General features: G+C 59.4%; 11 protein-coding genes across 45 annotated transcripts; 4 read left to right on the top strand and 7 right to left on the bottom strand.

Annotated features, from left to right (window-relative positions):
• Nucleotides 1-4,779: 4,779 nt before the first annotated feature.
• GLI1 (GLI family zinc finger 1) lies at nt 4,780-25,472 on the bottom strand. The gene is made up of 12 exons (XM_052809985.1): nt 25,177-25,472; nt 13,285-13,451; nt 13,011-13,106; nt 11,502-11,697; nt 11,101-11,263; nt 10,895-10,996; nt 10,629-10,769; nt 9,866-10,015; nt 9,200-9,364; nt 8,533-8,781; nt 8,091-8,370; nt 4,780-7,742 (listed from the first exon to the last, which is right to left on the bottom strand). Exons 2-12 carry the CDS (start codon nt 13,379-13,381, stop codon nt 5,479-5,481), a joined length of 3,903 nt encoding a protein of 1,300 aa, XP_052665945.1. The 5' UTR covers nt 13,382-13,451; nt 25,177-25,472; the 3' UTR covers nt 4,780-5,478.
• Nucleotides 25,473-32,439: 6,967 nt separating this feature from the next.
• LOC128152209 (inhibin beta C chain-like) lies at nt 32,440-34,511 on the bottom strand. The gene is made up of 2 exons (XM_052810311.1): nt 34,174-34,511; nt 32,440-33,321 (listed from the first exon to the last, which is right to left on the bottom strand). The coding sequence occupies exons 1-2, from the start codon at nt 34,460-34,462 to the stop codon at nt 32,561-32,563; spliced, it is 1,050 nt and encodes a 349-aa protein (XP_052666271.1). The 5' UTR covers nt 34,463-34,511; the 3' UTR covers nt 32,440-32,560.
• A 6,865-nt stretch (nt 34,512-41,376) lies between these two features.
• LOC128152196 (inhibin beta C chain-like) lies at nt 41,377-45,303 on the bottom strand. The gene is made up of 2 exons (XM_052810285.1): nt 44,379-45,303; nt 41,377-42,776 (listed from the first exon to the last, which is right to left on the bottom strand). Exons 1-2 carry the CDS (start codon nt 44,722-44,724, stop codon nt 42,034-42,036), a joined length of 1,089 nt encoding a protein of 362 aa, XP_052666245.1. The 5' UTR covers nt 44,725-45,303; the 3' UTR covers nt 41,377-42,033.
• A 458-nt stretch (nt 45,304-45,761) lies between these two features.
• Nucleotides 45,762-106,086, top strand: R3HDM2 (R3H domain containing 2). Of its 21 annotated transcripts, XM_052810367.1 has the most exons (26): nt 65,403-67,481; nt 67,586-67,644; nt 79,337-79,535; nt 80,689-80,730; nt 82,381-82,467; nt 84,079-84,205; nt 85,340-85,418; nt 86,188-86,247; nt 86,922-87,062; nt 87,453-87,561; nt 88,752-88,847; nt 90,373-90,404; nt 90,502-90,555; nt 92,979-93,211; nt 95,968-96,173; nt 98,302-98,391; nt 99,044-99,286; nt 99,916-100,042; nt 100,463-100,698; nt 101,075-101,229; nt 101,560-101,660; nt 102,434-102,603; nt 102,788-102,932; nt 103,020-103,120; nt 103,656-103,740; nt 105,378-106,086. In XM_052810367.1, exons 3-26 carry the CDS (start codon nt 79,368-79,370, stop codon nt 105,719-105,721), a joined length of 3,231 nt encoding a protein of 1,076 aa, XP_052666327.1. In that variant the 5' UTR covers nt 65,403-67,481; nt 67,586-67,644; nt 79,337-79,367; the 3' UTR covers nt 105,722-106,086. The 21 variants fall into 21 exon arrangements, with proteins under 21 accessions (XP_052666328.1, XP_052666330.1, XP_052666327.1 ...); XM_052810368.1 differs by lacking the exons at nt 65,403-67,481; nt 67,586-67,644 and adding an exon at nt 45,762-45,885; XM_052810370.1 differs by lacking the exons at nt 65,403-67,481; nt 67,586-67,644 and adding an exon at nt 50,058-50,310.
• A 234-nt stretch (nt 106,087-106,320) lies between these two features.
• Nucleotides 106,321-112,115, top strand: STAC3 (SH3 and cysteine rich domain 3). Of its 7 annotated transcripts, XM_052810379.1 has the most exons (13): nt 106,321-106,611; nt 106,916-107,304; nt 108,108-108,174; nt 108,589-108,850; nt 109,000-109,097; nt 109,362-109,437; nt 109,518-109,615; nt 109,737-109,803; nt 110,108-110,157; nt 110,300-110,403; nt 110,926-110,977; nt 111,204-111,341; nt 111,629-112,115. In XM_052810379.1, the coding sequence occupies exons 1-13, from the start codon at nt 106,579-106,581 to the stop codon at nt 111,725-111,727; spliced, it is 1,533 nt and encodes a 510-aa protein (XP_052666339.1). In that variant the 5' UTR covers nt 106,321-106,578; the 3' UTR covers nt 111,728-112,115. The 7 variants fall into 7 exon arrangements, with proteins under 7 accessions (XP_052666339.1, XP_052666340.1, XP_052666338.1 ...); XM_052810380.1 differs by having other exon boundaries at nt 106,321-107,304; nt 108,619-108,850; XM_052810378.1 differs by having other exon boundaries at nt 106,321-107,304; nt 108,592-108,850; nt 109,521-109,615.
• Nucleotides 112,116-125,532: 13,417 nt separating this feature from the next.
• Nucleotides 125,533-132,416, top strand: NDUFA4L2 (NDUFA4 mitochondrial complex associated like 2). Of its 2 annotated transcripts, XM_052809895.1 has the most exons (5): nt 125,533-125,683; nt 129,803-129,891; nt 130,560-130,625; nt 131,726-131,786; nt 132,041-132,416. In XM_052809895.1, the coding sequence occupies exons 1-5, from the start codon at nt 125,627-125,629 to the stop codon at nt 132,095-132,097; spliced, it is 330 nt and encodes a 109-aa protein (XP_052665855.1). In that variant the 5' UTR covers nt 125,533-125,626; the 3' UTR covers nt 132,098-132,416. The 2 variants fall into 2 exon arrangements, with proteins under 2 accessions (XP_052665855.1, XP_052665856.1); XM_052809896.1 differs by lacking the exon at nt 130,560-130,625.
• An 873-nt stretch (nt 132,417-133,289) lies between these two features.
• Nucleotides 133,290-138,125, bottom strand: SHMT2 (serine hydroxymethyltransferase 2). Its single transcript, XM_052809894.1, has 12 exons — nt 138,015-138,125; nt 136,699-136,896; nt 136,516-136,595; nt 136,088-136,288; nt 135,923-136,004; nt 135,549-135,671; nt 135,279-135,418; nt 134,880-135,045; nt 134,708-134,807; nt 134,280-134,435; nt 133,904-134,011; nt 133,290-133,728 (listed from the first exon to the last, which is right to left on the bottom strand). Exons 1-12 carry the CDS (start codon nt 138,036-138,038, stop codon nt 133,601-133,603), a joined length of 1,506 nt encoding a protein of 501 aa, XP_052665854.1. The 5' UTR covers nt 138,039-138,125; the 3' UTR covers nt 133,290-133,600.
• A 311-nt stretch (nt 138,126-138,436) lies between these two features.
• NXPH4 (neurexophilin 4) lies at nt 138,437-153,952 on the bottom strand. The gene is made up of 2 exons (XM_052810320.1): nt 153,748-153,952; nt 138,437-140,097 (listed from the first exon to the last, which is right to left on the bottom strand). The coding sequence occupies exons 1-2, from the start codon at nt 153,793-153,795 to the stop codon at nt 139,330-139,332; spliced, it is 816 nt and encodes a 271-aa protein (XP_052666280.1). The 5' UTR covers nt 153,796-153,952; the 3' UTR covers nt 138,437-139,329.
• A 3,179-nt stretch (nt 153,953-157,131) lies between these two features.
• LRP1 (LDL receptor related protein 1) lies at nt 157,132-248,656 on the bottom strand. 8 transcript variants are annotated; one of them, XM_052810108.1, is made up of 90 exons: nt 248,438-248,656; nt 230,195-230,317; nt 222,877-223,014; nt 220,280-220,399; nt 219,229-219,357; nt 218,690-218,953; nt 204,747-204,909; nt 202,706-202,928; nt 202,243-202,432; nt 200,688-200,831; nt 200,077-200,313; nt 199,260-199,440; nt 198,591-198,813; nt 198,145-198,334; nt 197,548-197,673; nt 196,737-196,877; nt 196,291-196,416; nt 195,912-196,028; nt 195,676-195,756; nt 194,576-194,626; nt 193,323-193,490; nt 192,761-192,943; nt 192,365-192,565; nt 192,032-192,277; nt 191,531-191,728; nt 190,828-191,032; nt 190,499-190,663; nt 189,854-190,098; nt 189,428-189,559; nt 189,086-189,313; nt 188,735-188,909; nt 188,062-188,156; nt 187,662-187,811; nt 187,274-187,414; nt 186,828-186,956; nt 185,039-185,170; nt 184,650-184,784; nt 184,434-184,563; nt 183,713-183,839; nt 183,270-183,421; nt 182,976-183,100; nt 182,336-182,707; nt 180,891-181,080; nt 180,263-180,467; nt 179,844-180,036; nt 179,261-179,386; nt 179,035-179,163; nt 178,432-178,551; nt 177,624-177,737; nt 177,023-177,172; nt 176,590-176,724; nt 175,937-176,053; nt 175,564-175,692; nt 174,961-175,083; nt 174,376-174,516; nt 174,103-174,290; nt 173,651-173,834; nt 173,341-173,426; nt 172,853-172,972; nt 172,277-172,464; nt 171,812-172,017; nt 171,444-171,632; nt 171,069-171,217; nt 170,471-170,564; nt 169,902-170,018; nt 169,672-169,791; nt 169,006-169,128; nt 168,496-168,621; nt 168,112-168,228; nt 166,072-166,178; nt 165,728-165,860; nt 165,342-165,461; nt 164,678-164,800; nt 164,264-164,407; nt 164,037-164,171; nt 163,651-163,770; nt 163,056-163,327; nt 162,786-162,964; nt 162,392-162,498; nt 162,051-162,167; nt 161,500-161,676; nt 160,975-161,115; nt 160,725-160,898; nt 160,471-160,632; nt 160,037-160,211; nt 159,574-159,678; nt 159,309-159,373; nt 158,950-159,037; nt 158,630-158,774; nt 157,132-158,255 (listed from the first exon to the last, which is right to left on the bottom strand). In XM_052810108.1, exons 1-90 carry the CDS (start codon nt 248,508-248,510, stop codon nt 158,115-158,117), a joined length of 13,683 nt encoding a protein of 4,560 aa, XP_052666068.1. In that variant the 5' UTR covers nt 248,511-248,656; the 3' UTR covers nt 157,132-158,114. The 8 variants fall into 8 exon arrangements, 7 of the variants coding, with proteins under 7 accessions (XP_052666068.1, XP_052666069.1, XP_052666070.1 ...); XM_052810109.1 differs by having other exon boundaries at nt 176,602-176,724; XM_052810110.1 differs by lacking the exon at nt 248,438-248,656 and adding an exon at nt 231,376-231,430.
• Nucleotides 248,657-252,288: 3,632 nt separating this feature from the next.
• On the top strand, nt 252,289-265,676 carry STAT6 (signal transducer and activator of transcription 6). The gene is given in 26 exon segments (XM_052810138.1): nt 252,289-252,422; nt 257,121-257,249; nt 258,391-258,529; nt 260,436-260,519; nt 260,605-260,659; nt 260,662-260,721; nt 260,871-260,932; nt 261,125-261,273; nt 261,435-261,459; nt 261,461-261,567; nt 261,682-261,870; nt 261,950-262,037; nt 262,199-262,321; nt 262,489-262,581; nt 262,778-262,807; nt 262,809-262,968; nt 262,971-262,984; nt 263,060-263,154; nt 263,302-263,438; nt 263,541-263,687; nt 263,912-263,981; nt 264,318-264,443; nt 264,558-264,662; nt 264,776-264,856; nt 265,147-265,293; nt 265,363-265,676. Coding segments are annotated over 25 exon segments (2,640 nt in total). The 5' UTR covers nt 252,289-252,422; nt 257,121-257,133; the 3' UTR covers nt 265,601-265,676.
• A 510-nt stretch (nt 265,677-266,186) lies between these two features.
• Nucleotides 266,187-270,663, bottom strand: NAB2 (NGFI-A binding protein 2). The gene is given in 12 exon segments (XM_052810174.1): nt 266,187-267,377; nt 267,501-267,636; nt 267,638-267,702; nt 267,810-267,891; nt 267,893-267,943; nt 268,265-268,316; nt 268,830-268,963; nt 269,234-269,361; nt 269,364-269,574; nt 269,576-269,674; nt 269,676-270,039; nt 270,584-270,663. Coding segments are annotated over 11 exon segments (1,752 nt in total). The 5' UTR covers nt 270,033-270,039; nt 270,584-270,663; the 3' UTR covers nt 266,187-266,940.
• Between the last annotated feature and the right edge of the window lie 2,481 nt (nt 270,664-273,144).

The following is a 273,144-nucleotide window of genomic DNA, read 5'->3' as shown; positions in this document are numbered from 1 at the left end:
CAATGCGGATGAGGCCCACCCCCTGTGACACACTTGTGCATGGGGAGTCCGGGGGACAGAGCCCTGAGACTCTGCTGCATTCCCACGGCACCCAGGTGTCCGAGGAATCCCTCCCGCCAGACACCCGACTGCCCACCCATGGGATCCAGGAACCGTTCTCGAGCTCCATAGACCCTACTGGGGACCCAGGCATCTGGGCAGCCCCCCTCCCCTGGGGTGGGGATCCAAGCATCCGGGCGCATATGTGACCTGTTTGACGATGATGTGGGAGGTGATGATGCAGCTGTACTGGGAAAAGAGCTGCTCCATATCCTGCCCCGTGTCCTTGGGGAGGCCGCTCATGTAGAGGTTGGCATTGCAGATGGAGACCGAGCTAGGCTGGCATAGGATACCTGGGGGGGGGGGGGGGGGCCAGTCAGCCCCAGGGACCCAGCCATCTAGGCACCAGAACCACCTCCCACCCATGGGCCCCCCCTTCAGGGACCCAGGCATCTGCTCCCCCCCCCGCCCCAAAGGACCCCCTGGTGTCCATCCCCACCGAGAGACCCTGGCATCTGCTCCGCCCCCGCCCCAAGGGACCCCCTTGGTGTCCGGCACCTCGATCTTGGTCTGCAGTTGAGGGTTTTGATGGCCTTGTTGGTGTCACCCATCGCTGATGAAGCCGTAGCCCAGGCTCTAGGCCTGTAAGTCTGCTTACACCTGCCTCCCTGCAGCTGCAGTATGGCTGCATCTGCAACAGGCAGCCATCCACTTTGGGGAGAAACCTCAGACCAGAAGGTGAGGAGAAAAACCAGGGAAGATCAAATAGGTCCTCCAGGCAGACCCTGCCCTGCCTGATACCGCTGCTGTGCGGTGCCATCTCCCCTTTACCTGGTACCTTGGAGTGGCATCGTTATCAGCAGGCATGAGAATCACAGGTGCCCCAGGCAACTCAGAGGAGCTCTCTTGCCCTGGCACTTGTTCACCACCAGCCAGGAGAAACTCGCCCCAGCCTGCCAGCCAAATTGCTGTGGCACCATCAGTCAGTTGTAGCACCTGTGAGGAAAAGGGCCAGGCATTTACCTCCTTATTGGCCATTAACCAAACAGCCCACCAGTACCATGCAACACATGCTCTCTGAACCCAAAGCAACACAATTACTTCCCTGACAACCACCCTACCCTGCAACTTCTTCCGCCTCTACCCCTGCTCCTGGCCTCCACTTTGTGCCCTCCCATTATTTCCTGAGCATTATTTCTTTCCACAGCTGGAATCCTACAAGTAAGACAACCCCAGACCAGGAAGAAAACAAAACAAAAATCACAAAGCAACGTTAAGAACATCCCTGAAGAAACACTGTCTGTGCAAGATTCAGGAATAGGCCATCAGAACACAATAAGCACAGAAGAGAACACCAGCCAGAAAAACCATACAACACACAACAGTGTAGCACAGGTATCCTGCTGGAAAAGAAGGGCCAGAGACTGCTGCTCATTAGAAAATCATTAGCAGTACTGACAAAGCAAGATGGCTAACCCAAAAGACCTAGGCCATGAAGATGACAAATGCAGCTGGCACAAGTGCAGGCAACTAGGCAAGATGGATCATCAAGTAATTCCCACTGGAGAAAGGTCACCAGAGCTGAGAGGGCAGTCATCAAGATGGCCAGACTGAAAGACTTTGGCCAAGGTGACCACAGTACAGACATCAGTACAGGCAGGTGGGAAAGGACCAGAGTGTGCTGCCTCAGAGAATCAAACCAGCAAAACAAAGATGACCATGGTAAGAAAGATGGACAGAAGGGCCTACAAACCTGGTGTGCTATGATACACCACTCTACACAACAGAAGACACACCTGATCTGTGCAAGGCCTGGGTTGCACTGAAAGGCACGCCAAGGGCTCTGGGGCACATGGAAAGGCACACTGAAGGCCACAGAAAACATGGCCTCCCATGCCAAGAAGAGCTAGCAGACAAACCTGAGACAACCAGAGCTAAGACAGCTGGCTAGAAAAGCCTATGACATAAGAACACCACAACGCAAAACTCACTGCTTCAGCATGGAGAGCAAGACAAGACATCTGATCCGTGCAGAAGGGATTGGTGATTTCAGCTGGTGCTCACAAGGTGACCGTTGTGGTGGCACAATGATGCACATATGAATTTCAAGCAGCAGGAGTAATGCAAATAAGAGCTTGCAAGTCAGAACCCCCATAGGCAAGACAGATGAAGCCTGACAGGTACCACAGATGGCAAAGAGGAGCAAAGAAAGGCCAAGAGCCATCCTGTCAGGCCTACCCTCCCTCCCTACCTCCAAACCCCTCTCTCCCGTAAGGCTCCCACCTCACTCTACAGGGACTCCATTCCCAGAAGGTGCTCCCAACAGCTGCCTCCTTTCACCCACCCACTCTCAGCTCTGCCTCCATGGCAGCTTCTCCAAAGCCTCCCCATTGACAGCAGCCTTCCTCTCTGCAACCTGCCAGTGTTCTCCCACTACACCTCCAACAACCCCAGTGCCCATGTCACCAAGCGTTAGACTTGTTCAGCCCCACCGAGCCTGCAGATGGCGCTTGCTCTCCCCGCTGAGCCGCACTCAGTCCTCAGCACAAGACGTGCTCATCATTGACGAGAGACCCACTGAAGGAAGCAGGAAGGAAAAAACAGGGCACCACTAGGAAGAGACGTGGCCGGGAGCACGGCACGCTGCCCCAGCTCCCTCCATCCCACGTGCCTTTTCCTGTGTGCCTGGACACCTCCATCGACACACATCAGACCATGAGCACAAACTCAGCTTTTCTTATGAACTTGGCTTCTCTTTTGTGGTCTTCTTTTTATGATTACAGTTCCAGCTGAGAGAATCCTGTATTTTGTCCCTTCCCAAGAACAATAAGCCTAGAGCAACCAGTGAAAATTTTCTTATCCCTTTCCCAAGAAGATAAGGAAAAGGGTCGCTTATCACTGCTCATAAATGAGACCTGCCTCCCGCCTCCCTCTTCAGGGTTACAGACCTCTGCTTGCCCCCAGCAGAGCCCCCACGTCCGGGCACGACGGCACCTCTCTTCCCTCGGGCTGCGGCTTCCCCCGCCGGCACAGCTAAGCCACATCGCCTCTGTCACCACGGAAACCCGGCACCGCTACGGTACGTTTCGCCCCGCACCGCCGCACCCGCCGGGACTAGCTCTGCACCGGGTGTCAGAGGCGGCTTTTCTCTGCTTCTTCAGCGCTTTACCCCCGACCCCCATCAACGCACAGCCGAGCCCTAGCGATGCCGGCAGGGCAGCGCAAAACGGCGGCGGAGCGGGCGCCAGCCCCTTCCCACCCGCAGACGCCCGGGAGGCCGCACCGGCGGGGAGCGCTGCGGAGGACGGCAACCGGCTGCGGGCTGCGGGAAGCCGGCCGGGCGGCGCGGCGAGCAGCGGACGGGAGCGGCCCCCGGCGGCGGGGCGGGGCGGGGCGGGGCAGGGCGGGGCTTCCCCGCCCACTTCCCACCGTGTGCGCGTCCGCTCGCTAGGGGCTGACGCCGAGCCGCCGCCGTGGAGAAGCCTGTTCCCGCCGCAGGCCTGAGAAGGAGCGCGGGCACCCCGGTAACCGCCCGGAAAACAGACCCGCAGGCCACGGAGGAGGAGCGGGAGCAAGCCCTGGAGACCTTGAACGCTCCCCACGGGTCTGAGGTGCAGCCTCGCAGGGCAGCACGGGCCTCGGGGCCCTGGGGAAGGGAAGGGAAAGGCAAGGCCCACGGCCCCTGGGGACCCACCCCAGCCATAGAGACCCTGCATCACCTGGAAAGGCCGGGAAAGCCCCCAGGCCTTTGGCAGGACACCTTCAGACCCTGAAAGGACCCCAGTCAGTCTGAGAACAGGCCCAGGGACCAGGAAGGATGCTCTTGAGCATGACTTGGAGGTCCTGGAAAAGCCCACAGAATCTGCAGGAGCCTTGGAATAACTGGGAATGCCCCAGCACACCTCAAGCAGCACAAAGATGTCCACTCAGAGACCTGCAGAACAGCCCCATCAATGTACTAACGGCCTGGAAAGAGCCCTGGAGCATCTCCAGAGACACCAGGATGGTCTAAACCACCCAATTTACAGGTTTGAAATGCCCACTGCTGCCCTGAAGACACTGAGTGTGCCCTTAGGGCCCTTGGGAATCCCAGCCAGCTGGCAGAAGCACCAAGGCAGCTCTCAGAACACTGGAGAACATGTAGCAGCTCAGAGCAAGCAAAAGGCCACCCAGAGACCCCAGAAAAGCTCCAGAGCAACTCCAAACACACCTAGACAGTCCTGGAAACCCTACAAAGAGTCCCCAGCACGCAGAGCAGCCCTAGAGGTGCCAAGGTGGTGCCCCAATGCATAAGGAAGGGCCCAGAGTAGCCCCCAGACATGCCAAGATGGCCTGTAGAAAAAGCCTCAGATCCAGGCGTAGACCCAAAGGCACAGAGCCATACCTTGAGACTACACCTCCAAGTGTACGTGGGTCTCGCTGTACTTCTGCCAGTGCTTTTGTTCAATGCTGCCAGGTCTGCAACACGGAGGCAGCACTGCCCTTTCCCCCCACCCCCCCAAACCCCTGCAGTGGGAATCAGTATGTGGTTGACCTGTGCAAGATGTGCTATGGCTGGATCCCCAATCCAAAGGCGGGGGGGGGGTGTTGCTTCTGCAGGGCCAGGCACAAGTAGGTCTTGGTCCGAGATGGACCAAGAGAAAGAGGGAGAGGGCAGGGGGAGCCGTACAGCACCTGGCACAGGGGGTCTAACTTGGAGCCCATGTGCAGGGATTAAAAAAAAGCACACAGTTCACACTCCCCTGAGAAAGGGTTTAATGGGGAGGGGAGGCACTGCTGTTTCTTTCAAACAGAAGAAAGGCTGGGGTAACACCCACAGGAAAGACATACACATAGGCACACTATGTACAGAGCGACACAGGCAGTGCCAGGCACCCCACACCCCTCCCCCCCGTGGTGGAGAACTGCCCCCCCCTTCTCCCTCCTTAAGCAAAATTGAGGGGAGGGGGGTGTGGGCTTGCCAAGCAAGGAGTGATTGCAGTCCTGACAAAGACTGGGATTTAAGGTGGGGGGGAAGGGGGAGTGCAGTGGGAACATAGGGATGGGGCCTGCCCACAGGTTGGGGAGAGTGGTGCTCTTTGGTTTCAGTACTAAGACTGCACAGGGCCACCTTGTCCAGAGGGCCAGGGAGGCAGGGAAAGGTTCCAGGCACTGGAATGGAAGGGCTCAGTAAAACCAGTTCCCTCCCGCCAAGAGGTGACCTGAAGCGCCTGATCAGGATTGCGGCTTCGTCTGGGACCCAGCAATGTCCCTCCTCTGAAAGAGCCTGACACTCACAGACTGGAGAAGAGGAGATTCCAAGGGTGTTTCTCCCCTCTTCACCCCCTACCCACACCAGGCATAAATCTGCATGTGACAAGGCATTTCACACCTCTGCCCAAATGTGTTTTGCCCGCCCCCAGCTGCAGACATGCCCACCTGATGGCTGGTACCTCCTAGTTAGGACAGGGAGTTGAGGAAATGGCTCTCCCCAGCCAGAGTGCTCAACATGGAACTCATGTCACCCACAGCCATGTTGGCACCGCCAGATGCAGGAAGCAGGAGGCTACCAGCAGGGGTTGGGGGCCCAGGCAGCAGTGCAGGTGTCTCTGGTTCTTCCACAATGGCAGCAAAGTCAAGGTGCGTATTCTCCAGGTCCAGGGAGTCCAGGCTGTTGGCCACCTGCTCCTCTGAATCCAGATAGTAATATGAGCTGCCTTTGAGTCCTTCCAAGCCCCCACCATAATGCCCAGGACCCCCACAGCTTGCTGCCATTTGGCCCAGTAGCTTATGCCCACCTTTGCCGACATGTGTGCCCTGGCCTGGGTAATACAGCAGGGCATTCCCGGGACCCTCAGGTGTGGGGCGGGCAGGGGGCAAGCGAAGTATACGCCGGGAGCTGGCTTCCACTCCCTCATAAGAATGACTTGGCTGAGCCAGGTTGCCTGCATAGTTCAGACTGTTTTGGTGACCAGATGGTTTAGGGCCACCGGGTGGGTGTGGCACCATCTCTGGGTTGAAGCATGGGGCATTTAGGAGGTGTTGGGTCTCTGCCAGACCCTGGAGGTGATCTGGTTTGGCTTGGTAACCAGAGTACTTGGGGCTGAGGTACAGCGGTGCTTGCATAGCTTGGCACTGCCCAGGTTCACTGCCCAGCCCCATGCCAGCCTCCCCTCCCTTGGAGGCTAGTTGGTCTCCCCACATCAGAGCCTGCTGAGCCTGCACATAGCTACGGACCATCACTTCTTTGGTCTGCATGGTGGGGGTCTGGGCTCTTCTAGTGCCCGGGCTCGACATGCCCATGTAACTGACAGGTGCCTGTTCCTCGGCCTGGTAACCACCAGGCCCTACATTCATGGCTTGGCCAAATGATGCAGGAGGCTGCATGGGCCCAGCAAGCTTGGTATTCTGGCAGGGAGCAAGTGCTGGGGCAGGTGCTGGGTAACGCTGCTCAGATTTGATCTGTAGGCGGTTAAGCCGGTGCACCCCAGAAAACCCACTGTCCTGGTATGTGCTCACAAGTTTGGGCTGCTGCCCACAAGAACTGGGTAGTGGGTACTCAGTACTTTGATGGTGACAGTGTGGCCCAGACATGGCAGCAGGAGAGGCACTGACGCTTGACTGCACAGAACTCATTTTCAGATTGCCTTGGGGAGGTTCATCCCAAGGAGCTGGTATGGTCCCGTTGCCAGCATGCATACTCGTGAACTGCTGGTTCATCTGGCACTGAGGGAAGAACTCAGACGGAAGCAACCCCTCCTCCATGTCCCCACGCCCTCCTGGGTTCAGCTGCATACCCCCCATGGTCCGGCGAGTGCTGCCGTAGAGGCCTTCACGCTGGAGCTCCACACCTGTCCCCTGGCATGGGAAGCTCTCCTCGGGGTAGTTCAAGTACTGTTCCATCTCTAGCAAGCCAGACTCCATGCCTGGGCCAGGGCCCTCTATGCTCACACTCTCCAGGAAGACATTTTCACTGATGCTGGGTGGGCGTGGGGAAAAGACATGGCGCTGAAGGTTGGCATCAGAACCACCCAAGGGCTGCAGAGCAGTTCTGCCCACTCCTGGCACGTTCACGTTACCCATGCTCTGAAAACGATGCACTTTGGGCACAGCATGAGGGTTGGCTGCGGTCCGGGCGGGGTCGCTGGCCCGCCGCACACCATTCCGAGGTACCAGGTGAGGAGGAACACTGCCTGCATAGCCAGGGTAGTCGTTGGAACTGTGCCTTCGCAGCAAACCGTTTGCAAGGAAGCGGGGTTCGGCTGGCCCAAGGTAGTCCCCAGGTAAGCTGTTGTGGCCACCCATGCCCACCCGCTCCATGTGGGGCAGTGGGGTTGGGGGTGGGCCACCAGTGGCTGCAGCATATTTGGCCTTGAGACGGTAGCGCTGGGCTGGGGTAAGGCTGCCCACACCTGGCAGCCCTCCACAGTGGCTGGCATCACTGGAGCGTCGCGACTCATCCGGAGAGATGGGGTCATAGCCGTCTGCCAGGCCTGCCCCACTGGGCATCGCCCCTGCCTCGCCACCCAGACATGGCCCAGCCAGGTACGGGGACACCAGGGATGAGCGCCGGCTCACGGTGTAGGCTGAGCTTACGGTACTGGTGGCACTGCTCCGGCGCTCGTTCAGCGGCATGCCCACCTCTGCTGCTGACAGCTCCGCGATGCGCCGGTGCGAGGCAGCTGACGGCAGCACGGAGATCCCAGGCACCTCCCCAGGCAAGCCTGAGGAAAGAAAAGGAGGAGTTACACCAGGGCACTCAGGACACAGCATAGCACCGGTGGTCAGAGGAGAAACCAGGATGTGGCCTCTCCCCTGGTTAGTGCCTGCTAGGACAGGAAGCAGATTCAAGTGGTGGCAACAAAGAGGGGGCAGAAGATCATTTAGAATCACTTAGGTTGGAAAGACCTTTAAGATCATTGAGTTCAAAGATGGGGCGCAGCCCAGATGTGGGGGTCCACCACCAGGGAAAGGAAGGTGCGGAAACTTCCCCGGCTGCAAACCAGACCTCTCTTGACACAGTGCCCATAGGACTGGCCCTGCATCCGGGTGGGAGGGAACCACAGTCTCACCGGCTCCAGGGATGGCTGGCAAATTCAGGCCCTTGGTAGCTGACGGCTTCCTCATCTGCTTCAGTTTGTCAATGCGAAGATTTTCTAGTTTGTGGAGGGCCATGAGCCCAGAGGTACCCATGGGCTCACCGGGCACCACATCCTCCAGTGTGGACAGATCCTCGTAGCTCCCACCCACGTTGCCTGCCATCTCCACACCACTGTCATTATTGGTGGTGCTGCCGAGTGGGGAGTGGTCGCTGCTGCACGATGACTGCCCGCCTGGGCTGGGCTGCGGCTTCTAGGGGGTACCCAAAACATTAACCAAGGAAAAGGGGGTCAGATATCCACTACACACTTAATGCAACCGGCCAGGTGTGGAGATGAATCCGCTACTATGCAAACTGACTCCTCGACAGGCCTGGCCAGGCCTCCCTCCGTCATCACACCCCCAGCTCCTTACCAAGGCCAAGTCAGGCACTAAGAGTTTGCTGTCATCCTTCCGGGCCTCAGTGAGGCCATTTGTGTCTTTCTCTTGCTTCATGTCTGGGGGGCCACTGGGGGTGGGCAGCGCACGGCCTGGCACCACATCCCCTCGGTGCTTCTTGGTGACATGGGCATCAGGGCCGTGCACCGTCTTCACGTGTTTGCGGAGGGAACTGGGGTCTGTGTAGCGCTTGGTGCAGCCTGGAATCTTGCACACATAGGGCTTCTGTCGGGGAAAAAAGGTAGGCACGGTGGAGGGAGGGCATTAGCTCCGACTAGAGACCCCTCCCAACAAAGTACCAGCTGGGCATGAAATAAATTCCCCTCCCCTCCCTCTTGAATAGGCCCGAGAACTTGGGGAACTGAGGGTGGGAAGGGATCACAGAGGCTGAGTCCCCTTGCAGGTGAGGAAGAACGTAAGGACAGTGCTCCACAGGAGTGGGGCGGGAGGTAAAGAGACACTGGTGGGAATGCAGGTGACCAAGGAAGGGAGCAAGGGGCCGTGCTTTATTAGAGCAGGCAAGGAGGGAGTTGGGGCACACAGAAAAAAAAACAAGGATGCAGGGACTTCTCAGGGTACGGGACTAATCGGGAGGCATACGGGGAGCCAAAAGGGATGTGAAGAGCCCCAGATGGGTCTGTACCTCATTGGAGTGCGTGCGGTTTTGATGCTTGGCCCGGTCAGAAGCATTGGAGAAGGCCTTGTTGCAACCCTCGTGTTCACACACATACGGTTTTTCACCCGTGTGTGAGCGCAGATGTGTCTTGAGGTTCTCCAAGCGTGAGTAGGCTTTGTTACAGCCCTCGAACTGTGCAGGCAAGCAGGGTGAAACATGCCACACGCCTTCAACAGACCCTGTACCACATCACCCCCATACTACATACCCACGGCACATCTGCCACGGACATGTATCACACCTCCCAGCCAACGCACAACGCACCCACCCTCCTTCAGGTGCATGTCCTCGCACCCCTGCGCCGCCCTTTACCCTTCTGGCTTATGTCACACCACCTCACTGTGCGCTGGCCACGTGGCTGCGCTGCACCCAGCCTGCTACATACCTCTTTACCTCATGCGCATCTCTGCCATGCCATTGATCACAGGGGCTCTGGCCTGCCACACACGAACCCCACTCTATCATGTACTACCATGCTCCTGACCAGCCCGCCTGTCCCACCTCATTTTCCCCACCACATGTCCCACTCAATGCCATATACCAGACAGGCCAGCTCGCAGCCTGCCCTGAGCTCTGCCTGGTGCAAGGCACCACAGCTTAGCCGAGGCTTTACAAAGGCTCGTGCCAGCTCACCGTGCATTTGTGAGGTTTCTCGCCTGTGTGACGTCGCATGTGCACCACCAACATGTACTGAGCCTTGAAGGGCCTCTGCTCCCGGGAACATGCTGCCCAGTGGCACACAAACTCCTTCTTCTCCCCATGGATATGCTCATTGTTGATGTGCTGAGGAGAGAGGGGCATCACTGGAGGGCACCAAAGGTCAGGGAGATACAGGTGTCTTAAGAAAGTGTCATGGGAGAAATGGACATAGAGGGACTGGGATGTCAGGTGGAAACATCAGAGGTTAGGGGAAAATAAGAGTGGTCAGATGGTCTCTAGAGGCGGCAGGGGATACAGGAGATGGCTGGGGTCTATTTTGGGAGGACCAAAAGAAGACATAGGGGGTCTGAGGTGTGGTCAAGGGGATATAGGAGAGCTGGAGCGTCTGGAGTGAGACAAAGAGCAGAGGAGGAAGTCTGGATGTACGAGTGGTTCAGGAGAGCTCCTCCAGGGGTAAGGAAGGCGAGACTGGGTGTTCGCCCTAGGGACATGGTATGGGAGGGTCACAAAGAACTTGCCTACAAGTAGAGGATACATGTTCCTCCCCTCCTAGGGGCAACTTCCAACACTGGGCACCTGTACGGTAAGTTCTCAGGATGGGGTCAGGGGGAGGGGAGCGGCTCGCTATAGGACAGTCATAGAGTAATGAGAGTCATGGGTTGACACAGGGGGATGTCCGCCAGCAACCGGAGGGCAGGTTCTGGGACTGGGTGTACCCAGGCAGGACCTAACTCACATGCACCAGCTGCTCCTGCGTATCAAACTCCTTGGCACAGCCATCCCAGTAGCAATTGGTTTCATACACAGTCTCAGACTCAGGTTTCCCATCCTCCTTCTCCAGATCTTCCCGAACATCAAGCATCCCCAGCAAGGGGTCCTGGGGGAGCACAGCCAGATGAGTACTCCCAGGTACGACCCTTCATGCTTCCTGTTACTGGGAGCGGTGCCAGGAAGGAGCATAGAGCCCTGGGGAAGTGGGGCATCTCAAGGCTGGGGGAGTACCTGGGTGCCTGTGGAAGCTGGACTGGAGATGTCACCCTCGGATCTCTCCTCTGGGTATTTGAGAGTCAGAGGGCTGCTGAGGCTCCACTCCAACTTTAGCTGCTACCGGGGCAGGGGGGAAAGTGGAAAGCAGTCAGCACTGAGATGCCCACTGGACCACCGCTTATACGCGATGCACCGCTTATACGTATGCAAGGCCCCCTTACCTGGCAGTGTTTGAGGGTCCCACGAGTTGGGGCATGGTGCAGGAGCCCTGGCCGGGTGGACAGGTGTTCATGGGAGCTACATGGGGCGGGGGGCAGGGGGTGGCTGTACAGGTGGCCTTGGCCCTTCTGCTGGCCCGGTGGACTCTGGTACCCCAGCGACGGACTGCAAAGAGCAAGACAGATGAGCAGATGACACCATCAGAGGACAGAAGTTTAGGTCTTCTGAGCCACAGATCCCAGGTGTCTGAACACCCAGCCACTCCTTCCCTAACCCACCGTCCCACTCTGCTCCCGCCTTCCCTAGCCCTCATACCAGGCACTCCCCAAGTTGGGAATCGGCATTCAGGCTCCCAGACTGACAGGCTCCATGCATGCCAGTGGGGCTGAAATCTGGTGCCCACCTGATGGTGCTGATGGAGAGGTGGCCGTAGGAGCCACTGGCAGAGGCGCAGCGGGAGTTGATGAACGCAACGAGGGAGTTGGGTGAGGTGCGGATTACCGTCTGCAGGTCAATGCTAGAGTCTGACAGGGGTGAGATGGACAATGCCCGCTTCTTGCCCAGTTTGCCTGCACCACGGGGCGTTGAGAACCGTGAGCCTGGGATGGCAGCAGAGAGTGGGGGGCACTCCTCTCAGCATGGGTCCCAGGAGGCTGAAGAAACCCCCAAGGACACAAGCCTGGTGCTTTGGAGCCTGGAAGAGTACCTTGAGTGTGCCAGTTAGCTTCTGATTTAGAATAGAATAGAATAGAATAGAGTAGAATAGAGTAGAATAGAATAGAATAGAATAGAATAGAATAGAATAGAATAGAATAGAATAGAATATTTCAGTTGGAAGGGATCTACAATGATCATCTAGTCCAACTGCCTGACCAATTCAGGGCTGACCAAAAGTTGAAGCACGTTGTTATGGGCGTTGTCCCAATGCCTCTTAAATACTGACAAGATTGGGGCATCGACCACCTCTCTAGGAAGCCTGTTCCAGTACTTGACCACCCTCTCGGTAAAGAAATGCTTCCTCATGCCCAGTCTAAACCCCCTCTGGCACAGCTTTGAACCATTCCCATGCATCCTATCGCTGGATACCAGGGAGAAGAGATCAGCACCTCCCTCTACTTCCCTTCCTCAGGAAGCTGTAGAGAGCAGTGAGGTCACCCCTCAACCTCCTTTTCTCTGAACTAGACATACCCAAAGTCCTTAGCTGCTCCTCATAGGACATGCCTTCCAGCCCTTTCACCAGCTTTGCTGCCCTCCTCTGGACGCATTCGAGTACCTTAACATCCTTCTTAAATGGTGGGGCCCAGAACTGCACACAGTACTGAAGATGAGGCCGCACCAATGCTGAATACAGAGGGATAATCACCTTTTTTCACCGGCTGGTTATGCTGTGTTTGATGCGCCCCAGGATACGGCTTGCCTTCTTGGCTCCCAAGGCACACTGCTGGCTCCTTTTGAGCCTGCTGCCAACCACCACCCCTACATCCCTTTCTGCAGGGCTGCTCTCCAGCCACTCCTCTCCCAATTTATACTTGTTGCTGGCTTGTTGCTGGCTTTGGGCTGTGGCAAGGCTGGAAAGTGTCCCTCCTCCCTACCATGGCCATCAATGTTCCCAGGGGGTACCTGAACCTCTTGACACACACGTACTCCCTGCTACAGCTGATATCATCCCAAGAAAAGTGCCTGATCCCCTCGGCCACAGCCAGCACAAATCCTCCTGTTCACACCGGCATCACTGTTCCAGGGAGGATACCTGAAGCCCCAGCAGTCCCCTCCCTCATCACAGGCATCACTGTCCCCGGCACTGCCCGACCCCCTCAGCACACACACCTGCACTCCTGACACAACCAACACAATCCCCAGGAGATGCCTGAACCTCTACCTACCCCATGCCCTCCCAAGACTGGAGACTTACCATCACCACCGCCTGGGTGCTCGGTTCCTGCCACCAACCCATAACCACGGTGACTGCTTGTGAGGTTTGACTGATGGCATAAGGGGAAATCAAGTCCTGGCAGAGGGGAGGAGAAAGACGGGAAGACTATTAGGGTGGGTGGCACAACGGGGAGAGGAGATCCCCAGAGCATCCCTGAACCCAAGGACTACATCTGAAGTCGGGTGCCCCTCGCGCCCGCGCCAGGCACTGCTCAGGCCCAGGCACCGGCCAGGACGAAGGCACTACGACCGACCTTGTGGCCCCGGAGCCCCCGGGGCTGGTCCGTGGGGCGGGCGCAGGCAGCAGCGCTCAGCATAGCCGGTGGCTGGGGGGCTGACGGGGTTGAACATGTCGCGGCGTGGCCTGGCCGGGCTCAGGAGCGCATCTGGTCCTCGCCGAGGAGCTGGAGCCAGTCGGGGCCTGAGGATGACAAGGGTGGGCCGGCGTCCCTGCCCGCCAGCCCCGCGTCCCCCCGGGACCCCGCGCCCGCCAGGGGGCGCCGCAGCGCAGCCGCGGGCCCGCCCGGGCCGCCCCCCGCCGCGGCCGGAGCCCCCCCCCGGGCACGAAGGTTCTCCCAGCGTCCCCGCCCCGCGCCCCCCCACGCCCCACGTCCACCCCCGCCCTGCCCACGGCCCGAAACCTCCCGCCGTGGCCCCGCACCCACCCGCCCAGGGCGCACAACCCTCACAGACCTCTGCCCTGAGCCCACGGCAAAGGGGAGTCCCAAGGGCACCTGCCGAGGCGGGAAGCACAGGTGACAAAGGGGGAAACCTTGTCGTCCCCCCCATCCGGGGGCGCAGACGTGAGGGTCCTAGGCAGAGGAACTGGGCTAGAGGGCATCCGACTCGGCGGCAACCACCAATGAACGTCTCCGCGTACCCAAAAACTTCGGGGACCCCCACCCTGCAGGGGTGGCCCCTGGCATTTTCCCTTGCCCCCTCCCACACGTACACATCCGGGTGCTCCCTTCCCATCGGGGTGGCCCCCCCTGTCCTAAAGGCTCCCACTTTCTCCCTGGAGCTGGGGGCCGTTCCTCACCTGGGGCGCAGGCCTGTATGTACCTGGAAGGGAGAATGGGCTCGTGCAAGGGGAGATGTCTGCGGGGCCAGGGTGCAGCCCCCCACATCCCTCTCCTCCCTTGCTGACACTGCAGAGACATAAACCGTGCGGAAAACTGCATGCCTCTGGCGAGCTGGGTGGAGGCAGGAGGTACAAGCCATGGCAGCTCTGTGTCACCACAGCCACCTGGCCAAACATGGAGGCCATCCACGACCCCCTCCAAAGCAAGTATGTCTGTCCCCATGCCCGCAGTGCCTGGCAGGCCCCCAGGCCCCTCGTGGCACCAGCACGGGGGAGTTAACACACCCTAAGCACAAGGACCGCAGTACAGATCAGACCATTGCCCAGTTCAAGGCCACCTCCGATAGCTTAGCACAAGCGGTGACACTGATGCAGGGCACCCTGTGGTCACCCATCACAAGCATCCCCGGATACTGACTTAGAAAGGTGCCCTCATGCTTGGCACTGTACTAAGAGGGTCCTGTCCCAGCAAGAGTCCCAAGCCCACTGCAGCATTTGTTGCAGGGGGAATGAAATACATACGTGTGCACCCAGACACCCACACAAACATCCACGCTCCGCTCAAGCACACACATAGATGTAAAAATTGCAGGCCCTAACTGCCAAGAGGGGAAACCAATGCACAGAGGGTTAGAACCATCCTTGGTCCTTGGTCAAAGGACCCAAGCTGGCACCCTGCTCTGCCCTCCTCATGGGTCCTTGCAGCATCTGCAGGTCCCACCCAGCCCTGTCTTGCCCATGGGTCCCCACCCTGCCTGCAGGTCAAAACCCTGCCCTGTCCCACACACACATCGCACCCCTGCCCACAGGGCCCAGCCCAGCCCACTATCCCATCTGTGCCTGCAGGTTCCTGCCCTGTGCCTGGGTCTCATTTCCACCTGCTGCTCTGCCTGGCCCTGCCCATGGTCAGATCTCCAACCGTGGCTGTGCCTTCGGCCTCTGCACCCAGGTCCTGGCCCACAGCTCCATCCTCACCCATGGTCACTGTCCTGTCACGAGACCTGTGGGGGCTTACAGGAAGGACAGACACTCTGGAAGGAGAAACAACCACAGGGTGAGGGAGGGGCACATGTGGATGGCGCTGGGAACAAGACCTCGTGCCCCCCTCAGCCTCCCCTTTTGAGAGACTAAGGGAATCGCCCCAAACAAGGGGTCTGGGGGAGTGGGAGCCCCTCACCCTGCTGGGAAAGTGCTGGGTTGCATTTGGAGCACGGGGGGGGGGGGGGGGAGGGGGCAGCAATTCTTCCGCATGAGTTGCCCCTTTGAAAGCTTGTCTCGGGGCTTTGTGAGAGTGTCAGCCAGGAAGAATGGAGGGGGGGGGGCAGCAGGGCAGGCAAAGGGGGAGGGAGGTACCCAGGACGGTGGTGGCGCTGGGGGAAGGCAACAGAAAGAGAGACGAGTAAGAAATGGGGGGGGGGGGCGCAGAGGGCAGAGGAGGGGCCTCTTACCTGCCTGCTGGACCAGGGCCTTGCAGCAAAGATTGGGAATTAGCTCCAGGGGAAGCCTTCCATCTGCCCCCTACCCCAGCCACAACATCTAACAAAGAGAGGGTTTGCAAGTCCCTCACAAAAGTTTGTCTAGTTGTGGAGTCAACCACAGCACACACCCCCCAGCCCCTTGTGCACACAGCTAGTCACATGTACGCAGACACACACATGGATGCATGAACACACGTTTGCACATATCTGGAGAGGCACATGTGCAGCTGGGAGATGATGGGGGGTGTTGGAATTCGGCAAAGCCAAAGCCCCCTGTTTCTCCCTCCCAAGAATCATCACCTGAGCTGCCCCAGAACCACAGTCTTAGCCCACCAGCTGCCTGCCCTATACGGGAGCAGGCAGGTTGCTACCATGCAGTGCAGTAACCATATGCGGCCGCCCCAGCCCAAAGGGGAGTGGGGCTGTGCCTGCCCAGACAGGCGCACCCACCTGCTGCAGCGGCAATAGGATGACAGGCTCTGCCCTGGGCCCAGCTGGCTTCCATCAGCCTACAGCTGCCCGCCCCAACCTGGACTGGGGACTGGCTGCTCTGCTGCCCTGAGTTCCAAGCAGATGGGGCACCATCTGTGGGGCACCATCTGTGGGGCACCTACCGCTTCCAGGAGAAGGGTTAATTCACCCGTAGCCTTTGTGATGTTGCCTCTACCTTGCCAAATGTTGGCCCTGTTCACCTTGCTATGCACAGCTACACCAGCCCCTGCTTTGCTCGCCACCTGCAACATCCCCGCACACACACATTCACAGAGCACACGTACACACACCTGCTGAGTGATCACCGCGCAAACTCCACGTGCATACACACAGCACCTATGTAATACGCAGCACGCACACACGCACTTACGCACACCAGAGAACACGTTATGTCCAATGGAACACATGCAAAGCTGCATGTGCATGCATAGCACACATGCACACAACACATGCACGTGCCCAGGTTTACGTAAACGTGCATGGAGCACATGTGGGCAGAGAGCACACACGCATGCAGAGCATACCACCACACATGCGGAACGCACAGGCACGCAGCAGAAGGCACATTACCCCCACCTCATGACTCCCCAGCCTTGCACACCAGCTCCCTGCCTGGGGTGGTATCCCTTCTGTGCCCCCTCCAGCAGCCCATGCAGGACTGGGGGCAGCTCAGTGGGGCTCTGGTCCCCACCACCCTCAGTCCCCGGCCACCCAGGTGCAGCAGAAGAGTCAGGGTCCCACTGTGCCAAGACTGCCTCTCCTCCCTGGGTCCAGGCAGAGCGTAGGAGTTCGACGAGCAGACACAGCCTGCCAAGGGCTGGGCCTCCCCACTGGGGCAGCCTGGAGGCAGGTGGGTGCCAGGCGGGCATGAGGGCAGTGCCGCGGCCCTCTCCCATCCCGCACGTTCCCCCTGCTGAGCACCAGCATGGGGGGGGGTGGGGGGGTGGCTACATAAGGCAGAAAGTGCCCAGGGCCCACAGGTCTCAGCTGCAGGATGCTTTCCCTAGCCCATGGGGTCCGCAGGGGCTCCCCGGACCCCGGTGGCCCCCTGAGCAGGGGAAGCTGGAGGGGGCCAGGGCTGCAGAGAGCCAATGGGAACTGGCCCGCGGCTCCCCCACCACCGCGCTCGCCTCCCCCGCCTGCCGCACACCGCCACGGCCCACCCAAGTCGCAGCCTATGGGCATAAATTTGAGAGCCAGGCGCAGCCGGGATTGAGGGGAATCTTCCCTCGGTCTCCTCCTGCCAAGAAACTCAAACTGAAACACATTCCTCCTCCTCTCTGCCAAGAAAATAAGGAGCGCAGCCAGCGGCAGGAGCAGTTGAAGCAGGGCTGGCTCCAGACGCCGAAACGCCGCACAGGAGGGGGTCAGGACTGGCCATCCCCCTCCCCCCCCCCCAGCTCCTTGCCTTTTATTTCCTGCAAACACATCTAAAATCTGTCATCTGGCTCCAGTTTCCTGAGGACACTGGGGAACGGGGCGGGGGGAAAGGGAAGGAGGCAGAGGAGAAGGCACAAAAGGCAGCGAGGGAAAGGAGATGCAGCGAGCTTGTACGGCAGGACGACAGCCGGGATGCCTACGCTGATGTGTGGTGGAAAGGAGGGAGAGACACAGATGTAGGCACTGACAGGGGAATCGCACGCCCTGAGGAGACCCGGCTGCAGGAGGAGGAGGCAGGCTGCACCCCACCACACCCTGCGACAGGGCAGACCCCCAGCCCAGCTCCCGCCTCACACCAGGAACGCTCCCTGCTCCTGACCAGCTCCGACGGCCCCCCGGGGCCGGCCAGCCCGCAGCAGCGGGTGCCGCATGCTGCAGCAGGGTGGCTGCCATCCAGCCCCGCAGACAGGGGTGGTGGGGGTCCCTGTCTGCACCTCGGCATTGTCCCCATCATCTCCTGCCCCGGGCCCAGCCCCGGCAGGGTTAACCGCCCCGGAGTCCCACTGTGGAGGAATGTGATGTCAGGGCTGGATTAGCCCTTGCAGCCGAGATCCCAGCCGATACGACCAGCAGCGCTGAGCTGTGTGTGGCACAATCCATCAACCCGCCCAGCACAGCCCCAGCGTGGGGGGCCTGGGGGAGGGCTCTGTGTGTGCATGCGTGGGGGCATCTGTGTTTCTGTAAGCGTGTGTGTGAATGCACAAGTTTGGCCATATGTGTTTGCATGAGTTGGGAGAGGGATTTGTGCTTATGTCTGAGTAGGTTTTCGGGGGGTGCTTGTGTGTATATATTCACAGATGTATGTGTTTGCCTGCGTGCTCGCACATGTGCTTGTGCATGTCTACATCTGTGTGGAATGTGCATATGTGCATGTCTACATGTACATGTGGGGAGCTACAACAGTAGCTAAGGGGAAGCCACTATATGTTTGCAGGCCTAGCCACCCCAAACCCTTACCCACTGAGGGAGCAAGGGAGAGCCAGAGCAGAGAGAAGAGGCAGAGAGCAGGGTCCAGCAGTGCGGCAGGGGCTAGGGCGGGGGGATGCTCCAGAAGGCCACGACTGCATATCCTTTTCACCCCCTCAGGGGAGGTGGGCTCTAGCCCTGGGGTAGGCAAACCCCTGAGCCCGCCACAGGCACAGACCCCTGCCGGCACCTCAGCCGTCTTGTGACCCAGCATCAGCCACGTGCCCAATTGGTTTAACCCTACAGGGCCTTAGGAAAAACATTGATCTGGCTTAAGATCTGCCTTCCCGCACTGGGCGGCAGTTCAGACAGAGCTGCAGCCGGAGCAGTTCTGCAGACACAGAACAGGAACGTGGCAGAGGGCCAAGCTGAGCTGCAGCACATAGGCGCAAGTAGCAAGGCTGGAAGAGAGCTGCCGAGGAGCCAACAATCCCTCATGCCAGCAACAGTCCAGGATCAAGGGGACACATCCTAGCTGCCTCCCAGGGCAGGTCGGGTCTGGCAGTGTCAACACACTCTTCCCCAGCTATGATGTCTCATCCATGCTGTACAGCCTCCCCAGGTGCCACAGCTGGCACCCACTGGGGGTGGGAAAAGGCCACTGATGGTGAGGCAAAGACAGTGAAATTCCCCTCTGGAAGAAGCCCCTATTCCCTGCCCTGGGACCAAGTTGGGCCCAGGCCAGCCCGCGCTGGGGAACTGCTTCCCCTGACCCCACATGCTTTCTCATCTCTGCCTCCAGCAGAACTGATGTGCAGACCTCCCGCCCAGCTGCCTTGCTATGCATCTGACCCCACTGTTAGGCCAGGCCTTTAGGGCGAGCCCAAGCTCCTCTGCATGGGGCAGCTAATCTGCCCAGGACTGCAGCTGCCACAAAGCACATTGCTTCAGGTTCAGGGGGTCTGAAAGGGGACAATTCAGGGTCATGATCCCATGCTGGTGTGGGCTGCCAAGCTTGTTCCAAGGTGGTCCCTTGCCCAGTAAAGATGAGGCAGAGAAGAACCAGCTTCGGGGGAAGTTTACACGTGTGGAGGGAAAGGGGCAGAAAAATCCATGCCAGGACAGATTCAGGACATCCTCCACTCAGTTCTCCCTCCCTCCCTTCTCCAGCCCCAGCTGCCACCTTCAGAAATCATAACGCATCCTCATTCCCCACCCCATGCCAAAATTCTTCTCAGCCCTTCACACCACTTCCAGTAAGGACCAGAGGTCCCTCCCCAGCCCACCCACCCCTCTAGCAGCACAGCCTTATGCAAGCCACAGTACACCACCACCCATACGCCACATCTCGGCAGGGGGCAAAACAATCCAGCCCCTTGCTCCCACACGCATCCACACCCACTCATGACCATGCACTGACATGCCTCTAGACACGTTAACACATGCTAAGACACGTGTGCTTTGGGAAGAGGGGAAGGCAGGCCAGCCTGGGGTGCAGCCCTGGCTGCCCGGTCTCCAGTGTATCCCAAGGCAGAGACAGCCCATGGAAGAGGGCTGCATGGTGGGAGCTCACAGCTCCATGCTCCCTGCGACTGTTCCCCCTGTAAAGCAGGGACCGGCGGCCCTCAACCACAAGCTGAGCCACTCAGGAAGCCGTGGCAAGCCGGGCAGGACTGGCGGTGCTTGATAGGTGGTCCCAGAGCAGGCAGGCAATTGTCACGGGCTCACATGTTGTTTGCTTTGGCCCCCAGCACACACTACCTCTGCAGATTGCTCACATAAAGCCACTTCCCTAGACCCTACCTTCATCATTGGGCTAGAGTCTGGATGGGGGCAAGATTCTGGGGTGAGGGTAAGAGGGGGTGCACACATGGCAGCAGCTGCTATAAGGAATTTTTATGCTTCCCCCTTCCTTCCCTGTGCTGGAGGGAAACAGCAAAATTGAACATGTGGGACCTATAAAAGCCCAGCTCTGAGTCACGGCTGTGGGAGCCCCTGCCAGGCAGTGCTCCTGCCCATGGCATCAAGGCATCATCCCCAACCCAGCACGCTTGTGTGTTGGGCATGGAGGGACACCCCCAGAACAGGGGCTGCAATGCAGGAAATCCTGCTGTCCTGAGGGAGAGAAGGTAGGACATGGCAGGCAGTGGGCTGCAGTGTCATCTGTCCTCCCACTGCAGTCAGGGTAGTTCCCGCTGAACCTGTTCCCACCCCAACAGCTCCATCCTGCAGGATTCTTCAGAAGATGGGAACAGGAAGATGTGCAGGACCTCAGGGACTTCAGCAGTCATTAAGGGATTAGATACACAAGAGCAGTCCCTTTTAATCTGTGGAACTGCCTGTCTCTTGACGTGCTGAGCATGGAGCAAGGTAAGCACAGCACTTGGGGATCTGGGAAGCATAAATTGCTCCTCCTTTGGGGCAGACGACCCCCTCTGTCTGCTGAGAGTTGGTGGTAGGGGTGCCCTCAGGCTATTCCCAAAAGTCCCCAGTGATCCCTTGCCTGCTGGGATGCATTTGTCTCTCCCGAAGTATCTGCCAGTGGTGGAGGTGGGTGGCACAGATGCCTGCTTTCCCGTTCCTTGACTTGAGACCTGCTCTGTCCATATGCACAGCAGCCCCATCACTTAGACCTATGTTCTCTGCCACCATGGGGGGCACCAGCCAGGGCTTTGCTTCCCCCTAGATCAGGGGTGGGAGTTTAACAGTGGGGTTGCACCACATCTGGAAATATCCCCCCCCCCCCAGTCTCAGACCCGGATGCAGCAGAGCTGAAACCCGACTCTGTTTTTGCTGCTTGTTCCCACTCTGAGGCAGCTATTTTATCAGCTGTTCACCTTGTTATTCTGCAGCTTCTGAAGGGGTTTGAGGTACCGTAAGGATTGGGATGGGTACACTTCTTGTGTTCCTGTGAGCGTTTCTGTAGAAGAATCCCCTCGGTCTCACCAAGGACCCACCCAATGGACCATTTTTATTTATCACATCACTGGGATTGCTAAACACCAGGAGAAGATATCAAGAGAAACTGAAGCACACAGACAGAGAGACTCCAGTACCACACATGCAAGACACCAACCAGGCAGATAATTGTGCAAATATGTATACAGGTACATACATACACACGCAAACAGGCTCCTCTGTATACATGTCCGTAAGTGTGCATGCACATACATGCTCCTGGGCGACGCTCTAGGTGTAGGAGGATTGCTCTCCCTTCTGATCAACTACCAGACACACAAGGTTTCCCTCTTTCTAGTATGTCAGGACAGATGGACAAGAACAGGCCCAGTGGCCTGTAGAAGGAAGGAAAGACACCGCCACAAATATCCTTTTGTGAAAGCCATGTCACACATGGGTATGCGCGCGTATAGGTATGCCTATGTCCGGGCACCTGTGAACATGCGTACATGTGTGCACATGAGGGTGCATGCATGCGCAGGTGCATGGATGTGTAAGGGTGCGCACACTCGTACAGCATGTTGGAGCGGTGGGGAGAATGGTATTCCCCAGGGACTACGGGCTGGCCAACCTCTCTAGCACGGCAGCTGCAGTCCTGAGCTGCAGTATATCACTAACAGCACGCCCCGGTTGCACTGAAGAAGGGCCTTCATGTCTTCCAGCCCATCCGCCCACCCAGCCTTCACACATTCTGGACAGTGAGCCGCAAATCCCCCTCCAAGCCCAGGCTCAACATCCGCCTTTCCTCAGGCTGCCCTGACATGACAGCACGCGTCACAAGGTGTCTGCGCTGACTCACTCCCCCAGATGGAAACTTCCCTGCTCCAGGGAGATTCTCGCAGCTCAGCCAGCTCCAGCACTGCAAGGGGAACGCAGGACTGAGTTTGTTCCACCACCTCCCATTAGACCAGCCACAGGGGCCTGGCAATCTTCAGCTCTCAACCTGCTCCTGATTTTGCGTTTGTTTTTCTGATAGAAAAGACCCTGGAACATGGGGGAGATGAGGACCCCGCCCCCCAAGCTACCAGTGACTTGGCTACAAGCAGATGCCCGAAGCGCCTCACAAGTCCACTCACAAGCATTACTGGGAGCTCATGCATGCACACAGTGGCAGCTGGGCTGGCAGATGCATGAGGGTATCCACTGGTGGGCGCAGGTCAGTACATGCCACTCTCCTCAGAGGTGCTGGGATCCTTGGTAGTTGGGGAATTTGGGGGTCCTACCAGGCACAGGGAGTTTTGGTGTGGATCTGCTCCGGAGTCTCAATTTCCAGAAGACCCCCTTGCCCTTGAAGACCCTTGCTGAGTAACAGTAACCTTCACTGTGCTGGGGAAAGGCTCAAGGGAAGGTGTGGAACCACCCAGCTAACGCTGTGCAGAGACAACATGCATCAGTCAACCAGCTTCAAACACCCACAACAGCATGTAGGCAACAGTAGTGCCTTTGCCATCCCGCCTCCCACAAAGGCAGCTTCAGCCTCAACTGGACACAGCAGACCTAGCCACACTGGGAAGTTTTCCTAGGTCTGAATTTCTGAAGGAGAAACTTCATCCAGCTGCTTCCTCGTCCCTTCCCCCCAACCCGCCCCTGCACCAAAACCCAACGCCCAACCCCCAGGACGCGGCATCCATCAGCTCAGGTTTGCCACACATAGCCAACAAAGCAGAGTAGGGGCAAACTCAGGTATCTGGGTACCCAGCAGCATCTGCTGGGCCCCCCCATCCCTTCCAGGGCTGGGCGCAGGACCCTAGCTGTGGTTGGAGTATCTACCAGTTTCCCAGACCCCAAACACAGCGTTGCAAATGCCACAGACATTCAGCCCTACTCAGACCCAGTTGCCTGCCTCTCCATCCTCGTAGGAGAGGTGCAGCCCTCAGGCTGTCACTGCAGTGCTGAGTGCCCCCCATTCTGGTTAGGGACCATCTGGACTTCACATGCATGCGCAAGGCCTGGCCCAGGGCACCATGACACAGAGAGGGTAATTCTCCAGAGAAACGCCTCCTCTGCCTTTAGCCTTCCTGCACTCTTGGCTCATTGAGAGCTTGGTGCAGTTTGGGGATGCCTCGCAGGCAGTTCTGGTCAGACCCCAAAAAGGGTGGCCTGTGCCCGCACAGGCTCGGTTAGCTCATGCTCAGCTGCAAGCTGGGCTGACCAGATCTCACAATACCCTGCTCAGGGGCCTCTCACACTGGCAATGCCAGTTCCCTCCTGCTCCTCTGTGCCATGCCTGGCCCTGGCCAGCCTGCTCCACCGGCCCCAGACTCCTCGAGCCAGCCAGGGAGCGATGCAGAGCCAACACCTGAACCCAATGGTCCTGGTCGGCATCCAGTGAGGCACAGGAGGCACTTGGAGCCATCTGCCAGAGAGGTCAAGCCTGGTCTCAGCTGTAGGGTGACTCAAGGCTGAGCTCCCTCACCCAACCCACCTGCCCCCAGTCCCGGCTCTCTGAGTACTAAAGCCAGCAGCAGTCCTTGCGCAAGCGTGCAGGAGGACTGACGGAAACTCAGAACTGGCGCAGGCAAGGACTCAAGGTGCTCCACAAGTGATGTGAAAAAGCAGCTCTGCCCTCCCCCTAAAACCAGAGAGGCTTGATAAACTCATCTACGCTCCCTTTCCTACAAATGGTTGGACCAGGTGACCTTTCAAGGTCCCTTCCAATCCGGGCTGTTCTGTGAGTCTAGGTTTCCCAGGCGTCGGACGCTTCTGTGGCAGCCTCTGCTACAGCCCGCATAGGGAGGGAAGAAGCGCAGCCCCAGGGCCCGTGGGATGAGGGCTGGGAAGCTGAGGTGTGCCAGTACCTGGGCATTTCGCCGCGGTTTCCGAGAGGCTCCTTGGGGTGTGCAGAATCTCCCTGCGCCTCGCTCCTGCCAGACGCTCGCCCGGGTGGCCTGGCAGGCTGTCAGGGGGAGCAGGGGGACCCATTGTCCCAGCGCCAAACCCTCCTCCCTTCAGAGCCTTGCCCTGGGAACAGCGGGTACTGTTGGTGGGGATACAGCCGTCTGCTCCGGCTGCGGGGCGTGCGGGCTGGGCCAGCCACCTCTGTGCCCCGCCAAAGCAGCTGGGTGCAGAGGCCCACGAGGCGGCTGGCAGGGCCCCACGTACACCACGACTGGCCCAGGCTGAAAGGGCTCAGGATGGGCCAGGAGCTTGCACCAGCAGCGCGGGCGGCACTGCCCACCGTTCGTGTGCACGCGGGGACAATCCCGCGGCTGCTGCGTCACTCAGGCCAGGGCAGCAACTTCCACCCGGCCGCTGCTCCCGGTCCAACCCGTCCCAGCCGCGCAGCAGCGGAGCTGCCCAGAGCCGCGGCCGCCTGCGCGGGAGCCTGGAGCACCCTGCTCCAGCCCAGCCCTCCCCTCCCCTCCTCGGGCTGCGAGGGGCTTCAGCGGGCGGGCACAGCAGCGGCGCGGCCGGAGCAGCCCACCCACCCGGCGCGCGAAGCGCGGCGGGAGCGTGAGGGCGTGGGAGTGGGTGTGAGCGCGAGTGTACGTGACGCGGAGCGCGGCGGGGCCGGGGCGCTCTGCCCGCCTCGCGCTGCCGGTCCCCCTGAGCGCTCTCGCCCCGGCCGACCCGCTCGGTCCGACCTCGCTGCCGGCCCGTGCGCCGCCGGGCCCCGCGCTAGGAGCCCCGGTCGAGGTCCCCCTCCCCGGGCGCCGACGGGACGCGGGAGCGGGACGGCCCCGGCGCGGCCCGGCGGAGGGTCCGGCGCCATCCCGGCTCCTCCGGGGAGCGGGGGCCCGCGGGCGCCCCGAGCCCCTGTCAGCGGCCCCGACTCGCCCGACGGCTCCTACCTCCGAGCGGCTCCGAGCGGCCCCGGGCGGGGCGGCGGGTCCCGCGGCTCCGCGCTCCCCCTCGCCCCGGCTGCAGCTGCGGCTCGGTCCGGGCGAGAAGCGGCACATCCAGCGGGACCCTGGCGGTCGGGTCGGGGCGGGACGGCGCGGCGCCCCCCCCCCGCACTTCCCCGGCCCGCCCCGGGCGCCCGGAGAAAGTTGCCGGAGCCCCGCGGGGGCGGCGCGTCCCGGCAAAACTGGCGGAGCCGCGGGGCGGCGGGTCCCGCTTCGCCAACTTGGGCGGCGGCGGCGGCGCCGAGCGCGCTCGGGACGGAGACCCCGGCCGGGAGCGCCGCCGGCTCCAGCCACTCCGAAAACCCGGGCTGGATCCTGCACACGCGCGCGCGCGGGGCACGCGCGCCCGCCACGGCCCTGCACACGCGCGGGGCCGGCGCGCACCCCACACGCATGGTCTGTGCGCGTGCATAGGTCCCGCACGCGGGCCGTCCTGCACACTCACAGCTGCGCACACGTGCGCCCGTGCCCACGCGCAGCGCTGCGCACACGCGTGGGTACCCGCTCACCTTCACGTATGCACGTGCAATGTTTGCACGCACACAGAGGTCGGCAAACACACGTGCACCTGTGCACAAGTACACGGGGCGCAGATACCCCTGCGCGCACACGCACACATCTGCGTACGCTCACGTGCAGAAGTACGCATGTGTGCATTTGTGCACATGCAGACACGCGACATGCATGCACACCTGCGCATAGAGCACAAACACAGCACACGCACACGCAGGACGTACAACCGCCAGCCAACGCTCCTAATGCCCAGCCTGGCCCCACTGAGGCAGCCAGGGGACCGAGATCCCGGCACCTCCCTTGCCCCAGCTGGAAGAGGCCGAAGCTCCCAGTACGGATGTCCTGGGGTATCTAAAGGGGAGGGAGTGGGCAGCCGTGGGATGTCTCAGGCTGACGCCTCCCAGCAGGGCAGCATGGGCTCAGCATCTCGTGTAGCCTAGACCCCGCTGGGGATGCGGACGGAGGCCGTGCCAGCGCCTCGGGTGTCGCTGAGACCACCCTCCCCAGCACTGGAGCTGCCACCCAGCAGGAGTGAACCCATCTCCTTCAAGAGACCCCTGGCAGGGATGAAGGGAGCTCGTGGCTTCAGCAAGCCTTTCTGCCCAGGATGCTGCCAAGGAAACCCCGAGCTGGCTTGTGGTTTGGGGGGGAAACTGCCGGGAGCTGGGGGTGAGGATTGCGATTGACGGGAAACTGCGCATTGTTGGCGGTCTGAAGGGGCCACCGTGGTCTGGCAGAGGCTCGTGGCAGTGACACCGCAGGGAAGGACTCTGAACAGGAAAGCGCCGCGTGGGTCCCCACCTCTCCGCGGGGCGCTGCTGCGGCACGGGTGGCAGCACGGCCGGGCAGAAGGGAGTCGGCGCCAGCAGCAGCCTCGGCCGCGGGGCCCGCGCATCACCCTGCCCCCCCCCAGAGTGTCCAGAGCCCCCCATCGCCCCGCCAGGTACCCGGCCAAGCCACCGAGCCCCCTGGCTGTACTGCCAGTGCGCCGGGCGGGGGGCGCAAAGGGGGAGAGGGTCCGGGGCTGGACGTCCGGGCCCCCGGGACCGGGGGCGGGCACGGCAGACCGCGGGGCAGCTCCCCCTGGTGGCGGTGGGCGGCCCTCCCGCCCTCCCCACCGGCAACCGCGGGCGCTCGGGCCCGCTCCCACGGGCCGGTGGGGCCGTTCCTCGCCTCGCCGCACGGGCCGGTGGGGCCCTTCCCCAGCGCCGCGAGCCTGGGCGTGGCGGGGACATCATTCTCGTCACATCACCCCGCCTTGAAACGATGGGAGAGAGCAGGATTTCGGGTGCTACCCTCTGGAGAGCGAGCTGGAGCAGGGGGGGTCCCTGGCCCCTCGGGGAGGGTACAGGCCTGGGGGCTGCTACGGCCCCTGCCTGGGGGCACGCAGGGTTCAGCAAGAGCAGGGCTGGGGGCTCTTCCTCCAGCCGGGGACACATGTCCATGTCCACCCACCTTGTGAGGCCAGAGCTGGGGTGCTCCCAGGCCTGCGGCACCCCCACGCTACCCTGCCCTGCCCACCAGGGTCCCACTGTAATGGGGCAGCTAGATGGAGGTCAGGACCAGGCCTTTCTCCCCAGGTTTCCCAAAGGGCAGCTGCACCCCATGTATCTGCCCAAAGATCCAGAGGTGCTAGATGCAGGCTATATCCCTAAAGCGATCTTGCCCCTAGTGGGCATGCCCTATAACCTCTTCCTTCCTTTGAAACTAGTCCTCTCATCCTTGCAGGTGATCCCGTTCAGCTGCTTAAGGAGACGAGCCTCCTCATTTTCACCTGGAAATCCTCCTGCCTCCTCAGTCCGCAAGCCATTGAGGTGTCCAGCAGTCCTCCTGGGACTGCCCCGACGGGTGCCCCAGGTGCCTACTTGTTCAGCCACAATGTCTGTGGCCCTGAAGGCCTTCTCCCACCCCAAAAGCTCCCCTGGCTGCTTGCCCCATGGACATGGCTGGGAGAACTGTCCCAGCATTTCTCCCAGCCATGTCCCAGTGTGCCGCCAGTGCCTGCAGTTCAGCCTCCTACTCACCACCCAGATGTTTCTCCACTGCACCACTGGTTCCAGGGCTAACAGTGGTGGAGGGGGTGAGCGTAACGCACTGCAGGGCCTAAGACCATCTCAAGGGCCTAACAGTGATTGTCATTTGCATACAGCCTGGTGCCCCTCAGCTGCCACCACAGCTGTACATTCCCCTGGGGGCAAAATAAAGTCCCATGTTGCATTTGTGTCACTGTAGAGAAGGCAAGCAGAGAGCTGGTGTTGTAGCAGCTCAGGAAGCAGATTGCAGAGCATTCTGCTCCCTTCTCCAAATGGGTCCTATGCCCCAAACAGTTTGCACAGCCAGCCCCCGTTCCCTGAAACAGCCTAGCCTTGTCCAGCTCACAGGGTCTGCAGGTAGCCAGGTCCTGTCACATGGGAAGGGAAAGCAGGGCAATGGTGGTACCTGCACAGAGGGAGGCAGGAGAGAATGTGGGTATCTGAGCTAGAGTGGGAAATGGGGCCTGGGAGCTCCAGGGATGGGGAGGAGGGTTAGAAGGAAATTAATTTCTCACCCAGCAGTGCTGCTTTTCCTTCTTGTTTGTTTTTACAATGAAGGTCAGTTCCCTCCCTGTGCCACAGTGACTAAATGTAGGGGAAGAGCCAGGCTGGCCCTGGGTGCAAGCAGCTATTTCAGGGAAAGTGGCCTTTGCCCACCTGTCCCTAGCCAGAACGTGACAGCATGTGTCAATGCCAGCAGAGCACAGTGGGAAGGCAGGATGACCTCCCCAAGACCTGCTTAGGCCTGGGGACCCTGCTCCTTCCTGCAGCTCTGCCCCTGCCCCAATTTCCCTAGTCCTTGCTCCCTGACTGCTGGGAAAGTGAGTCTGAAGCTACGAACCCCCTGCCTGGACAGCCCATGCAGGAGCTCTGGGCCGGAGAAGGTGGCCTTGCAGAGCCTTGCAGCCCAGAGCAGGCAGGGCAGCAGGACCACCAGGGCTGGAGTGGGTCTGGACCAGGAGCGGGGCTTGGCAAAGGGCTGTTCCCGGGGGCTCCTGCGGGAGGAGAGCCTGCTAGGAGGGAGCTGAGGACATGCCCCACTTTGTGCGTGCTCAGCTCCCCAGGTGACCGCAGACACGCTTTTCGTGGGGGCATGCGCATTCTCACCCTGCCCCGGTGCTCAGCTGCTCCCAGCTCCTGCCAGCTCCATGCTCCTCTCTGGGACGATGGAGCCTCAAAGGTGATGGGAGCTGTGCCACACATCCAGCCTGACCTCAGAGCCTCTTAGCAGGATTACCACCGCTGTGGGCACCCTGCCTCCCTCGGCATTAGCCTGTCCTCCCAGTGCCCCTGCGTGTCATCACGCACTGCAGGTGTCCAGCGCACCACAGGAGTAGTTTTTCCAGCATCACCCATGCCACAGCTCCGGGAAACGCCCTCCTCACTGACTGCATGGAACCCCCAGAGCAGAGGGACAACATGGGGATTACAGTATGAGATAGATTTCAGGAGACGCCTCAGCTCCCAGCCATGGCCTGCAAAAGACTGCTCCCTGCCTCAGTTTCCCTCCCCACTCTCCTAGCCTGAAATCAGTTCCTTTCCCTGTCAGCCACCCCCAACACAGTGAGGGGTGAGGAGGGGTGTCTCTGCTCCCCAGGGAGGCTCCAGCACACAGGTGAGGTGGCAATGCCTGCACAGTTCCCCCTTGCTCTAGCACGAAGGGAGAACAGCTAGCTGTGTCCCGGGGTGCCCCCAGGCTGCTGCGGTGGATCGAGCCCAACAGCATCAGTCCCAAGGCAGGGCCAAGGTGGCGGGTGCAGGTAAGAGGGGTTGCCTGCATGCCTGTTTTGTAATAGGCATAAGCGGCTCAGCAGATTTACTCCTGAGCTGAGCGTGACCCTGGCTAAGCTGCCAAGAAAGGCCTGCCCGGGCACCGGGCACTGTGCAGGGCCAGCCCTGCCGCCCACACCGCCACAGCCCAGTCAGGGCTCCCTCACAGGCTCTGGGGACTTGCCCCAAGACCACCCACCACTTCCCAAGGGGCCGCCATCTGCATGGCCAGACAAGCCCAGGTCCATTTTGCCACCAGCTTTGAGCCCCCTGGGTGGAAACAACGCTGGGGCAGCTCCCCCCGCAGCGGCTCTCCACTGCCAGACCCCCAAACCTGCCACGTCCCCCACCCCACAGGAGGCCCCACAGTTAATCTTGGCCTCCTGTTTAGGAAAGTTAAAGTGGCTCAAAGCAGGGCCAGATGATCACCCAGATTAAAGACTTAACGCTACCACCACAGCCAGCTCAGCATCTCGGCTCTGGGCTGGTGGGTCAGCATGTCAGTGTGTCAGTGAGTCAGCACATCACGCACACGCGTGCGGACAACCTCCCACACACGTGGAAACACACATCCACTGCGGCAGGGAGGATGCTGTGTTGCTGGCAAAGGAAAAAGTGATATCTGGCGTCTTTGTGGGATGCCCTGCCCACCCCACCCCCAGCTGCACTGGCTATAGCAAGAGTGCCGATACAGGGAGGGAGCAGGCAGACGATAGAGTCACTGCACGTCCCCGTGCGCTTACCTGAAATCCACACCTGCGTCTCTCAGCATATGTATGGCAGCACACACTCCTAGGGGCATGGACACCGACAAGGTGTCCCGTTGTGTCAGCAATGCACACGCTGGGGCTGTGGGAGTGCCCAGAAGGCTAAGGCACCCTGCAGGTACAGTCGGCTTTTCCCCACAGGTGGAGATATTTGGGGGAGTGTGGGTGATGGCCATGCTGCCCCTGCAGCCTGGGGGGATGCCCACTGCAGCCGGCTGATGAAAGGTGCCCTTTGTCCATTTGCAGGGTGCAGCACAGGGCCAAGCTGGGAAAGCAAGTGGGTTTGCCCCCAGATAAAACAGCCCCAAGCTGAGCTTTGAGCAGGTGCTTGCGCAACAAGGACCCAGGCCAGCCGTGTGGGATCTCAGAGGGATGAGCAGGGGGCATTGCCTCCCACTCCAGAAGCATCCCACCCGAAATTACGCAGGAGACTCCCCATCACCCACCAGCCTGGGCATTGCCAGACTCTGTGACTGGCTGCTATGTGGTTGAGACTGGGGTCATTGGGTGGTGTTCAGGGGAGCATGAGAGGGGAGTGAGGAGGTCAGTGAGACATGAGTAGGGTACAATCTCTGGTATTTGCAGTGGGGGCACTGGATGTGGGGGTGGGCTCTGGCTCATCTTTTGAGGTCACCCCCCTGGGGACAGATTCTCCAGAACTGTGGTATTTTGAGCTCCAGTCAGGACCGATCCAGGTGGAGAACAGCATCTTCAGGTTGGGCTATGCCCCCTAGCAGTACCTGCCCTGCTGGGAAACAGCTTCTTTGATGCTCCACTCTCTTTGATGCCACCACTCTCCAGCCCCCAGTGAGGCAGTACCCAGTTCCCAGCCCCTGCCCTGTCCCTGGGCCCGCCATCCACAGGGAGAAGCTCCCTGCATAGCCCTGCTCACACAGGATCTCAGTGAGCAACACCCCATGGCACCCAGGGAGCCCCAGAAGCACTGCAGCTCCCCTCACCTCCCAGCACAGCAGTGCTGCCCACAGCTGCTAATGGCTTGCAGCTCCTGTGCTGCTCCAGCCCTGGAGCCCACTATCCTCCCAGCCAGAGCCTGAGGGGCCTGGGCCACATGTAGGACCTTCTGGCCAAGCAGGACCATTTTCCCAACCCCATTCGTGCAGGTGGTGCCACAAGAAAGCAGTCAGAGCCTGGATGTTGCATTTCCACCCATTTATTGGGGAAGCCGCACCGAAGTATTAAAATAAATTAAAAGCAGAGGCCATGTGGGTGCATTGTATACACGAGTATCAGGAAGGCAAAGGCAGAGTGGGATCTTCAGCAGAGAGGTGACTAGACAGGATGGAGCACCAGGGAGTCCCAACAGCTGCAGAAATCTCTACCGTAAAAGTAGTAATAGCTGCAAAACTAGAGGTACAAAAAAATCTGTACCCTTAGTATGGTCTTAAAGGCAAAGTCTGAGTCAGACCTCCTTGTAAGGAGGCACTGGGCTGGAAGAGACCTGACTGGTGGGGTGGGAAGCAGGGAAGAAAAGCACAAAACCCAGGGAAATGAAAGGGGTAATAGATGGGACCTGGCCAGCAAGCAAGGCCATCCTTCACAGCTTCATGCCCTCCTGGGAGCAGAGGGCTGTGTCTCATCATTGCAATTTGGGGTTCTTGACAAAGTCATACCCCTCATCCTTATCTTCCAGGCCTGTTATTTGTGCCTTATTCCACTTGTCCCCAACAATAGGCAAATTTGATGCAGGAAGATTTGTTGCAGCAGGGGAGAAAAACAGGACTGCCTCTTGTCCTCCAGTTTCCCACTTGGAGGAAACAGACACGTTCCTGCATCCCACCCTGCTCTCAAGGAGGCTGAGCCCCAAACTGCCACCAGACACCCTGAATGTGAACAAAGCAGGACCCCCTCAGCCCCCCCACAGGGCGGAACATGACCACCAGAAATGCGGGATCAGCTTGGGACCAGAGGGATGCTGCCAGTCAGGGCAGGGATGCCCAGAGTCACACCAACCACCCACAGCTCAGACTCAGGCAGTCTGATGTGGCCTTGGCTCTGTCCCACATTTCCACAGAGACCCCTGCCCCAGGTGCTCTCTGGAGACAATCCCTGCTCTCTGATGAGACCCTCTCTCTCTCCCCCCCTGCTTCCCTCCCCCCCCCCCCCCCATTTCCAAAGGGGTCCATTGCACCACAGTCTGACTCCAGCTCAAGGGAGCTCTCCAGCCCTCCCCCCCCCAGAGGAACAGTCCTGGAGAAGGGGGGGGTACCCAGCATGGCTCCCCCAACCCTAGCTACAGCCACAGGCATCAACAATCATGTCAGGGATGTCAGTCTTGACAATGTTGCTATTGCGATCGAAGTAGAGGACAGAGAGTGACCGGCGTCGCGTTGGCACGCAGCAGGAGTGCCCTGACGCCTGGATGTTGTTAGCTTTGACGAGGTTGAAGACAGCTGTGTGGAAAGAAGAGGCCATCCCAGGGCTGCCTGCCACATGTAGAGGGCACTGGCCCACACAGTAGTTTATCTGGTAGCCCTCAGGCTTAATGATCCAGTCGTTCCAACCGATGTCGCGGAAATCCACGTAGTAGTCCTTGCGGCAGCAGAGGTTGGAGTTCTGGCTGCAGCGGAGGCTGCGCTTGGCCACGTGGTGTCCTGGCTCCCGCACCTTTGCCTCAGCCACCAAGAAGGGCTGGTGGGACCAGCTGGCATTGACTATTGCCATGATATCACCCCCATCCCCGTGGCTTTCCAGTTCCAGCCGCAGGGTTCTGTGCTCTCCCCTAAAGAAACTCTGCAGGGCAGGCATGAGGGTGAAGGCACGCCAGCCGCTGCCCGTAGCACTCAGTCGCCTCTCGCTCAGCAACGTGCGATTGCCCCCTACCAAATCACCTTCCCCACCAGCGAGGAAGATTCTCAGGGTGAGGCTGGCTACCAGGTCTCGGGGAACTCGAAGGTAGAGCCAAAGCTGAGCCTGCAGGATGTGAACGTCCTGGTCTTGTGTACGGCTGAACTGGAACTGCAGCCCCAAGCCAGAGGGAGACGTGGCCTCTGAGGGGAGAAAGGGATGAGGAGGTGAATGCTGCAGGATGCTAGGGAAGGTAAGGCTGCACTACCACCCTGCACACCAAGGCCAATCTCTTTCAGCTTCTTCTCAGGAAAGACCTACAACGTTCCCTCCCTCCACAGGGCCCTCTGTCTGTCCCCCTCCCTTCATTGGGAAGGCTACCCAGGGGGGTGGTAGTGTTGGAATGAGGGACTGTCCCACAGTACCTAACAGAACGAGCACAGAAGGGGACAGAGGGCACCTGCTCTCACCTGGCCCTTCTGGCCCTTTCCCTTGGCTGCACAGTGCAAGGCTGGGAAGTGTTTCCAGCCCCCCGCCCCCCAGCCCTGAGCTTGTCCTTGCAGCTCCCAAGTCCAACTACTGGAAGTCCCAGGCACCCTGGCCTGCCCCCATCTTTCAAGAAGCACTGCGCTGCAGCACTTCACCTGTAGGGTCCCAAGCAGCCAATGCAGGAGCAAAAGAGGGGCCATCTCTCCTTCTCCCAGGCTGAGCCTTCCTGCATCAGAAGCACTGGGAGGCCACCAGTGCACAGCAAGTGCATTAACTGACAATTTAATCCCAGCCCGCACAGCTCCAGGCACCCTCATCCCACTGCGAGGAGGCAGATGGCCAGGACCCCAGCCCCCTGCCGGTGCTGCAGCACCCCGAGGTTCAGGGGGCTGCACCTCCTTGCGGGTGCCCACCAGCCCAGGGGCCGGCCGGGCAGGGGCTCGCCCAGGGTCTCCCGCGGTCTGGCACCGGGTGCGACCCGGCTCGTCGGGAACTGCAGCCCTCGGGGGCCGCGGGGGCGACCGCGGGGGGTCGCGCCCGGCTGCCCGCGGGCCCCGCGCACCCACCTGGCTCCGCGAAGCTGATGATCTCGTAGCCCTGCTCGTCGTCGTCGGGGCCCCGGCGGGCACCGCCCGCCTGCAGCCGCCGCAAGGCGCGGGCCACAGCGGCGCGGGGCACGGCGTGGGCGAGCCTCGGTCGCTCGCGGAGCCGCAGCTTCTCCAGCAGCTGCCGCTTGGCCGCCTCCTCCAGCAGCCGCCGCTCCGCGCCCGCCGCGCACGACGGGCAGCGCGGCTCCGCCGCCGCGCACAGCACCGCCGCCAGCAGCAGCCACGGGCCCGCGCCTCGCGCCGCCATCCGCACCGACGGGACGGACCGGGCCGGCACCACGAGTGGCGCGGCGCGGCCCGCCCGCTTTGGGCACCTGCGGCCGGGGGCGGGCCCGGCGCCCCCCCCGCCATTGGCCGGCTCACCTGCCTGTCCCGTCCCGTCGGGCCGTGGCCGGGGCGGGGGATTACCGGGATTAGCCCCCCCCCCTCCCCACCCCGCCCCGCGGCGGGTGGCGGACGGCGCCCCGCTGTCCCGGGGGAAGGGGCTCCGCGAGCAGCGGGGCACTGTCGCCCGTGCCCTGTCCTCCCCCACTCCGTGCGAGGCCGTCGGGTACCCGTGGGAGCGGCGCCCCGGCCCGGCCCGGCCCGGGCCTCGAGTGGGGCCGAGCACCTGCCTCCGGCCCCGGCCTGGGCTGCGCCGCGCCCACGGAGGGCACCGCGGGGGCTGGACGCGAGTCGGGGGGGGACACACGGCCGAGGGGGGGTGCCTGGGGGGCTTTGTATGGGCGTGCACGAATAGTGGTACATGCAGAGGCGTGTGCCCGAGGTGCTTGCACGCACGTGTACAGGTGGGCTCTGCCTGCCTGCAGCTCACCCTCGCATCGGCTCAGGGGTGCAGAGGGACCCGGCCAGGCACCCCCGCAGGGGCTGAGCTCCTCTGCCTGGTCCAAAACCTGCAGGAAGTAAGGGCTGGGGCAAATCCTGGCCGGGTGGAGGAGCACCGATGCCAGAGCAGCCTGCCGGATGGATCCTGGCCTCACCTGCCCGTGGAGCCTACAGAGCTGTCCCCACAGCCTGTGCATTGCCCCCCTGGCACCCCCTTAGCCACCCTAGCAGTCCCGTTTATTGCTGACAGAGAACAGAGCGGGGATCAGGAGCAGTTCCCTGGATGACCCCTGCAGCTCCCTGGGGACTGTTCACATCTGTGAGCTTTTGTCACTCGTACCATGTGATGAGTTTGGGGGTCTGAGCCTATCCTTTGGACTGCCTGGTCCAGCGTCGCTCCAGGACAGAGCTGGGCAGGGCCAACAAGAGTGTATACTACGCCACCTCCTCCCCGCAAATTAAAATGCATATTTGTATGTACTGAGGGCTCACGAGATGGCAGCCAGTGCCACATCAATCTGAAGATGTTCTTCGGATTCTTAGCCCCAGATGCTGTGCTTAGAGCAGGGCACACAGCCTGAGCCAGGTCAGGGTCCTGTAGAAATCTCTCAGAAGTGGTGCAAGGTGCCATGTTGTTGGGGGAATGGGAGAGCCCAGCGCTCTTGTGCCAGAGCAGGGAACCCACAGAGTGCAGTGGGAAACATGAAGCCCAGCCAGCCCTTCAGGCACGTCCTCTGCCCACCGTGCCATGCAGCACTGACTCCAAGGTCTTGATCACACAGAGGCCCTGCTTCTGGCCAAGCACAGAGGTGACGTGTAAACAGTGGGCTGTCTGGGAAAAAGCACCCACCGGAGATGATGCAACCATAGTGCAAGGGGCAAAGTTCTCAGCTGGCTGGGCCTGCTGGCAGCTCCCAGAATAGCCCTGGAATGTCAACAGGGAGGAAAGAGTGGGCACAGCCTGGCCTGGGAGCCCAGCTCCCACAGGGCCTGTGAGCCCCGGCTGGAGCAGCGCAGAGGCAGCACTGCCTGGGCACCAGCAGAACTGAGCAGATGGCACTTTCATCCAGGCACAGGTGCACTGTGCATGCTCGCCCTTACTTGCACAGATGCTCAGTGGTACATACACATCGCACACTCTCTTGCAAACACATGTTCAGTCCCCCATCCCAAATATTTGGATACATGCTCCATTTGTGGACATGCTCACACGTGCATTCCCCTGCCTTTTATTTCACGTTCCCATACTGGAAGTGGTATGTTTCCTTCCTGGTGCTCAGGGCAGGTTAAATTCCCCACAGGGCAGGGCTGCTCCTGCCTTCAACCCATGGAGGGAACCAGGTACCTCCGCCTGACACTCTCCCCACATGCAGCAAGCTGGAGGGAGTCCCAAGCTGCATCACTGAGTGGCACTGGCCCAGGTGCCAGGCCAGGGGGGTCGTTAAAACCTCTGTGTCACCACCACCTCCCAGCAGCCACATGGCAGCTTCACACATGCAGGAAAGGGAAACTGAGGCACGATGCCATGCTGAACCCCTCCTTCCCTGCAAGATCCACAGAGCCAGTATCAGGCCTGTGGCACAGCATGAAACAGGAGGCAAAGAGTTGTGGCAAAAAGGGTGAATTACTCTAACCCACCATCCTTTCCAGGCTGGGGAGCAGGGTCTCCCCAAAGGGATTAATCCCTTCAAACCTGCCAGGATCCCTCTGCACTGGCCAGCACCCCACAGCTGCTGCTGCCACGAACCCCCATTTCACCTCCAGCTTAGCAAGAGCATCTGATCTGCCTGCACCCTCACACTGCAGCTGCATGCCCCCCCCCCCCCCCCCGCGCACTCTGGCCCACCAGATCTAGGCCAGGGGTCAGCGTGGAGCTGTGAGTGGTTCTTGCACCCGTTGCATAAGTGTGTTGTTGATTAAGCAGTTCCCAGAAAGCAAAGCCCAGGGACCAGCCTGACCAAAATAGCCCCCCCCAGGGTCCCCCCCAGGCCCAGCACTTGCGGCACACATGGCTTCTGGGCCTCCGACCTCGTGTCCGGTGGGGCAAGCGTGGCACCTGACGACCTGACCTAGAGGTGCCAACGGACTGGGTTAAGCAGGCACCTGCCCCAAGAGCTCATGCACCAGCACCTGAGCACGGCTCCTGCCAGAACACCCATTTCTGCGCAGGTCTGCAACCGATGTCAGCCAAGGAAGTGCCAAAGCCAGCTGTGACCCTCGCCCAGGGGGGCCATGACATAGGCCAGGCTCTGGCACCAGAAAGCTTCCTCCCCACGGGCCCCTATTCCCTGGAACAAGCACTGGAGGCCGCAGACCGGAGGAGTACCCAGGCTGGGGGCTCGGTGGAATAGCCAACGGGGCCGGTGGCGCAGCAAGCACCAGAGCGGGCACCGAAGGCTTCCACAGGGGCAGTGCCATGGGGGCAGCCCGTGCCCCCTGGGCCGAGGGGCCAGCACGGAGAGGGAGGCCGGGGCAAGGACCGGTGGAGGGCTAGAGGCGCTGGGCTGGCGGGGACGGGCGGGCCCGGGGTCCAGCCGTGGGAAGGGAACGAGGCCAGGGCTCACGGCCAGGGAAGGCAGGTCGGCGGCCCTGCAGCGGGCCGGGCTGCTTCCCCCCGGCGCCCGCCAAGGGAAGAGGGGCGAGGGAGCGGCCTGTCCCGGTCCCCCCCCCCGCGGCCAGCCCCGGCCCGCCGCCGCTGCCGCCCCGGCCCGGCGCTTCCCCGAGCCGCCGCACTTCTGGCGGCCCGCGGGCGCCGCCCGGCGGCGCGGGGGTAAAGCCGCTCCCGGTCCCGCGGGCTCCGCCCGGGGCCGCCCGGCTCCGCCGCGGGGCCGGGGCCGGCGGGCGCCCGGGGCGATGAGCGCCGGCGGCCCCGCGAGTTCCCCTCGCACGGGCGCTCAGCGGCGGCAGCGGCCGCGGGGGGACCGGCACCTCGCACCAGCCGAGCCGAAGACGCCCGGCGCGGACGACCGGGTAGCCTCCGAGCCGGGGGGCTGCTGGCTGGAAGCTGCCCGTGAGACTGAAAATTAAAAATTAACCCTTTTCGAGGCAACACCGGGGGCTTTCAGGAATTCCCACCCCTCCCCTGAGAGCCAAGCCCTGCCAAGGGACACCCTGGCACACCGCGCTTGGACCTTTGCTTCGGGGTCTGTTGATACTGGCAAAGGCTCCTTCCAGGAGCCACCGGCAGCAGCTGCACATCCCTGTCCTCTCCCGGAGCGGAGGCCGAGGGGACAGCACCTCGTGCAGCCCTGCGTTCCCCTCTGTGTCAGATCTGGCACAGCCCGAGTGCTGGGTCAATGTTGTCTGCGTGGCATCTCCCGTGCTGGGCCAGGCTGGGGGGGCTGCGGGGCGGGCTCCCTGCCAGACTTGCTGGTCCCAGCGGGACCAGTGCCGCAGTATCTTACGGCAGCTGGGCACGCCTGCCTGAGACACCCCTTCCAAAGCCCCCTGAGCGAACGGGGGACCCCAGCAGAAGGGCAGTGTCACAGCAGGGGGAGAGGGGACACCAATGTGAACACCGCCCTCATCCCCTCTCTTTTCCCACCAGCAAAGGAGTGGATGCCCAGCAGGACGTAGCACCCTGCTGCTTTCAGGTTTCCTGTTCTGCTCCCTGAAGAGCCTGACTTGGTACTCTGCTATCACACTTAAACCAAGGTTGCTTTCGCTGATGAGGGAGAAGACTTGCAAAATAAGCCAGGGCTGTGGTGAAGCCCACATAGTCACTTTTCCACATGCAGCTTGTTAGGGCTATAAATACACAGCTCCTGCCTGGGCCACCGTCTGTGGGGGCTGAGCGGGTCCTTGTGTGTGCTGGGGGCCCCTGCCTGCCATGGGCCCCTGCCCCGTGCCAGCCCCATGGCAGGCAGGGAGGGGGCTGTGCCTGGCTCCAGGGGATCACCCCTTGGTGTTCCCCAGGTGGGAGTACCACCGTGGGATTCCTGAACCTTGGTCACACTTGCCCCATGCTGCAAGTGGGGAAGGGGCTGTAGGCTGTACCCAGGCATCCTGTTTGCCGTGGGAGCGGAACAAGCCACATGTGTGGAGAGGAGGGCCTGTGTTGCGGGACCCTGGACCCTGCTTATCTCAGGAACCTCTGACCTGAAGGCACCAGAAAAGGCACGTTTTCAGGTAGTTGGCAAACCCCCAGGACAATGTGTTCTGCCCTGATCTCAAGCTGCCAGGGACAGGGAGGGTCCTCAAAGACCGGGACCCCTCTTGGGGGAGCTGCTGCTAACCCAGGCACCCCAAATCAGCAGGACCTTCATGTCCATTGGGATGCAGCTGCCCTGTGGGGCTTGGGCTGGCCGTACCACAGCCCAGGCGACAGAAGGCAACACGGTGACAACTCATAGGTCCAGGGAGCTCTGGACTGGGAGATGCCCCCCATCCCTGAGGGGGGGTGCAGTGTCCCTGCAGGGCTGGTGGGCAGAGCCTGCTGTATGTCCTGTGGTGTCCAGAGAGCGCATGTGCAGCCCAGCAAAGGGCAGAGCTGGGGTTTGGGGAACAGGTAGCGAGAGGGGGCTGTTTCAGGCAAGGTACCCCTGCCGTGCAGGGGCTGTGGAGCCAGCCCCACTCTGCTCTGACCCCCGCGGGGAGCAGGGGAAGTGCCTGGCAGGAGTGCTGCAGGGCCAAGAAGGGGAACTGGGGGCATCCTAGCCCTGCTCGAGGGCTTGTGGCACCTACAGATGCCTCAGCTTAGGGTCTTGGGCTTGAGCTGAGGCTTCTATAGGGCCACAGGGCCCAGCCAACAGCTCCTCTGCGCCTTCATTTGGCCCCTTTCTGCCCATGCCTGCTGCAGCCTAGAGAGCTCAGCACTGGCCCCAGGAAAGCTGTTTGTTCAATAAATACAGACAGTGAAAAGAGGCTTTGGAAAAAGAAGGGAAAAAACCAGAAAAAAACAAACACCAAACCCTCTTTGAGTTTGCGCAAGTGGCCTTGGGTCCCAGACAGTATTGATCCCCGAGTCTTCCACCCTGCCTGTGCACCAGCTGGGTCAGTAGGAACCCTTCAGGTCCGAGTCCTGGAGGCACCAGAGCCTGGAAGACTGGATCTCAGCACGGTGGCTGCTGCGACCTGATGGGGAGATGCAGGTCCCCACTCCAGCAAGGCACAGTAGGAGCACCTGCCTCAGGACACATGCAATGTGGGCAAACACTGTCTCCTGCTAGTGGCTGTTCCATCCCTGCTCAAGGTACCACAGGTCCTCTAGGGCAATGTGCATCCTGGCCCCAATCCAGCCAGAGCTGCTCATGGCTCCGACCACCCTTGCCTGATCCTGGAGTGGGACAGCAGATGTAAAGCTGTCCTTCAAGCCAGATGGGGAGAGGGTCTGACACTACTCCTCTCCCTCTGCCAACACTCTTCCCACCCGGTTCAGCTCTGTCTCCAGCCTCTGGGGTGGGGTTGTCAGTGTTTGCAGGGTGGACCATGGGACTGCAGTCACCCAGCTCCACCCCAGCCAGCTGCATGCATCTTGGGGGGGACTGCCCCAGGAGCTCTCCTTGTGAACCTTCCTCTCCCACCCCCAGGACCCTCTCCCTGCTTTCTCAGCCCTCGCACATGGGGGACACGTGGGAAGCAGTGAGGAAACCCTGACAGGAGATTATGTAATGGGGCTGATGTGTCAGAGCTGCCCTTTGCCCCCAGCTCTCACGGCACTGACATATCCCACTTTGCCAACCAGCCAGGCTGGCAAGGGGCAGCGAAGGGGGCAGCTGCTCCAGGCCGTGGTCCAGTGATGTGCCAAGAGGTTGCTCCCCAGTGAGGGAGCTGGTGTGGGGTTGTAGCCAAGGGTGGGTGACCTGGGCACCCTGGCTTTGGCCGTCTTGCCTGGCAGTCTCTGTCCACTTGAAAAGGGAGAAGAGTTGCTCAGTTTTGTCCTGACTTGGGACAAGAATGGCCAAATACAGATGGTTTTGGTGGAATGGAAAATTTGGCCCAACCAAGGAATGGTGCCTTCCCTGGTGGAAATCACAAGCCCCCTGTGTCTGGGGGCTCCCATACCATGCCCTGGATCTGGTTGAGACAAGTCAGGGGTTCCGCATCCCCCCAGGAAAGGCAGCCAAGCGGCAGAGAGCATGAGAGCCGTGGGGGCCAGCAGCACTGCAGTCTTTGGGCACAGAGCGTCCTGGTGGTGGATGCCCAACCCTGCTGCCTGAGTTTTATAATCAAGTCGATGGTTAGAAGAGGACTGCACATAGCAGAGTGGGTCAGTTCTGTGCCATCTTGGGGTTGTCTGTGCTAGGACACATCCACCACCTTGCACCTTGGGGAGAGGTGGAAGATGTGCTGGCTAATGACAGGGCACATGTATGTGTACACGTACATACATGTGCACACACGACAGCTGGGAGTCTTTTATTGAATACCAGGTAGCTGAGATGCTTGGAGAGGGAGACACCTTCCTCCCACTGGGATCAATTTCCCCTTCCTCACCCGCCTCGACCTCATGTCCAGCTGAGGAGTGGGGCCCCGTGGATGGCCCTCTCCCCTCTGGCCTAGCCATCCCCCAGCATCTTTTCAGCTTCTATCTCCCCCAGCAGCCTGAGGTGGCCGCTGCTGGGACCCGTTACCTGAAGAGCACATGTTCGTGTTGCAGCATGGAGGGCTGCCCCATGGCCTTGGTCTGGGACCAGCAGCAGGGTGAGCCGGGGCTGCCCTGAGCCACCCAGGGAGTTGTGCCCTGCGGAGTCCTGGAGGCGGAAGGACCCTCCTGGTGTCCATCAGGAGCCGGTCTCGCGGGCCATGGCTCATGGGCAGAGAGGAATCCACGGGCAGATCTGAAGGGGGAAAAGAGCCGTGTGGGAGGTGAAGGAAGAGAGGACTTGCAGATTCAGCATCGCCCTTGATGCTTCAACCTCAGGAGGAGAAAGCACCTTGGCAGGGTTCCCATCTCTCAGCAGCTCGCCGGGTCTCGCACTGCCAGGGACGGGCTGGGAGGAGGGCAGCCCTGCACAGCACAGGTCCTGCCCTCCTGCCTCCTCAGGCAGCTGGTCAGGTACAACCGCAGGCATCGACAATCATGTCGGGGATGTCGGTCTTGACGATGTTGCTGTCCCGGTCATAGTAGAGCAGAGAGAGGGGGCGACGCTGTGTGGGCACGCAGCAGGAGTCCACAGCTGCGTTCGCGTTGTTGGCTTTGATGAGGTTGAGGACGGCCGTGTGGAAGGAGGCAGCGAGACCAGGGATGCCAGCCATGTGTAGGGGGCAGAGCCCTGCGCAGTAGTTCATGTGATATCCCTCCGGCTGGATGATCCAGTCCTCCCAGCCGATCTCCTTGAAGTCCACAAAGAATTCCTGGCGGCAGCACATCTGAGAGTCCCCACTGCAATCAATGCCGCGCCGCTGGACCCGGTGGGGCGTCCTGGCCCGAGCCTGGGCTGCCACAAATGGCCAGTGGGAATCACCGTGGCCAGCCAGGAGGGGAGACCCCCAGTCCTCTGCCACCTCCAGCTCCACAGTGAGCCTCTGGCTCCCTTGGCCAAAGAGGCTCTGGACAGCTCGGCCCACGTCCAGTGTGGCCCAACCAGCCCTCTGCACCTCCAGCTGTGTCTCGCTGGCCACGGTCATGTTCAGCCCCGTCTGGTCTGGCTGCAAGAGTCTGACGGTGACAGGATGCATCCCGGGGCCGGGGACTGCCCAAAACAGGTAGAGGGTGGCTTGCAGGATTTCAGTGCTCCCAGCCAGCTCCCGGGTGAAGCGGAAATGCAGGTGAACGCTGCGGGAGGTGGAGGACCCTGTGCACAGAACCGAAAGCGGAGTCAGGAGGTGAAGGGAGGAGGTGGAGGGCTCCTCCGGCCGGGGGCCACCGAGTCAGAGCAAATGTGATGTATATCCAAACCAGGGAGCAGGGTGCAGTACATACAGGCATCGAGCGGCCCCCACTTTCCTGCACCGCTGCTGCTCCTCCTTCTTATGCCGCTCTAAAGCAGCAGCATCTGGGCCCTGTGCTGAATGCAGCGACCTGGCTTGGTTCCACCTCCTGTGGCCTGATATCCCCCTTGTCAGTGAAGCTGCTGGAGGGTTTTGGAGCGGGTCATATGGCTGCGTAAACCAGCCTTGGATTTAAGGCAGTCACACTGATTTGCACCTCCAGGATTACCTCTGCTTTCCATGGCTGGAACCATCACCTGACATCGCTCCAGCATGTCCCACCCTTGCTGCTGCTGAGGCTGCAGAGCTGCCTCTCCTCCTTGCGAAGGAAGGGCTGATGGGGACCACGAGAGCAGCACTGGCCTCCTTGGCACAGCTCTGCCCGTGAGGACACAACCCCCCTCCTCTGTGGTCTGGCACAGCACAGCAGGGCGAGAGACTGGGCTCAGGCCCGTGGCTCACGCCGGCTCTTCCGCTTCCAGCAGACACTCCACCAAGCCAGGAGACAACTCCCCATTGTCCTCATGTATGGGAACACAGTGTACTGTGGAGGAGCATTGTTCCCAGAGGTCTTCAAGGACACGGCAAACCCTCGCTATCCCACAGCAGCCATGCAAACCACTTAAAGGCGTGCAAGGGGAGTATGTGCCCCCCACACCTCACCAAGCAGCAGTTTGGGCTGGGCAGAGTGACGGTGCAGAAGGATGTTCTGCAGGATGGGGCGGTGATTCTGCTTCTTTCCAAAGGCGGCTGCATTTGCCTGGGAGAAGTGGGGGGTGCCAGACCTTGTTTATCCAGTGATACTTGTCAGGACCCCTGAGCACCTTTTGCGGAGCTCTCTCCTCCCAGGAACACAGCTGATTCTGGAGTGAAATGTGGCAGCCCACCACTTTGGGTAGGAAGTGGAGACGCAGCTGAGTGCAGGGAGCAGATGGGCTTTAGAGACCTAAGCCCACGCACTGCAAGCTGATGGGGAGTCTAGGCTTAAAATCATGTTTTGAAAAACATGGCCATCTGACCCCTCCACCTCTAGCACAAGTGGGGAGGGTTCAACAGAAATGGACAACAAATTCACATGATACGGCAGTCCATCTTTGCTCCTGCACCCACCCCCTTGCCCCCACATGTAATACATAAATGAGAGGGGCCCCAGAGCCTCAGTAGTGCTTCCCCTGTCCATGGCGAGGGGCGGCCAGTTGGGGTAAGCTCAGGACATGGACGCAAGGGTTCTGGATACGGAACCTCTCATTGCCAGTCCTTCCAGCAGCAGTGTGTCCACTGGCCTGGTGCGTAGCCTGGCACTGCTTGCAGGAGCGCAATGCCCCTGTGCAGAGCTTTTGAAATGCCTGTGCAGAGGAGGAAACCTCTCACCACCTTCCCACAGGCAAGACCTTCCTTCCCTCTGTGCTGCCCCCCACCTCAGGGCCCATCCCACCATGCCCATGGGATGCAGGATCTGTACAGACCTGATTCGGCAAAACTCAAGATCTCGTATTCCTGCAGGCCTATCCCAGGACGCAGGTGTGGGATGCTGCCGTCACGGGGCATCCCGGGGGAGACGGCCGTGTCCATGCGCTGCGCACGCATCCTGCGGAGAGCGGTCAGCAGGGCCCCCCTGGACGTGGGCTGAGTGATGTTGGGCCTGTCTGGCAAGCGGAGTTTGGAGAGGATGCTCTGCTTTGCCAGCGCGATGAGGACGTCCCGCTGCGTGGTGGGGGCCAGGGCTGCCAGCCCGCAGGCTGGGCACCACGCTCCCTTGGGAGCCGCCATCCTCAGAAGGCTCAGGAGCAGGAAAGCCACGGTGGCTGTCATCTCCAGTGCCAGGAGGTGACAGCTTGGGGGTCTTGGCAAACAGTGATCCTCCAACTGCCTGATAAGCCAAAGTCAAATCGGGACAGCAGCGCTGGGGCTGGGAGAGCAGAGCGTGGCAGCAGGACAGCAGCGCCGGACTCCGCAGGAGCAGAGAGTGAGGAAGGGCTCGTTCTCCTGACGTGGCCACAAATATTGGCTGATCCCGGGCAAGATAAACGCCCCTGTGATCCCGCAGGAGCCTCTCCTGGGCACGGGGCAGCAGCGGCACAGCTTGCCCCGGGTTAAGGTGGACCCGGGCGGATGGCGCTCCTTGCTCGGGGTGGGGGGGGTGGGGGGGGCTCGGCCCGGGGCTGCCCGCTCGGCAGAGGCTGCCCGGGGGCTGGGGCTCGGCCCCGGGCAACCCGCTCCGGCCAAGGGAGGCCACCCCGGTCCCACCCCGCTGCCCACTCCAGGGGTGGGGGCCCAGGCAGACGGCGGGGGTCCCCGCGTACGGCGTGAGTCCCCGGGGTGACGGGGAGCGCCCAGGGCCCCGCCATGGTGCGGGGCGGTGCGGGGCCCCCCCGGGAGATGGGGAATCCCCGGGGGGCGGGGGCGGCCCCCCCCCCCCCGGACGGAGCCGGTAACCCACGCGCTGCGCGCTGGAGGGCGGGGCCACAGGGGTTGGAGACTGGCGCCGCGGCCCCGCCCCCGCCCCATGAAGGCGGTGCCGCGGTCCGGCTCCGCCCCCAAGCGGCGGTAGCGTCTCTGCTCCCCGCTGCGCCCTCCACCGCGCCGGGGGGCGCTGCTGCGTCCCGCCAGCCTTCCACGGCGCCGCGTCCGGGCGGTTGCTACGACAACGGGCAGCACGGCGGGCGCGGTATGGTGACGCGACGCGCACGGGGCAGTGACGCAGCGCGCACGCCCGCCGGGGGAGGGGCCCGCCGCTTCTTCCCCCCCCCTCCCCCCCTTTTTTTTTTCTGTTTCTTTCCCCTTTTCTCCCCGTTCCGGCCATCCCGGTCCCCCCCCCCCATCCCCCCCCCCCCTCCCCGTCCTGTCCCCCCGTCCGCCCGCCGTCTCCGTCGCCCCGCCCGGGCGGCCCGCGCTGGCCCAGGCCCGGCCCGGCCCGGGGTGGTGGTGGCGGCGGCGGCGGCGGCCCCGCGGCGCAGGGCCCGGCCCGGCCCGGTAAGTGCTGCGCTGCCGGGGGCGAGGGCCGGGCGCGGTGGTGGGCCGGGGTCGGAGCCCGAGCCCGAGCCGGACTGAGGCGGGGCCGGGCCTGGGGGGACTCGGGGCCGGCGGGGCGGTCGGCGGCGCCCCCGGGGCCGGGCGGGGACGCGCCGCCCGCGGGGAACCCGCCCGCGAGGTCTTCCCCGCGCCCCGTTGCTTCCCCCGTCCCTGCGGGGGGGGCCGCGGTCCCGGCTCTGGCGTGTCCCCTGGGTTCCTGCCGCCCCCCCCCCCACCCCCGCCGCGGGTCGGTGGGGCGCGCCCGGAGGCGGCGTCCGACTCCCGGGCTGCCGCTCTCGGTGGAGCGCTCGGCGGCGGTGTCCGGCTGGGTCTCCGCCATCTCCAGGCGTTGCTGGCCGCCGGGGCTTGGGAGGCTCGCTGTGGTGTCGGTGCGGGGAGGGGTTTGCAGCGGGCCGGTTGCCTCGGCAAGTTCGCGGAGCACATGGTGGCTGGGTGTTCCCCTGCCCCGTGCATCTCTGGCTGGCGCGGATACGAGGGGCATCCCTGCGCGATCTGGAAGTGCCTGAGCTTGCTGTGGCTGCCTCGTTCCCCAGCTTTCTGTGTGCGGTGCAGTGCTCGCAAGAGGCTAAGGAGGAAGGGGAGCAACAGGTGGGAGAGGAGGCCTCACCTCCTTGATGGCCAGGCATCCATTCTAGCGCCTGGGAAGTGCAGTAAGGCTTTCTGGTATCCTTACAGACAACGTCTTTGCTTTGAAACGCTTTCCTGGAAACGTATGGGACTTCTGGGGCCCTTCTGGGTGTAACAACAGGAGTGAAAATGCTGGAGGGTTAGTTGTCTTCTGGCTTGGTTGGAGCGCGTTTAGGAGGGATTTTAGAGGCTCTGTATAGGTCACTAATGGGATACATGCAAGGGTTGTTTTGTTACTTGTTACTCTGTGTTCTCTGCCCTGTGACACATTTAAATCATCACGGGGCTTTTTTGGATACCTGTAGATGTTTGGGCTGTCTGCCTGAGTGTCAAAAGTTGCCTCTGACTCCTGCCAGTGTAGTATTCTAGCAGCAAGTTTCACAGGTAAGTTGATACTACTTAAAGTCTTCCTCTGATCTGTTTTAAATGGTCTGAGAGAGGTTGTCCTTCTGAGCTCCTGATACAGTGTGTAAATAGATGTAGCTGGTGGATTGTTACCTCTTTTCTGTCGCTGGTTGTGTGAATCTTTTTTTAATCCCTTCCCTCATTTCCTTTAGAGTTTGATCTAGATTACCTCCTTCATCGATGGCAACCTTTTCTGCTTTTCAGTCATCGTTCCTTTTAGCCTCTTTGTTTTGAGATGAGCAAGAAAGCTGAGCCCAGGCCTAGGCTGCTGCGCTGGCCTCTGGTTTTATAAAGGGCTTGGTGTTGCTCTGTCTTTCAGAAACTGCTTATAGGAGGGTGTTTGCCTTTCTAAAGGGCACCACAGATCTGGAGGAGTGCTGTGCAAAGGCTGTGCCAGCTCCTTAAATGGTGGGCAAGGTTCTAACCCGTTCTAACTGGCTCATTGAGGGTGATTTGCAGACCCCTATGGTTTTCTGCTGTCTTTGATTATCGATTGTCCCCTAAATGAGCAGCTATTCCAGCTCTTTGTTAGGCCACAGAGAATCTGAACTTGTTGGTAAAGTCCTTATTTGCCTTTCTTCTCTCTAGGGTCTGTACTTGCTTCTGCTATAGCCAGGTCCTTTTGACTTACTCCAACTTATTTGTCCTGCATGGGGTTTGGTGTAAGATCCCTCTTATTTCACTTTGTCCCAGGATATGCTCTTTTCTGCCATGTCTTCACCTGTTCCCCACACATCCTCAGGTTGCCTGTTCACTGTAGTGTGACTGTGCTACATGTTGGTGAGCCTGGCTGACCTGTACTACAGCTACCTTATCTATCAAAAGCAATGAAGAGGCAGTGGTCAGGACATCAGGGCTGGCTGTACAGACCCATTCTAGATGTTGCCTTGAATTTTAATTTGGACATAAGGTTTACATTCTTGCTCTTTTCTGCCCTTCAGCAGTGCTACACACAGTAGCCTTCTGCACTGTGAAGTGTTCCTTGTGAGGCAACTCCCTGCTCATAATAAAAAATTAATAATAAAAAAAATGTGGGAAGGAGTGTCACCAGAATCCTTGCTATTCATTCCTAAACACTTTTACTTGTGACCTCTTGGGGAATTTAAAATTCCCCCACATGGGTTTCTAGTTTTGTGTCTCAGCTAAAATGTTACATGGATGATCATTCCACCTCCCTCACGTTTTTTGTCTGAGATTTGTCTGTGATGGTTTCACATAGTGTAATTGTGCCCAAAAACAGGTGTTGGATTTTTCAGAGGGCTAAATTGATTCTTATACCTGGGAGCTGATTTACCAGCTTGCAGATACTACCAAGCACCCTACTCAGTGCATCGGTCCAATCTGAATGACCTGTTGCTTGTAGGTATCTTCTTAACATAGAGACTGATCAGCTCAGAAATGCATTAGCTTTTCTCCTGAGCACTTAAAGCTAAGCTCAACTGCTTCAACTGCTTTAGGTCTGCCTGTTCTTTGTATACTTTTGTGATGCTTCAGTGTTGACAAAAGATGTCTGGAAAAACAAGGTGTATTTCTAGCCATATATGCTGATAATGCAGCTAGGTGTGCCTTAGTAGTGGGAGTAGTAAGAGAATGAGCTTCACTGCACAGAACACTAAGCAAGGTTCTGGCAGAAGCGCCAAGCTTCCAACTTTCCAGGACAGCTTTATTTTTCTTAGAGCTCAATGATGCCAGTGTAGTTCTGAGTACAGAGAAACCTTGAGTTTGTTATAGCTTCCGCTGCTTTTGCGGCCTCTGTTCATGCAAAGTGATCCATTAGAATCTGAACCACTCTGCTGAAGAGGATTCATATGCGACATGAGCTGGAGATCCAGAGCTGCTGTTAATCCTGTGTGTGTTGCTCAGTAGGTGCAGATTACTGGCTGTCTTCATTGTTGGAGCAAAGTCAAAGCTTAAGAAGTGTAAGGAACCCAAAGGGTTGGCAAAGAGAAGTGCTGGAAAGAAGACTTGGTAAAGGGAGATAACCTGCTTGGGGAGCTGGAAGTATTGCCAAGCTTTGGCGCCTGTTTATCGCCAAACAAAGGATAGGCTGAAGAGTTATGCCCTAACAGTAGGGAAGGGTGGGGGGTAGGGAGAATCTCTTTGGTATGGTGTTGTGGCTGCTTCTTCAAGACCCACGGAACAGCAGAGCAGTCCTTACTTGCCAGCTGTGCGAAGAAGGCTGACTGATGTTACAAAGAACAGATACTGTAGAGGAGAGCACGCTATAGGCCACAGATATCCCAAATCATTGGTGTGCACAAGAGTTGGTTTCCTCTGTCTGCATGGGGAGCAGTGGGAGTGTGTTGTGGGACCTGGTTTGCTCGTCAGAAAGCAGATGAACACATGCTTGTTTACAAATCAAAACAGTGCCCATGCTAATTCTAAATCTCTGTCTTGGTGCTCCTTTTCCTGCTGGCAGCATGCAGAGAAGTTCCACACGTGGCTGGTCTCAGTTTGGTTTTTTGTCACTGGTACTTGTTGAGAATCTTGTCTCATCTCTTGCCTTGGCCTGTTCTCCATCTCCCTTTGAGAATTGGGACCTGGTTCCCTGTGGTTACTTCAAATAGTTCTGATTCCTTATGCTCCGTGCTTTTTTATTTCTACCCTGTTTGCTACCTATAGCCTATTAAGGCTGACTGACGTAACCTCTGGTCCTTCTGCTTGAATTTGTGCTGGAAATTCTTGATTAAATCATACCAGGTATGGTTACCGTAATCTTCTTTCCTGATTAAATGGCAATTCAGTAGTTCACAGGTGATTTGCTGAAATCTTTTTTTTTTTTTTTTTTTTTTTCAAAAGATGTTCTCTTAGGGTCTCACTTCTCCATCCACAGCTCTTTGTATTTTCAATGAGTTGTTAAACATATATTGGTAAAGATTTCCCCTGTTCATTCCTGTTTCTTTGGAATGCAAGGACAGATTGTATCTGCATAAAAAACTTCGGTAACTTATTTCAGTGTGTGTGTGTGTATAAGATTTTGTTTGTTTGTTTGTTTTAATGGAACAAACTAGATGATGAGGAAAGACAGTAGACTGAGTTTCTTCTTCTCTGTCCACCAAGATGGCAAAATGTGATGTTTGATGGCAGCTTCACTGGATAGTAAACGATTACCCCAGAGTCCAGGGATTGCACAAGTGAGGATGGATCTCCACAGGTTGCTTGAAATGATAATGCTTTGCTGGAGACAGCCACCTGGCTTTTGAGGAGCCGGATTAAGACTCCCAAATCAACTCCTGCCAGCTGTGAAGGAGAAACATCACTTGGATATCGTCTGTTCTCTTATCTCTCCCCCTGCTCATGAATGGGGACTGACTGGGGACTCGTGCCATAGAGGTGAGTAGGATATGGAGCCAATTGACCCCTCCATTACCAGGCATTGTGGTTTTTGCTGAGTGGTTCCTAAGGGACAGTTTGAGCTACCTGCATAGCATGAACAAGATGAAACCTGGAGTGATTTAGCAATATTGGACAATGGTTTGTAGCATTGTCCTCTTTGGCTGAGTTTTAGTAGCTTTGTTTGCTTCGACCTTCCTAGGATCAAAACTGAGAAGTTACATTCTATAGTGTAGCTTTATTTTTCTTCATTCAGAGTTATATAATGCTAGTTAGTCAAGTGCTGCTTTGAGCTGCAGCCATCTGACCTGAGGGTCAAGGCTCTAGGCTGGTAGTCCATTCAGCAGAGTGGAATTAAGGGAACTAGTTACTTCTCTCAGATGTCTTCTCAGCTACCTTTATTGTTTGTTGCTGTTTCGGGACAGGATCTGCATCTCCCAGGGTACTAGTCATTGGGCTGGAAGAAGCAGATGCTTCTAAATCTAGCTGTCCAGCTTGCCAGAACATAATGCATCTTACAGCAGACTATGGCCTCTTACATCCTGTGAGTTGCAACATTAGAATTTGTTAGATACCTGTGGATCGTCTCTTGTTGAGATGCTGGAGGAAGCTGGTCTGTTCATGTACCACTCATGTGGTGGTGCTTCTTGGGGTCCCAGACACAATCTGATTTACCCAGGCACCGTGCTTGCATAAAACTAGCTCTCTTTCTGGTTCCAGCGTTACCTAGGGCCTTTCTCATCAGCCTGTTGTGTGGTGTGCAGAACTATGTGCTATGCTGACAGTTGAAATTAATCCCTTAATAGGGCAAATACAGTATTTCTTTCTCTGTCTAAACAGTTGCTCCAGGCTCCCTACAGACTCACTGCTAGGTGAATATTTTAGAATTGGTTATGCTGGGCTTAAGTTTTTGAGTTTTCCTTGGGCTGAGAGCAGCGCCCAGGGGGTTTTGACTGCACTACTCTGCATCACATCTAACTAGAAATGTGATGTAGCTGCTTTGAACAGCATGGTGCTGCCTATGTTTTTTTTGGCTTGTGTGACAAGTATGAGCTAAACCCAGCAAACAGGGTTTAGAGTGGTATATTATATATGTCCAAAGCCGCACTGACTTGACTAATATCAGGTGTTGTGTTATCCCTTGAGTTAAACCATTGCAATGCTGCATGTCTTGTTCTAGTTAAGTAAAAGCTAAGGCCTAGGAGTAAGCTAGCACCTTCTCAAGTAAGATGGGATGTATAAGGAAGCATGTCCTATAGAACTTACCAAACTACACGCAGCCAGTCTCTCTGTGGCTGGGAAACTGTTGCATAAGGACCTGGGATCCTGGGATTCTGCTATTGCCTGGAGTAGTTAGTGTTCGGAGAAGGGGTGGCAGCATTGCTCAGTTTCCTAGAAATTGAAAAAATGTTTGTTCTTGCCTGTCCCTGTTGTTGTTGTCACAGGTCGTCTGTAGCAGGTTTTAAAAGGGGTTGGAGTGAATAAAGGGGCTCAGTCAACTGAATTAAAGGGGAAGGAAACTGCTAGACTGATGGCAAGGAATTGGCTGTGGGAGAAGCAGACCCTCTTGTTCAGTGCTGGCCTGTGGATCAGAGCAGTGGAGAATGTCCACATCAAATCCCTTCTTCCAGCTGTTCTGCAGTACCTCTTGTTCTGTGTGTGATATCCTATCCTCTCGTCAGAGCGCAGATGCATCAAGTTCCCTTTATAGTAGTGATGCCATTTGTGTTGCTAAATTTAAGATTGTGTCAGTGCTGCTATTCTAAAACCCCATTTTCAGGGGGAAGGTGTATAAATCACCCATTTAAGAAAATAATAATAATAATAATAATCTGTCTGTAGGACTGGTCCCAGGCTTAGCTTCATTTCAGTGCTTAAATTCTTTTAGAATCACAGAATGGTTTGGGCTGGAAGGGACCTTTTTAAAGATCATCTCGTCCACCCCCCTGCCATGGGCAGGGACACCTTCACTAGATCAGGTTGCTTAAAGCCCCATCCAACCTGAGTTTGAATGCTTCCAAGGATGTGGCATCCACAGCTTCTCTGGGCAATGTGTTCCAATGTGTCGCCACCCTCGTTGTAAAAAAATTTCTTATATTCAATCTAAATCTGCTCTTAGTTTAAAATCCTTGTCCTGTCACTACAGGCCATGGTAAAAAGTCTTTCTCCGTCTTTCTTATAAGCCCCCGTTAATTATTGAAAGGCCACAATGAGCTTTTCCTGGAGTCTTCTCCTCTCCAGGCTGAACAACCCCAACTCTGTCAGCCTTTCTTCAGCTGTTGTCTTCACCTTCACCACTCTACCCTCCAGTTATTTGTAAATGTGATGTGTGAACCAAAGCTTTCTCTGATTACAGTGGAGTCTGGATTTGCCCCACCATCTTCTAGAGTTCCGATCTATCTATTTTAACTTTTATTTCTTGTCTTCCTTCATATGGTAGATGCTGATGGATGAAGAAAGAATTAGTATATTGGAGAAATGTCAACTATAAGTAATTTTGTCATTGCATTAATTCCTGCCTAGAATCAGGTGGAGGAAGAGAGAGTGCTTTCATGCCAAAATGGGCAGACTTGTATGAAAAGTGTGAAGAATGCATGCATGTAGTCCCAGCACTGATGTTTGCGAATGTATATGTGCATGTATGCAGTGTACTTCATCTCATTATATTGTTTAATAGCGAACTTCAACTAGATCAGTACTCATTTTAAGAACTTGATTATTTTTTTTTTAATTTTTTTTAAGGAGGAGGTGGCTGCCAAAGAAGCTATACGAGCAGGATATGTATCAAAACTTTCAGAACAGGTTTTGGGGCTGCCTTTCCCCCCGCCTCAATCACTCCCCAAGTATAGCAGCTTTTGGTGTTGCTTAGCAAGCTGCTATTTTCTGAGTAATTCAAAGCAGGAAGTCCAGTGTAATGGTGCAGCAAGAGGCAGGAAATGCAGCTTGGCACCTGAGTGCTGAAGACTTTTCAAAGGGCTATTATTTGGCTAAAGATGAACTCTTAATAAAATGATCTTGCCAATATGCTGTGCCTCTGGTACTTCCTCTGCGTGCCTGTGCCAAATTGCATTTCTTGACTTAAATTCTTCACAAATATACTTTTATGACCTGATCCAAAGGCCCCAGCAGAGATTGAAACACACATCAAAATGACTTGATGCCTGTTGAAATTATGATGAACTGCTCACCATGACTGCAGGGACAGAAAACTTCTAACTTGTTCTTCAGCCCCTAAAGCGAATAAAAGGCAGAAGACATTTGTGTCTCTGACATAGCCCTGGCAGGGAAGTGTAATGTTGGGAGGAAATAAGCCCTGTGGGCCAAGTGAATTTAACTTTTACCTTGGTCTGAATCTCTTTTTAGTTATGTATTTTGGAAGTGTCTACAGCTGCAGCTATAGGTGGTGGTGTGTCTTAGAGACTTGGAGGGGTCAGAGAAGTAAGTGGCAATGCTGATTAATGCTGCTGGGGTCTGTGGCAGGGGAAGGCGGCACTTCAACTGATGCTACATTTGCATCTCACTAGCTGAGGATAAAGCATCAGCCTTAAATAGGTAGAATAGTTGGTTTTGGTTTTGGATGCTGTTTCCAGCTTATGTCAATACTGGTTTCTAATAATACCCCATTGTCCTTCTCCTGGTTTCTTTCATCTAAGGATCTCAGTTCCTTAGGAACAGCAGTTGCCCTGGGAATCACTGAGGTGTGAGTAACACTTCCATACTGTTCAGGAGCTTGTAGCATGGCATGGAAGTGACTGGGCTTGAAGAGAGACCAGAGTCCTGACCTTCAATCACCACCTCTGCCTGAATGAACTGTTATCAAGGCTTCCCCTTTCTGGTGCCCAGTATGACTGAAAGGCTGTCTTTGCCTCTCTAGAGGCTTTTTTTACATGACTATTGCTGGCTTTTAAAGTGTAAATTTCTGGAAGTTAATGCTAGCAAAATAGGTACCGCTGTAGAGTGATTAGATTATTGCTGTATGTTTGTGGTTTATTGCAGAGGTGCTGAAAGCCCTGGATATCTAGGTGCTTCATGTTCGGATGCTGTTTGTCTTGATGGACTTCACAGATGGATGCAACATCTCAGCACCTCCAGCTGGTGGTGGCATGGTCTCATCACTCCTGCTAAAGAACGTTGCTCTGGGGAGAAGGCATGGTGGTAGAAAGAAGTTTAAAGCTGATATTTTTTGTGGGATACCTTCCTGTTTGCAATAGAATACAAAAAGAGTGTTGATGACCAGGTAGACTCTGTTTCCAGCAAGCAGCCGGGTTTGTCAGTGCATTCGTCTTTAATTCTAGCTGATCCTTCCCAGCACTTCAGATAAGGTGAAAAAGGGTGTTTGCTATGTCTTTTTTTTTTTTTTTTTAATGCCTGACGGCTTGTTCTGTAGTTTATCTGTGGGATGATTTGGCTGTGAATTAGAGGTAATTAGTGCCAACTATTAACTTCCTCTAGCAAGAAGTTTTGCTTTGTATCTCTGCCCATTAAGATACCCCAGCTCTGAAGACCAAGCATGGTCACTCTATGGAAAACCAGATAAGACACTTACTATCACCCTTATATTCAGCAGTCATCAGGCACTCAAAATACATTTGACTTGCTTAATGTGTGAAAAGCGCTGGCAAAAGAGACACTACTACTCACCCAGTGTTATGGAATTATGCTAGTTACAACATCCCAAACACGCTTGCTTTCCACACCCACTCTGGCACCATTGCAGACACCTGGCCAAGTTCCTGAAAGGTCTTGTAATTTGGTTCATTAATGCCTAGATCCATCAATGATCTGCTGTATATCCTGTTTATTTTTTCTTTCTGGATAACTCCTTTAGGATCACTCAGAAATTAGCTGCCTGGCAACATGAAAGTGCAGATACCTAAATGAACTGCATGCTTTTCAACTGGTTCCATAAACGTAGTCTAAGTAGAGCTGTGGCAACGCAGATCTCTCGTGGAGACTTTAGTGAGAGTCCAGGCTGATACTATGCAGTCTCCCCAAGTAGTAGAGGGAGGTAGCCTCCAATAAGCTCTTGTGTCTGCTGCCCAACTAGCTTTATTAAATCCAAGTTCAACACAAAAGCAGAACAATGTGTGTGTCTATTCCCAGTGCAAGCTTCCCAACAGCTTGGTTTCATGTGACAGGTTGAATTGGTGACTAAATGTAATGTCTTCCTTCTGAATCATGTCACAAGAATTTTACAGCTTGGACCTTCCTGCTTTCCCTTCCTTGTCTGTGAGAAGTAGGTGTGGAGCCATGCTGCTGTCAGACCTCTGGGTGATCTTGGTGGTCTGCTGAAGACATGAGATCAGCCGTCAGCATGTGTGTTGATTTTGGCACTTTAGCTTTTTGCCCTTTTTTGTCGTCTTGTTGATTGGATTATTATTGTCTCTTTATAAAAGGGAGGAATATTGCTAGTGTTCAGAAAGGGAATGGGAGGCTTTGTTCAGTGTATGGCCATGACATTCTGGCAGTCTGAACAATGGGTGCAACAATATTTCTCCTCTAGGAGAAACTGCTTTGGGGATGGGGGAGGAAAGCTTTGAGATCATGCAAGGAAAGTGGCTATGTAAGCAGAGGATGCCCAGTTGTGAGTCAGACTGTGTGTATGTCTGATAATGGAAACCAAAATTTACTGTTAATGGGTAACATCTTCAAAAGCATCCCAAACCCACTTTCAGTTGATGCTGAATTTGAGTTTGGCACCTTGGCTTCTTTTGGAAACAAAGACCTTGGAGATCCTCCTGCAGGTAACAGGTGCCTAACTCTGAATCTTCTTGGAAGCTTTTTGGGAATCCCACTGGCTGCCCTTATCAATCACTGAGTACTGGAAGACTCTTGTTAGTCTGGCCTAAATGCAAATGCTTTTGGAAAAGTATAACCAAAGCAACTGCTCACAGCAAGCACTTGCACAGACCCTATCGCTGCTATAGATGCTACAGGATTATACCCATCACTTCCTAAATCTTCTCACATACATCCATTTGGAGAAATACAATGTCAGGAAGTACAGGCAGAACGTGGAACAGCAGTGGACAAAATGTCCCCAATGTGGCAATGCTGCGGTGAGGGCAGAACCCTGCTGGAGGAGGGAAATCCTTTCTAGATCACCCACTTGGCTTTAAAAACTCTCTCCCCCAACTCTCATAGCTGCTGCTTTAGATGTCTTTAATGATACAGCCACCCCTAGAACCGGAATGGTGGCACCAAGTGGCTTCAGGTGGGGAAAACAGAAATGAGGACAAAAAGACTGTTAGCATTTGCTGAGCAGCTGTGTGGCAGTGAGTTAAGCTGAGTTTGCTAGGCTTTGTAGCTCAAAAGAGACTGGAAGCTTGAGGTGCAGAACCAAGTTCTGGCAACTTGGGCACTAGATGGGCTCAGGACAGAAAGGTGCCTCCCACACAAGAATCAATGGGGCGGCAAGAGGGCTTTTACTGGAGACTCGGATCTTCTCTCTCTCACAGTGTCAGCACTTAAGTGACTTTGTATGGAGTGTGCACGTACGGGGAAAAAAAAGTGAGTAGAGGGTGTATATCCACTGTGTTACACAAAGTAAAATTTATGTGTGGGCAATCCAGAGAGAAGCCTGCTGCTTCACAGCAGCTTCTCCGGCCTGTGTGTTCGCTGTTCTGTAGCACAAGGCAAGTGCATGCTGCAGGAAGCCTGTAGAAAACCGAAGAGCTTTGGTGGCCAGAGCTGCTTGGCGAAGCGTTGGGCCATAAAACAAGGAACATGGCAAGGTTCAGGGAGGCCTTCCCTGTCAGTGCCACAGCAGGAGCTAATAATAAAGCCATTTTGGTCCTACTCCCCTGTCCCATCCTGTGTCTGCCCATGACTGTACATTGAGGGATTTAGAAGGGCGGTTTGCAGCACTAATACATTAATCCTTTCTACCCCACTGTGGGTAGGTGCATGTAATCCCTGTTTACAGGTGGACGATCTGAAGAACAGGGAGAAGAAATTATTTGACTGAGCATCAAAAGGCAGAGCTGAGCTACGTTAAGAACCCAGGAAGCCTGCACTTTCCTGGCTCACAGGATGGTGCCCTGCTGCGAACAGGTAGAAGGGTTTGTAACTTGAATGTGTTGTGCTGCTGAAGTCCTGATTCCATGGGACAGTTTTTTTCATTGGCTGAGAGGCCTTCTGTATCAGTTAGTTTTGATAGGAGCTAGTGGTTGTTCTGAGAAAAAGGCTGAGGATGTCTGAATGGAGGAGTCATTCTGGAGGCCAGCACAGAAAGTGTCTCTGAAAACGTATTTTTTAGGTGATGTGACGGCATGAGTGTGGGAGCAAACAGTACAATCCGTAAGAAAGCCTTATGTTTCTTGTGGCTATTGGGCAGGAGGTGAACTGCAGTAATTGTATACCTTAAGGTTTTTACTGGAAGTATGATTAATCCATTCACACAATAAAGCAATTTAATAAAAGCATGCATAGATTTCCCTCTCTTGCTCTTTTTTTTTTTTTTTTTTTTAAGAGCTGGATGTGACATTTGAAAGGATAGTGGGATGTAGTTGAGGACCAGAGTTAGTTTCCCCTCCCCCTTCAACTATATCACATTCTCCTCCATCTTTTTTTGAACCTTCTCTTGATTTCTGAGTCCTAGTAAACCCAGCTGGAAGACAACACAACCTACTTCCCGGATTGAAGCAAAGGTGAGGTGTGCTTCTGCAGAGACGTTTTTGTGTCTGAGTGTGGGCAGCAGCAAGAGGAAGGGCTGATGATTCCCCGCCTGTCTGTCAGTGCTGGGATTCCCCTGCATGTGTGTTGTCAATGGGGCGCATGCGGGTTTATGATTTTGTATAAAGCCCGGTTTCATTATGTATTGGGAGCACAGGCTGTCTTTGTGTACTGCAGGCTGAGTCACTGCTGCCTCCCAGTGAATTTCGGTGATGATTATTGAGTGTGGGCAGATGCAGCCTACTCTTTATAGCAGCTCGCTTGTATTTTTTTAATGAAGTTTTAGAATTTTTATATTGCTTTGACATTCTTTTCTTTGAGAAACTAATTTCTCCTCAGCTGAGTGTAGACACAAGAGCCACTTTATTGCAGAAGGTGTTTGCTGTATCTCAGAAACTGACCTCTCTTGGGAGGCTTTAGGCATACTATCTATAAGGAAATAGGATCCTGTCCTGCCTGCTTGCCCATGTCCCAAACAAAATGAACAGGTGCTTTGAGCCCAATCCTTCTGTTATGATTTGACCTTGGGAGGGAAAAGGGAGAGCATGGACAGAAAAGAGAATGAAGATCCAGAACATGGAGGATGCAGAGAGGTGCTCGTGTTCTGCCTCCCCAACTGGGTGCAGTTGCTCCAACCTCAAAGCTGCTTTTAAAATTAGAATAGCCCAAAAGCAGCGGGGCTGCCCTTCTCCATATCTCCCCCAGATCAGTTTCAAACCTAGGCTGGGACTGAGATTGTTTGGCTTCATTTAAACAGGGACATGGGGTTTACAGAAGCAGTCTACCTCATTGGCACTGACTGGATGTACGTGAAACCCTCTGTGTTGAGTGCATTTCAGACATGGTCTCACCAGCGCATAGCTCCCCAAAACCGGGAAGGTGGTACTGGCAAAAATCTCAACTTTCACATGTGATATATCTGGGATTTTAGCAGCCTAAGCAGTGTGGCTTTGCTGTGCTGGTACAGTGAAAGCAATTCTGCCCTCTTGCCTGATGCTGTGTTTGTATTGGTACAAATGTGCTTCATCTGATACAGCTGCTGCTTATGGGAACAAGCTACTTGGATAATGAAACCTCTGGCCTATAAGTGACTCTATGCTGAGGGTTGTACCAACATAATTGTATGAATAAATGGGCTGTTCAGTGAGCAGCAGAACTGGTGAGCCCAGCTTCTTAATGATCAATGTCTTGTGGATGGATTCTGTGCTAAGGATTGATCTCATGATTCTGTCTTGCCACTAGTGGGAGCATTAATAGGTTCTCTGTTATCTGGTCACTTACCAGAAGGCTTTTTTTGAGGTTTTAACTGGTCTGTAAGAGTATCCTCACAGTGGCTGCAATGTTGAAACGTTAGTTGGACAACTAAGAGATGCACACAAATTAGATCAGCACAATTGTACAAGCCTTGACTATTTTTTATTCAGTTTTGTTCACCTTCGCTCAAATTTAGGGCAAAATACATTTTGGGAGATCTTTGCTGAAACCAAAGGAGCCACATGTTTATGATTTCCTGTTTAAGACTGAGGTTCCTTACAAGCAGGCATCAGGTCAGTCTATTGAACTTCCTCTCAGTGGCCTTTTACTTTCTTTTGCTTTTATTCCTTCACATCTTTAGTAATTTTTTTTTTTCTGGGGAGAGGACCCAGAATATTTATGGAAAGCTTCTTCTGTGTACCGATTTATTAGGTTTTGAATTAACTGTACATGATAGTATTTTATTTTTCCTTATCAAACATTTACTCTGTATTTTCTTCTTAGCGGCAGTTTCCTGTCTTACAAGTACTTGGGAAACTGGTATTGTTGTTCTTCACGAGGAAGCAGGGAGAGATTGGTGTCATTCTGGTGTTATTTTTTGAAACTGTGAGGACAGAAAAAAGCAGCCATCTGTCAAAGTATTTTTCACAGGTTCTGCAAAACCTGGAAAAACCATCTTTTTCTTTAGAGCAGCCCAATGGCAAACTGGTATAACGGGGCTGTATCTGTGACCAAGGGGTCTTTATAGTTAATAGTAAATGTGAAATGTGTTAGGCTCTACAGCTGAAAGGAGGAACTCTTGGGTCCGATAGTAACCTTTCTAACCTTACTTACATCACTTCTGCTGTGTCCTAATTCCCACCACGAAAATACAGGTGATACCTATATTGCAGACTTGTCCAGACAGTTGAATATTTTAGGTTAGCACGAAGTTTGTTTGTTTGTTTGTTTTAACATGCAGTTATTAATGCAGGAAGGGCAATGGAATCCAGAGAGAACAGCGTTCTGAGCTCTTTGTGCTTCTTGCCTAACAGGGTGATGGTGGTGATGTTTGTATAGTATATTTATATGTTTTTGTATATTACATACATTTTGTGCAATATAAATGTTGGGACACTTGGCCAGCAATGATGTTGTTACGAATGACGAGTGGAAGTGTCTGAATTTAAGGTAGCTGGATTTAGAAGAGAACAGCCGAATAGAGAAAAAGGCTCTAACTTTCCCAACAGAAACATTCGAGGCTTGTTTCACCTTCACCCCCCAATAGAAAACAGATTGTACCAAATAAGTTCTCAAAGCTCAGCCTGCATTATATGAGCTTTATGTGTGCTCCCCACCAGAGCAGGACACACAGGTAATGGACTATACCTGACCCTGGACACCAGGCAGCTGGTGCCCATACTGCTGCAGAGTCACTGCTGCACTTGCAGGGAGGGTGGGCAGATACACGCTCGCTCTATGTACTTCCACCCATGTACTTCCTGCAAGCTCTTCAGCATGGAGGCTGTTTCTCTTTTTTTGGGTATATGCCTTGCTGCAGGGCTCTGATCCAGAAGGGGTAGCCCTGGTTGCTGTTGCTATGTTAATAATAATAATAATAGTTTTGGATTCCCAGTTTAGAGGGTAAGCAAATAAACATCTGCTGGGATCAATATGGAGAACTAGGTTGCTGCAGCATCCACGAGCTGCCCAGTTTGTTGACACACATGCTTTAGTTCATGCCACCTCTCTGCTTTTCTCTCCTTCCCCTCCATTCCTCTGGCATCGGCGCATGTTCTATTTTTAAACCGTGCTGCGCTCTGTATTGCGGCATTTCTCTTCCTGAATTATTTATCAGTGTTTGGAGCTGAATGGAGTGTGGTACGTTTTTTCCACTGCTCATTACTGCCCACGTGTCTGTCTTGAGCCATTGACAGATTTGGTTCATGTCAAATCACGCCAGCCTCGGCTTGGAGAGGGGCTCGAGGGGATGATGGGGTTTAGTCGCAGCCTGTGCCAGTGCAGGATCATTCAGATCTGTGTGTATTTAATATTCTCCTTGCTGGGGCAGACAGGGAGGGGATGGTTGCCATGATAACACATCCTCAGCTGAGCCAGATTTGAATGGAAGGTCCCTTTTTATAAAATAAAAATTCTATTTTACTGCCTGGAGACTGGCTTCAGCCTAGGAAGAAGACACCTCCATGCACGTGTGTGTGCACGCACGTGCAGAGAAGAAGACAGCATCAGATTCTGTGTGCAAGGCTGAGGTTGACTCAAAGCTCCTTGGGGGTGGGGGGTGGTGTTTAATTTTTACTTAGTAGAAAACGGTCATTTCTTTTAAGTTTAAAACGCTTCTCTGTTCTTCCCTGCCATGTCCAGTGCAGGCACCCTTATCCATCAGAGATGGCAGCACAGCCTTTAAAAGGAGCGGGTGAGCAAGATGTTTCATCTCTGAACGGTTTTTCCAGCTACACACTAAACTTAATTTGCCCCTTCCCCTTTCTTTCTTGAGTGTCTCTCAGCATTTATATTTTCTCCTGCTATCCCTTTTTTCCCCCTCTTCTGGCTCTCCTGTATTCTTTTGCTTTTGTTTTGTCCCTCTGAGCTGATGGATTGAGCTACTCTGCATCCCTGCTGCTTCTGGACTTTCTTCCTAATGGAGCTGGGGAGACTGCTGTCCTTTCAGTCAAACGGGAGGAGGAAAGGGTCTGGCTGGAGGAAAGAGCTGCCCTGTTGCTTCCTTGCTAGAGGAGGTGTCGGGGAGAGCAGAGGCGGCAACTCTGCCTACCTCCCCTTGCAGAGTCACTTCAGAAATGTCTGCAACTGGAAAAGTCATTCAGTGCCATGGTCAACTCCCACATTGGGAATGTCTTGCTGGCATGGAGCAAGCGTGTACTTCCTGTGTGCTGACTCATTAGTGACATGAAGTTTACTATGTCTTTATGTTCTTGGCATGGGGGGGGGGCTGAAGGGGGATAGAATTTAGAGGGCGAGGCAGTCCCAGTAGCAGTTGAGCAAGGGACTGGACAGTGCATGTTTATAAATGCCGAAGTGCAGTAGATGCAGCTTGCAATGAGCACTATGGCTTTGAGCAGGCGACTAGTGCAATGTTCTGCAGCACGCTGTGGAAATGCAGCTGTGATGACTGCTAAGCTAAATGCTTTAGTCCAATGAAACCCAAATCTCGGGCAGTGTGCTTTTTTTCTGCTAGGCTCCGAAGTGAAGTACTAATTCTGCCTTACAGTCTAATTTCCAAATTCTTCTCTCTTAGGCCAAGTAAGCTTCTTCAAGCGTTCTTGTATTGTTTCTCTTAGTTTCAGGAGTCCCACCCCTGTCATCACCTTGGTTTTAGGTCCTGGGTGTGTAAGAGTAGCAGGTGCCTTTATTTTATGTGTGTTCTTGCAGCACTTGGAGTGACACTGATGCCCAGCAGCAGGATGAGCTGAGGACAGGGTAGGCCAGGGCTTGACTCTTGGATCTTGCTTCTTTGGGCATAACCCAAATTTGTCTCTTTTCTGGTAGTAGAAGCCATTCAGACAGAGTTCTTGATGGCCCGAGTTTCTCTGTCCTCCTCAGAATGTTGTCGTCCTCGCAACACTCTGACTTGTCACTTTTGGGACTGGATTCTCCACTGTGCAGGTACTTTTTTTTTTTTTTTTTTTCTCCTTCAATCTACCCCTTGTTCCTTTATTGTGGCCTCTTCTGAGGAGACCTTGGGCCTGATAAAAACATGCTGGTTGTAGGACTTATGTGGAGAGATGTGGTCATAGTCTCAATGAGGAATCCTGGCTGTTCTCCCTTTCTTCCACTTGTGTGCCCTGTGGAAAAGGATGAGTAAGACCAGAACATCCTTTCTTCAGCCCCAACTGTGGCATTTCTGCTGGTCTCCTGCTTTCAGCTTTTCCATGGGTGCCTGCTCTGGTTCTGGATGTTCATGGAGCTGTTCTCACAGGACATGTTAGCTCCCAGCAGCAATGTGCTGCAGTTCTCAACCTTCCCATGTCCTGAGTCCAAACACGGAGAAGTCTTTCTGCTGCATACACACTCCTGCAAAACAAAACAAAACAAGCCTGTGGCCTGGAGGACTTATGAAAGATGTTTGACTTGCCATGTGTGGTGGTTATTATGGTGTCTGCCTAAAAGTGTTCCTTGTCCAAGCTGATCCCTTAGCTCAAATGCTTGGTGTATACCTGGCAGCAGTCTGAAGTTGAGTCACATAGGCAGCCAGCTCTCCAAATCTCTCCTGCAGTCTGCATGCTCATAATGTCCTTGGAAGTGTATGGTGTCTGGAGTGTGTGTTTCTACCTATATACACTTTAGTAATTAATGATCGCTTGCAGCCTGCTGCTGGATGCAATGAGCAAGGTCAGTTCCAGCCCAAAGAACAGTCTGTGATACAGTTCTCTAACTGCTTGAGGGTTCCTTTCTCTCTCTTATCCCCGTGGTGCTGTGGTGGCTGAGGCTGGCAGAAGTGAGAGTGCTGGTGTTTGATATGCCTGCAACGAGGAGTCTGTCCCAGGCTCTTTTGTTTGGGTTTTTTCCCTTTTCTGAGGGGAGAGGGAGTTTTCTGGTCTGGGTGGGTAAATGAATGCATTTAAGTCCACTGGTAATGCTCTTCTCCCTTTCCAGCTGCTGTAGGTGTCTGATGTAGGCTACCTGGTATGTCTGTCACATGGGGGAGCCCAGTCCTGGGCTGATGGTGGGGGTTTGCACCAGTGCCATCCCACCAGCTTGGTGTCACGAGTCTTGACTTTTTTTTCCCTTTCTGATGGGATTATATCCACTACCTAATTGACATGTCTTCTCTCAACAGAAGCTGGGCTGGGCAAATTAGAGCCCAGGCTCATTTGATACACGTCTGCCAGGGAGGGAGGGAACATATCTTCTTGCTTTTTTCTTTGTTTGCTCTGCGATATTACTATGTCAGGCACAGGCAGCTTCCCTGCAAGCTGGGAGCACAGACAATACCTAGAGCTGCTGCATCTTTTCTGTGCCCTGCTTTCACTGACCTAGTTTCATTGTGTGCGTGTGCACACACACACATGTGGGATAAATAAGCAAATGGCTCTCAGGTGTGAAAGGCAGGAGCCCTCTCTGTAGGGCTTTGCCCAGGCTGCTGGTGGGGCTGACTTGCTCTTCCTTCTCCTCCTCCTCCCACGCAGGATTTACTGTCTCCCCATCTAAGGAGCAAGATGCAGCTTAGGAAATCCTCACACACACGTGCTTCATGAAGATGAAGTGCTGCCGACTCATAGTGACAATGGGCAGTGATTTTTGAAAGAGCTGGACAAGCCCACAGGAGGCTGTGTCTGTGCTGTCTAGGGCAGATGCTTGTGTCCTAGGGCTGGAAGGCTTTCTCAGAAATCTGTCCTTGCTGAGCTGGCTGCCAGGCATCTAAGTGCTAGAGATCAGGTTTGCAGGCTCAGGCTTCTTTTCTTTCTGCCTTAATATCAATCTTAAGAAGTGACAATGGAGTTTCAACAGAGGGTCCTAAGCTTATTGTATGTTTTTGCTTGCTTAACATGCTCTGCTACCTGGGCATCTTTGAAAACAGGAAGACCTGGTAGAAGGGAAGAACAGCATCCAAAGTTCCCTCCTTTTATAGGACTAATCTTGCCACTGCAGGGGTCCAGAGTAGAGGGTGCCAGCAACTGTCCTTAATGATCCTGAGTTGAAATGCAGCAGACCACAGATTCTCCTTAGCAAAATAAAGCTCCTAGTTTCACTAGGTTTTGCAGAGATTTTAAGGCTCTGTCTACATGCAGCAAAGATCCTTGGCCTGGGGAGGGCATGCTGAAGCACTGCTCCTGAATCTGAACTCGTCTGTCCCTTTCTGTTGCTTCTTCATTTGCAAAGTAGCTGCTGCAGCTTCTTCGGGGCTCAGAACTCCGGGTTTGGAACTCCAGGTGCCTGCCTGGGTGCTAGGTGACAGGAATAAACAAACCCAAAATAGATGAGTTAAAAACTGATGCTGAGTTGTAGCCTAATCTCTGAATCTTGCAGCTTTGCTGGGTTCAGCTGCCACAGGGAGTCACTCTGAGCACATGCTTTCTGCCAGGGGGACGTGAATGTCCAGACTGACTTCCTGCTAAGCAATCCGTGGAGCCGTTGCAAACGCAGTCACTTGCTACCTCTCAGGGCTTGCTGTCCAGCAGACTTGAGAAACTGTCATCGCAGAGCCTGTGAGCTCAGCTGAAGGCCCTCATCCTACAAGCTTGCACTGCGCAGACAGTGGTGACTTTTTCTCAAAGAGCTTGGGAGATCATGGTTCAGTTTCCTTGGACAGGCACCTTTTATTTAAAAAGTCCTTTGCAGAATTGGGAGGAAAGAACTTGAAGTGGCCAGAAATAGGAGGCATAAAAGGAACTTGAATCCTTTGGATCTGTCCTCTTGCACCTTCTGTTGGGGAAATCTCATACAACATCCATGAAGCCTTTGCACTCAGCCAATGTGGGGGTTGATTAATTGTGGCCCTCCACTTGAAAACACTGGTATAGCATTGCAAGTGACTTTTGTCTTATTACCCCCTGTCTTGCCCCTCTGTCATTCCTTTCTCTCTGGTTCTCTAGCCATGGGACCCCCTCTTCAAATGTCCATGTTGCTGTGGGCAGAAGCAGGGAGCTGTTTACTGCAGCCAGGATCACAGCAGTTTCAGCAGGAAGAGGAGGACAGCTGGCCAGGAACATTCACCTGCTTTCTGCATGGGCATGACAGGCCTGATTCAGAAGGCTTTGAAGCAGGTTAAGACAGAAGCTCATGCATACATTTGAACTTAAGTCCTTTGCACAGCAGGGCTGCTTTACAAACTTGAACCTCTATTTGTCATGGAGCGGAAATGTATCAGGTTTCTGTTGTCTGTCTCCTTGCTTTTTAAAAGCTTTATTGGACTGTTTCTTTGGCTGTAGCAGGGGATCGTTTAGAAGAAACTGCATTAACTTAGCAAAAGTGGTAAAGGCAAGTCCTGAAGAGGCTTTACCAGCACAGCACTACACTATTTGCAATGGATGCTGTCAGTTAAAGCTGTGCATCTGAACCTTTTTGCCACTGTCTCACTTCAGCCTCTCCATCTCCTTGAGCCCAAGGCTGATCCTGCCTTCTCATCTTCATCTCCCTTCTCTTCAAAGCTTTTGCCTTTAGATGGCTGCCCTGTGAGGCCTGCTGCCCCTTGCTCTGCTGCCAGCTCCAGCACTGCCAGAGCTCAGCCTGAGCAAGGAGTCTCCTCGAGACCAGCTGCTGACCGAGCTGATCGTGTTTGAAGTCAGCACTGGCCCCGCAAGAGTGCGCACTCTTCAGCTCTGGCTGCCCCTTGCCTAGGATGGGCTTCTGCCCAGCAGGAACTGTTGGCGCAGAAGGAGAATGACGCCTACCTGCTGTTGACCAGTGTTTAGAGCTGTAGTTGGAAGATCTCCGTAATCCAACAAGAAGCAACTTCTGAGCCTAGCGAGGGACAGGATGTGCTTGTGCACCATGCTCGGCAATGCTGCCTTGCGCGCTTGAGAGTAAACTTTAGTATATGGACAGGAGACTTGATCGCAGCCTGTGTGCCTGTAGACTCACCAGGTCTGGGATGGAAAATCCCTTTCTAGGGAAAACTTAAGCAAGTGAGAGGTTTAAAACCTCTCTAGTGCCATTTGTGTTTCTTGTTTCCTGTCTGTCAGTATGGAGTCACTAATAAATGAGCAAGAAAAAATAACTGAATTGAAATGAAACCATTAACAAACTGACCCCTTGGAAACATTATGGCAACAGTGATAGTGAAGCAAGGCTGCCTGTAACCTACCTTGGCACGTGTAGGGCGTTCTGCAAAGTGTAGTCCATGCACTTGAATTCTTCTGGAAGATGCTGATGTTTACTGTGCTATCTCTTCTTTGCTCCTGCACTTACATTTGTGTTGCTCCAGTACCTGACAGGGGAAGGATGCTGTGTCTTTAAAACCTTCTCAGGGCTGTGCGGAGGCAGTTCCATTGAAGTATTTGAATGAGAGCAAGAGGGGGGTGTGCATGTGGCTATTGGCAGAGCTCTCTATGACATCCCTCTGAACAGCTGGGCTCTGCTTTGCTTCAGAGCTGCTTGTCAGAGCAATTAGCTTGCTGTAGCAGCAGCAGCAAAGATCGCTAGCATTTTATTCAGGGTTGAGAGCTGGCGGGGGCTTCTAAGAAGCAGTATTATCTTGGCAAAATTCCTCTTGAACTGGTTGTGGCAATGAAGTCTCCGTTGAAATCAGGAAACAGATGACCTGCTGAGAGTGCAAAACCACCACGGTGAGTTTATTTTTAGAATAAGTCTTCAATTATTTTGGGATTGAGAAAGATTGACCAGAGACTTTTCTTTTCCTCTCCCCGTACCCCCACCATGTGAAATACAGTATAGGTATAAGTGCAAGCGAGTGTTTCAGGGATGGGGACCTGACATCATTCATCTCTGGTAAGTAAGTGACAGGATTTCTGCTGCTTGATGGGGTTAATTTAAAATGGTGCTGTACTAAAATGAATATGTGGCTCTGTGATCTCATTCAAGACTTGAGAGTGTGAATTGAGCTTTCTCCTTTCTCTTTTTGTGATGCTGGGGATGCACCTACTGGAGACAGGGGAATCCCCAATAAGCATACTGTACTCTTCCATGTCATTAAGGAGTTCCCTGTGACAGTCTCATGGGTTGTCCTTGTGTCTTAGCTTGGTGTTCATGCAGCTTGCTCCTGGGTAGTTTCTGTTCATTTTGCAAAGGCAAAATACCCACTGCTCTTCTGCTGGGTTATACGTTAAAGGATTTACTTGTCTGAAGCTGGCTAGTTGATGAAAAATGTTGACTAGTTAATTGGCTATGTGCCATATGACATTTTCATGTTAGCTTATGCAATTTGGTGTTCTGTAGGACTATATTGGTGTTCACATATATATTAACCCTATTTTTTAATTATTTTAAACCTATCACTGAATTGGGTTTGGGTTTAGTGGAATTAGAACTTTGGATTGCCTTTACCTCCTTCTTGTACATGTTCATCATCCAGTCTTGCCTAAAAAACAAGTTACTGGAAATGATGCTCCCTTCATTTGAGATTTAGTGCTAGGAGCTGGTTTTCTTGGGCTTGAGGTATTAGCCAGTTACTGTACTGCAGGATCTTCATTCAGGTGTGTTGGACCTGTTTCCTTTCCCCTCATGTCTTTAAAATGCTTATTTAAACTGGAAGCATCACCTGTGGCTTGAGGATCTGCAAACAGCAACAACAGCTGCTGCAATGAATGGTGAGCACTTCAGCAGGTGAAGACTGAGTTCATCTTGCTGAAGGCTGTGGGAAAGTAGGAAGAGGAATATCTTACCCACTCTTCAGACTCCCCCTTCACTGTCAAGTCCAACTCTTGCAGCTGGCAGCCAAAAGATAAAGTTGATTTTTTTTTTTTCTTTTAATCATCACTCCCCTCTTTGTTCAATGATCAAATCAATTTCTGGATCCCACCTGGAAAACAGCCACAGTGTCTTGTATTTGCTGTGTACCCCTTGGCTACTTAGTGTGTCAGGTGGCTCAGTATCCTCTGCCAGCGTGGTGAGAAGCAGGAGCATCAGCGTTGAAAACAGAAAGGGGGATATAGATAGCAGCCCTGCTTTTTGCCTTCCTCCCAAGGAGGTTTGCCAGGAACTGGAATGCTTTGGGTCTGATTAGTGAAGTTTGAGGATCTGCTTTGCCAGCCCAGGTCAGCTCAGGAATGGTAAGCTAGACTGGGAGATACCTTGCGCTTTCAGCCAGCTTTTTAATCTTTGTGCTTATGCTTCTAACTGGTGCAGGCATGGCATAAGAGAAGTGTGCCAGCAAGAGGATAAGAGCTATTTCTAATGTGCATTTTTCCTGAGGCTGGTTGCCACCTCTGTATCTGCAGGTGTCTCTTACCTGATGTGGTATTTCATTATGGATGGGTTCAGGTGGAAGGAATTCTGTTTGGGGTTCTTTGAAAGAATTAGGACATGTGTCAGTAGGAACTGTGCCAGGGTTTTCCTCTGAGCCATGGAAGGGTTAACAGAAGTTCCTGTTCAATGCTGTCCTATTGCATCTTGACACTGTAGAAAGTAGGTGGATAATTCCTTGCTAGCTTTTCAGGAAACCCCTGTGGTGGACAGCCCTCATTAATTGTTGCTGGGGAAACTGCTTTGACGTCATGGGAGCAGTTCCCTGGTCTTCAGATGAATACAGGAATAGCTCATGATGGGGAAGGGAAAACCGGTGTGAAATGGAGAAGGGAACTCTGATGGGGAGATTCTCATCTGAGATTTATCTTTTCTTTCTCCCAGCGTTCTGCCTAGGGACCCTCAGAGGAACTGTCCACAAAAATTTACAGCATTATGTTTGGACCAAACGTAAGCCCTTCCTTCTCAAGAACTGTTTATATTGATGGCTTCTGTGATTCTTTCACTTTTTAACTATTGGCTGGTTGTTTGTTTTTGTTTCTCCCCCAGATTTTGTAAACAAGGGGTGAGAGGCTTCTTGCTTGGCTTCACTGCAGCTCCCAAAATAAAAAGAGAACAACAGCATCACTGTTTTGGTTGGTTTGTTTTTAACATCAAACAAATAATATCCCCTTAGACTAACAGAAGGAAGAGCAGACGGACTGAAGATGGCTGCTATTGCTGTGAACTTCAGGCTAAGAGAACTTTTAAGCCTGAGACTGTTTAAACCCACTGTCTTCAGTATCAATCGAATTTTCTTTCTTTGCAAACCCTCTTGTGGTGTTTGTGCAATAGGTTCCTTTCTCCCAGTGTTGTCCTGTCTGTCCAACCTGTCAGCTTCTGGGAGGTATGCAGAGCTGTGGACGCCTAAGTCTCTGCATCTCCTTTTCCACGCTTGCAAAATAGGTGTAAGCAAAGTTTACCCATCCAGTTCAAAGTGCTTAAGAGATTTTTGTACCCAGAAGTGCTGTAGAGCAGCAACGAATGTACTGGGTTGCTGATTGAGTCTGGTGTTTCCAGCTAGGGCACTAGAGGGCTTGAAATACAAGTAAACTGTCTAGCAAAGAGCTGGTATCAAGGTGCCTCAGTGGTGAGAGGAACGAGGCACCACTGTCGATGTTGAGCAGGCACTGCAAACAGAGCTCCATTCTCCTTTTCTTGTCAGGTCACTTGGACATAAAAGCTATTCCAGTGCATGGTGCCGTAACAGTCAATAATGGATGTATTATTTTAAACTGATTTTTTTAACTATTTGTCATGATTGCTCACTTGTATCTTCATGTGATAACTCCCTCCACACATCATTTTCTCCTCTCGATGCATACGAAAAGGAAACATGCATCAAAACTCAAGGAATAAGCCTAGTTGGGGTGGGGAGGAGGCTTTCAGTGGGATCTGGGGATCTTTACAGCCTCTGGCTTTGGTGCTGAACTGAATTATCTTCCCCAGGAGATCTCCAGCACGCCTGAATCCAATGATTGCCTTCTTTCTGTGCCGTCAGCTTTTCACAGCAGAAATGAGATGGGAGTTCTGGTCTTGCATAGCATATAGGCTGCTTTTGGAGTAAAAATAAAGGACCTGACTATGCAGGCAATCAAGCTGGATTCTCTGAGCACATTGGTCAGCTCTACATTGAAGTTTCCTGTCAGGCATATGGCAACTCTTCCTGCTGCTACTACACACCTGATCAGCAGTTTTCATGTACAGGGAAAAAACCCAAGGCACTCTTCCTCTGCCATTTTGCTTTTTTCCTTTGGTTGTGAGCCCCGAGTCCCTCAGCTGACTCAGTGATGGCAGCTGACTGGATGGTGCAGTGGACATTGCCACCTTTGTATTCCTAGCAAATGAACAGAATCTGTGTTAATTCACTGACGTAATTTCTCCCCTCCTTGTTGGTTCATGTGGCAAGGATGTTTCCAAGCATTACACCTTGGGGGTGGCAGGACATGCTGGGTATGCTGGGATACCCTCTTAACTGTAGTAGGGAATCCTTCCTTGGTTTGATACTTGCTCCCATTCTGAAGGATCAGGGCTCTGTTATGAGTGGAAGTTATCTCCTTTGCTACTGGAATTCAGCCACCTCTGACGTGAAAGCTAGCAATTTAAGCTGCACAAAAAGAACAGCGTGGCCTTTGGGGCAAGAAGCAAAGACCTGTGTTGAGTGGGAACATCTGGAATCTGGAGGGGGGAAAGAAATTAATTGTTCTGCTTTGAATTTTTCTATCCTGAGACAAGTGCAAAGGGTTCTGCTGTGAGCTATTCCTTCCACAAGAGGCTGGATCTCAACACAACAGGCACCAGATTAAAAACTGCAGAATCCCCCGCAGAGCACGTGGAGGCATTGGGTAGGTGGCTGGACACGTTCATGTTTCGGACATGGTTCAACTGCATCTTCTGTTTTCTTCCATCGCAGGGAAGAACGAATATCTCCTCCAGTCCTAAAAGGACTTAGGCCTTCCATGTGCTGCCCAGGGCACTGCATTGCTTACCTTACAAGATCTGATGAAGTTTCTGTCTTAGGCCCAGATGTTGTTCTTCCCATCCTGTATGAGGGCCTTGTTTTCATGTTGATGATGAAAAGAAAAGCAACCATGACTTAAGTTAAAGTGGCATTTTCCTGATTGTTTGGTGCAATGGAACTCGTGTGGTGGAACCCTTCTCCTGCCTGGAGCTCATCTGTGTGGCAAGCAATTACCTCTGCTGTGTACTGCCTTCACAACAGCTGCTCTGCCTCATATGTTTTCATTTAAGCGGTGCTTTTTGTTTTATCTTCTGCTGAAATACTCATTTTCAGTGAAAACTACTCCATTGTGTCTAGGCAAGATGTGTTGTTTTAATAGCAGCTCTCAGGCTGCAATAATGTAGATGTTTACCCATCCCCGGAGTGCTGTGGTCCCACAGGCTTTGGCAAGGGAGGCCCTGCTGCATTCTTACTGCTTCCATGCCTGCCTAGGGACTGTGGTGCTGCCTGTTATTTTGACGAACTAAGATCCCTGGATAGAGCAGGTAATTCACAAAAGTGAGGGAAGTGAACCTGCCCTGGGGAGGTGGCAGCCTGCTCATGAGAATGCTATTTGTCAAACGTGCAATGAGTCTTCAGCATTGATGCATCCTTCCTGAGGCAGTGCTGGAAAGGCCCTGGTACTACAGTGTGTGTCCTGTTTACTGCCTTCCAAGGAGCCAGACTCGGCTGTGACAGCAGCATTCTGGATAGAAACCCTGAGTTGCATCCAGGTGGAAATGGCAGGCTATTAAAGTTTGGCTTTTCAAAGCCCACAGGCAAAGCATGCTGTATCTTTTTGATTCTCTCTTTCCTGATATGCCAACGCACCTTTATTGTTCTGGCACATTTGATTCCTGTGTATCACATGAAGATGATTTTGGCAGTCCTGGCACCAGTTGTGTCACACTCTTGGAGTACAGTAATAGCAAGTTGACACCTATCCTGATTTTAGTGCTTGCACTGATTGAGGGAGGTAACAAAATAACTGATTCCCCACCCACCCACCCCCGCCCGAAGTTATCTTGTGGTTTGAGATGTTCTACATAATGAAATCCATGCACATACTGCATAACTGAGAACTACTGCCATGGTGATAATTCAGATGTTTCCCATAACGCACCTACTGGCTGTTGTGCCATTCAACAGGCCTGACTGCACCTGTACTAGTGAACAGCCTTTTTAAAGGTATTTGAAATGAAGAGGAGCTCTAGGATTACATCTCTTCTCCAGGCTCCAATTCCTACATTCAGCCAGAGACGCAGAGGTGAACAAACCATGGCCACCACAGCTAGGCTGTTGCAGACACTGGCCTCTTCCTAGGGGTTACGGTCGCTGGAACAGGCCCGGTAGCCCCTGAGCTTAAGCCTCTCAAAACGAAGTGGGCAGTGGCTCTGCTGAGGTGCAGAGATGGGTCTTCCTGAAGGGATTGTCTTGTAGCAGCCCTGCCTTAGAGCACAGATGTTATGTGAACAGCCAGGAGAGCCATTAGCACCTTAAGCTGCTGCAGCCATTTGCTCAGCAAATGTGAAGTACAGCTTGATATGGGGGCTTTCCTCAGCTGTGGATGAAGGCAATTTAACTAGTGTTGTCTTACCCTCCTTGGAATTACTTGGGAGGGACATGTTGGAGACCTCCTGATATTCTGCAGAATTAACTTAGAGGGCTTCTATCTCACTGGCATTTCCCGTCTCCTTGTTCATATAAGGTTATTTCCCCCCTTTCCACCTGAAGTCAAACCCTTCCATCTGCATCATAATTTCACCTCTTTGATGTAATGTGGGGGTGGAGATTAAGATTTAAAGCAATGACTAAGCACTGGGGGCCTATACACTGTGCAATCAAATCTGGCCTCCTGTTGCTTGGGGATTTTTTTTGCTAGGTTTTGTAGGAACTGTATGGTAGTGAGAAATTAAATCCCTCACTTCAACTGATAATAAAAAAAGCAATGGAGAGAATTTGGGAGAGGTTGCTTCATTGGCTGAGACAGTTGCAGCTTATGAGCGTTCCTGAGTAAGGTTTCAGGGCTTTCTCACTGAACCAGGTGCTTGTTTTAGCTAGAGCTGTTACCTCTGACAGGGAGCTGTTTTCTCCAACAGGAGGGAAAGGGGGTGTGCTCAAAAGGCTCTTTACCTGTTTGTTTTCAAACTGAGGCTGCAGACTTTTTATGGGATGCTGGGGATGCCCCAGTCAGCAGTGTTGGTGCAGGCAGCTTACATTTTGCAGAGCGGACTGGGAGCCCAAATGGAGCCTAGGAGGGAGATGTTTCAGGAGCTATGTGGCCTTTGTTGGTCCTACTAGCAAAGCCTTTCATTACAGCCTCTTGTTGCATCTGGTAGGTATACTTTAATACAGAAAAAATTTTACCATCTGCTGTGCCCTGGCAGAAAAGGAGAAGACAAAAGCCTCTGAAGATCCTTCGGTGCAGAGAGGGAGCACTGTGCTGCCTGACTTAGTAGAAACGAGGAGGCTTTAATGCCTTGAATTTGCAGCACCCTCTCCACCCTGCCGCCTCCACTTTTTCCTGTGAAAACCTTTTTCTACAGCAGACGCTGTGCTCTGGAAGGGGAGTGAGGAGGGGGAATCTAAATCACCCCCCAAACTTGTCTCGTTGCTCCTAGTGATAGAGCCTGTTGCCATGGAGCTGTGATTCCAATTGGTTGACCTGGAAGCCAATGAGCAAATTGTTCGTGAGAGCATCATCATTTAACCTTGCAGGAGGTACTTACTCAGTGATATATGATGCTAATACTAAAGCCTTACACAGAGGGGTGCAGTGAAACACTCAGATGCTGGAAAAAGGCCACTGCTTTCCATCTTCCCTCTTACAGGCTGGTTTGTTGGTTTTAATTACTAGTTGCACCAGCAAACCTCCCTTGGGCTGGGCCAGCTCTTCCTTCACAGTTCTCCTCCCAGTGCTCAGAACTGCCTTTGATTGTCCATCGGAGCAACGTGGTGGGGACTGTCCTGCCTGCCAGTGAATCACCAGCCTCAGGATGTTTATTTCTGAGCCCTCAGAGCACTCTGCTTAGCATGTGATTGGATGTGCTTTGTTTCTAAGTGTGCTTTCTTTATATTTTATAACCAGCCTGAGGATGGAGAAAGCCACTGTTGTTACGGCTATGTCAGGGTTTCTTCTTGGCAGCAAGACTCTGCAGCCTTGTCTGTAGTGAAAACTCTGTTCCATTAACATTGATGACTTGGGCTGAGTCTGGTAAGATTTCTGCTCTGCCCTGTTGAATGCCTTCTGGAGTGAGTCTCGGAAAGCTAAAAAATAATTCATTAATAACCAAGGGAGAAGATGGAGGGGAGTGATTCAAGATTCTTGTCTTTGAAGCAAATTGTGAAGCCTGCTCAAGAAGGCTGTAAGCATGCAAACTTGCTCCTCTGGTCATGGGTTGGACAAGGGACTGAGAAAGCCCACTCACACTTGTTTCCTTTCCCCCTGAAAACTGAGAGGTAGCTTAGCTCTCTTGCATTGTGGGACAAGCTACCTCAGATACCTCTATCCTATTGCAACACAGGAGCATGCATGTAGGCAGCTACAGCCAAGCAGCCATATGTCGTCTTTGCACCCTCATTTAGCTCACAGGAGTGTGTCTGTACTCTGAGAAACAGGGCCAGCAAGAGAGTGTATTTAGCAGTAGGCTTCCTGCTTTTCCCAGATTTGCTGCTGGATCCATCCTAACTGTAAATGGAGAAGTTTCTTGCTTTTATTCCCTGCCTAACCAGGACTGGCTGCGGCCTGCATTGTCATGGCTTGGCAGCTGCAAATTGCATGTAGCAAGAAGGCAGCAGAGGTGGAATTCAATGTTCCCCTTCAGGGTGAAGAGGAGGATGTAAATCTGTCCTGGCTACCCCTTCACCTGGCCCTTGGCCAGCACACACAAAGTGTTCACACTGTCACTGCCCTGACTGGCCTGTTTACTTTGCCAGCCTCCAGACCCAAACAAAAAAATCAATGGCAGCTCACCCACCTTCTGTTGCTCCGTTTTTCTCTCTTCTGACACAGATTTTGTGGCTTCCCTAATGTTGCATCTATGTAATCTTTTCATTTCCCTGGCAAGGCACAGCTCAGTCCCACCCACCCCACCAAGTCCTCTGAACTTCCACTTTCTCTGCAAGCCGCTGTCTGTCACAGCAGATCATGTCTGCCACCCCCTTGCTGCATCCCACGTCTGTCCTGGGGGAGCAGGGCTGATTCATTCATACAGAAAGGAAACCTCCTCTCAAAAGCATTGCTATTGAGAAGCACTAGCAGTGCACATACCTTCTTTGCATTTTGTGTGCAGGGAAATATCCTGGAGGACTGCTGCCAGGGATGGAAGCTTTATCAGGAGGGGGCAGCCTACAAAGGTCAATTCAGTGGCTCCGAGTTGTCTTTTGTGGAAAAGGAGAGGGAAAACTGATGATAATCCCCTTGTTCTGATGCCAAAGTTACATTGCAGTATGATGAGGAAAGATCCTGTTACCCTTCTCAAATTTGACTGAGGTGCTTAGCTTGAGGGTAAAAACTTGTTATAGGGTGGCTGTTGCAAAGAGAATGCGCTGTACAAAACCTGCTCCCTTACTTTAGCAAAGAAATTCCCCCTTTAGGTAAGCGTCGCATGTGCAGTTCAGGTACCTCCTTATGCCTCCCCTCCCCAAAGCTGCTACAGGTCCTCCTGGCTTGTTTACCAGCCAGGCCCCTGGCTTGCACATGAGGCTCGAGCAGTTGCCTACAGCATGGAACACTTTGGGGAGGGGGGAGGCAGAGTTTACCAGCTTCACCCCCTGCACAATCCAGACTCCCACTAAGGAGGCTGGCATGCAAATCAAGCAAGTACTCTCTTTTCCTTTTCTGACCTAGTTCCTGTCGAAGGCATCGCAGCAGAGCACGACTCCCTCATGTGGGGACTCACTACCCCATGCAGTACGCTTGCTATAAACCTGAGAGCTTGATTGCAGTACCTATTGGCAGGTGCTGGATACTCAGCCTGCTGGGATGAAGAACGGACCCTTGCAGCTGAAGGGTAGATGCCTCAGGGATTCCCGAGGGAAGCTGCTTCCTGCAGGGGTGCTCCAGGAGGAGCCTGCCAATGGGATCATCTGTGGTGCTGCACGCTGTCCCATGGGACTGTGCCAGGAAGGGGTAGGGAGCAGCCGATTCATGCAGTGTAAAGATCTGCACTGATCAGCATTCAGAATAGCAGATTGAGGTGCTCTCACCCTCTCCTCCACCTGGTTTTTGAGACCACGTACATGTTTGGAAATCGTTAGCAGCCAAAAGGGAGAGGTGTTTGCAGAATCGTCTTGCAAGGCTAATGTCAACAGCAGACTGCTCTCTGATTCCTTTTCTGTAACAAGCTATCGAAGGCAGCTGTTTTCTGCCGGGAGCCACCAGTTTGGTTGTGGGACAGGCTGCTTGGTACAGTGTGACGATGCTGGGCTGAAGGAGCCTGGCTCAGCACTGCAGCGGACATGGCATGTTTGTTCAGTGTTGCCCCTTAGGTGAGAAGAGAGCCTTCTGGCCCCTGGTGTCCTCATCTTAACACTTTCAGGTGTGCTACCTGCTTCCCAGGTGTGGGAAGTTGCTTATGGAATTAACAGTGGCTTTCTTGTAACCTTCCTGCTCTAGAATGAATGCATGTGAACAGTGGCTGAGATCTTCCAGCAGTTCTCTCTAGTGAGAAATACCTTGTTTTCATACAGTGCTGGGATGTATCTGCTTGCCTGTATCAACCCGTAGCATCCACAGTCACTCTGCTATGGATACATGTGTCTGCCTTGAAACATAGTGGTTCCTATGCATAAACCGTACAGTACAGCCCTGTCAGCTTAATCCTTGCCAGCTTTTTTTTGCTTTCCCTGCATCCTTTTTCTGTGGATTTTCTGGGGTCAATGGCGGTATTTCTGACACAACCTTAAGGTGCCGCTTACACAGCAAGGCCTTGGGTTAAGTAACTTTTTCCTTTCCTGGTTCTCCTATCTGTGGCTCTGAACTGACAGCAGCGAGTCTTACTGCTGGGGGGAAAGCTCATCGTAAGTCTAGAACAGGTGATGATAGGTGTGAAGGAAAGCTAAGGCAACTGCAGCTTCCTCCTTTTGTTGTAAGCATCCTGTTCCATCCTCTCGCGTGGATCCAGTGCAGTGCTGGCATCTCCGAGGCACAGTTGCTACGTGGTGCTGTGGTTTCTCTGGCTGCAGCCCTGCCACGGGGGGTTGCCTGTAACACACAGCATTTTCCATTCACAACAGGGCTGGATGTCTTAATTTTGTTACAAATCCCTATAAGAATCCATGAGCTAGAAGCACTTGATTGCACTCTCTCACTTTCTGTATCTGGAACTGATTCCAGTAGCTGCAATAAGAGTCAAATACATGTTTTATGTTCAGTAGCCCCACAAATTGAAGTGGAATGAGGTTAAATTAGTTAATGGAATATTAGCAGTTCCCATGCAGAGCCAAGAGTTGATAAATGTCTGAGATCTGACTCTTCCTCAGACATGTTCTGCCAAAGTAATTAATAAAACAAGTTGTTAAATATCAGCTGTGTTTTCCAGTGCCCAGACCTTTTGCCTGAGCCTCTCAAATTTGGGCTTCCCCTTTTCTTTTTGGAAACTTGTCTCGATGGGCCTACCTTTTATGCTGCCTTTATCCAGCCTCCTCATCTATCATCAGGACAAACACTGGGTTCTGCGCAGGCAGTGTCTCTGCAAACGTGTTTCTCGGTACCAGAATCCCTCTGCAGTCCTATGTAAGCTGGTTTAGCCCTCACTCAAGCTCAAAGAGGCCTGCTTTGAGTTAGCTGAGAGGGCTGACATTTCACTTCTAGGCAATCGGTTTGGAATTAACAATTCGATGAATGGATGTGTGACATGTTCATTGCTCTTGTTTAAGACTATCAGCAGACTGAGGCACATGTTGCTGCCCTGTCTAGATTCTGCTCTAATTCAGAGGTGGTTTCAGGGGTTCTGTGGGCTGCCTGTGTTCTTGCTAATCAAAAGAAAGCAATTAAATGCAACTTTGTCAGGAAGCATTATTTTTTTATCTTAATCTGTAATTTGACTGGTATCGTTTGACTCCCACTTTTCCTGAAGTATCTAACCATAGGCAGCTAGAGAGAAGATACCAGGGGTTACCTTATTTCACAGGAAGAACCAGAGCAATGTCTTGGGTGCAAGGCTGTTTTCTCACTGAAGATTTGACTGATTGCAAGAAGGACTGGTCTGGGATTTGGGGAAAATATGCAGACTTTTTGTTGTTGTTTGTTCTGGGGCAGAGCACACCTCCTCTGGTTGCTTGAGTTTATTTCACCTACTGAATTCCTTGCCTCTGGATGTTCGCTAGCGTTAGGACTACCCTCAGTCTCTCCCTTGCATCAAAGCAGTTAGAGGGCAGAGTGCCTGCACTGGGGACCTCTGTATATCTCAGAGGCTTTGTTCAGCCCTGCTAGTGTCTCCAGAGTCCTGGTGAGAATCATGGAGCTCCTGCAAGGTCCCCTCGAGCCAGGTGCTGCAAGGGGCTGCATCCAAGGGGATGAGTGGGTGGGCTGTCATTGGAGTGCTTGGTTTGGGGTCTTTGTACGCAAGATGAGTTACAAGGAAGTTACAACCTATATGTGCAAGAGTTTGTGTTCCAGATAGAAACTCTTTCCACCCCCTGACTCCCTTCTACCCATTCTGTCACCTCTTCTGGCAGGTGCTCATTGCTACGTTGTAGGGCTCTGAAGATGTCAAACAGCAACACAGCACAGGAGTCTCTGGAAATAATGAAGGAGTCTGAAAAAAAGGTGGTTGAGGAATCTGTGAACAAAACCAAATATGTATCCAGGTCACCAAGCAAGGAGGAGGTGGAGAAGGATGGGGGGGAGGAGGTCAGCGTGCGCCAGGAATCTCAGGTAAGCGAGCGGACAAATGGGTAGTCCCTTCTGCCAGCTTGCGGAGCTGGGCCTTCTCCTTCTACTTGGCAAACACAAGCTATTTGCTATCCCTTCCGAGAGGGGCCTAAGCCTGTGCTAGCACCTCCCAAGGGGATACCATGCCGTACAGACTGTGTTGTTCACAGGCTGCTCTCTTTAGCTGAATCTGTTCTGCTCAGGGTGGAATAATTTAAATATTCTTTGAGCCTGGGAGAAAATGAGACTGGTGTACTCCTGGGGGCACTTGTGCTCAGTCCCCAGGTTCTAGTCCCATGGCTGTTACCTCCCTCTTATTCCTTTCTTTGACCTAAAGATCAGTTAATGACTTAATGTGAAGTGAAGGCATCCCAGGGAAAGCTTGGTTTCAAGAATGGTGCTTGGCCATTGCTTTGCTGCTGTTAAAAATGCCCGAATAGGAAGTGAATGTTTTGGGATTTCATTTCAGCAAGGAAAAAAAAAAAAAATCCATGCAAGCATCATTTGGAGGATGCTAGGACTCATCCCTGCTGCTCTGCTCTCCTGTCACATGTGCTTTTGGCTTAGTGTTGAGCTTGAAGAAATGCCCACCCTCAACAACCTGCTGAATGCTTCTGCATTTAAAGCTGCTGGCTGGCACCAGATTTGTTCCACCACTGTGTGGGCAGACACCAGTGTTGCTCAGAAAGAGCCTGACTTTGGTCACTTTGTAATGGGGAATGGGGAAAGATTTCTTAGAAGGTAGGGATAACAGATGACTCAGTGTCTCTTAAATCAGAGCAGCAGTGTGTCTCTCTCATGATCCACTGTATTAGAACCCCCTTGTGTCCCAGGAATGGTAGAAGACTTCTAGTTTTCTCACTTAGAAGTGTGTCATGCACCTCTACCTGTATACCCTGTGATCCCACACTTGTGCTGGTTCTGTCAGAAAGAGAGGAACGGGGTCTAATCCATGTGAAGTTTTTTAAGCAGTTTTTGCCCACCTGGGGCCTGACAGGGCAGCCCTCCAGGTCTTCTTATTTGCACATGCTTCCATTACTGTCAGGTAGAGATTTTCTTCAGAGTCATTTTACACACCCTGTGTTGTGCTGCCTTGCATAGCAAATACCATTTACAGTGTACACATTCAGATTAAGCTTCTTTCCTTTCTCCACAGAGGCGAACTTCGAGTCATGGACATGCCAGAAAAAGAGCCAAGGTATGACCTCTTCTGACGTCCCGTTCTTCTTTTGGCCATTCTGAACTGAGTCGTGATCCCAACCATAGGATGGTACTCTCAAGTCTTTCCTGTCTCCAGAAGCAACATGCAGCACATGATGGTTCAGGACAGTAACTTTCTATGCACTGGAGCATGAGTGCTCCTTTTTAACACACACTTATCCATGAAGGAACTGTTTGCTGTTATTAACTGCCACACCTGTCCTCTCCCCAGAGCCCAAAATGCCAGAAATGAAATTCAGAGGTGTCACTGGAGGGACAGGGCAGTGCACTGGCCTGTTACAGCCTCCAGTTAAAAGCCAGGGTTAAGTATAACTGCCTGGTTTCACATAAGACGCTTTTTCTTCAGGGAATACCACATTTGCTCCCGTAACGATGGCATGTGCATGTTAGTGAATCCAAAAATTTTGCTAGTAATAAGCACCAGGACACCACTGTTCTAGAACATTGCTTGTAGGCAAAATCTTGGGGTAAAAATGCAGCCATTGCGTGATTTATTTTATTTTATTTTATTTTATTTTATTGTATTTTTTCCCCCTACTGAAGCGCCTTATCAAAAGTGGCCAAGAATTTTCCAGGCTTGGCAGTTACAGAAACATAAAATAATTCAGGAGTCCATCTAGTCCAGCCAGAATTCATTTAGTCCAGCCTCCTACTCAAAACAGGGTCAGCTATGACGTCTGACTAGGTTGCTCAGGGCTTGATTTTAAAACTGTGATTGAGATGGCGAGGGTGTGTCCCCCCCCACTTTTTTTTTTGTCTTTCACAAAAGTTCAAACCCAAATGAAGACAGATTCTGCCCTGAGGCATGGAAGAGAGGGGAGATCAGTTAAATTTGTAACAGGGGTTCTGCCTGGGTTTTTTTCTGATGAAAGTAATGTATGAAAGAAATGTGCTGCTTATGGTTCTGTTTGGTCTTAAAAACCAGGACTGTGCAGTACCCAAACAGGCTGTCATTCCCATTCCTGCCCTGTCTATACCTAGGGCAGAATGTGTCTGTGCACTTCAGGGCTTTCTCCATATTGTTGATCCTGCCTGGGATCTCATGTGACTGGTTGATATATTTTTTCCTATTGGTCGCCCAAGTAAGTCAACTTGCCAAGAGTCCTAAAAGGGACTTTTTATTTTAAGCGTTTTTCTCTAAGCACTGCTACATTACCCAAAATGACCAAAGTCATCAGCTCAGACAGGCAAGATGTAAATAGGATGACAGCCTTTTAATTAAGAACAGTAACAATCTTCACATCTTAAAAAACAATAAAATAGTTGGTTTCAGCTATATCCTTTGTTAATGGTTTTAATTCTTGCCAGGTGAGGAGGGGAGAGGCTGGAATTGCTCTTGCTGAAGAGGTCAAAGAGCGCATGAATTAAGGCAGCGAACTTTCTCACCTAAAATTTGGTTTGTTCAAATCCTAATCAAAGACTGAAGGAAGAAAATAACTGATTTGTTCTAGGACTCCAAGCCTTTGTATATTCCTGTTTGCTGCAAGAAGCTGGTTTGGTAGTCCTCCTTTTTAGCAGTTTAATTAACAATAACTGCATGAGTGGCTTGGTAACACAGCAGCAGGAACTTAAGTATGTGCGTTTTGGCTGAGGTGTCTTAACTATACTCTTTCTTTTCCTTCTCCAGTCTAATTCAAAGCTTAAACTGGTCAGGAGTTTGGCTGTATGTGAAGAATCGTCTAGCCCCTTTGTAGATGGGCTGCTGGAGTCCCAGGTAGGCCTACAATGAGTCAAGCTGTGGAGTGTGGAAGCCCAGAAAATCCACATCTTGCTAGAACTGATGTCCTGTCCTGGGCTTGTGGGTCTGAGTGCCAAAAATTTCCCACAAGAGGCTGCTCTTGAAGGAAGCTGTCATGCCAGTGAGCACTGCTCGTACGTGTACAGTCACAACCCTTCTCTTACAAGGAATCATCTGCATCAACTCACTGGGCACCCCCAACTACTTAAGTTGTGCAGGCTTAATGCCCCTGAAAATGTAACGGCACTTCATGTTCACAAAGCCCCTGGGGTTTTGGCCATGGGAAGGAAGTTTTTATGCAAGCCCTTTTCTTGCAGCTCAGGCTGCAGTGACTGAAAGCAGCCAGCTCACAGAGAAGTGATATGCACTGCTCTGCAGAGACGATCCCCATCTGTGGTCACTGTGGGCAGTGACAGAGAAGCTGAATCTTGAAGGTGGGCAGCACTCAGGAAGGCACTGAGAACCTGTCTGCCCTGGCGAGAGCACAAGGGTTGAGTTTTCTCTGCCCACACAAGCTTTAGAAGCACAGGATGGTGCAGTGTGCAGAGATCTGAGCTGGCTCACTGTAGATCAGGTTGTAGCTAGCTATAGCCCACCTTTGTTGAGCTGATGTAGTACCGCACCATGCAGAGTCACCAGCTTAGGTCTGTGGTGCTAAATCAGAGACCGCTGTGCTACTTTCCATTGACAAGGACAAACTTGGCTTATGCTAGGGCTGAGTGCTGCCCAGACCACCTCACCCTTGTGGTGAATGGGGTACTTGGCCTCTAAGCCTTCCTTGTGTTGAGACCCCCAGCTCCAGAGGCTGGTCTCCTGTCTTATGGTTCACTTAGAATTGTAGGAGGACTTTTAAAGCAACCATAAGCACACATCGTGCTGCCACAGAACTGTACTAGTGTAAAGGCAGAAGGATGGGGAAGGATCAGCTGGCACAAAGGGTAGTGGTTTTATAGTCCGTTTTAACTTGAATTTGAGCAGCACATCATCTGACATTGCCTTTGACAATCTCACTGGTGTTTAACATTTCTTCCCACGGAGCAGAGGGAATCCTCAGGCCATGCTGGGCAGTTGCAACTCAAGAGAGGACGTGAAAAGAAACATCAGAAGGCTCCGTGTGGCACAGGGACCACTCATCGCACCACATATGCTTTTTGCTGTGTATTGTGTTTTCTCTTCGTGCCCTTTCTCTTTCCAGGTTAGATGGTAGAGTCTTACTGAAACAGTGCAGGACCTACCTCACCTTAGGCACTCCTGAGTCCAAAATGTAATAGCATTTTATCAGCTTCAAATAGGGAAGCATGTTACTTAGATTCTGAGGTGATCCAGGCAAGGGAGGTTTTCAACAGTGACAAATGCTGTTGAGAGCCCCCTCAGAGCCTGCTGAAGGCTTCTCGTTGGGAGGAGGGTGGGGAGAGAGACTGCTTTGTCTGCTCTGAGAATGGGACTTCTTATGAAATGTCTCAGATCTGCGACCTGAATCTCCTGCCTTTCTGTGACGCCTTTCTCAGTTGCCAACATCTCCAGCCATGGCAGTGATTCCAGGGAGTGTGCAAGTGACTCAGACCAGCCTGGTTTGTTTTGTTCCAGGACATCATTCAGTTGCACGTTAGCTGCCCCTCTGACAAGGAAGAGGAAAAGTCCACAAAAGATGGGGCTGAGAAAGAAGAAAAAGACAAGAATAAAGAAAAGGCACCAAGGAAAATGCTGTCTCGAGGTCAGGTGCTCATTTGAACAGGGCAGGTCCTTTCTTACTCGCTTTGAGGATTCTGCTGGCCAGTGGTACAGTTGTTGGAAGCAGAGTGGTTATCTCTGCTGATGACTGTACAGGAACGTATCATTTTCATGACATCCTTTCTGAGCAAAGTATGGAGAGGGAGGGGGGAGGGTTTCTCTAGATTATTGGCATGTGCCCCAACAGACTTGCAGGCTTCCTGCATAGTTTATAGTGATCTGGTGGCTTTTTAAATGTGCAGATGCAAACCCAATAAGATCCACTGTATAGACTTTTGCTTTCAGTTTAAATTTGATTTTATAAAACCTGCTACAGGTGGCAAGATGTGAGGTTGCAAGGAGGTGAGCTAAGTTTCTGCTGTATGATCCTGCGTGTATGATTTTGGGGCATAGAAATGGCTAAAAAGATACGCATTTAATCTGGTGAGAAAATTGCACCTGAAATCCTTGTACAGACGGCAACTCTGCACTGGTGCAGATTCAGTTTCACTTACTGTTTTTTCTGCGATTACTTTTAAATTAAAAAGGGTATCGGGAGAGGGGAAGAACAGGGCCAGTGGGGCTTTCCAGTTAAATAGCTTGCGGGATCAAAGGTGCAGAAGTTGCTTGTACAAAAGTATGGTATACTACGCTTGCAGGGGCCTCCTGTAGCAGCGTGGAATATCCTGAGTGTACTCTGAGTGGCTGGTTTTAGGGGCAAAGTTTCCTTCCATGAACTGATCTGATCTCCCTCTCTCTGGCATCCTCCTAATGGGGCCTTGTGCTCATACTGCCTTGTATGTAGCGTACTGATCCTCCTGCTGCTCGCAGGGGAAAGGGTATACAGTCCCTATTTTACAGATTGAGAAACTTGACCTAGAGGTTGCATTCAGAGCCTGTGCTAGAAACTGGACTTGAGCCCAGGTGATATGGGTCCCAATCTATGCAGTTCTGTAACAAGGTGGGCTTTTTTTCCTCTCTTCCTGTCGTGAGTAGTTGGTGCTGAGAATGAGGCCGAATTTCCTCTGGCAGCAATGTGGGGACATCATCCTCATGCGTGTAGTGAGACACACACCTCTTCCCTTCAGTCTATTCTATCGCAGTGTTTTGTTAATTTGTTCTGCTGCTGTTGTTTCAGATTCCAGCCAGGAATATACAGACTCCACTGGAATAGATTTGCATGAATTTTTAGTAAATACACTGAAAAAAAACCCACGGTAGGTCCCTAGTCAGTAAAACAACATGCTGATGGAGTGAAGGGAGGGAGTACCTGGCGACCGATGCTTCTTTGATTGACTCTTAAACCCGTGGTGTTTGTGTGCATGTGTGTATATGTATGTATGTATTCATGCATCTTGGGAGGAGGGGGATACTGCAGCAACTACAGAAAATACCTGAAAGTGTGTTTTACTTTTTGGAATTCAGAGATCATTACTAGAAGCTGGGGCAGTGTAGAAACAAAAAGCACAACTATAATTTTATGTACTGCAGTCAATCAAAACATGCAATTGTGTATTACGAAGAGAGAAAGAGGAAAAAAAAATTTGTTTGAATGCAAGCAGGAAGGAATCTTGATTGCTTTAAAACCCTTCTATAAATGATTGTCAAATACCAACCTCTAAAGCAACTGCTGCTGTGTCAGTAATAAATGTAATCAAGCCAAATGCTGGCGTACAATAGCAAAGCTGGAGTCTCTACCAGTGGAGCTTCCAGCAGAGCAGAGATTCAATATTACCAAAAGCCAAGCACTGTTAGCAAAGCAACAACTTTAAACTGAAAAAAAATCTGGCAATTAATTTACTATATATGAAAAAAAGTGGACTTTTTTAGTTCATTCCTGTGGAGGATGTGTGAGGCCTGGTTAATAGTGTTGCTTGCTCCAGGTATTTGTGACTTTTCTCTGTTGCGGGGAGGGGGGTACCAAGCAGAGAAAGCTGTGTTTCACTGCTGCTAAAGGTGGCCTTTTCCTTTTTCTTTTCTTGACAGGGATAGAATGATGCTACTAAAGTTAGAACAGGAGATTCTGGAATTTATTAGTGATAACAAGTAAGTGATTGTCAAGTTTGTGTCAAGCAAAAGAGGTTTGTAACTTACAGTTTAGGAACTTGGGCACCCGGGGGGGGGGGGGAGAAGGGAGTGTCTTTTGGACGCGCTGGTTAGGAGGCCTGTTCTTTTGTACATCCTCCACCTCCTTTTCTCCATACACAAGGTTTCTGAGTATCATATTGATTGGGTATCAATTGCTTTAACACCCTATCCACTGTGAAGGAGATTAGTGCCATTGTGCTTGGGGGTGGAGAAACCAGGGGCAGGATTCACATCCCAGAACATGAGGTGGAATAGGTGTCTGCAGCAGAGCTTGCAAACTTCTTTATCTAATAGGATCAGAGAATTCGCAGTATAAGTACTAATTCTGGCTCCTGTTCCTGCTTAGAAACAAATGTGCATTTCTGCACAAGCTGGTCTTGTTTCAGGAAAGGCCTATTCAACTTGAGCTCTTGAATCAGCCCAACTGTGTCTGACAAAGCAGTGTAAGCCCATGCTCATGCTCAGTGTAAGAGCCAGCACTTGAGTCATGACTTAACTGCGTAGAATAGGTGGCATGGTCTGACCTGGGATCTGGTTGAGGCACCTCTGGCCTTGATCTCTCTTTTGTTGTCAGATTATCATTGTCTATTTCAAGGCCTTCTAAATTCTAATGCTTTCTCCCCTCTTCTCAGCAATCAGTTTAAGAAGTTCCCTCAGATGACCTCATACCACAGGATGCTGCTGCACCGGGTAGCTGCCTACTTCGGCATGGACCATAACGTTGACCAAACCGGGAAGGCGGTCATTATCAACAAGACCAGTAACACACGAATGTAAGGGGGAGGGAGAGAGAATAACTGGGCTGGCATCCCCTTCCCGTCCTTGCATGGTGCTACATGACCCCCAGACACAGAGTCCTGGCATGGTCCAGAGCAGGATGGATTCCACACCACATTTTTTTGCCTCCATAAGAAGGGCAGGTCCCCTCTCTAGAAGAGAAGAATCCCTCACTTCCAGTCCTAAGCGTATGTATTTGCAAGCCCTTCCTAGCTCTCTTTAGTTCTCAGAGAAGGGGCAGGAGCCCTTGTTGCCGTCAGACAGAGGAGAGATTCAACACAACAAACATCTTTGCACACCCCCTTACTCCCTGCAAAGCAGTGGTTTTATGAAGACAGTTCTATGCCTATTTTTGCCCTTCTAACAAGGGCTGGTTCTTCCTGCAGCCCTGAGCAGAGGTTCTCTGAGCACATCAAAGATGAGAAGAATGCAGAGTTCCCGCAGAGGTTTATCCTAAAACGAGATGATACCAGCATGGACCGAGATGATAATCAGGTAAGGGTGGCAATGGGGTATCTGCATACTTCGTGAAAGTTAAATGCGACTTTTCTAAGATGAGAACAACTCTAAATTTCTCTTGGGTTTCCTGCAGTTACCTTCTTTAATAGAAGCTTCTACCCCACCCAAGCAGCAGCATCTAGATATATCATGAAAACTTTACAAAATACTGTGGAAATGCATGAAGAATTTGTGTGGATTCTGTGGGGGGTACTTTTCTGTACCCTGAATATCGACTGGTGGCTGGGCCAGGCTTTAAGGTGAAGCCTTTTGCTAAGGTTTCCTTGGAAATGCCCCAGAGCTGAGTGTTGCCAAGCATCTCTCCCACCCCTCCCCAGGGCTTGCAGCGAGTCAAGCTGTGAAGTCATCAGGACCTCGCAGTGCTGCTGGAAGGAAACCATCGGCAAAATGAAACACTTTGAGCTCAGCAGCATTGCCAGTCATCGGAGCTAAAAACCCTCCTGAATCTCTGGCTGCCTTCAGGCTGTCACAGGTGGCACCACACCCGTAACACAGAGCTAGCCTTGTTCATCTGTGGCTGTTTTCCCAGCCTGTGTCAGACAGAATCTTGAACGTCAAAAACGGGGCAAGAGACAGGAGACCTCTTCACCAGGGATCTCATGCTCTTTGCTCTTATAGTTCCCATCTTAACATCGCCCCAGCATACCACTATCCCTTGTGTTGGGTCATGTTTCTGAACTTCAGTCGTCAGGATGGGGAGCTGGTCATTGCAGTCGGTATCAGTTTCTGGTTTCCCCATGGTGGTGCTCTGCAGGTGATGCAGCTGCCCACGAAGCACAGAATCCATGACTGAGCAGGAGTTTGCTGTGTTGGCATATGCTCCAAAGAGTGGCCTTTAGCTTTTGACCCCTGGGAACAGACTGTCTTTCAGAAGCACATGGTGATAGTCCTGATCTGTCCCTTCTGAATCAGGCAGAGTTCAGGCAGAGTGGTTGTGCTTGATCCAGGAGGTAGAGTGCACTAAGACCTCCAGGATGTTCATCCCTAGACATAGGTGTCCAGAAGGTAGGTTCAAAGGCAGAGGCTGTGTCATTGCATCCAGGCATCATGCACACACTGCGTAATCCACATCCACTTACACTGCTACGTAAAAATATCAGCAGCTGACTGCGGCCCCTGCTCCCATTGGCAACTGCTGACCCGCTGAGATGTGTTTGTCCCTTCAGATCAGACTCCCCTTGCAGGATGGGAGAAGGAGCAAATCTATAGAAGAGCGAGAGGAAGAGTATCAGCGGGTCAGGGAGCGGATATTTGCACGAGAGGTAAGCTTGGATGACTCACTTGCCAGGTACCTTCCTGGAACTTTGTGGCAGAAGGTGACCTTGAGTATGCTAAGAGGTCAGATCTCGTCATTGCCTTTTCTACAAATTTCCCAGTGTTCTTGGTATCTACCATTGAATTCCAGCTCCTAACAGAGATGTCTAAGACATTGAGATAAAGGAGCCACACCTCCACTCCCCAGTCTGCTCCTTCCCTAAATTGCCTGTTTCAGGGGGCAATAGATGTGTGGGGACTGACAGAGGAGGCAGTTTTGCTCCTTGCTGCCCAGCGAGATTATAAGCTTATGCAATGGCATTTCTGGGATGACTAGCAAATCGATGAACCTGAAAGGAGCAGTAGCTGTCTCCCCCAGCTTCTCTCCAGTGCTGCAGCTTCGACCTCCTGACCAAGCAGTGCTGCCCTTGGAGTATCAGGCAGGGCTCTGTGCCTTTACGGGATGAATCTGGGCAGTACGTTTATTGTCTTTCTTACGAAGTGTCCAGCCTGGTTATTGCTTCCTTGAGATCTCTGCTCCTTATGTGGAACTCCTCTAAGCTGGAGCTGTGTTCCTTGCTCACGTCTGGCTCAGAGAGGCTGCTGTGCTCTGCTGTGTTGCATACTATCTGCCAGCTGGAGGCAGCTCTCCATGCTGTGTCAATGTGGCAAATGATGGAATCGGGGACGATTCCAAGTGCCCGTCTGTCGTGGATCATGTTCAAAGTCCGGCTCCTTGCCTGCTGCTTTTGTGCATCTTGGGGATGACACCTTTCATTTGTCCTAATGGGAATTGCCATGTGCCTGCCCAAGGAGGATGTTAATGCAGCCACTGTGCTGAGTCCCTAGTCAAGTCACCAGGCTTCAGCTGATGACTCTCCAGCCAGTTGTGATCATGGACTTGTCTTACATGCACAGGCCCAAAGCCATCCAGAAATGTTAGTAAGCAGCTCTGCCTATAGTCCTGGACTAGAACAGGTGCTGTCCCATGTTAGCACAACACTGGGTGGGCATGTACTTACCCTTGCTCTGTGTTCATGGGCTGAGCCAGTGCTTTGCATCTGACTTCCAGAGGCAGGGGTGACTATCACAGAGTGGGCTGGGCTGGCTTTGAGCCCTCTGCCTTTTTTTTCGTGGCTCTGATGATTGTGCCTGCATTTAGCAGATAAGGACCCTTGTATGCCTGGCCTTGATTGTTCCGTTGACAAAGCTACCATCAAAGCTGACTTAAAGCAATGAAGTAGGGAGTTGAGGACTCAGATTTGCAAACTCTTGAGAGATCTCAGAGTCACAGGTATCAGGAAAGGTTCTTAATGGGCCTGGATGGAGAGCCAAATGGGACTGGTGTGCAGAAGGCTCAGCAAGACTCCTGAGTGACCAAGTAACTGGTGCACAACTCAAACTGTGTCGGAGTCCCATACTGTTAGTGCTTTGCTCCTCTTTGCTTTGAAATTGCCTGGGCTTGTTGCTTTCAAAGTTACTAAGTCTCCCTTTTCTTTCCTTCCCGTCTCCATGTCTTTTCCGTGCTTCCAGACTGGCCAGAATGGATATCTCACCGACAGCAGGTTAGTACTGTTTAGCAGACAATATTTGTATCTCTGGCTTTCTCTATGAGGACTGCATGACTCTATAATGATGCTTTTTTCTGATGTTAACCGACAGACTCTCCAAAGAAGGCTTTTCTTCTAGTTCTCACAAACGGAGGCAGATTTTTAGGTATCTCTGTGTGACTTACTTTGTACATTGTCCTGCTGAGTAAGTTTGCCCCATGCATGGCTGCTTGTGAAGTTATTGAAGTTGTATTTTTTGCAACATCAATTTCCAAGTCCTTTTTTGCTGATTCATCGATTAAAATGGAGGGGTGGAAGGTGGGAATGGCAGCGAGGAATGGAGAAGCGGAGGATTCCAGCAGTTTTCAAACCATTCCTCCTCTTGTTTCCCAAAAGGATAGGAAAGTCTCTGCCCTTACAGTGACAGGATCAGCATCCAGATAAGGTGGGGTTGTCCGTAATCCCTGATTATAAAGGCTGGATTACTTAATGGTGGCAATGAAATGTCTCGGGCTTCCATTTCAACCAGACTATGCTGCAGAGGGCACTGGGAACATGTCTGAGCAGCATTTTCTTATAAAGTAGTTTTCCTGTGGATGAAAAGGCTGGAAAGATGGAGTTAGCCTGACAAGTCACCTTGCACAGACCCCTGCTGCAGGAGGCTGCTGAAGGTATGAGGATAAAGAACAGGATGAAAATGGAAAGACCCTCATGCCTGCTGTCCTCTCGTTTAGTAGCCAAGCTCTAGAGATGAAGCATCTCTGTGTATGAACAGGACAGGAGGATCTAAGCAAGCATAGGAAAAGCTTTGCCCCTCTCCTCAGTCCGTCGCATGGCTCAGGCTGTCCTTGGAGAGACACTGTCGTGGAAAATCAAGTGTCCTTAGCACAGTTACAGGGACTGTGTCCTGGAGTCTGCGCATGGCAGTGGTGTTCAAGGCAGGGGGTATAGTTTTCAGATCTCATGGAGCTGCAGTAAAACTCGCCCAGCAAGTGGCAAAAAACCCCATTGCTGGTGTGATTGCAGCTTTAGGAGCTGAACTGCAGCCGCGGCTGCGCTAGGAGCTTTTCTGACTGTTGTGCCCGTCCCTAAAGAGCTTGGTTAACCTGCTGTCTTTGTTTTGTGGTTCCCATAGTGGGGAGAGGGGAGGATGCGTGGGCCTCAGGACCATTTTGAGCGCTGAACAGAGATAGACAAGCTCTTGAAGAGATTGGGGTTCCCTCAGCGATGGTGCTGGAGATGATGTCTCTGAACTCCAGAGACTTACCACCCTCAAAGCCCAGCATTCAGAGCAATGCAGCTGTCTGTTTCACTGACTTGGAAGTCTTGTATTAATGCTGCTGAAGCACAAATCTGATTGCAGAGAGCTCTCTGCTGGTGGATGCGCTTGGAAACAGGCTGTAGTAAGGCTAATGGAGAGGAAGGCATGGCTGAAGCTGCTAGGGCAGTGCTCTCGGAGAGCAAGGGTATGGTAGTGGGCCTGGGGTTTGGAGAGCATTCATAGAAAAAGCAGAACCATTATGCTGCTGGGTTAGCAGAAATCAGCTTGAGAGGGGTCTGGGTTCTCGGGGAACCGGAGTTTGCAGCCGGGTCAGAACAGAGGCCATGATGCGCCCCCTCCCCACACACATCCCCAGGAGCAGCCTTCAGAGTTTAGGTTGGAGAGGGCCCAAGAGCTTGACAGTGGTGCTTGTTAGATCAACTGTAATTTTGGGTTTGAGGCTGCATAGTCCAATTTCTTCATCTCTTTAGGGATATAACCATTGTACTGGTTTTCCAAGAGACGTATTTTTTTTCGTTCTCACATGCTCCCAGCAGCCCAGAATATCACCTCAGAAGTTCCTTCCAAGCCTATCTTGTCTCGTCCACAACTGCGTGGAGCTGCTGCCAGGCTCAGCCTGCAGCTTTATATGAGCATCTCTTCCAGTGTTGCCTTCCTCACCATTCTTCCCCAGTGAAGGCCCAGGAACCCATTACTGTGCTTATGATCCTTAGCTGGGCTGATAAACCAGGCTCACTGCTTGGGATGTTTTGCTGACTCCATAAAGCCCTGCTGTGGCCAGACCTGGCCTGGGGCTAAGGGAGGGTGATCAGTGGGAGCACAGCTCCGAGCATAGCAATATCCCAGGATGTAGCTGTTCGAGCATAGCAATATCCCAGGATGTAGCTGTTCCAGCTGGGCAGAAAGCCTTACCAGGGCTGGTATGGAAAGTGGTCTCGCAAGATCTCAATCAGCCTTGTCTCAAGGCCTCTGTTAAAAGCTCCCTGTTCTGAGACAAGGAGGGCTTTAGCAAGGGATCATGCTCTGGCCCTGCTGGCATCTCTTCCAGGCTGGGATCTAGCTAGGGAAAAGGGCCAGGAGCCAGCTGTCAACACACACCAAGGAAGATCAGCAGTGTCTGGGTCTTCACAGTGCATGCCCAAGAAAGCTGTGACCCAGGGTATTTGTTTGCTGTCGGATCGCTGTACAAAGTGCCAACATGCTGTGTCACAGAGCCAGCTGCTGACTGGGCTCACCACCCCGGTGTGCAGGTCCTGCCGCTGCCCCTTTCCACTGGAGGTGCGGTCTAACTCCTCTGGTCTCTGCAGGGGCAACCGGGACAGTTTGAACCGGGCCTCAGGCAGCCGCCAGAGCAGCACAGAGAGCGAGATAAAGTCGCTGGAGCCTCGGCCATGGAGCAGCACAGATTCAGATGGCTCCATCCGCAACCTGCGACCACCTGTTACCAAAGCCAGCAGCTTCAGTGGCATCTCCATCCTGACACGGGGGGACAGCATTGGGAGTAGCAAAGGCAGCACTGCCAGCAGAACGTCCCGGGCAGGTACTGTACTGTTTCCCCTGCACACCTTCTGCCAAAGGGCACTTAGCAGACAGTCTTTGGGCTGGGGAGCTGGGTTTCATGATGCTCTGGTCAGTGAATCTGGTTAAAATGGGACATGGGTTGGCATCATCTGAATGTATTCAGTACCTAGGCTGGGATATGCCAGTTGGTTCATCATCTGCTTTTTCAATACTCGCCACCAGATCTTCCTTCCCTTTAGCAGAGTTATCTCAGACAATGGACATTTTTTAGTCCCATACCCTGGAACTCAAGCTACCAATTTTCTGTTGTTTTCTCTCCCCTGCTGTGCTGCAAGTTATGTGCCATTCCTTTCTGCTCCCCAGAATCCCTTACAGCCCTAAGGACACATGGTCAGGGTAAACCGCCTGGCACTTTTCCTTCCTTTCCAACAAAGGAGGTCCAGGGAAAGGTGTCACCAATTAGTCTATCTCATCAGACAAAGACTATGTTAATTGGTATCTGCCTACGATGTTCTCTCAAAATGATTCACTGTACTCCTGAGAGCAAACATAACAGCAGGGAGCTGGGCCTGCAGCTCTTCAAGAGCTGTTGAATACAGCTCAAGGTTTCAGGAGCACCAAAGGGAATTAGGATCACAAGTCTCTTTGCCTTCTTCAGATCAGTTCTTCCTTTTCCATCTAGGTAATACAAAGGGTAGCCCATGCACGGAGAATGTTACTGTGGGGCATCGCTGATAATCTGTTACTGACAACAGCTTCCTGAGAGGATGTGTGCCGCACTTGGCAGGGCACCAGCCCTTCTATCAGTGGGGAGCAGAGTCCTTTATTTTCAACAGACTGCTTGTGAAAGGCATTTGTGGAAGAGGCAGCACAGGTCTTTGCTCTCAGTTTAATGGTCCAGTGATAACTAAGGCGCCATATAGTAGCTGGGTACAATTGCTATGCAATATCAATGAGCAAAATCCAGTGTTGTCTCACTGTCTAGCTTCCTCCATTCTCACTGGTAGGCAGCAGGTCGCCAAATGCTTGAGAGCTGTCATTTTACTGGGGAGGGGAGGCAGATTGGTGCTTGTGGGTGATTAGACTGCTCCACAAGAATCCTTTCAAATAAAAGGGTTGGATCTAAAAGCCAGCCAGGCTGCTGTTCTAGCACCCAGGCTGGCTTTGAAAACTACACATTAATCTTGCAGCTTGAAGGTGCCTACATCGTCTCTTGGGACCCTGTTTCCATTGTGCTCAGGGCTGCACTTACTTTGATTATTGCAGCCACCTCTGGGACTGATTCATCAACTGATGGGAGCAGTTATTTGAAGATCTGTCCCAGCCATGTGCAAAGCAGAGCAAGCAAGAATCTGCTTTTTTGCTCTTTCTGTATTTTTCCTCCAGGTCTCCTCTGGGAACAGAAGCCAATTGCTCTCCAGGCTTTACATAATGGGGAGTGATTAGAAATGTCTTGGTGGGGGAAGAGCAAAGGAATTTTCACTTGGGGGAAAAAACCCCACCACCCTCCATATCCTCATATTTATTCTTTGGGGGAGGAAGAGCCTAGGACTCTGGGGCTCTTTTCCCATCTCAGCATTCAGCCCCTGCCCAACTGACAGCAAAATATTTCCTTCTTTGCACCATGTGGCTGATGATACAGACCTCCTTAGCAGAATGCCTGAAGATTAGCTGTTGAAATGCAGTAGATCAGAGGCAGAATTAGTTAAATAGCAGCTACTGGGCATCAAGCAATAGTTTCACAGCCCTTTTATTTCTGGAAGACTGCAATACTGAGGAGAGCACTTCCCAGCTGGGAGCCCTGCAGCATGTATTGCACTCCTTCCTGACAATTTTTCCTACCATGGGAAGGAATTGCTTTCAGCCTGCCACCCCTAGCCTTTTACTGAAAAGATGTGGGTGTGCTGAGTCTATGTGGCCATAAAATAGGATTCCTTCACTCCCCTCTCTGTTCTGGGCAAGCACTCGAACAAATCATGATGACGTATTAGTGTCAGAGCAGGGGCCTTGCCTAGCTGCAGAACTGAGCTGTGACTGGGAACAGCTCTCCAGCTTCTTTCCACAGACTGGTTTATGGTACTGAGCTGACATGAGTGTATCTGGCAGCTCCCTCTTTTTGTAATCTCTGCCTCATGGTGGGGTAGAGAGCCCTCCACCAGGCAGGTGCTGCTGTTAACAGCCAGATTGCTCTTCCCAGCAGAAGGCCCATGGCATTTATAGAAGGCCCTGACTTGTGCCTCGTGCTTTCCAGACAAGACAGAGGGCACATCCCTCCAAAGAATCAGTTGCAAAGGTTTACACAAACAGCAGCTACCTGAGAGCTGTGGGTGGGGACCACTGTGTAGGCTGTCCGCTGGGAGTGAGGCTGCTAGCTTAGGGTCAGGGAAGAGAGCACGCTCTTGGGAATAACAGCTGTACAACTTGTGGCCATAGTCTGGAACAAGAATTGCATCCTGGTCTTCCCTGTGTGGGGCAGGGCATGCATGGGTCAGGGGGAGAAGAAGGTGCTGTGACCCAGCTGTGGAGGGTCAGTGCGCGTACATGGACATGGAGAGGAGAGAGGTACAATCACCTGGAGTCCTGAGGGTGTCAGCACCTTGGTTTGCTGTGAAGCAGAGGCAGGCTTGTGCCTTAGTCCACAGCCTGCTCACCCTGTCCCCTGTGGAAGCTCCCATGTGGACAGCAGAGAATGCAGTCTGCCTGCAGTATAGGAGGTAGTGACAGGATCTACCCCCCCGCCCTCCCCATCAACGAATTGATGTTTTTCTCTCCCAGGTTCCAATCCTGCCATGCCTTTCTCTGTTCAAGGTTTGGTACTAGGCACCCCTGAAGCATGCAGCCAATCCCCTTCCTCACAGCCCAGCCGTGGCCTCCTACCCTGCACAACCCAGCAGCCTCAACCACAGCCACCCCAACAGCCGCCACCACAGCCCCAAGGACTTCCACCTGCAGCCCAGCAGCAGCCAGCTATGATATCCCAGGTGAGTGGCTGCACAGTATCCAGGGCTCAGTAAGCTCCTTGGGCTCACAGGTGGGAGGTAGAAACAGAGCCAGCGTACACTCAGGGTGCTCTGGACTCACACTTGCCTGGTGGGTTTTGGGTGTCCTCGCACTTGCTGCCTGTTAGGGAGTGACAGTCCCTCTGCACTATTGGCAGAGAGCAGAAGGTTGGGGGCCATGCTGTGCCTGAATATGATGCTCTGACATCTCAACTTGCCAGCCTCCCTGTATCTGCTCAACCCAGCAGCCCTCCTGGCAAGGGATCTGTAGCCCTTTGCTGGGTGGCAGGGTTATGTTCTAGAACCAGTTGCCCTCATGGTGAGGGACTGTCACAAATGGTAGTTGGGTTTGAGCTCCCCAGTGCTGAAATCCCATGGCTGGTCACCTGATGTCCTGGGAAGAGGCAGACCTGGAACTGTGCCTGGGTGTATCCTCCAGGCCCTCCTTGAGTTAAACCCAAGTGATGTTCTGCAGCCTGCAGGGCTATTTCTGAGGATGGAGCCCTCTGGAAAGCACTTTGTGGCTGTCATTCCTACATACTTTGTTCTGCTCCTGAGGCTGTAAAAAAACACAGCACAAGAGCTGCCCCTGCATCACTGCAGGACTGGTGAAGGGGTGGGAGCCAGCCCTGGTGGGCAATTTCGGAGAGCAAAGCTGCCTGCTGTTCAGTGGGTGCAGAGCTGGGCGGTACGCATGGGAAGTATCCTCAGTACCTTTCCATCCTGCCCTATTCAGAGCAGCATGTCAGTGGTGGACCTCAGCCTGCCTACGAGTTTTATAGGGATCCTTTCTGGTGCATCATCTCATACTTACCATGTCTCCTACAGCAAAGAACTGCAAGTTACACTGGAGGTTTTCAAGATGCAACTGGACAGGGAGGGTGCTAGATAATCTTATCTAGGCTCCCTTTCCCATGAAAGGTTGGACCAGATGATCTTCTGAGGTCCCTTCCAACCTGGGCTGTTTCATGATTCTGTTTGCAGTGAGCTGGGATGGAAGGAGGAAACAAGCCTCCTCGAATAGCTTTTACTGCAGATAATATGAACAGCTCCTTAGTGTCTGTTGCTGTCTGTATGAGGATGGAGGGAGCTTGCAGTTCTTGGGCCCTGGACCGGCTCCAGGGTTCTGGATCTGTTTGCAGAGGATGCTGAGACTCAAGGGAAGCATCTCAGTTCTACGGATGAGGTGCCTTCCTGAGGTAGCCAGGGTCCAGCGCTAACACTAGCAGGAGTGTCTGTCTGGAGCAGTAGCGTGGCATGGGACAGAGCACAGTGCCCTGGGTGGGAGGTTTGAACGCACAGCAGGCTTCTGGAGCTTGTGCAGGATCACTGGGTCTTGCTGGGGTTTTTATTTTGTATCTTCTACTGTTTGGCTGTTCTAGTGGTTTAGGTCCTGGAAAAACTTTTTTCATGTGTTTGAATGTTGGTGAAAGGTCTGAAAATGCACTGTCCCCCATGTGCACGCACCTTCTGTTTCACCAAAGGTCAAAGCAAATGTTCAAAAAACCAATCCAGTGCTGACCATTACAGGTTTGGTGCCCAAAGCACAGTGTGTGGTGCCTGAGTTAGGTGTTGTCATAAACAGGCATTAGCAGGTCCTCCCAGTGACAAAGTGAGAGGGGCCCCTACAGAAGGCAAGAGTGAAGAAAAGCCGTTACCAGCAGGAAAGGCCAAGAAGCACTGCAGAGAGAGCTGGGAGTCAATGCCACACACAAGTGGGCAGTGGAGTGGGAGAGACACAAAGGTTGTGCTGGGGGGGAAGTGGCTCTCCTGCTGCTGTTGGCCGTAGCTGGCCTTTGCGATCTTGTGTCACCGTTCCACTGTTCATGCCAGGCAAGAGCTGCTTTGCGGACATGGTCAGCCTTCCTAGCTTCCACAAAGCAACTGGCTAGGTTGTGTGTCTTCACAGAGAGATCAATGCTCCCCCATTATGGTCTCCGTGCTTTCCAACCCTCTGCAATGCCCCCCTCTGTGTGTTTGCAGTTGGCTCAGTTGACTAACCTTGTTGTTCCTTCTTTCTCTCCTTCCTCCTATCCTTCCTCCCCCCCCCCCCCCCATTCCTTTTCCCACCCGAATCTCTTTCCTCCACTCCCTTCTCTGCTGGTCTTAGCCGGTCCCAGCGCTGCAGCCTGTTCAGTATTCTCCAAGCTCCTGCCCCCAAGTCCTCTTGCCAGTCTCTCCACCCCAGCAGTACAACTTGGTATAAACCCCATTTCCTCTTCTGCACTGTCTCTGTTGTACTCATGTGCTGTGTTTGTGTTGTATGAGCTTTTGCTAATCAGGTATGTCGCGGACACTGCACCCAGTGGGTTTGGGATTTATGGAGGCTCTGCGCTGCAGTGGGGTCAAAGCAGTGGGATGCCTGAGGCTGTGGGACCTACCAGGGCCGGGCACTGCTGGAGTGGCTGATCTTGGAAAGACACTGGGGAATAGCAAGTGCTAAGCCCAGAGCTCCACCAGGAAGCAACACTTGTGTCCAGCACTGGAGTCCAGGGGCCATGGCTGCCCTGTGGTCTCAGTCAGCTCCTGTGTTGTCTCTGCCAGGTCTTTCGGGAATGGCACGCCCCATGGGACATGGTCTCTGGGCTGGGGCAACCCCTGCCTGTGTGGGGCCCCACATGTCACCAGTGTCCGCTGAGCATTCAGGCCCCCCCCAGCAGCTCGCATGCCCCTACCCCCTGTCCTGCAGAATGCTCTTGGTCTGTGGCTCATTTCTGGGGACCTTTCTTGGGTGAACTCCTCCACACAGAGTAGGGAGAAGGGCTCTGCAATCTACTCGGCAGAGCTATGTCCTACATGCTGTTGTCCTACATGCTGTCCTCCTCCATCCTTCCCACTTATCCCCAATGCAGGCCGACGAACTCAGCAACCCCTTTGGGCAGATCAGCCTCAGCCGACAGGGCTCTACGGAAGCAACGGATCCTTCCTCGGCTATGTTCCAGTCATCCCTCATCTCCCAGCATCCTCAGCAGGCAGGATTCATCATGGCAACCCCTGGGCAGCCCATTCCCACCTCCAACTATTCCGCCTCAGGGCACACGGCCCCCACACAGCAGGTGCTGCAGCCCCAGGGCTACATTCAGCCTCCCCAGCAAGTAAGGACATGCGCAAGCCTGGAGGGGATGTGCACCTCGGCCCAAAGCTGTCAGGCAAGGGGCTGCTGGGGAGCAATCCAGAGAACAGTTCCTTGAGAGTGGTTCCCCTCTTTTTCTGCTGCTCATTTGTGATGGATCAATACACAGGGGTCCAAGCTCCGGGTCTGCACGTACCCTTGCTAGGTACCCTTGCTAGGCATAGCGTAATCTCTGCCCCCTTGTCCCTCTGAGCTCACAGGGCACTTATCTGGGGACCCCTCTGGCAATTCCTGCCTCATAGTGTTGGGGGAGGGACAGTGACCAGATTCAGGGCTGACACCTCTAAGCTGTCTTCGGGGTCCTGCAGGGCTTTATGACCTCTAGGATTGTTCCTCTGAGCTGTGATGAGAATTGTGCCTACTGTGCTCTTGCACTACTGTGCTGGGAAAGGCTTGGATGTGGAGGCTGGGAGGAGCGGGAAGGGTCTGCGGTTCCCTGAGGAGCTATCATCTGGCCAGAGCCAAAACCCTGGTCGGTTTCCTTCGGCAGAAACCAGGCCAGGTGAGAGAGAAAACTGGTCCTGGGGGACCAGCTTTCTTGGTCCCACTCCCTCTTGTGTTCTCATCATCATGTTTTCTTGATTCTGATAGATTCAGGTTTCTTACTACCCTCCTGGGCAGTACCCGAACTCCAGCCAGCAATACCGATCTCTCAGTCACCCAGTGGCCTACAGCTCCCAGCGCACTCAGCAGCTCCCCCAGCAGTCCCAGCAGCCTGGTAAGGGGGTGTAGAAGGGGGGAGGGGGCATGTTTCCCTTTCCTGCCACTCTTGTTGGCTCTTAAGGATCTCCCATGCGTTGTCTGGGGCCAGGCTGCTCTTCCCTGTCTCCCACTCTTTGCTGGACTTGCGGACTATAGAGTGCCTCTTGACTGTGCAAAGGAAAGTTGCAACTCGGCCTGGCTGCAAAGGCTGTTTTAGTCTTTTCCCTCCCTCTCAGCATGTAGCGTGCACTGAGGTGCTGCAAGGTGGATTTAAAGCCAGGAGCTTCCTTCAGGTCTTTTTACATCTGCCGTAAGGGAAGCCCTTTTCTCACTCTTTAGCAAGAGATGGGGGCAAAGCAGGATTTGAGCCCTCATATGCCAAATCTCAGGCTGTGGCCAGCTGGGAAGCTGCTCCATTTAAGCCCTGTTCTGACAGGTTTACAGCCAATGATGTCCAACCAGCAGCAAACATACCAAGGTGTAATGGGAGTGCAGCAGGCGCAGCCCCCTGGGCTCCTCAACAGCCAGAGGAACAGCATGGGGGGCCAGATGCAGAGTATGATGGGAGTGCAGCAGGCACAGCCCCCTGGCCTTCTCAGCAGCCAGAGGAGCAGTATGGGGAGCCAGATGCAAGGCCTGATGGTCCAGTATACTCCACTCCCTTCGTACCAGGTAGGCATCGGTTGCTTTACAACGAGGGGCTGCTGGGGAGGGGGCCTCAGCTTGTACAGGCCTTGCAGGAAGCACCCTGTTCTTGTGTCTGAGTGATGGGGCTAAAGGTGGAGACTTACATTGAGAAAGTAGTGCATGCTTGCCAGCTTGGGGAGGGCACATCCACATTTGAATCTGTGTGGGACATGTCTTGAGAAGGAGAGCTGGGAGGGCTTGCCCTTGCCTGGGCAAGATTGCTCTGGGCTGCAGTAGGCAACCATCTGGCATCTCTGCTACCTTGTATGGACCTCGCTGGTGTCTCTCTGGGGCCAGTTCTCCCTGCTCCTGCTCTGTGTTACTGTCATTCCATAGGGCTGCTTCTTTCCTCCCTGCACAGGTTCCCGTGGCCAATGAGTCCCAGAGTGTGGTCCAGCAGCCCTTCCAGCAGCCAGTGCTTGTACCAGCCAGCCAGTCTGTTCAAGGGGGGCTTCAGACTGGAGGGGTACCCATCTACTACAGCGTCATCCCAACTGCCCAGCAGAACGGCACCAGGTAAAGCCTGTGTATCTCTGGCCTGCCTTGGGGAGAAAGGGGTCCCGCTGCCCTACTGAAAGGGCATAGCATCCTACTCAGGCAGCTAGAGGAGGTGGCTGGGCACCATAGATGCTGGTCATCTCTTGAGCTTGCCCAGTCCTAGCTGCCGTGGTCAGCGCTTCCTGGACACGGCTCTCCTGCAGCATGCAGTGCTTCCTGTGCTTCTCCAGAGGCAGCTGTGTTTCCAGCTATCTCAAGTACTGAGGGAGCTGGTGGTTGCCTGCACAGACGGGCAAGGCTGTTTCTCCCCATCCCCAGCGCCTCACCAGAGCACTCTCTGCTTCACAGCCCTTCGGTGGGGTTCCTTCAGCCACCCGGCTCTGAACAGTATCAGATGCCACAGTCTCCATCACCCTGCAGCCCGCCACAGATGCAGCAGCAGTATTCAGGTAAGAGGAGCCACCGGTCAGGGCTGGCACTGATTCTGCACAGATTGGATCAGGTTTTGTAGGGACTGCGGCAGACAGAGCTGCCAATTCACAGCCAAGTCTGGCAGCTTCTGTGCAATGGGTTTGCGTGGTCTGACCCATCCCACGGCCCACCGGGAATTATCGGGGTGTGGCACAGCGACTTGGCTCCCCTGGCATATCCTTGCCGTGGTGGGCAGGCAGGGTAGGAGCAGGCAGAGGGAGCTGCTGTGGGCTGCCGACTCCCTCTGCTGGCAACGCGGCTTAGTGTCACCGGGGCAGCTCACGGGACCGGGGAGCACCGTGGGCCAGAGGAGCATCGGGATTCCTGCATCCCGTCCCAGCTGCAGGGAAGTGAGCTGGGGCCTGGTGAGTTGGTGCAAGAACTGGAACCGGGATACTCAAGCTCTGCGCCCAGCTCTGTTATTACATCCTTTGCCTGAAGTTTTGCTGTGATGCTCAGAGAGGTCACCCGAGTCACCTTCAACTTGTCCACTCTGCTCACATTTCTCCCGGATTAAAAGTCATCACTCTCTGATGTAAGCTGTGATATCAGAGAGGGATCCCGACTGGGTCTTGGTGGGGCCTTTCTTCAGTCCACCTGGGCAGGCAGGAGTGGCAGAGGAGAGAGTACGGAGGGGGTGTTGTAGGGAAGAGTGCAAAGTTGCACAGACAGGCAGGCTGCCTCTTGTCCCACAGCAAGCAGCAGCAGTGCGCAGAGCCCGGGCAATATTGCTGCTGTCATCTCTCCCCAGGGGTGTCTCCCTCAGGCCCTGGCGTGGTTGTGATGCAGCTGAATGTACCCAATGGCCCCCAGGCCCCCCAGAATCCCCCTGTGGTGCAGTGGAGCCACTGTAAGTACTACAGCCTGGACCAGCGGGGGCAGAAGCCAGGAGACCTGTACAACCCAGACACCAGTGCTCAGGTATTGAGAGGACTGGGAAGAAGGCGGCTCATCTTTTGAGAGCAGCCTGGCGGGAGAGAGAGGACCCCAGCATCTGTGCTGTCTGGATGGGCTGGGAGGTGGGGGTGGGGTCTTCCCATGGTAGTGAGACAGGCGTGGGACCAGTCACAAGCACTGGGTCTGTCTAACGCTCTCCCTCCCCTAGGCCAGCACCCAGCTGAACAGCCCCATCACGTCCCCCACCCAATCCCCGACGCCGTCTCCTGTCACCAACCTCAACAGTGTCTGCACGGGGCTGAGCCCCCTCCCTGTCCTCACACAGTTCCCCCGGCCCATGGGCCCGGCACAAGGTAAGAGGAAGGAGTGGGGACAGCACAGGTCTGGGTCTTTCCTGAGATTTCTTCAGACCTCTTCAAGCATTTGCTTCCTTTTTGCAGGCGATGGGCGCTACTCATTGCTGGGCCAGCCGCTGCAGTATAATCTGTCTATCTGTCCCCCACCACTGCTCCACAGCCAGCCCAACTACAATGCACACCAGGTAAAATTGGGCCAAACCCCCATCCACCCACACTTTCACTGTCGCAGGAGCAGAGCAAGACCATCCCTCTCCTCTCCCCCCAGACGACCCCTCTCTGGGCAGGGCCCAGGAGTAGTTAAGAAGTGAGTTTCACACTCTGCCCTGTGCTGGGACACCCCTTGATTAGATAGCAGGCTGCCTATCCCACGCTCTCGCTATTCATCTGGCAGAGCTGCCGTTGTAAGTGGATTTCCCTAGAGTCTGGCACTGGGCTAAAACTTCATCCTGCCCCCAGCTTTGCCCAGAAGCAGTGTCAGCCCCAAGTCCTTTGAGTGTCCTGGAACCACAGCTGTGCCTTGATCTCATCTAACTTACCCAAGCGTGGTGTCACCTCAAAGGTGCCAGGGGGTGCGAGGTTCATCCAGGTGTTTTCATTCCCCTTCACACCCATGGCCTCGTCAAGTTTGGTCTTCCCCCCAACTCCCAGGATGCTCTATGGGCACTGTGAGGCCACCGTGTCTCCTCAGGTGACACACTGCCATTTTTATTCTTTAAGGGGCAGACTGGAATGAAACATGGAAACCGGAGCAAGAGACAGGCCCTCAAGTCAGCATCCACTGACCTTGGGACAAGTGATGTAGGCAAGTGACCCTCCTCAAGCAGTTCCCCCTTTGTCCTCTGACTAGTCCCCACTGCATGGGCATAGCTGGCACTGGCAGAGACTCCAGATGCCATCTCTGCACACACCAGCATCCCACAGAACCCATTGTGGAGAGCAGTTCCTGCCCGCCACCACCTCCACGCACACAAACACAGACCCCCCGCAGCCCATATGAGGCCTGGCTTGGGGGTGGGTGCAGCAGAGCCAGTCCCAGTCAGCTGTGCCCATTGGGAGGTAGGAGGACAGGGGTTGCTCGGGAACCCAGTAAACACTGCCTGCACTAAGCAAAGCTTTTAAGGAAGAGTGGGAAGAAATTGTTGGGAGAGTCGGTGATAAGTACCAGGACACCTGGGCCCTATTCCTGCCTCTGTGGGGGTTGAAATGATGGAGCGGGTGGAGCTGGCAGAACTCCTGGGATTTTATTCCTCTTTGTCAGCAGAAAGTGAGTGTCCAGACCCCTGAGATCCTGTTCTCACCGTTGCCCTCCCAAGTGACCCTTCCCTCTCATGCTTCCATTTCGCAGCGGGGCCAGGAGCTGCAGAGCCCTCATCTTTGTAAAGGGCTTTGGGATCTTCCAGGGGTGGCTGTGAGGGCTGAAATCCCCAGTGGATCATTTCTCTCCAAAGGGGAAGGGACTCCCTGTACCTTGTCCTGGGGGGTCGCCACTTGGTCATCAGGGAGGGAAGGAGAGGCACATGTCCAGCTTGTCCCTGCAGCAATCCAAGACTGGCTAGTTGGGTATAAGCCAGACAGCCTGGAAGGGAAGCGGTCTTCACTGGCTCTCTGGAGGCTTCAGACTTGTCCCCTGTGTCATCTCCATGTCACCACCACCAACAGCAGCTGGTTGCAGGGGGCCCTTTAAGAGCTGCTTGCTGGAGAGCTGCCCCCCTCCCTGCAGCTGGCATGTTTATTACATGCCACGTTAATATTAGCAAAGAATCCATTCAGCCAGTCCTCTGCTAAGCCCAAAAGCCAGGGCTGGAGCCAGGAGGCAGCAGAAGTGGTTGGGTACCACAGACCAGAGGCAAAGGTGTTGGCATGACACTGGCCTGGCACACAAGAGGATCCTCCCGGTGGGTGAAGCACACAGGGCAGTGTCACATTCAGGATCCACACATGTCAACATCCTTCATGGGTGCAGCCTGTCTTTCTCCCTTCCAGGGACAGAGGGCAGGAGAGCTGGGTTAGCTCCCAATCCTGTTACCCAAGAATCAGGGTAAGGAGACAGGGCAGAGCACCTGGGAAAGCCCTAACCGAAAAGCAAAGGAAGCAAGGAGGACATGGTGTTGCTGGAGCCCTGGGGAAATGGGAAATACCGGTCTCCACTTAAAGCAGGCCATGTGGGGACCAGGACGTGGGTATCGGAAAGGATCGGGATGGGGTACTGTAGGGAGCAGAATGGTAGGGGTGGTTGGGGGGGGGGGGAAGAAGTAACTGGCTTAAAAAAATACATTCCTAATGTGGGGGCAGCTTAGCAAAGTGCTGCTTTCATGGGCAAAGTCGAGGTGACTGCTCCAACCCCAGAGCTGGTGAGGAGCCCACACATCAGCTCTCGCTGTGCAGTTGCCACCCAAGAATCAGGTGCCACTGCTGACATGTGCCGTCTTTCCACTGCAGTGCTGGGTCGAGTGCTGGAGGTGACAGACCTGCCGGAGGGCATCACACGGACAGAGGCTGACAAGCTCTTCACCCAGCTCGCCATGGCTGGTGCCAAAATCCAGTGGCTCAAAGAGACTCAGGGGCGCCGTGGAGATGGAGGTGGCGGGGACAACAATGGGACTCCAGAGAACGGCAGGCACGGTGACCTTGCTGCCTTATACACCATCGTGGCCGTGTTCCCCAGCCCGCTGGCTGCCCAGAATGCCTCCCTCCGCCTCAACAACTCCCTCAGCCGCTTCAAGCTGCGTGTGGCCAAAAAGAACTACGACTTGCGGGTGCTGGAGCGTGCCAGCTCACAGTAGGGCTCACGCATGGGCACAGAGCACACTGGACTGCGGGCACTTCCCTCTGCCTTCTCTTTTCCTTTCTGCCCTCCCTTCCTCTCGCCCTCCTTCCTGGATATATTTATATGGACATAATTAAGAGATAAGAAATTGATTTTTTTTTTTTTATTATTATTATTTTTGGAGTGATGCCCATGCCCGCCCACCTTACCCTGTGTATATTGTTTTGTTAAGCACTGTGTTGAACCGCACATACAGGTGTTGATTGGTATGTTCACTGCACATTTTATTTAATCTGATTATTATTTGGGGGGTATTTTTGGTTTTATTTTATTTGGGGGGTTGTTTTTAAATATAAAAAGAAAACTTGTCCATCACTTTAACGCTGCTTTCCCGTTCTCTGCCAGTACCAGTACTAGGGGCTGTCTGTGCTGCCTCTTCAGGGTGAGATGACAGCCAGAGAGCAGAAGGGGCACTCACAGAAGGATGTGTTCCTGCCCAGGTCCTGCCCTCATGCTTGGCATGTACAAGGGCTGCGAGCTTATGGCTTGACAAGGCTGGGAGCTGAGACTGGGAGAGGAGCGCTGAGCACTTTGACCTGGGGCTGGTCCCCCCCATCAGATATTCATAGCCTCTTTTCCCAGCTGCTGGCCCCATGCAGCTGTGCAATGGCAAGAACGGGGTCTCAGGGTGTCCCCAGCTGTATCCCCTGCCAGGAAGCAACCTATTCCTCCTGATTACATGGGAGCATCAGCCCTTGAGCTGATAGGTGCAGGTATGACTGTGTCCTCCTGCCCTGTGGGTACAGAAGTTGCGCTGGCACCACCCTCACCGTGGCATTGCACACAGCAGCTGGAGCCTCTTGCAGCATCTGGATGCTACCTTCAAGAGCAGGTGCAAGTGGAGAGGTAAGAGCTGCCTGGAAGGGGTGGGCTGCAACCCCAGGCTTGGTGCAAACTCCTGCCCCACTGCCACCCACAGCCTGGCAGGTACATAGGTCCAGGGACTCTGGCACTGGGGTGCCTGTCCGGCTCCAGGGACCTGGCACCCACTGCAGGGCAGCATGACAGCGATGGGGTCCCCAGCTCTCTCCTCTGTGGCAGCTCTCTCTTTCAGTGGAGAGCAGACCAGCAGGATTTGCCGCCAGAGGGTATGGGGCAGCTGCTCCATGAGAGACCCCACTGCTGCCACTCTTTCCTTTTCCCCTCCCAGCTGCAGGGGCCTCAAATGCAAGCGCAAACGAGACATCATGGCTGGAGAACTTGGTGTACCCCTGCTCTGCTGCTGCCCCATGCCAGGGGGTGGGTGGGCCTCTGGCATGCCCAGCAACCCACTAACGCAAATAGCCAGTGGCTCCTCTCCACCCCGCTCCCCTCCTGGCTCATGCATGGGCTCCAATTTCTCAGCGTCAGCCTCCGCCAGCGCTCAGCTGTCCATTCCCCTCTGGGCTGTCACTCCCGCTCTCCACGGGGACTGGGGCGGCTGCCCCCCTCCCTGCGCACCCGGCACAGAGGGCTGGGGGCTCCGCAGGCAACAGGATTCCCAACGTCGGCCACCCTTTCCAGGGATTTTCATCGCAGGACAAGAGCTCCAAACGCAGCGTAAGTGTGTTTCTGTGCGCGGCTCCCCCTCATTGTGGCCACTGACCCCCGTGGGCCCCTGCTCCACCCACATTTCTGCAAGACCCCAGGGGTCTCTGCTTCTGCAGCACCCCTTGCCCCAGGACTCCCCAGCCCACATCGCTGTTTCCCTGATGCTCATTCTAGTTGGTTTCCACGGGGGCATGGGGGGGGCCTCCTGTTAGGTATCACCAAAAATAGTCATGTCTGGGTAGGACTGTGGGGATGGTTGACAGTCAAAGGTGGAATGAGGCATGTTTTGGGGGATGCAGGAGCAGATCCTGCCCCCATGGTAGCATGGGGCTTCTGTGGAGAAGAAAGCAGGGCTGCGTGGTGATGCCAGACAGCGTTTATAGGCATGCTTGTCCTAGGGGGCCAAGAGTGGCCCTGTTTGCAGTTTAATCGTGAGATGGAGATGTCTAGACAGAGTAGACGCCCTAGACGTGTGCAGGTAGCCCAGGGTCTGGCTCGCAGCACCGGGCACCATGTCCACCAAGCAAGCAGCAGCGCGGTGCACGCTGGGCTGGGAGCCTGCCGTCCTCCAGCCTGCGCAGCAGGGCCCACTGGGTACCCTGGGGCCCCGGGACTTCCCCGCAGCAGAACTGGCCCTTGCTGGGGCAGGAGCTGCAGGCAGGGTGGCAGGAGGTGGTGCTGCTGGGGCAGCGGGAGGCACTGGCTTGGGAGATGCTTCCCATCCAGCAAGGTCTGGCTGTTTCTGCCTCCACCGGGCACCTGCAGTGGGAACAGCCCCAGCCAACGTGACGTCTCTCTTTTCCCCCTCATAGCATGACAGAGAAGGAAGTGCCAGAGCCACCAGCTTCACCTGCTTCAGGTGGGAAACCCAAGAGCCGGGTAAGTGGGTGCCCACAGGGCAGCTTGGGTGGGTGGGGGAAGCCACCTTTCTAGCATCGTCTCTGCCTCAGCCCCAGGAGTCTTTGTGGGGCCGGGGATGCCTGGTGGGATCCTGATCCAGCAGGGCCATGGGTGGCCATTTCCCAGCCTGGCTTTTCCCCAGGGTGCTCACATCCACATGGTGCTCGGTAGCCACAGTTTCTCCCTTTGTGGGGACCTCACAGGGGGTTGGGAGAAGGGTCCCTGCCCTCACAGCATTTCTGCCCCAGGATGCCTGGGGTCTCCTCCCACTTGGGGAATAAGGAGTCTCTAGGTCAGAGCAAAGGGGCAGAGAGCCAGGCACCAGCTTCCCTGGATGCCTGCCTGCCTCACCCCACCAGCCTGCCGTGTGCAATACATCCTTTCCTGCCCCAGCAGCTACAGAAACTGAAGCAACTTTTCCAGCGAAAGCCCAAGGAGGAGACAGCGCCAGAGCCGCAGCCCAATGGGGAGCTGGTCAGCCCCTCAGGGGGACCCATTTACTACATCTATGAGGAGGAGGAAGAGGAGGAGGAGGAGGAGGAGCCTGAGCCCCCTCCTGAGCCCCAGAAACTTGTCAATGACAAACCCCACAAGTTCAAAGATCATTACTTCAAAAAGCCCAAGTTCTGTGATGTTTGTGCCCGCATGATTGTCCGTGAGTCCTGAGGGTGCTGGGGCTGGGGGCCATGGTCAGGGCAAGGGCTGGGGGCCAAGGCTGGTGAGGGCTCCAGCCCAGCCGTCCCCACAGCTGCAGTGTCACATTGCCTCTCCTTTCCACCCCTCCGCCCACCCCCCCACCACCAGTCAACAACAAATTTGGCCTGAGGTGCAAGAACTGCAAAACCAACATCCACCACCACTGCCAGTCCTACGTGGAGATGCAGCGCTGCTTTGGCAAAATCGTGAGTGTTCCCACCAGCCCCGGGCTTGGGGCACCTCCTCGCAGGGAAGACCAAAGCACCGTGGCAGGGGCGGCTGGCTCGGTCCCTGTGGGCATGGCCCCACCTCTCTTCCTGGCCCTGAGGGGGGGGACCCAGGCATTGCCCCCCTGCTGTGGGTGGTCACCCTGTGGGTCCCCAGCATCCACCTGCTCCCCCCTCAGCTCTCACAGGAGAGCCCACAGGTCTGGGTGATGGCTGATGCTCTGACCTCCTCTTTTTTTCCAGCCCCCAGGGTTTCGCCGGGCGTACAGCTCGCCTCTCTACAGTGACCAGCAATACGCCTGTGTCAAGGAGCTGCTCTGTAAGTATTGTCCCCACGCCGGGGTACCCCATCTCCTCGCGTCCTGTAGCTGAACCCATCTCGCTGTCCCTGTGTCCCAGCAGCAGCCAACAGGAGCGACCCCGTGTTCGAGACCCTGAGAACAGGCGTCATTATGGCCAACAAGGAGCGCAAAAAAGGGCAGGATGACAAGAAAAACGTGAGTGCGGTGTGAGCCTGTCGCTCCAAATGCCCAGGGTCCTGGCAGCACAGCCTGCACCCCATTGCACCCCCCACCTCCCTGCCTGCTCTGCACCCCCTGACAGCTCTCTGCCTTGCAGCCTTTGGCTGCTATGATGGATGAGGAACCAGAGGCCACGAAGCCAGAAGGGGGCAAAACCGAGGGCGGTGAGTGTTGCGACTGAAGCAGGGCTGGCTGCCCGCGAGGGCCAAGGAACTGGGGGGGGGGGGGGGCTGAGCTCCAGCCATGAGCATGAGGCAGGGAGAGAGCCTGGTGGGGAGACTGTACTTGGGGGGCCTACCAGAGGGGAGTTTGCCCTGCAGAAAGCGGGTTTTCAGTTCAGGTCCCCACCCTGGGGCACTCTCTGCTTTCCCTTGTTGACCTGGGCACAGGAGATCCTTGGGAGGAGGCTGGTCCCAGGGCAGGGAGGCAGCGCCAGGAGAGATGGAACCTCCCTCCTCCCATTTCCAGGCACCTCTGAAGGGGACAAGAAGACTGAGAAGAGCCCAACAGATGACAAGGTAGCCGTCATCCTCACCCTATACCACAAAGGCCCCTGGCCTTGGAGCAGCATGGGCAGAGGCTGCAGGGATCTCCCCACTGGGCTCCCTGGGGCTGTGCTCAGCCTCTCTGGGGCCTTGAACCCCTCTCCTCCTTCCCCAGAACAAGAAGCCACAGCCAGGGATTCGTGGTGGCTATCTGCAGTCTCACTATTTTGTGGCACTTTATCGCTTCAAAGCCCTGGAGAAAGATGACCTGGATTTCCCGTAAGTTCCCAGCCATGTAGTGGGCACAGGGGTGATGAGGGGAAGGACGTGGTGTGTCCAGCGGGGAGGGGGAGAAGTCTTCACCTCAACAATGAGGCTGTCAGCCAGGAGGGGTTTGTGAATGAATGAGGGCAGAAATTGGAGCCATGCTAGCTGTAGTTTGGATTTTGTGGCTTTTCTGCCTGCCCCAAGGGGCTACACATTGAGCAGGGGCCCTGGCTGTCACTGAACCAGTTCTCCCAGCTGCCAGGTTTTGGGCACAAGCCTCATTTCCAAGGCTACTGGTCCTTGTCTTGATGCGATTCCACTGACTTCTTGCGCCATAGACTTGAGGCCGAGCGGCTTACATACAGGACCTGTCTGTCCCTGAGCCCACAGGCTGTGTGCATTCTTTGACCTCCCCTGACACAGGGCTCTAGGAGCTGGTGCTGTGGGAAGAGCAATTTTCCTTGCCAACCTCAGGGTCTCCCATGGTGGGGGGTCCCTGCCCCCCCCTCACTGAGCCCTTTCTTCCCTTCACAGGCCAGGGGAGAAGATCACGGTGGTTGATGACTCCAATGAGGAGTGGTGGCGGGTAAGGCTGGTGTCCTGCAAGCAGAGGGGAAAGATGCAGAGCTTAAAGCAAAAGGAGAGGTCAGCTGGGAAGGCAAATTGCACTCTGAGGGTGACACAGCCCCCTAAATCTGCTGTGTCTTCATGCCCACCCACAACCTGCAGGGTGTTTGTCATGGGGGAAGCTGGGAGTCATACAGGTTGGCTCCAACCCCCACCTCGCATCCCCATCCACTGACTTCTTTCAGGGGAAGATCGGTGAAAAAATTGGCTACTTCCCTCCAAACTTCATCATCCGGGTACGGGCAGGCGAGCGGGTGCACAAGGTGACACGCTCCTTCGTGGGCAATCGGGAGATTGGGCAGATCACGCTCAAAAAGGATCAGGTGAGATGGGATGACGTGGTCACAGCCCGTGGTCCTTCAGCCCCCACCTGCGTCTCTTCCCCAGCCTCCCTCCACGTCCCAACTCATCACAGCTGCCCTGGCGCCCTGCTGCACCCCATAGCCGCTCTCTGCCCTGGCCTGCATTACCGTCCCCACGCTGCCCACCTCTCCCAGCCCCTTGGACAAGACCCTCTCTGCCCAGCCCCCCCCCCCCCAAATGGGGGTTGCCACCTTCCCGCTGTTCTGTGGGGCCCTGGGAGTCTCACCCGCACCCCTCTCACCCCCAGATCGTGGTGCAGAAGGGTGAGGAGGTGAACGGTTACGTGAAAGTCTACACCGGCCGCAAAGTGGGGCTCTTCCCCGTGGACTTCCTGCAGGAGATCTGAGTGGGGCAGCGTCCCAGGGCCCCCCAGCCGGGAGGACGGATGGACCCTGAGCCAGGCAGGGATGGGGATGGGGACGGGGACAGGGATGGCAGGCACCCTCATCCCTGATGCCTGCAGCAATGGGGTCTCCAGTGGGGACTGTCTCTGCCCAGGCCAGAGCAGGCCAGGAGTGTCTCTCAGGCTGATTCCCCTGCGGGGTTTTTGGTGCCTTCAGAGACACTGGGTGCAAGGAGGAGGCACCCCCAGGCTCGCTTCGGAGGCTACCCAGTCCCCCCTGCCTGAAGTGGTGGGTGCTGGGTGCCTCGGCGGTGTCGGTGCGGTCCTGTCCCGCTCCTCTGGGCTGTGTAATCCTGTGTTTTAGCAATACACGTCTGCTCCCCAACCCTGAGCTCTCCCTGGTTCGGATTTGCTGGCAGGGGCGGGGGGGCTGACTGTGGGGCTGCCGCGGACCGGGCCAGGAGGCTGCACGGGTGCTTTCCTGCTTCGTGTGACAGACGCCCTGTGCAGCACACGCCCGTGCCTCACGCGTGGGTGCGTGTACGACCCCCCTCCCCAACACGGCACCCACGCCCCCGCGTAGGGCTTCCACAGCCGACGGCCGACCGAGTCTCAGCCAGGGCACGGGCGGCGTGAGGGGAAGGGGCCCGGACCCCCCCCCCCCCCCCCCAGCCCCATATCCCCCCGGGTCTGCCCCTCCCTCAGCGCCGGCCGGCCCGCGGTGCCGAGCGCTGGCGCGGAGCCCGGCGGGGCCCGAATAGGGGCCGCGGGCGACAGGTGACGGGGCCCGGGGAGAGGACGAGTCCTTGGAAGGCGGAGGGGCGAGCAGCGAGCCAGGAACAGGTGCCCGGGCGGGCGGCGCGGCCGGGGAGCGCCCGCCCCGGGACGGGGCACCTCGGCGGTCCCGCTGCCTCGGCCGGGGACTCAGGCCGCGGCGGGGCCGGACCGGAGGCGGGGGAGGGGGGAGGACAGCCCGGTGGAGGCGGCCCACCCGTGACGTCCCGGAGCCGTGACGCCGGCGGTAACCACGGCGACGGGGGGCCGGTACCGCGCGCCGACCGTCGCCATGGCGACAGGCAGCCGTGGGACAGGGCGGCCCGGCCCGGCGGGGGCCGCCCGGTAACAGCGGCTGCCGCAGCGAGGTCGCGATCGCCGTGGAACCCGGCGGAACGGGCCGGGCCGGGCGCAGCCCTCGGCGGGGCCGCCCGCGCTGCGGGGCTCTCGGCACCGGCCTCGGTGCGCTCGGGCGGCCGCGGCAGCCGCCGGGCTGCCCCGGCCCCTCCGGCTCTGCCCCGCGAGCCGGGCGGGGGCGCTGCTGACGCGCCGTGCGGCCTCTCCGTATGCAAAAATATGCAAATATCCCGGCGGCCGCTGCGAGCGCGGCGGGGGGGTAAGCCGCGGCGCCCCCTGGCGGGCGGCTCGCGGGGCAGCCCACGCCCCCCCCGCCGGGTCCCGGCACCCCCGGTGCGGGTGCCCCCCCCCCCCCCGCTCCCCGTGAGCGACGGGCCGGGGGTCGCTGCCTGTCCCCCACCGCCACCCGGGACCGGCCGCTTGCCGTGAATATTCACGTCCGGGCCCTCGCTGACGAGCTGGGGAGGGGACGGGGGGCATTCAAGGGCAAAGCAGGCCCCCCCCCCTCCCCGAGCCCAGCCCCCCAGGAGGGCGTCGTGGTGTTGCCGGTCCCTCCCGGGGCGGGGGGTGCAAGCCGGTGCCGCAGCCCTGCCCCAGGCTACGGCACCCCACCACCAGGGCTGCCCCGGGGAGACCACCGGCAGGGGCATGGGGAGGGGTCCCCGTGCTCTCGCGGCCCCCCAGGCCCGGCCCAGCTGCCCCCTCCCCACCTCCGCTGCCCGCAGAATAATCAGGAGATATAAATGCATCGAGGGGTCCGCACAGGGGCTGCGCTGGCAGGGACGGGCTTCTGCTGGAGTGATGGGCTGGGGGCACGGAGATATAGCTCTGCTTCCCCCGCGGCTTTGGAGGGGCTCTGGCTCCCACCTTCTTTGGCCAAGTGGGCTGCGTCAGGGCTGCTGGTGCCTGGGAGCAGGAGCAGCTCCTGGTGATGGAGCAGGGAAGCAGACACCCCCTGTCCCTGGAACCCGTTCACCCGGGGGCTTGCTGCCAGCTAATTGGGGAGTTTATGGCCCTCGGCCTCAGTCATCCGCTCATCCTGACCCACCTGGCTTGGCCCAGGTTAACCTGTGCCAGGCCCTGCTGGCACCGCAAAGGGCCAGGGGGTGCAGGCTCTCCTGGCCCTGAGGTGTCCCAGAGGCTGCTGCAGGATGGGGGGCAGGGGCACAGATGCCTGGTCTCCACACTGGGGGTCCTCCCCCAGTCCCAGCATCTCAAACGCCAGCCAAGAGATGTGCTGCTCCGGGACAGCAGAGAATAAAGGAAATCAGGGAGTGAGGGGCCTGGGGGGGGCAATACACAGCTCCCAGGACTGTTTCCTCTCTGCTCACTCAGGTCCCTACCTCCTGTCAGACAGCTTTTAAATGCAGAACCATTAAAATTTTCCACCTCATTTGCAGCTCCTCATATGGTTAATTTTACTGGGACTGTCTATTTATTTATTTGCAAAGCCCTGCGGGGGGGGGGGGGGGGGGGGGGGGCGGGGCGGGAAGCTGATTTGCTGCATCTGAGAAGAGTAGGGAGGGGAAGGGGGGAGTGCTCCAGCTAATTTAACAGCTGAAGAGAACAACTTAATTAAAGTCATCTGGAAAATGGGGTAAAACCCCTTTCATCAGCCTCCCATCCCCAGACCCCTTCCCTGCCAGCACTCCTGGACTGCACAGGATAGCACATGATTTGGGATGGGGAGGGAGTGCTGGGGCCCAGCCCTACCAAGCAGATGGCCTTCATTATATGCAGGATCTAATTGGATTGATCAGCAGTTAATAGGAAATTAAGAGGTGAATCCCTTCCCCCCTCCCAGCTCCACCATGTGCATCCTGGCTGCTCAGGTGCTCCTTGCAGCCTCTCCGTCCGGGTGCAGCCCAGTCCCCTGCTGCCCTCCTCCTTCCCCAGGTGGGTGCAGCTACATGGCAAGTGAGATGTGAGGGGCAAGCAGAGGTAGGGAGAGTCATTTGCACCTGATGGGCAATGGGTTAAGAGTGCCACAGCCTTCCTGTGTGGGGGAGAATGGGTGGTGCTGGGTGGCCGTGTCTGCTTCTGTGCAGCCATGAGGGCTGCCTGCTGCACACTCACTTGGTGTGGGTACGGGTGTGTGTGCTCAGGGGAACATGCGCTCAGAGGCTGCTGAGCAGAAGTTTAGGCTTTGGTCTTGCTCATCGTTTTCCTGTTCCTGGTGCCCATAGCCTGGTTGTGACCCAGCTGTTTGCAGAGAGGGGCTGTGACTCTGCCGGCATCTCACTGCTAAATCCTCTGCAGCTGGTTTATGCAAAGGGGTCTGCCACCCACCCCATGTAACATACAGGGAGTGTCAGAGTGGAGGAGCCACCCTGACCTGCCAGATTAATCACCTCAATTTCTCTCTGCCTCTTGTGAAAGGTCAGGAGTCTTTGCAAGGCCCAGAAATTAATTGAAATACCACTGGTCTTGTGCCGGATCCATATATCATCCCAGGAGAGCAGCACTGGCATGGAGGGGATGGAGGCACCTGCCCCCAGCGCACCCCTTCTGGGGTGCACGTGAGGACAGTGAGCCCCAGGGAGTGCGATGGGAGGTGGAGGTGTCTGGGTGCTGTACCCCATGGCCTGCCCACCTCTCGTCCCCACAGGTGAGGCCCCTCACATCCCGCCTGGCCCCGGGGTGCTCCCATCTGCACGGCTCTGCCTGAATCGCCTCCTCTGGCTTGGCAGATGCAGAGCTCAGAGATTGTTCTCCATCTCGAGGCAGGGAAATAAATGCATTAAACTAAACTAAACCATCTCTGCTCCCCACCTGCCCCCCCAGCCATAAATCAGCATAAATGCAATTTACATATTCATGGTATTTATCCAATAACTGTCCTGTCCCAGATTAAATGTGCCCTGGGGATCATCGGGCTCCTTATCTGTGCCAGGGTGCTCCCGGGAAGGAGCAGCTCTGCTGGGGGATTCGAGCAGCAGGGGGGCTGTGCTCATCATCCTCCTCCATCTCTCCCGCTCCAGGCAGGTCCTGGGAGAGAAGCTTGGAGGGGGAAATCCAGGGCTCAGCAGTGGTCCCATCCCACAGCCCTGCCCTCCTGTCCAGAGCTCCCTTCCGCCCTGGATCAGTGCCCTGCCATCCCTGTCTCCATGCCTCTCTCCTCGGGGCTGCCTGCACTCTCTCCTTGTGCCCCTTCCTTCCTTCCTTCCTTCCCCAGTCTCCCTTTGGCCCCAGGCAGTGCTGCCAGGGGAGCCCCAGGGTCCCTACACAGCTCCTGCACCTTGAGTCTCACCATGTCCCCAGGCAGCAGCATGGGCAAGGAGAGGGGGCCTGTCCTGCACCTGCACCTGGTGGGGGGGCACTTATTTTCCTGCTTGGCTTGGAGGGAAGGACCCAAGGGGAGCTGGCAAGGTTTAGGGGGTAGGTGTCCCCAGCTCTGTGGTGCCCCCCCCAGCATGCCCCCACTGGCTGTGCCGTGCATAGGGGGGGCACACACCACATCTCCCACTTTGACAGGTCCTTGTCAGCAGTAATGACCAGCTCTGAGTCCAGCTGGGCCCCAGGGCTCAGTGCTGAGCTTGTTAGGGGGACATAATGAGGGCAGGAGGCAGGTACTGCCTCTGGCTGTTTGTCACACTGTCTCTGGCCTCACAGCCTGCCTAGACCCTGAGCTGTGCTGCATGGTCCCCCATGGCATGGCACAGCACGGTGCCCTCCACAGCCTCCAGCTCGGTCCCCTGCTTCTCTCTGCCCCTAGGCACAGCTGGGGGGGCTAGGAGTGCAGGCTCTTGCTCTGGCACCCATGCCGGCTGAGCGAGAGCCAATGGGACCAGCATCCTGCCTCTGGGGCTGTCCCCACATCCAGGCTGCACCCCTTGGATACAGGGAACCACACCAGGGCTGTTCGCATTGCCTTTCCCCACCCAGGGATCAGCATCAGGGCTCCTGACCTTCCAGCGCTGTGAACACCCCACCCACTCAGCTAAGGGAGTAAAGACAAAAGTGTGGGGTGCAGCTGGGCAGTGCCCCCCTCCTGCCCCTGCTCCAGGCTGCCCCAGCCTCTCTGGTGCTGCAGAGGAGGAATAGGGTTGCTCAGGGATGCTTGGGGGTGTAGAGGTCTGGGGGCCCTTGGGCTATGGGGCGGGAGCAAGAGGCACCAGGAAAGCCAGATTTAAGGGCCCGCAGAGCCAGGGGCAAAGGGGGCTGGAGGTATGGCACAGGGGGACTGTGCTGGTGCCTGTCCCACCCACAGAGGCGGGGGGGCGGGGGGCTCTCCCAGGGTCAAGCCACCGTCTGTGCAGCATGCATGTGCCCAGGTCCTGGGGGCTTCGTGGTGCTCGGTGGGACGGGGCCAGTCTCAGCCGTGGGCCGTGCAGTGCCGAGCATGGGGGCACGCAGGGCTGCGCACAGGGTGCCAGCGCTGCTGCGGGCTCAGCCGCGTATCACAGGCAGCAGTGGGGAAAGCCCAGGTGCCCCAGCCCTTCTGGGGGTTTAAGCTTTGTGCTGGGGGGGTGGTCCTGTTTGCAGTTTGCACTGTCTGCTCTGAGGCTGCCAGGAGTCCTTCTTGGCTCAACAACAAGCTGCGTAAACAGGAGCCTGCGGGCAGCGTTAATTAGTTAAGTATTTGGCAAAGGAGAAGGCACAGGCAGAATCTGAAAGAGCTGGGGGGGCTGTGCTGCCACCTGCCCCTCCGCAGAGCAGGGCAGACCCCGGGCATCTGGGGACGGTCGCATCCTGCTGGGTGCTGCTGGCCTGTCCCAGCAGGGCCAGTGCTGGGACCATGGCTTGCTCCCCAGCGCAAGGCAGCCCAGCCTCCAGGCCAGACCTCCATCTGCATTTAAAAGGCTGCTGGTGAAGAGGGGCCCCTGGGGACCCCCCCTGCCGCTGCCTGTCGTTGCCTCGCTCGGAGCCGTGCAAACCAGCGGCTCCTCTCTCCAGCCCTGGGCCCCCAACGGGCCCGAGTCCCTGGGTGGCAAGATCCCCCTCCTCTCCCTGGCACCCGTGTTTGCCCCATCAGCTTCGCTCGCTACCTCTGTGGTCCAGTAATATCCCCGATGGGCATTAATGGGGGGCAGTGATACGCTCTTGGGGGAGGCCTGGGAGAGGCAGATTTGGCTCCAGCAGAGGGGCCGTCCTGGTGAGGGGTGGGGGAGGCATGCTAGCCAGCACAGGGATCCTGCGCAGGGCCTGAGCGTTGTCAGGGGGACCAGGCGTTTCGGAGCAATCCCTGCTCTACCTGCTGCCCCCTCCCTGGCTCCTGACCTCCAGACTGTGGGGTCCGTCCTCCCAAATCATTAACTGAGGATGAAACACCCCAAAGCCTGGCTGGGGAGTGACGACCGCGTGCAGCGTCTGTCCCCACAGCCCCTGTGATGTGAACTAAATCCATCCTAATTAGCACTGATTTGCATGGGGAAATGAAAATTAATCTAGCCTGGGTTTATTGGAATTAGTGATTCTAGTTGGGCACATCAGAAAGACATCCGGGAGGGCAGGACTTGGTATGGCAGAAAGCTGTCTGCCCCCCATCCTCTCCCTCCCAAGCCCTATTTTGGGGCCCCTTGCTCAGCATCGCCTGCCAGCGCGCCGTGGCGCAGCGGTGCTGTACAGCCACGGGGCTGGTGGGGAGCATCCGCTGGGACTGGGCTGGGACACCCGGGTTCTGCCCAAGTGCCCTTCGTGGCTGGCAGGGCGATGTTGGTGTGCCCCCCAACCCCAATGTCCCTTGTTGTGTGATATGGAAAACAGCACTTTTCTGACCCAGTTGCCCCATCCCACAAGTTGTTTCTGGGCATGGTAGGAAGAGAGCAAAGGGCAGGGAAGACACCAGCTCCAGCACCTCCAGGGTGGGAGATGCTGCAAGGCCTCCAGGCCGTCAGGTTGCGGCGGGGGGGGCGCAGGTGTGTCATGCACATGCATGCACTTGTATTTGCATGCCTCCATGCACATATCTCTGTGCCTGTATTTCCACAGGCGTCTCTGTGTATGTCCCTGCAAGCCTATTTCTGTGCATCCTCCCATGCGTGTTGGCATGTGTGTGCCCCCATGCACACCCCATGCGTGTGGCCCCTGTGCATGCCATGCAGAAGCACGTGCAGGAGCACATTCTCATTCTGGAGGCAAGGGCCCACCATGGAATGGGCGCAGCAGGGAGAGCCCTGGCTGTGCCCCCTTTGGAGACCTCTGGCCCCGGCTGTCTCCCGACGCTGGTGCTGCCTGGCCTGGGGGTAGCACTGTGGCTCATTGTTATGGGGTCTGTGGCAATGCGGTGAGCAGAATTATCATCACACTCATGAAAAATTAACGAGGAGAAAACAGTTGGGCAGGAGCTTTGTCCACCAGGACTGGGGGTGGCACAGTGTGGGCAGGTTGGTGTTGGTCACAGGATGGGGTCTGGCGCCTGTCACTTCTTCACACATCACCCCTCCCTGGCGTGATTCTTCCAGCCCCAAAACCTGGCCATCCCTCTGGGATTGTGTCTCCCCCCCGCAGCAGGAGGACCCAGACCTTGGGCAGGTGTGTCCCCATGCCCCATCACTGCCTCTGGGGCACGTCTGGATATGGTGAACCCCCCCATCCCAGCTGGCCCCAGGGATTTCAGCCTGGCTGACAGGAGTGAGACCTCCAGCTCCTGCAGCTGCATTTGCAAGTCAACCATGAGCTCAAGGGCTGCCGGTGGTGGTGGTGGCGGCTGGGGCTACTACCTGTCCTGTCTACCTCGGGACAGGGACACCCCAGGGAGCGGTGCGAGGACAGAGCAAACCCTGCTGCAAAGGGATAGGACTGTACTCTCCCCCCTCCCCCTGTGTCTTCTCTGGCTGGTGGGGGGGGGTGCTTTTCTGTAAAGCTGTTATTGCCCCCCCCCCCCACAGGGCTGTAAACACTCAATTAAGCACGAGCGCATGGTCCTGCCTTCCCTGTCGCTGCTGGTAATTATGTAGGTTTTTCGGTGTCAGGCACTGCGGGGAAGCGCGATTACAGCTAATTGGAGCCGCTCTCCCCAGCCCAGGCCCTTCTGCAGCTGCTGGAGCTGCCGCGTGACAGTGGCTCCATGCTCCCCCCAGATATGTGCCCGCAGGATGCCTGGGTCCTTCCCACCCTCCCGCCCCATCCTTTTGGCGCTGCAGGTCTGGGCAAAGAGCCTGCTGGGTGCCTTCCTGCTATGCTCAGCTCCAGGCTGGGTTTGGGCCCCCCACCCGTGACTTTGCAGGGACCCATTTGGGCTCCCCAAGCCCCACAGCCACCTTGGAGGCTGCAGCACGACGGGGTGGACCTGCCAGAGCCCCTGGCTGGGGCACTCGGGGCTCTACACCATCGGCGGGAATCAGCCTGGCCCCATGAGCGTACCCAGCGGCCGGAGTGCACGGAAGTGGGGAGCCTTAGGGAAGCCAGCGAAGGGCCAGGGTCTGCAAGTGAGAAGGCAGCTGCCCTGCAGTGTGGGCCCCACCAGAGCTGGGGTCTGGTGAGGGGACCTGAGAATTGAGGGAGCGGGGGGGGGGGGGAGCAGAGAGGACCTGCTGCTGCCTGTCCCAGGGGAGATGCATCAGGAGCGCAGCATCTGCCATTGATTTCTTATTACGGAGTTCAGCAAGAAAAATGAGGCGCTGGGGCTGCGGAGCAGCAGCCGTGATTTGTCGCCTTCTCACCGTGTCCTGGCGGGGATGGGAATTGATTTTGGAGTCTCTGGCATCAGTCAGCAGGTTTGGGCGTGGGAGATGGAGAGCCGGAGAGGGGACGGCCGCTGGGGGCTCAGCGCGGGCCCCCAGAACGTGGGAGAGGGGACCCAGACCCGCTTGTGGTGCAGAGAGAGGGTGCTCCCCGGGCCACAAGGCCCCACTCTGTGTCTGGAGCCACGGGGCTCTGGCGGAGCGCCTGGGCTCTCGAGTGCCTCCCTGGGAGGCCGGGGTCAAGGTCCTTTTGGGCCTGGGGGTCCTCGGCCCTGGCACTGGGCTGGCTCCCCGGACCTCGCCGAGTGGGACCACAGCGGCTCTGCAGGCGGTCCCGTGAGGGCCGTGGCTGCAGGAGGGTCCGCGTCCCCAGCGCCCACCGGGCGGGTGGCAGGCAGGGGCACGGCGGGAGCCACGGGCTGCCCCTCCGCCCGCGTCCCAGCGCTGCTGGCGCCCACGCTGCCGGGCTGTTCCGCGGGCCAGCGCCCGGTGCCGGTGCCGGTGCCGGTCCCCGCCGGCCCGACCCGCGCCGCAGCCACGAGAGGGCGCCCCAGGACTCCCGGAGGCCCCGGGGCGGCCCCACGCGGGACGGCGGCCTCGCGGGCAGGTGCACGCTGCGCGTCCACGAGCACGCGTGTCTCAGGCGTGTGTGCATGTCTCAGCCGTGTGCACATCTCAGACATGCGCTTGCATGTCAAAGACGTGCGTGTCTGTCAGACGTGTACACCTCTCAGCCGTGTGCGCGCATGTCTCAGCCGTGTGTGTGCATGTCTCAGCCATGCGCGCATGTGTCTCAGCCGTGTGTTCCTCGGCGCAGCTCTGTTCCCACCAGTATCTTTGTCACAATGAAGGAAGAGGCTATTATGTTTATTAAATTGTATCAAGGCAGCATTACAGCAATTGGCAGCTGGTGACCCCGGTTATTTATAAAACAGGCTTTGGAAATCACAGCTCTGGGCTTGGGCTTTTCTTCAGAGAATTATGGAAAAAAAAAAATCAATATTGTGGGATGGGGCCAAGTCAGTGGTTAATCGTGGGGTTGGTTCCAGGATACGCCTCCTGGTGTGATGGCAGCCATGGAAAAGCTGACCTCCCCCCGCCACCACCACAAAATCCCCAGCCAGGGCTCCTGTCCTGCAGCCCCTGCCCTCAGTGGTTGTGGGGCTGTGGTGGGGGACATCCCACCCTTCTCGACACCCAGCATGCTGCCTGGGCTGGCAGCTCTGGGACCAAAAAAGGCCAAGGGAGAGTGGCTCTTTCCTCACCCTGGGGTGCTGGCTCCCTGAGCCGGTGGGGACAAGGAAGGGCGTCATCTCGTCCACCTTTTGCAGCATTACGGAGGGGGTGTCAGAGTCTCGGGGTATTAGGCTGGTGCCCCCTCCCATCCTGCATCGGTGGTGGGTCAGAGATCAGCTTTCCTGGTGTTCATCACACAGTGCCCTGTGATTAATGGGGGGAATTAGGATGATAATAGCCCTTTAAATGAAGGTGCCAGTTACAAATGACATGTGCCCGTGCTATGTGATGGATGGTGCCAGGGCCAGCCCCTGGGTGCTGGTAGGCGGGCGTGCTCAGAGGCACATTACGGCCAGGGCAGGAGCAAGGAGGGGAGTGTGATGTCACAGAGATCAGTGACATCATGGGATGGGCATGACATCACACGCCAGCTTGAAGTGAGGCAATGTGGGCCAATCCCAGCACTGTGTGCACATGGCGGTCTGGCAGGTAGGAAGGGCTGTGGTTGCTCCACCATTATCTGGCTGTGCAAGTCATCATGATATGTCATGATAGTGCTGGCATGTGATGCCCAGCCTCACCAGCCCCTGCGGGGCCACTCGTGTCCCCCGGTGTGGTGTGCTGGGGCCCAGGCGAGGGGTCCTGGGCAGCAGCCCTGCAGGGCCAGGAACACCCTTCTGTCCCTGGGAGGGGCCGGGTCCCCCCAGGATCCAGCCCCTTCTCCTCGTGCTGGGGCTTGTCCGGCAGCGCGGCTCTGTGGGGCTATGAAATATATCCTGTTAATTCACCATTTAATTATTGGCTGTTTGTTTATTGTTTGTTTGCTTTAGCTGGTATGAATTTTTTATGATGGTTTCCATTGCGCCCCGCCAAAAGCCAGTGAGATTTATAGCTTCGGCATGAGCAGAGCCTTAACAAGGGAAAGGTCCCCGTTAGCAGCGAGGGATGACCCCGTGTCACCGTCAGAGGAGGGTTTGGGGTGGCTCCTCCCAGGGCTGGGGGGGCACAACCAGTGGGTGCCAGCTGTGGGGCCAGGGAAGCTGTGAACTGTGGGGCAGTGGTCCATGCAGTGGGGGGGGTTGTGTGGAGCCAGGAGGCTGGTTGGGTGGCTGGGGGGGCTGTGTGGGGATGGGGGGGGTGTGAGTGCCAAGGCTGGGAGCCAGAGGAAATGGCATGCTCAGGTGCAGGCACGTTCAGACCCAAGCCGCAGCATCTCCCATTAATGAAGCACTTCATCACCACGGCGTTGCGGGGGGGGGCACCCAATTCGGAATGATAAATTCCCCGCGACGGCCCTGCGCTTGCTCGCAGCAGCCGTGATTCTCCTTCATCTTGAATAATATTTTTGGAGTGGTTGTAAAATAACCCGCCACAGCAGCTGCGAGTGGAGACACCAAGGCCCAGCGGCTCTCTCCAGCCCCCCCTCCCATTTGTCTTTTCAGCTCCCCACCCTGCGGGGGCAGCTCCCCACAGCCCTTCTATGGGGCCAGGGACTGCATCAGCACACATGTGAGCGTGCACCTAGCCATGCATGTACATGTTTATGCACATGTGCAGGCATATGTCTGCTTATAAACACGTCTGTATGTCCATGTTGGGACGTGCGTGTGCGCATGTATGTGCGCATGTCCATGCACGTGTGTGTGTGCAGGTGCATGTAGCTGTGCAGACAGGTGTGTGTGTGCACACGCGTGTGTGTGTGTGTGAGTGCAGAGCTGCTTAGCTGTGCGTACGTGTAGCTCTCCATTTGCAGGTGTGTGTCCATGCACGTGCACGCTTCCTGAGGTCAGCTGCTGTAATTCTTTTCTCTCTAGGAAGTATTTGTGGGCTGTCTTGTTCTTCCCCAAAAGCGCTGACCCATCAGAACTGCATGGTGCCAGGCAGGGGCAGCCACGAAAGAGAAGAAGCTCCAGCAGTGTCTTTTTGCTGGTATTTATTGTGTCTCCCTCAGGGGGCAGGGAGGGTGAGGAGCACGCAGGACCCCCCCCCCAGCACTCTGTAGGGCTGAGCCCCTCGCCATGGTCGCTCCCGTGGGGCTGCGGGCAGCCTACCCAGGAGGCCTCCTGAGCAGCGGGGCACACGCTGTAATCACCACGGAAGAGGGAAGCATGGCACAGAATTAAACTGTCTCTTAATTACAATCATTAATGAGCATGGAGGCAGCTGGGCTTTGTGGGCAGGGAATCCTGCTGCATCTCTAGGGGAAGACCTGGGCTTGTCTGCAGGGAGGTAGGAGCTTGCATTGGGCCAGGGTGCAGGTTGCTCCAAAGCAGACCTGGCTGTGATGGGACCGGAATCCCCCAGACATCCTGGGCTCCTGATGCTGCTGGACGCCCTCTTAGGATCCCTGCTCAGTGCTTTGGTGCTGTGCTCCAAAGGGGTTGTGGCACTGCGTGAGTCCTCCCTCACCCCTCTGCCGTGACCCCACGCACACACCCCCTCCCCATGTACCACACTAGTGTCCCTGTGCTGCAGCAGCCCTCGGCAGAGGAACCCAGTGAAGGACACGCGCGTGCCTGTGCTGAGGGCAGGATGCACTCTGTCTTGGGGAGTGGCACTTAATCAATCCCATTTCAAAACTCTAATTATATCAACAAAGGCCTCAACACGGCGCTGCTGGCTGCAATTCAGGCCTTATTTATTTATTTCCACACACTCCAGAGAAGTTTCTCCCCTTTGTCCTTTTATACTTTGCTGAAAAAAATAAGGTTAGGATAGAGTGGCACTGACGGGGCTGCGCTGTGCCGGGCAGAGGGTGCTAAGGTGGGGAGGGAGGCTGGACTGCCAGGCTGGGGGGGGGGGGGGCAGCAGCAGGGTCCTGGGCATGTGTGGGAGAGTGGAGACTCCCTGGGGTGCTCCAAGCCAAAACTGCAAAGTGGGAGGCTTACAGGTCAGCGGTAAAAAGAATTGCCAGAACTCTTGTGTGCATGTATGTGTGGGAGTGTTCATGTGCAAGTACCTGCCGCCGTGTCAGCATGTATGTTGTCTACCTATGCATGCGTGTGTGCATGCATGTATGCATGAGCAAAGTCTGGTCTACTGGGGGGCACTGGCTTTTGACCACAAGCCCTCAGTGGAAGGGGCGTGCAACAGGGACTGGCCCGTGCCCATCAGGTGTGTGCCACTGCCACCATTGTATGCTACCTTGCCATGCTCTGCCCCCAGCTGCCCCCCAGACATGGGCTGTGCTGGCTCTTGGCACTGCCAGAGCGTGACCAGCACCCCCTTGATAAGGGTCGGGGAGGCCCAGTCCCTGCTCAGTTCCAGCCTGCTTCTTTTGGCTGCCCACTCCGTCCATCTCCCCAGTCTTTTGTTAAGAGCCAATGGATACAAATAACTGGTTTCCATATGCACAGCAGCATCTGTTACTGCCAGGGAGATTTGCATTGCTAAATGTAAATTGGGTGTTATGTCATTTATCATAAATGGGAGGGTGGAGGGGGCACTGAGGGGAGGCAGCAAACATCGGTAAAGTTGTCATAACAAACCACACCACTCATCGTTCGCCCTGGCAGGAAGGTGTGGAGTAACCTGTGAAGCATTTGCACGTGGAGGGAAGGGGCTGGCCCTTGTACAGAGAGGGAAACTGAGGCATGAACGCGGTCTGGGGTGCAGCAGCATGTGGGGACCTCAGGCGTCCAAACCCAAAGCTCATCATTAACCCAGTCATCGGGGCTCACTACGGGAGAGGCTGGAAGGGGCAGCTTGCAGCCGGGGCTGAGGACCTGACCCTCAGCCTCCCTCTCCCCTTCCAGCTTGCAGTGTCCGGAGGCCGGGATCCCCATCCCGTCCCGCCCCGTCCCTCCCAGCCCTGCTGCAGACGCCTCCCTCACATCTCCTGCCCACCCTCCATCCTCGGACGGCACTCGGGAACCTGCCATTGCAGCTGGACCTTGCCCACACCCTCGCCATGAAGGGCCCCCTGCTTGGAGGCATGTTCTCCCGGCATGTCAAGCGGCACCCCGGAGTGAGTCACCCCCACCCCCCTCTCCCTCCAGGGACTTCCCTTTCCTCCCCATCCCTCTGCATCCCTCTGCCCCTCTCCTCCTCCCAGGGATCCCCGGCAGTCCCCATCCCTCTGGGCTCATCCTTGCCCTTCTCTTGCCACATGCCTCGGGGACCCTGTGCTTCCCCATATCCTTCTCCCTCCTTCCCACCCCTCCATTCCTCCTGCCCTTTGCACCCTTTGCCAGCCTCCTCTTCCTCCCGCTCCCCAAACCCCTTCTCAGCCTCCCAGTCCAGCTCCTCTGCCCTCCCCTTGCCTTCCCAGGCTGTACCTGCTTGCCAGCTTCCCCTTCACGCTGTCCTCCCAGCTCTCACAGCACCCTCCAGGTAAGCGGGGCTGTCCTGGTGGTCCCCAGCCCTCCTTTACCAAGGAGAGGTGAGACCACCCTGCACTGCCTGACCCGCTCCCTCCGTCCAGCACCGCTGAGGGGCCAGGGCTCCTTCACTGAGCCGGGCTGGGCTTTGGGCGCATCGATTCTCACGCACACACACCCAGGCTTACTTACCCTGACAGGCATGTCTGCTGGCAGCTGCTTGGGTGAAGGGTGCTGCTCCGTGTCCTCCCCCCGCTACACCCTGCTCCCGGGGCATCTTTGGGGAGGGGTGGGAATGGAAATCAAGCCCCCTCCCCACTTGTCCTGGCAGCCCCAGGTTTGAAGGGCTAATTTGCATCCTTCCAGCTCAGATCCGTCCCTGCCCCCTGCCATCAAAATTTCAAGCTGAGGGTTTTGTGCACAAAGACGCTTAAACCCTCATAAACTATAGACCCTCTGAGATGGTGGCAGCTGGACGAGTGTCCCTGCCCTGCCAGGACGGGCCTCTTTTGCTGCCGGGCTGGATCCCCTCCTGCAACAGGGACCTGGCCCTTGTCAGAGGGTCCCCAGCCAGCCCTCCGCCTGTCCCCAGTGCCCAGTGCACTCCCAGGGAACCTGACAGGGTCTGGTGGCCTGGGGAGGGCTAACGAGCTGCAAGTGCTGGGCTGAAAGTCACGTAAGCTGTTGGCACTTGGGTCTGGTGGAGGCTAGAGCAGCCAGGCTGGAAAAGATGATGAGCCATGGCTGAGCATCCGGATGCCTGGCTCGCCAGCAGACTCGGGCAGGGGAGGGGAGTCCAGGGTTGGAGCAGGAGGCACCCGGGGCTGGGCTCTTCCAGGGAAAGGTGGGTGCCTGTGCCCTGCCAGCACTGAGGGCACAGGCAGCCAGGACGCTCGGGTGCTTTTCACATCCTCAGTGAGAGTGGATGGATCGACAGCACGGGCCAGGGCTCCTGCGCTCTCTTTGTCGCACTGCTGTGTGCAGAACGGGGACAGGATTTAGGACTTTTCTGCTCATGCCTGCCGTGGTTTCCCCAGCTGTCAGACAGAGGGCTGTGTGTGACTTGGGGGGCACAGAGAGGCCCCCAAGCAGTATGTGCGAAGGGGGGGTGGTCCTAGGTTCCTGTATGTGAAGTGCCTGGCACGCGCCTGGCACCATTAAGCAGGATTATTGCCGGCAGAGGTTGCTGGGGCAATTTTTGACATGTCGTCCATTACACGTGATCAGCTGCAGCTCGTGCCAGCCAGGTACATCAGCACTTTCACCTGGCAATAGACTCCCCCACCACAGCATGCCCGGCTGCCTGCCCACCTGGCAGTGATTAATGTCCCAGGCACACTGGTGGAGCACCGTGGCGGTGAAGCACAGGAGCTTTGGCAGGACAAGAACCCACCCGGCACGGGGGTCCAGGGGCTGCACAGCTCAGTGGGTGCCTTTCGGGCAGCGGGCAGAGCCCAGCACTGCGTCCCACTGTCTACTCACCTCGGCACATGGTCCTGCTACGGGAGGGAATGCTCATCTGCAGCCTGGTATGAGGTGCTCATCCCACCCTGTCGAGGTATGGGGCCCCTGCCTCACCCAGCACCTTCACACATTTGTTTTTTTCTTCCTGCTATTTTTGTAGCCGGAGCTGTAGGAACAGGGCCAGATCCCCACTCTGGCAGAGATGGCACAAGCTCGCTGCTTGGTCACTTGGAAGTGCTGAGTGGTGGCTGGGGCTGCAGCCGGCCTGCGGTGGGGACTGGCCGTGCCTGGCTGGGGGGCTCAGCCCCGCTGCTGGCAGAGACAGGAGTCCCAGGGAGCTGTGTGGTGCCTGCCTTGCTCCCAACAGGTCCCCACAGTTGAGCAAATGCTGCTCGCACACAAACAGCATTTTAACTCTCCATACACTTAAGGTCAAGTTCTCAATACGTCTTGTTTATTTTCGTGCGTGTCTTGGGGGGGATCAGGCCCCACTGCCTGCACCTGCAGCTTCGGAGCCCCTTGCCTGCTGCATGAGCGGTTCCCCCAGCTCCCCCTACCCTTAATTCTTCCCAGGCATTAATTACCCAGAAGGTGTCAGCAGCAGATGGTGAGACGAACCCATCGCCCCGAATCTCCTCCAACAGACACTGCAATTCCCGGCGCTGTGGAGTTCGTCTTGATTAGCCGGCGCGGTTGGGTAGCGGCTACTGCCAGCTCCTCTTGGCACCCAGCCGCACACGGCGCAAAAGATCATTATCTGCTGATGCCTCTAACCTCCCGAATTGGCGCTGGCATCTGCCGGGTGCTCGATCAGCTGGTGCGAGCATGGAGCACTGCTTCGCTTGGGAATGGGCGCTGCTGAGCAGGAGCTGGGCCATGCTGGGGGCACTGGGAGAGGATGCGGGGTGTCCAGCTGGGGACTGAAGGCTGGGCAGGGGGCGCTTGGGGAGGGGGACACACCTGAGTGCCCGGGCGTCTTCCCCACAAGACCCCCTCCCCGTGCAGGTCATCGAGGTGCTTGGCAGAGAACAGAGGGGTTTGGACAGACCCTTTTCTTTGTGTTTTAGAGTCGTCGTCCCCCAGTCTTATCCAAGTGGGGAAACTGAGTCACCAAGTGGTGGGTGGTCGGGTGGGGGTTTGGAGACACTTTCTAGGAGCTCAAGTTGCCAAGCAGAACTGGAAATATAACCCAGGTACTCAGGTGGTGGCAATGCAAACTGCGCAGCGCGCATGGCTCTCGCGGCACCGCTGGCCCCCGCTCCCCGCTCTGCACTAATGGGCACTGCGAGGCGCCGGCCGTGTTTGCTTTCCCAGGGGCACAGGTTGGCGGGAGGTTCATTATGCTCAGACCGTCTTCCCTGGCACGGGGGGGCCGCTGCAATTTGGGGGAGGTCAAAGCAGCCTCATCTCGGCTCCGATTGAGGCCACGTCTCCCCGGGCACTGGGGGATTGGCAGCGCGAGTGGAGGGGGGAGCGGAGACGAGAAGATGGATCTGGTCGCCCTGCAAAGGCACGATGAAAGTCCCCGTGTGCATGGAGGGGGGTGAAGGGACCTCCTGCTCACGGGGATGCCTGCTGCAGGGCTGGGGCAGCTCCCGGGGGGTGGGGGGGGGCAGGGATTGCTGAGTGCCCCTCCGTGCTGCACTGTCACCATGTCCCCGAGACCTGCTCTGGACCCAGCTGCTTGGCCACCAGCCTGATGCCTGGCCCCAGCACGTCCCAGTCCGTCCCCGCTGTAGGCGCAGGGGAAGATGGACTGAGCCCTCCTCATCTTGTGCTTTGTCAGGAGATGGCGTGGAAGGCGTGCAGGGCCCGGGGGGGGGGCAGCTGCAAGGGGGGGACGGAGATTCTGCCCGAGGGGAGCAGCATGGCTCGGGGCCGAACCCTGCCCGGGCTGCAGCCCTGCGCTGGGCAGGGATGGAGGCCCACGGGGAGGAATCGTTAGCCGAGGCTCAGCCTCTTACCTAGGGCACCATGCTCACTGGGAACGGGCCCCCAGGCCCTCAGCCGTGGCCGCACCAGCCAGCGCCGGCGCCGGGCAGCAGCAGGCGGAAAGGAAGCGATTTCTCATTCCAAATCCAATTCCTCTCCAACACGAGCCGATTTTTCTCTCCCTCTTTTAATTCAGTCACTCAAGCTGACAGCTACACTGTGTACCGCAGCCCAGCTACAGGATTGCCTTGCCATATTTCCCCTGTAAATCTCCCAGTGTGTCAGCTCTCCCTTTCACTCTCCAGTCGGCCTGATAAATATTCATTTTATTGGGGTATTTTTCATTTTTCTCTCTTTCTCTCTCCCTGCAGCTCATTCCCCTCATTGGCTTCATCAGCGTCGGCCTGGGCAGTGCTGTCCTGTACTTGCTGAGGCTGGCCCTGTACAGCCCCGACGTCAGGTACGGGTCAGGGTGCCCCCGGGCACCCCTCAGGCACTCGCCTCCCACCCCTGGAGCTGAGGGGCTGATACCCAGGTGTGGCGGGGGGGGTGCTGGGGTGCACAAGGCGCCTGGACGCACTCTGACACCCTCACGGCAGGAGTAGGGGGGGCAAACCTGGGAGCAGAGGTACCCGGAGGAGGTGAGGGAAGCTGGGGCACCATCTGCCCTCTCCTTGTTTGGGGGTGCAGGGGGGGGGAAGGGCCCCTTCAACCTGCTGCTCTGGGCACTGCACCAGCTGCTGTGAAATGGGGGGCAGGCAGGAGAGAGATGCAGTGGGGTTACAGGGACGGCAGAGGGAGCGGGATGGATGAGTGGATGACGAGGCAGATAAAAGCAGTATGTGACTGATGGAGAGGGGGAAAGACAGTGTGGGGAGGGAGGGATTGACAGAGGAATGGAAACCAGTGGGATGGATGGTTGGAGAAGGAATGGGGAGAGAGAGGGAGGGATGGACAGACATAAAAACGGGGTGCAAGGATGAATGGAGAGGGAGAGAAGGGAGAGGGAGACAAGGTGTGAGGATGGATTGATGAGGAATAGAGGGTGGATGGATTGGCACAGGACAGACAGGCATGCTGTGGTGCACGAGGCTGGGTCTGGGTTGTTTTTTTTTTTTCCCCTTGTAGCTCAGTGGCCCACGGTCCCTGCAGCCCGACGCTGTCTAATGCCTATCTAATATTTGTTTGCTCCCGGTAAAACGCTCATTGATTTAATTTGACGCCAGCTGCCCAGGGTACTTAGCTCAGCAATTAGCAGATCCAGGCACCTTGTCTTTGATGGTGGAAGTGCGGGGGGGGGGGGGGGGGCGTGCGCGCGCGTGTGTGTATAAAACAACAGCAGCCCCCCCCAGCAGCACCCCCACAGCACATTAATGCTATTAAACAGCTCCAGGGGTCTGCATCTGCAGCATAGCCCCCCCCCATCCCCTAATGTGCACGCACACACACACGTGCATGCGCATCTTCCCAGATGGAAAAATTCTGCTCTTGGCCAACACCAGCAGATTGCAGGGGGACAGGAGAGGGGGAGATGTGAGCTACTCTCTCCAGGGACCCATCCCACGGCTTCGCTGGCCTTCCACAACCCCTCCTGGGACAGGATGGGACATGTCCTCTTTGGAAAGGCTTCATCTGACTAACACCAGCCACCCCATGCAGTTGTCCTGCACTCTCACAAGCACTGCATGCTCACGAGTGCTGCACATGGCTGCTGTGTCCCTGCTTGCTCGCGGCAGGCACGGACAACAGGGCAGGCAGCAGCTTCCCTGCTCGCCAAACAGGGCATGAAGGCAGGGGGCTTGTGGGGAGGCTTTTGGGAATGGGGATGGAGGCAGAGCAGCCGAGGCCAGAAAGCAGCCTCCCCTCCCAGGTAGGGGTGCAGCAGGGCAGTGCTGGCCAGGGCGGGGGGGGGGGTGAGGCAGGCAGACGTGCACCCCTGCACGTACAGCCAGGGCAGTAGCTTGCAGGCCCTGCACTGGGGCGGCAGCCAGGCTGCGGTTTGGGTGAGTCAGGCCATGGCTGTGGCACAAGCCTGGGCAGGGATGCTCTGGGAGCAGCCCCACAGGGAGCCTGCCTGGCCCCGACTCCAGGGGGCTTGGAGGGACCTGGCCAGAGCCCCCCAACCTGCCAACCCCAGCAGAACTGGGGAGTGCGGCTATGTTGGTATCTGGGATTATTTCTGCAGAGAGCCAGGGCTGTGGGCACTGGTGGGGGTAAAATGGGGGGGGTGGGGGGGGTTGTCTGTCTCCCCCCACCCTCCTTACAGGTGCTGATGGCCCCATCACTCCTTGCAGCTGGGATCGAAAAAATAATCCTGAACCCTGGAATAAGCTGAGCCCCACGGACCAGTATAAAGTGAGCACTGGGTGAACTGGGGCCTGCCACTCTGGGGTGGGGGAACGGCCACATTTAGGGCAAGACATCACGTTTTCCTCGGGGAAGGAGGAAAGGTGGCACCAGCCCTGGGGCAGAGGTGCGTGAGCCCTCCAGCTCCTTGTGCTCAGATTTGGGGAGGGGAGCGCTGTCCCCAACACACCCCACAGCCAAGGCCAGGCTGCAGTGATGGCCACGGACGACACAGCTCCCTTTCACGTCCCTCCCTTCTCCAGTTTCTGGCAGTTTCCACCGACTACAAGAGCCTCAAGAAAGACCGTCCCAGTTTCTGAGCTGACTCCAGGATGCACCGGGGCACGGGGAAACATGCCCACCCCCCCCCCCAGCAGCACCACCACAGCCCCCACCAGCCCTCCTGGCTCCTGCCTGCCCCATGGCTCTGCGATAGTCACCATGCACACAGGTCTGACTGCTTCCCCAGCAACCCCAAACCACGGGGCTGCACCCCCCCTCGCAATAAACCACGTCACTCTGGGAGCAATATGAGTGGTGTTGCCAGCACCCCTGCACCCTCCCATCCTGCCTGGCATGCTGCTCTTGCCATCATGTCTTGCCTGCATTAAACTCACAGGACAGTAATAAATTATTGGGGCCGGGGGGGGGGGGGGGGGGCAGCAAAATGGATTATGTATGCTGTTTCCCAGGCCCATAAACATATGAGACATCCAACACCCCCCCGTGAAGGCTGGGGTGGGGGCTCACGTCCCACTGGAAGCGGTGGTTCATGGCCCCTGGGTGCTGCGTTTCCGCTCTCCCACGCTCCAGGGCCCTGGGGGCTGCCCAGGGACCACCCCGGTCCCAACCCAGCCCCTCTGGAGAGGAAAAGAGGCGGGTGGGGTGGAGGGGCTCTCACACACACACACATATATCCATGTGGATGCACGTGCATGTCCTGTGTGCACGTGCCGCCCCTGCTCTCCCCGCGTTACGTGCCATGGGGAAGGGGCTTGGCCTTTGCCAGAGGCAGGGGAGTCCTGCCCGGCGGTTTGGTTTGGCTAAGGCCATGTGAGGGAACTCATGGCCAGTAAATACAGAGCAGATGACCCAGGACAGCGGGACGTGCTGGGGAACAGGCAGCTGCCTGGTCTGCCAGGGGCTGGGCTATACCTCTACCCAGGCCGTGCTACGGTGAGCAAGGGGGTCTCACTGGCAGCTCTGCACCCCACAGCAGGAAGGCAGCAGGGAGGGCAGCCTGGGCCACGGCCCCCCCACTGTACCTGTCTCGCTCCGGGGCTCAGTGTAACCCTCTGCCTCTCCCCTGCCCTCAGAGCCCACTGGATGAAGCACTGGGGTGGAGAAGGGATGGGGACACCGAGGTACGACCATGGGCAAGGAGACCCGGGGGTCTGTTCCCCATGTCCACTCAGAGCGCACTGGCACAGTGCTGAGGGCCCCCAGGGACACTGTCCCCCATGACACCTCGTCACCGACCTCTCCCTCCCCAGCTCAGCACCCACACTCCTCTGCACGGGCAGGCTCTGCCCCCACTTTTATTAGCAAACCTGCCCCCCAGAAAAGTGCAAGACTTACTTGGACAGAGGGGACAAGGCTGGAGCAAGGACTGGGCCCTCCCCCCGTCAGGGTCTGCAGCGGGTCTCTGTACCCTAACGCTGAGAGCAGGACAGGGGCGAGCCGTCCCCCACCCCAGGGAGGGAGTACCTGATCCTAAAGGTGCTGGTGGGGGACGAAGGGGAGTAGGGAATGCAGAGGGTGGTTTTAAGCCCCCCATTGCCCCCAGGTAGTCCCGGCCTGGCAGGAGCGGTGGGAGTCCCCGCTCAGTGGTCACTGAAGCCAGGCATGGGGAAGGCACGAGCAAAGGTCTCCACGCGCTGGCGCAGGTCAGCCAAGCGGCGCTGCGTCTCCGCGTCCTGCAGCAAGAAGGTCTTGAACTCCTGGAGCTTGCCTGGGGGCAGAGAGGGAGCCGGTGAGAAGGGTGGGGGGACATTACAGCAGCCCCGTCCCTGCCCAGGCAAGGGAGGAGGCTGGCACCAGCTCAGGGCACAGTCCCCGCACCCCAAACAAGAGAGGTGCTGACTGGCACCCAGGAAGGGGGAAGACGGGGGCCCCCGCTCACTCACTGGTTTTGCTCTTGACATCCAGGGCCAGCGCGATGCCCTCGTCGATGAAAGCCACCACTTTCTGGAAATCCTCCTCACGGAAGTGGCGGGAGGTCAGCGCGGGTGCACCTGGGGGACAGAGCCCATCAGGACCAGGAGCTGCTCGGGGGCACCAACCGCAGAAGCCAGTCTCACCAAGGGGCTCCCCAAGTCCCAGCCCCCATGGGGTCCTGTGCCCCTCTCTGAGCCAGAAACTGGCCCCAAATTCCCACGTGGAGTCCTCAGAGAGGGTGAAACAGAGGGGGGATGCCCTGGGGTGAAAGCCTGGGACCCCCCCTCCCAGGGAAGGGGCTGGAGGGAGGCAGGAAGACTCCTCCAAGCAGGGCCTGTCCCTCACCCAGGCGCAGCCCCCCTGGCGTGAGCGCGCTCTTGTCCCCCGGGCACGTGTTCTTGTTTGCAGTGATGGAGACGAGCTCCAGCACGCGCTCAGCCCGTGCACCATCGATGCCCTTAGGCCGCAGGTCCACCAGCACCAGGTGGTTGTCGGTGCCACCTGGGGAGCAAGGGAAAGGAGTTAGGAGTGACAGCCACCCCTGAGCACGCCCAGCCGTCCCCTCTCCTCACCACCACATCCCGGCCCCTTCCCGACTCTGCAGCGCTGCCCCCGTTCTGCCTCCAAAGCCCTGTTCTGACTTGCACCCCCCTCCTCTGCCCCCCAACGCTCCCCACTGCTGCTTGGGGGCACTGAGGCCAAGCGGTGCCACCTGCGACCTACTGCAGCCTCTTCCCTCCTTGTCCCCAAAAGCACAGGGAAGGAGGCATTACCTGACACCAGGGTGTACCCACGCTGGAGCAGGGCCTGTGCCATGGCTTTGGCGTTCTTCAGCACCTGCTGGCAGTACTGGCGGAAAGCTGGCGAGCTGGCCTGGGAGGGGGGACCACATCAGCGCAGGGCCCGGGTCGCCCCCAGCCCTGAACCCCCTGCCCCGGCACAGACCTGTTTGAGGGCCACGGCCACGGCAGCGATGGCGTGATTGTGGGGCCCCCCTTGCAGGGAGGGGAAGACAGCAAAGTTGATCCTGTCCTCCAGGTCATAGAGCGTCTCCTTGCCCGTCTTCTTATCCACCGAGCGCACGCCCTTGCGGTAGAAGATCAGTCCTGACCTGGTGGTGAAAGAGAGCTGGTACTGCTCCTCCTGCCTGCCCACAACTGCCCTACAGCAGGGGCTTGGCCCTCCTGCACCACGGGGCAGCGCTGACACGGCTACCACCCTCCTGCAGTTCCCTCCTGCTCAGCTCTGGCCCCAGCCAGAGCACGAAATGCAACCTCTGCTTTGTGCTCCCCCACCGCGGGCAGGCAGCCTCCCAGGGGAGGGGGCAGCAGGACAGAGCCTCACCTGGCACCGCGCAGGGTCTTGTGCGTGGTGCTGGTGACCAGGTCTGCGTGCTCAAAGGGCGAAGGGATGGCCTTGGCTGCCACCAGCCCGCTGATGTGCGCCATGTCCGCCAGCAAGTACGCCTTCACCTCCTCGCACACCTGGGGACGTGGGGCACGGGGAGTCACGGGCTATCCCTGTCCCCAGAGCCATGAGTGGGGTGCAGCTGCCCTCGAGCTGCCGCAGGCACGAGAGTTCCCACCACCCAGGACGGAGCCCACCACCGTGTACCTTCTTCATGCGGGCGTAGTCGATGAGGCGGGCGTACGCACTGGTGCCGGCGATGATGAGACGAGGACGGAAGAGCCGTGCCGTCACCTCCAGCTGGTCGTAGTCGATCAGCCCCGTGGCTGGCTGAGAAGGACAGACAGACGGACAGCTTGCCGAGGCACACGCACCTCCCTGCCCCCATCTCTGACCACAGCACGTTTGGCTGAACCACAGGCAGCTCCCAAGCACACCATGGCACCGGGATGTGGTTGGGACACAGGGAGGGTAGGGCAGGGGATAGCAGAACAGCTCGGGCACCTCAGGGGCACCGTCAGGATCAATGGCTCAGCCAGCAGATCTCCCCTTCCCCTAGGAACCTGCCCCCCTCAGCTCACATCAAGTTTGTAGGGCATCGACTCGAAGAAGATGGATGTTGCTGAGATTCTCTTGATGTCCGACATGTACCCATGTGTGAGGCTGCAGGGGAAGGCAGAGGTGCAGGATCAGGCCAGGCCCCCCAGGAGGCAGCAGGCTCCAGGCTGCCCCACCCCACAACATACTGGCCCCCATCAGGCAGGTCCAGCCCCATCAGGCGGTCGTGGGGCTGCAGCAGGGCTGTGTAGGCTGCAAAGTTGGCTGGAGACCCCGAGTAGGGCTGAACGTTGACGCCCCAGCGGGCAGGATCCAGGTCGAACGCCTCCAGAGCCCGCTGCTCGCACAGCAGCTCGATCTGGTCTACCACCTCGGCTCCCCCATAGTACCTGGAGAAGAAAGGAGGTGGTTACGGGGGGCCTTGCCCCCGCCAGCCCCACAGCCTCCCACCCTGCCCCACAGAAGACCTCAGTGGAGAGGAGAGCCTCCCCGCTGAAGCACCTGCTTCTGCCCCAGGGCTCGCCTTAACCTTTCCTGCAGCCGAATCCCAGCTGCCGGAGGACCCCTGATGCCACCAGTGCCCTCCCCCCTCCCAGAGCCTGCTCCCCTCCTTTACCTCTTGCCAGGGTACCCCTCTGAGTACTTGTTGTTGAGGCAGGAGCCCAGGGCTTCCAGTGCTGCCCGGCTGCAGAAATTCTGGGGGAAAAAGGGGGTCAGAGACGGGGCAGCAGAGCTCCCACCTGAGCAGGGATCCCCCAGTACTGTCACCACCCCCTGCCCCAAGCACCGCACACCCCACCTCAGAGGCGATGAGCTCCAGCCCCCGGCACTGCCGATCCTTCTCCTTCTGGACCAGGGTCCACATCTCGGGGTCGCTCTCGGCCAGACTCTCCTGACCTGTCCAGCCAGGCACGTGCCCGGTGGCAGCCGCTGTGGCGGTGCCATGCTGCACCCGCTGGCTGCCAGTGGCCGCCCAGCCACCACATCGCTGCAGGGCCTGCACAGGAGAGGGGGGGCTGACAGGCTGCGACCCCGCACAGGTGGGTGCCAGGCCCCCTCACCCCTGAAACGCCCCTGGACCAGCAGGTGACAGCACCAGGAGCAAGACGTCGGTGTTGTGTCTCCAGCCACTGGTGCCACCCCCCAGGGTGGGCACGTGGGGACCCCCAAGGTCCCCACAAGGCACCTAGGGACCCCCCCCGCAGTCTCCCAGGCCCACGGCCAGGGCAGGAGCACCTCGCCTCTGCTGAGAGACGGTGCCAAAGCAGCCGGCACGGCAGCCAAACCTGCCACGGGTGCAGAGCACGTGCGCAGCAGAGCTGCACACGCGTGTGCATTGTGTGCGCGCCCAGGTGGGACGGCCAGACCCTTGACCACCCCACGGGAGCCCGCCTGTTGTGCACGGTGCTGCGTGGAGGGGGGTGTGCGAGGACACCTGCAGCACCCCCACACATGACACCGTTCACATCGGGGGGGGCTTCTACTGCTCCCCTCAGCCCGGGGTCCCGAGGGGCACGGAAGGGGAACTGTGCCCCCCCTCTTGGCCCTGCCGGCGGTGCCCGGTGCCGGTGCCCGGTCCCAGGTGATGTAACCATGGCCGCCCCATTGCATCACCCGCGGGGCCGCGGTCGCTGGGCAGGGGCCAAGGCCGGCGGCGGTGGCTGCCCCGGCCCGGGGACTTTGGGACGGACGCAAAGTCCGCGGGGGCGGCGGCCGAGCCGGGGGTGCCGCTGCCCAGCCCGGGGCGGGAGGGGGGTGGCCGGGGGACCGCTGCCCCGACACCCGCCGGGCAGGAGCTGCGCCCCCCCCGGGCTGCAAAACGGCGCTGGGGCCGGCGGGGGTCCGGGAGAAACGGGTAGGCAGGGGGCGACCCCCCCGGGCACCGGGACCCCCCTGCGGTACCCGGACCCTCCCCCGGGCACCGGGAGCCCCTGCGAGCACCGGAACGCCCCCGGGACAGGGACACGCTGCGAGCACCGGGACCACTGCGGGCACCGAGACTTCCCCGGGTACCGGGGGCCCCTTGCGGGCACCGGCACCCCCTGGGTACCGGGACTCCCCGTGCACCGGCACCCCGCGGGCGCCGGGACTCCCCCTGTCAGCTCCGAGACTCACCCTGCCCAGGCGGAGCGGCCACATCACGGTCCGCGCTCCAGGCGGGTCCCGGTCCCGGTCCCGGTCCCGGTGCCGGTGCCGGTCCCGACCCCTGCCCCGCCCCGCCCCGGCCCAGCCCGGCCCGGCCCCGCCGACGCCGCGCGAGCGCTGCCGGGGCGGGGCGGGGCCAAGGGGCTACCGGCACCGCGGGGCCCGACGGGAAACTGGCGGTCCAGCCCGCCCCAGCCGGGGGCACCGCGATCCCGGCGCTGTCGGCACCCCATCCCTCCTTCCTCTTCCCCCCGCGCCCCGACCCCTGCCCCCGTCCGTCCCTCCCCCTGGTCCGTCCCCCTCCCTCCATCCCGGGGGCAGCGGGAGGACGGTGGGCTCCGCCGTGGGGGTATGGGATCAGCACACTCCACCGCTTTTCCTTTTTTTTTTTTTCCAGTGTTTTTATTTTCCACTTTTTTTCCATTTTAGTTTTCTTAAAAAAATATGAAGAAGTCCCTGCCCAGAGCCAGGGTGAGGGCAGCCCCCAGCGAGGGCCCTGCCGGCTTGGGGACGGGGACCCCCAGGTCCCTGCCCCTGGCGTGGCACTTCTTCACGGCATGGTGGCGGGTGGCAGCTGGGCGGCTGTGAATCTGGGTGAGGGGCGGCGAATCTGGGCAGGGTCCTCCCCAGTGGGAGTGGGGGGGGGGGGCTCCATGGGGGACGAGCGGCTTGGTTTGGTGCCCCAACGCTGCCGCAGCCTGGGAGGGGGCAGTGGGGGGGGAAGGCTCCAAAATACCTGGACAGGTGCCCTCGCACACACACAGATTGGTGTGCACACACGTGTCCACACGCACATACATGCACGTCTGCCACAGCTGCAGAAAGACAAAAGCCCCCCCCAGCCTACGGGGTGAAGCCTGAGCTCTCCCCAGTACCCTGACCCGCCAGCACCTGGCAAACCCCCCCCTGCTACAACCGCGCCTGCGCTCGCCCCAAAGGTGACACATGCCCAGCTGATGCCATCGCATGGGGCCGTACCCCCTGACTCACCCACACGCTCCCGGAGACCCCAGCCCATCCCCTGGCCTGGGGTGGGGGGCCGGGCTGTGCACCCGCTGCAGAGATGGGAGTGCGGTGGGCGGTGGGGCCGGGACCCCCTGCACTGGCTGTGCCCCGGGCCGGCTGATCCTGGCCCCACTCCCGTGCCCCAGGGAGGTGCTGCAGTGATGAAGGGGAGGGCCGGTGCGGGGGCGATGGGGCGCACCATGCAGCCGGGATGGGGTGCAGGAGCCCCTGGCCCCCATCTGCCTCCAGCTCCGGTGCCCGCCGCCCCTTTCCGCGGCCATCAGCCGAAGTAGGGGTTGTCATACTGGAAGTTGTAGTCAGGGCAGACCTTCTGGACCAGCTTGTAGTCGATGCTGAGGAAGGAGATGAAGATGCAGATGACCTTGAAGGGCTTGGCGCAGAGCCAGGCAGCATGGCTCTGCGTGTGCTCCGTGAAGCACACCTTGGAGGGGTCATACAGGCAGGGCTTGTTCTTCCGCGCCCGGTTGGTCTTCTCGTATTCCACGTGGCAGTTGAGGGCCTTGGCCGGGCGCCCCTCGGGCAGGGTGCTCTGCTGGGGGGGTGGATGGGGGAGCGGCGGGGGGGCTGGCACCAGCACCTCGAAGCCCACTGCCTTGGAGGGGGGCACGATGCTGACCGAGACATTGCCCAGGCTGGAGGAGTTGTGGCGGAAGTAGACGCTGAAGGTTCCGTTGATGTGGTCAACGATCTTCCCTGTCACCAGCAGGCTGAACTTCAGCGTCTTGATGTTGAAGTAGAAGTCGCCCCAGCCGAAGATCTTCTTGGTGCGGCCGGACTTGAGCGAGGGCTTGCGCCGGGCACGGGGACTCGGCAGGTCCCCAGCCGTGTGGTTCTTCTGCCAGTCCCAGGGGCTCCGCGCAGCACCTGAGGGTGTCCCCGTGCCCCGGGGGGGCTCAGCTGGAATCAGCCGCCCAGGGTCAAGCATGGGGGGCTTCAGGGTGCCATAGGGGACATCCTTGAGGAGGCCAGAGGTGCCCAGCTCCAGGTACCCCAGGGTCTTGGCAATGTGGCTCCCAGCACACACCGTCTGGGGGAAAGAGGGCAGAGACTGCACAAGCTGTGCCTGCCACCCCCTCGCTCATCCTTCTGCCTGCTGCCCCTCGCTCATCCTCCTGCCCGCTGCTGCTGGCTCATCCTCTTGCCTGTCCCCATGCGCCCTTCTATGTCTGTGTACCCCTCCTGCACCCCTGCATCTCTTCTGTGGCCACACACCTCCGGCACCACACGTCCCTTTGGCACCGTGCCACCCCTGTCCGCCGTGCCCCCAGCTGTGCATGGCTGCACTCTGCCCATGCCACCCCCCATCCCTGCTCGGCCCCACACAGGCCTGTCCCAGACACACCCCAGGAGCCAGGGCTGCTGCTCCAGCATTGTCCATGTCCCTGTGACAGGAAGAAGCAGGATGCTGGACAATTCATGACTGCTTGCCCCACCACAGCTGAGGCCCATTAAAATGTAGAGGGGTGGTGGGCAGCAGTGTGTACAGAGCTGGAGAGGCATCAGAGCCCCATGCTGCCTGCCAGGGAAGCCTAATTGCATTACCCAGTGCCTCTGATCTGCAGCTGAAATTACAGAGACCCCTGCCAGGCTGCACAGCAGCTGCTCCGCCCTCCAGGATAATTGCACCGGGCGGACATGGCTGAAGAGTAGGGTGCATTGTGTGCGGGGGGGGGCACACAAGGAGTGAGAGGGGACCCCTTGCTGTGCTGGGAACGGTGGGGGCCCTATGGTCACTTTGTGCATTCTTGTGAGGGAGGGAATTTGCAGCAAAAGCAGAAAAGATGGGCAGCAGAGGGGAGGAAAATGCCAGACAGCTGCAAGGTCCCTGCATCGGCACGGGGACACCTCATCATCCAACACAGAGCCAGGAGACCTTGGCAAGGGCTCTCACAGGGTGAGGAGAGGCAGCTCCTCTACCAGTGGGGTAAATCAAGGCAGGGAGCTGCGATGGAGACCAGCCGCCTGGTCTCTCCCACCTTGCGGGGCCAGTTAAGGAGGCACTGATACGCCAGGACCCTCTGGAGATGCAGCCAGCACTGGGGTGTCACACGCCAGCTCCCAGCCACACCGGTCGAGAAAGGAACCCCGTGCACCGAGGTGGCTGGGACCTGCCTCCCACCCGCCAGGCGCCAGGTGGGATGGGACCACAGTGTCCCCTTCCTGAGGTTCCCCACGGCCATGGCTCTGCCCGTCCGGCTGCTGGGACCGACATCGCGTGGCTCAGCAGCGGTGAGCAGAGCCAGCTGGCACCTCTTCAGCCCTGGGACCCAGTCTCTGACGTATCCCATGTCCCTCCCCTGCCCGAGCCCGCCTGCCCCCCCCGCTTCCCCATCCCTCAGCCCGGCTGCTCCTGGCTCCGCACCCCCGTGCCCCCGCCTGCCCTGCCAGCTGCTCCCGGCGCGCAGGATGCTGCTCCGTCAGCCCCGGCCTCGTCAATCACTGTCGCCCGTGAGCTGGCAGGTGCTCGGGCTGCTCTGGCAGTTTTTACTCTGGACGACCTGTTTCCCGAGGGGGACGCGGGGAGGAGGGGAGCAGGGAAGGAGGGCGGCGAGCAGAGGCACCAGCTGGATTGGCCTGGGGGGGGAGCTGGGGGGGGGGAGGCTGTGCTCCCACAGGAAACTGAGGCGCTTGTTTCCCCCTCGGAGCGCAGTGCGCTCTTCCCATGGCCCCCATCAGAGAGGGGTGAGCCCCCCGGACCCCCTCCTCTGTGGCCCGGCAGGTCTGTGTGTGGGGACTGGTCTCTGCTGGGCACCCACCAGGGATGGAGCAGCACCACGGAGGGCTGCCGCGGCCACGCGTCCCCACGCTTGCCCCGTTCCTCTCCGGCTGCTGAGCTGGAGTCTCCGGCCAGGCTGCGCACTGCTGTCTCCGGGATCTATTGCCTTATCCCCCTAATGCTGCGTGTGCTGGGCTGAGCCTGTAAATCTACTCTGGCATGTGCTCGCTCTCGCCTGTGCCGCACCGGCAAAGGAGGCGGCCCGGGCTGCCGCTGCCGGCACCGGCCATTCTGCCCCGGGGCTCTGCCTCTGCCCGGGGAACTGGCCGGGCTGCCTGGCCCCGGGTCCGTGTGCAGGGGAGAAGGATTTGTGGGGTCCCCGCCCAGCTTGGGGAGGGGGGGGACAGGGGGCTGTGCAGTGCAAAGCTGCGGCTGAGCATCCCCGCAGCCCCCCGCTCCGGTCTGGCCGTCCCCCGGCTCCCTCCCCAATCTCTCTTTGAGCGCGGCTGCTGCCTTCGCCCTTATCTATATTTCAACGCAGCTTCAAAGCCGGGTGCCTTCACCAGCCAGAGAGAGAGGGAGCGAGCGCGGCAGGACCGTGAGATGGAGAGATAAATGGGGGAGGGGGAGAAGGGCAGCCCCTCAGCACCCCCCCCTCCGGCCAGGAGAGCGGCGTTTTGTGGCAGGGGGGAGGTGGTGGTCCCGGAGAGACCCGCTGCTCCCCCTCCGCCCCAGCTATGCTCCATCGTTAATCCCACTCCTACATATTCATCAGCCCGGGAGCCCCCCGTGTCCCACTGAGGGGAGGCAGCGGGCCTCCCTTGCCAGAAGATGAGCACACACGGGCAAGGGGCACTGGTAATCCCGCAGCTGGAAGGGGAGCCCCCAAAACCCGCCTGCACCCACGGAGAGGGGACAGGGAGCAGCACAGAGACTGCAGCCCACAGGGGAACATGCACACGTGAGCACACGCCACCCAAGCCCCCACCAGCCCGGGAAAGATTTCTGGAGGTTTCTCTGCTCTGTGCTGGCTTTCCATCTCAGCTAGGGCCGAGAGCCAGGACAAGTGGTCCCCCCCAGCAGTGCTACATGAGCCACCACAGCCCTCCTCCCTCTGCCTCAGTTTCCCTTTCCAGTTCACCCCCTGCCCCACGATCCCTTGATAGCGGTGAGGGGGATGCATTGGAGATGGGGATGTGATGGGAACAGGGCTGTGATGGGAAACTGATGGAGACAGAGATGCAGTAGGGACAGGGAAGGGACAGGGACAGGCAGGCACTGGAGAGGGGACGCAGTGGGAGACAGTGGGGATGGGCATGTACTGGGGAAGGAGGTGCTGACACCAGCTCCTTGCATTACTGAGGGTTGCGGGTCCCCAAGCCGGGCTTGTGCAGGAGGATGGGGCAGGATGGGTCCAGGGGCTGTGGGCACGGACTGGGCATGGGCAGGACAGGGCAGGGCACTCCTGGGGGAAAGAGGCCCCTATCCCTGCGGGGAGAGAGGTGCCCCCCAGCCCCTCAGGGTGAGGGGCCAGGCTGGCAGCCTCCTCCCCACCCCCAGGTCCCTCCCCAGGAGCTGCTGGGGGAGCGGGGGATGAAAGGGAATTGCAGAGCAGGGCAGCGACTGCCGATGCAGCCAGGGCTATCGATTGCGGCACAAGCGCAGTCCGGGGGCGTGGGGGAGACCCTTGCTACCCGCAGTCCCTGGTGCAGCCCCAGGAGGATGGCTTTCTCTGGTCGGTTGGGGGTCTCAGAGCCTGCGGGCAAGAGCTGTGGCAGAACGGGGCCACAGCAAGCCTCTTCCACGACAGCACTGAGGGGAGCCAAGGTCACCCCCCTGCACCCTGCCACCGCTGTCGGCATTCACGGCAGGTCTCACCCACACCTTGCGTTAAATATTAATGTCTCTGCTTGTGAGTGGTTGGGGTGCAGCATGAACACACTTGCACGTGAATCTCTCGGACAGGCTTCACAGGCACACATGGGAGTCCCAGTGCCTCCTGGCCCTGCATGGGTGTGCGCAGAGCCCCTTCCCTCCCTGGCCGCACCAGGATCTGTCTGTCCCCTGTGCCAGAGGAGGGCCATGCCTGGCTCCACTGCGTGCTGGGCTCTGGCTGCGATGCACCATTCATGTGTGTTTGTCTGGTACACTTGTTTTTTTGCTGTTACACATGCATGCGCTGCTGCATCTACACATTACCCCAAGATGATACGGTTTTTGCTGCTCTCAAGCCCCTTGTGCACTTTTCTGTGCGTGTGTGGGGCTGTGCAGGGCTGCCGTGCATCTCCAGGCACCCGTGTGTCACTCCGTGTGTGCACAAGCAGCGAGGCAAGGATGCAGGAAGGGCTGGGGGTGGCTGCGGAGGGACTGGGAAGGCTCTCGGTGCCGGCATCAATTTGGCTTGTCAGGACCAGCAGTGATGGCCACTCACATCCCATTTGCTGGCAGGGCCAAGTGCCGTCAGCTGCTCCCCTGAGACCCACGGTCACCTTGGTGGAGGGGAGCGGATCTGTGTGGGGAGGGGCGGGGTGGACTGGCTGCCCCAGTATGGGCTGTGATGAGCTCCCAGCACCCCGAGAACAGGGCCATGACTGATGGGGTACCATCTCAAGGCAAAACAGCCCCCGCCTGCGCCAGGAGCAGAGCACCCACGACAACCCTTACCAAAGGCCCTGTCCCTACAGCCAGCCTGTCCCCTGCATCCAGCTTGGAGCTGTTCCCCCGCCTTGGTGGGGGCCAGTGGCAGAGCAGGTGTCGATCTGCTGATGGGGGTCTCCAGCTCTCCCCATGGGTGCAGGGTCAAGCTGGTCTCTCCCCTGTCACCCCGCTGCCTTCGTTAGTGCAAAGAGATTAATTGGAGGTGGTGAGCGACAATCCCCGCGGGCCCGCTCCCCCCGGTGCAGCGCAGCCCCGGGCGGTGTGGCATTTCCAAAGGTTAGCAGCAAACAAGGTGCCTCTGACAGCTCCCATTTATCTCGCTGGCGCCGCGCGGGTGCTAATGCGGTGGCAGGGTGACGTGGTGCAGTGGTGGGCTCTGCTGGGCTGCAGGGAGGGACCCAAGCACGCGCCTGAGCGTGCCGAGGCGTGCAACGCACGTCTGAACGACTGCATGTGGGAGAGTGCGCACAGTGAGCTCTGAGTGTGCGTGAGTGTGTGCACCCGCGGGTGCCAGCAGGTGTGCACCAAGATCACACGGTGCCCGCCCAGCCCAGTGTGCACCTGCCGCAAGCGTGCAGGTGAATGCAATAAATGCCTGCTGTTGCTTGTGTACGCACGTGCCACTCTGCATGCAGCTGATTGTGCACGAATGCCTTCACACGTCCTGCACGCTCCTGCGAGAACATCTGTGTGCATATATGCAAGGTTACACACGCACACATGAAGTGAGATGGTTCTGCATGTGTGCCTTTGCAGGGGAGCCTCTGCTCCTCAGTGTTTGTGCACCCTGGGATGAATGCATTCCTGCGCCTCCGCCCCAGTATGTGCTGGGGGTACGGCCATGCCTCTGCTTGTGCCTGTGCCTCTGCCCCGCTGGTCGCAAGCCTGCCGCTCTGTGCTGGCAAGCGCAGATGGGGCTGGTGAGTGGCAGGCTGCTAATGAAAGTCCCTGTGAGGCAAACCTGCGGTGATGACTCCTTGGTGCCAGGGCAACGAATTAACCTGCTGTTGGGCACACCTGGGCTGGGTCCAGGGTACTGGTGGGGCTGGGAGAAGCCCAGAGACCACAGACCAGAAGCTCAAGGAGAGACCCAGTCCGGCTGCCCATCCCTGCCCGGGGAGGCCGCGACCGAGGATGCTGCTCCTCCAGCGGCGAGGACTCAAGGGCAAAAGGACAGGGCTGCAGGACAGGGAGCGGGGCAGGTGAGGGGGGCCCGGGGATGGCAGCAGTGCGCAGCCCAGCAGGGGTTATGGGGGAGAGCTGCTGGCTGCCGGGCAGGCATGGGGTGTCACGGGCAGGGGGTGCAGGAATGGGGTGCAGGACTGTCTTGGGAGGAAGGGCAGAGCCCCCCATCTCAGCCTCACAAGGGCAAGAGGAGAAACCCAGCTGGCTGTCCCCAGCAGCCACCCCTGTGTCCCACCGACTCCCAGCTCAAAGACGCTTGAAAGCCCATTCCCAGCCAGCAGCTCCAGGGCCGGGGCACCCGGTGGGGGGCTGCCTCTGCTTGCTGCCCCCGGCCACCCTTGCTGGCACGGCCAGCACCGGCCCTGCCATGCACCCCACATCTGTGCAGGCAGCAGCTTGCCCCACAGCCAGACCCCCCCACTGCCCACGCACAGCCCATCCCCTCCTCATCTTTTAGCCCCCCCCCCCCGCCCGAGCCTGCTCCTGGCCTGGAGCCCCCACCCAGCCACAGGCGAAAGGGTATCGTGCTCCGGGGGATGCTGAACCTGCCCCAGTCCCAGGCACTGAGGGGTCAAGCAGCTGACAAACAGGGACAAGTCGGGATGCACTCGTGCACGGCCACCCTACCACATAGGCACACAGAGTCGCAGTGATGGCCAGACAAATCCTGCCCTGGAGGTGAGCTCAGCATGACCACCCAAAGGCCTCCTCAGTCTTTCCTCTGCCTCTCCTGTGCTGCTGCCGCAACTGCCAGCAGTTTGCAGACATCCAAACACAGCACGGCAGGCAGGTGGCTGCAGAACGCCCAGCACCAGGATGGGCAAACCCAGCGCCAGCACATCCTCAGCGGGGGCAGAGCCCGGACAGCTCACCAAAACCAAATCCACCATTGGGTCATTAAGGTGCCACGGGGCTGCTGGTGCTGCCAGACCCATGGGAACTGCGCTGAGGTCCTGCTCCCGGTGACACCCCTGCCCGAAGCGATGCTCGCGCAAGGGCCGGTGTCGCCTCGTGCGGGAGCACGACCTGCGTGGGGGCCAGGAGACATCAGCTTCCCACAGGCACGTTTGCCTTCACCCCCTAAACAGACACCTCGCTCCTCGCAGATGGAAAAAATATGCAAATGCTGCGGCTTTATTAACGCGCTCGGCACGCGCTGGCTAATAAATATTTCATAGCCCGAGTAGGACTTTTTTTTCCTCCTTCTTCTTTCTTTCGTTTTGGTTCCTTTTCCCTGTCACTCGTTTCCTGCCTTTTCTTTTCTCAGCCGTTGTTTTATTTATTTATTACTTTTAAGGGCTTCATGGTGAGACAGGAGCTGGTAGGTGGCTGGGGGGGGAGCAGGGAAAAATGTACATCCCCAGTCTCTTCCCCCACGGGTGAAAAAGAAAAGTGCTGTTAAGAGCAAAGGAAAAAATATAATAGAAGGGAGGAGACAGCACCAGGCAAAGGATTCAGGGCTTGTGTGACTCATTGGACTCAAGGAAGAAAAGAGAATGAATGAGAAAATGAGGAGATAAACGGAGCGGGAAGGGGGAGAGGGGCGTGCAGGCGGGTGTGCACAAGCCAGCGGCGAGGGGGCACGGGGGCGGCGGGCGAGACAGGGATGCGCGGGCTGATGGGCTCAGAGGAAATTGAATCCTGCTCACCCAGGCAGCAACGTCCCCCGGAGCCAGCTGGAGCCCATCCTGCCTGAAACACCCAGCTTGGGTCAGCCGGTGGGACCTGGTACCACGCAGGGATGGGTCGGAAGGGGCTGGGGGTCACTGGGGAGAGGGGCTGCTCCCCGGCCAGTGCAGTGCTGCATGCCCAGCACGAGCCATGCTCCCCTCCCGCACTGTGCCAGGGCCGCGGCTTCCTCGGCTGAGCCCCCTCGCGCTCAGGAGTGGGCAAGAGCATGCAGACGTGGGCAGCTCAAACGGACGGCGTGTGGGGAAATGGAGGCAGAGCTGGCAGGGGCTAGTCCCAGGTCACTCCTGCATCCTCGGCAGCCAGGGATGCCCAGACAGGATGCCCACATTCCCCGTCCTTGGCCTTTGCAGCTCTGCCTCAGTTTCCCCACAGTAGAGCAGGCTGCGGGACTCCCTCTACCTCTCCAGAGCTGCCCCAGCTCTTTGACAGGCAAGGTCTTTCTGGGGGGGGGGGGTGCAGAGAGGTGGCAGCTCCCCCTGAGCCCCTCCCCAAACCAGAGGGACCCCAGGCCCTCAGGGATGCAGCCCCTACCTTCTGCCCAGCTGCCTCTTCTCCGCCCCCCCCCCCCCGGTCCGCCCCCACCCCCTCGCCTCACCATTTCACTTTATTATTGCAATAAATGTAGCCATAAAAGTGGCAGGTATCGGCGTGCAAGGAGATCGCTTCTCCTGAGCTATGGAAATGTAATTTCGAGTGTGCCCGGGAAATTTTATAAGATCGTATCAGGCGGGATCATAAATTGCATTTCCAGCACCCCCCTCCCCCCCCTGCACCACGCGCCCCCCCCCCCCCCATGAGACAGGGCTGGTACGAAGGTCACCACGGAGAGGGGCAAACGCGGGGCTGTCCCCTCAGTGCGGACACTGTTTCTGGGTCCCCCCCCAAGCACTGCGTCCCCCCTGCTGCCTCCTTCTCCCCCCTGGCACATTCCCAGGGCCAGCTGGGATTTATTCCCCCCGGGGAGGAGAAGGAAGGGAGGAGCAGCGGCAGGGACACGGCTGTCCCCCGCATGCCCCCCGGCAGCAGAGGCTGATTAAAACCCTCCGAGAGACCCAGAGGCTCAGGGGACCCTCAGGGGCACCGCTGGGGCTGCAGCTCCTCTCAGGCTGCACTGTCCCGGGGTCACAAGGACTGTGCCCCACCGCAGCCGGGCACCGGCTCCCACCAGGAGCAGGGGACGATGGGTCCCTGCAGCCCACCGCCCTCTGGGAGCCCCCTCACAGCCCCCGAGGGCCGGATTTGGCCCCGTTTTGCAAGAACCACCCTGTCCAGGCTCCCGGTCCCAAGCAGGCACCAGGCGAAGCAGTGTAAAGCATTGCTCTGCTTGCTGAAGACAGAGGCTCTGCTGCCCAGTGCTGGGGGGGACAGGAGGAGGAATGAGAGGGTCTTTGCCCACCGTGACACCCACCGAGGCTAGCCCAGGTGCTGGGACAGCCACGGGGGGGTCGGACAGGGTCTGTGTCGACAGCGGCACTGGGCTGAGCAACCTGCCCTGCCCCGGGTGTACGGCGGTCAGCCCCTGTCTGAGCAACAGGGTCTGATGGGGATTTATTTGGGGAAGGGAAAATTAATCCCACCGCGAGCGCAGGGCCCTGCAGGCTCTTTGCAGCTGATCATTTCTGCAGGCTGGGTGCTCATTTCCACAATGACTTTCCTTTTGCAACAGCGATCAGGAAAAAAGGCGGGGAGGGGGGAACACGGGCACAGGGACGTGATTATTTCTTTAGTAGCAATCCAAGCGGCTGGAGAGGAAGCTTCATCTTTCCTGGGCCATTTACCTTCAGCGCCTGAGCGCGAAGGCTGAGCCAAGCAGCTCTTCAGAGATGCTGGAGCTTGGCCAGGGCAGGCGGGGGGTGGGAGGCTTCAGCTGCCGGGGTCTCAGCACGGCATCGCCCCACTGTTGGGCCACCGGCTGCCGGGACTTTGGCTCCCCGGGAGGAGGAGCTGTGGATGCAGGGAGGGGGGGCAAAAGTCATTAATCTGGGAGTGTTAATTGGCACGGGTGTGATTAGCAGTGGGGCTGACTGGCGCTCAGTTTAGGGCTGCTGTCGCAGAGAGAAGAGCCCCCTTTGCTGGCTGCCTTACTGTCCCAGCTAGGGCCACCCCCTCTGAGCCCCCCGCCAGTGCCCGGCAGAAAACTGGCAATTAAAAACAAGGCGGGGGGGAGGGGGAAGCAATAAAGCAGGCCCCGGATTTCAGCCAGAACAACACAGTGGAAGAGCAGGACTGGGTCTGGCCGGGGGGCACCCCTGGGTGCCCCCCCTCCCCAGCCACTGCTCCCCCCCTTCAGTGGGAGGCTGAGCTGCGCCACGCTCCAGGCTTCAGCCTTATTGAATCTCCCAGCTCAGGGTGCAAAGGGCACCACAGGGAAGAGTTATTAAAAAAAGGGAAATGAGTCGCTTGGAAACCTTCTTTCGGAATAACAGTGTGTGTTTGTTTGGCGATAGATTAGCTCAGCCATGCTGAGCACACAGCACCCGCCGCAACGACGGTCAGCTCGGGAGATCTGCAGGAATCGGGAAGGGGGGGGATGCATGAAGCCACTCCCCTGGTCCTGGCAGGTGCCATCTGGGCACCGTCCTGCCGGGGCTGGTCCCTGCACCTCTGTGCCCGGACAGACCCCTGGCCAGACGGGGGCTTGCAGGGCTGTACTGCCACCCAAACCCCATTTACCCTCCCCTGGCCCCAAATGGGGTAGAAGGCTCTGAGCCACGAAACGGTAAAATTCTCCCCATTAATGGGAGCTGGGGGAGGGGGGTGAATAGGGGTGTCCTTGCACCAAAAGAGCTGGCAGCATCTGCTTAAGAGCAAAGCCATCTGTCAGCCAACAACCCAGTAGATGTGTGACAGCTCTTGGGTGACAGCAAGGAAAAGGGAATGAAGCGGGGTGAGTTTCCTGGAGGCTGGCGTCCCACGCCACCAGCCTCCTGCTGGCACGGCCACCAGCACTGCAAGGCAGGCTTTTCCTGGAAAGGGTTAATCCAGGAAGGAAAACCTGCCAGCAACACTCCAGGTGCTTCACAGACACCCGCTATCTCACCTCCCCACCCGCCAGGAAGGAGGGAAACTGAGGCATGGTGCCGGGGAGGCATGTTCCTCCAAAGGCACAGGCAGGCAGCAGGGCCGGAGCAGGGGTGAGGAAAGACACCCGATGTCCCAGCTCCAGCCCCACTGCTGCACTGAGCCACCACACCGCGCTCTCCCCCCAGGCAGCCCGGCTGCACCCTGGTCCCACCTGCCTGCTCCTGCCTGCCCCGGGGCCAGTGGCACGCTGCCGCCCTCCACCGCTGGCTCTTGTTCAGCACCTGGTGCGGATCAGGCCGTCACCTGGGCATCAGGGACCACAGGGCTAAGGCAAGCATCTGCCTCCTGGGAAGGCCAGGAGGCTGCTGGCCAGGAATTCCCTTCCTCTCTGCAAAATTACAGCTGCCCCTTTGAGCCCAAGGACGGCTGTAGGAAGTGCCCAGGAGTTAATGCCCAGTCTGCCCCACCGTGGGTCTCTCCCATTGCTCTCAGGTGCACCCGGGGGGCTGGACGGGACCCAAACCAGCAGGAAGCCAGGCCAGCCCTACTCTGAGGGACCCCCAAGATTTAATGCTCAATGCACAGAAAAAAGCTAATGCATAAACATAAACCAGCAGCCTGAGGAAGGCTGAGGCAGGGAGATCACCTGTGGGGAGCACTGGGCAGCATCTCTCCCGCCCGCCCAAGCGCTGCCATCCCGGGCTCAGGTGCAGGGAAGGAGATGGCGAATCCCAGGTAGCTGCAGCCATGAAGGGTGGGGGGCCGGGGGGGGGAGGTGATCTGCACACACACAGCAGAGACGGGCACCTGCTGGGCCGGGAGAGCTTGTCCATCCCAGCAGGGAGACGCACGCTCAAACACACACACACACAGACCCCCCAGCAGGGACAACCAGCAAACACACAGTGTGGCAGGGAGACACCCCGGGGGTCTGTCCTCCCTGCAGCAGGAATGCTTTCAGAAACACCCCCCCCCCCAGGGGCGAATGCACCCGCTGTATGCCAGGTGCTTGCCCAGGGGAGGCAGCCACATCTGCCTCTTTGCCCAGTGCTCCAACCCCGACCCCGGCGGGACGAGGCACTGGGGAGCTCAGGTCCAATGCAGCAGCTGGGGGCCAGGGGGAGCTGGCAGGGCCCCCCCCCCGCCCATCAGGCTGCCTCCTGTCCTCCGAGAGGGGCCGGGAAAGTTTCTCCCCAACAGGCCCAGAGGACTGAGGGGGCAGGAACAACTCCATCTCCCTTCCCCTGCGACCCAGCTGGGTGCGTGGCTGTGCAGACCCCAGCCTCTCCTGCAACCTGTCCCCACGCCAGGAAGCCCACAGACCACTGGCTGGTCCCGGCCCCGCACTGCAGAGGGGTTGGGGCTCACTGCCCCTGCCAGCATCTCCCGGGGTTATTCCCCACGCACGCGGCAGGAGGCTCCTGCACCCGCATGCCCACCCGTGCCCCGGGATGGGTCCTCTGCCCCCGGCTGTAAGCCCCCACCTCCCCACCCCACCGCTGCTGCCTGTTCGGGCAGGGAGGGGGACAGGGGCAGCGCCCTGCTCCTGATTTCATCAAAACAAAACCATTTGTCTTGAAGCAGCTCCAGCACCGACAGATGCTCTGCGTTAGATGGACACGGGGGGGGGGTCATGGAGAGCCACCCCCACACACAGACACACACACACACACATCTATACATACAGAGAGGAGCGTGCCAGAGCGAGACAAGTTGCAAGAGCCTTCGCCTGGGGGGTAGGGTTGTGCAGGGCGGGGGGGGTGTCCCTGATGTGCATCCAATTCCCGAGAGGGAATTGACTCGTTTGATTTTATTCATGAAACACAGAAAGTAAAAATGGAGTGTCAGGAAATCAGATCTGCTGGGTGATGAGCCTGGCCGCCCCGGCAGGGCTGGGAGGGGGGGCACAAATCCCCCCATTCATGACCACCACAGATGCTGGTGCCAGATGCAGCTGTAGCCCCCAAACCTGGCAGCTCCCGCTGGGGGGGAAAAGCCTCGCTGGGCTCCAAGAGGAGGTGGCGGAGGGGACACACACAGGGGTGAGTGGCCTTGGGAAGCATTTAGTATCTGGGACGGGGGGGACATCATGGGGAGGGCTCTGCGGGTGGGGGAGGGTGTCTCTGCATCTGCAGCCTCTCCTCAACCTCCACAGACAGGCAAAGGGGCGAGAACAGGCAAAGCCTCCTGCCTGGCTCAGCAAGGCCAAGCCTGTCCCTGGGGTAAATGCCCAGTGTGCTGACCCCCTGGCTGAGGGTCACCCGGGCAAGATGGGGGGGGGGGACGGAGCTAGCAGGGAGATGCCCCCGCTCGGCAGAGGTGAAGGCCACGCCAGTGCTGGAGCTGAGCCCGCACCAAGTCAGGACAGAAATGAGGCATCACCTCTGCAGGTGGTTTCAGTGCTCACACGCTTGGCAGAGCCGAGGAAACCTCTGTTGCCCCAGCTCCGCCCGGGTTGCAGCAGGGCCCCCCCCCTGCACTCCCCGGCACAGCTGGCCGGTGGGGGCAACTCCCTCTGCCTCCCCCCGCTGCAGGCCCGTGCCCCCTGCTCCCGCCCACAGGTGCGATGCAGGTGCGGGACAAGTGCACCCCACGGCGCGTGGGGCCCCCGGGCCCCCCCCGCAGAGCCCCCCCCCGGCAGAGGGCCCGACCCGCCCACGCGCGGCCGCCCCCTCACTCACGCGCGGCTCCGTCTCGCGCGTCTTGCTGCCCCCCCCCCCGCACCTGCCAGACGGCGCCTTCCGCGCTCTGCAGCGGGGGGGGGGGGGGGGGCTGCTCGCAACCGGGGGGGTGTACGGGGGCTGCACCGGCGGCGGGACCCCACCGCTGCTGCCTCCGCCCCGCGGACCCCTCCGGCCCCCAACTGCGCCCGATGTCCGAGCGCGGTGCCCCCGCACCCCCCGCGCAGAGTCCCGGACAGCCCCGAGCCCTCTCCAACTTGGGGCGAGCAGGACACACCCCCCCCCCCCGCTGTGCAATCCCTGCCCGGTGCCCCCCCCGCCATACAACTCTCCCATTCACCTCCCTGCAAACGCGCCCCCCCCGTGATTGCACGACCCCCCCCCCCAGTTGTCCGCTATCTCCGTGACTGCCTGAGCCCCCGCGCGATTGCACGACACCCCCCCCCGCCCCAGAACTGCACGTCTCCCCGGTAGCCGCACGTCCCCCCCACCACTGCACGACCCCCCCCCCCCCCGCCAGGACTGCACGTCCCCCCCCGCAAATGGCACGGACCCCCCGAAATCGTACCACCCTCCCAATAATTGCACGACCACCCCCACCCCCCCCGGTAATTGCACGCCCCCCCCTAGGAACCGCGCACACCCCCCCCGGCGGCAGCAGCAACTTTGCCGCCCGCGGGCGGGTGCGGCCGGGGCGCGCCCGGTGCCCCCCCCCCCGTACCTGCAGCAGCAGCCAGGGCCCGAGCAGGGGCAGGCGGCAGCGGAGCATCGCGGGGCTCCGCGGGGCTCCCGGGATGGAGGGAGCGCGGCAGGGCGGGCGGAGGAGGGAGGCGGCGGCGAGGGGAGGCAGGAAGAAAGTTGGAGACTTGCTGGGGCCGGGCGGCGCCTCCGCGGCGCCCCGCCAATCCCGGCCCGCCGCCCCCGCGGGGGGAGCACCGGGCGGCGGGCGGCGGGCACCGGGCAGCGGGCGGGGGCGGCTCCGGGGGGCTGCCCCGGGGACCCTGCGCCCAGCCCCTGCCCGCACCCCCGGGTCGCCTCCGGGCCAGCCCTGTGCCTGGGGAGGGGCCAGAGCCGGGGCTGCCCCCCCTCTCCCGGGAGACCCCAGCACCCCGGGATGCCCTCGGTCCTGCCCCCCCCCCCTCTCCTGGGAGACCCCCAGCAGCCCGGGATGCCCCCGGTTCTGCTCCTGTCCGGGGGGGATGTGCTAGCACCTGGGGGGGAGACACAGTCCTGCCCATCTCCATCCTGCCCAGCTGCAGCTGGGGAGGGGAGAGGGTCCCCTGCTGCTGGGCCCCCCCCAAGACTCCAGCACAGAAGGGGGACCATCCTACAGGAGGGTCTTTGGGGGGCAGCCCCCAGGCCCTGCGCACACACCAAGGGTGCCCACAGATGGGCACCCCTGCCTTGCACACCCTGGAGTGTGCGAACACCCCCCATCCGCAGCACACACACCGCATCTCAGGCTGGACGTGCAACCTGCGTCACCTGCGTGTACACATGTGTGTGTGCACACGCACACACGTGTGCTCATTCCCTCCAGCCTGGTGCCGGGTCCCTCTCAGAGGGGTCTGCCAGGTGTTCTCATTCCCCCCCTCCCAGCTCAGCAGGGATCCCTCCCCAACACTATCACTTTATTGTTATTACTATGATTGTTACAGTTATTACTATTATTATCTAGTCGCCTTCCTCGGGAAGCTGCCGGCAGGGGCTTTGGTATCAGCAGGGCTGGGGGCAAGCACAGGATGGGGGGAGCATTGCAGAACTGTGCGTACGTGTGGAGACAGAATGAATAAAAGGTAAAGGAGAAATAAGCAACAGAAAGGGAGAGGGAGAGAAATGAAGGGAAATGGGAGAGAAAGGAAAGGGAAAGCAGAGGGCAGTGCCGACGCGGAGCGGGGAGATCCAGGAGTCCTGGCACCGCAGGGCTGCGGGGCCCCAGCCAGCCCCATGCCAGCCCCATACAATCCCCACAGCAGCCCCACAGCAGCCCCGGGCAGCGCGGTGCCTGCCTGTGCCGGCACCCATCTGCTGCACCGCCTGGGGAAGGGGCACAGGGCACCTCGAGCTCAGGGTCTGCAGCCGGGGCACAGGGGAGCCCTCCCTCCAGGGAAGGTCCCTTCAGCCCGTCTCTTGCTGCTGCTGTGGTGCCAGCACTTCTGGCTGGTGTGAGAGCCCACAGCCCGTGCTCCCGCTCCTCCCCTGCTCCCCGCTTCCCACGCTGGCAGGAGCCTCCGTGCCCCTCTCCCTGCCCAGCTGGGATCCCACAACAATCCCCGCAGGGACCCAAGCGCTGGCTCCCCCCCACACCAGTGCTGCATTTACCCTGTTTGCCCCAGGGCTGCAGAAGGGATGGGGCAGCTGAACCCTGGCTGGGGGCTGCGTGGGACCAACCTCGCCGGCACGGCCCGTGGGCCCTCCAGACCTGCTACCCCCTGCGCGGCCAGGGCCTCGCCTCATATCACCGGAGCAAACTCCCAGAGGCGTCTCGGTGTCCCCGATGGTCTCACCAGGGAGCAAAGGGACACCAGGGTCTGCAAGAGGTCTGGGGGGGCCCTGGGAAGACCCCTCCCACACAATTAGCAGCTCACTGGCCTAAGATCTAGGAGGGCAGAGGCATGGCGAGAGGAAAAAAGTGAAGGTTTAAAAAAATTTAAAAAGATTGAAGGAAAAAGGAGAGAAAAAGGGGGGGGGGGGAGAGGGGAAAGGGAGAAAAAAACCTCTAGAGGAGATATAAGAAACCGATAAGTGAACAAAGAGCCGGTATTGAAATAGATCTGAGAGCCGCGCCGTGCTCAGGCCGCGCCGGATCCCTTTGCAGAGGGGTTTGGGGCTTTTCAAAGGCAGCAGCCGCGTCCTCGGCTCAGCATCCACAGGAGGCCGGGGAGGGGGGGGGCTGGTGCCGAGGCGGATGCTGGCAAGGAGGGTGCCGAGGGTCGACCCGCTCTGCTGAGCCGCAGGCCGGGGGTGCCACGGGGCCCCGCCACGGCCCTGGGCTCCCCTCACCTGGCTCTGCTGCCACGGCCCTGCCGCCGTCCGAGGGGTGCGGGTGGTCCCTGCCGAGCCCCCCCCAACCCTCAGCGGCCGGTGCTGCCCCGGCCATCCCTGCCGGCTGTGGCCCAGTGCCCGAGGCTGGGGGGACGGGACACTGGACCGTGGCCGGGGCGAGAAGCGGCGGGGCAGGGGCACACAAGCGGCCACTGGGGGGGGGGGGGGACACACGACACAGACGTCGGGCAAGCGACCCCCGCCCGCCCCAGCCCTCGCTCGGCCGGGGCGAGGCCCCAGCGCTGCTTCCCCCCCCGCGGGACGGGGCCCGGCGCCGTGCCTCTGCCCGCCGCGGGGCCGCACGTGGTGGTGGTGGGGGGGCACACGAAGCGGCGTGTGCACCCGGGGCCGGGGGGGGGCACACGGGGGTGCGCGTGCGGGCCGCCCCCCCGGCGTTCTCGAGGGCGGCGGCGCCACCTGGTGGCGGCTTCCGGGACTGCGCGTGCCGCCGGTGCCCGGGGCCGGTGCTCAACGCCCGGGCCTTGGGGGGGGGTGGGGGTGGTGGTTGTTTCTGCTCCCCCCCCTCCCGCCCCGCCGCAGCGCAGGGGAAGGAACCGGCGTCGAGGCCGCAGCAGCAGCAGCTCGGTGCCCCCGGGAGGTGCCGCCAGCAGCGGGGAGCGGTCGCGCACACGCGTGTGCACGCACACGCATCGCCCCGCGCGGCACACGCAGCGGCACGGGCGCTGCACCCCGGACGGCACCCAGGCAGCCCCCACTCGGGCTCGCGCAAGCACACAGAGCTCTCCCTTCCGTCCACGCTCCGTGCCCGGTGTCCGGTACGGAAAACCTTGTGGTCCCCCCCCGCCCCGTGCACGCTCAGGGCGACACGATGGAGCAAGAGGCCCCCGTGGGATCCTCCTGCCTTACACCACCCGTCTGTGACACCCCTCCCCACCGCTCCCCGGGCCAGGACTGGCACCGCTGGGCTTCGAGGGCATCAGGGCTGCGAAACCCAGTGACCTGGGGGGGCCCAGCTGACGCCGGTGCCTGGGCTCCCCCTCTGCCCCCACCACCTGCAGCTTCCCCGGCATGTGCCTTCCCACCAACCAGCAGCCTGTGCTTCAGTTTTTAAAAATTTTATTTATAACAATATCTGTTTTGTTTAGTTGTAAAGTAATCCAGCAAAAATTATTAAAACATTTCCCCCCAATAAAAGGATGGGGTCGCCCCCCGCCCTCCCCCCACATGCGTTTGTTTATTTCTACTATAAAAGCTAGGTCATTTCCATGTTTTTGTTGGGTTTTTTTTTTTCCTGTTAAAAAATGTGCATGTTGGAGAGCGGTTGAGGTGCAGGCGACAAGCCGGAGCGAGGGGCTGTGGGGCTGGGCCCGCCGGGGACGGGGACCCTCTACACCACAGTGGGGCTGGGAGCAGCAGTGGGGGCCTTTGTCCCTGTCCCTTGTAACAGAACGGCAGGGAGGGAGGGAGGGAGGGGGATCAGTGGAGGAAAAGGTGGGGATGGAGGGGAATGGGGGGCTGAGGGAGGTTTGCAGAGGCCAAGCTGCAGGAGAAGGGGGGACCCGGGAACAGCAGATTTGGGGGGGAAGGAAAAGGGTCCCCGGAGAGGGGAGCTGCAGGAGCCAGGCGGGGGACGGAGCCGAGAGCTGGGGAGTGCGCAGCCCCGCTCTGCCTCCCTCCTGCCTGCGCCATCGCTGCCTGCGCCCCCACATAGCAGTAACCCCATGTCTCCGTCAGCCCTGGCTGCAGCGGCCCCACTGAGTTCGTCCTGGCACACCGACTGTGGCACCATCCCTGCTCCGAAACACTGGCTTGTCCCGCGGGTGGGAGGGGGAGGGAGGGGGGGCCCAATGTAAAGAGATTTAAAATAAACCAAAGCCGGATCTGGCAATGAGAGGCACCGAGGCCTGGTACCGGGGAATATACAGGTAATAATACTGCTCACATAGAAAAGTAATAATCCTTCATTTGTACATTTATACAGTGGCTCTTGGCTCCCCCGGCCCCTGCCCCGCCTCCTGCAATGGGTGTCTGTGCCAGGCCCCGGGCGCTGCGGCCCGGCGGCCCTTCGCCCCCGTCCTGCCCCTATGCCAGGGGGTCCGCCAGGTCATCGTCCGCGCCCCGCGACAGCAGCTCCCGCTTCTCGTCCGTGCTAGCCAGCGAGTTGCGGCTGTTGTGGGCGCCCATGTACAGTGTGGCGTAGACGGGGTTGGTGAAGTTGGTGGGCTGCAGAGAGGGGGGGGGGGAGCAGGTGGGAGGGGGCATGGATACCTCCCTCCCCACAAGAGCGGTCCCCAGAGGCGTCCCTTGCCCCGGGCTGCCTCAGCCAGAGCCCACGCCAGCCACAACCTCCTCCCAGTACAGCACCACTGACGCTGCGGCTGCCGCTGTCCCTCCCCACAGACTCCAACCCCAAAGACTTTGCGACCCCCTCGGAGCCCCCCAGCCTCCCCTGCACAGACAGCAGCCCCAGGCAACCCTGACACTGCCGCAGCGATGTGTCCCCCGCCTCAGCACATGCCCCCTCTGCATCCCCCACTTCGGGCTGGACCCCGGTGCAGCTGACAGCCCCTCCCTGCCACCGTGGCCCCGCTCCTCACCTTGTCAGGGTCCAGGGCGAAGTCCGCATCCAGCAGCTCCCCCACGTCATCGTCAGGCTCCCCCTCGTACATTTTGTAGGTGGGGTTCCCAATCTCCACGTTCATGGCACCGTTCGTCATCCGCTGGTGCTGGAAGCCCTTGGCGCTGGGGAGGGTGCGAGACAGAGGGTCAGTGCCAGCAACACAGGGTGCAGCGAACAGGGCCCCCACCTGTGGTCCTGCTTGTTTGTCCTGCAGAACTGAGGCTTTCAAGCCCTGCAAGGACAGTTTCTGTCCTGGTTGGTAATGCTTCTTCCTGGCCCCCAACAGCCCGGACTCACCCTTTAATCCTCCACTTGTACCAAACAAAAGCCACCACGGTGAGGAGGATGAGGAGCAGCAGGATGGGGATGACAATGGAGGCCGTTCCTGTGGGAGGAGAGGTGCGGGTACAGTCAGAGCATGCATAGGGGCTGGTACCCGCGCACCCCAAGCCCCGGGCAGCAGCAGGTCCAGCAGCCTGGGCTGGCCCTGCCCTGCAGGAAAAGACCTGCCCCCTCGCCACCAAGGAAGGGGGTTCAGGAGTTGCACGGGGGCACAGGGCAACCCTGCCTTCACAGGCAAAGATGCGCCTCCAACCCTCCCGGTTTGGCGTTGCGCCCCGCAGTGCCCCCCCGGGGCAAGACTGCCCCATACATACGGTTGCTCTGCTGCTCGCTGACGATGAAGTCCTCGCAACGCGTCCCTGTCATCCCCGCTGGACACCTGAGAGCGCAGGGAGAGCACCGGGGTTAGCAGGGGTAGGACAGCATGCGGGGAGGGGGAGGGAGAGGTGGGGCACAGACTTGGGGATCAGGGGGGGGCACACAGATCGCGGTCCATCAGTCACGTGCTCCCTCTGCTTGGGAGGGCAAGTCGCCCGCCCGTAGTGCCCTGCCACCCCCCCAGCCCCCAGCTCTGCTTACAGGCACTCGGGCAGCTGCGTCTTGTCGCTGATGGAGCAGGTACCACCATGCAGGCAGTAGTTGTCACAGGTCAGGCAGCTGGGTGCTATCTTGCCATCTGGGCAGCTGCGGGGCAGAAAGGATCAGGCACGCGTGTACCCCCGGCCTGCCCCGTGCTCCCCCACGCAGGACCTGGGACTCTGCTCACTAGAGGCTGTTAGCTCATCCCTCCAGCACGGCTCATGGCTGTGCCACATCAATGGGTGCTGGGACATCAGTGTGGGCTTGGGGGAGAGACACCTCCATTGCCTCCTCTAGGGGCCCCGAGTTCTCAGATTTCTTAGCTGCCCTGAATTACTGACCTAGCATCTCTCAGCCGTGGCCTATTCCCAACAATCCGGCCACAGGGACACAGTTTTTTTCTTGGGTCCTTGTGCCCACCATCCCCTCTTCCTCCCTCAAGTTCGATGCCCTTAGCACCTACATGCAAGAGACTTCTCCACTCTGCTTGTTGATGCTGCACTTGCCCTCCTGGCACCTGGAGCATTTGTTGTCCTGGCACTGCGTGCCCTCGAACTGCGGAGGGCAGCGGCACTGCTTGGTGCCGCTGGCTGTCATCTGGCAGATGCCATCATTCTCACAGTAGTCGAAGCACTGCCCTGCAGGGGACAATGGGGTCAGGGTGGGCAGCCCCACACTGGACCCTCAGACCACTTGCAGCCCCGGTCCCCCATGGAGCACCACACCACCCCAGGTCCCCAGAAAGCATCCCCCAAAAGAGGGGGACCTGGGAGTCCAACCTCTCAGGCACTATCCCCAGAGGTCCCCAAAGAGCATCCCCCAGAAGAGGGGGACCCGGCAGTCCGACCTCGCAGGTGCTGTCTCCAGCCACCCTTGCCACGGGCAGGCAGCACTCACGGTACTGGCAGCGGTCCCCAATGAAGGTGGGCAGGCAGCGGCAGTTGGGCTGGTTGCCCTGGTTGACGGTGCAGCTGCCGTTGTTCAGGCAGTAGTCGGTGCACACTTGCTGGTTGCACCGGGGCCCCGTGAAGCCGGTGGGGCAGCGGCAGGTCGGCATGCCTGAGAACAAGAGCCATTAGCGTGCTCCCCATCTGTCCGTCCGTCTGCCCAGGACCAGCCCCGACCCCCAGGCTTGCCCCCAGCAGCCTCACCCGACGGGGAGGCGGCGCATGTGCCCCCGTTCTGGCAGTAGTCCCAGCACTGGTCGATCTGGCACTTCTCCCCGTTGTAGCGCGGCTGGCAGCGGCACTTGGCCTGCTTGCGGGCATTGAGGAAGCAGCTGCCGCCGTTCAGGCAGACCAGGTCGCAGGTGTCAGTGGTGGGCACTGGGAGGGAGGGATGGAGATGAGCGGGACCGTGCTGGGCAGGACCCCCCTTCTCCTCCTCCTCCAGACCACCTACCAACGGGGGAGACAGTAGGCGAGGGGATGACCACGCAGGTGCCATTGTCCAGGCGCTTGCCATTGGGGCAGGTGCAGACGGGGCCGCTGGGGCTGAGCAGGCAGAGCCACTCACACTTCTTGCGGTCGCAAGGGTTGGTCACTGCCAAGAGGGGAGGGGATGACACGGGGCGAGAACGGCAGGGTGACTCACAGCCCTCCTGGCAAACAACTACTCCTCAACAGCTTTAGGACATCCCCCACGGCCCTACAGCTGCCCAAGCCCCATGCCCATCCATCGATGCCCTGGGGTTGCGAGCTGACAGCTCTCTATTGCAGCTGGCCCTCCCCCAATCCACCCCCCCCCCCCCACTAACCCCTCCTCCTCTGCCCATCCAGATGGCCCCCACTTTGGGCAGGGAAGCCGAGTCCCCTCTTGCCCCAAGCTCTGCCAGCTCTCCCCTCGCCCTCCGACACCCCCCATCAGAGATCGGGCACCTCCCTCCCACCCTGGGAGCAGGGCGGGGGTCCTGGGCCCGGCACACACCCTCTGGTTGCTTGTACTGGTGGTAGAGCACGACATCGGTGGCATGGTTGAGGCCAGATGTCAGGTTGGTGACAGCCTTGTGCCCAAACTTGTGGATCTTGAAGATGCGGTTGTTGATGTAGGTGACACCGTAGATGTAGTCCTCAAAGATGTCGATGCTGAAAGGATGGCTCAGCCCTGGGGAAGCGAAGAGGGGACATGTGCAGGCAGAGGTGGCACGGCTGGCTGCTCGCTGCCTTGGGCAGGGCCGATTAGGGATTTTGGATGGATCTGAGGCTAGAGCCTCGCACCCTGTACGAGGGGGATGGCATGAGGGGGACAGCAGTGCCAGCAGGCTCTGCTCCTGCTGTGGAGCATTAAATGAGGAAAACCCACCCTCGCTGCCGTCTGCCGAGTATCCCTGGCTCAGCGCTGGTGTCTGCCCTGCAGCACGACCCAGGCCAGGGGCCCTGGGGAGTCGGATTGTGCCGGGACCCCACTCCAGGGACGTTCCCCCCCCCGGCAGGTCTCTCTCCTCCCTGCGGCTCTGGTGGGTCTCGGGTACTGCTTACCCTTCTTGTTGTCGATGGCCACGACAGGGTCGGTGCCGTTGAGCCTGATGCTGCCGATGACAGAGAGCTTGGCGTCGGCCCAGTACAGCCGCTCGTTGTGGTAGTCCACGGCCAGGCCTGAGGGGACACACACCCTCCCGGTGAGGTACAGGCCCCCAGCCCACCCCGAGCCCCTCCTGACCAAGCGACCAGCAGAGCAGCTCCCCCGCTGCCCCGACACACTCCTGCCACGGGGCTCAGAGCTCCCAGGCTGAGCGTCCCCGACAGCAGCGGGGTGTACATCCCTCCTGTCAGGGCTTTTGTCACCCCTTGTGCCCCTCCTGGCACCTGTCTTTGTTCACCTGTTGGCCACTGGATGTTGTCCTGGACCAGGGTCTCACGCAGTGTCCCGTCCATAGCGGCCGTCTCAATCTTCGGGTGATTGCCCCAGTCTGACCAGTACATAGTCCTGCGAAGGACACAGGCAGGTCATTCCCTGCAGGGGAGCAAGGAGGGGAAGAGCAGCACAGTCCAACGCCCCATTGGCGGAGAAACCCTCCCGTGTTCTCCCCGCAGCGTCCTAGAGTCACTGATGTGACCCCAGTGGGCCAGCTGACTCCCAGGCACAGCAACTCGAGCTGACACAGAGAGCGATGCTGGGGCACAGGGATCTTCCACCGTGGATGGGCTTGCTGGTGAGAGGAGTCGGGGCGAGGGCTGGGCAGAGGGAAGGGAGAAAGGGCTCGAGTCTCTCACCCCCTAAGTGGGTCGACTACGATGGCGTGGGGCTCATCGATCATGCCCGAGATCAGCGTCTTGCGATTCTCGCCTTTCATCTGCGCCACCTCAATGACATCCCGCCCTGAGTCTGTCCAGTAGATGTTCCCAGCAACCCAGTCGATGGCAATTCCCCGCGGCATCTTCAGCCCCGAGATCTGTGAAGGGCAGAAATGCAGGAGAGGTGAGGACAGAGGACGCTGGCAGCCCGGCCTCAGTGCCTCCCGCCGTGCCCCTGACAGAGCTCACGTTCAGGTGGGTGACGCCGCCGTCGATCTGGCGCCGGTTGCGGTTGGAGGCGGTGGAGGCACTGGAAGAGGCAGGCAGCTCCCGGTACGAGATCCTGCCTGTGTGCCAGTTGGTCCAGTAGATCTTGTTGCCCTTGACGTAGATGTCCATGGCGTCGATGCGCACATTCTCGTCGCCCTGGAAGGCTGGCTCATAGGCCGAGTTGGGGTTGAAGGGGTACATGCTCCGGATCTTGTTGTCATCCGCGATGTAGAGGATTTGGTGCTCGGAGCCTGCGGAGGAGGAGCTGTTGGTGCAGGCTGGGCCAAGAGCCAGGGGCCAGCCCAGCTCCGCGGTGGGGCAGGGAATGGGGTCACTGGGAGCCTGGCACCCCCCTGGGGCTTGCTCTGCCAGGGAAGGACAGACTGACGGCACTGACAAGAGTCCAGCGCCTGCCCTCAGCAGTGCCAGAAGGAAGGGTGGGCAGAGGTGCATGGGGAGGAGGAGGAGGAGCAGGGAGGGAAGAGCGGCTAGGTCCTGTGCTAGGTCCTGAGCAGGGAGGGAAGGGCGGCACGGGCATGCACAGGATCTGTGCAGGCCCCCGATCCCTCCTGACCTTCTGCCTTGCACATATTGTCCGTCTTCATGAAGTTCTTGGCGCAGCTGCAGACGTGGGAGCCCTTGGTGTTGTTGCAGAGCTGGGAGCAGGTCCCAAAGCGCAGGCACTCGTTGACGTCTGGGCAGCAGGGGATGGGAGTCAGGGGGGAGACCAGGAGGGTGCCCCCACACACATGGCCAGGGCCAGCCCCTCTCTGGGGGCTGGTCTGCACTACCCAGGGCTCGGAGAACCCATCTCTCTCTATTCCCCATGTTTGTGCCCCAAGGACACCATTTCTGATGCCCCAGCCACTCCACAGGCATGAAGACACATCTTACTGGCAAAAACCAACCGTAAACCCGACAGCCCAACCCCGAACCCTCTCTGACAGCGGCAGGAAGTACCTTGGCAGGAATTCTTCTCTGGCACTTTCTGGAAGCCTCTGCGGCAAGTGCAGTATGTGGTGGACCGCGACTGAATGCACTGGGCCTCGTCTCCACACATGGTGGTGTTGGTCATACAGTCGTACGACTTGTGGTCTGGGGTGGGACGTGCTGTCAGCACCTGTGCCTTTGTGGCTTCCCCAGTGTCCACCCTCACCCCCCCCCCAACACCCCAGCTTCCCACCCACCGTGGGAGCAGGACTCCTCATCAGAGCCATCACCACAGTCATCAAAGAAGTTGCAGCGGAGGTTGGCGCTGATGCACTTCTTGTTCTCGCAGAGAAACTCGTTCTTGTCCTGGCTGCAGCTCTTGGGCTTGGCTGTGGGTGACTCTGTGGGAACACCGGCAGCAGCTGTGACGCTCCATGTCCCCAGGCACCCAGCCCCATGGGAGCCTCAGGGTGTGAACAGCAGAGGAAGGGACCAGGCAAGGACCCAGGATGCCTGCACCCGCCTCCTGGTTTTGGGAAGGAGTGGGCAAAGCAAATCCCAACACCTGGGCCAAACCCAGGGCACTGCGAGGACCAGCCTGAAGGGCAGCGGCGACCCATTGCCCTGTCCACGCTGGGCGCAGAGCAGTGCCCTCGGGCAGCCCCACTCACCGCAGTCCTTCTCATCCGTGTTGTCTCCACAGTTGTCAATGCCGTCGCACTGTCGACCGATCCACAGACATACCCGGTCGTTCTTGCAGCGGAACGGTCTGTTGGGGGGACACTGGAATTTCACTGCACCAGCAAATAGAAACAAACGGTGACGGTGAAAGGAGACGCCATAGCCAGGCTGTCACACTTGTCACGAGCCGCTGCTCAGCCTCTGCCCACGCTCCGGGGAGGCCTGTCCCACGAGGGTGAGAGCGCTCCGGAGACTAAAGCAGAGACTGAAGCAAAGACAATTGCCCGGTTGCTGGCCCAGCTGCACGGGGGTCAGCCCTCTTCTCACCCAGCCTCCTGCCCTCCCAGCCTCCACTCCCCACTGCCAGCCCCATGGCCAGCTCAGCACTTCTGCAACTCCACTCTCTCAACTGGAGCCACCTCCTGCCCCCTTGGCCCCACTGGCCGCCCCAGAGGGGACCCATCTAAAGAGGACATGTGGAGCTGCCAGAGGTACCCACAGCCCCCACGGGTACCTGCAGCGGTGCCCAAGCTCTGGGACTGCCACCCCCACCCAGTATGCGGGTGGTCAGGGCAGGCTGCTGCCCCTACGGGCAGACGCGTGCCAGGCAGGGGCCTTGCCAGGACCAGGGAGAGGCAACGCGGTGTCACTCACAGCACTCTTCGGGGTTTTCATCTGAGTTATCCCCACAGTCATCCTCCCCATCGCACTTCCAGGCCAGGGGCTTGCACAGCGTGTTGTTGCACTGGAACTCGTCCAGGGGACACGTGCGAACTGTGACAGCACGGAGCGGGAGAAGACATGTCAGCCAGTGCTGCCTGGCTGCCAAAACACCGGTCTGGGGCCACAATTCCAATTTCCAGCATAGCTGGGGGCTCTCTAGGGCTCAGATATGTGTGCGTGCATGCCCTGGGGCTGGGCAGAGCAGTGCTGACACACACATAGGGGAGGGCTCCCACCCACAGTGGGGACACAGGAGACACGAGGGCATGGGGGGGAAGACAACCAGCCCCAAGGGAGCCACGCAGCGCTGCCATTACCTCCAGTGCCGCAGTTCTCCTCGTCGGTGCCGTCCATGCAGTCTGCATCGGCGTCGCAGCGCCAGCGCATGGGGATGCAGTGCCCATTCTTGCACTGGAACTGGTCGAACTCACAGCGCGGTGTGCAGTCTTTCTGCAGGGGAAGGGTGAGGGACAGCGGTCAGCAGCGACAGCTCCAGCCATGGCAGCCTCCCGTCCCGTGACTACACCCAGGACCAGGCTCTCAGCCCCAGCTTGGTGGCGGGGGACCACCGGCACAAGCAGACTGCGTGGGACATGTCCTCACTCCCACACACGGGCAAGACGAAGGTGCTGGCAGGGAGCCCCTGTCTTTGGTACCATACCTCGTCAGAGCCATCCGCACAGTCGTGGTCCCCATCACACTTCCACCTGCCGGCGATGCAGCGGCCGTTGGCACACGAGAACTCGCTCTCCGAGCAGGGCCGGGGTGCTGTGGACAGAGAACACGGGGCGTTCCCATGAGTGTGGGCAGCAGACAGGGCTGCGAGGGCAGAAGGTCTCCCTGGCCAACAGCGTGGGGGGGCACAGGCTGACAGACACACATCCAGTGGCACTGGGGACAGGGTGGGGTGCAAGCAGAGCCGGGGGAACTACCAGAGAGGGGCACGGTTGATACCACCTCCCAGCCCCCTTCCCATCCCACTCCAGGGGTCCCGGCTCCCTGCGGGGAAATGGGGTTTTCAGGGGGTACTACAGCCACACAGACCCGCTTCTGGCAGCTTCCCGGCTGCACGTGTCCCCCAAGACGTTCTCCACTGAAGGCAGCACTAGTCCCACAGCTCCCTGCTGCCCGTGTCTGCCGACCCACTGGCAGCAGCAGGCAGGAGGAAAGGCGCCAGCACCCCGGCCAGATCTGGCAGAGCCGGAGCACCCGTCCCTGCCTTGTAGGGCACGGGGACAGACTCCCCCTCGCAGATCAATGCACCTGCTGGACCGGCACCAGCACCGTTGGTGCCAAGTCTGTCTGCAGGAGGACGGCATGCAGCACGGCCTCCCGCCCAGGACAGCTCTTCAAGCCCCTTCCCCTCCCCATTGCCCTGGGGAGGCCCCAGGTGTAGGATGTGTGGGGGCAGGCGGCCCCCCTGGCCGCGGTGTGGAAGCTGACAGGACTGTAGGGGAAGAGGGGGGCAGGGGGTGTCCAGCCAGAGCAGGAAGGGTCAAGGTGGTAACAGATTTTGGAACCAAGTATGAGCCATGCACAGGCCCCTGTAGTGGAGGCAGCAGGGTCAGACCCTCCGTGACTGCGGCTCCAGTGGAGGGAGATACTGGTGCTGATGCTCAGTAAATCTGCCTGGGTTGTCCAGTCCCGACCCCTCTTCCCTCACCTAGAATTTATTGTCGTCTTTTATTTTAGAGAGACTGTACATGGAATTAAAAGATTTTGGCAGGAACCTACCTCTGAGCGCCCCATAACGACAGTGTGAAAATGGAGAAAAACATAAGATGAAGTGAAATGGCACAAACTCAAAAACACGACATGAAATCAACAGAAAAGAAAAAAAAGTTGCACCCTAGAGAGCTGCAGGGAGACAGAGGGACCTGGGGCGGGCGCTGCACGGTGGGAAGAGGGCCAGGCTCTGCCCGCGCCCCTGCAGCTGGCAGCAGACCCCAGAGCCGTGCCATGGGCAGCTTGGGCCCCTCTGGAGGGACAGGACCAGGCTCCTGCCTGCAGCAGAGCCCCAAGAACTGTCTCATCCATGTGGACGGTCACAGTCCTCTGCTGCTCAGTGGGGCAGGTGCTGGCACGGTTCCGCTAACAAGCAGTAACTCAAAGGGGCAGCAACTTGATCGTCTGCCACAGCTTCTGGGGACCAGCCGCCTTCCTGCACGCTGGTCCAGGTCCAGGTTTGTGACCCGGGTTCAGGTGATTCCAGAGCTCCCCTCCCAAAGGCTCAGTGTGTCACCACCACCTTCCCAGGCCAAACCATTTCAAAGGGTGCTGCCTGCCAGGCTGGGGCCAAAGCACGGGGTGATGCTCTAAAGCAAAGCTGCTCCACCGCGAGCAGGATGAGGCACCTGCGAGCCCTGTGGGTGAGCATGGCTGTGCAGGACCTGTGTGCTGCCTGCCGGGGAGGGCATCGGGGTCACCTCCTCCCTTTTACCTGTCCCACCGGGGGCCTCTCCTCAGAACAGCCAGCAGCCCAGCCCTGGCTGTGGGACCAGGCTAGCCAGACACCTGGAGTCAGGCATGTTCTGTCCCGGGGGAGAAGGCTGCTCCCCAGGCTCCCCAGCAAGCCTGATGCTCCCCCCCATAGCTGGGAGCACCGGCAGGCAGAGGGGCTGGAGAGACCCGAACTGCTCCCCTGCCCTCTCCACTGCACAGCCAGCTCCCAGGATAGCAAAGGCTTGAAGGCGGCACGTACTGCAGCTCTCCTCATCTGAGTTGTCCCCGCAGTCGTTGTCGTAGTCACACTGCCAGCGACCTGGCACGCAGCGGTTGTTCTTGCAGCGGAACTGGTAGGGCTCGCAGGTGCGTTCGTCTGGGAGGGACGAGACACGGACAGACATCAGCATGACCCCACGCAAGGGGAGGGATGGGCACGCCAGCCAGCAGGGCGGGCAGTGCTGCTCTCTGCCACCCTCCCTCCGACCCAGCCTTGCCCATGCAGTTCGGAAAAGGAGCAGCCAAAACTTCCCCCACCCCTGGGCACACTGGGGAGGCGGAAGGGACGGACAGCACCAGGGCAGCCTGAGGAGGGCACAAGATGCCCTCTGGGCTCATGTCCCCAGCCCCGGGCCCTGCTCACCGCATTCCTCCTTGGGCTCATCGGACCCGTCTCCACAGTCGTCCTCCCCGTCACACTTCCAGCGCGCTGGGATGCACCTGCCCGAGTCTTTGCACCGGAACTCGTCCACGCCACACGTCATTTGTGCTGGCAGGGAGAAACAAGACGACACAGATAGAAGGGGAGGTGGGGTTAGCATGGGCCAGGCACATTTCTTTCTCTGCAGGGCTGATGAACACCTTGTGCTGGCAGCCTGGAGCTGACTGCAGCACCCCTGCTTGGAACAGGGTGGGGTAAGATCCCCCCCTTTCAAGCAGTTCTCCAGGGAGAAGTCAGAGAGAGGAGTATCTCAGTGGGACAGATCCAGGCAGAGCCACCACCACCATCACCCACTGCCCGCAGCACCTGCAGGGACTGAGCCTGGACACGCTGTCCCGCAGGCAAACACACACAGACGTGACCCAGCTGCGGGGGAGCTCCTGGTTTCGCTGTGGCCAGACCCACCCCCTCCTCCCCACACAGGCTTCTTACTGCAGTTGGCAGGTTCATCTGAGCCATCCACACAGTCGTTGTCCCGGTCGCACACCCAGACACGGGGGATGCAGCGCTTGGTGATTGCGCACTGGAACTGGTTGGGGGCACAAGTCACCTCCGCTGCAGGAGGGAGAAGCAGAATCAGGAGAGGCAGCGGGGCAGGCAGGGGTCTGCCAGCCACCACCCCACAAAAACCAGCCCACAGAGCAGAGAGGCATGCAGACGCTCTGGGCACCACAACAAGTGTCTGTCGATGCTTGGTGACCACGTGCGTGAGAGGGGAAGGGAGTGGAGCCCCGTGGTGGCCCCAGAAGACTTGACCAGCTGCAGGGAGACAGGGCAGAAGCCACAAGATCTCTCAGCTGTGCAATAGACTCAGTGCAAATCAATGGCAAATATCGAACTTGCCACTATGAAGGATTTAAGGATTTCATTTCCACTAAGAAACAGAAGTGTCTGTAGGGGCAGCAGGGTGACGGTGGACAGAGGGTCTATGCAGGGCAGAGGTAAGGAGAAAGCCCCATGCCCAGGGGCAGGACCACCCAGAAGCCAGCGTGCAGAGAAGCCAATACCCAAAGACGTGGATCTGATGCAGCACTGAATTCATCACCCCTAACCATGCACGCTCCTCATCCCTAACACGCTTAACGGTTCCCCACTTACGGCAGTCCTTCTCATCCTCGCCGTCACCGCAGTTGTCCTGACCGTTGCAGCGGAAAATGCCGGGGATGCAGCGGTTGGTGTTGGTGCATTTGAACTGGCTGGGCAGACAGACGTGGATATCTGGGAAGGGAGGCAGCATGGTCAAAAGCTGACATGCTGCATCTCCGCTCTGCTGGGATGCTGCAGCCCTGCTGGGGTTTGAGGGTCATGAAGAGAGGTGGAGAACCTACCGCAGTTGGCTTCATCTGAGTTATCCTGGCAGTCGTTGTCTCCATCACAGATGAATGCTGGGTTGGTGCAGATCCCAGTGGAGCACTGGAACTGCCCCGGCCTGCATTTGAACTCAGCTGTGGGGTGAGTAAGACAGTGAAACATTTGCTCCGGGGAACATTTTCAGGGCAAACCTTAACCTCCCTATTTCCCCTCTGGGGTCCTCATCAGGGACTGAGCAACCAGCACCCAACCCTGGGCTCTGGCAGAGTGAAGGGGCAGCTCTGCTCCGAGAGCAGCAGTTGGCTGTTCTGCTCCACAGACCAATACCCCTTGCAGGGACAGCGTGTTATCCCGCTGTTCTCTAAGCCCCATTAATGGGGTAACCCTCCTCTCCGCCAGAGCTGAGCAGGGAGCAGCAGTGCTGTCCCAAAGCCAGAGCAGCAGCAAGGCTTTGGGGGACCAGTTGCACAAGCAGCGCCCGGCTGCTCCAGACAGCACACAGATGCTGTAGTGCTGGCAAGAGCCGGGCAGCACGGCCGGGGTGCTGGGACACCGTGGGCTGTGGTCAGCCCCACTCAGCACTCACGGCAGTCCTCTGGCTCATCCGAACGGTCCCCGCAGTCGTCCTCGGTGTCGCATTTCCACCAGAAAGGGATGCACTTGTCATTCTTGCAGACAAACTGTGACAGAGACACAGGCTTGTGAGGGCAGCTTAGAACAGGGAGGGAGGACCCCAGAAGGCTTTGTCCCCAGGGAACTCTGCGCCAAGGGCAGTGATCTCCGTGCTGTCCCTTCCCAGGCAGCCCCAGGACACTCTTGTGTCCTGACCTGGAGCAAAGCCTTAAGCTGAGCCCACCCCACGCAGCCTCTGGGGTTTGAGGGAGGGAGGGGGGCAGGCAGAAGGTCATTCCAGAGGCGGAAGGTCTCTGGCTCCCCTGGGCACCCCCAAACGACTGCAGTCTGTATGTGCTGGGAAGTGCCACAGGAGGGAGGTGTTGCCCGCGCCTGGAGAAGGCGTGTGCACACCAGCACCCAGATGCACAGCGTGGGCACCAGCACCAGCAGAGGAGCTGGGACCTGGTGAAACCACGGCAGGAGGGACATGCACATGAGCACAGGCACACGCGTGCCACAGGGGGGATGTCCGTGCAGGCAGGTGCAGGCAGGGGCCGGCAGGCTGTTACCTGGCTGGCCGTGCAGTTGGAGACACAGGTTTTGCCATCGCTGCCCAAGTAGAAGTTGGTAGGACAAGCACACTTGTGCCCCCCGCCTGGCGAGAGGAGGCAGAGGTTGCTGCAGCCGGCGTTGTTGGTCTTGCAGGGATGGTTGGGAACTGGGGAGAGCAGGGAGACAACTTCGAGTCAGACCAAGGCAGAGGACCCTCAGGGCGGCACGTAAACCCCCAGCTGCGAGACCCTTCTCACCACGCACCCCCCTCCCGCGCGCCCTGCCCAACCTGGTGTCCCTTTGCACATCGGGCCCAGCCCTGACCTCCTACCCAGGGCTGCTCTGCAGCGCCAGGGCCACCCCAGCCCCTCGGCCCCGGCCCCACGGCTCACCATCAGGCTGGCGGTAGGGGTGGTAGATGTGGATGTCCATGGGGCGGTGCAGTGTGCTGATCAGAAGGGTCTTGTTAGCTCCAGTAGTCTTGTGGGCCCGGTTGATGGACTTGGTCTCCCAGTCGGTCCAGTAAATGAAATCCTCAAAGAGGGTGAGCGCAAAGATGTGCGGGATGTCCTGGCTCAGCACTGCAAGCGGGAGTGGGTGGCTCAGAAAGGGAACAAACCTCTTCCTCTGGTCAGAGGCACAGAGGAGCTGCCGGAGCTGGGGACCATACCCAGCAGCCCTGGCTCTTGCTCCCACGACTGATCCAAAGCCCACACCCCACAAAGGCCTGGCGGTGCCCCAGGAGCCCCAGTGCTCTCACCCGTGTGCCGGTTGGAGCCGTCCAGGCTGGCAAACTCGATGTAGTCCTCCCGCGCATCAGCCCAGTAGATCCGGCTGTTGATGTAGTCAAGGGTGAGGCCGTTGGGCCAAGTTATCTTGGTGTCGACGATGACGCTGCGGTTGGTGCCGTCCATGCCAATCTTCCCTATCAGGGAGTGGTCCCCCCAGTCTGTCCAGTATAGGTAACTGGAGATGAAACAGAAGAGCAGAGGGAGGCTGAGTCTGGCCCCAGCCACAGCAGCGGCCGCACTCTGCCCATCACATGGCTAAACCAAGGCACCTGGGCGCCTGGGTGCAGGGCAGGGAGAAGCAGCCAGGTGTCCCGGAGGTGAGGAGGGAAGGCCTCGTCCCATCTCCCAGCCTCCAGGACTATGGCAAGATGGCAGAGGGGCCGCCAGCCCCCTCCCTGTGTAGAGGGGAAGGTCCAGGTCCCCCAGGCTCTCACCCATTCTGCACATCCACCACCAGCGCCCGGGGCTCACGCAGGCCCGAGTTCACCAGCACGGTGCGGTAGGCGCCATTGAGCTTCGACACTTCAATGGTGTCCCGACCTTTGTCGCACCAGTACAGGTTGCCTCCCACCCAGTCCACAGCCAGCCCGTCAGGGTTGCTGAGGCCGGTGCGGTGAAGAACCTGTTGGGAGAAAACAGATGTTGGGGCTGGACAGGGAGAACCAGATCCTGCCTTGGTCAGGGATGACAACGTCCCCCTTCCCCGGCACGTCAGCCCTGCACACAGGACTGCCCAGCTCCCTTTTCTCACTCCTCTCTTCCACCAACCCTCTTTGCCCGTGGGCAGCACGGAGCCCACCTCTGATCAGGATGGTGCTGCAAAACATCCCCATAGCAACCTGGGCTGATGCCCTGAGCCCCATGATGACCCCCCACCTGGGCTTGTGCCCTCTTTCCTGGTGACCCTGGTGCCAGTCTGGGCTCCTCCAGGCAGCCCCTCTGTGCAGGAGGTGGGCGAGGACCAGCTGCCTGGACCGGGGGGGCCCAAGGGGCTGGCTCAGTCCCCCCACCTGCACGTTGCTCCCGTTGATGTGCATGCGGCGGATCATGCTGCCCTGCGTGGTGACATCTGTCCAGTAGATCATCTGCTCCCGATAGTCAAAATCCAGAGCCACCGCATTGTTCAGCCCCTGGGAGGAAGAGAGAAGCATTGAAACAGCCTCACCTGGTAGCACAGGGTCACGGGGGCTTTACAAAGACCAGTGAGCCCCCAGCCTCAACTCCTACTCCCTGCAGGATAGAAGTTAAAAGCACCTACAGATAACTGTTATGCAGCCCCTACCTTATGGTCTGCTACCAAAGAGCTACTGTTTACATGGGACCTCCTGTATACTCATAGTGAGAGCTGTGGTTTATACAGGATCTACCATCCGCCTGGGAAGCCAAGAGCCCAAACTCCCAGGCTGGCAGGTCTCGTGCCCTGCAGGGCCCCTCTCCAACCCCGAACCCCCAGCCATGTGCGGCCGGTGCCCCCTCCTGCTCCCAGCTCCCCCCTTACCTGCTTGAGCAGCGTGTAGTTGGAGCCATCCAGGTTGAGCTTTCTCAGGTAGTACCGGTTGGCAAAGATGAGGAAGGGCTCTTCATCTGCACAGGGAAACCACGAGATGTGTCAGGGAAGCACCACTGGGACATGGACAGATCCCCTGCGGACCTGCCACCCTCCCCTTCCCCACTGCTTCCCAGCTCTCCTTCGTGAGCCAGGTGCAGCTACTTCGCCTTGCGGAGCACCGTGACGGACTCCAATGCCAGCAGCATCACATCGTTGCCAGAAGAGCACCCCTGCCTCCGAGTCTGCTCTTGGCTCTCACCTGTGACAGCTTTACAGCTGGTGGGGTTGTCAGGTTTGAGCTTGTAGCCCTCTATGCACAGGCACTTGTAGCTCCCCAGAGTGTTGATGCACTTCTGGCTGCAGGGGTAGGTGGTGGAGCACTCGTCGATGTCAATGCACGTCTTCCCGTCGTCCTTCAGCCGGAACCCGGGACGGCATCTACACTGCAGGAGGCAACCCAGAGCTGTTAGAAATATCCAGGGCCCACATGCTGGGACGTGACAGGCATCACCATGGGACAAGCGGGCACAGGCACAGACAGCTTGCAGACGCAAGAGAAGCACACACAAGCATGGGCCAAAAGTGCCTGTGTGTGCATCCCTCGCCCAGCTGGCGCAGGACAGAAGCAACCCTCACACTAAGAGTCTGTGGAAGAGGAAGGGAGCAGGAGAGCATCCCTCCAGCCGACCCTCCCAGCCTGCGGGCCCCTACCTTGTATCCGATCTTGAGGTCCTCGCACTCCTGGGAACAGCCGCTCAGCTTCTTGTTGAGACACTCGTTGATGAAGCAGTTGAGCTCGTCCGAGCCGTCCGTGCAGTCGTTGTTGTTGTCACAAAGCAGTGCCTCAGGGATGCACTTCCCGTTCTTGCAGAGGAAGAAGGAGTCGTTGCACTTGTTCTCTGCAGCGGGGCAGACACGAGGTGGCACTGGTCAGCGTGAGGCAGTGGGGCAGCCCCAGTCCCCAGCTGTGGCCCCCGCAGGTACCTGGGCTGGTGCAGCGCGGGTTCTTGGGCGCCTCGTCCGAGTGGTCGTGGCAGTCAAACTCGCCGTCGCATTCCCACTGCCTGTTGCTGAGGCACCGGCCGTTGGCACAGCGGAACTCGTGGGGACCACAGGTGGGATACTCTGCAGGAGGGCGGCAGGCTCAGACGGCATGGCCCACCTTCCCGAGCTCATCAGCAGCGACAGGGGCACCGCAGCTGCTGGGCTGCGCGGAGCCGTGGCACAGGTGCCCAAACGTTCCTACAGCCCACCTTGGGACAGGGCTGCACCGCAGGGGTCAAGGAGGCAGCAAATGCGGGTTTGGATCTCTCCAAAACTGCTCTGTGCCAAGTCAGACACCCTGCAGCAGGGGCTGGGACAGCTCTTCTGTGGCTCTCTGGCACCGAACCCCTCCCACTCCCTCTCCTGGTTCCCCCTCACCCTGCTCTCATGTCAAACCCCTTCCTTCTGGATGAAGAAAACCCTTCCAGGGTCCTGTCTCAGCCCAGGAGACCCAGTGTGGCTGCCAGGGCCACTGCAAAAGGAGATACGGCCCTTGCTGTCCTCCCCGGTCCCACGGACACCCACCACACTCTGGGGACTCGTCCGAGCCGTCGCCGCAGTCATCGTCATGGTCGCAGACGAAGTGCTTGGGAATGCACTGGCGGTTTCCGCACATGAACTCCCGCTCGTCACATGTGTTGTTGTACACTGCAATGAGGCATCGCTGTCAGCCCCCCACCAGACCGTGTGCTCTCCTGCCTGCCTCCTGAGCCCTTTGTCTTGGGGCGCTGGGGACAAGAGCTGAGGCACAGCCCAGTCCGGGCAGGGACACCCACTCCTTCACCCCCAGCCTGAGCCCAGCCCTGTGCCCTCGTCCTGTGGCTGTGAACAGCACCCGGGCAATGTGGTGCCTTTGGCTATTGCTCTGTGGGATGATGCTTCTCCTCTCTTCGCAGTCAGGGAAAGGCACCCAAACATCTCTGTGTCCAGGTCTGCTGTGACCACAGCACTGCAGTCTCCTCCTGCAAGCCTGGTGGGGAAGTTGCCGGGACGAGGCATCCCGTCTGCTACTGACGGGGACCCTGGGGAGTGGGGCTAGCCCCCCCCCCAGGCAGCTCTGCCTTGCACTACACTCCGCTCCTCTCCAGCCCCTGGCCCTGCCGTGCACCCAGCCCTCTGGGGACTCACAGCAGCCGGCAGCGAGGGTCTCATCGGCTCCATCCGCACAGTCCTTGTCTCCATCACAGAGCCAGCGCTCTGGCACACACACATAGGTGCCTGGGCACTGGAAGGATCCTGAGCTGCAGGTGGTCAGCCCTGGGGAAGGGAGAAGCAGGAAAAAGGCCAGTCACCCCACTGCTGGAGAACTGGCACTCTCGGGCTATGTGCCCCCACGTCTCGGGGGGGCCCCAAGATACAGAACCCAGGAGAGCAGTGAGGACCACAGCACAGGAAAGGAAGGGTGGGAGTAGGGATGGGCGGAGGCAGGAATACACAGAGACGGAGCAGCAGCACAGGTAGGGATGGAGAGGGGTCAGAGCAGGGGCTGGAGCAGACTCACGGCAGCGGCTGTCCTCATCAGAGCCATCGCCGCAGTCGTCTGCCCCGTCACACACCCAGAGCTTGGAGATGCAGCGGTGGTTGTTGCACTCAAACTGCACAGGGTAGCAGAACTTGTCTGGGAGAGGAGGAGAGGAGGAGTCAGAGCTAGGGTGATGTGGGAGGAAGGACATGGCAGCAGAGCACAGCCAGGCTGGGCCAGATGGGCTCCAGGGCTGGAGCCCAGGGTGGTGCTGGGGCTACTGCTCACGCAGACCTGGCAGTGCCTACACGCCACGCTGATGGGCACTGCAGCTGTAGGACTGGTGTGGGGTTCCCTGCTCTGGAGCTGGGGAGGTTCCCCAGTTCCTGAGTACCGTTTGGGGTTTGTTCAGGGAGGTTGGAACTAAAAACATAGCTCAACTGAGCCGTAACTGGCCACCTTCAAAATGATCATGGACACTCATGCATGTGCTGAGCAAACATGCACACGGACATCTGCATTGGCCACAGTTAAAAGCCCAAGCATTTGGAATAAGACCACTGAGGGGGAAGAATCTGGAGTCTGGTCCTTGGCAAATGGATGTCAGAGAGAGGAGAGGGTCCTGCCTCCCCTCTAGCACAGCTGCGCTTGCCACCCCATGCTATCACCCTGGAGTCCCTTGCTCTCCCCACCCTGCCGCTCACTGCAGTGAGTCTCGTCTTCTCCGTTCTCGCAGTCATCCTCTTTGTCGCAGGTCCAAGTCATCGGGATGCACCTCCCGCTTGGGCAGGCAAAGTAATTAGCTGGACACTTGGGTTTCCTCCCGCCTGGTTTGTGAAGGAAACATCAGTAAGAGTGGTGGTGCGGACGCGTCCTGCTTCCTCCCAACCCAAAACTGCCTGACTCCAAAGGATTTCTCCCCAAAAGCCCTCTGTGATCCTCTATCAATCAGCGTGCTGCAGCACCCTTTGTGCAGGAGCTGTGCAGGCAAAGGATGGTGGTCCTGGTGTGCAAACAAACCATCCACCCTCCAAACAGACCCCAAAGGGGAGCACCCAGCCAGAGGGTCGGTGGGATGCCCCTGCTCTCCCAGGCCCGAGCCCTCTTTCCTCTCCCCGCTCTCACCTGGGCAGTTGCGCTCATCTGAGTAGTCTCCGCAATCATTCGCCCCATCGCACACCCAGCTTGGAGCGTAGCACAGAGAGGTGTGTTCGCACTTCTGGAACGTGGTACCCTTCACCCCCAGCTTGAAATAGCTGCTGCAGTCAGTGGCAGCTGCAAGGAACAACACCAGGAGCCCCAGATGACCGGTGCTGCTCGCCAGTGGCACAGCCCTTCAGTCCAGCTCCCACCACGCAGCACGAGCCCTCGCCCTGCTGCTGATAGCCCTTCCCTCCCCAGAGCAGCACGCGTGCCCCGAGCTGCTGGGACCACGTTAAGCGTTTCTGATGTCAGGTGGTGAGGTGCCAAGCATGGCGTGGGGGGCTGCAGTGATGGGCTGGGGCTGCTTCCAGCCACTGGGCTAACCTGGGCTGGCCTCTGCTGATGGGACGGGAGCCAGGGCCCTTCTCCCTCCCTGCTTCAGCACAAGTGCCAAAGACTGAAATGAGGTGCAGGGACCCAGGCCCCTGCCCGTAGGTGCAGAGGGCATAAGCATCTCCAGAGCTACAGCAGGGCAGAGCTGGGGAGGCAGCAGGGAACATGGGACAGCAGCTGGGGCACTCACTGCAGTTCATTTCATCCGAAGCGTCCTCGCAATCGATGAACTGGTTACAGCGGCTGGAATTCCCAATGCAGCTCCCATCTCGGCAGCGAAACTCGGTAGCAGCGCAGCTGGTTTCTGCAAGGGGGAAGCCCCCACAGCAGATGAGGCTGGGCTGGGGGACCCAGCGTGTACAGCCACCCCACGGCCCCCACTCACGTTGCAGACGCGTATGCACGCACATACACCCATTGCCCAGCACAGCTATGGACCGCCTGAACCTGCACTCCCAGCTCTGGTCCCCTCCCGGCTGAGACCTGGTGTCTCTCCCACTCACACACCCTGCCTGGCAGCCTGCGCTCATCTCCCAACCTGGCCTGTCACTAGCAGGCCTGGACGGGCTCGGGGAAGCTCCTGACCTTCCCCATCGGTTCTGAACCAAGCAGACAGGCTCCTGCAGCCCTGCAGCTCTGAAGGGATGCTGCCCTTGGGGACACTTGGGTGCCCTTTTCTCAGGAGCGCGAGGAGCAGCGACACTGCGCCTTGCCATCGCCCTGTGTTCCTCCTAGCTGTCAAACCACTGTTCTCGGGAGGCTCTGGGTGCTGCCGTGCTCGGGAGCTCTTCCTCCCAGCTGTCAGGGAGTGAGCTTTACAAAGCGGTCTGTGGCACAAGCAGCATAAGCAGGATTTAGACCTTGACTCTCTGTTAAGCCCTCGCTCTGCTCTGATCCTGTCAAGCTGAAGGTAACTCTTTCCCGAACCCTCTGTCCCTGTCCCAGACAGCTGACTGAGCCCTGGCAAGGGCTGGCCGGGAGCCAGCCAGCCTGCTTACTGTTACATGGCACTTCGTCCGAGTTGTCCCCGCAGTCATCCACGCCATTGCACCAGTAGCGGCTGGCGATGCAGCGCCCGTTCATGCAGTGCAGGTAACCCTTCTTGCACTTGCGGCTGCCTGTGAGGGAGGAGGAGGAGGTGAGCGCGAGGGCAGGGCTGGTGCCCCCGGGTGTCTCAGCTCCTCAGGGACGCTTCAGCAGGGGAAGAAACTACAGAGGCAGGATTAGGAAACAGGCTCCCTTGTGCTGTGCTGCCAACACCGCAGGGTTAAGCTTGGCCTTTGCCCAGCAGAGACCCCTCCTGGCTGAGAAGTGAGGGTTGGTGTTAGAGGGAGGGTGCCGCAGCCCCCACCAGGTCAGCTCAAGGTGTCCCACTCTCCAGCCTGCCCCCCAAAACTGGAAAAGGTCTGGAGCCCCTAAGGCTTGGCTGAGCCCATCTTTGGAGGGCGAAAGGGACTGCGAGCACTTGAGCGATACGAGAAGACACCCAGGAGTCCTGGCTCCCTTTGCCGAACAGAGCTGACAGATTGAGCAGGGTGCCTGTGCATGCCCATGGGGTGCGTGTGTGTGTTTGAGCAAAGCAGCAAGAGGAGGAACCTTACTGCAGTAGGACTGCTTCTCATCCGACTTGTCCTTGCAGTGGACCACGCCATCGCAGGTCCGGCTGAAGTCAATGCAGTCACCGTTCCCACACTCAAACTCATCATGCACATTGCAGGTGGAATTCAGGGCTGGGGAGGGCACGGGGAACGTCAGCTCTGCCAGGCTGAAACTGGCCTCTCCTCCCCTTCCCATCCCCGTCAGCTCCCGCTTCCACTTCCCCTCCACCTTTGCAGGTGAAATCCTCCTGCAGGACGCGCTCGCCACGGCAGGAGCAGTTGACGTGTCCTTTGGGCGTGAGCAGGCAGAGATCCTGACAGCCGCCGTTGTTCACCCTGCATGGGGACAGCTCACCTAGGAGAGATGGAGAGCATTTACGCCAAGGACAGTCTCAGCAGTCCCTTCCCTTTGTCCTCCCTGCTGGGGAGAGAAGTAGGCATTCCACGCCAGGCTCTTCAGATGGGGCTACGGGGGATGCATGGGGTTAGGGGCATCCAGTCTCCCAAGATCTTGCAAGGAGGATGTCCTGGGAAGAGCACAAATGGGGCAAACTCTCTCTCTCTTCAGCCTGCACAGGGTTTGGAGATGGACAGGCCTTGGCGTGAGGGTCCCGAAGGGACAATGACAGGCCAGGAAGGATGGTGGGACAGGTTCCCCCTTCCCCTGGCCTGCAGGCAGGGTGGAAGAGCAGCGCTGTCTGGCAGGGGGCTGAGCCACCTGAGAGAGCGGGCAGAGGTCTGGCAGAGGCAGGGGAGCAGGGGCCCATGGTGGCGAGGCTGCGGGTGATGGGGGGGGTACGGAGTGTCCTTACAGCTGTCGGTGTCGTTGGCCACGGCAATGATGCCCATGGGCTGCTGGGGGATGTCAACACGCAGAAGCTTCATGTCAGTGCCCACGTACTTGTTGGCTCGTTGCACAGCCCTGCGCACCCAGTCCGTCCAGAAGATGTAATCGCCGTAGACAGCCAGGCCAAAGGGGTGCACGGGCTCTGATTTCAGGATCACCTGCCGGACATTGGCAAACCATGAGCACAAGGGAACCTGGCTGTGGGACACAGCCCCCAGCACGACCCCAAATGCAGCGTGTCCCCCTGTGTCTGCCTGAGGGGAAGGCCTGACTCTCCCTGTGCCCCAGGAAGAGCTCTGCTGTCCTCTGACAAAGTTCAGCCCCAGTTTCGCCACTCGCCACTCTCCTCCCCATCTCTGCTGCTGGGGCCAGGTCTAGACTCACATGGCGGTGGGAGCCATCGTATTCACAGCGTTCGATTTTGTCCAGCGTGGCATCAGAGAAGTAGATCTTCTCAGCCTTGTGGTCAATAGCCAGCCCATTGGGTGTCCGTATGTCCTGGTCAATGATGATGAGGACGTTGGCACCAGAGAGGGTGGCACGCATGATGCTGGGGTGCTGCTCATTCCAGTTGGTCCAGAACATCAAGCTGGAAGGGGAGACACATGTGATGCCTTTGCAACCCCAGCTCTCTGCCGTATACATGTTGGCTCAGCCCACCCCTCTGCTGCTGTGGGGCTTCCAGGGACTTTGGGATGGATGGGACATTGTTCCCGCATAAAAAGGGGTGGGAAGGGGATGAATGAGGCCACCGCAGCCAGCTGGGAAACATGGTACCCCATGGTACCAGCCGGCCAGAGAAGAGGATGGGACGGGTATTCTGTCTTTGCTTTGGGGTGCTGAAGGGTGTGTGGGGAGGGGGGGGGGTCACAGGGCCTTTCCTCCCTGGGGTCCAATACTCTGTGCTGGGAACCAGTGCTTCCTCCTCAGTGGAGGGGTGTCCGCCTGGACGCTGGCCCTGGGACCACGTGGACCCCTGGGCAAGCTGGCTGGACCACCGACGGCCACTCACTTCTGGCACTCGTCCAGCACAAAGGCCCGGGGGTGATCGTCCCCCGACATGGTGATCACCGTCTCCCTCTCAAAAGCCCCCAGGCGGCTCTGGTCCACGGTGTGGCGGGTGATGGTGGAGGTGGTGTAGCTTGTCCAGTACAGCGTGTCCCAGCCGCGGTGGTATGCCAGCCCCTCCACCGAGCCCACGTCTGCAGGAGGGGAGGACAGGCAAAGGTCGCGTCCAGCCTGTGCTCCTGCACGGCTGCCCAGCTCACTCTGCACAGCCAGTGCTGACCGTGGACACTTGGACGTGGCTTCTTTGGCAGCCTTAAGTTACTGCTTTTAATTACACTCCCAAAAAATCCCTCAGAGGGTTGCTTGCTTGCTAACACTGTGCCAGTATGGCAGCACCTGAGGGGACTCAGCAGGGCTGGGCTAGTGTCTGTGCTGACGTGTGAGCTGAGACCCGAGGAAACTTTAGGGGTCTCCTGGGCAGACCTCTGCCACCAACCAGGTAATGACACTTCCTTGCAGGAAGGCCGAGTGATGTTCACCTATGACAAAATGAGGACTTGAACTTGGCTTTCAAGCTCCTGCTCCGATCATCTCCCCTGCACTGGCTGGGCATTGCTCCGGGTCTCCCTGTCCCTGCAGCAGCGGTGCTGGGAAGGGTTTCCCTCTGCCCGGGGAGAGCTGAGGCCCAGAGGCACAAAGTGACAAGATGAAGACACGTGGCCAACCAGGGAGACCTTCCCTCCAGCTCCCAGGCCAGGAACTTGAACCATACACCCATCCTTCTCCCTCGTTAAGGATCAGCAAAAGGTTTAATGAACCGGCTATGAGAGATGGGCCCTGCTCTCCTGATCTCAGTGATAACAGCTATCCCAAGTGCCAAATATAAATACACTCATTAGCGAGCACATCTATAACTCTTGCTGGAGGTGCTCCCTAGTGACGCAGAGCAATAGACGTGGTCTTTTCACCTGCCGTAGGAGCCAATAAAACCAACCAAGTGCAAACCAAGAGCTGGAGGTTGAAAACAGGGCCAGGTGTGGCAAGGTTTGCTCAGGCTCAACAGGTCTGTCTTGGAAGTCAAATGCAAACACAGAGCAGATCCCAAGTTTGCTGCAGTGCCTTGTTTCTAGAGCAATGCATACCCACATGCATGCCTGAGCCTCGTGATACACTCTCCTTGCCAGAGCAAGCTCTACAGACTGCTCCTGACACTTGCATCCCCTACCACAAGCTGCCGCCTCTTCCAGAGGCTCTGGTAGAAAGCTCACAGCTGAAACCTTAACAGCTGCCACTCAAAACACCTCTCGAAAACACCAAAAAAAGTTAACCAAGAAAAGGAAAAAAAGCCCTTGGGTGAGGAAGGAGGGAATTCAGGAAGAGGTGGTAGGGGAGAACAGAAAAGAGGGGTCTTAGGGCAGATGCATGAGTATGGAGCCCTGTAACACTCACTCTCCACGATGGTCTTGCGCCCTGTGCCATCATCGTTGATCTGCTGGATGTTGCCGAAGTGGATGTCGCTGTAGAATATGCGGTTGCTGCCCTTGGAGCCGTAGCGGTAGTCAAAGGCCAGGGCAATGACATTCTTCATGTGCTCTGCGTCCTCGAAGGGTTTGATGGGCGCGTTGAGGTTGTTCTCGTCCGACAGGTGGATGCTCTTGAGGATGGTGCGCTCCGAATACAGCAGGTAGCCATCGTAGTCCCGGCAGCTCACCCCGTCCTCGGACAGCATGCCGTGGGCACAGGCGCACGTCCTCTGCCCGCTGCCCCGGAACAGGCAGAGCTGCTGGCAGCCCCCATTGCTCTGGGCACAGATGTTGGTGCCTGGGGAGGAAAGGGGGGATTGTTCAAGGGACTGGGCAGGCTCTGTGTAGGAGGATGCTCCTGCTCAGCCGCTTTTCACCTCTCCCCGCTCCCAGAGGAAGCGGGTGAAGAAATGGGCTCAGCCCATGGTGCAACACGGTTCTTTGATGAGGACACAGTGGCCCGTTTGTTTCTATCCCCCTCCCCGCATCTGTCTGCCATGGGAGCCCAGCCTGGGCGGCCGTCAGCAGCACTGCACGAGGGGCTGGCACCCTGTTCCTGGACGCACCCTTCTGCCTGGCCCGGTTGAAGACTTTGATGTCCTTGAGCTGCACGCCGATCCCTGTCCGCAGGGACACTGACTCGGTGGCGTTGTCCTTGTTGCCTCTTTTGATGGAGCCATTTGCATGAGTCCTAAGAAAGGACAATCCCTGAGCAACCGACGCAGGGCTCACCCCAGCAGCACCCTGCGGCAGGACCCAGCTCCGCCACCTTCCCCATAGCACCCGCCAGCTCCCCCCATCCTCCCGCACAGCTGGTGCCCGGGGCACCCCGGCACTGCCAGACCCCTCGGGCACCATACCTATCGCTCCAGTAAATGTACTCCTCGAAGACCGACACTGAGAACATGTCCATGTTGTTGCTGGACAGGACGACCTCTCGGTTTTCACCTGTCTCCAGGTCGATTCGTTCAATCTTGTCTGTCCGCGCATCGCACCAGTAAAGCTTCCCATCCTGAGGCGATGAGAAAGCATCCCAGTCAGCAATGGAGCAGCGCCCTGGGGTGGCACTAAGGCACCCTCCGCACCTCCCACCACGTCTGGCAGAAAGGTCCAGAAAGGGTTCAGAAGATGACCACCCTGTACAACCCTCCCTGCACTGGAGAGGAGACTCCAGAGCCCTGGGGAGGGCAGCCATGTCCCCCAGAGGCCCCATCAGCAGGGGCATGGCTGCAGGGACGCCTGGGACTGGCACACTCCCTGCCAGGCCCCAGGGCGGCACCATCGTCCCAGCCGGCAGCTGTACCTCGTAGTCAACGGATATCCCATTGGGCCAACTGATGCTGACGTTCACCAGCACCATCCGCTCGGTCCCATCCAGGCGTGACCGTTCGATGCGGGGATACTGCCCCCACTCCGTCCAGAAGAGATACCTGCAGGGGACAGCAGGGACATGACCACAGGGCTGGCCAGAAGCAGCATCCTTGGGCATTTTGGCCACTGGAGCAGAGGACAAACACCTCTCCCCCTCATCACTCCACACCAGGGCCTCAGTCCAGACCCCTGGTGATCTGCCAGCCTCCTGACCGCTGCATGCTTGCAGACCACGCTGCAGCTGGGGAAAGGAGCCCTGCATTGCAGCTGGATGCTGCGCAGAAACCAGCCCATGTGCCAGGCACATAAGGTGCTGTTCTCCATCCTTCCCTGGATCCAAACAACTCTCCTCTCCCTGTGACTCTGTCCAAAACTGGAGCCGGTCTGGGGAGGCTCCACTTGGATTTTCTGAGGTGCTGGGACCCACGAAGTCACGGGAAGCTCCCACGAAGCTCAGCCCATCAGTGAAAGGGCAGTTAAACACAGCTGGTTTGGACACCAGGGGCCTATTCCTTGGTGTGGCAGGAGACCTAGGAGTCCTTCTCTACTGCGTGCAAACTACACGGCTCTTCTGGGAGGGTGCCGGGGGTCTCTGGTACGTGCCCAGCCCCCAGTTGATGGCCCTCTCCGAGCAGCTTTGTGCGGTGTCTCACCCCTTCTCTGGATGGACTGTGATGGCCCGTGGTTTGTCCAGCCCCTGCGAGATGACCACGTAGCGGAAGGACCCGTTTAGTCTGGCCACCTCGATGACATCGAAGCCCTGGTCTGTCCAGTAGATGTTTCCTGCAGAGAGGGGACGGTGAACACCCACGTGAGCTGCGCTCCCCGACTGCCCACCCGCTCCTCCCCGCTCCAGAGCTCTGTCTCACCAGCAATCCAGTCCACGGCGATGCCCTCCACGCGGCCAATGCCATTGGTGACCACATCCTCCCGCCACGTCTGGTCCCGCTTGGCCCGGCTAATGGTGCTCAGACCCATGTCCACCCAGTAAATTGTGTCATTCTCTAAGAGGGGCCACAGGCAGGAGAGAGGGTGTCAGCGACCGTCTCTGGGTCACTCCAAGGGCTGCACAGACCTGGGCTGAGCTGCACCCCAAGCCCCTGGCATGGGAACCTGAAACCCTCCCTCACCCGGAGCTGCCCAGGGGAGATGTCCTAGGGCAGAGCACTGCCAAAGGAGGGTCTGGTGATGGTCTCCCTCGCGCTCCCCCTCCCCAGTCTCTCCAGCCCTGTTGTCCAGTTCCCAGCTCCTGCGTCACCTGCATGGAAGTCGATCCCCACCGCCAGAGAGGTCCCCGACACAGGCACGAGAGCATCTGACTTGTCATTGGGGTCCAGGGGAATGCCACGGATCCCCTCGTGGACCGAATACAGGAGGAAGGAGCCAACACCTGCAACACAGATGCAGGGACAGTCAGACGCATCCCACAAACCACACGCTGTCCTTTCAACGGACAGCCACAACTCGTGGAAAACTGCAACAGCAGCTCCATGGAGGAGCGCAAGCCTGGCAGGGCTGGTGGGAGGGCTCGACCCTGCCATGAGAGCAGTACCACGAGTCCCCGGCCTCGGCAGATGGCCCAGGACAAAAGGGACTGGCAGGGCAGGGTTGAACTGCGCTGGCTGGACGTGCTGGCAGGCTGTGCGGCTGCATGAAGCATCCCTACACAGGCAGCCCCTACGCCCACCTCTCGGCTGACTCCAAGGCTGACGCATGCGAGACGTGGGCTGGCAGTGCGAGCAGCAGCTCCGCAGCAGCTGGGGAGGTGGCAGGGGAGGCAGTCCTGCCGGACACCGAGTGCCTGATCCTGCCCACGGTGCTGCAGTTGCAGGGTGACGTGTTTACATGGGCAGCATGCGCGTGGCATGCTTTGAAAGCTTTGCAGCACCGTGGTTTCTCATGGAGGGAGGGATGCCCCTGCTTCACATGGGTCTCCGCACGAGAGGGGATTGACCAGGATGACCATACGGAGAAAACTCCTCCGTGATCAGGATGGGATGGCTTTCATCACCACACTGGGCGGGGGAAAGAATAGCAAACCTTGTGGAAAAAGGGCAGGGAACAACCCACTCTAAACCGAGCACGGACATAGTCAGGGACGAGGTTGCTGATGGCTGGGGCAGGAACCCAGGGAACAGCCACAAAGCCCTTCCCTGCTCGGCTCTGCATTCGAGCAGGTCCTGCCCGGACCTCCCTGGAGGCTGGAAGCCCTGGAGTTGCCTGTTCAAGGGGCCCTGACCCACGCCAGGGCATAGGGGAGGCACGAGCGAGGCCTCTTTCCAGAGCTGCCTCCGCCCCCGAGCATTGGCAAAGGCTCTGCGCTGCATCTGGGTCAGGGCAGCGCTTGTTATTCAGTCCCTGCCCTGACCCAGATGGTGCAGCAGCTCTGCCAGACCCCTCCAAAAACACCAAGAACATTTTGCACACAAACAGCCTTTGAGAGGCCCTGGCAGTGACCGAGGAGTGGGGGGACTCTTCCCTCCTGAGGGAGATGGTGGCAAACTGGGCAGGGACTGGGGATCTGCAGAGCAAATGCTGCGCCGGCTGCCCAGCCCTGTCCCCAGCGATTGCGGCAAATCAGTGACCCAAACCCGCTGCCCACAGCAAGGGTTTCACTTCTCTTTTGAGGGCTCCCACCATGCAAGTCCTGCTGCCCTCCTCCTGCTAAACCCAGAGTTCTTGGTGCCCGGGCAGTGCTGCCCACACTCATTGCTGCCGACCCCTCGCAGGGACAGCCCACGCGAGGGTCTCGCTGCGGCCCGAGCCCACAGCCCCTCCCGACCACCCTTGGTGTCCCTCTGGCCCTCAGCATCCCTCCGCAGCACTGCTGGGAGCAGGGAGGCACGGGGCGGTCAGGATGAGCCCGCACACAGCCAGAGCGAGCAGTTACCAGGCCCCCGCACACCACGCCAGCGCTCACGCCTGGCTCGGCCGCGCGACACCGCGCGGCATAGGCAGAGCTGCAGCACGCAGCAGGCATGGTCCGGGGAAAGTTGCGGGGTCTCTCTGCCCCGAGGGGGCGAGGGGATGGGGACACGCATGCTCACCTTCGCAGGACTGCTGCCCGCTCTTCAGGCTGTAGCCCGCGGTGCACATGCAGGATCGGGAGGTCTCGGAAGTGGGGAGACAGAGCTGCGAGCAGTCACCGTTATTTAGGCTGCAGGGGTTGGTTCCAGCTGCAGTGGAGAGAAGGGGAGGTGAGGGGCAGCCGGGGGCCAGGGCACGCCTGCCAGGGCCGTGGGTGCCTGGGGAGAGGCTGGGGCAGCCGGGGCCAGCACCACTCATGGCAGCTGCACGAGACGCGGGTGCTCTGTGCCAGCCGGCAGGGACCTGGTGCGAGGGGCAAGGGCCAGGCTTGGGCCAGCGAGAAGGGACAGGGTCAGCCGGCCACCCGGCCACTGTGGGACACATTCTGGCCCCGCTGGCACCTGGGTGGAGCGGATGAAACGCTGCCCATCCTTACAGGTTCTCTGCCCTGGGACCACGTGCTCACCTTGCTGGATGCTCTCGTCGTACACCTTCATGTGCATCACCAGCGTGGTGCTGTTGCGCAGCACTGTCACCTCCGTCCCATCCTTCTTGTTGCAGGTGCCCATCCTCTCGGAGGCCTGGTCAGCCCACCACAGTTTGTTGCCTGGGAGGAGAAGGCAGGAATATGCAGCAGCTTTCCCCATCCCCTCCCACCCTAGCAGCAAAGAGCGGTGGCTCCACACAGATTTACAGGCGATGGCTTGGAAAAAGGGGTCTGAGCTCAGCCTTTGGTGGAGAAGCATCTCCTCCACAGCTGCTAGAGGTGGAAATGAGCAGTCTTGTGTTTGGGCAGGGCCAGGAGAAAGGGAAAGGGCTTCACGAACCGCCACCATCACCCTGCCAGCTCTCACCCATGATGGCCAGGGCCGTCGCCTTGCTCAGCTGACCCTTCACGGACTCGATCACCTCCAGGTTGCTGCCGTCCAGGTTGCATCTGTTGATGGTGCCATTGCCAGAGCTGATCCAGTACAGCTTGCTCTCTGGGTAGTCAATGGCCAGGCCTGGAAAGCAATGGACCATCAGTGTCCAGGCGGCACACAGGGACCGTCACCATCTGGGAGGTGGGATGGGACTGGCAGAGTGGATGGGGTGATGGAGAAAACGGGCACGTGAGGTCAGGGTGACCCAGCACAAACCAGCTGCCAGCCCCCTGGGGAGCCAGGGCTGCCAGAGTGGAGGCTTGAGGCTTTTAGGGCCAGCAAGGACACCACAAGGCAGGGTAGTACCGGGGGGAGCAGGGGGGGTCCGTACCAACAGGCCCTTTCTGGTTGGTGAAGAGAAGAGTGCGGTTGCTGCCGTCCATGTTGGCCACGCTGATGTTGTCTCCGTCTGTCCAGTAGAGCTTCCTGCACCGGTGAGGGGACACTGAGCACGCGGCTCCAACAGCCCCGCGGAGATGGCCCACATGCAGCTCTGCTGCCCTCCCAGCCCACCCAGGCTCCGCCAGCCCCCGCCACCCCAGCCTGCTCTCCCGCCCCGTGTTGGCATCTCTCCCCTCTCGCTGCACAGCCTGGGCAGCCCGACAGTCTCCTCGCCTCCAGTGCTGCAACCTGGGAGGGAGTTTGGTGTTTGCAAGCACTCGTGCGGCCCTGCCCAGCAAAGCCCCGCGTACACCCAGACCGGCACACGCTCGTGGATGCACGCTTATCTGCAGCCTGTTCTTCACGCGCACACATGCATGTACGGAAACGCAGCCTGCTGCTTTGCGCATACCAACAGACACGCACCTCCCGAGCTGTGGCCCCGTCTCCTCTCACACACCTCCTACACGCACTGACACATAGGGAAAGCAACCTGTTCTCTCCTCCATGGCACACGTGCACTGTCACGCGCACACACACGTGAGTCTGCACAAACACCTCCTCCTTTGACGCTTCTGGCCTGACCCTGAGCCTGCTGGCACCACATCCCGCCAGAGACTTACCCCCGGAGTGGGTGAACCACCAGGCAGTGAGGCTTGTCCAGCCCCTGGATCACCGCGTTCTTGAAGGAGCCGTCTAGCCGAGCCACGTTGATCTGCTTCTTGTTGGCGTCGTAGCTGGTCCAGAAGAGGTTTCTGGAAACCCAATCCACAGAGAGGCCGTGAGCGTTGGGCAGGTCTGAAAGGGAACGGAGAAGGAAGACTCGTTAGTTGCGAGAACAGGGCTGGGATGATGCTCAGATGAAGAGGAAGGGCCGATCTCATGGAGCCGAAGCCTCTGGAGGGCTGGTGGCTCTGCCTGGCTCCAGGACCTGACGGCAGCAGCCGTGCAGAGCGATGATCCTCCACACCCACCCGCAGAGACGACAGTCTCCACGCCGGTGCCGTTGATGAAGGCTCTCTTGATGGTCTGGGTGCGGACATCAGACCAGTAAATACGCTGCTCCAGGGCATCGTAGTCCACCACCGTGACGTTGTCGATGTCAGGCACCGTGAAAGAGATGATGTAGTTGTAGTAGGGGTTGTCGATGTCCACACCCCGGATCTCCATCTGCCGCGCATACAGCAGGAACTTCTTAAACTCTGGGGAGAACAATGAGAGGGGCAGTCGTAGGACCTCAAGCCTGGTCTGCAGAGCTGGCTCCAAAGCAGCCACTCATCCTCCCCGTCCCTGGGTGGCCTGGGCAGACCCCCTACCGTAGCAGGTTGTATTGTCCTTGTCCAACTTCATGAGGTGGGGGCAGGCACAGGACAACGTGCGGTTGTAGTTGATGAGGCAGAGGTGGGAACAGGGCCCTTTGCCCCCATTGGCTTCACAGGGGTTAGGAGCTGCAAAAGGGATAAGACTCAGCGACGTCCCTGTTCCAGGGGACACCTACCCAGGAGGCCCCAGAGAGCTGCAGACCTCCCTGCCTGCCCCATCGAGGAGCTCTGACCCATCAGCCTCATCACCCCAGGACACTTCTTTGCCGGCTGGCCAAGGCCATAGCGGAGGTGAGAAGGGACAGCCACGGGCGTGGGAACGGCTCCCACGTGATGCTCTGAGCGGCTGTGGGCGCACACTGAGTGCCGGTGCCATCTCCCCCCACCCTGTCCCGCCGCCTCCACTTCCCCAGGCCTCACCCAGGGGCTGCCGGGAGGGGTGATACACCTGCAAGTCGAAAGGCTGCGTGTTGGTCCTCTGCACCACTGTCACGTTGTGCCCTGTCCACTTGTTGGCCTTGGCCAGCGTGTTGGTGCGCCAGTCGGTCCAGTAGACCTCACCCCCGTACAGGGTGACAGCAAAGGGATGCGACAGGTACTCGTGTCCCCGCAGCACCTCGATGTGCCCCGTGCCGTCATACAGGGCTGAGTAGATGGCATCTGACCTGGGCCCGGCAGAGAAAAAGGGTAAGAGCAGGCAGACAGCTGGGCAAGGGGCACCAGGCACAGGCAAAGGCCAGGTCTTTAACCCAACAGCAACAACCCACAGGGTCTAAGCAGCTGCCTCCTCTGCTCTGCTTAACGCCGCGGAGGAGAACGACTGCTGGTTTACACCAGGGATCGGAGCCCCCACAGAGGAGAAAACCCAGAGCAAGGGCTGGAACGTGTTGCAGACACAAACAGACCCCACAGAGCAAAGGCTTTCGCTCCCAGCCCAGCAGTCAAACGGCAGAACAACACACGAGCGAGGGGAAGGTGCCAGAGCTGGGAGGGATGGGGAGGGCAGGGCTCCAGAGGGGATGGGGATGGGGAGGCACCGGGCGCAGATGGGCGTCCTGGTCCTACCTGGCATCGATCCAGAGGATGCGCTTCTCCAGGTAGTCGACGGTGAGCCCGTTGGGCCAGCCTCCCGAGCCCGTCTCCTTGTGGATGGTGCGCCGGCCCGCGCCGCTCATGGAGGCGGCCTCGATGCGGGGCAGGCTGGCGTCCCAGTCTGTCCAGAAAAGGATCCTGCGAGGGACAGCGAGCAGGCATGGTCAGCAAGGGGACACCGGGCTCTGCCTCCTGAATCGGCAGTGGGGCGCGTGCCCAGGCAGGAGCCCATGGCCTGGACCCCCCGCGAGACCCCGAGGGTGCCACCGTGTCCTGGTGACCGATATCACCTCCTGCCTTACCCATAGCGGGGGTCCAGGGCAATGGCGCGGGGATGCTCGATGTCCCCGGCCAGCAGCGTGGTTCGCATGGTGCCGTCCAGCTTGGCCACCTCGATCTGGTCCAGGTTGCTCTCCACCCAGTAGATGTTGCCAGCGATCCAGTCCACGGCCAGCCCCTCGGGGGTGGCCAGCCCGTACTGTATCACCACCTCGAAGCTGGTCAGAGCTGCAGGGCACAGCGCCGGGAGGGCTCAGGCTGGTGCCTCTCCCCTAGCCCACCCGCCACCATCGCGCCCCAGTCTGGAACAGTTCCAGCTGGCTTGACTGGGGTCGATGGCGGGGGGATGCTTCTTCCCCAAGCGGGGCCTGAACCCCAAAGGGCTCAGCCCCATGTCTGTGGTCCCGGCGCTGGGCTCTCGCTGTCCCCCTGCAGGTGCCCCCTCCCGCAGCTCTGCAGCACTGGTGGGGAGGGGGCCCGGCTTTGTGCTCCCAGCTGCTGGGCTGCAATTACCATTAGGGAAGTGCTGGGAATGCTAATTAACTCCTACATAATTAGCAACTTTGGAGAGCAGAACGGAATCACTACAGGGGCTGTGGACTCCAGCGGCTGCACCATGGCAGGGTGCCAAGGAGTCATTGCTGACACCCTGTCCCAGAACCGTACCCCTGCTTTCCCACCTGTCTGGCCCCCACCAGCTTGCTCCATGCCCCCAGGGCTACGCACCCCCATTCTCGAGCAGCTTTCCCCTGTAGATTTTGTCCTCCACCACGTCGGTCCAGTACAGTGAGCTCTGGTTGAGGTGGAAGTCCAAGGCAATGGTGTTGCGCAGCCCAGGGACCAGGACGCTGTAGTCACCCCGGTGCAGGTCAATGCGGCGGATCTCGTGGCGGTTGGAGAATATGATGAACGGCTTGAAGGGGTCTGGGGAAAGCAGGGCAGGGTCAGAAGGGTGGCACGGACAAGGCAGGGTGAGGGTGTCCCTCGCTCCTGGCCCCAGCCCCAGCTACAGGACCACCCACACCCCTGCACCATAAAGGGCTGCTTGTGCCAGGTGGGAACAGTGAGGGGTCCACTGTCAGCAGACAGATTCCCCCAGGACCCGGCCGTGCCCGTCAGCACAGTCCTCAGCTCTGCTGCTGCTGCCTCCGAGAGCGGGGGGAGGACAACCCCCATCACAGGCAGCTGGAGCAATGCTGCCAGCCCCCGCAGCCCACCCGCACACACCCAGGCTGCGGCAGCTCTCGCCATCAGGCTCCAGCATCCAACCCTCGTAGCAGGAGCACTTGACGTTGTACTTGTCCTGCTCGCACTTCTGGCTGCACTTGAGGTGCTTGGCACAGTAGCTCTGGATCTGGCAGGTCTTGTTGTCCGAGCCCAGCTCCATCCCCAGCGGACATGAGCAGACGATGCCCTCGCCGGGGGCCACGGTGCAGTTGTGGCTGCAGCCGCCGTTGTTCAAGGAGCACTGGTCTGCAGAGAGAGGGTGTGACTGTCAGGTCCTCATCCTGCTCCCAGCCAGGGGAGACCCCCTGTCCTGGTGCCCAGCTCTGTACTCACCGCAGAGCTCGCCCTCGTCAGAGCCGTCCCCACAGTCGTCAGAGCCGTCACAGAGCTTCTCGGGGGGGAGGCAGATGGAGGTGTTGTTGGCGCAGGTGTGGGAGGGAGGTTTGCACACCAGCGACTCGCAGTTCTCCTCGTCTGAGTTGTCCTCGCAGTCGCTGTCCCCATCGCAGACCCAGGCTTTGCTGATGCAGCGAGCTGCCGAGGCGGGAGCGAGGAGGAGGCAGATCAGACGCAGAGGAGACATTATTTCAGGCACTCTGGGTCCCGGCTGCCTCAGAGCTGGTGTCCCTCCACCACTGTCCCCATCCCCACCAAGCCCAGGCGGGTCCCAGCCCCTTCCCCAGGTCAGAGAGGGCAGGGAGCAGCGGTTCCCCCCTCCCCTGCTCTCACCTGAGTCTTTGCAGCCAAACTTGACGTTGGGGTCACAGACATGGGTGACCCCCTCGCAGTTCTTCTCGTCACTGGAGTCCATGCAGTCCGTGTCGCCGTCGCAGCGCCAGCGCATGGGGATGCAGAGCCCGTCCAGCCGGCACTGGAACTCGTCAGTGTGGCAGCCCCCGGGCGGGCGCGTTGCTGGTGGGAGGGCATGCACACCCGCTCACTGCCTTTGCCCCAGGGAGCTGGGAACTGGGTGGGCTCAGGGGGTGAGAGGAGGACTGGGCACTCAGCCCCGCAGGGAAAGGGCAGGGAAAGGGCCAGGGGCACCCAGAGGTGCAGGAGAGGGGTATCTGGGCACCCGTGGTGGGCTGCAGGATTGCCTGCCTGGAAAGGGGGGGGGGGGGGCTCTGCTCAGGGGGGGCTTTCGGCTCTCCAGGCAGAACAGCAGCAGAGCTGAGGGTCCATCTGCCGCTCGCTCGCTCCCTCCCTCCCAGGGCAGGACCTGGGGCCCCCGGGGGAGGACACTGAGCAGCAGCACAGGGGCAGCCCGGCCCCGCCACGGCCTGGGGCTCACCCTGGTTGGTGCAGTTGGCGTGAGTCTCGTCGCTGTAGTCCCCGCAGTCATTGTCCCCATCGCAGGTCCAGTGCACGGGGATGCAGCGCCCACTGTTGCACTTGAACTGGTTGCTGGAGCAGGAGTGGCTGCAGCCCGCCTCGTCGCTGTTGTCTCCGCAGTCATTGTCTGGAGAGGCAAGAAGAGCGGGAAGGGGCTCAGAGAGCGCCCGGCCGGCCGGGAGGGAGGGCTGGCGGAGGCACGGCAGGAGGGAGGAAGGCAGAGACCCTCCTGCCAGAGGAGGCAGCCGGGGAAAGCGGGGAACGACGGGGATCGGACAGACCACGCCGACAGACAGGACGTGGGGTGATGGGCAGCCCCGGCGGCAGCAGGACCCCCACCGGAGAGGCCGGGCTGAACGGAGAGCCCCTGGCCCTCCCGCCACCCAACACGCTCGCCAGGCGCAGCCACAGCACCAGCAGCGCACAAAGAAAATGAAACACAGAAACTGCATAGATCAGCCATGTACCTGGGGAGGCTGAGAGGGCGCCCAGCACCAAGGGGACCGCTCCACTCCACGGAGGAGCGGAGCTGGGGAGATGGTGCACTCCTTCACAGGGTGCATCCCTGGGGAGGTGGGCTGGTATGGCCAATTGGGGGGTGTCAGCTTGCCTGGAGCAAACCCCATCGCCCACTGATGGGCAGGGGAAGATTTAGTCTGATAGTACCGGGACACTGGCAATGCAGCCCCTCCGCCGGCCCTGCTGGCGCCGGCACCAGGCACGGGGCTGGCCTGGCTTGCTCGAACCACCACAGGGCTCTGCTCTGCTGCAGACACCCTGCCTGAGCTCGGTAAAGGGCCTTTGCCTCCCGGTGCCTCAGTCTCCCCCTGCACAGGGGAGCTCACGATGGGCATGGGGACGATGGCACTGACAGCTGCCATGCAGCTTCACCAGCAGCCCAGCTCCTGCAGCTGCAGACCCCGACCTCTCCGGGCTCCCATCAACAGGAGCTTCCCGAGCAACTCCACTTGGTGAGCTGGGAGGGATGGCTGCTTCGCTCCCTGGCACCCAGCATGTCCCTCCCGCTGCTGGAGGAATTTCCAGAGAGCATGGGGTGCGTTGCCAGAGAGCACGGCATTGCCAGAGAGCGCAGGGGGCATTGCCAGTGTCTGGAGAAGCAGCCCATGGGGCTTGCAGCATTCTGGAGGGGGCAGGTTTGGGGGTTGCATGGGGCCAGGTTGGGGTCTGGTGCATGTTGATCTATGCACTAACCGGTAGGCTTTGGACAGTTCTTTTCGTCAGAGCCATCCCCACAATCTTTTTCTGAAACACAGAACCAACCAGACAGGAGAGTGGGCACAATGACAAACAAAACAACACAACACGGCACACGCACAGAGGGTGGCACAAAAACACGCTGACGCCGGGACGTGAACACTGACATGGAACGGGACACACAGAAGCTGCGCAGGCACACCGAGCGGCCTGGGAGGCGAGACCAGAAGCAGCGGAGGGTGCTGGGGGAGCCCAGGGCAACAGGGCTGCGAGGCCCTCATCGCTGCAGCTCCTGCCCCGCAGGTGCCTGGCAAAGCTCGTGGCTGCACAGAGGCGCTCCACGCCAAGGCTGTCGCTTTTGCGAGCGCCTGGCTGCCAGCACCAGTGCATCCTCAGGAAAAGAGACCATCCCTTGGCGGGGATGGCTCAGAGGTCGGGTTGCCCCAGGAGGCAGAGGCCACTTGCTCAGGAAGACCCCAGGGAGAGACCTGCACCCACAGCTCCCCGCTAACCCCCTGCACCGGTACATGTACTCTGCAGCTCTGAATGCGTCTCATCTGCTGTGAAGCCACTAATTAAACCTAATAATGCAGAGCTGCTAGGATGACCGAAATAAACCTGTGGGGAAGGAAAGCAGCCTTGGGGCAAACCACCTCTCCGAGACCTGGCCCTGGAACAGATCCAAGGCCAGATGTGAGCTCGCCAGGAGACCTCTCCTGCCTTCCCCGGGGCTACGGGACCTGGCTCAGCCCCGCCAGCAGCACAGGCCACTCCACACTTGTCTCAGGCACCGAGGCAGAGTTTTGGCCACCTTGCAAAGAACGCCAAGGTTTGCCGAAATGATCCCTGCCAAGCTATTCCTGCAACACACGCTCCCCCAAGGGCAGTCAAGGAAAATGTGGGTCTCGGTGTTGCAGGATGCGCTTACAGCTTCAGCTAATGCCTCCTCCCTTCAGGGCCTGGGCTCTGCCATTTAGCACAAGGCTGAGACGTGGCCCTTGCAGGAACAGGGTCCCCTGCCAGGCTGGCACCTCTGCATCTGATCTCGCCGTCCCCGGCTGTGCCCCCCTTGGCAGCTGCGGGGCCGTGGTCCTTACCATTGTCACACCGCCAGTTGATGTTTATGCAGCGCCCGTTGTTGCAGGTGAATTGTGTCAAGGGGAAGCAGGTCGGGTAGGCTGCAGAGGAGGCAGAAGCACGATCAGTGTGGGGGAGACACCCTGTGCCCCAACCCTCACATCTGGCCCCACCGGTGCCTCTGCCCCGCAGTGGGGTGAGGAGCGGTGCTCCCCCAAAGGGCCCTGTGCTCCCAGCGCTCCCCGCCCCAGCTCACCGCAGGAGGCAGACTCGTCGGAGCGGTCCCCGCAGTCATCATCCAGGTCACACGTCCAGGAGATGGGGATGCAGCGCCCACTGGCACAGGAGAACTGGTTGGGGGAGCAGGTCCGAGCTGGCTCAGGGAGAGACAGACAGAGCTTTAGTAGCTGGCACTGCCTGGCTTCCCTGGGGGAAAGGCAGGGAACAAACCCCCCAGGGCTCCTGCGAGGCACAGGCACAAAAGCCAAACTGGCTGCAAGGTGGGCAGCAGGGAGGCACGAGGCCCCGAAACCTCGGCTTCAGCCCTGCAGCGTGCAGGGAACAGCGAAGGCTACATCTCGGCACAGTAGTGCAAGCTCTCCCTCTGTTCCCCAAGGACGAGGCAGGCTCCTCACCTGAGCAGGTGGAGTTGGACTCATCCTCGTTGTTCCCACAGTCGTTGTCCCCATCGCAGAGCCAGCGGTTGGGGATGCAGCGGTTGTTCTTGCACTTGAAACGGTCTGAGGGGCAGGTGTGCTGGTCTGCAGAGGAGACACACACTCAGGACCTGCCCTTCTCCATCCCACCCCCGTTCCTCCTCCATGTCTGGTGGAGAGAAAAACTAAGACAAAAAAGGGAAGGGAGCCTCAGACAAACTGGGGATCCAGGATCCTAATCAGCATTTCCCCCCTCAACCACTCAAGCCTGCTCCCTTCCTAGAGCTGGGGAAGGGACGCAGGGGTCCTGGCTGCCCGACCCTGTCCCAGCCACTGGCCCCACATCTGGGGGAAGCTTAGCCCGAACCCTGCTGCCCCAGGAGCGTGTAAACCGCTATCCCGCTGTGCAGGAGGTGGCTACGCACGGCAGAGCTCAGGGGCTTCATCACTGTTGTCCAGGCAGTCGTTGTCCCCGTCGCATTTCCAGCGCTCCTGGATGCAGCGGTTGTTCTTGCAGGCGAACTCCCCAGGCTGGCACTGCGGAGGGGGGATGTAGGACGGGTTGGCTGGCAAGGGAAGAGCAAAGGGAGGGGATGATTTTAACCAAGTGCAGGGCACCAGCAAGGACAGTCCTGTGCCCCCAGGCTGGCAGGACGTCTACATGACTGCCCAGCAGCCCTGAGAGTATACATAGACACTCATGCCCACGTGCACCAGCTCCTGAGCATGAAACGAGAAGGTGCAGCCCACGGTGGAGGGGGAGAGACCCTGGCTCAGCCTGCATGCACGGGCTGCACCAGCAGAGCTTCACCCCTCTCATTTAAGCTGGCAAAGCACCTCATTTAAGGTGGGAAAGCCACCAAGGCTCCCCACCCTGAACCTGGCTCTCCCCCATACCGGCAGCAGAACGAACCCACCCCGACTGCGCGGGCAGCATCAGACACGGTTGCACAGCTTCTGTGCAGCGATCCCCACCAGGGATTTCCACCCGCTTCCCCGGGCAGGCGGCTGTCCTGCTGCCATTGTGCAAGAGGAGGAACCGGAGCTGGTAACGTCACTTGTCTGCAGGCTCCCAAGGGTGCAGGGAGCACCCACCTCCCTGAGCCCCGGGCCAGCCCCCCACTGCGTGAGGCATCACTGCTGATGTGCCAGAGCGGAGCCGCAGACCCCACGTCCCTACCCATACCTTGGGGAAAGGGGGTCCCCACTGGGGGCCGGGCCCCCAAGGCAGCCTACCCTGGCAGGTGACAGAGTCCGATCCCAGGATCTGGTCCTCGGCACAGGCACACTGACGGCCCCGGGGGGTAGCCAGGCACAAGCTGCTGCAGCCGCCGTTGTTTACACGGCACTTGTTGGAGCCCACTGTGGAGGTAAGGCAGGGGTGAGGAGAAGGGGACTTCAGCACTCGGGAAACCCTGCTGAGCCACGGGGTCTGCTGGGTGCCCCCAGCCCCCCGGCCTCCCTCAGCAGGCTCCACAGTTGGAACCCAGCTGGAGACGCCAGTTCTTCAGGCCATGCAAGGCAGAGGGGACCCCTCAGGAGACATAAAGCCTGGCAGAACTAGCCAGGAAGCCTGGCAGGCAGGGAGGGAGGGGGAGAAAGAAAGGAAAGGCTGGAAGGGCAGGGGATGAGTGACAGCAGGGTTTACGGAGAGAGACAGGGTGAATGGGGATGGACAGACAGGCAGGGATATGGCCAAAATGAAGCAAAAAGAGGTGGGGGGCTGCTTGGGCAGGGTACTTCTTCAGCCCCCAGTCCCATCCCTCTTCCAGCCCCGCCGTTCCCTCGTGCATAGCAGGTCCCCGAGGTGCCAGGCAGAGGTGGCCCCAGCACCTTGCTGCTGCTGCGCGTCGTACATCCGGATCTCGAAGATGGGTGGGCGCTCGTTCCGCAGCAGGCTCACCACCTTGGAGGCCTGGTCCAGCCGGTAGATGCTGCCGCTGCGGTACTCGGTCCAGAAGAGGAAGCTGCTGTAGTGGCACAGCCCGAAGGCGTGATTCAGCTCAGGTCCCTCATACACGATCTGCAGGCACAGGGAGGCGAAGAGGCTGGTCGTTAGCTGGGATGGGCGCCCAGGGAAAGCCCACATGGAGGCACAGGGCAAGGGACATTGGAAGGAGAGAGGAGGGAACAGGCAGCGGGGGAGCATGGCCGAACATGGCCAGCCACCCACTGAGCAGACCCACGGTGGATGCAGCCAGCTGAGGTGATGGCTCAGCTGACCACGGCCCCAGCTCTGGGGCAATCAGCGTCCGAGAGCCCGTGGGGCCTCCACTTGCCTTCCGCTCGGTGCCGTTGAGATAGACCATCTCAATGCGGTCATAGAAAGCATCCACCCAGTAAAGGATTTTGGCTGGGATGTCCAGGCTAAGCCCATTGGGCCACAGGACGGTCTTGGAGGTGATGAAGATGTTGCGGTTGGAACCGTCCATCCAGGCTCTCTCGATCTTGCCCCTCTTGCTGTCCTTGGGATCCTCCTCCCAGTCCGTCCAGTACATCCACCTGCCACAGACACTAAGCTGTTACAGACGCAGATGAGCTGGGCTCAGAGACCACCCCACCACCGATGTGAAGAGTGACCAGCTCTGCCTCCACCGAACCAGGTATGACCTCTCCAGCTGCTCGCAGAGCAGCTAACACAAAGCAGCGGGGAGGTCCTGCTGCCCTGTGCCTACGGCTAAGCCCCAGCCCGACGGCCCTCCCGGCCATGCCAGCGCTGCCGAGCCCAGGCTGAAGCTGCCACGCAGCACAGAGCCGCTGCCATCACCGCGTCCGGAGCAGCTGCCGCCTGGCCCCGCTGCCGCAGCTCGTGAGGCACTGCGACCGCTCAGACGCAGCGACCGCTGTGCGGAGCTGGGGACCCAACCGCCAGCTCTGCTGGTCCCCGCTGCGGGCAGGAGCGGCCGTGCTCTCCTGGGAGCCAGCCCTGCCTGCCCAAGCACCCGCACCCGTTCAGGGGGTCCACCACGATGGCTCGGGGGTGGGTCATCTTCCCCTCGATCAGTGTCTTCCGTGTCTGGGCCGCCTTCTCCAGCCGAGCCACGCTGATGGTCTTTTTCGGGCCGTCATCTGTCCAGTACAGGTTGTTCCCCATCCAGTCCACAGCGATCCCTTCCACGTTGTGGATGCCTTTGGGGAAAAGCAGGAGCGGGCACTCATCACCGGGGCTGCGCAGCAGCAGGAAGATGAAAAGTGGAAGCGACAGCCCCATATGATTCACAGTGCATTCGGCACCACCCGAGCCCAACTCAAACCGACAGGGATGACGGACCGCCCCCCCAGCCCCAGTGCAGGCAGCTCCCCTGGAGCCACGGGAAGCCTGGGCTGGAAAAAGCCAAATTCAGGAGCGTCCTTGGCTGGTTCAACCCCAGGCAACACAAATGTATTCGGCTGGCAGCATGGGGATGGATTGGCCACTGCACTGAGCCCCAGGGACCCTGACTGAGAATCCCCCATCCCACCCTCCTCCTCCTCCTCCTGTCTGACTGCATTGGGGAGGGCCAGCTTGGGCAGAAGGGGGACATCCAGGGACAGGGGTCCCTCTCCTGCCTCTGCTGGGGCACATGCTCTGTACCTGTCTCTCAACAGCACTCTACAGATAAACCCAAACAGCAGCTTCAAACCTTAGTTTTAAGGGTCAAAGACGCAAGGGAGAGGACAGAAGCGCTGCCATTACATGAAGAAATGCACTGATGGCCATTGCTGCCAGCTCCCAGGGGCTGACCCCGCTGGGGAGGGACAAGGCTGGGCCCCCCGGTCACGCACCATCCTTCAGGATGGTCTCTCTCTCCGTGCCATCAATCTTCTGGCGCCCAATGAGGTAGCTGGTGGTGTCAGCGAAGTAGATGAACCCAGTCTCAGCATGGAAGTCCAGCGCTCGGGGGTTCATGAGGTTCTCGATGGGGATCATATGCTCGTCCGGCACCTTGGCTCCCATGTCCATCCCACGGATGATGCCTGGACGCCCCTTCCCGTACACCAGGAACAGCTCATGCTCAGGCTCTGGAGAGAGACAGGGAGAGCCATCGCCACCAGCCAGGCCAGGGCGGCAGTGGTGGTGGGCAGCCAGAGGCACGTAGCACCAGAGCTTTCGCGGGGTCGCAGCTGTGACACAGAGGCCAGGAGGAAGCAGCAACCTGCCCCTGCACCCAGCAGGTCTGCAGGGAACACAACGCCCAGCAGGCAGCCGACGGCTTAGGTCAGGAAGGAAAGGGGTGTTTGCAACTGGGAAGGAAGGAATTGAAAAGCTTTGCTTGTCCCTGGGCCCATGTGCTCCCAATCATCTGGCACAAGCGCCTCTGCCCACCCCAGTCCCTCTGCCCTCTGCCAGCCCCCTCGCCCCCTCTTGCAGCTCTCCAGGGAAGGCCAGGACTCACTTTTGCAGGATTTCCCGTCACTGCCCAGGCTGAACCCAGAGCGGCAGCGGCAAGTTCGGGTCTTGTGGCTGTTCCCGAGGAGGCAGATATCCGAGCAGCCTCCCGGCTTGCCAAACTGATCCGGCTCGCAGGCATGGCTTCTCACTGCAACACAGAGCGTGGGCTCCAGCAGCCAGAGGCAACCAGAGCAGCACAGAGATGTCCTGCCCAGCCACAGGTCCATGCCGGCCAGGAAGGGGACAATAGTCTGCAACAGCAGGGATGTGGAGATGGTCTCATGAGTGCTGCCGGCTCAGCCGCGGCTCTCTGGGCTTTAGGGGGGCCCCTTCCCCCCGGAGGTCCTGGCCAGTCAGCCTGGGGCTGAGCATTGCACAGGACAGACAACGCAGAGATGGAAAAGGACCTGCCCAAGATGAAGGATCACTGCAGAGCAGAAACCAGCATGGCGTGTCCCAGCACGCTGCCACAGCCACTGGGCCACGCTGCCTCCGTCCTGCCAGCACAGCCCTCACAGGCCATGGCAAGAGTGGGGATGCCCGGCCACCCCGCAGACAGCACTGGCAGGATGAGCCCCTGCGCAGGGACAGCCAGCACCAGCCTGGAGAGCCCCCTTAATCACACTCCTTCACTGCTCAGAAATCTCCTAATTAGTTTTATATTCTGGAAAATGCCAAGCAGGCTGCTAAGAGGATTTTAAACGAGTAAATTGATTAACTGCAGGAAGGTGCTGGGGGTGGAGCAGGCAGACAGAGATGGATGCGGGGAGGGGACGGTGCCTGCAGCTCTGAAGCCTTTCAACTCCCTTGAAATCCCTTGGTGCCCGGGAGCGCATGGCCCTGCTCGAAGGGTGAACAATGCCGGCAGTGGGGACTGAGAGCATGTGGGCACTGCAAAAGGAGCCATTAATATTTCAAGATGCTGCATTTTCTGCACTTTCCAGCGAGACGTGATCGATCAACCACGTGGTGCAGCTGCCCAGCTCATGGGGACGGCTGCCGCGTCTCTTGCAGGAGGAGACAGAGCGATAGCGGGGGCCAGGGGCACCCCCAGGGTGTGTGGCAGCCCAGCGAGAGGCTGGCCCCTGGCTGCCTGGGGAGCAGGGATCCCACCCAAGCCCCTGGCCAAGGAGCGCTGTTAGCAGGACGGCAGCTCCGGGGAGTCCCTGTGGACCACAGCTGGGCAGCTGGCTCCTCCGTCCCTGTCCCTGGGCCAGCGCATTTTGGCCCGCCCAGCACTCAGCACCCCTGGGCAGGCTCCGGCAGTGCCCCTCGCTCTGCTGCCGTCCCCTGCAGCAAGGCTCCCACTGCGGACCCCTACCCAGGCACACGGAGCTCACGGGGTCGGGGGGAGCTAGGGGTGAGGGGACAGGGTCAGGCCGGGGCTGAGCACGGCTCCTTGGGGCCACAAGGTGCTACTGATGGAGGCTCTTGGGCAAGAGAACCCTTCCTGGGTGTCTGGCCCCATTAGGAGAAGGAATTCAGAAGGTGCAGCCTGTCCCCATCACCGCCCAGCCTTTGGGGTCCAAGAAGCTGCTTTTCCCAGGCCAGGGTCCCACCTGTGGGCTGGCGCCGTTGGTGGTAGATGTGCAGTGCTCCTCCCTTGTCCACCCGCGTCACCACCTGGTACTCGGTGCTGTTGAAGCGGTTGACCCGGATGACGCTGGTTTTCTGCTGGGCGTTGGCATTGTCAGAGTTGGTGGCGTAGAGGTAGTTCTCGAAGACGGTTAGCCCGTAGAGGTGTTCAATCTGGAAGGCACCGCGCAGGCCACAAGGAATTTAGGAGGAGACATGAGAACCCCGACTCTGAGCCGTGCAAAGCCCCCGATCCCGTCTCTGCCTCATTTAGGGCACGAGATTGGGCTTGGCAGGCAGGTGCTGCAGAACTGGTTGGTGTTCAGCAGCTCGCGCCTTTACTTTGATGGACCAGCAAAGCCAAGCCTGTGGACCAGAACCCCCTAGCAGGCCAAGCTCAGACATGCCTCTAGCCCCCGCCCCCGACCTCCCCCCGGCCCCACTCACCAGGATGCCCTGGATGATGGTATGTCTGTTCTTCCCTTCGTAGTCCACCACCTCAATATAGTCCAGGTAGGCGTCAGCCCAGTACACCAGCCGGTTCACCAAGTCCAAGGTGATGCCGTGGGGGAAGACGATCTTGCTGTCCACCAGCTTGGTGCGGTTCTGCCCGTCCATGTCGCAGCGCTCCACCTTGGGGATCTGCCCGTAGTCGGTGAAGAACACTTTGCTGCGTGAGAAGGGCAAACGTGGGAGCTCAGAGCCTGGATGTCACGTTCAACCCGGAGAGAGGGATGATGCAGATGCACAGACGGCACACACTCATGCCTGCAGACATGGGCTTGCCCCCATCAGCACAAGGGTGGCTGGGGTCCACCACGGCAGCTCCCAGCCGGGGCTGGTCCAGGGGAGCTTCTCGCTGCCTGCACGGCCCAGCTGTGCCAAGGGCTGGCAGCACCTGCCTGCACCTGCTGCCAGGCACGGCAGCAGGGGGAGCTCAGAGGAGCCGCAGCAACCCGGGCAGAGATGCTGAGACAGGCAGACAAAAGCTTGAACCCAGATTTGCTGGTGTCACCAGGAAGAGGTCCAGGGCCCTCCACCAGCTGACATGTTAAAACACAACCTGATGCATCTGCCCGTCTGCTGTGTGTCCGAGAGCCGTCCTGCCTGCGGCAGCAGCTCCTGGCACAGCGCTTCCCAGGCAAGGCACAGCCCAGAGCCGGCGCTCAGCACCACCGCCCTGAGCACCCGGGCCATGCTGGGTCTCTGCTGCAGAGCCCAAGTAGTCCGTGGGGCTTGTCTGCACCTTTCCTGTTCAAGGCCAGAGTCTCTCTCCAGGCTGCTACATGATATTTATTTATAAAAAAATAATTCAGATTTTCTGCTCAATAACATCAGCTCTCTTCATTCAAGCAAGGATAAAAGCACCCATCTGGAAAGCAGCAGGTAAAGGGGCAGATGTCCTCTTTACCGGTTTCACTGGGACCCTGCAGCATGCACAGGTGAGCACCCTTGGACGGAGCGTGCTGTCAGGTTAGGCAGACCGCACTCGCACGCCCACAGACTTCCCTGCCGGGCAGTGGGATTTCCCCTGCACCCATGCCCGGCGGCCAGACCACGCTCACAGTAAGTGCCCAGTGGGATCTTGCACGCCACTCCGCTCTGCCCACTGTGGCCTCGGCCATACCAGCTCCCTGCTCCTGGGGTCCAGCAGCTGCCGCACGTGCCCTGAGCTGTGCCGATGATTCAGCATCCCAGCTTCCCCATGCACGGGATTTTGCAAAAGGCAGCTGCCTGAGAGTTACCATCTGACCGCAGCACCCCATATAAATAGGCATGAGGGGAGCTGCTCAATCCATGCAAGTATCTGACTGTTTCAGTTCCTGAAAGCCGGTGCAGAGCTGTAACCACGCAGCCACAAGCTGGAAGCAGCAGCTTGTCCTGAGCCTGGCCAGGTCCTTCCTGCAGGACCAAGCACCGGCAAAGCCACTGCCCAGGGCAGGCAGAGTGGGAAGCCAGAGAGGGGCTTCCGGACACGGGCATGCAGGTACAGGAGACCCCACCAGCCCCAGAGGGAAGGACCACATGCTTGCCAGCTGTCACCAATAACAGTTAATTAGAAGACCCAGGTTCAGATGCTGATGTGCCCGTGCCGCACTGGTCCGGCTCTGCTTCTACACCAGTGTCTGTTCCCAGTGCAGTGCCAGCTGGGCAGAGGCTCAGGCTGCTCTGACCCATCCCTAAGGACCAAACCTTCACCTCCTCCAAAACTGGCTGGTACCAGTGGGATGCTTAAAACACTGCTGCCACGACTACCCTACAGCACATGGCCCCCGTCTCAGCTGAGGGGGAGAAAACACCGCGATTCACTCGTTGCTAAAGCCCAGAGGAACCCTCGCAGGCAGGCGAGTCACTTCCCCAGCAGCATCCCTGCTACCCCACTTGACTGCAGCAGCTGGACCCGCCTGGCTTGCTCCACCTCCCCAAATTGTTGGTGCAGGTCCAGGCAGCAAGGCCAAGCCCTCCCACCCCCAGGCAGGACTCTTACCCCATAGCTGGGTCCAGTGCTATCCCCTTGGGGTTGTACAGCTCCAGGTCCAGCAGCGTGACACAGGTGACTCCATTCTTGTTGCAGACAAAGATCCTGTCATCGATGTCATCCACGAAGTAGAAGTTGCCCGTGAGCCAGTCAATAGCCATCTGCTCCACATCTGGGCCGTGGGAGAGGGGGGGGGTGAGGAGAGGTTAGGCAGGGAGGGAGGGAGGGAGCCAGGAGCCCCCCGTGTGCCTGTGCACGGGGTCTCTGACCACGTCCCAGCCCACCAGGCATCTCAAGCACAAACGTAGCTGAGGAGCGAGGCCGTGTGAGCCACGACGGAGCTGTGATCTGCACTGCACCAGGGACCTGGCCCTGGCCGCCCCGTGTGGATCGACACAGCAAACCTGTCCTCTGCTCCCGAGGGAGAAGGGACCTGCCACCCCCCAGGCAGCCCAGCTGCAAAAGGCAGCGCTGTCGGAGACATCACACGCAGCCGGGAAAGCATCCTGCGGGAACACCAGCCCAAGCAGGGGGAAGGCTCTGCAAGGTGGGCACCGAAGGAGGGCAGGAGGCAAAGCTGGCTCCTGGAAAGCCGAGTAGCACAGAAGGGGAAGACGTTCAAACCGCAGCATCGGGACAGCAAATGTCTGCTGAGCCCATGCCCACGGCAGTGCAGGGAGGGACCGCAGCAGCCCGGGGCTGCAAGCGGAGGCCCGCTCGGGCAAGGCAGCCCAGGCAGAGCGGGCAGCGCTAATCCAGAGCTGCAGGGACGCCCTGAGCCCTGAAGCAGGTGAGAGACGGCATCTGGCACGCAGCATTTAAGTATTTAATTAAACCAGCGAAAGCCTGTTAAATCCGATAAACTCAATGCACCCAAATTCCTTCCTTGCAACCAGGTCAATTCTCGGTGCTGCTCAGCCCCCCCCCACCCGCCTGCCAGCACCAGGCCAAAGGCCAGGGTGAGGGGCTGCAGCTCCTAGAGGCTCTGGGAGATGCCAAGTGCTCTGGAGGCCTGTCCTTTTGGTTAGTGCCCCCCGAGACCCCGTTCCACCCCCACGCCAACACAGCCAGCACCGCGGCTCGGCTTCACAGCTGGCACGGGCAAGGCAGAGCAGGGACGGGAGCAGCAGCAGCCCCACAGCCCGACCACCCCGAGGACATCGAGACCCAGACAGCCCCGTAGGAGCAGGGCCAGACGCCGCTGAATTATTAACCAGCGCAGAAGCTCGGGAGCGCGGAGGGAGGGAAAACATGAATCAAGCCAGGACGTTTTGCAACGCCCCACACTCCCCCTGCTCGCAGGGTTCAGCCTGATGATATCAAGCCCTTCCCTGCTGTAGCACCTTGAGGCACTGCCTGGATTTTGACGAGACCCAACTGATGAGCACCCAGGGGTGTGGGGGTGCCCTGTCCGAGCACAAACCCGAACCCCAAGTCCCCGAGTTATCCAGGCCAGCTCGCTTGCCTGCACGCCTCCACCGAGCATTTTGTGTCACGGCCGTGCCGCCGGGGACAGGGACGTCCTGCCGGCGGCGATGGCCAGCTGGTGACCAACCACCCTCCCCTCCAGAAGGGTGAGGCTGCAGCACCCGCAGCCACCACCCAGCATGATGCATCTCGTAAAAAAAAGTGGAAACAGCCAGAGCCAAGGAATTAGCATCAAACCAGCTGAGCCGAAGGCCCACGCAGGGCTCCTGCCACGCTGCCCAATGTGCCAGAGCCGGCGGTGCAGCAGGGGCAAAGTTTGGGCTCCTGGTCCAGCCAGGGACCCCGCACCCCCTGACCCAGCTCCTGGGTGCCCGCTGGCGATAGAAGTTTCCGTGCTGAGCGAAAACCACCTAAAAAGGCGCACGGGGGTGGTGCGGGGCAGGCGAGGGCTGTGCTCTGCCTCTGAGATAGGGCAGCCTGAGTCACGCTGCCTGGACCAGCGCCTGCCCTCCCTCCACCAGCCCTGATTCACCCCTCTGACAAGGGGAGGGGGCGGCGGAGCCACGCACACGCACGCAGCCCTGCTTGGGCGAGAAATGCTTCAGCAAAAGGATGTGCAAGAATTCCCCACAAAAAAAAGCAGGTCTTGGCTGGTGCCTGCGTGGCTGAGTCAGAGTCACAGGACCGGGGGAGCAATCCAAGCAGGGGCGGACGGGGAGCGCCCGGCAGGACAGCATGGAGGCCCTCGCCCCCCACACAGGGGTGCGGACCCCACTGGCTGCAGGCTTTGACTTTTCCTCGCTGCCTTCCTCCCAGGGGGGGCCCGGTCATCGCCGCCCTGTCACCAGTGCTCACCCACACCTCGGTCCTCCTTTCCCATCACTCTACCCCAAAAGCCCCTGGCGTCACGGGGCTGCTGCCACCTCACCGGCCGCATCCTGCTGAGCTGGAGCCGCATCCAGCCCGTCCAACACGGAGGAAGTTCACCAACACGGCACTCAAAGGCTAAACGGGAATCAGAAGGGAAAATGGCCAAAACAAGCTATAGGTTCCAGCTGCTTGCTTCCTGGGGCCCGCAGCTTCCCTCATCCCATTTCTGCGGTGTTCACCTCTCCCTGTCAGAGGAGAGGGTCCCAGTCCTCTCAGGGGTCTCCCAGCCGGGCCCCAGCTCTGAGCGGGGCAGCGCTGGGCCAGAGAGCTGGGGGTGACGCAAGCACTTGCTCTTCTCCCAGGCTGTATTTTTGCAGCTGGAAAGCATTACCCTCCTCAAAGGCTTTTGTTTTTCAGCTTGCTCCTTCTCTCCCTGCTCGCCATCCTCCCCCTTCCTTAGCAGGAATTAGTTTTTATTATTATTATTATTTTCAGCTCTTTCTTGTAGCCTCAGCTAAACCTGGATTTCCTCTTGAACTTTCGGTGGAAGCTAATTTAGCGTAGGTCTATTTTTAACCCCTCGCGTTAGCCCACAGAGAGCTCTCCCCCCACTCACCACTTGGCTTTGGGAGAGGGGAGGAGTGAGGGACGCGGTCTCTCCCTGTCCAGGCGCCGCGCGTCCCCTGGCAGGAGATCGGGTGCCCAGGGAAGGTGTGCTACGGCCGCCCGTGACCGGCAAGACGTGCGCGAGGACCCAGCTCAGGGGCACCAGCAGGGACCAGCCTGCCTCCAGGCACGAGAGGGGTCCTGTGAGCAACTTTCATGGAAGGAAGAAGCCACCCCTCTCCTCCTGCCCGCAGCTCCCAGCAGCGGAGCGGGGCTGGCTGGTGAGTGCATCCCCCCCACCAATTCCCATCCCAGAGTCAAATCTTCCTCCTTGCTCAACCATGGCTGGGTGTTGCAAGCAATTGCAACATGCAAAACTAATTTCCCAAGATTTATTTACTTGCTAGTGTTTGAAAATGAGCTTGTGGGGGCAGAGAACAGGGAATGTCAACTTTAAAGGCTCTTCCTGGAAGAAGCTGACCAACCTCGTCAGGCCGGCGAGCCGCCGTCCACACCAGCCAGCCTGCTCCACTCAGAGGCACTGGCCAGGAACACCGCTGGTTGAAGTGGGCTTTGACCATTGCCTTCCTTGTGGGGAGAGGGCTGAGGAAGGGAGGACAGAGGGGAGAGGGAGCACCACGAAGTTCACCAGCGTGCAAGTGGCACGTTGCTCAACAAAGGCGGAGTGGGAACTTCAGCAAACTCCGAAACCCACCCTGCGCAGATGTTTCCTGGTTTCACACTCAAGTGAACACAAACCCAGTGGTCCTGACTTTTGCTGAAGTTCCTGCCACAGAACAATCTATGTGACACTGTGCTTGGATTTTCCTTTTTCCTTCTCGTGGCCACCAGTGGAAGAAGCTGGAGCAGCCTCTGGGGCCAACAGGCCCTGAGGAGCCACCAGTGGGGCCAGCTGCCTGGAGGAGCAGGCTCCCACATGTCCCTTCCAGCCCAGACTCCTCTGACACGGGGCTGAGACCTGTCACAGCACTACCAGGGCACACTCAGGGAGAGCAACTGCCCCAAGAGGCAGCAGAAGCATCTAGCCTCCACCCAAGAAGTTCTTGGCACTGTCAACTCTTACAAGTCCTCCCAGGCACTCTCAGCAATAACCTTCCTCTTCCCCAATTCCAATTTCATCCTGTGCTTGATGGGGCTGGGAGCACCCTGTCCCGCTCAAATAGCTCCTTCACACAAGTGTGTCACCAACTCAACGGCTGTCCACAGCAGCTCCTGCCAGTGGTTCTCCCTCCCTTAACCCTAGCCATGGAGTATCTGATTTACCCCACGACTAGTCAAGCACCGCAAGGCTGTGGGTTTTTTGGGGAACGAGCTTTGCTGACCCAGCACATAACTTTCCTCTGCATGAATCAGTTGTTGTGCAGTCTGCAAATACATCAATTGTGGCCTGACACAAGGAGGAAGGAAATGCGCAATTTTCTCTCAGACTAAAACATGGATTTCGACACAGTTCTGAAACAGCTGCAATTAAGATGCATGCAACTCAGCAGCTCGCCCTGACTCTTGCACAGTTAAGTGTGGAAGAAGAGAAACCACCTATAGTGGTGAAGGTGCAAAGAGCTTGGAAATAAGTGCTCTGTACTGCAGCAGCCTGGAAGAAATCCCACTTCTCAATTTAGCGCTCTAAAAGGAGCACTCCCCATGGGGTGTCTGGAGCAGGGCAGGACAGGGACACTGGTCAGGAGAGGTCCCAGCTCTGCTGGGAACCCTGCTTGCAAGCCTGTCCTTTGAAGCAGCTGAAAGCATCACCACTTCCAATGCCAGGCACAGAGGTCCTTGCCCCCATTCTGCTGAAGTGCGTTTCCATCCTTACCCCAGCACACGGGATAGATAAAAGAGCTAGACTGAGTTCTGCTGCTGACATTTGCATGTTGTTTGTAAATAAAGAATATTTACATCCAAGCGCATCTACTAAGAACTGCCCACATTTTTTGCTTCAGCTACAGTGGATCAGACCTAACACAAGCCCTAGCAGTAAACAAGTGCCGAAGGCATTTGGGCTGCAGTGACCAGCCGCAGAGAAACACACACGGATAACTGTGCGGTTCACAGCCCAAGCAGACAACACACCAAAACTGCTTGTCTGTGCCGCATCAGAAGCGGAGAAGCTGCCCAGAGAGCAGCCTCCCAGGGCAGTCGGCGCTGCATCCTCCTGCTCCCAGCAAAACCCACGCAAGCCAGAGCCCAAGCGGTGAGGGGGGGGCTGTGTCCAACTTGCCACCCAGCGAGAAGCCCAGGCAGGCAGCCGCACTGCACGCCCCGCAGCACCGGGCACCGGGAGAGCCAACAACACGCGGCTGCTGCAGAAAAAAGCTTGGAGAAGTTGCCGAATGTTTCGGTTCAAAAACGCCTCCAGAAGAGGAACGGAGGCTCGTCAGGAATGCAGTCCCCAGGGCTTCTCAAATACATTGGTTTCCTACTTTCCTTTTTATAGGGAATGATCCGTTTGATACATTTACATAATACCATAATCTGGAGGAATTTGTGTCTCTTCCCTCCACAGACATCCTCTCCCCCGGAGAACAAGACCTTCTCTGTAGCGGCAACATACTCCATGGATAAACACTGCTCCTGGGGACAATTTTCCTTAATTAGAAGTATGTTAACAGGACAGGCACGAAGACAAACTCCAGCCCCGAAGGGCGCCGGCCGCGGGACAGACGGGCAGCCCATGCCCCTCAAGGGTCCAGTACAGCCCCCCCCAGCCCCCAGGAACAGACACCTCCTTGTGCGAGGAGCCGTCACCTCGAGCCTTGCTGCCAGCTCCGAGATGGGGAGGAGGGGACGGTGGATGGGACAGACACCGGCACACACAAGCCACCGCCATCACGTCAGCCTTGTTTCCTTAAAAAACCAGGCTAAAAAGTAAATAAATTTAAAACCCCCTCTGTTAAGCTGTTTAGCTCAGAGGAGGAACCGCTGGGTGGAAGCTGGTGGCCCACATCCAGGACATCTGACTCGGCACTCGGAAGGATCCTTGTGGCCTCTGCGCACACGCACGCCCGCACAAGCCAAACACTCCCCGGGAGGTAAAACCGGTCCCCCCGGGGCTGCACAGCCCCCCAGTCACTGGGGCGCTGTGGGAGGAAAGCCCCAGCCTGGCCATCCCCGGGGGACTGCCAGTTAATGGAAGATGCCAGAGCATCACCTTTCCCCAGGGAGCCCTGGGCTGCCCGGACCCCCAGCTCGCACCATCTCCGTGCCTCAGACCCCCACCCCGGCCAGCACAGCATCCCAGCCGCCTCCTAAGGGAAACGCTCAGGGGCCACCAGCACCTCTCCAGCGCCAGGCGCAGCCCCAGGCTGACACAGCCTCCAGCTTCCTTGGGGGGGGGGACACTTGGGGCAGCATTTCGTCACCTTCCTGCCAGACAGCTTGTGCCTCTTCCCCAGTCCCAAACCTGCCCCCTTCCCCATGGCTGGACTCAGCCCCGCAGCATCCCTGCGCGAGCCTGGCTGCGGCACCAGAGGTGGGAAGAGCAGGAACAGAGATGGAGCAAGCTCCATCTCAGCTGTGTGGAGGGCAGCCAAGGGACCGCTAATTACTGTGCCTTAATGAGGCCATTCCATGGGCAAAAATATTCAGCAGAGGCCGACGGAGGGACAGGGCGCTTGGCTTCCTTCTGGATGAGAGGAGAGAGACACAGGCTCAACGGGAACCTGAGAAACTGTCATCAGGATGATTTTGGGGGGCGGGGGGACAAGAAAGCAAAAACAGGGCCAGTCTGGACAGAGATGATCCCCGCAGGGCTCGGCCGCAGCACGGTGAACCCAGCACAAGCACGGCAGGCGGCAGTGCGGGACAGACAGAAAGATGTGTGCAGGGATAAACATGCTCCTGTCCATTCAAAATCAAACCCGTCCCCGTGCACAAGAGGATCCCAATTACTCAGGACATTAATTTCACACTTTTGTCTCCAGCAACGTGGGAATGCAGCTTGCCCCACACTTGACGCTTCGGGGCTGGCCAGAGGGATACAGAGGGGAGCGGCTCTCGCTGCGGTGGTGGGGAGACCGCATGGGGCTTCCCCATGCCAGGAAGGGGGAGGCAGAGAAGACCCTTCCCCACTCTGCCATTGCAGCCTGGGCGATCAGCATGGCCACGAGGAAGGGAGACGGCAGCTCGGGCAGCAGATCTGGCCAAGCCCGAGCACCGCAGAGCCATCCCCTCCCGACACGGGGATGCTGCCACCCTCGGACCGCTGAGCAAAACTCAGAGAGAAACAGAAACCACCCCAGGCCAGCTCACTCTGCTCCTGGGGGTCTCGGTCCCGTTGGGGACCTTATCCCCATCCCACATGTGGGGAAATACTGATGGGTAATTAAAGCCAGAGGTGCTGGGCAGAGCCGAGAGCGGTCCTGAGTGTCTCCGCGGCAGATCCGCCTCCAGGCTGAACAGAGACCAGCAAGCTGTTAAGAGACTGATTAAAATCATCGTGGCATCATCCCATCCAACACAAAGAGCTGATGCGCTGGTATGAGCACACTAGCCCCAGACACTGCACCCATCCCTTGCTCTCAGGCGTCGCTGCTACGAGAACAGCCATAAACAGTTAAAAAAAAAAAAAAAAAGAAAGGAATCAGCAAATGAAATTACCAATCATCCTGCTTTCTTGCCAAGTAAGTTCACATCGGAGCCTCTTTCTTGGCTAGGATGAGGCAGCAAGGAAGAAAAATAGCTTTCCATGCGAAGTGGGGAAAGAAATGTACTTGGATTCCTCTGCAGAGCAACATCTCCCTGAAATCAATTTATCCCAAACCCTACAGCTCTTCTGCTTATTGGCAACAGGACAGGTCATTACGAGTAACAGGGCTGAAATGGAGTCAATGAAAACAACCTCCTAGACATGCTTGTTTAGATAGATGCTGCCCAGGAAGGTATTTTAATAATGGCCAGATTGCTATCGTTTAGGGTTTATAATGCACTTGGGATCAAATGTCCTGATATTTCAAACCCCTTCCTGGGGGCTTGTTTTATAAAAGAAAAAGAAAATAACAAACCTTAAAACAAGAAATAATAAATCAAGGAACCTCCACAGCTCTTTCCCAGCAGCCCTGGACACGTCCCGCTGAGCAGCCAACATTCCTGCCCGCTCCGCCTGGGAGCCAGCTGTAATCCTCACGCTGGCAGCGCCGGGGCAAGGCCAGCACGGCCCCAGCTCCGTTACTGCGGGACGTCAGCAAACCTGCAGCCATTGCCCTGTGCTGGGAGAGAACCAAAGCTCCGGGCACCTGGGCTTCTGGGGCCGTGAATTAGCAGTACTGGCACCAGCAACCTTCCAGCACAATAAATGCATTCAGCGAAACAAACCCTGGCACCGCAGAGCTGCTGGTTCTGACCGTGCAAAAAGTCACGAGTCGGCCGAGACAGGGGAAAAAGAAAGAGCAGGGAAAGGGGAGCCACTGAGAAACCCAGGTTTCGGTCTCCTGACATATGTTCTTAGTATTTTTCCATAGTAAAAGCAAAGAACTCCTGCCTCTTCCTGAAAGCCGAGTATCATTTGATCACACCGCGCCGGAGCCGAGGCTTTAACGCCGCCATTGCAGCGCTCACACAAATGCCGCGGAGGCTGAGAGGTGGCCAGCACGGGGTCAAGCTGCTGCCAGTTAACGGAGTCCTCTTAAGGAGGGCTCCTCGCAGGGCTGCGCGCCCGACCCGCTCTCACCCCCAGAGCCCTCTGTGCACACCCCAGGGAGGGTCGACCGCCTTCTCGCGTCACCTGCGGGGAACGGGGGCGCAAATCCAATTTAAGGGCGCACGAATCCAACCGCAGACTGGAGGGCTGCTTCCCTCGCCCTTCTCTGTTCCAGTCCCGGGGTCTGAGGCAGAGCTCAGGGGCTCCCCAAAAAGCTGCAGCCGGGCCACGCGCTCCCCAGCGGCCAGCCCCGACCCTGGGACGAGGCAGGCATGGGCAGTGGGTCGAGCTGAGCGGCAAGGGGAGCTGGAGGAGCGGAGGTCTCCAGCCGGGCCATGGGATGCAGCAAGCTTTCTGCACACATTCACCTTAGCAGAAATGGCAGCGGAGAAGTTATAATCAAGGCAACCACCACCCCAGCCAGGACCTGCTGCTTCCCCAGTGCAGTCAGGCCACGGACCAGCCGGCGTCCAGGCAGGAGCCGCATGGCCCCATCCCAGCCCCGGGCAGGACCCTCACCATACCCTCACCTTCGCCCCCGTGCCCGAGGAGCTCGGGCAGCACCCCGCAGCGGGGAGGCAGCACCGACCCAGGGGCCACCCAGCTGGGAGGGCTGAGCAGCACAAAGGCCTGGAAGCAGATTTTTTTTTTTTTTTTTCCTGGTGTGTTATTTTGCTTTGAAATTCTTTGGAAGCCCAGCTCCAAATAAATGAGGACATTGTCTCGGGAAACACGTGGAGAATGGAATCTGGTTGAGAAAACCCACGGGATCTGAAAGTCCCTGGAGGTCAGGGATCAGCCACCAAGCAAGGTGGGTCCGCAGGGACCAGGCACAGGTAGGGCAGGGGGGGCTCCTCTCCTTCACGCCTGTATGCGAGTGCTGTCACTTTGGCAAAACCTGCCCCGGTCACCAGCTGCCCCAGCCCCATGCAGGCAGCAAGGCTGGGTCTGGAGGGGTCGGGGCTGACGGGGGCTGCAGGGGCCTGGGGAACCTGCCCCGTGCCGCCCCGCTGGCAGCAGCGATGCTCGACTGGTCCGAGCAGATGCCGGGTGCCAGTGGAGCAAAGCCTCCGCACGCTCCGGAGAGCGGCTCTCCCCAAGCGCCTTTCTGTCCTTGAGTGCGAGCGGACGTGCAATGCCTGCCAGGATCCTCCCCGGTCAAAAACAGCGCCGGATTTTCACACAGAGCAGAGGAGAGGGAGAGAGAGGGAGAGCAGAAAGGGAGGAAGGACAAGACAAGTTCCCCTTGTTGCAATTCAGTGTTGGCAGCAAGGACGAGCCCTCCCCTGCGCCGCTCCCACGCCATCGCACGCGTGCTCGTGCCCCATCCTCCTCACAGCGCTGAGCCCGGAGGGTGCTCCGGCAGGCGCTCAGCAGCCGGGGAGCAGCCCCAAGGGAAGCCAAGTTCCAGGGGCTGGGTGGGAAGGCGTCACCTCCAAGTTCCCGGCAGGGACGGTGACGGGCTGGACCCCCGCCTGACAGGGGGCCACACCATCCCGCCTGCCCGCAGCGGGTTCGGCTGCTCTGCAGCACTAGCCAGGGGCTTCCTTGGCCACCAGCACTGCCACCGAGCCCCATGCGTCCTCCCTGTCACCTCCATGCTGGAGAGGTGCCCAGGGCTTCCCAGCCACCGCAGTCGGCTCTGACTGATGGCGGAGAGACATAATTCAATTCCAACATGAGGTGGTTTTTTTGTAAGAGAAAGAGATGGAAGACTTCACCAGCCTCTGATTTTTAGTGTGTCCCTGGAAAAAGACCCGAGGGTAGGGAACCGGCCAGCTCAGATCAACTGAGAAAATCATTGCCTGTGAAAAATGTCTACAGGCAGCGCGTATTTGGGAACCAAGGGACAGTCACCATGAAAAAGTGCATCAGTACTCAAGATTGCAGATAGAAAAAAGGGTTTAGCAGTGCAAGGACCGGGGGAAAAGCAAAGCTTCAGAGTACAGTTGGTCTTGCCAAGCCCTGTTAATAGCATTCATTTAACACATCTCCCACAACACAAGTGACACTAATCTCTCTGCAGGAAGGGAGCCGGGACAGAAAGGCAGGGAAGCAGGGCTGCTATGAGAGCCGGGCTGTGACATCTCACCAGCCCAGACCTACCCCTGACAGCTGGGGGCTGCTAATTTCCAGCCCTTCAGCATCAGTCTTCCCCCATCAGATGCCAACTCAAGCCCCATTAGCAGCAGGCACCAGGGAAGCCTGTCTCCTGCTGTTAGCAGATAATGCCATAAAGAAGCAAATAAAGAGGGAAACCACTAATTGGATTCACAGGTCTCTCCAGTGTCCTGACAGAGAGGAGCAGGGGAGTGACATTATCTCCTCAACACAACCCCCAGGATCAGAGCCAGGGCTGGGGAAAACTCATTTCTCCAACTTGTGCTCATGAACAAACCCTGCCCCATGAGGATGTTTCCTCACACATCTCCAACCCACAGCGATCCAGTCGAGGCCGTGCAGGCATGAACGCAGCCCCGCACCGGCAGCCGCCTGCCAAATACAGTGCAGAGCTGCACAGCCTGCCAGGAGCACACAGCAAAACTGTGTAAGGACCGTTCCCTTGGGAAATAGGAATAAAAAGCAACCAGTGCCACGTAGCCAACGAGCAGGTCGGGGCAGCCCGCTGCCATCCCCTCTGCACCCCAACCCGCTACAAACGGCACCGGCAGCACCCTCTGAGACGTGCCCCTACTGCAGGTCTCTGCCACCGTCCTCAAGGGAGGGCAGAGGCAGCAGCTCAGAGACGATTAACGGAGGGGGTGAATGGAGGCCCTTCATCACACCCTCCCCAGGCAGAAGAAAGATCTGCCAGGAGACACACAGGAGCCGTGTTCTTGCTCCTTCTGAGGTGTGTTGGATTGTTATTGCTAATCCAGTGTTTCCAGGCAGCACACATCTGTCCAGGCAGCACATACCCACCAGAGTGCAGTCTGCAGGGAAGGAGGCTAATGGCACGACCACACCACGAGCCCACGTCTTGGGGCTAAAAATCAGCGCCCAAGTGCGTGGTTGTGCTCTGCAGCCCAAACCCAAGGCTGTTTCATACTTCCCACCGGAGGAGGCACCCCTTTGCAGCTCCTTTGCAAGCAGCCTCCACCCAACAGCAGCAGGGACCATGCGCAGGAGCTGCTGGTCCCCACTTCCCTGTGGATGGGAACGCTCCCTTCATCCCCAGGCAAGGGCAGGTGCTTTCCCATCCAGGTCAGCTGAATTCCCCTCTTCCCACCCTGAGCTATCGCAACCGATCAGGAGGCCAAGGAAAGCAAGGCACCTTTTCTTGTTTGGACTTGAACACGCTCTTATTATGAGCTCCCTTCCCCTCGTGACCATAATTAAAAGGTCGTGTCTCAGATTAACTTTCTGGAGCTGGAGCAGCCCAAACAACCGCCCCAAAAGCCTGCCAGGCCAACAACCTCATCTGGGTATGGCGGAGGGGCTGTGGTCTGTGCTGCAGGTCCTGATCCTGCACTGACACCTCACCACCACTTGCTCATGGTCAGGATGGTTGCTCCTCCTGCAGCCACAATTCACGAGCCAGGTCACCGATCCCTGGGGCTGCTGCACCCTCAGCCTCACGCCGTCCACAGCCAGGTGAAGGCACCCCAGAAAGCTCGGGGCCCCCCCAGCGTGGGGATGTGGCTGTGGAAAGTCACCTGGGCTGACTTCAGGAACACCCCAAAACCTCCCACTCAAATCCCAGCAGTTCCCCTTCCCCTGGGCCAACCTGCAGCTCACAGCTCACGTGCCGTCCACGAATCACAGCCTCCACTGCAGCTCCCAGCTGCAGGAAATTACAACGTTAAAACTAAGCTTGATGGGAAGAAGGGCGCAGCCAGAGCTTTACACGATGCTGCTGTCTGCTCCTCCCGTGAACTATGGGCAGACCACAACTCAGCCTGAGGAAGCCTTAAGAGAGGAGCCAGAAGGAGCACGTAAAAGCAGACCTCCTTAAACACTGGGGGGGGAGCGGAGAGCAGAGCCGGGTCCTGTCCTGCCTAATGTCAGGCTATCGCCTGCAAGAGCAAAGGGTGAGGCCTCTCCCTAAAAATACACACTGCCCTAAAAATACACAGTGCAAGCTTAAATTAACCATGCTGCACACACCCTCGGCAGGGCACAGCGGCTGGAGCCTTCTGAACCCCGGCCCCAACGCAGCCCAAGGGGCGGCAGGGGCCCGCAGGTCCCCGGCTCGCACCCCACGCTTCAGCCAGAGCCTCGGCCGGTTCCCCCTTGGCAGCCGGGCACCGCGACATTGCCCTTGGCAGAGAAACGCCCTCGGCTCTGAGATCCAACTGAGACCTTTACTCATTTGCAAAGATCAGTTCATACATGTTCAACTAATTTGCTAGGTTAGCTATTGCTCATCGCGTAACAACACCCGCGTCTGTGGAAGAAGGGGATCCCTCTTGCATCAGGCAGCGCACAGTCTCCCCCTGGAAGCACCCCTAACTTCAGGGGGCAAAAGACAGTGGGAGGATGACGCCAGGGAATCTAAGGGCTGCAAAACCTGACGGAGATGCACTGCAAACCCCAGGTACCCCCAATTCCACCCTGACTCGCTTGGTCTGTGGTTTCAAAGGATAAAATCAGTGACAGCACAGCACTGGGAGCAGTTTCCCACATCCTGGCTGGACGGCTACGGCACCCACCCACCTCCCCTCTCGGGGGGACCTCGCCAACCCCACTGCTCTGCACCTGCGAGAGCACGCAAGAAAGGTGCCTGGAAGCCCACGGCTTCTGCCGGGACCCCTCACTGGGCAGAGGCTCTCAGGAGAGCAGGCATGGACACGGGCCTGAGTCAAAGAGCACCAAAATCCCAGCGAGTAACTCTCCTTCCCATGCTGACTGCTGAACTGGGACCAGCAAGCCCAAACGGGAGACGGAGCTGTCACCACAATCATTACAGCCGGGAAGACACAAGTGGAACGAAACCACCATTTGCCGCTTACGCCGGTGACTCATGCAGCCGCCCGATGGGAGGCACTTTTTTGTCGGGATTCTGTTCTCAGTCACTACTTGGGGTGGGGACCAATGCCTGGTTTGGCAAGGGAAACACAGGGTGAAAACCAAAAGAGGAAGCAATGAGAATTGCCGTCCCGGAACCTGCTACACAGGTACCATCTCCATTCCTCACTGTATCGTTTTTCCTCATACGCTCACACAAAGAAACCACAAAACTTGCTAGAAATAATAAAAGGGAAGGAGAAGGAAAGCCAAAAGCTATGTTTGTGCCGAAGACTTGGTGCCTGGTCCTGTGGAAAGCTGCCTCCTACCAAAATACACCCCTGCTTCACCCACCGCTGGCTGGAGATGCTCAGGCTGTCAAAAGGAGATGGAGACTGGGGGAGCAAGGACTGGGAGCAAGGTCCAAAGGGGAGCAGGCACTCACGGTGTAAGCTGAGGGAGATGTTGATGGAGCGCTCTTCCACGAAGCCCTTCAGGTTGGGGATCTTGGCACACTTGAGGATGGTCTGGGAGGCACTGTCACCCACGTGAACCCAGCACACCGTGTCTTCAATGTAGTTGAAGTCCATGGCCGTGGTCTGCTTGGCGCTGGTGGGGGTGATGTTGGGCACAGGGGCTCCGCTCAGGTAGGTGGCCAGGATGTTCTGGGAGTTGGCAATGAGCAGCACAGGAGGGCGATCCACGGGTTCTGGCAGGGAAAGGACGGGAGAAGGGTGGTCATGGCAGAGCACCTGAAGCTCATGGCTGCAACGCCGTATCAGCCTGCAGCCCGGCCCTTCTGCTCCAGTGAAAACAAGACCGCGACATGCAGCCCAACAGGGGCAAGGACGTGGTAGCACAGGACAGTCCTCAGGGAAGAGCACCCTGAAGTGAAGAACCAGGGGCAGGGGTACACATACGGCAGGAGGCCATGGTTTGCAGAGCTGCCCAGAAGCAACACACTCCTCCTGTCAAGGATCTCACCATTCTTGGCTTTGCAGGATCTGTTATCAGGCTGCAAGAGGTATCCTTCAACACAGCTGCATGTGTAGGAGCCCTCTGTGTTGGTGCATGTCTGGCTGCAGGTCCCGTAGACGGTGCATTCATCAAAGTCTGGAAAAGAAGACAAAAACTCCATGGTTTGGACTAGCAAACATCTCTCCTTAGCTGCCTTAAGAGGGAACAAAGGCTCCGCCTTTTCTCCAAGGCAGAGCTGCAGGGGAGGGTATGATCCCCAAGCTGAAGGGACCATCACAACAGCCTCCAGAGGAATACCTGGCCAACATCACCTCTTGACACCTGCGGGCAGCCCCCAGCTTTCTGCTCCAGCATCAGCAGCAAGGCAGCAAAAGGACAATCCCTGCCTCACAGCTGAGCCTTTTCAAGGCCTAATTATCCACTGCCCCTCCCCCCCACTCTGCAAAATCTGCACCTCAATTTCCAGTCTGAATTTCTCTAATCTTTAGCTTCCAAACCCCTGGCTTGCATGGTGCTCTTTCTTCTGCTAGATGAAAGAGCAGTCTCCACCAGAGAGCTCTTGCCCCCAGAGATGCGTGCAGGCGCTGATAAAGGCCCCTTTCACCTCTGCTCAGATAAATGAAAGAGACAGAGCCGCTGCAATCTCTCACTTCAAGACTTGTTTCCAGGCGTCACATTGATCTGATCACTCCTCGCTGACCCTCTCCTATTTTCCAGCATCCTCTCTGAGGCACGGACACCAAGAGCACGTACAAGCCCAGCAATGGCCCCTGACTCCGTACACAAAGGCAAAGCCTTTTCCTTACTCCCTCCCAATAGTCCTCACTCGGGCTTTCAGGAGCTGCATCCACGTAACGGCCCCACGGCAGCAGGGAGGCAGAGTCCCGTCCCGTCAGCCCCATGTTCCCCCGTGAAGGTCAGGGTCTGCCGAGCCCCGAGTCCCTTTGGCCACAGGGCCGAGCCCCAGCACTGCTGCCGCGACGGCGGCATCGGCCACAGCCCAGAGAAGCCGCCAGCACCATGCTGGGGGTGACGGCTCTGCCCACTCCGTACCGACCTTTGCAGCTCCTCCTGTCCTCGGCCAGCTGGAAGGAGTTGTTGCAGTAGCAGGCTGGTCCACTCAGCGTCGGCACACAGTGGTGCTGGCAGGCCAGGGCCGTGCAGTTTGCTAATTGTTCTGAGGAAACAGAGAAGATGAAGGAGAGAGGATGTCACCGATGTGCAAGCAGGGACACACGGGTGAGGGACAGGATGGACGCCCGGGCCCCAGTGCTGAGTGAAGGAGACCCCCAGGCACCCCACCAGGCTTTGCTGGGGACGCTGTCCCCAGTGTTTGCTCCACGCTGTCCCCCTGCTCCCTGGTGGGGAAGGAAGGACCCAGACCCTCAGCAGAGGGAGGGGAAACCGTAACGGATACACGGATACATGGCTGCTCCACGAGAGGGGGGTCTGAGCAGCCCCAACCGTCCCCCAAAGCTGCTGACTCAACACTGCTTCCCACTGGGAGCCTGTTGTGGCCACCTCCAGCCAAGACCCAGCGCTCCTCACGCAGGAGAACGGTACGGGACTCGGCTCCGGCGTACCCCGGGGGACACGGATCGCAGAGAGACTTCAGGGCGAGCTTATCCTCCACGTCCTCTCTGCAGCAACTTCCCTCTAACCAGGGCTGCAGGCAGCCCGGGGACTGCTCCACGCCAGAGATGCTGCGGTGCAGGCGGCGGAGGAGCGCTCCGGCAGGCGGTCAGCTGCCAGACGCGCTGGAGAGCCCGGAGCTCGCAGCCGCCCGTGCCCCTGCAGAGGCAGCACCATCCCAGGGCCAGCGCCAGGGTCAGGATCAGGATCAGGGTCAGGGCCAGGGTCGGGCAGCCCCGGGGCGAAGCTGGGACCAGAGATGCGGCCGCCCGGCTCACCGCCTCCCGCAGCTTCATTTCCATTAGCGGTCGTCATAAACACCAATAAAGCCCCAACCTGCCCAGTGCTGCCAATAGGCGGGGGGAGGCCAGGGCTGCCCGCCTCGCTCCGTTTGATAAACAGCAGCAGCCTCCAACTTCATCAAGGTCATTTAGCAATGGGCCTCCTCAGCCTGCTGTGAGGGACGCGCTGTCAGCCCTTTCCTGGGGGGTTGGTTTACATTGGGTTTTATTTTCTTCCCTCCTCTACTCGCCCTGCCCGACCGGTCACTCGGGTGCTCAGAGGGCATTGAACTGGGTCCCAGCAAATCTGCTGTCGAAGGGAAACCGCAGCCTCCCAGCCACGAGCCTCTCTGAACAAAAACCATCCGGCCCTTTCCACGTCCTCCTCCGCAGCTAGGGCCGGACAGGGAAGCAGTGCCCAGGCGCTGCAAAAATCCTGCCCCCCGCATGTGGAACCATTTAATAAGCCAGGCAGGGCCCAGCCGAGCTGTTTACAGGGTTTATCGGCTTTGGCAGGCCCAGCTATCCATTTCAGATTCTTATCTCTCAGCTAAAGCACCGCATGCATCTAAAAAAAAGAAAAACCCCCAAGAATGCCGGGTCTGCAGCAGGGGGACGATGGGGTGAGTTTCAGCACAGAGGCTCCCATGGCATTTCCACCTCTGTGAATGTCTGCAAGGGCAGCAGAGGCTCCCCGGTGCGTCTCCGCATCGGCAGTTCTGCGGGACAAACCTCCCACCCACCGCAGAGGGAGCGGGCAGGGGGGACCTCACGTCCGACACAAGCGCTGGCACGGGCTTATGTCCCCAACGTGCTGAAACCTGCGAGCAGCAACTGTCCTGACACGGCACCTGGCCGCACCCAGCCCTCGCCTCGTGTGTGCTGGTCACGTGCTGCCCAGCTGTGAAAAATCAGATCCCACTTAAGTAACGAGAACCGTTTAGCGAAATATTAATTGTCAGCTCGGGCACAGCTGCAGAAGCCGCCCCGGGCTTCTCCCGCAGGAGCCGGGCAGCGGAGAGGAGCTCCGTCCCAGCTGCGGGGCCGGGTGGGAGGGAGCCCTTTGGGGCAGGGTGTCCCACACCTGGTTCAGGCTGAGCAGGGCAGGAGCCCTCCGCCGCAGGCAGAGGAAGGGCTGGGGAGAAAAGCACGTTCCCTGCTCGCCCAGAGTCTGCAGAGACCCAGCTCCAAGGGTCAGCTCAGGACACGCGTTTCTGAGCGACTAATCTGCGCACCAGCAAGCCGGCACACACTGATTTAGGGAGAGTTTTCCAGCAGGATTAGCAACCGGGGACAGGCCAGGAGGGGGGACAAAGCTCCTGGAAATTAGTAAAAAAACATACTGGTATCTCTTATCTGAACCAGAACCCCAGCCCTCCAAGCTTTTAAACCCAGGAGACAATGCAGCTATTTAATGGCCCGCAGGCTCAGGAATGATGGGCATTTCACTTGCAAGCGGCTCTGGCTAATCTCTGGATCTGCGACCGGCCAGCCCGGCGCTGAGCTGCCCAGCACTGGCTGCACTCGGCCGGGAGAGGGGAGCACGGAGCGCGGTGACACCGGCGGAAAGCTCTTAAAACCAATGTGGGGCTCGCACCGTAGAGGCAAAAAAACAGGGACAAACAGGGACCTCGTGACTCTTACCATGGCGGGGGAGGAAAGGAGGCAAGGGCAGTATCTCGTGGGGCAGCCCCCGCTACCCGCAGCCCCTCGTTGACCACCACCACCCCCAGACACCTACCCCGACAGTGCGGCCCCTCGTCGGAGCCGTCGAAGCAGTCATGGAGCCCATTGCACAGTTTGCTCATGTGAATGCACAGCTCCGTGCCCAGACAGTTGTGCTCGTTGGGCTGGCATCGAGACACCTTGCTCTGAGGACCTGCAAGACAGCAAAAGCAGAACTGTCACCAAAGGGAGAGCATGACAGCTCTGCAACCCCATCGCCTGGAGGAAAGACCCAAAACCTCAAGGGAACTCTCAGCTCCCCCCTCGTTGCTCTGCCATGGCTCTCCAGCAGTGACCATCACCTGCTGGACATGGCCTCGCACAGTGAGATTTCAGGTAAAAGCTCTGAAGGCAGACACAGGGGTTCAGGGAACCTCACATTCCCCAGCATGCTGGCGGGAACATTTTTGCAGTAGCTGACACCAGGCAAGCACCACGCCGGTAGCAAGTCTGTGAACGCGCTTTGATTCCCTCTGCCCAGGCGTATGTTAAATCCTCCTTGGTTTGGATTCCCCTGCCCGGCACGCGCCCCAGAGCAAAAGGTCCCCTAGCAAGGCTAGTCCCAAATCCTCTTGGCTCCCATGGCAGCTCGAGCCCAGAAAAGGCCACCAGAAAAGGCTCAAACCAGGCTCTGCCCCCTCCAGCTAGCATCCCTGGCTCTCCCTGGAGGAGACATTAACCGACACTGGATTTCCCTTTCAAAGCAGGTGGGACCACTGCGGGCACTGCTCCCCGGGGAGGAAAAGCACGACCCATCCGGAGTGAACTTTCCCTTTTCCATTGCCTCTGCAGCGCGTGGCCCAAGCAGGAGCATCGTGTGAAAAGGAAGGAGACCCGGAGCAGCTGGGGTGGATGGGGACCCTCTGCCCAGCCCCAGAGACCGCTGTCGGTGGCCACGTGCCCACCCTTGGGGAAGAGCCGGGTTGACGGGCTGGGATCCCAGGAAGAAGGTGACTCCGGACCTCAGCAGCCCTAGACTCCCTGTTTCAAGCTCCCGTGGGTCACATCCACTCCGGGCTGCCTGGACGCACACACGACTCTGGGCACCCCTCACTGCTGGGAGGGCCAGGGGCACGTGGGGTCAGGCAGCGCCGAGCACCCCAAGCACAGCCGCCCCGGGTTCCCGCTGCCCCAAGCACTCCCTCGGGTGCCAGCATGCTCTTTGTTAAGAGGCTGCTGTGCAGGCAGGCTTGTGGGGGGTCGTTAAGAACCAGGGCTACGCAACACAAGGAGACTTAATCTCCATTATTAACTAGAAAAATTACAAAGGAAGCAAGGCTTTATTTTTAAGCTTCTCTGAAAAGAAGCATGGCATTGAGACAAACAACAAAATACACCATAAATCGATTAACATCCTGAAACCCCGTTAAAAGCTCCACTGATGTCCTGGCTCCAGCACTGCTTCACCCTGGGCTGGAAGGCAGCTGCCTGGGGGTGACGCACTGATGGCAAGCCCTGGCACTGCACTGGCACAGCACGGGCTCGGCGTCAGCGGCCCACCAGCACGGCACATGGACCAGAGAGCTCTGCAAAGCCCGACTCCTCTCCGCAGGCTCTCCTCTCCTCCCTGGCCCCAAACCTAAGTTTCGCTTTAGGGCTGAATACGCAGCGTTTCGCCAGCTCTCGCTGGAGCCACCAACACGCCTCTGCTGAGTCAACGGCAGCACGCAAGCGAAATACTAAAATCCCATTTTACGAGGAGACAGTGGCTGTTTACGCCTTGCCCACATCAGCAGGGCAGGCAGCACATCAGCCCCACTGCAGCAGGAATGGTGGCAGAAATAGCTCCCCGAGCTCCCCACGGACCACCCTGTCCTTTGCAGCAGGCGAAGCGCCAGGTGAGCACCGAGAAGGGCACCTGCACCACATCACACGCCGAGCACTTTGTCCAGGCACAGTCCCGTTTTAGACAGCTATTGAGACCAGCAGTCACCTTCATCTAAGACTCTACTGATGGAGTTTGTCCTAAATAAGCTTAAACTCTCCTTGGAGAGGAGCGTTACATCACGCGAAGCTTGCAGGGTCCAGCCCAGCGCTCTGTGTGCCAGCACATGCTCATCCAGCGCAGTTCCTGCCCCGCCAACATGCTCCCGGCCAGCAAGGGCTCAGTTTCACTCCCTGCGAGCTGTCACTGCCGAGCTACACTAGACATGCTTTTAACCTTAATCCTCAGGCTCCCAGCAGGTGCTGCTCCAGTGGGGGCTAAAGGCTCTCAGCAGCACACTGGCTGTGGAAGGGGGACTGCAAACCCCAGGGGAGGAATGCTGGGACCACAAACACCCCAGGCAGGTGGGGGTAGCCCTGGCTCTTGCCTCCAGCCCAGCAGCTCAACCCCACCCCAGGGCTGCACTGACGCTTCTCCCTCAGCCTCATCTCCCACCGCCCCGCTGCCATCCCTGCGCCGCGGCCCGCTGTTGGCAGCACGCAGTTGGCATAACTAATGGGAGACTGAGGTTAAAGCCTGGGGGTGGCTCCTCTCGGAGGCTTCTCCAATTTAGCCTGAGCCCCTTCTGCAGGAGGCAGCTGTGGGGGCACTGCCCCAGGGACAGGCAGGGCTCGCGCTGCCTGCGCTGCCTGCATGCCCCACAGCTCAGCCGGCAGCAAGGAGGGCGATGGCGGAGGAGCCCATCTCGCTCCGCTGGGCAAGGACCGAGGGGAGTTTGGACGAGGGATGGACAGGACCTGCTGGCTCCAACCCCATGGTTCTCCTGACCCTGCACAAGACCCCTCAGCACGTCCCAGGCAGACGCCTTTGCACACCCATCCCTCCGTCCCCCATCCTCCAGACTATGAAACAGCAAATTGCTACTCGAGGAGCAGATGGAGCAGGCTGGGTTTCTCCTCTGCCCCTCCCAAACGCACCAAAGCCTTTGCAGAACTAAAGTCCCGCAGGACATCTTCAACAAGCCGCCCCACAGCCCGGCACGCTGCTGCTCCTGCAGAGATGCGCGGGAGGTTCCCACAGCAGAAGCAGCCCACGAAATCCGCTGCTAAGAGCACACAAACACCACACCTTGCAGAAAGGTTCCCCAACCTGCCACGGTGAAACCTTCATCCCCTTTCATTTGTTCGTTTTGTGCGAAGTGACTAACTCTGGGCTGTTGACACACGCGTGCCCCTTCTTGCACAAGGGGTGCCCAAAGAACAGAAATCTAATGGGCTCCAGATTCCAGATCACTCCCCTGCACACAGGCTGCATGTCAAACATGTTCCAGTATGTTTCCAGTTAGCCGACTGGCTTGGCACTGGGGCGATGGGCTCCTCCAGGATGGGCGGATATGGAGCTCAGGACGCCTGGGCTCTGTCACAGCCATCACGGACGGGGGTTTCTCCTCTTTCCCAGCCCCAGTCCAGGGCACCCAGCAGACAATTCCCAGGAGAACTTCTTACCAGGTGCCACTTTCACAACTTTTGTTTTTCACAGGGGGTTGAACAACAGTGCTATCTGGGCACCGAGTAATTGCAAATTAAGGGTTAATTAAGTAATACCGATATACGGGCCCAAAATGAAGGCACTGAAATAAAGTGCACAGTTCGTCAGTCAAAACTGATCTGCCGTGTCCATTATTCCCCTGCAAAGAGCCTGGATCAAACTACTTATCACAAACAGGGCAGGATTAATCTATGAGCCACTTTGTTTGCTTTTGACTGTGTTGGCACACTAATAAATGAGCCAATTTATTACATGTGACAAGCTTGTGGTACACCCCAAGGAGCTGAATTAGACAGGAATTTTTAACCTCTAAAACCCACTTGGAAAAAAAAAAAAGAAGGAAAGAGAAGCAATGCTTCCTCCTGTAAATGTAGCCTGTAGTTGATTTGGCAACAGCCCAAAGAGACACAGACATGGGGGAACGCGACAAGGGGACAGGCAGGAGGAGCTGGGAGCGGGACAGTCCCGCTCACCCCACCGGTACGGACAGCAGTGCCAGCAGCTGAGCACCGGCAGAGCTCAGGCAGGGAAGCTCCTGTTGTTGCCTCCCAGCTGCGCCCGGCGCCAGCGCTGCAGGAGGAGAGCAAAGGCTTTGCAGGCGACGGGCTCGCTCGAGATGCATCTGAACCCGAGCAGGGCCACGCCATTGAGAGATCCAGCACCGGGCGAGTGCGGCAAGACAAGGGATTTGAGACCTGCCGAACCCTCAGACCGATGAACCGTTTGATGCTGAATCCTCGCAAACGTCCAAGCGACCGAAGATCGCAGACCTGCAGATTCATCTGCAGCGAAGCAAACGGTGCAACTGTCGCGTGGCTGGAGAAACACACGCCGGCAGCTCGGCTGTCCGGCTCGTGGGCAAACCCCAGCCTGGCCAGGGCACCCAGCTGAGCTGGGAGAGCTCCAGGCAGGACGCCAGCCAGGATGCAGCGGCCAGACGATGGCCGTAGCTCAGCCACGGCAAATTCATTTCTCAGAGACCCTCATCTCCTTTGATCTTCAACAGGATGGAGGCTCTTGTCCAAGTTTTTTTCCCCCCAGGAAAGCTCCATGGAGTGAAAAACCAACGGACTGGGCAAGAACCGGGTACAAGGCACTCACGCAGACACAAGTGCAGCACTGAGCTTGGAAAGGGAACTCTTCCTATTCTCAGCTAACACGTAAGCAAAGCCAGCAAATACTTAAAAGGATTCCCCAGGGAGGAAAACCTCACGTATAATACACAGCATTTCAAGAGACTCTGACATGAGTACATTAGTGCAATGTAAATAACCCTGCCGCGCTGCTGGGGCGCGAAAGGGTGCACCAAGCAGCATGCAAGAGCTGCGTTTGCAGCCTGGTCTTAAAAAAAAGAGATTAATAAAAGTCATTCTCTTCCTGCCAAAAAGATAAGGAGGATGAGAGCCTGCTGGAAGCCCCGGTGCCGAAGTGGCGTGAGAAAAGCTTGCCTGGCAATCCTGGTGATACCGGGCTCCGTGCCCTGCGTGTGCTGACAGGTCACACTCCACTCGCGCGAGCCTGGGCAGGAGCAGGCAGGCAGCAGGCAGCAACCTCCATTCATAACCCCTGCCCATGCGAAAGGCACGGATGGGCGCGGGTGAGCGCCAGGTCAGACGTGCCCCAGCACCGCAGCAAACACTGCCCAGCCACTGGTGCGGAGGAGCCAGCAGCGATGGCTGCTGACCCCAACCTCCACGTCCCGGAGGGTGCAGCATCCTTCTGGCTCCCTCCTGGTGCTCCCCAGGCTAACGCGGTCTTGGGGCTTGAAGCGGGAACTTGGGGAAGGTGAGCAGAGACCCTTGGAAAGGTCAAGCCCTTCCAGGTCCCCAAACTGCAGCAGTCGATTCTGAAGCTGGGGAGGGAACCGCTCCCCAGGAAAAGAGCGTTTCCAAAGTTTTAGGGTCTGCGGTGGTGATGGAAACTCATGGACTCTGTCCCACATGCAGCGGCAGGGCGAGGAGAGAGGACATGCTGGGCTTTGGTCTGTGCCTCGCAAGAGGCTCCCACTTGCCTGTCCTGGAAGGGCCGAGCACGTACTGAGGGGCACATGGTTAGCGGGGGTCCCGCACCCCCCCCGGGGAACAAGCCTCCCCCCTCCAGCAGGAGCTGTGGGTGCTCGAGCCCTCAGGGGACTCTGAGCAAACCTGAGAGCATCTTCCTACCTCACCCCCCCCCAAGGCCACAACTGCTGCATGGACAGACACAAGGTGCATCCGCAGAATGGCCGGACACTGCTCCCAGCACCCGCGTGGTGCCGGAGCAGGGATCGGGGAGGGGCCGGGCGGGCAGCGGTGGGGGATGCTCACAGCCCCGCTGCAGAGGACACTGATGCTTTCCAGCTCCTGCCGGGGTGGCAGCAGCCGGAACAGGCAGCGGCTCTGCCTTCCCTGTCCAGGGGGGAGACTCTGCCAGCCCCCACCAGCGGTGCCTTCGCAGGGAAGAAAGAGGAAGAAGGAGAAGAGGGAAAAGTATCCAAGGGGTTCATTTTCCGTTCACCTGTCCGTATGGATGGGGGGGGCGATGAAGCGAGCGCAGACACGCACAGCAAGCAGAATACGTCAATCAGGACGGATTTCTTCCAGCCAGGGAAGGGCCTCTGAGTCCTCCCGCAGTAATTTTCCAGGGCTGCTGATTGACTGGAGCCAGACAGCCCATCCCAGCCCCCTCATCCCTCCCACGGAGGGGACGGTTGCATCATTTTGCCTTAAGAAATAAATAACCCCGGTGCCGAACCAGAAACTGCTTTGGAGGAGACCTTTATGCCAAGTACAGCATGAAGCAGGAGTCTGGGAAGGATCTCTGGGCCAGAGGATGAGAGGATTTTGCTGGTCACTGGTGAGCAGTGGCAGGGATGAACCAGGCTGTGGCTGTCCTGCAGACCCAGCATCAAAAGGCTGCTTTCCTGACACAGTAAAACAACCCAATGAGGCTGATCCTGTGAGGCAACAAGGGCAGCACAGCCTCCCTCGTCAGACGGAGGGAGAAACCAGGACACAGGGAGAGGTGGTTCCTTGCTCCAGCCCAGCCAGAGCAGAGCCCCCAGCACAGCACGGTGCAGCGGGACCAGCACACCCACCGTCCCTGCAGAGCCCCCAGCACCAGCACGGCTCTGGCTCGCTCCCCCGTGCGGACACCCCACCACCAGCACCTCCAGCCCTTGCACCCCATCTAACCCAGCCCGGTTCCCCATTTGCTTCTGGACTGAGCCCCAGCTGCCCCATCTGCGGCGGGAGCATCCCCAGCACCGGGGCCACCAGCACCGCTGCAGCAGAGCGGCTCCAACAGCCCAGGACAAAACCAGTAAAACCAATACTGCACCCTAATCCAAACACATCCGGGGAAAGCGACATTGCTTTCCCTGGCTGTTCCCCAGGGCTCCCAAAGATCTCCTTCTTCCCTTCAGCCCAGCCCTCGCTCCAAGCACCCGTTAAATGCCAGGCACCGGAGGCACAGCCGCTCGAGGAAGGGATGCAGCTGTGTCAGAGGTGACCCCGTGCAGGCGCAGCCCCTGCCCAGCACCACAGCTCGCTGCATCCTCGCCTCCAGGACTCTGCCTTCCTCGCGTAAATCAGTTTTGATGGAAACAAAAAATAAATCAGTGATACCCTGTTCCCAGGAGGCTGTTTTGTTACGATGGATCACAGCCCCAGAGCCAGAGGCCCCGGGAGCAGCAGCTAGGGAGATAAAGGGAGGACGGACAGATGGACGGCTTGGACTCCTGCCCCGAGTGGTACCCACCCCCCCTCAGAGGTGCTGTGGACTCCTGGTACTCCGGGAGAAACAGGAGCTGAGGTAGAGCAGTTGTGCAGTGACGCCTGTTCGGGACCCTGGAATGACCGTGCAATGAGAATGGATGAAACAAAACCAAAAGAACATTATTAGGAAGGAAAGGCATACATACATATATCGGGTGATTCATCCGAGCCATCCGGACAATCCTTTTCCCCGTCACAGCGCCAGCCCTTAGATATGCACGTAATCTGATCTTTGCATGCAAACTGTTTAGGGCTACATGTCTTCGGTGCTGGATGAGAAAAGAAATAATGATAATAAACAAGATCAGTTTCTTCCCAAAGACAAGTTATTTAAAAAAAAAAAAAATTTAAATTAAGGACTAGATTGCTTTTAGTTTGATTTCTTTCTAACGGCTCAGCGAAAGTTTTAGCCTGGCATCAGATCCATCAACCTTGCCCCTAAGGAAAGGAGAAAATTTAAACTGAAGCATTAATTACACTGCGAGAAAACAGGAACCGAGATCCATGATGCGCTAACAGATTTTAAAGATCATTTAACTTGGATGAATTAGCTCCTGGGAGCCAAAGGCGGTTTATTTTCTATGCTAGACAGTAAAAAAGACAGGGAAAAAAATAAGAAAACCCAAATGAGAACAAATTAAAAAGTAACATTTTTAAATCACAAAGACAGCACCAGCAGCAGCAGGATGGGTTTTCCATCCATCCTGCACCCAAGAAACACACACGTGCGTGGCCAGGATGGTGCTCCCAGGGGAGAGGTTCGACCTCCCTCCTGGGATACGCAGAAATAAAACAAAGTCAGAACAAAAACCAGGAGGAAAACCTGAAGCACAGAGCACAAAACCGGCCTGACCCGTGGTGATGGGAGCAGGGCTGGGGAGAGCCCCGGTGCCCTCGCCCCCAGGCAGCTCCAGACCGGGGTGCCCTCTGCCCCCGCCAAAATTGGCACCTCGAGGAGGCTGGCTGCAATGGGGGGGTCACTGCACCCCCCCGAGCACAGGCTGTGTGACCCCCCCCTTCACCAAAGGGTCGAGGTTAGAAGGGGAGGCAGAGACCCTCGCCCGCCCCCGGCACTGTCAGGCTGCACTTTGCCAGTCAGCCCGCACTGCACCAAGGCCTCTTTTGGCCAATCCACAGCGGCGGGGGCAGCACCAAACGGGAAAAAAAATGCATATGTAGCCGTACATGTAACACACGCAGGGGGTACCAGAGCCAGCCGGCTCGGAGGTGATGCCAAAGCAGGGCCGGCAGCAGGAGTTCAAGTAAGAGCTGCAGTCGGGAAGGGTCAAAACACAGTGAAGCCGTGCCAGCTTCGAACCTGACCCACCGTGCCAGGGGCTCCCAGGCGAGGGCCATTGCCCCGGCATGCAGCAGAGCCCGGCGCCCACGGCCCCGCCGGCTCAGGCTATCTTCTTGCCAGCCTTTCAGCACTGCACTTTCTTCCCAGAGATCCAGCTCTCTGCAGTGAACACTTCCACGCCGATTGCAGCTGTTGCTCGGAACAGCGAGCCCGAGCCCTTGGGAAGGCAGGAAATCTTGAAAACCTAACGAAACGCAACTGTGAATGTTTGTTAAAAGCAAAGGCAGTCAAACACATGCGATTCCCTAAACATTTATCGTGTGTCATCCCTAGTCTTCTGCTAAATTCCCTGCTCCAAGGATCCACTTAAATTTTTGCTCAGCCCATGGAAGGAGGGTCTCTGCATCTGCCTCACTGCAGCCGCACCAAGCAGCACCACCAGCAGGAGCTGCTGCCAGCGCTGCAGCTCATTTCACGCGTTTCATGACCCAGCTCGCCCTCAGGCTCCTGACAGGCAGAGAAGGTGCCGTGATTTCTCTCCAGCTCCTGCCATGTGAAGGAAATGCCGCAGCCAGGTCCAGGCAGCTCCTGTCCGGTCTGCAGCAGGGATGCTGCAAGGGAAGAGGATGGGGAAGGTTCAGTCCCCAGTCCAAATCCTGGTTCCTACGGGGTGGGAGGAAACTCTCCCCACTGTGTAATGATGCTAATTATTCCTCAGACCTGCAAAAGGGCTTTTTTTGATATCATTTGCTTTGATTGAAGAGTACCACCTCCCACAAACCTCGCTTCCCTTCTGTCTTTAAAGCATCAGCATTGGTAGCATTGGAGCTGTTGCTCAGAGGGAAAGGCTCGACACCACGACGGGGAGCTCAGTGCAATCAAGATGGAGACTGGACATACCAAAATGGATGAAACATCCCCTGTTATGAGCAGATGCCTCGCCCTCCACCACCCCCCCACACCTTCTTTAGGCCAGAGGTGACAGAGACCAAGCCTGTCCCCTTCCTCCTACAGGACACGGCAGTGCAGGGCTGGGAGCTCGGGGACAGGCGCCTCCTGCAACAAGCTCTCCTCCGAAGCCGGCTCTGCCACCCCCTCTTCCCGGAGGAGCTCATCTTCCGCCTCCATCTCCCAGCCACAAGCGTACCAAATGCAAGATTCATTAAGAAAACCACAGCAAAGAACCGACACTCCCTTGGATTTCCTGCTCTCCCTCATCCTTCCAGGTCTCCAGCAGCCACAAAGTGACCTACGGCTGCCGCAACCACCCAGCCGACCGCAGCCAGCACCCAGTGGGCCAACAGCGGTCGCCATCTCCCCCCAGGTCCAGCTCAACTCCCAGCCTCTTACCTGCCTCCTGCCCCCCGAGGGGAGCGGGCAGACCTACAAGAAGAGGGCAAACCCCCAGCAAGCGGTTCCCAGCCTGCTGCCCCATCCCAGTTGCTCACAGTCCTGTGGGGCTGCGTCTACACAGGAGGAGAAACCAGAGGCAGGACAGGATCTTGTTTTGCACTGGAGATACCGGTCCTGGAGCAGAGATGCTCACCAGCAGCATGGCAGATTGGCCCCTTGCTCGAAGGAGTCATCCCTAAGTACCAGCACCTACACCCTGCAGAGCAGCCCCGTCTCCGGGGCTGGCTGCACTCGGACCGGAGCAGAGCAGGTTCTCCTGCCGCTAGCAGCAGCTCCCACACACAGGAGCAGAATACGTGGGATTTCTTCCGAACGCTGAAACATCGCTCGCGCACGCTTCGTCAGGCTGCACACGTGTCATGGCTTTCCTCAGGGAAAGCCACCCCCGAGGACACGTGCCCTGCTGACACTCACCCCCTCTCAGAGGTGGTGATGCTCCAGCTCAGTCCTTCCCCTGGCGCAGGCAGACCCCCGGGAGCAGTCCTGCCACCCCTTGATGCCCCAAGGCACGTTAACCTGTAAAGCTGCACCCGAACCCGGCTCAAACCACTGACCGTCCCCCCTCTGCTATTCCCAAACATGAGGACAGCTTCGGCAGCACGAGGCCTCGCGCCTTCTAGAGCGGCTTTTGCATGACGGCCGCCGCTGTGGCTCCGTGCAGGAGGAGGGAAGGAGATCACTTCCCCTCTCGGCAGCCAGCTCTCCAGGCTCCTCGGCAACCCCACGCACTTTCTGTTCTTGCACAGCATGTTCCCAGTGAGTTAAATGGCCCTGGAGTAAGTGTCGAGATGCCTCAGTGCCAGGTGGACAATTAGAGAAGGTATCTGTTAATGCATCCTTCACACGGAGCCAAATTTCTTTCCGAAAGCCAGGCGGCCGCACCAGCAGAAGCGGCAATGGCAGCGGAGAGCGGAGCTCCAGCTCCGGGTCGGAGAATAAAGGCGCCTTCATGCAGCGCACAATGGCCAGCTCAGAGCGGGGCCAGGACAGCTGCAAGAGCCGTCCGCGGAAAACACGTCCCTCTTTGGCAGTTGGAGGAAAGATCCCTGCTTAAAAGTAATTCAAAGGGGACAGAGGGGAAAAAATTGTACTAAAAAAGTGGCAAAAAAAATGGCTATTTGGGTGCAAGAAAGGGAATCCTTCTTCTTCGGTACGGGGTGGGAGCAGACCCCCCAGCAAGGGGCGCGGAGCGGCAGCGGGGTCTTCCTCGGCAGGACAGGGACCAAAAGCCTGGCTGCGGCTCCCGCCATCCCCCTGAAACAGGCAGCCAGAGGCTTTGCTTAGAGTGCAGCGGGTTGGGGAAAAGGGCTGTTAAAGAAACACAACAAAACACATTTCATTTTTGCCTGAAGCAAGAAATCGACACTTCCATTTAAACGGACTATTTCAGGAGGCTGGTGAGCAGGAGGTCTTCACCTTGAGCAGAAGCCAAATTACCTTCAGTGCACAGATGAGTATGGCATAAAAACCTAGATAGACTGGAAGCAAACCACAAAAATATTAAAGAACTCCCTCCCTGAGCAAGCCGTACTTTCCTCTTCAGCCCAACTCCTCCTCCCCTCCTCGGGAGGAGGTGGCTGGCCAGTACTTTGCAAAGGAAACAGCGCTGGCCATAAATACGGACTGGAATGAGCGTGATTTGCAAAACAGATGTTCTGGGGGGGGAGAAGAAAGCGCGAAAGGGAGAAAAATAAATCCACTCCACATTCCTCCCAGGTCTCCATCCCCAGCTACCCCCTCCCCTCCACACTCGCACACCCCATCTTATACGGCGAGGAGCCTGCCAAAGCACACACCTCTGGCGCTGCGCAAACAGAGCTGGGCTCGCCCCGCACCCGGGGCGCGCAGGGAGTCTGCAAACCCGCCTGGCACACGGACTCGGCCCTGGCAGCTCACCCTGTGCCGGCCAGGATGGATGCAGCAGCCGGGTCCGAGGGGCAGCAGGGAGCCGGTGGTCTGCAGAGCCCCGGCCAGGCACCCCGCAGCCCCGGGCCAGCCGGAGCAACGCGCGCGGCACACCCGGCCGGACGCTCCTAGCTCCCGACACCGCACGTGTGCGCTTCGCCTCGGTGAAACAAAAATCTGCCAGGTTGTTGCAGAGGAGAAAAAGCCGAGCGGGAAACCGTCACAACCTGGAGCGGGGGAGACGGCGAAGCCCCAGAGAGCAAAGGTGGCATCCGCCAAGCTCCAGCCCCATCGAGCTCACCGCCATCCCGAGCACGTCGGCACGATGTGCCAAGAAGGCTTAGCGCACGCCAAGGTGCAGGGGAAGCCGCTGCTACAATCTGCTCTGCTCCCAGTTACCGTTTTGGCCACTTTTGGCTGATTGCTTTTCTCAGGGGAGGGCCTGTCCTGTCAGCCAGCTGAACATCATGTCTTCATCCCACTGTCCTTCCTCTTCACCACCCCTCCCTGTCGACTCAGCTCTCAAGACATCACTTGGCCAGAACATACCACAACTCCAAGGCCGCTCTCCCCATTAACAGCCGAGCCCGTGTCCCCTGCGGAACCCCCCCGAAGCGCTGGCACGCAGTCCCATGGCACCAAGCTGGAAGATCGTCCAAGTCGCCCAATTAACCAAACACAAAAATCAGAGTCACCTTATACGTCCATTTTTCTCCCTCACATCGTCCATCCTTTGTCCTTGAATTTCAGAAAAAACATGATTTGTTCCTTTTCAGCGCTTTCAGGACTATTCAGATTTCCCAGAGTTTCTCTGCAGCCACGGGACAGACACCAGGAAAGGATAAAGCACTGAAGCACACGCACCCCTCAGCTCTTTCGTGCTCCCCTGGTCCAGGGTCTAGGGCTTGCTACAGAAGCCATGAGGCTGATGCTAAAACCCCAAATCCCCGCAGGGGCACAGCTCGGTGCAAAAGTTTGTGCAGAATTTGCAACTGACAACTAATGTAAATTTGCCAGGTCCTTCAGCTCCAAAAAGCTAGACAGGGCAATAGAGACATTTAAAATAACAAAACCTAAAGTTTGTAGGCACATTTTTTCAAGGGGAAGGGGAACGGAAGGCTTATTTGTTTGTTTTGTGTTTAAATACAAGATCTCTAAACAGTTCAAATGCATTTTTGCCATTCTTCCATCTGGCCCCCTCGAATGGGAAGATTCAAACCAGATCCACTGCTCCATCCCAGCCGCCGCCTCCATGAATGACGTTGCTGTGCGCTCCCGGCCATTCCCGCCGGAGAAGCCGCAGGTATGCGCGGCTGGGCTGGGGGGGAGGGGCCCGTCCAATTGCTAAGTAAATATTGACTTTAAAATACATTTATTTTTTTTTTCCCCTTTTCCTTTCAAGTCAAGTCTGTCTATGGCTTCTAAATCACGAGGCATTAACCTTCTTTAAAAAAAAAAAAAAAAAAAAGACAATTTTGAGAGGAAAAGCCCGCCTCCGCTTTGCCAGAGAGACATAGAACGGCAGCGAAACGCCATTCATAGGAAAGGCTGCGGCTGGAAAAGTGCGCCCCGGCCGAGGACGGTCGGAAGGGCTCCTGAGCGGGTTTGCTGCGACTCGCCTGATTTTTAGAACCACCAAGGAGGCAAGCTGAAAACAGCAACAAAAATGCAACCAAAGCGAAGCACCGGCAGAACCCCCAACCATCGCTTTGGGCACTGATCTGGTGCACCCCATAGCACGCCAGCATCTTCCCTGGTTTCTCACCTCTGGCTTCTGCTCGTCTTCCCCTGACCTGACGGGGGGGATGCTCTTGAGAACCAAGTGGAAGCTCCCGTCCCGTCCGCCCCATTGCGGGGCACGATCAGGGCTGTCATCCCACGCGTCAGATCCCGCTGCCGGGAGGGACAGGCAGGATGGTTTCCATCTGCTGCCCAAGAGCTACCAGATTCGCAGGCAGCCCCCCTCGAGGCCACACCGAGCGTTTAAGTACTCAGCAAGGAGCCCGTCGCCCCACCGGGGACAGCCTGGCCCTCGACCCCCGCTGTCCCCAGAGGCTGACCGTGTGCCCAGACGGCTCCTTCCCACGTGGGCTGCGCGCCGCGCGCCCTCCCATTGCCCGCCTGGGCGCTCCCCACGGCAAGGGACACCCATCCCTGCCCACGGGCACAGGGAACACCAGGGCAAAGAGTGGGAGCAACCGGGTCCCTGCACCAGGTAACCTGGGGTGCGCCAGGGAGGGGGAGCCTGGGACCCCAACGTCCCCCTCCGGTCCGGGGACAACCCCAGCTCCCGGCTCCCTCCGAGCAGCAGAGTTCCCACGGCCGGGGCAGGGAGAGGCGATGCAACCCAAGGGCGCAAGGGAGAAGCCCCGGCACCCCAGGCTCTGTCCCCGACGCCTCCGCCACGTGCACCGGGACGGGATTTCCACCGGCTGCAGGACCAGCCATCACAGCACATCACTCCCAAACTCAGACAAAGGAGGAAAGGGGAGGGAAGACCAGGGGAAGAAGGACGATGGATGGGAGAACATGCCCCTAAGGGAGGATGGAGGCTGCCCAAAAGCATCCGTCCCCAGCAGGGAGGGGGAAGGGGAATAAAATCATATTGTGGCTCCCAAGGGCTGCTTTCATCCCCGACAGCACCGCGGTCACCTGACTTCAAACAGATCCAGGGGGAGACGATTTAAATGCGAACACGCATCAGGAAATCTGGACGCGCTGGGAGGAATGCGCTCCCCCGCCCGCCCAGCCCCTTCCCCTCTCGCTCCCAAGGCTCCGGCAGCTCCGCCGCCTTCAGATGAAATGCATTAAAAAAAAAAAAAAAACAGAAAAAGAAAAGATTTGCATTTTAAACCAAATTCAGAAGCTGGGAGATCTGCGCTGGAGTGCGATCCTCCTCATCCCCCTCCTGCCTCTGGCCCCACGGAGAGGTCCTTAGAAGAATGAGCTGAAAAATGGCAGGAGATGGAACCAGATGAAACGAATCCATAGCATTTTCAGAACTGGAAAAAAAAAAAAAAAAGAGCTTGATCATACAAAACATGGTGGGGAAGGGCAGAAGGGGCAGGCTCCAGCCACACAGTGGAGGGTGTTTCAAGGAAAAAATCATGCTTTTTTGATTTCTTTCTCTTTTTGCAGCTTATCTGCAATTTAAATGAAAAAAAGAAAAAAAGAAAAAAAAAAAAAAGGAAAAAAGCATTTGCAGCCAAGAGAAAGGGGCTTAAGTCCTCTCAGTGCAGTTGGACGGGCTGCAGCCGTCCCTGGCCAGCAGCCATCCCTGCTGGGGGGATGCCCCACTCCCCCCCCCGCCCCTCTGCCAGGGCTGGCCCCTCTCCTTCCCCAGACAAGGGATGGGGAGGGGGCAGCGGCTGCAGGCAGGAGCCCCTGCCAGCCAGGGGGCTGGTGCAGAGGCCCCCCCGCCTCCTCTACCTGCTCAGAAGGTTTTATTCCCTTTATTTATTCTAGCAATAAGAAGTGGGATGTTTATACCCTCAGCAGTTGGGAACCCAAACAGAATATAGTGTTCTGCACTGGAGGCAGTTATTTATGGCTTGTGGCTAAAGCTGATAACGCTTCCTCCAGAGACCTGCCTGCATTGTGCAATAAAGCAATTGCACATTATAGATTAATAGGCATTTCATCTGGACAGCTGAATCAGGGGGCAGGACGCTGCCGGAGCTCAGCAGCAGAGCCCAGGGCTGAATGCAGCCCGTGGGGGCTTCGCTGGGGCAGGAGGGTGCTGGGCTTCCTCCTGCCCAGGACGGGCATCAGCTTGCCAAGGCTTTCAAAGCACTGGAGCCAGGCCAAAACCATTGGCCTTAATTCATTAGTCAACTCAATTTCGCTGGCTTCGCAAATAAGGACTTTGTCTGAGATGGGGGAAACGGAGCAGAGCAGCTATTGTGCCCCAGGAGCGGGCAAAAAGGGCCCTTTGAGAGGACACTCTGCCGGAATAAAAGTCACTTTTATCCCAGAATAATTAGCGTACTCTGAGTACACTAATTATTCTGGCATAAAGGGACTTTTATTCCCGAGCAGCACGTCTGCGCGGGGAGCTGCTCTGGATTCTGGTCCACCTGCCCGTGTGAACGCAGACCCCGCGCCAGGGACAACCCAGCCAGCCCCAGTTCACAGGGACTGTTGATGTGGGGACCCACTGGCCACCTTGGGGTGGCCATCCCCGCGGGTCCCAACCAGGGTGCACACAGGGGGTCCCACCCCAGCCGAGGCAGGGAGAAGTTGCCCCCTCGCTTGCCCATCCTGCCCCCCAGGAGACGCAGGCGATTCCAGGAGGCCGGAGAGCAGCAAGGGGGGGGGGATGTGAGGACCTGCAGACCCAGCCCTGTCTCCAGCCACCAGGTCCCCTCCTGAAGTCCTCTGGGGACCCGCGCGCTGCGGGGAGCATCTCCCGGCTCTGGGGAGGACAAGGTCACGGAGCCACCGCACCACCCGTTGCACAGCATGATCTCCTGCTATTTCAAGGACTCCCCAGGAGAAAACAATCCACGGCAGCGCCGCAGCCCTTCCCTGCTCCTGCCAGAGCTCCCTGCCCACACAGGGATTTCGGCTGTCACCTGCTCCCGTCCCGGTCCCCAACAGCAAACCCGACCAGCCCGCAAGGACACAGCCCCAATAGCTGCCTTCCCGCCAGCAGATGCCACACCTGCACCAGTGCTTTCCAGGCACGGGCCACTTGGCAGCTTCCACGGCAAGCACACGCGGTGGTGCAGGACAGGAGAAGGTTTGGGGTTTCCTCGACAGCGCGCCCCAAGAAGGCGCGTCCTGCAGCAGCTTTGAGGTGGCTTTGCAGAGCTGCAGCCCGCGGTATCTCAGCATCCTCAGACAGCTGCACAGCCCCACGGCTCGAGGGGGGTCCACGCTGGAGCTCATCCCTGCTCCGCCACGCCGGCCCAGCACTGTCCCTCCTGCCACAGCTCCGGGCCCGGACATCAGTGGCAGGCGGGCGACCAAGCCCCTGCACCAAGAGCTCTGCAGAGCTCGGTGGTGCCCACGAGCCACAGGTGCTGCCCAAACGGCGAGATCCAAACCAGAGCAGGGAGGGAACCCAACAACAGAGCAAACCCTAAAGCCGCGTGCAGGACTGCCGCAAAACACCCAGGCTTGTCGCTGCTGCACATCTGCAAATCGCAGAATGACCTCGCCACGTCCCCATGCGCCCTGGGCCGAGGGACCGGAGCAGGTTTGCTCAGCAGCTCCCAGACACCCGCTCAGCTGTATCTAGAGAGGTAAAGGGGAAAAAAATTCTTAGCATGGTGAAATGTCCCATCTGTTTATAAATGGTACAAATTATTAAAGGGGAACCCGATACCGTTATGTCTGCACCGATGCTGCATCCTAGATGCTACCCTGCCCCTTGGCATCTCCACCAGCACGGCTCGGCTATGCCAGCAATGAACTGCTTGCTGACAGCAGCCCGGATGCTCCAAGGCTGTTCCTGCTGGTCAGGGATCCTGGTTTGCCTGGTTTTACGTTCTGCAAGTTGCAGAAAAAGCAGCTTTAAGATTTTACACAGCCGAAAGGGCGCGGTGCTGGGCCGGGCGGGTTTTGAGGGACGATGGCATTGGAGCAGCTGCGGAGGAGAAGACCAAGCTGGTGACTAAGCACAGCACTAGGCTCAAAATCCGCTCTTCCACAGGGAAAACACGCTCCAGGCTGCGAGAGGAGACGCTGAGCGAACCCATCTGGAAGGGCCGGTGGCGGCCGGGGGCTGCGGCAGGAAGCGGGGCCACGGTGTGGGCACCGACCCAGGGATGCTGAGCCAGCTTGGGGCCGCTGGTTCTGCCAGGAGCAGCCCCCAGGAGCAGGCAGGGGACGTGTCCAACGGCATGGATGAGGCCAGGGGCCCATGGACATTTCAGCTGATGTTTTCAGGACAGGGGGAGGAAATTTTCCCTCCTTGGAAATAACCCGGGAATGGCAGGTCCCTGCTCAGGGGCAAATGCAGTGGCTGGCCCCAGGGCAGAGGTGCCGGCACAACCCAACTCTCCGAACGGCTTTTGCCCTCAGTGCCCTGCAGCATCCGCCCGGACTGCTGGGAAGGCGGCCGCCGCGGGAAGTATTAAACTGAAGTGCTTCCTTTTCCAAACAATAAAAAGGCACCACGACACCGGCGGCACCAAGTGCCTGGAGGAAACCCTTTGCAGCCTTCTCCCAACTCCCCTCCCCACGCCAGCTGCCTGGAGGGACGGAGTTGGGCACCGAGCCGACCCACACGCCCGAGGGAGGATGGGGCTGCCGAGGGAGGACGGGGCTGCCGCAAACGCCATGCTTCAGGGTGCCACTGCCCCCCCGGGTCAGGGCCGTCCTCAGTGTCGTGCATCAGCTGGAGCTGCTCTCCCAGCCGCAAACCAAGGCGGGTACGGCCAAGGGGCATCGACGGAGGCAGCTGGGGACGGGCAACACACTTGTCCCCAGACGAGGCTGCAGGTAGGCACAAGGAGACGGGTGGGCACGCACTGGCAGCCCCACCATCAGCAAGCCGGTCTGGTGCCTGCAGAGCAGAGAGGGGCAGGGCGGACAGGGGAGCGTACTGCTGCTCCCCATTGCCACAGCATCACACTCACGGCACGAGCGCTTGCATCCCCGGCACAATCCTTTAGGCCACGATATTCAAATTCTGAGCACAGCGCAAACAGAAAATCACCAGGCACGTCTGCAGGGTGCCAGCGCATGCCACTGCGGCATCAAGGGGCTCTGCGCCCCCGGGGTGCAGGAAAGCAGAGGGAGAGGACACCAGGAGGGACTCAGCCCCCAAGAGCCCGATGCAGCAGCATGAGGTGCGGGCACCCCGGCACAGCCCATCTCGCCAGCGGCACGAGCAGCAAAGACGCTCGACTGTTCATCAGCTACAATGAACCGCTGTGTGAATCCGGGACCCAGCAAGCACTCGGTCCCCGCGCTCAGACGGCTGCAGCGGCGCCTGCAAACAAAGAGCTGCACCATATTAAGTAAATGGACTAGATTGATGTGTTTCAAAGCTCTCGACAGATTAAAATAACAATTTGCCTGGCAGCCCACAGCAAACAAAACCCAGCCACCCCCAGCAAGGCCGGGGCAGGGGAGCAGCAGCGTGGCGACTCAGAAAGCCTTTGTCCCCCCCAGCTGAAATCCTCCTCCTCAGTTCGATCGCCAAGGGTTGTACACCAGAGCCCTGAGTCCAGCAGAAAGTCTAAAAGCAGCGATTACTTCCCTCACCCACCCACACCAGCACCCCCGTTATTCACCAAGCGAACCGCATGCTCATGGTTCACCTCACCCTTCACCTGCCTGCCACCAGCTTGCGCACCAGGATGCGACCGTCAACATCCACCCATCCTTGCCACGGTCTCATTTGGAGAAAGGGCATCTCGCAAGAGGCTCATTACTCCACTCAATTAAAGATGGAACTTCCAACTCAATTAGACTCCCTCCCAGCCATCTGCAATTCTCACTGATGCCTCAGTCCACATGTTTTGGACCTTACAGACCTGCTCTCACCTTCCCCACAGGCTGACATTCCTTGGAGCCAAGGCTGCTCTTCTTGTCCCTCCCCTCGGTGGCACCGTTAGCATGGTCCCACCGGAAAAGCTCCGAGCTGCCAGCAAGGTCATTATCCAACATTTCCATTGCCAACCCCACAAGCCCTTTGCTTCAAGCAGTGCTGGGACCGTCTCTGATCCTGCAAAGCATCTGCATGATTGCAGCTCTAGTCTGCTCCATTCCCCTGGCTAAGAAAGGACATTGTGAGTCTATATTTAGCCCTAGAAACGGCTGGACTACGTTGGGAAAAGCAACCTCGGCACAACAGAACAATATCCAGCAAAACAGTCCTCACGGCCCACCCAGTACTTTTCCTTCTTAAAATAAGAGGCACAGAGTGAAGGAAACAAGAAGTTTCAGCTGAACTAGAAAATGCTGAAAATATTTGCTGCTGCTGCTTGCCGCTGGCAGGTCAGCCTGCCAAGGTACATTAAATGGAAGTGACTGAAAAGTTAAGTCAACAGCAAAAACCTGGTCCGTAAATAGCTTGAGTTGGTCTTGCAAAATCCAAAGGAGAGGAAAACACATCCCCTGGACAGCACGCCGCAGCGCAGATGGAGCCGACATTCCGTTTGGGAGAGCCAGCGGACGACGACACCGGACGCAAAACCTCCCCAGACGCTCGGCGAGGCCCCAGCACACGCTGCCTCCAGCCCAGGCGCCGCCAGCCACCCCAGCCACCCACAGGGTCCCGCGTGGGGCACGGCAGGCGTGATCCGCACCCCCCCGAGACGGGGCCACCCCCCCGGCACACACAGCACTCAGTCCAGGACCAACAGCACCAGCTGCTCCCCCAGTGCAAAACGGGGCTCGGTGGCCTCTGCCGGCTCTCCTCTGCATGGCCGCGATGCAAGCGGGGCCCAGAAATGCACACACGCACCCCCCTGCTCCCCGGGGAAGAGCAGCTGCTTCGCTTCGAGGACACGGCAGGATCCTGGGGAGCAGCACACCCACAGCAACGGCAGAGGAGGGCAGGCTGCCATAGGGACCCCAACCTGCAGCTCCCAATTGAGGGCTGAGCATCCCGCACGGAGAGGGACGTCCACAGGAACGCAGCCAGACGTGCTCTCCAGACGGTGACAGAGATAAAATTCAGTCCAAGCACAAGGAGAGTCTTGCCTACCTGGCAAAGCAGCAAAGAAACAGGCAGACGCATCCAGCGCTCACCGGCTGAGTCAGCCGCACGCCGCCACGACCGGGAGACCGCACCATCTCCAAGGAGCCCGTTTCCCAACTCTGGGACTGCTGGATTCATCCTGGGCATTTCAGCCAAGACTCACGACTTGTTGAGATGAGCTGGGAGCAGAGGGACTTTGTGTTTGGCTGAGGTGCCGCAAGCAGGCTGGCGGCTCTCGGAGAGGCGCAGCCCCCGAGCAGGGCTGTGGGTCGGCCAGGGGGTCTCAGGGGCACAGAGCAAGGGTTTTATCTGCAGGGTTGGCACAAAGAAGGTGCTTGACGCGTATCTGGAAACTGAAATAATTTCAATGCCTGGAAGATGAACCTCCTGCCCCATGACAAAGCCGCGGTCTCACCCGCTGATTACCACCGTGCTAATCGTGCCGACTCAGCAGGACTGCAGCGCAGCCTGTCCCACCCTGGGCGCTTAACGGCTCCCGAGGGCCCAGCCCCGACCACACCGCCCCAGGCTGTCCTGCGGTTTCGGGAAGCACCCCCATGCACCCCCTTCCCAGGGCAAAGGGCACTTGCAGAGGCACATGCTCCCTGCACCATTTTGGAGAGGCTCCTCAAGGCCAGAGGCCCTGCTGAAAGGCCGTCCACAGGGAACACGGGTTTGGGCAGTCATCCCAAAGGCACAGCCAAAATCCCAGAGCGCCATGGGTGGTCACAGAGATGGGCTCAGCTTCTCCTGCCTCCCGGGGCATCGGTGCCACACGGGGCAGCAAAACCCCCAGCTGCAGGCACCAGTCCCTGGGAGTAGGCATCTGGAGCGGGGCAGCGGGAGCACGGGGGCAGCCCCACTCCCCGCAGAGCTTCCCGAGCGCTCGCGAGATGGTGGCGAGACCTCGGCAGCAGGATCCACCTGACAGCAAGAGCAGCTCCCTCCTCTCCGCCACCGGCTGCTCGCGCTGCCGCTGCACAGGAATGAGCTGCGCAAGAACCCGCTGGCAGCAGCGCAGCACCAGGCAGCCCACGGCATACGTGAGCACTGCTCCGCAGACCCTCGCGTGCCCAACATCCCCAGCCGCCACAGTCGCCTCTATGAATGGTAACGATGCTCCCCCGTTTCTGCCCAAAGGGCTGCTTGCCCTCACCCTGCCCTGTCCTCAATCACCCTCCCCAGTCTCAGCCCACAACTGCAGCAAACACCAGGAGATAACCAGAATGCTACCACAGCCCCGGAGCGGCAGCCCCCGGGTACCCCCACGCCCTCCCAGAGGGGGAAGGAGAGGGGCTGAGCTCAACCTGCCCATGATCCCTTCCCAAACACCCTCATCCCAGGCAGCGGGAGGATGGTTTTTGGGGCCAAACCTCCTGCCTTGAAGCTGCTCATGTCACCACACTGTTCCCCCCTCCCCGCGGACTCGAGGGCTGTGTTTCTGGGGACCCCACCTAGCAGCAGTTTTACACAGCTTCTCCCTTAACTTGTCTCTGCTCTTTTGCTCTGATCCTGCTGTTTCTGCGAGGTGACAGGGATGCCATGTGCAGCAGACCGCAGCCTGTGCTGGCTGGCGTACCAGGCAGGCAACTGGCCCTGCCCCACCGGGGAGCCAGCCACACTGGGCAGCCACGGATCAAGAACAGGCTGGTGGTGAAGAGGAACCAATTAACGCCAAAGCAGAGTCAGCTCCTCCAGAAGAGGAGGCTCCGGGGACCAGGGCCTTTGAGGAACAGGGAGGACCGGGGCGGTTGTGCTCCCCATCAGCCCGACCAGTACTCGACACCGGAGGAAAAGCATCACCAGCTGGAAGGATTGAGCAGCCCCCGCTCCTTGCCAGTTCACAGGCTCCCGCTGAGCACATGGAAACAGCACGGAGAGAAGACGAGAGGCGAGTGGTGGGGCTGAGACGCCAAAGACGAGGGGGACGCCACAGCTGTTCCCACCTCCGCACCACCCACAATGCCTCGAAACAGCTTTGGAAGCAGTGAGAAGGCAACGCCTCAGCTTCACCCCAAAACAGGCAGCACTGCCAGGCTTTGCCAGGGATGCTCCACTGCTGCGCCATCCTCTTGATGTCAGCGCACATCGCCGGCCAGGGAGCACGTGGGATGGAGCCCTGCCCTCTCCTCCGGACACTGCAGCAGCACCAAGGCATGTTGGCACTCCACTGCAGAGCACCTCCTGTGCAGGTGCAGAGCCCCACGGGGCTCCCGGGAACCCCAAGCTCTGCAGAGCAAAGGGTCTTCCTGGGACACTCCGCGTGGGGGTGCCAGGCACCCTCCCCTCCCTACCCGTGCACAGAGGAGCCCCCAGCCAGTCCTCGCAACAGGCCCCCCCCCCCCAACGGCTCCTGTCTTCACCTCTGCTGAACCCAGTGCAGCTCTAGGCATGTCCACGCATGCCCAGGGAAACAGCACGCACACACACGTGCACACACAGGCACACGCGCTCCCCTCGCGCGCACGAGACGCGCCAGACCACCAAGGCTGCGAGAGGGAAGCGCTGCACCGAAACACCGCAGCCACCCTTAACCACAGGTATTTCCAAAACAGAAGCGGGGCAATCCCTGCCTGCCCTCACTCCTCTCCCAAAGGCTGCCCAGCTCTGCCCGCTGAGGCAGCGGGACCCAGGGAAGCTCCACAATGGAGGAGCTCAGGCAGAGAGAAGCCACACACCGGTGCCCTTTGTCCCCCTGGAAGACCTTCCCCCCCCACCTCCTACCCCACCAGCTGTACTTTGCCTCCCCCTTCTCCTGCAGCCAAAGCCAGGAACAAATGAACAGCTTCCAGAGCTGCAAACCAAGGCAGCGATTTGGGAGTGCAAACCGAGGCAGCGGGTGCGGGGAGTTGGGTCTCCGGACAAGGACAGGGACCCTGCACCCCACTCCCAGCGGCACCCGGGCAACACCAGCTCCACCATGGTTCCGGCAGAGCCCCCTGCACCAAGCTCGCCCCTGCCTGCAGCGGGCTCAGGCAGTGGGAGACCTGCAGTCAGAGAAACCAGAGCCCGGGCAGGACCGCTGGGGCCAAGGCACCAGCTCAGGTGCCACCTTCTGCTTCCGAGCCAGCCCAGCCATGCCCCTGCCGGAGTGGGGGGCTTTGAGAGCCCCCTCTGCATCCACCCGCCCACAGACTCGCACAGCTCCTTCCCCAGCTCTCTGGAGGACCCCTCGCCCTGCTGGGCTGCCCAAGGCTCCATGGGACAGAATGGCACCTCACTCCCCAACGTTCCCCCCAAGGTGAGCGTGCCACTGGAAGGAGGAGGCGTCTCTGAGCTGGCTTTTGCCCCACTCCAGCTCACGGGGTGGAGAAGCGGATGGAGGAACTTCTCTCCAGCACATCATCGTTCTGCAGCCTCGTTTCCAAAGGCAACGCAGCTTATGCAATGAGTGATGCCTGTCCCTCCCACCCCCACGAACTTCTGCATCTGCCGGCTGCTCCGAGCCACCATCAAGCAGGGACGATGCCTCTGAGACCCGAGGTCCCCAGGAGCGGGGCGGGAGCAGGCAACCCCAGCCGGCTCAGCTGTTAACCATCACCTGCACCGCTGAGCCCACTGAGTCAGTGCCAGCAGGTCAATCAACGCTGTGCTAATGACTGCACGAGTGTCAGCTGAGCAGGAACTGCTGCGGGGTGCCACAAGCTGCTCTGCTCCTGCCACCTCCCTTCAAGGGACACTAATTAAGCACCCGGACCTCCAGTGGGGCGAGGAAGGGCTGGAGGGAAGGAAACCACAGGCTCCAGCCTCCTGCAGCCCCAGACACTAATCTGGGGCAGGGATCTGGCATTTGCCGGAACCTCCTCCCCCATCCCTCCGACCTGGTGACGGGTCAGGCACTGCCACTGCCACGACACCAAATGCCAGTAGCTTCATTCACCTGGTTCGCTCCAAGGTGGGCGAAGAAAGGGGACAGAAAAACCTTCCCCAAAAAACCCTCACCAGTCTCTTGCCTTCACCAGGCCGTTCCCATCTGGACAGAGGGATTCCGTAAGAGGAAAGCTGAGAGAGCCAACTCAGAACCCCCCCCTCTCTGCTTTTAAAGGGAAAAACAGCCTCCTGCCCCACGCATTCAGGCATTGCAAGGAACTTCACCGCCGGTTCCCGGCTCGTTCGGCTGCCAGCTCCTAAACGCGCTCACGCTGCCAAGAGCAGCCCCTTGTACATTCAAAAGCCCGGCCATTGAGCTGACGAGCTCGCTAAAGTATTTACTGAATAGATCAATAAGAGCAGGGAACGAGACGTGCGCAGCTTGGAAAAAAGCGGCTGGCAGGGGAGGCTGGACAGACAGACAGACAGACAGCCCCATCGCTGGGTAAACATTTTCCTAGTGCCACCAGACCGGCCACGGCCAAACTCCGCAGCGGGGCTGTCGCGGCTCCAGAAGAAGCAGCAGCCCCAGTTACGCAAGAGCGGGAGCGTGGGGCGAGGCCGAGCTGTCAGGGACGTCCCCGGGGAGCGGGGGGGACCCCAGCCCTCAGGGACCCCCGGCCCCCCCAGGGACCCCCGGCCCCGGCTCCCGCAGCGGCGCCGGCTTCCAACTTTCCTGCTTGGCTGTAGGGAAAACTTTGGATTCCAGAGGAAAACGGGATGGCGGGCGGGCTGAAAGTCACCAGAAACTGGCAAAGAGGGAGAAAATGGGGAGAGCGAGCGGCCACCCGCGGCTGGGAGGGGGGACGGGGTGTTGGGGGGGGGGGCGCAGCCTCGCACTGCGGCGCGGCGGAGGGGCGCGGGGAAGCGCGGCCGGCGGGGAAGGACGCGCCGCCCGAGCCGGCTCCCGGTGCGCCCGTCCCCCCCGTCCCCCCCGTCCCTCCCGCGGCGCGGCGGGGCCGGGCTGCGCCCGCTCTTGCTTTGTCACGGCGGCGCTGCCCGCCGCGGCGGGGGGACGCGCGGCGCCTCCCGCCCCCTCCCCGGCCCGGCCGAGCGCTGCGGCCCCGCCGGAGCTCGGCCGCTCCCGGCCCCGCGTCCCCAACAGCGGCCGCGAGGCCGCGCGGCTGCGGCGCTCCCCCCCACCCCAACCCCGCCGGGCGTCCCCGCCGCACCGCTCCCCGCTGGGGGGGGGGGGGGGGGGAACCGGCCGCCCCCCGCCGCCGCCCCGCGCGGCCCCGGACTCACCTTCGAGGGCGCGGGCGGCGGGCGCGGCCAGCAGGGCCAGCAGGCACCCGGCGAGGGGCAGCAGCGGCCCCATGCCGGCGGCTCGGCGGCGGCTCCTCACGCCGTGCTGCCCGCGGGGCGGCGCGTCCCGGGCCCGCGCACCGACATCCGCGGAGGGAGGGGGCGCGGGCGGGGGCGGGCGGGGGAGGGACGGGACGGGACGGGGCGGGCGGACCCTCCGGGCTGGGCGGCGGCGGCGGCGCCGGGGGCGGCGGGGCGGGGGCGGGGGGCTGCGCGCGCGCGCGCGCCGCCGCCGCCGCGGAGAGATGGATGGAGCGCGCGCCGCCGCCCGCCTGACGTCACCGGCCTCGAGCCGCCGCCGCCGCCGCCGCTGCCGCGCGCGAGCGCGAAACGGGGGGGGGGGGGGAGCGCCCGCGCGCACGTTTGGGGGGGGGGGTCCTACGCGGCGGCCGCGCTGCGCGCATGCGCGTGCGGTGCCGGGGCTGCGCCCCCCCCGGCCGGTCCCGGGGACGGGTCTGGGCAGGGGCACGGTACGGTATAGGTACGGTATAGGTACGGTATAGGTACGGTATAGGTACCGGGCAGGGTCTGCCTGCGGCACCGCGGCTCCCGCGCCCACGCGTGGTGCCGGCGGCGCATCCTGCGGCCCCGTGCTGCCGCCCGGACCCCGGCGACGCCCCCCAGGCCCCTGCCCGTCCTCCGCCGGCGATGCCCCCACAAGCCCGGGGCCGCCGGCGGTGGCCCCGCTCCGCTCTGCCGGGGTAGGGGGACCGCCGGGGATGAAGCACGGGCGGGAGAGCCGGGCGCCAGCCGGGACCCGCGGGCGGCGGAGCCGGACGTGGGGCCGGGGCCGAGCCGGCAGCCCCGTTTCTCCTGCACCCGGCGGATCCCCAGAGACCCCGCGGGGAGCGGGACCGACCCCCCGGGCGGCACCGGGGGGGCCTTCTGCAGCGGAAGGGGCGCAGCCGGGTCCCAGAGCGGCGGGACCCTTGCCGTCCTCCGGCCGTCCCTGCGGGAGGGATCGGAGCTCGGGCCCCGGGGACGGGGGCGCGGACCCCCCCGTCAGCAGCGGGGTCCCGTTGTCGGCGGGGCCCAGCGGCGGGGCTGGGTTTCGCTTGCCCGACTTCAGCTCTCAAGGGAGGCAGAGCTGGTCGCCCCCGCTCGCCATCGGTGCCCGGCGATGGGCCGGAGGTGCCCGGCTCTGCCCCACGAGCCCACCGCGGGGCTTCGGCAGAGCCCTGCCGGCCAGGGCCAGCGGCTCCATCCCCAGAAAACCACCTCGGTTCTCTCGTCTCACCAAAACATCCTTGTCTCTGCAGGGAACGTCTCATCCTGCCTCGGATGTTTGGTAATGAGTCTCCATCACCGTAATCTGCGTTTTTGGCTGGTCGGGGCTGGGGCCGCCCTGCCAATAACTGCAACGTTTTAAAAGGCCCCGGGGATCCAGCTGGCTCCAGGGCCCCAGGCAGAACCGAAGCTGCGGGGGGGCTGCCGGCCAGGCGGGGGTCTGGCAGCCCGGACCGCCCCCCAGGCCGAGCTGACTGCCAGCCTGCCCCAGACCGCCCTGTCCCTTCCCCAGCTGCGGGTCCCCGCGGGGCCGGCTTCCTTCTGCCGCCCCAGGAGAGCCCCTCCTCACTCCCCTGCCACCACAGCTGTGGCTATGATCTCAGAGCCCGAGCCCGAGCCCTGACATCAGAGCCAGAACCGTGATGTCATTCATCTGCCACAGCATCCTGCCATGCCGCTGCCAGCAAGGGGCTGAGGCCGGGTGCCGAGGGGGGGAGATGGGGAGTGGTGCAGGCACCCGTCATCAGGCAGCTGCCTGCAACCCCTCCGAGTGATGTCATCTGTTAAAACAATGATGTCACACGCCTGCCCCTGCCCCACCCCAGCGAGGCAGCAGTGCTGGCAGAAGTGGGGGGGGAAGCAGCCTAGAGGTGGCCAGCCAGGGGAGGCGGGAGCTGGTTCGGGCTGCTGCTTCTGCACCAGATGTTTGGGAGGAAGGTCCAGATGTTCCTGGGAAGCCACCCCTGCAGAAGGACTGGCAGGGACACAGGCAGGAGATGCCCCGGGGGGGCGCAGGGGGGGTCCAAAAGGCTGCTTTGTGCCCCCCACCGCTGTGCCAGAGGCCCCGGAGGTTGCACAAGCTCTGCCGAGCAGAGATGGCCAGGATGGCTGCAGCCGCACGCTCACCAGGATTCCTCCCATGCATGGCCCCCAGCCAACGCCCGTCCGGGTGGCTCCACAGCCCCCTCCCCACATGCAGCCCCCTCCCCACGCAACCCCTGCCCTGCGGGCGCTGCCAGGCTCTGCTGACTTCAAGGCAGTGCACCCCATGGCCCCCCAAAGCTGGCAGGATGAAGGCCATTGCCACCCCTTGCCCCCCCCCCCACGCCCCCCAGGAGCTTTGCAGGGGTCTGGCTGCAGACACGGGTGGCTAGGGAGGGGGATGCCAACACCGGGTGCCCCGAGGCCACCCCTCCCCACCACCGGTCAATCGTTGAGGGTCCTGCTGCAAAGCCCCTCCTGGGCAAACCTGCTGCCAGACCTCGTCCCGCTGTGGCCCCGAGCCCCCGTAGCCAGTGCAACGGATGGAGGGATGCCTGTGCCGGGGTCACCGGGATGCTGCCCAAAACCGGGATCGGAGGGGGGGACGGTGCTGAGCAGGGCCGGGAAGCCCCTTCCCAGCCGCTGGCCCCAGAGGGGCTGCACTCCTCCGGGGGTGCTGATCAGCCCCGAACCGTGCCGGGGCGTGACAGGACTGCCCCGGCCTGGATCTGCCCCACGCCACGGCAGGGGTCCGGCCTCCCGGGGGACCCCGGTGCGAAGGGGTGCCAGGGGCTACGGGGCCAGGCGCAGGCGAGGAGGGGGGGGGAGACACCCTGGCCGTGGGGGCCGCGCTCACGGGGGGAGGCCCGCGGCTCCGGACACGTCTGATGCTCGTAACGACCACGAGCACGGAGGGGTCACAGGCGCGGCGGAGTGAGGAGCGACGGGGGGGGAACGCGGGAACCCGGCCCCGGGGCTGCGGCCCCCGGGGCTCCGGCGGCGGCCCTGCTCCAGGACCGGGACCGGCAGCCCCCGCCCCGCCCCGGTGGCACCGGCGGTGCGGCAGCGCCCTCTGGCGGCTCCGGGGTGGCCCTGCCCGATGCGCCCCCCCCCCCCCGCCCCGGAGGGGTGTCCGAGCGGCCTCGGGAGAGCCCCGGGGCGGGCAACGGGCCCGTCCGGTCCCCGCACACCCAGCCTCCCGTGCAGCGAGCACCCCTCACGCCGTGTGCCCCCCGCTCCCGGGACCCCGCTCCCGTCCTGCGGCCGGGCCGGCACTGGCGAGCGCAGGCGGGACGGGGCACAGCCCGGGACAGGCTGCGGGCTTAAACCCCAGGACGGGGACCTGGGGTCCAGCCGCGGGGTATGGGTGCAGACCAGGACCACCGGCCCGCTCCGCTCTGCGAGGTTAGGGGTGCCCGGCACGCACCCCTCGACGGAGGGGCCCCGGCCCGGGAGCAGCCCTACGGCTGTCCCTGGGGACTGAGCGGCGGGCTCGGGAGAGCAGCGAGACCGCGGAGCCCAGCGGCGGGGGGCTGATATAGGGCAGGAGCAGAGCCGGGGGGGGGGGGGGGGTGTGGTGTGTCAGCTACGGGGCAGGTGTGGGGGCGGCAGATGGATGGGGGCTGATATGGGGCGAGCGTGGGATCCCGAGTGGACGGGGCCGAAACGGGGCGGGCGTGGGGCCGGCGAGGCCCGTGGGGTGCCGCAGCCCGGCGGCGGGGCGGGCCGGCTCCCGGGGAGCCGCCGAGGCCGGTCCGGTGCCGGCGCCCCCCCCCCGCGCGCACCCGCCGCCCGCGCGTCTCCTCCCCCTTCCTGGCGCTCGGCGCTTTCCGCCGGAGCCGGCCCAGCCGCGCCCGCCGCCGCCGCCGCTATGGAGTGAGGGGCCGCGCGGCCCGGCCCGGCCCGGCCGCCCCGCCCGAGCGGCGGCTCTCGCCAGGTAACGACGGCGCCGCGGGCGGGGCGGGGGCCGGTACCGGGGGCGGGCGGGCGGCGGTTCCCGGAGCGGGTGGGGGGACCGGGGCCTCTTCCGCCGCCTGGCACCTCCCGGCCTGGGACTCGGGTAGGGGCGCCGGGCGGCGGCCGCTGGCGCGGGGGCCCGGCCGCGGCTAGCCCCCGGGGGCGGGCTCACGGCTTCCCCGGCCGGCCGCCGCGGCCTCGCCGCCGCCCGCGGGGAGGGGGCTCCGGTCCCCGTCACGGGCTGTCGCCGAGGTCCCGCTCCCCGAGGGCCGGGGCCGGTGCGGCCGCGGGGGGGGGGGGGGGGGGATCGGCAGAGCGGGGCCGGGGCTGCGGCCGTGCCGGCGGGCGGGCGCGTTCCCCGGCACTCTCGGCCGCGTCCGCGCCGCTGGCGGGCCCGGCAGCGGGATGGGGCGGGGCGCTGCCCGCCGGGGCGGGGGGCTGCCGGGGGCGGGGGCTGCCCGGCGGCCACCTCTTCGCCGCCGCAGGGCTCCGGCTGCGGGCAGGGGTCCAGGCAGCGAGTCCCGCAGATCCCCCCCGGCAGATGAGCTGGGATCTCTGGAGAGGAGCCGAGCGGCCGGCCGGGACGCGCCCTCGCCGGGGCGTTTTGGGGTGGGACGGCAAAGGGGCTGCGGGGCCTGCAGAACCTCCGGGGTGAGCGCGCTGGACCCTGGGCAGCTGCCCGCACCGCGGGCAGGCTGGGCTGGCAGGCGTCGAGGCTTCCGTGGGCCGCGCAGGTGGAGGTGCAGCCCGGCCCGTTGCCTGGCCGGGCGCTCGGCGGGGTTGCCAGGCCTGAGGTCCAAAGCACCCGGCTGCCAGGGGGATGCAGCCGCTGGCACCCGGCTGTCTTGGGGCGAAGGGTTCGCGGGGCAAAGCAAAAGCACCCGGCGGGGGCTGTGGTGGAGAGCGCCAGACACACACACCCCCCCCCGCCCCGGTCCCCGCAGATGGGACCCTGTGACAGGGAGCTCCTGGGGTGGGAGCTGGGGGCTGGATCCAGCCTGGACACCCCATGCCGTGAGTCATGCTGGGGCTGGGTCAGCCGGGGAAGGCCCTGCTCCTCTTCCTCTGAATCAGAAGAGCTTTTCCTGACAGAGAGCAGTCAGCTGTGGCCGGCCGTTGTGCAGGCCCCACAGTCCTCCCTGCAGCACTGACCCCGGCGTCCCACCGGCTGGGACGGTGGTCCCGTGCCCTTGCCTTGGCCTCAGCCAGAGAGCACCAGCAGCGGTGGCCTCCCCAGCAGCCCAAGGAAACCGAGGCGTGTTGAGAGGCAGCTAGGTCTCAGGGGCTGCGTCCTCACTGGGGCAAAGCTACAGCAGAGCCCAGGTGTCATGAATGTCGAGAACTGGAAAACCTCTGAGCATCTGTCCCTGAGAAAGCCCCGGGGAAATCTCGGCTCAGCGCCCAGGAGGACGAGGAGGGCGCGGAGGGCAGGGGGATGTGCGTGCCCACAAGCTGCCAGCCCCAGCTCCTTCCCCTACCAGCCTCTGGTACTGGGCTGGGAAATCACCAAGGGTAGAGAGGAGCCAGCTTAGGGGTAGGGTCCCTCGCGAGCCCGGTCCCGCAGGCACGGGGGGAAGAGGTGGCCCTGAGGGTGGGGGGCTGCAGTCTGCTGCCAGGAAGTGCTGGTGGTTAATGAGTAACAGCCGTGAGAAGCTCTCGCTTCTGGGATGCGGACTTGGTTTCCCATTGCCCGATGAGTAAGCAGAAAGCCCGTGACTGGGAGCATGGGGGTCACCGAGCCCCTCCTGTGCCCGGGCTCCTCCTGCCCGACCTCCCAGCCCGGGGGATCCCCAGCCCCACCGAGGGGGCAAAGCGGCCCTTCGGGTAGAGGAAGTGAAAGCAGCTGTGTCGAGGGGGCTTGGGAAGGGGAAGTGGGCAGGGGGGCACAGGGCACACCCCGGGTGGCTGCTCCCTCTCCCCAGGGGCCATATCCTGCCCTGGCATCGAGCTGGAGGCACCTCGCAGCTGCAGGGTTTCCCCAGGGCGGCAGCTCCTGCCCCACGGGGCACCTGCTGCTGCTCAGGGCTTCAACCTCGGCTTCCCTGGCCAGGTCTTGCCCCCCCTGCTGCCGTCCCCAGTGCCAGGCAGGCCTGGCCCCTTGCTCGGTGGGGGGAGCGTGGCGCTTGCTGCCCTGAGAGCCTCCCCGCTCTGGGGTGCCTCCTTGGGACTACGAGCCCTGCGGTGGCTGGGCCAGTGGGAGACTTGGGGCGCATCTGCAGTGGATGCATCCGTGGTTGGCGTAAGTGCGTTGCGCCGAGTGGTGCGGTGCCAGGAGCTGTGCCTCCCCCAGCACTGCCAAGCTGCAGGGCTGGAAGCTGCCACAGCTGCTGGTGGAAAAGCTGCTGCTTTTGCCAGGCTGCCCTGGGGCGAGAGTCCCCACGGGAAGGGCAGCTCCATTGCCCAGCCTGGATCTCTGTCCTCACCTGATGACCAGCTTCCTTCTCCCTAGCTCTGTGGGGGTGCTGATGGAGCAAACCCTGCGCGGACTGATCCTGCGACGGTGCAGGAAGCTGGGGCTGGGTATGCAGGCTTCTCTCAAGAAAACCTCCATGCAGCGCGGCCCCAGCTGGGGTATTGTTACAAGAGCTGGGTCTTGGCAGGGAAAGGCTGTTCTGCAGAAGGAGCAGAGCAGGAAAACGTGGAAATTAGGACAGGAAGGAAAGAGGGCATGGCTGGGCTGAAGGAGCTGCTGTGACTGATGCCAGGAGGAGATGGGCCTGTCCCCCTCTCTGAGCTCCTCCGAGCCGTTGTCCCCTGGGCTGACGAGGAGCTGGGAGCCGGGGAGGAGGAGCACACCATCTCCTGCAGACTCCTAGCAAATTCAGGCATGCCCAGCTTATGTTCCAGGTTGCTGCTCACCAGCCAGCAGCTGCCTCCCAGGGCTAAGCAGCAATACAGGTTTTAATGGGGGGAGGAGGATGGGGATTATGTCTTGAGGATCACGGAATGAGAGGCTGTTTTTTCCTCCTGTCTTGGTTCCCTGCATGCCAGCAGCTACAATCTCTCCGGGGCCGTGGGGAGAGCAGGGCAGTGCTCCCGGCTGTGGCTGGGTGCTTTTCCCACCGTGTGTTGACCCCTCCAGAGTAAACTCAGCCCTCGGGCTTTGTGCTGCATTAAATCATCGGGATCCGTTCACTCTGGCCAGCCAAGCAAAGTCGAAAGCAAATGCGTTCCTGGAAGCGCCAGGCTTGGCGTGCCCTGGGGTCCGGCCTCCCGTCTGCTGCGGTTCCTCCCCAGGGCCGCACGTGGGGCTCTGCCGGGGCTGCCTGGGAGGGCTGGTCCCACCGAGTCTCCCGGCTCCCGCGGGAAGCGGAGCACCCCAGGGGCTGCACCGGCCCTGGGTGCACCCCGTCTCCCCAACGGGACGGCTTGAGGGGGCGGACGGAGCCGCGCTGGCGGCCGGCCGGGTGCAGGCCGTGGCGCGGTTGTTTTGCACTCTCTGCGATGTTGCTCTAGTGACGCTGGCTTCCTTCCCCTCGCATGGTTTCTCTCTGGCAGCTCCACCTCGCGCCTCGGCTCTTGCAGCGCGGCCAAGACCCGTCAGGACACGTGACGTGACTCCCTGCTCGGCTGTTTGCTTTTGGGGACGGGAAGCCAGCCCTTGGGCGGACGGGCTGGCCGGGGTCCCGGAGGCGCCCTGGCCCCACGTCTGGGCTGCGAGCTGCTGGTGCCTCACGCCCCGCCGCAGGATCCGGCCTCTGTCCCCGGCCTGGTCTGGGGGAACTAGCAGCGAGGTGCGTCTGGGCCGGGTGGTGCAGTGACTCCCCCCCCCCGCTTGCCCTGCTGGGCCCCGACGGCCGCCCGGAGGGGACCAGGCTCCCAGCTGGGGCTGGAGGGCGTGAGCATGGCAGGCAGCGGGGAAGAAGGGAATGAGCTGTCGGGAAGAGGCATGGCGTGGACAGGATGGAGCGGGAAGGCTGCAGGCATTGCTGGGGGGCCGGGGCTGGGCGGGGGGGACTGTCGGGGTTGCAATGCCCGGCTCGGGAGAGGGTGGGGAGGTGGGGGGTGGCGAACCTGCGGTCTGGGCTGGGCCGTGACCCCCCATCCCAGGTCTTCCCTGTGGAATTTCCCATCTAGCACCTCATTCCAGTCCTATTGCTTTCCATGAGCTCTGGAGCCCACCGTTTCTGGGGGGCAGCTGGGACACCCCTGAGGAAGGCACCTTCCTCGGCAGGCAGCTGGGGAGGATTTGGGGAGCAGCCAGGCTGCCTGACTGAGACCACCCCAGCAGAGCAGTCTCGTCGAGCTCCGGGGTTTCACACTCTTCCTGCTCCCGGCAGCTGTCCCATCTCTCCTGCGCCAAGACCAGCAGTGCTCGCCTGTCCCTCCACATGTCCTTGTGCGTCACCCACAGCAGGAGGTGCGGGGATTCCCCGGAGATGCGGGAAACTGAGGCACAAGTGGGCTGCCTACCTGCCCAGGATTGCCCAAGAGGCAGATCCTAGATTGGGCTTCCTGCTCGTCCTCCTCCTCCTCCCCAGCAGCCCCAGCCCCACTGAGCAGCAGGTTCAGAAGGTGGAGAGACGAGCAGCAGCTCTCGGCCGCTCTCCCGGAGGAGCCATCGGCACTCGCCCCACCAGAGCTGGGCAGAGGGCTGGGGGCTCTGGGTGCTCCAGCCGCCTGCGGTGCCCGAGCTGCCCTGCTCCCCGCTCATGTTCCCGCTCCTGTTTCTCCGCAGGTGACTTCCCAAGATGTCCCTCTGGAACATCGTCTCCCACATGCCACCGGAGGAGTTCAGTGGCCTCTTCACAGAGTTTCCCCGCAGCCTGCGCTGTCTCCTGGCCGACTGGCTGGAGAACCAGCCCTGGTGAGTGCCCTGGCGCCTGCAGGCTCTGCCCTGCCCCGGCGGAGATCCTCACGCACCCATCATCAGCCTGGGCAGCGTCCGGGGCCAGCTGCCCTGGGGGTCCGAGCCGAGCTGGGGGAACCCAGCCCAGGCAGCACCTGACCATCAGGTCTGAACACTTGGGCAGAGGCGGGTGCTGGTGATGGGCCCCGTCCATGGCCCCAGACGAGGTGGGTGAGAAGGCCAGGGTCTGCACAGGGTATCCGATCAGGAGCAAAAGGAGACGGGGCTGGAGGCAGGATCACAGCATCAGTCCAAGGAGCCCATCCAGGAGACGGGGCTGCAGGCAGGGCCGGGAGCAGAGGAAGGCATGCTTGCAGCGTAGCCTAGGAAAGGCCTCGGGGCCCCAAACTGGACACGAATGGAGCTCCTGGACCCACGGGCACAGATCGCAGCTGTCCGGGTGAGGCTGGTCAGGGTCTATTAGTGCCCACAGGGTCTAGACTGCTGCAACTGAGTTGGCAGTGGCAGCAACCACAGGCGCAGCCTGGCCAGAATCCCCTTTTTGTGCCTAGGAAACAGTAACGGCAATGATTGATTATCCCCATTACGGGCTTGCCCAGGCTTTCCAAGGAGCTTCTCCTTTGTGCGCCGCAATGATCAGGACGCAGGCAGGCAGTAAAGCCTCACTGGCACGTCCTCCTCCCTTGCGAGGCCACGGCCATACTGGGTGCCATGGCTCTCCGGCCAGACGAGCAGTGCACAAGGCCGCATTGCAGTGGTGGGCGAGGGGGGCTGGTCCCTGGCACGTGGCTCAGGGACCCACAGCACACAGCTCGGGCCGAGGCGCAGCAGTGGGGGTCACGCTGCAGGGATAAGGCATGGTGGAGGTGGGCGGGCAGGCGTGCAGCAGCTGGGTGTACACATGGGAGAGGTTTTGGGAGGTCACGTCTTCAGGGAACCGCCTCATCCCACTCAGAACGCAGTTTGCTCTTGTTCATGCAGCAAATTTCCCCTAGAAATCCAGCCAGCACTGGGGAACGCACCAGGACGGCAGGAAGGCGGGTATTCCCTTCCTCCCTGGAGCGAGCGTGGGGTTTGGGGTTGCACAGGAGAGGGTGGAGGATCTGTGCCCATCCAACCAACCCTTTCCCCTCTCCAGGGAGTTCATCAATGGCTCGGACGCCTTCTGCACCAGCATGGCTGGTGGGATGCTCTCAGCCATGCTGGAGAAGCTCCGCAGTGCTGCCGGCAGCGATGGGCAGCAGTGCCAGATCCTCCAGCAAGTCAACAGCATCGAGGTGCGCAGGGGCCGGGCATGGGCACCCTCGGGGCTGTGTTGCGCTGGCATCGCAGCTGGCTGCCAAGGAAGATGTGATTATTTTATGCTTCGGATTCACTGGTTCACGGACTGCTCGAAGGGGCCGATGCCATGAGCCGGTCCCCCCTTGACATCTGTTTCAAGGCCAGCACTGTCCGTGAGCAACGAGCTTGTGCAGATTCAGCAACTAGGGTTTTTGGGGCGCTTCAGGGGTTGGTTTGCGTCCTGGGGCTGACCCCCAGCTTGCCGCAGCGCTCGGGCTGTCACGGCCGCAATTGCGGTTCCCCTCGGCTTCCCGCCCCTCCCTGCCCGCAGGTTTTCCAGCTTCCCCTCGCTGCCGCGGTTCTGCAGCCCCTTCGGTGCCTGGCTGCCCGCCGTGGCCGCATCCTCCCGGGCCCCGTGCTGGACCCTGACCCCATGGGGAGCCTCCCAAGTGCATTGGTCCCCCATGGCCCACGGCTCCGCTCGCCCCCAGCTGCCAGCCCCCGGGGCGGCCACTTCACCAGATGTTCCCCATTTTCTGCTTGAGTGTTTGATTCCTCCTTTCTCGGTGCCGTGTGTTGTGCCGCGTTTCCTCCTGCCGTGTGTGCATGTGTGTGCTGGGTTTCTTTTTCTGGGCTGTTTCTCTTTATCAAGGTCTGTTTGAACTGCTCTCTGTCTCTCTCCCACCCTCTCTGATTGCAGATTTAACCCCTGTACTCTCTCTCCTGCCAGCGAAGCTCTTAGCATAAGGGCTGAGTGGTGCTTGCTCCCAGAGCCCCGTTCTGGTTGAAAGCTCTGCTTTTTTGGTAACAGACGTTTTTAATATACAACATTTGGGAAGGGGTCAGCTTTAGTCATAACTTCTGGGGACCAGGGTAAATTTCCAAAACGAGACTGTTGCTTGCTTTTTGAAATTGTTGTAGGAAAATGCGCAGATGTTTCAGCTTAGTTTTTTTTATTTAAAATGCTCAAGAAGAACCACCCTCCCATGTTCCCTCCTCCCACCGTCCCTCGTCCCGTAACAGCAAACCCTCATTTCTCCCGAGCACCTTGCCACTTTGGAGCCCGGCCGGGGGGCAGGGGCTGCCCTCCACAGAGTGGGGGGGAAGCGCTGGCTGTTGGTGCTGCCGCCCAGGCAGCGGGAGCTGGGTGCTCTCCCACAAGATGGGTAAACGCAGGGCCAGGGAAGCGGCTGGGGGGAGCAGGGCGGGAGACCAAACCTGGGGCTTTTTCCCCCTGAACCCCGGGCTGGCAGGGTTTGCCCTGGCAGAGCCGCTGTGCCGGCCCGGGGCTGCCAGCGCCGTGTCAGGATGTGGGGCAGGTACAGGGGGTCCGGGGGGTGGGTCGCAGAGCTTCCTCCCAGCCAGCTCGGGAAGCCACCGAGCGCGCCGTCCGGCGGTTCGCTGTCGCGCTTTGCTGCTGTTTTGGGAAGTAGCTAATTTGGGAAATGCATGAAGGCCGGAGGAGCTGGCATGGGACGCAGGGAGCTGGAGCCAGCAGGGAAATTCCTCTCCCTGTTTTCGGTGGAAAGCGTTGATCCACCCAGGCCAGGGCAGTTGGGAGAATTTTCAGCAGGTGTCAGACTGGTGGTTCTCAAGGAGATGCTTGCAGAAATAGAGAATTTCCTTTGGTTTGATTTTTTTTTTTTTTTAATTTGAACTTGATTCATATCTTTTTTATGCACAGTTTAAAGTGGTTTTAACGCTGGAAATTAGCTCCGTCAGAACAGCAGCGAGTTGTGGTCTGTCCCACGCTTTGGGTCATGAAGCCCCAGAGTCTGACTGACTTAGCACCGTTCCTTGTGGGAAGGGGGCCTGAAACACATGAATGGGGTGGGAGGGGGCCGGGGCTGGGGGTGCTCGTGTCCTGCCCTGCCTAACGCCCTGGGCTTGGCTCCCCTGCAGAATGCCTACCGGCGGGACCCGCTGCGGCTGGTGGCTGTCCTGAAAGCGATCCTGGAGGGTGAGAAGACCGCCGTGCTCAAGAGGGTGCGTGGTCCCTGCCCCCTTCCCGGGGCGCCCCGAGGCACGGGGCCAGCTCCGGCCCCGCTCACCCCACTCTGCTCTGCCCCAGGACTGCCACCTGCCCCTCAGCTTCCACCGGCGGCAGGAGGAGCTGAAGTTCAGCCTGGGCTGCAGCGGCTGCAGCACCGTGTCCGTGAGATCCAGGCGCTGCGGGATGGTTCCACAGGTGAGGGGCCGGGGCAGGACGGGTCCCTGCTCGGTGTGGGTCTGCCGTGGGGCGCGGCGAAGGTGGCGTGCCCCCCTGGGGTGCTGGGCAGTGCAGTGCAGACACCAGCTCCCAGCGCTAACAGGGCCACCCTCATCCTTCCTCCACAGCCTCTCTGCAGCTGAACGTGCGGGACCCGCAGCTGAAGCCAGAAGCGAAACCCCCAGAGAGTGTGAGTGGAGGTCTGGGGCACCGGGGGGAAAGCTGGCAGCCCTGCCTGCTGGGGAAGGTGCAAACCAGCTCTGGGGCAGGGAGGCAGTGCAGGGCTGAGGGTTTTGGTGCCCTGAGGGGGACGGTGTAGAGCTGCAGGTCTCTGCCGGGGGACGGTGCAATGCAGAGCCCCGTGGCTGGTGCTGCCCCACAGGAGCTGCCCGCCCTGATCCTGGAGGCCGTGAAAGAGCTGGAGGTGGCCAAGCAGCAGGTACTGAAGAGGATCCAAATCTGGAAGAGACAGCAGCAGCTGGCAGGGAATGGGGCCCTCTTTGAGGAGAACCTAGCTCCGCTGCAGAAGAGGTGAGGTGGCATGGGGCAGAGATGGGGGACCCAGAGCAACCCTCCTGCTCCCTCTGCTCCCCTGGGAGCAGGGAGCCCGCTGGCCCGAGGGGCTCTGGGAGAGCGGTGGTCCAGCTCCGCTTTGGCTGAGGGTGCCCCTTTCCCCGTGGTTCCCTCGGCAGGTGCGAGAGCCTGGTCGAGGTTTACCTTCCAGCTGCACCAGCAGGTGATGGCAGCGAGCGCAGAGCTGGGGGCTGAGCTGCTGCCCCGGCTCCTGGAGCGGTTCAATGAGGTGTTATCCAGCCTGGTCAAGAGGTAACAGGCTGGGGTGGGCTGTGGTGGTGGAGGGGTGAGGTGGGTCTGCAGAGGTTGGTTGCAGAGCTGGTGGGGGTGTTGTGCCGGGCACCATTGTCTCCCCTTGTTCCCCAGCTCCTTCCTGGTGGAGAAGCAGCCGCCGCAGGTGCTGAAGACCCAGACCAAGTTCCAGGCGAGCGTCCGGTTCCTGCTGGGCCCCCAGATGCTGAAGACATCGGCCAAGCCCTACATGGTGCGGGCTGACATGGTGACGGAGAAGCAGGCGCGGGAGCTGGCGCTCAGTGCCTACAGCAATGCCCTCAGGTGAGCAGTTGGACAGCCAGCGCGGGGCTGAGGGGGCTGCCACGCTGCCGTACCCCCCCTGACCCCCTCCTCTGCCCAGCGAGAGCACGGGGGAGATCATGCATAACGTGGTGGCTCTGGAGACCAACCCCACCAGTGGAACCTGCTGTGCCAACTTCAAGAATGTGGTGAGTGCCACCAGCGAGGGGCCATACGGGGGCTGTGGGACGGGCTGGGGGCTCCGCTGGGGTGCTGGGAGGCCCCGATGCAGAGCCATCGGGGAGCGTGGGCTGGGGAGCCCCAAGGCTGGTGCTTGCCCAGGGGTGACGCTCAGCTTTCCCCTCCCCAGCTGCTGAAGAAGATCAAGCGCTGCGAGCGGAAGGGGTCCGAGTCAGTGACAGAGGAGAAGTGTGCCGTGCTGTTCAGCACCATGGTGGCCCTGACCCCCAGCAACCTCTCCGTCCACCTCCAGGTACCGACGGGGGCTGGGCAGTGCTGAGCCTTGGCCCCACGGGGTGCCCAAGCCCTGTCCGGACAGCTCGGTGCCGAGCCCCATGCCGGGCTGGGACAGTCCAGGGCAGCCAGCCCCGCTTCACTCGGGGTGGCCTCAGGGCTGAGAGGGGGCTGCTCTGCCCCCAGGTCCTGTCTCTGCCCATCGTGGTCATCGTTCACGGGAACCAGGACAATAATGCCAAAGCAACCGTGCTGTGGGATAACGCCTTCTCCGAGATTGTGAGTGCCACGAGCCGGAGGGAAGGACCGCAGGGCGAGGAAAGGAGCTGCCGGGCCGCTGGGGTTGGGTCCAGCTCTGGGATAGGAACGACCGGCAGGCTGGAGCAGGAACCCTGGCACGCGGGGTGGGATGCGGTGGGCTGGGACAGGGGCTGTGGGTGAGCCGCTGTCTTGATGCCGTCCTGCCCTGCTGCAGGACCGGGTGCCCTTCGTGGTGGCTGAGCGGGGTGCCCTGGGAGAAGATGTGTGATACACTGAATCTGAAGTTCATGGCGGAGGTGCAGACCACTAAGGGGCTTCTCAAGGAGCACTACTTCTTCCTGGCCCAGAAGATCTTTAACGACCACAGCGCCAGCTTCGAGGACTTCCAGAGCCGCAGCGTCTCCTGGCTCAGTTCAACAAGGTTACTGGGAGGGCTGGCCGGGGTGGGCAGGGGCCGGCGTGGCCTGGGGAGCCTCACACCCTCTCTCTGTCCCAGGAGATCCTGCCTGGTCGGGGATTCACCTTCTGGCAGTGGTTTGATGGAGTCCTCGACCTCACCAAGAGATGCCTCAAAAGTTACTGGTCAGACAGGTGGGTGCCCAGGGGCCAAGCAGGATTTCGTGGGTGCCCAGGGGCCAAGCAGGATTTCGCAGCTGCTCCGGGGCCAGAGCTGGGGAGTCCTGGTCTCACCCATCTGCCCTGGTGCTGGCCCACTGTCCCATCTGTCCATCCCTCTAGGCTCATCATCGGCTTCATCAGCAAGCAGTACGTCTGCAAGCTCCTGAGCACGGAGCCTGACGGGACCTTCCTGCTCCGCTTCAGTGACTCGGAGATCGGGGGTGTCACTATCGCTCACGTCATCCGGGGCAAGGACGGTGAGATGGGGGGACAGCGGCTGCTCTCAGTGCTGTGAAGGGGAGGTGTCATGGCCTGGGGACGTCGGGTGTTATGGAGCCGTGAGCTGTGTCTCCCCTCAGGCTCCAGCCAGGTGGAGAACATCCAGCCCTTCTCTGCCAAAGACCTGTCCATCCGATCCCTCGGTGATCGCATCCGGGACCTGGGGCAGCTCCGCAACCTCTACCCCAACACCCCCAAGGACCAGGCGTTTGGGAGTCACTACAACAGTGAGTGCGTGGGAGCAGAGATGGGCCCCGGGGTTCACATCTGCCTCCCCAGCAATGCTGTGGGGAGAAGCAGGGGGGTTTGGGAGGGAAGAGGGGTTTGGGGTCTCACTCAGGTCCTGCCAGCCCCGGAGCTTGCAGGGGCAGCCAGTGCTGGCAAAGAGGGTTGGCACAGCGTGGCCCCGTGCTGGGGTGGTGGTTCATGGATGCTTCTCCTCTCCGAGCAGAAGAGCAGACGGGCAAGGATGGCCGGGGCTACGTCTCCACCGCCATCAAGATGACAGTGGAAAGCGAGAGGTGGGTGTGCACGCGAGGCCACGGCCGCGCAGGAGCTGTGCATGCAGGCACTGCCCTCCGCGGGGCCGAGCTGCACTGGGCCAGGGCTTGCACAGACCTCACCGGGCCAGCCCGAGCATCGCTGCTGGGCGGGGGGGGATTTCTGACTGGGCAAAATGGGGATGTGCTCGTGAGTGAGGAATCCCCCACGGGTGTCCCGAGCTGCAGTGGAGCATGTCTGCGAGCACACCACCCTGTCTGTGAGCGAGCGCTGACTTGCACACGCGCCTCTTGCGCACTGTGAGGTCCAGCCTCCAGAGTCCTGCCTGTGGTGATGGGGATGATGCACTTTTGCAGGGACCAGCAGCCCCAGAGTGCTGCAGGGGGCCCCCCCGAGGCCCCCCAGGCTCAGATGTTCAGCCTGCCCCTGCTGCAGCCTGAGCTGCACCCAGAGAGCCTGCAGTCAGTACTTGGCCCCATCGGGTAAGTGCCCAGCTCTGTGCCTGGCCATGCCCTGGGCAGGGGCAGACCTGCTCTGGGGTGGAGGGGCCGTGGTAGAGAACACCCTCGCATGCTAACGCCTGTCTGCACTTGCAGCCCTGCTGCTCCCTTCTGCCCCCAGCCTGTCCCCACGGGCTACCCCACAAGTGAAAGCAACATCAACATGATGGTCCCCGACAGCCTCGGGTCCTCCTTCCCCAGGTAGGAGCGGTGCTGGTTCAGGGCAGGGGGCAGGGTGGGCCCCCCACTACCCCCAGCCATGGCCAGGTGGCGTTTCCCCCACCTCTAAGTGCTCCTGCTCCTTCTCCCTGCAGCACATCACCGATGCTCTCGCCGCCCCTGGTCATGGACCCTGTGCTGCCTCGCTGCCAAGACCTTGCCTTCAGGAACCCTTTGTAAGACCTGGCACGTGGTCAGAGAGGGGGGCACCCTGCCCTGTCCCCCCTTCTCCTGACCATGCTGCGGCCCCAGGGTGGGCAGACCTGGAGGGACCTTCCCCAACTGACCAGTGCACCCAGTGCTCTGTGCTACTGGTGCTCCCTACGCTGAGACCCACCCCAGCCCCCCCCTCCCAAACCAAGCACTTTCCCCTGCTATGCCTTGGGGCTGGCAAGCACCCTGGGGGCAGGGAGGTACCCCATGACCTACATCAGCCCCCCCCCCCGCCCCGTTCTTTGTCCCTCAGGCCCTTCATGCCCGACCAGTACATGACGGGGGAGGCCTCGCAGCTGCTGTCTGGGGGCCCCTCGCCGGAGCCACAGGATGAGGAGATGCCCGAGCTGGCTCCGTTCACGTCGATGGTGGACCCACCGCTACAGAGCTCCCCAAGGTGGTAAGCGTGGGGGGTCATCGGGGGGGCCGGGGGGGCTGCCCTAAGTCACCCTGCCACCTCTCTCCCTAGGATGCCGCCCAGCATGGACATGCCACCCAGCTCAGACTTCGACCAGTTCCTGCAGGAGGTGTCCCTGGAGGGCCCCACGCTGTGCCCCCCCTTCACACCCCCCCTGCAGCGCAGCGGGTACCCAGCCCCAACGCATCTTGCTGGGGACTGGGGGAGTCTAGGTGGGATGACAGTGTCCGGCCAGGGCACGCATGAGGAGGCTGCGGGGCTGCTGGGGCGGGGGGGAGTTGGACTGTGACACCCCCACCCTTGTCTGGGTGCCTGGACTTGATACAACTTGTGCTGGGGAGGAAGCTCTGGCAGGGGAGGGGGGGGATTTTCCGGGGGGGGTGGGGGGTGGGGGGGGGTAGCACTTTGGGTAACACCCTCCCCCCCCCGTATATACGCTGCACTTTGGAGTACAGAGCCGCTGCCCACCCACGCCGCTGCCGGGGTCTGCAGTCCCGGGAGGCGGCGGGTGAGGGGGTGCAGGCGCAGGAGCCCTGACCTGCGTGGGGGGGGGTGCCCGCAGCAGAGCGCGGTGCCCCCAGCCCACGCTGCCGGGCTCGGGCCCCGTGGGGGGCCGGGATGAGTCAGCTGCGGGGGGCGGGGAGGCAGCAGCGGGAAACACGCTGGGGTGGAGGTGCCAGCCTGGTGTGTGACGGGGCCCCCCCCCCCCTTCCCCGGGCCAGGGGGACGCTGGGACCCCCTGCACTGGTCCTGGGGGGGACAGACCCCTCACACACCTGCAGTCAGCGCTTGCTTTGGGGTTTGTGAGCTGGCCCCCCCAGCTGGAGAGGGGCCATGGCATGGAGAGGGAGCCTGGGGGTGTGGGGGCAGGAAGATAAGCCATAAAATAAAGTTTTATTCCAAAATAACAAAATAAATAATCTACTGTACACGTTACAAAGGAAGAGTTGCTAATGCTCTAAAAAGACACCACACAGTCCTAAGGGGGTGGGGGACCCCGGGGCTGGGCACGGCTTGTGGAAACGGGGGGGTGGGGGGGGGGCAGGAGGGGCCCCGAGGGGCTGGGGGGGGGGGGCAGGACTGCCCCAGTGCCCGTCAAACGCCGCCTGCTTCGTGCTGGGAGGGGGGTGTACGCGTGTGACACCCCACGGCACATGTGACACCCCACGGCACAGGGACCCTGCACGGCAGCACACGCAGGTAATTGGGGGGTGGGTGCAGGTGGGGGGTGCAGGGTGCTGTGGGTGTGCGTGCGGGGGTGGGGGGGGGCACGCCGTCGCTGGCGCTGAGCTGTGGTTGCTGCGGGGGGATATTTACAGCTGAAATGCTGCATGCGGGCGATGCGGTGCTGCGGGGGGTGGTCGCGATGCATGTGCACGGTGCGCTTGCACGTGCGTGCTGCGGGGGGGGGGGGGGGGGCTGGCGGCTGGAGCGTGGGCGCTGCGGGGGTGTGCGCGGGGCTGCGCGCGCCAGCACCGTGTGCCCGGCGTGGGGTGGCAGCGCTGACGCCGGGAGCACGCGGTGCCGCACGCGGCTCGGTGTGCCGGTGGTAAAGCGCCTGTCCCTGCACGGTAACGGGGCCGGGGGACACGGCTCGCCTGCCCGGGGGTGGGGGGGGGGGAGAGATGGTCAGCACGAGGGGTGAGCCGATGAGGCGGGGGGGCCGGGCAGCCCAGTGAGGGCAAGAGGGTCTGTACAGGGGGCTCGAGTCCATCGAGGGCTTCCCAGCCCCGGGGGGGGCGGCGGGGGCCCAGAGCCTGGTGGGGACGAGGGTATTGCTGCTGCGGGGAGGCGCATCCCGCCGCGGCTGAGGTAACCAGAGCGTCGGTGCGGGAGGGGATGGGGCCCAGGGGGGGCTGTGGCCAAAGCCCTCGCTGGCTCTCCGCACCCGGAGCACCACCGCCGCGCCGCCGGCACCCGTCCCCAGCACGTTATTGCTTCGTTAATGGTGGTGGGGGGCTGCAGGGGCTTCAACTGCCGGCTGGTCTCCTGTTCCACCTTGATGGTGCCGCGGGGGGGATCCGGGGGAGCCGGAGGACCCCGTTCTGCTAGCCCGTCCTCAAACTCTGTGGGGAGACAGGGAAGATGCCGTCAGGGCACCGCTTCCGTAGGGAGAAGGCAGCCGTGCCATCTGGACACACCTGTCCACGGCAAGCCCCCCCCCCCCCCTCAGCCCCGTGGGGGCTCACCTGGTCCCGGGGGCTTCCCCGGCAGGCAGGGGCTGAGCCGCCCCACGCGCTCGTGCGAGACCAGCCGGGCCAGGCGCAGCCCCTCGTCCATCAGCGTCTGCTGGAGGATGTGGCGGCTCCAGAGCCCGTGGGGGGGGGAGGCCAAGGGGCACGTCGGGGGCCGCGCCGGGCGGTGGCGTCAGCCGGGGACAGGCCCCCACCGCTGCGGAGAGAAGGGCGAGAGTCAGTGCTGAGGGGCTGGCGGGGCGGGGGGGGGCCGGCCACCGCCTGCCCACGGACACCCCGGGATGGGAAGGGGCCCCCACTCACCCTGCAAGTGGCCGTCGAGGCTCTCCCCGGAGAGGCTGGCTGCGTCCTCCTCCAGGCTGGCTCGGTACGCGGTCCCGGGGGGGCTCCGGCCCCACCTGCAGCGGCAGTAGCTCGGAGCGGCTCTGCTCTCCCGCCTGCCAAAAGCACGCGGGTGAGCGCAGAGCACCGTGGACGGGCCCTATCCTGCCGAGGGGCTCTGCGCCCACCCGCCCCAGGATGCCCACGGCTGCACGCACAGCACCAGCCCCTCAGCAGCCGACCCGGAGCCCCTCGCTGCCTGCCCAAGACAGTGCGGGCAGCCCTGGGCACACTGCACCATCCCGCCCAGGTGTGGGCGAGCGCCCGCCCCCGCGCTCACAGGTGTGCACACCTGCACACGCATGCGCACCCACCTGCACCTGCACCCCCGTGCATGCGGCTGTGTGCCCCCCCCGCCCCTCCGGGTGCGTACCCACCTCCTGCTTGAGCCGCTTGGCCATGGTGGCTCCGCTCTCCTCGGGATGTGCCCTGCGTGGGGGGGGAGGAGAAGGGGCTGCGTCAGGCGTGGGGGCGGCTGTGCAGAGGCCCCACGACAGGCATGCCCGCCCGGCCTCCTGCCACGCTGCGGGCAGCGCCAGCCGCGGCGGCAGGCGTGGGCGGCCGCCGGGCAGGGCGGTGCCGGGGGGGCGGCGCGGATCGAGGCTTTGGCGCAGATGGAGCTGGGGGGTGGCAAAAAGGGGGGGGGGGGAAGCAGCTGGAGAGCGAAGGGAAAAGGCAGCCCGGCCACGGCATCCGGCACACACCAGGCTGGGGCTCTAGGGGAAGAGGGCAGGGGATGGGGCATCCCCAGTGGCCCCCCCCCCCAGTGCCAGGCATCCCTGCCGTCCTCTCCACCGCCGAGGTCAGACAGAAAACAGCACACGCGAGGGAAAGGGGATCCAGAAGCGCTGGGTTGTGGTGCAGTTCCCGGGGGTGCAGAGCAGGTGACGGCCAGGACCCCCCCGGGCCTGCGAGGAGGGGGTTTGCCAGGTCTGGGCTCACCTGGCGACCTTGAGCGAGGACAGGTAGGTGCTCTCCCGCGCAACCTGCCGCGAGAGCGAGAAGAGCTCGACGCGCCGCAGCAGCAGCGAGTTGTCCCGCAGGCAGAACTGGGCGGCCGCCTCGTTGATGATGAGCTGGGGGCAGAGACGATGCGTGAGCAGGGACAGGGACGGCAGCGCCCACGGGACCCCACAGCAAAGGCGGCATCTGCTCCAGGCAGGCAGATGCCGCCTGGGTGGGAGCGGACCCTAGCTCCCACCCCCTCTGTGACGGAGCCCCCACTCCAACCTCCTCCCTGGGCCAGAGCCTGTCCCCCCCCTTCCACCTCCAGAGCTGCCTTGGCCCCCACCCCGAGCCAGCGCGTCCCCAGGACCTTCGAGCGTGGACCCCGCCACGCCGCCCACCTCGTGCAGGGTGAGCTGCTTGCCCTCACGGCGCCGGGCCTCGCCACGGCCGTAGATCGCGCTGTGCCGGCGGATCTCCTCCTCCTTGTGCCGGTCGCCATCCTCCAGCTGGAAGATGTGCCCCACGCCTTGGCCAGCTTCTTGTTGAGCTTCATCAGCGCCCGCAGCTCGGCCTCGCCGCCCCGGGGGCAGCTCTGCAGCAGCCGCTCCACGCTCTCTGCCACTGTCCGCGCCAGCTCTGGCTCCAGCACCTCCGTGCCTGCCGGCTGGTCACCGCCGCTCCCACCCGGGGAGAAGGGGGGACCCCCCGGCTCCTCGTCCCCGCCGCCCTCCGACTCGGGGGGTGCTCCTCCCCGGCCACGGCGGGGCAGCCGACGGCGACAGCTTCTCTCCCGGCTCCGTGGGACTGCGGGCCGGGGGTGTCCCGGTGCTGCTGCCCCCCCTTGCCCGCGGCCTCGCTGGGGCTGGCATGCCCGTTGCTGAGCGCCTTGCGCCCACCGGCCTCGGAGAGCTTGAAGAGGGGGATGCTGCTGACGGGCACGGCCGAGACGGGCTGGCTGAAGAGCCCCGGGTTGGAGGCCCACTCGCGCAGGGCCTTCTGGAGGCGGCGGACATGCAGGGGCTTGGTGGCCATGCCCACCAGCGCCATGATCTCCAGGAACTCCTCCTCGCCCGCCTCGCAGAGCTGCTGCACGTCGTCCCCCCCTTGCTGGATGAAGGTCTCGTAGTAGCCCAGCAGGTTGGCGCGCTGCAGCACCCGGTACAGCTGCAGCTCCCCCAGCGTGCGGGGCAGGGCCATGGCGAGCCTGCGGGACGGACGGTGTCACGATGGGGGGCGGACAGATGGACATGCAGGAGAAGCCCCCTCCCCGCCCTTGAGTACGGGGCGGGGATCGCCCCCGGGGGACGGGGTGACACGGGGTGTTTCAGGGTCCCCAAACCCCACAGGGCACCCAGGCCCACCCGTGCTCCCCGGGCTGGGACGGACCCCACGGCCACAGCCCCCTCGGACACGGCACAGAGGCAAGCGGGGCCCCCCCCTTCCCCCCTCCCCGCCCGGGGCCGTGCCCAGCCCCCCCCCTCCCGCCGCCGGCACCCCCCGGGGCCCCCGCGTGGGCCCGACACGCGCCCGGGGCCGCCCCAGCCCTCCCCATCCCCGACGGCACAGGGCCGGTGATGCGCCGGCGTCCCGGTCCCGCCGGGGCCATCCGCCCCCGGGTCCCCCGCCCTGCTCCGTGCCCGCCGGTGCCCCGGGCCCATCCGGTGCCCCGTCCCGTCCTCCCCCCCCCGCCCCTTGCAGATCCCCCCGGACCCCCCGTCCCCTCCCGCCGCCCCCCCCCGGTCGCTCACCGCCGGCTGGAGCCGCCTCCCGCCGCAACGCCCGCCCCGTGCGCGGCCGCCGTATGCCGGGAGGGGGGGGGGGGGGGGGCGGCGGCGGCTCCGGGACGGCGCTCCGCGGCGGGACCGGGCGCTGGCGGCGGCTGGGGCCGGGGGGGGTCCCGGGGCTCGGGGGTCCCGCGGCCGGGCCGGGCACGCTCGCTCCGCCGCGCCGCGCCGCTTCTGCGCGCCGCCCACACGGGCGGTACCGTGAAATAGCAGCGGCCCCGGCTGCGCCGCGGCGTGGGAGGCCCCGGGGGCGGATCCCGCGGCTGCCGCCCCCGCCGAGCGCAGCGCGGGCGGCCGCGGCGGGGGGGGGGGGGGCAGCGGGCGGAGGCGGTGGCACCGGCCCCCCCCCCCTCGGGCGGGAGGCGCAGCGGCACCGGGGTGGGGGGGAAGTGGGGACCGGCGCCCTGCACGGCGGCACCGGGGGTCCCGCAGCCCGGCAGCCGCTGCTGCGGTGGGCAGCGGGGAACCGGGCCGTGTCCCGGACGGGACGCGCGGGGGACCGGGGCGGACACGCGAGGCACTGGGGGGGCCGTCCGTAGGGGGAGGCAGGACCCCCCGGAGGCGGCGCCGGGCGGAGGGGACGCCGGTCGGGGGGTCGCGCAGCCCCCGGCTGGACCCGCAGGTCTGCGGGGACCGGTGCTCGCGGGGGCACCCGGCACCCCGGGGCGGCAGCACCCGCGGCCGTGTCCGCGGAACCTGGCGGTCCCCTGAGGGTGCAGCCCCCCCCCCCCGCCCCCCCCGCCGGCCGGGGTCCCGCGGGCTGCTCTCGCAGCACCTCCGATTCCTGCAGCAACCCGGCAAGGCACAGCGATGCTCCCGGGCACCGCCGTCCCCGTTCCCCCGGCCCTGTCCCAGGAGCACCCCCGTCCCGCCCCGTCCCCCCCCGGGTGCCGGGGCACCAGAGCCCCTTGCAAAGGGCTGGCGGTTTGTGTCTCAGCCTCCCGGTCACCGGCAGACAGAGGCTGCCATCGATAGGCTTCAGGGTGAACACCCCCACGGCGCAGGCCTTGCCCCAGAGCAGCGAGACAGGGAGCGGAGGGAGGTTTCTCGGGGGGGGGGGGGGGGAGGGACGCTGAATCCCCCCGCCCGCAGCACCCCGGGCCCCGCGGAGGGTGACGGCCCCCACCCCGTCTCCGGCCCTGCGTGGCTCGGCGCTATTTATACCGCGGCTGGCGCGGCCGGGCGCCTGGCGTGGGTCCAGCCGCCCCCGCGCACTCCTGCCCGGGGGGGCCGTGGCGGGGCCCGGGGCACGTCCCCGGGGCTGGGGGGAGTGGGGCGCGCGGGGGGCAGCCGGGGCACCCCGTGGGCAGAGTCCCCGACGCGGGGGTCCAGCTCCAGCTCCCCCCCCCCCCTCCCCGCCTCGGCCAGCCGCCCCCCTCCCACGCCCCCCCGCGACTAGGCGTCCGGCGCGGCGGGGCCGTTCCCAGGCCCGGCGCTGCCCCCGGCTGACGCACATCCTCCGCCCACGGCCCCGCCGCTTCCCGGCTCCGCCGCCCACGGCCCGCGGGGGGTGAGGGGTGGGGGGGGCCGCCCGAGCCCGCTCCCCGCCACGGGCGGCCGGCGCACCCGGCGTCCTGGGCGCCCGCCGCCTCACGGGGAGGGACCCACGGGGCGGGGGGCAGCCCACCCCCCTTCCCGGGGCTGGCGGCGCCCCCCGACCTCGCCGAGCCGACCCCTCGCCCGTGGGATGCAGGATCCCCCTGCTGCGGGGGGTCGCCCCGTCCCCACGGGGCCCACCCCGGGCTGCCCCGCTCCCCCCGGGGGCTGTCCGTCCCCCGCCGGGGCAGGCGCGGCTCCGCGGCCCGGCCGGAGAAAGGCTCCTTGTCTCGGGCCCACGCCCACGCCCACCCGCGGGCCCGGCTGAGCCACCGCCCCGGCGGAGCCCCGTCCCGGGCGCGGCACAGCACGGCGAGGCCGGGCGGCCCCCGAGGCCGCGGGGCCGGAGCGGCCGTGGGGGGCTGAGGGGCGGGACCTGCGTCTCCCCCACGCGTGAACCCCTCACAAAAACAACGCGAGACCGCTTCCTGATAGCAGGAGGCGCATGTCAATCAGGCGGGGTTCGGGAGGGGGCGGGAAGGCGGGGCGGGGCGGGCCTGTGCTCTGATAGGCTGAGGGGCGTGCCTGTCAGAGCCGTTTCTAAGGCAGGGCTCGCGGTTGCTCCGGGCTGGGCGTGCCTCCGGGTTGACTGGCGCGCTTGTTGGTCACCGTGGTAACCGAGAGCGGGGGACCATGGCTGGTTCCTGCCCAAGCTACGCTGATAGGGCGCAGGGCCTGTCAGTCAGCGCGGCAGGCGGGGGGAGGACGCGAGTGAGGTCGCAGCGGCCTTCCGATAGGTCAGCTCAGCCGTCACTCCACGATGACGCCACGCGAGCCCCCCCCCCATTTCTTGTTGGCTGCCGCCTGCCCCTCGGCGGCCGTTACCGGATGGGCGGTGATCGGCGGCGGAAGCGGAAGTCGGCGGCGCGGCCGCGGCGGGAGGGATGAAACGGGGCTCCGGGGCGGCAGCGGCGGCTCCTGGGGGCGCT

Source organism: Harpia harpyja, chromosome 15, assembly GCF_026419915.1.
Source record: "Harpia harpyja isolate bHarHar1 chromosome 15, bHarHar1 primary haplotype, whole genome shotgun sequence".
Lineage (NCBI taxonomy): Eukaryota > Metazoa > Chordata > Aves > Accipitriformes > Accipitridae > Harpia > Harpia harpyja.
The sequence above is the reverse complement of the archived record's forward strand: the minus strand, read 5'-3'. Positions and strand labels throughout refer to the sequence as shown.

What these genes read in the sequence shown, in the direction of transcription:
- GLI1 (XM_052809985.1), bottom strand. Translation starts at nt 13,381, where the DNA reads ATGTTCAACCCCGTCAGCCCCCCAGCCACCGGCTATGCTGAGCGCTGC. An exon ending in GGACCCTCAAACACTGCCAG is followed by an intron (nt 10,997 to 11,100) that starts GTAAGGGGGCCT and finishes CTGCCCCGGTAG; the next exon opens with CAGCTAAAGTTGGAGTGGAG. An exon ending in ACCGCACGCACTCCAATGAG is followed by an intron (nt 8,782 to 9,199) that starts GTACAGACCCAT and finishes TTTCCCCGACAG; the next exon opens with AAGCCCTATGTGTGCAAGAT.
- LOC128152209 (XM_052810311.1), bottom strand. Translation starts at nt 34,462, where the DNA reads ATGGCGGCGCGAGGCGCGGGCCCGTGGCTGCTGCTGGCGGCGGTGCTG. An exon ending in CATCAGCTTCGCGGAGCCAG is followed by an intron (nt 33,322 to 34,173) that starts GTGGGTGCGCGG and finishes TTCTCCCCTCAG; the next exon opens with AGGCCACGTCTCCCTCTGGC.
- LOC128152196 (XM_052810285.1), bottom strand. Translation starts at nt 44,724, where the DNA reads ATGACAGCCACCGTGGCTTTCCTGCTCCTGAGCCTTCTGAGGATGGCG. An exon ending in CTTGAGTTTTGCCGAATCAG is followed by an intron (nt 42,777 to 44,378) that starts GTCTGTACAGAT and finishes TTCTGTGCACAG; the next exon opens with GGTCCTCCACCTCCCGCAGC.
- R3HDM2 (XM_052810368.1), top strand. Translation starts at nt 79,368, where the DNA reads ATGTCAAACAGCAACACAGCACAGGAGTCTCTGGAAATAATGAAGGAG. An exon ending in ACCCAGACACCAGTGCTCAG is followed by an intron (nt 102,604 to 102,787) that starts GTATTGAGAGGA and finishes TCCCTCCCCTAG; the next exon opens with GCCAGCACCCAGCTGAACAG. An exon ending in CCAACTACAATGCACACCAG is followed by an intron (nt 103,121 to 103,655) that starts GTAAAATTGGGC and finishes TTATTCTTTAAG; the next exon opens with GGGCAGACTGGAATGAAACA.
- STAC3 (XM_052810376.1), top strand. Translation starts at nt 106,856, where the DNA reads ATGGGGCAGCTGCTCCATGAGAGACCCCACTGCTGCCACTCTTTCCTT. An exon ending in TTGTGCCCGCATGATTGTCC is followed by an intron (nt 108,851 to 108,999) that starts GTGAGTCCTGAG and finishes CCCCACCACCAG; the next exon opens with TCAACAACAAATTTGGCCTG. An exon ending in AAAGATGACCTGGATTTCCC is followed by an intron (nt 110,404 to 110,925) that starts GTAAGTTCCCAG and finishes TTCCCTTCACAG; the next exon opens with GCCAGGGGAGAAGATCACGG.
- NDUFA4L2 (XM_052809895.1), top strand. Translation starts at nt 125,627, where the DNA reads ATGAAGGGCCCCCTGCTTGGAGGCATGTTCTCCCGGCATGTCAAGCGG. An exon ending in ATGTCAAGCGGCACCCCGGA is followed by an intron (nt 125,684 to 129,802) that starts GTGAGTCACCCC and finishes CTCTCCCTGCAG; the next exon opens with CTCATTCCCCTCATTGGCTT. An exon ending in CTAATATTTGTTTGCTCCCG is followed by an intron (nt 130,626 to 131,725) that starts GTAAAACGCTCA and finishes CACTCCTTGCAG; the next exon opens with CTGGGATCGAAAAAATAATC.
- SHMT2 (XM_052809894.1), bottom strand. Translation starts at nt 138,038, where the DNA reads ATGTGGCCGCTCCGCCTGGGCAGG. An exon ending in TGGAGCTCATCGCCTCTGAG is followed by an intron (nt 136,596 to 136,698) that starts GTGGGGTGTGCG and finishes TTTTTCCCCCAG; the next exon opens with AATTTCTGCAGCCGGGCAGC. An exon ending in TGGCCGTGGCCCTCAAACAG is followed by an intron (nt 134,808 to 134,879) that starts GTCTGTGCCGGG and finishes CCCCCCTCCCAG; the next exon opens with GCCAGCTCGCCAGCTTTCCG.
- NXPH4 (XM_052810320.1), bottom strand. Translation starts at nt 153,795, where the DNA reads ATGCTCCGCTGCCGCCTGCCCCTGCTCGGGCCCTGGCTGCTGCTGCAG. An exon ending in GGCCCTGGCTGCTGCTGCAG is followed by an intron (nt 140,098 to 153,747) that starts GTACGGGGGGGG and finishes TCTTTCCCCCAG; the next exon opens with ACGGTGTGTGCTGGGAGCCA.
- LRP1 (XM_052810108.1), bottom strand. Translation starts at nt 248,510, where the DNA reads ATGGGGCCGCTGCTGCCCCTCGCCGGGTGCCTGCTGGCCCTGCTGGCC. An exon ending in CCCCTCCCGGCAGCCCCTGG is followed by an intron (nt 189,560 to 189,853) that starts GTGAGGCCTGGG and finishes TCCCTTTTGCAG; the next exon opens with CTCCTAACCCCTGTGAAGCC. An exon ending in CCCCTACCGCCAGCCTGATG is followed by an intron (nt 171,218 to 171,443) that starts GTGAGCCGTGGG and finishes TGCTCTCCCCAG; the next exon opens with TTCCCAACCATCCCTGCAAG.